Here is a 288,358-nt window from a genome sequence, read left to right as displayed (position 1 = left end):
TAAAATACAGAGCCAAAAAACAAGACAAGTCGCTTCTTGGATTCCCTCTCTCATTCTCTCCGTCTCTCTCTTCCTCTCTCTCATACCATTGTGAACAGGCTTATTGGAAAGAACGCAAAGAACAGAAGAATTTCACACTGTATTAGAAGAATGCATCTTTTCACACCTGTAAATATCTTGTCTAATCTGCTTGGTAACCAGCTCCTGTGAGGGAGGGCCACATGCTGTACAGCAGAGGGGCGATGGTGGAATTAGCTTCCCTTGCCAGGATGACAAACCGAATAGGCGATAATCTTACACGGTAATCCAGTAAATCAAAATGAACACATATCAAAGCCGCGCCACTGTTCCTTTTGTCTTACGACTGTGCGTGTGGGCCGCATTCATTCATCATTTGCTAAGAAAGCAAAGTCGAATAAATAGCAGCAAACACCGTCTATTAATTGCTAACATGCGGTCGGTTGATGTTATGTGATTGAAGTGTGACAAAAAGTTGTGAGGTTTATTTATTTTCTCCATTGCTGTTGTGTTGGAGCTGGGAGATCTGTGGGCGTGCAATCGCACCGAGGTAGAGACACTCGGAGACAGACACACATTACATCTCGACGTGCCAACAAGTTCAGGAGTGAAATCCTGTGGATGCGAGCACATGTAAAGTCATCATAACATTGGAACAAGGTTATCTGAGAAATGGCAGCTTGTGTTGCAGTTTATGTTTTACCTTTATGAATAGAAAATAAGCTGACTGGTTGGAATGAATTTGCACATGCGCAAATGGCCGACACGCACTCAGGAAAGATCACATGCACATACACCCGTGCAAAAACACATCCATGCAGATGTTAACAGGAAGAAATTATACCTTTCTCAAGGCTGTCGATGAGTGCAGATCTTTTTTCCTTTTATTTGTACGAACTTGATGTTTGCATAACTTTTTTTGAATTTGGATTTTAGCTGAATTTCACATCACATAAATGTAACATAATACAAACACATCCCCACCGATGCACATAGCGAAGGATTAAAGTTAGCTAGCTAGCGAGTGCTACAACAAGCTAATATGGCTGCTAGCTATAACGCTAGTTTGATGACAATGCATTTGTTACTATTGGTTGGTTAATATGCCATTGTGCTAAATGATGATATACATTGATGCCCATGTGAGGGCTTTTTCTCTAAAAAATCTCCCTTCCACACTTTCATGTTCACCCCAAAAATACATCAAATTGACTCAAACCCAAGTTTTCTTGATTTCCCCCCACGAGTACAATGATTTCTGAGCTATTTCAAAGATTTACACCAGCAATAAGGTCCCTAAAAAGAAGCAAATGGTCTTGTTCTTCATAACAGGCTCCTTGTGAAAGATATTTTTGTTGGCCTGCTGTGCAGCTATCGATTATTGCTACAATCCGTCTCTCAATTGGCAGGAGTGCAGTCGATGAACAGGTGATATTTCAAGTGGACAAGTGTCAGCATGCCTCATACAGAACACTCTGCCTCCTCGTTACCCCCTCCTATGGCTCTCAGATATCTCTAATTGCCTACGGACCCTATCCCCCCAGCACCCCCCCCCCCAACCTTCCATCTTGCCCTCGGCCATAGCGCGGACAGAATGGCGGTCGGCGGACCTCGGTAGAGTGGTCTCGGCTGGGGCCCCCTCACTAACACTCAGCCCAATGTGTTAATAGATCCAATGCCATCTTATTTTCGCACTTCTGCGAGACGGCAAGGGGCGGCCAGGCGGGATCGACAGTCTGCCGCGGTGAAAGAGCTGGAACAAGAGGAGGAGGAGGAGGAGGAGGAGGAGGAGGAGTGGATGGAAGGAGGGGGCAACGGTGGGTTCACAGCACTCTACCGAAGAGGTCAACAAGAAGGCAGGGGGCACAAGTTCAACCGTGCAACGCAGAAGGATGTGATCGGGAACGGAGGCCAGCAAGTGTATGAATGAATGCAAGGTGGAACCTAAACCTATAGGCCCAACCCAACCCTAGCACTGGAACTGTTGATTTTCTGAAAACATCAGGTTTAAATTGAGAAGAACTATTATGCCGTCCTGATGCGGAGATTATGGACAAGCAACGGGTTTGGTTTAATTCCAAGGCCTCGTTGCTTCCTCAGGATTCAAGCGACTCGCCATCGATTCTAACCTGTTCAGATCCCAGTTCTCTTCTAAATAAAACTTGTATTGTAATGCTAGATGTATACTGTAAATACACTCACATTGAGAGAGTTTGAAAGACATGTTCATGTTGTAAATTGTGACAAAATATAACGCTACAAAACAACTTGATAAAAAACACAATGGTTCCAGGAATTCCTGATTCCTGGTTAAGCCTAAAAAATGGGGATTCAATAGAAAACGCCTGTGAGAGTAGTTTTGCAACAGTCATATGGATGGATGTGTGTAACCTTGCAAATTTACAGATACAGACTGCCGGTACTTAAAAAGGACGCGTCTAGTCACCTCGAGGACCCCCATTTATTACATGTATCAAAAGTAAACAACAAATCTTGGCTATGACTCTTAGAAACTCTACGCGTGCTTTGCCAGCTGCCTCCTACTCGTGATACAATGTTCTGAATACACATTTGGGCCTTGAATAACGTGGTAATGTCACGCCGCAGCACAATTTAAATGGCTGCTTCAAAGCGAAATGCATGACAGGATGTCTCAGCCATCGTAGACGTAGTCAGTGTTGATTTAAAAAGGAGATGCCGTGCAACCATGTTGGCCTTGTGAGGGGCGTAAAATGTATTTTGAGTGGCCTGGAAAGATTTTCTTGTTCTTACCTCTGCTGCCAACATTAGCGTTGGCCCGTCCGCCTTCACTTATAAAACCAGGACTGAAATGAACGAGCTCGAGCTGGTTCTCTGGGAGTTATGGAGAAAAAATGTCCTTGGAGATGAGGTTTCACACACATGACGTTACATGTCCCCGTCTCATTTGTTCACCTGAAGTGCCCCAGCTGATGATATATGCAGCAGCAGGGCACACGCAGGCCTCTAACTGTGAGGACCATGAGGCATCAGTCACACTTGTTTTTCTTCTTGCAGTCATGTCAAGTCGCAATCAGGAATGTGTATTTTTCTCGAGATTGTTGGGGGAAAGAAATGCATACATTGAGGAAAATCAAAGAGGCTTATGTTTTTATTTATAGCAGCTTTATTATTATCGGATTGTTTGTTAATTACATTAATGTATGCTGGTTAGGTTACGTTCTTATGTTTTTGTGTTAATTGATACGAGACGGGCAACTACAGTTGCTTCAAATGGTTTTGGGTTGTTCACTGCTAGAACAGTGAACAACCCCATTAAACACAATCAGTTCAGGTATCTGAGAAAAATCAAATCAAAACCAAGGAGACCACTGAAAGCATTTGTTTTGCAGGAGATGTGGAATCCCTTTGCAGCGTTGCAACGCCCACACGGAATCAGAGCATTAGTCATTGGTGTCACATCTGCCACTCCTAAGGGGTTACTCCAAAGACACAAGTTCTCTTTTTGTGTGTGTGGTTTTCTGTTTTTCTTAGAGCAGTATGGTGGACCCACTTCTTCTCGGCATCATGTGATGTTTTGTCAAAGAAACAATGTGACAGCAAAGTTTCCATAAACACACCTTGCACCTCACCCACTGAGGTGGTGGGTGTATTTTTTGCAAAGCCCACCTGTGGTTGTGTCTTAGGTTGTATCAATTCAAAGTCAAAGATTCATCTGCGCTCAGGGCAGGAATTGTTTAAAACTTTTAACCTCACCTTTTTTCCTTTTGTTTTAGATCATTAATAGCTCTAGCGGCATTTGTCATCCAAAGCTGGGATTTTCCAAATGCAGTGAACTGTTCTCTCTCTTTACATACTGTAGTGTCAAAAAGTCAGATTAGCTTTAACAAGAGAATCTAATGGCTCCATCAGATTTGAATCCCAAAATGTAAAGGTTAGAAAGATCATAAAGTATAACAGTTCACATAGACACTCTGAAGGGTCAGAAGGAGGGGGAGATGTGTGTGTGTGGGAGGAAGGGGGGAGGTGAGGGGTGAGGGAGAGAAAGTGAAGGAGGAGTAGAGTTTGGCTCTGAGCCAAGTGTGTCTCAAGCATTTTGGGTCCTCACCTTCCGCTGCCCCTGTCAGGCTGCTCATGGTCTCCCTCTCTAGGCGTCAGAGATGCAAAGTGACAGCCGGGGTGGCTTCCATGTCAGTGAGGTGAGACCAGGCTCTCCGGCTAGATGCCCCGGCCGGGACCGCCCCTTTGGGTCTGCCGCGTGTGAAAAGTGAAAAAAAAGGGCCCCACGCTGCAGTGTCTCACCATGATTATATCGTCAGTGCCCCCTCCCAACCTGTAAGATATCCTCCTCTTCCTCCTCCCGCTCCTCCTCCCGTCCTTCAGCCTCCCGGAGATCCGAGGGTGGCAGATTAGCATGCTGTCATCAAAGTGGCAGAGTACTAAGACATCCATTAAGCTTTTAATCGAAGAGACGGTAGGATGTGGTGATGGGGGGGTTGTCGTGTTGTGTGCGTCGGTATGACAGCGCTCGTCTTACGGAGGTGAGAAGTGACAGAGACTTGTCAAAGGTCACAGTCGGCCAGAGGCCAGCCCCACTACGCTGTCAATCCCCGCTGCTCTTTTGTGGAGAAGACGCATGAACACGCGGGTGGAAACGCACTCGTGCCTTCGTTTTACACACATTTCATTTGAGCCACGCCATGCATGCTTTAATGTAAGCTCGTGTGTACTTTGGACACATAGTGGTTAAACAAATCTTGGATGAGCACACACACAAACGCACACACACACACACACACACACACACACACACACACATGTGCTGCTTAACTGTAAATCTAGGTTTGTCAACGGCAGACAGACTTCTTTGTGTCTCCTCAGCTGAAGGCTCACACCTCCAGCTTGCTTTGTGATGTCGCACACAGGGTCGCCTAGCTGTTCGGAAAACAGATTGAAAGCATGTGCACAAGTAGTTTGTGTGTGTGCGTGTGGGCAGGGGTGGTTTGTTGGATTTGGCACACTCCCAAAAGCATTTCTTTCAAGATATCAAGGGGTCCCCTTCATTCTTCATTACTGTAAACTGTAATTTTTGTCCATTGTTGCCATGCTGCTGTGACTCTATGGATGCCACTATTGGTCTGTTGGTCCAGATTGAGACGTCTCGGAAACTCTGTGTTGCATTGAAACGACAGACATTGATGAGCCTTGGACAAAAAAGCTGTTTATTATAGAGATTTACAGCATTTTCGTTTAGTGACACAATGAGGTTGGAATGTGTGGTTTAAGTTAACTTTCAGCAACTATTTGAAGCGGGGGACATAACATTTGGTATATAAAGTCCCGCTCGACTGGTAAGACTCAACCATTGCTTTGTTAATTTTTTGGGGGAGCTGATAATGGAATCGATGACAAAGTTTATGAGCAGAGTGAGCGGTTAGACCTCTGACTCACTGAATGGGTAAGTGGAAAAAATATCACCAATCACCAGTCTCAAGTTGGGGTGATAAAAAATAATTCTCCCTTGAGAGGCATTTTCCCTAAAACATAGACCTGATGTCCGCTCCACCCGTTGTCTGAATTAGCATTTACACTTCAGATAACTGCATCACAAGCGCATCTGCAAGTGGCCATGAATTGTATCGGAAAAAGGGATTGATGTAAATGATCTAAACAGTCAAGCTTTAAGGGGCGGCCGGTTCTGGCAGGGGACGATGCATCCTTCGCGTTGAGAGGTGGGACACCACCATCACATAAACCCGCACGGTGCCCTTCAGAGTTGTTTCCCTGCTGAGAGGCAGTAATGTCAATGTTTTGTGTCCGTCAGCAGGCTCTCTGTCCACACAGTCCGCGGGTCAGCGGCCCCACAGCAGGCCCTGGACACCGGGAGAAACACAGGGAGGGGTTTGGAGGGGGCACCGGTTCAGGTTCTGAGGGGTCCGCTCATCTTCAAATCCAAGCCAAGGCCCTCTGATGCCAAGCCGGTCTGTCGGCCCCCCACTCTCGCCCTGGTTCTGGCCTCAACAGCCTGCAGTTTTTGAGACATAAACTGGCATAGGCCAGCATAAGCTTCCTCGTGGCGCTGCATATGATTAACTGGACCATTGGGCAGCTTGGCCCTGGTGAGGCCCAGGTCCTGGGCACGAGTCCACAGGGCACGAGCAAGGACAAGGGAGGCTTTGCCAGGGTGGAAGCGGGTCTCTTCTCTTGTTTACAATTTCGTACAACTGTTTTGCTGACTTTGAGGTAAAGCTTTGTTATTCTCAATGCATCAGATGCCAGCATCAGTGTCTCACACTTTCCCAAGCTTATGTATCTATGTGTAAAAAATTTCAGATGCGAGCTGGTTAGGTTTTTACAAGTAGAAAAGGTGCCAGTGAGTCACAAGAACTCGAATGATGGCTGAGGTGTCTCCTGTTCAGTGTAGACATCTATTTTTATTTTAAAAAATACAACATGGAAAATCTGTCCATATACATTGAATCGAATGTATATGGACAGATTTTACATGTCTTGTTTTTTTTATGTCTCACACAGTTAATGTGAATGATGAGTTTTAATAATAATAATATCACCACGCTAACATGAGCAGCACATATTTTGCCATAGTTGCGCAAAAGTGTAGTTGAAAAAGTGTTAGAAATAGATCTGTTTCAGAACAGCAAGCCTTAAGCAGCACATTGATGGATTTTAAAACAGCAGTCCAAAAAGCTGCCTTTAAACACAAAGTATTTTCCTTCACACCTCCAACTTCACAAGTGTGACTTCCGTCTGTTGCGTCTCTCTCTTTCCATCTTTTGCTGCTCCCTCCCTTCTCCTTCTAGTCTCCTCGTCCCTTTAATGATTTTCTCTCTTGAGTCCAAGCACTACACTCACGATTATTAAATCCTCTTCCTGATGCCCGTCCAGGACTTCTTGAGGGTTCAGTTCATGTTTACAAATCAATGCAGGTAAATCGAGAAATAGATGGACTCACTTTTGTACCGGACAACTTTCTATGATGTCCTAAAAGTGTGCATTTGAACTCAGACAGGATCAATTTTGTGTATAGATTACTTATTTAACACACATCGTGTGTGATAATCCCTGCACAGTACAGTGCTGTTGCGGTTGTTAGCGCTGTTAGTACAGTTAGCACCTAGCTACCAGGTAGCAGCCCAGCCAACCAGGTGTGCAGGCAGGCAATCCCGACTCTATGGTTTGTACTGGCCGTGGTAGTGGGCCAATCACATGTTGCATTAAAGGCGACCGCCAAGATAAAATCCATGAATATTGGGGTCCAAAAAGGGATCCATTACAGGTCTCGTCATGTTTGTCAAAAATGGCGATCCACTCCAGAGAAAACACCGTCGCAGTCGTGTTTGCCAACAAATGTCTCTCCTCTCTTTGGCCAAACGGACTGAAAACTCACGTTTTCAAATGCATGTTGTTGACGTGGGCCCAGACCAACTTAACCCCCACTTGTACCCCTACTCCCCTCCCCCTCTGCCCTGTCTCCAAACCCCTCTGGCCCTTCTCCCTTTTTTCTCCCCCTCCCCCACCTCCCTCCCTTCCTCTCCCTGAGGGCGATGTGGTATTTCGTCCCTCAGCCAGCCGCTTCCCGGGCCCTGTGCTGTCACTCTGGATGGCTCCTAGCATGCTGTGCCCCGCTGTGATTGAGCATTACGAGGTGTTTCACGCCTCCGTGCATTAGGCGAGACGACAGGGAGGGCGTCGGGTAAACGATATGTATGGATCGTAAGGGCAACAGGGTTCATGGCCGGGTCAGGTCAGCGGGAGGAAGGCGATGGTCCTGGATCCTGTGTCAATCCATGCATACACTCATGCATGTGCACACCTGCGTGCAGCTACCTGCGCTCGATACAGTACACACACACATCATCCGTGCATGTATATGTGTATGCGCACGCACCAATACATGCTCATACACGTTTGCACATTGAGTAGGGTGTGCCCACACGGACGGATTGACGGAAAAGATCTCGACGACACTCGATTTCACGCGCAACAGCCACAACGCTGGTATTTATAGAGTTAATTAAAAAAAACGGCAAATGCAAACCAGACTGTGCGCTCTTTCCTGCCCCCTCGCCGAGAAGCATTACAAGGTCCACTGAAGTTGACGCAACTCATTTTCACATTTTTTAAATAGTGGCGGCACACTTCCCTTTATTGCCATCATCGCTGCATGTCCTTAACGAAATACTAGCCGCTGCAACTCGAGGAGGAGCTTTCGGAGTAAATTCTTGATTTCGAACGACACAGACTTTGCTCTGGTCTTAATCCATCGCCACGCATGAACAGGCGAGGCTTGTTTGAGCTGGTGAGTGTGTAATTAATGTGCTGTGACGAGGGGCTTCTGCCCAGTGACAGTGAAAGACCACCTACTGGTTTTTAATACTGCCTGTCAATGTGGCCACAGGACACTCAATACAGGCCTGTTTCAGCATGGGGGGCTGAATGGGTGAGAGCTGCGCAGAGAGACAGGACCAAACAAATAGGAGAGGAAAATTCATTTTACTACAAAATGGCATTGAGATAATTACAAATGAAATTAAGGCATTTTAGAATGGAATACTTTTGAGAAAACTATTGAAAAAACTGAATACATGTATTTGATGTGATTGGTTTGCCAAATGGTTCAATGCCGTTTTGACTCGGGACAGTGGACCACCAGTTTGTCCTAACATAATATAATATTTGCTCTATAAATTCACAAAAACTGCACGAATGTCCTTTCTCCAGATCCTTTCTGAGTTTTACAAACTCTGTTACACTTCTGTGAGCATCGGCGCTTGATATCGTGCCGGTGGCGCCGGCTCAACCCACTCATCACCAGCATCCCCTTTTTCTAACACACACTACCGCACACACAAACACACACACGCACAGAAGCTTGCGTAAATGCATGCAAGCACAAAAACACAACCATCACCAACACTTGCGCTCAATCCGTAAGACGTGGCCACAAAATGACAATTCTTTTGCGTCCACTGCAGCTCACGCAAGGGTCATTGCAGTGGATGTGATGTGCGAACGGCCAGTTGACCCGATTTACAACAAGTGTGAAACATCTCCTCTTTGACACGGAGGAGGCAGAAAAAAACATCAGATTTTCCTTAATGAAAAAAGGCATTTTTTTCTAATTGTCAAACAAGCGGCATCGCTCAAGTAAAACGACAGTACTCAAATGCCCCGTGTCGAGTGCCCCGGCCTCAGTCCCTGTTGTGCTCTCCCTCATTGACATGCCCTTCACTGGCTCTGCTTATGTTTTTATGTCTCTACATACTTCTAACATGACTATTTCAGCCTGAGTAAGCAAACATGTGAGCACACACAGCTCCAACGTTACATGCCACCACTGCAACTGTGTATAAAGGACCACGAGTACCTGCCTAGACACTGGAGTTAAGTATAGGCCCTTGTTTAGGCTCCTCTCAGGGAGGAATGATTCTTCTTTCCATGTCTTCTTTCCCCTCCCTCTGTTCGTGTACCACAACACAGCTCCCCCCAATCAATACGGCCAAACACGCGCTCTGCCGGCTCGTGAGTCTGCCTGACGGCTTGTCACATCTCAAGTCCCTCCTCTCCTTCCTCTTAATATTGCTCCCTTGTGTAGTATGGTATTTATTCACAAACTTGCCATATTCTTTCCTATCACTGCTTTTTCTGCTCTTATTTTAAAACATTTTTGTACCCCTGCTTTCCCTTCCTCCGCCTCTGCGTCCCGCTCTCCCTGGCTGCCTGCAACCCCGGGGCTTGACAGGCTGGCCGGGCCGCCGCATCTGCCAGCACATCTTTAGCGGCTTGGCAGTGAGGAGCGTCCGTCACAGGTTGTAATCAAACCTGCCTGGAAACCGGGCAGGAGGAGAGAGAAAGGAGGAGGAGGACGAGGTGGAGGGAGGGAAAGTGAGGGGGTGGGCCCCTCCTTCTGCCTGATTAATCATAATGTAATTTTAATTAAAAAGCACAGTGTCAAAGGGTTTAGCTGCCTGAGAAGTGAGCCCAGATTGCCACGCAGCAGCAGCCCCCTCAGTCTGCGGGCAGGAAATGTGTCCTGACAAATCCAGCCGCCCGGGCCAAGAAAAACAAAGGCCACCATTACCAGGATATTGTCATTGAGGGAAGAGCAGGGGTGTGGCAGGGAGTCAGAGGAGGGCGGGGGATGACATGGATGGTGAGGGGACAGGGGAAGGAAAAGGAAGCGGGGATGTAAGGGGATGGGTTGTGGGGACAAGCAGAAAAAAGGTTGGGGGTCACACTGTCATGCCAATTGGTGCTCGGTGCAAACGGCCCTGTCATGCAAAGAAAGAGTAAAGGCAAGTGAGACGCGAGAGATCCTGGCATCATCTTTGGTCAAGGGTGGATACCGTAAGCTCTTGTGAGTGATGCTGTAGGCTTATTTTTTAAAATATTTTTTATATCTGATGTTTAGGTTTGTTTACATCCAAAGCCGCATGTAGCGTCAACTCAGTGTCAGGCCGCGCTGTATTTACGCCACCTGAATCGGGATCGCCGTGCGCGGCGGTGTCGGCTTCAGGCCAGGCTGTGTCTGAGACGACGGTAGCCGCTTGAGACAGGGCAGAAGGAGCCGCGCTGTCACGGTAGGTGGGTGGTGGTGGTGTTGGTGGCGGGAGGGGAGGGAGGGAGGGAGGAGGCCAGAGGGCTACAGGCAGGGTCAGGGTGAGTTTCTGAGGAGAAGACGTGGGGTGTCGAATCGGAGAAGCCAAACACTTGTGGTGACATGGCATCACCCTGGGTCACCACAGATTAGAAGGATTGCAGACATGGGTGGATTGTGTCTTTGCTGGATGCCCACAATGTGTATTGTTTTGGATGCATGAATGTGTGTGTGCATGTGTGTGTTTATGTAATGAACAACTTCATTACGAGATTAAAAAGTCAGTTTGATATGGTGTTTACACATTATGGGGCTTTATGTACGTCATGTATTTCTAGTGGTAAAGAGTATCAATAAGTCAACTTAATGATTTTTGCCAGCGATAAAACTATTTATCGTCCACTTTTACAGAAAGACGACCTACAACAAAAGTAAAATGTGTAAATTTGTATCACGAGCTTATACAGTGAATAAAATTGTGTTTTCTGTAAAATAATAATTCAATTAAAGTAAAACAACCTCTTACACGGAATATCCCATCGCAATGTGCAAAGTGAGTGTGATGTTATATCATTCCACATTATACGGTATTATTCATATCCATGCATTCATGTGTGGGCAGCATTTTAACATTGGAGCTGGTTGAGCTAAGGTGCTAAACAGATTTACATATTGATGCTCTAATCTACAAAAGCGCCCGATGAACTGATCTTATATGTAATAAAATCTGAAGCTGAAGTCCTTGGCCGTCGGAAAAATGCAGTGAACTCGTCAGTTGTTGCGCAAAGGATGACTTCATACTGTATAAGGGGATGGTCTCCAAATGATTGGAGGGTCAAAGGGTAGTATAGACGGATGGAGTGAGACAACAAAGGAGATACACACACCCCAAGAGAGGGAGAAGAGGCTAAAAGCTGCGCGTTCACGCCCTTCATTCTGTTTGTCTTCATGGTTTTAGGGGTTGGAGTTGGGCGGTGGCCAGGATTGGATGACCTTTACAGAGTAGGAGAGGGGAGGAGAATACAGGAGAGGGGGCTCAACAGCATCCGGCTGGGGGTGGGGGGAGGGCCTAGGCTGTGGTTTCGGAGGTGAGAGACCGTGAAGGGCTCTCCGCCTGCGCCCCCCCAACATGCATTTGATGTCTCCCTCCAGGTGTCGTGTGCCTTACACTCCTCAGATGAGTGGTCTCTAAAGCAGTGCAACATCCTCTGAGGGGATTCCGCTGTGTGTCACCCGAGGACCAATCGCAAAATCCCTTTAACGCTCCTCTCTCTTTAGAACCCGGTTCCACCGTCCTATTAGGCGACGAATAACTCATCACAAAATTCAGAGCGAGACTTTTCCTTCAGCGAGAGCAGAAGTGTTCAGGACCAGTAACAAACACATTGGACTGTGAGAAATTGAAAGATAAACTGAATATATTTCCACCAGACATATTGACGAAAAAGGAGAACTGGTGTAATTAGACTACCTCGTATAGTTTGCATGGCAGCCCACCCGTGCCAGCGGGGGCTTCCTCCCACAGTCCAATTGTCAATTGACCTAACCTGCGATTTTTGTCCTATTTTACCTAAAAAGCCATTATTGTTTTCTTTTTTAATCATTTCATTCAGCAATGGCAGCATTTTAATTTCATTTTTCTTTTAAAGTAATGTTTTTCTAATGAATGATAATAGGCGGAAAGAAAACTTCGGATCTTCTTTTAATCAGTTAATTAGAGACTCATTTACTGATTTCCTTCCTGCTGAATCCCATCCATATGCCTGAGTTGATGTCCCCCCTCTTCGCCTTCATTTGCTAAATCGACTCCATTGAGGGCCTGTTGATCGGTAAAAACTAACAAGTGCCGGGGAGACCAAGAAGTGCAAAGGGAATAATAAGGATCTGTTGTGTCCCATTTTGTCTTGTGATCTGGAGCGGCACGCTCCAGCAGAGCACGCTCTGGGACACTAACGAGGGTTTGAAGGCCCTCCTTCGACACCTGGGGGCTGGCGACACAAAGCGCGCTGCCCGCCCCACTGAATGGAGCGGCGACAAGAGACAGATGACATCCTAAACAAGCATTAACGCGCAGGTAGCTGACAAAGCCAGCTTGATCTCATTTACATGTCAAAAGGCGTGCACATGCTTCGCGGGGGAGGCATATGTACGGAAATGTACAAATGCAAAGCGAGGGGGCATTACGTAAGGAGGGGTGCACACATGCACACGGGCGTAGCACAAAAAACACACACACACACACACACGCGAGGGGAAAATTCGTCGCCAGTCACGAAGGCCGAGGCCGTTACGGGGGGGGGAAGAGATTGTGCCTATTGGATCAACAAGCGAGGAGAGCGGCAGAGTCACTTGCTTCCTGTCAGTCTGCTTTTCACCCGGAGCTCCTGGCGCTTCGGCTTTTGGTTCCCCCTGAACAAACCCCCCGCTGGCTGTCTTAACCGCCCTCTAATAAACCCATCTGTTGGGTCATTATTGCGTGCACAGCCATCTGAAGAGGGGAGCAACCCCGCAAAGCACACAGAGAGGAGGCTGCGAGCGGGAGAGGAGGAGGGGAGTGATTTCTCTTTCAACGTCCTTTCACCGAGATTCCGCCAGCAAAGGGAAGGATTTCCTCTCATGAGTCCTAAAAATGGAAAGAGCATCGTCAATACCAAAACGCAGCAATAATATCATTAATATTCATTTCTGATGTATGGTTGACTTTTAAACTTTACTTTTTGTAAAAGCTTTGATAATCTCTTATGGGTTCCATAATTCCCCGTATAACGTGTTGTACTCTGGTTTTAATGCCCCACAAGCCTCTGACAAGCAAGACTACTTTCTTATTCTTATGCATTCGGATGGCTTATCTTCTCTTTACATTCTCAAATCAATCAAGTCACATGAACAAAAATGAACTGAAAGTGCATAATGTGAAAAGACAGTGAATGGCCCGTCCCACAACTCCTGACACAGGTGATCTGTGTGTACTTCAGCCTTGCGTGCCCATACGTACTGCGTGTCTTGTGAGTCACTGGCATGGGCAGAAGGGAAGCGCCGGTGAGGCTTTAACTTTGCTAAGCTTTTTCCTGCCAGGTCCCTGCGAGTTCCCACTGTTCGTTTATATTGAACTTTGTAGGCCGGTGGCTCTGCCAGGCTCCCCTGCCTGCTGCTGTAATATGGGAGCTGCTGGGGACCTGCACAGCCAGCAAGACCCAGGGAGAGAGACACAGATCACACCGGCCCTGTGGTTATCACACACGTGTGTGTGTGTGTGTGTGTGTGTGTAAACAGTGTGTTTATACTTTTCACTGTGTAGGTATTATGTCTGGCCATTTAGAAGCGTTTTCTTGTGTGAATTTTGTGTATGAAAATATGAATTTTTGCAATAAAAAATGTTTTGGTGTGCGTTTGTGTGTTTGTTTTGTGTGCGTGTGGAGCTGGCGAAGCTCCAGCGTGTCCTCTCCAGCTCACACGGCCTCTGTCATGAACAGCTACAGCCTCTGGCAGGTGTTGCGCTGTGGTGCGTAGATACGCGTTCCCCAACGTGGCCCACACACACACACATACACATACACGTATGTGCAAAAACACACGCAAACACACATACATGTATGTGCAAAAACACACACACACAAACACACATACATGGGTGCAGATCCGAAACGCACACCATTGGGAATCCCCACAGGTGAGCCTTAGAGGGCGAGTCGACACCTTATTATTAAAATGCACAGACACCCACATGTGGACACACAAACGCATGACCGACACGCGTGCACAGCAGCAGCTGTTTAGGGCGTCTTGATGTTACCGGGTGGCACAAGTAAGAATTCCATTCAGATTCTTGTCACACACTGAAAACCCTTTTGATACAAAAATAAAATCTGTTATTCTCAATATGCAGATGTATATGTATTTCAGATATTGCGTTAGGGTGTTAATACTTTTGACTACATGTTTCTCTCATCAAGATTAAACTCGGGCAGCCGTTCTTAAACAAAAATAATTATTAGTTAAAAAACGGAGTAAGTAAAATCTCATTGGAATAAACTTGGGCTTGAGAATTAGATAGCAATTATAAGCAAATAATCAAATCATAATTTCATATTCAAATGTGCCAAATATACTTAAAAAACCCTTGTTAACTGTATTTTTCAGTACACTCACTTTGTATGATGAAAGATACTAGAGTCAATGTGTGCCATGTATCTGTAGGAAAGATTTTTTATTTAAAGGTTTAATTGATATTATATGACATGACTCAGTTAAAGAATTGACTTGGTCATGTCCTTCATCAATAGTTAATCATAAGATACACGTCCCATACGCAGAGCAGAGGGCTACAAATGCAAACCCACAAACACGACTTCAAACACAGAAGATGGAAATCTCAGCTCCGCCGCCACAGATTGGAGAGATAATCCCTACAAAGCAGTGTGTTTATCTCTTGTGCAGAAATAGCAATTCATCAGTGACCCTATAGTGCTATTCTCTGTCCAGGCCCAGCAAGACAGCACTAAATGTTCAAGTGGAGGTAAGTGCCGGAAACTCCTTGGACAATACAAGCATGGTTTCAAGCTCCCGCTCAATACGGCTCCTCTCCTCAGAGGCCGCAAGGAGGAGAAGGTAGGGGGAGCGGGCAGTACAAGGAGGAGGACTCGGGGTGGAGGGGTCAGAGAGTGTATGGCTAGGGACTACGTGTGTGTGTGTGTGTGTGTGTGTGTGTGTGTCTCCTCTACGAGGTTCTGTAGGGAGGGACTCGGTGCTCTCTGTGGAAAGGGAAGATGTCCTCTCCTTGGTTCAGTGAACCCTGAAGCCCTGCAGAGCGAGGGGTTAACAGGCAGGGTGGTTCTCCTCAAAGCTCGAGAACAAGCAAATCCCTTGATACCTGCATGGGACAACAAGTCCCGACTTTAACATGCCGGATGGTAACAATAAAATAGGGAAAAAAAGATCTGTACGAAAGGAATTTAAATGGAGACAAACACAACAGGTCGAATAAACAAAGAAGATACTGAGGCTTTGGGTGGATGATGCTGAAGATGGTGGAATACTGAGTCGCTGCTTTACAGAAAAACAAAACGTGAATTATTGAAAAAAAATATGAAAAAAACAATAATAAATTAATACTTTCATAAAAGAAAACAAAATATTTACTTTTACAATTTATTGATGCTTTTGAATCTCGACAAATTGTCTGCTAACAATCCTGCTTGAACCACTAATTAATGGTCAAAAAATATTGTTTGTCGCGACCTAAATCACATCGGGGTGTATTTGTTTTGTTTGGATTCATCCTGGAATAAAAAAAATTTCAGCTGACTTAAACATGTCGATTAAAGGGTTGTAATTTCTTTGTGCTATCATCAACAGCTGGGTCGGGTTGATGTCATCCACTTTTAATGGTATCAAGCGGTGATTGTGTTTAAGTGGCAGAACAAGTCAGAGACGTGTGCAGAGATTTTACAGTCAGTCAAAGTAAAATATAAGACAGGTAAGAATGCGTCAAGCAGACGGAGATTTCTTCCAGCTCACTTCATCAACAGGACAATTGAGGTTTTAAGATGAAGTCAATGTGTACAATAAGCTAAATTGTGCGTGCGTGTGCGTGTCTGTGGGTGTAGACATGTGACTATATGTGTCAATGATGCTTGACATAATGAAGAAGTGAAAAATGGGCCTCCGATCATCTCTGGGCGAGGCTGCGTGACAATGACGAAGAAAGGTCACGCTCGTCTCGTCGACATCGTTGAGACAAAAGTGTAAGATTCTCAAGGAAGCTGAGCCATGGTGTGTGTCTGTGTGTGTTTGTGTGTGTTTGTCAAAAAGAGGGCGTGCGTCGTCCTAGTGTGTCTTGACACGCAGCGCATACTGATGGAGAAATCTGTGTGTGCGATGTGTGTGTCAGAAAAAAAGCACTGAAGCTGAAGTAAGTTGTGATTTTGTAAATTGACCTTAAATTCCCTTCTTCAAGTGACTCTCAACCGGGTCGCCGTTATCAACGGTGACTGCCACATGAGGGCAGAGGCTGGCCAACCAGTGGGGCACACTCGCCGAGATTCACGTGCACACACATAACGTGCACTCCTGGACCGAACGGCAATAGTGTGGCTCAATGGCCAGAAGCAATACGCATCTGTCATATAATCACAAATTATTTGTTTAAGCTGCTAGTGAGTCATCCAACATCGGATGTTTTGTCCGGCCACATACTGGCAACGCACAAGACATAAATGTGCAGTCTTTGAGCCTGAAGTTTTCCAATTGCATCTACAGTTCTGCCAACCCTCGACGGCGGTCTTGTAGACACACAGATGGAGCAAAAGGCAAGTAGTTGAGCAGCCTCCTCTCTGACAGAAACAGATTCTTCCACACCTCTCCCTGTTCTGCCTGAGGGCTTCTCACAGGTACGATTTCTTGCCCTCGGTTCGGGAACTGAAAATGAGAATCTTCAAATTAGAAGTCAAGGAGTCGTGTCGGAGCCTGACCCTGAATTCTCACCTCCTACCCAGCTGGACCTGTGAATACTGGATCTGATCTCTATGGCTGGGTCATGCTTCTCTGCTGCTCTCTCGGCTCTTGTCTGCTGTCTTTTTTCGTACTTTATTTGCCCACAGCCTCCTCTCGCTGTAATGGGTTTTTCTTATTTTCCGACATATTCTGTGCCTCTCTTTCTCCTTCCCCTTTACTCGCTTTATGAATTGAAAACCTTTTCACTTTACTTTTATATTCAATGTCCATGTTGCACAGCAGTTAAACTGTGACTAAACGTCTTTGTTAGCTCCCACAAAATGGCAATGAAAGGCAAACAAGCAAAAGCAAAAAAGAGGAATTGAGAACTCGTTAGTTCATAAATCATCTTTATATCAAGTTTTTTTTTGACTAAATGAAAACGTGTTGTCGTCTCAGAGCTCAAGCATATGTGAGTGCATCGTGCAGGGCTCCACAGCGAAAGGTCTGTGACGTAGCAGCGTATCACCACTTATGTCCGGTGAGCCGGAGAGTTCTCCTGCCCCGGGACCTCCTTCCATCCTGCTGCTCAAGGGGGCCCAGCGAAACACGGCCTGTCTGCTCTCCCGCAGAGTGCCGAGGGGATGGGCTCAATCCACAAGGGCGAGCGGGGGGGGGGGGGGGGGGGGTTGAGGGAGACGCTGGTTTTGCCTGTCCCGAGGGGGGGGAGCAGAGGAGAGGAGGCGGTGAGAGTTAGTAAAGCATTAGTGGGCCCTGCTGGTGTGCTGGCCCCTGTGAACCAGGCAGTGATTGAGTAGTAGCGCCCGGGGCTAAACGTGGCACCTTTGACAGTGTCAGGGTGGCACTATAGTGGCGGCCAGCTAGATGCTTCTGCTACATTACACACCAAACGGTTGTTGGTGTCTATATTCATGGTGACTTGAATGCGGGGATTATGATGCGGGACAGCAGCAGCACATGGACAAGAAGAAAGAAAAGGGAAACAGCTCCTATATTCTTGATCCACTGCTTATATAGCAGCTTTACCCTCATTTCACTATTTACTATATTTACATTATTAGTGTTGGATTTAGTTATTTTTAGGAAGATATTATTGTAGCATCTGCATAAAACACAAAAAAGGACTTCAATATGGTGTTGCATGTATAGCAACACAATAATCATTTTCAATGAGACGCTAGTGTGACATGCTTTACTGCAGCTCCATTTCTCCATTCTTTTAATTAACGGGCTGACTTGCCCAGCTCTAAAAGCAAAACACAAAACAGGTTTTACTCATTTGATGTTCATCAGTCCATCATTACGTGCCTGTGGGCCGCAGCCTCGAATTCACTGCATCGAGTAAACATGAGCCCGCTTCAATGCATCCACCAAGCTGTCCATTATATTCAAAGCAAACTGGCACTCTCTCACACAATCGCACACAATAACCATTGACAGACTCCTCTCATCACATTTGAAAGACGTGCTGCTAATGGGAGAATGGGGGGGACATGAAATCACTTTCAGTGGGACGTAGAGGCGGCATTGTGAGGTGGCTCGGCGGTAATTACACCACACAGGCCCGCACTGAAGGAAGCTATTTAGCAGTACGGCCCCGGCCCGGGCCTCCGCCGCTGATCTCATTTGGCTGCATTAATTAGCTCGCTCTGAGCCGCCGCGCTGCCTCTTCGCGCACGCTGCTTGGCTGCTCGGTTGCTTGGTTTAGGATGACGGTGTGTTCGGCTCGGTTGTGCATCCTGAACTTCCTTAGTTCACCTCCTCACACCCCGGCTCCCCCCTCCTCCATCCTATCAGTCGGAGACAGCTGGGCCTGCACAGAGGGCACGACTGCTCCCCATTCAGCGCATTCAACATGGTGGCAGCCACCGCGGCACAATGGGCCGCGCCGTCTGACCCGTTTGCAGAGGCAAAGAGAGCTCATTTTGTTTGTGATCTAAATGAGCCCCTCTCATAAAGATCAAGCCCCTTCATTCCCGCTGATGGAGGGTGACACATGTTTATGATTAGAAATATTTCGACATATCTTAAAATCTGCAGTTTTCTGCAGTTTTCGATGAGAGCTGTCAAGGGCAGAGTAAAATACATCTTAGGTTGAACTAAAGTCTATATAGATATATATAGGTGGCCTTTCGTGCTACCTTGGAGCTTTTTGCCTAATTCAGAGTTTGTCTTATTTTGTTGCAGCAGAATCAGTCCGCTGTCTACACGACATGCGCACCAAACAGCAACGAACCCAGTGGATCATGCGGAAGCAAAGAGAAAATAACGCTCTGCTTAGCGACAGCTGCTGTATTTGAGACAGGACAGGATGGACCCTCACGGTATCAGAAAAACAAGAGACCGCAAGAAAGGTTTGTCAGTTAAGCGTTTGCTTCTGAGAAACTTGCACAGGAAAAGAGAAGATCGAGTAATGCAAACTGGTTGCAAGACAAATCATTTTTTTACCCTTTGTGGGTGAATTAGGCTACCTCTATACGTCAAGGAAGTTCTCCTTTTCAGCCCTGCTTCGTTTAACACCTCCAACTGGAATAGACAGAAATTATTATTACACAAAGTCGCAAAAACCATGTCTGTTCACCACAGTGCTCAAAAAGGGAAATAGATGTTGGCTTGATAAAGATACAACACACTTCAAATGTGGTTGCAACAGACTGTACCCCAACATTTCTTCCCCTCGTCGATGTTATCATAACCTCAGTGCAAGAAACACAATTATAGCCAAATGATAGTCGAACTTTATGATTGTACGTCTCTTTTGGAATATCGGTTTCTGCCTGATGTGTTTTACATCGTCAAAAATCCTCATACAGATCAGAACTTTTTTTTCCGCCGTAAGTACCGCGTGCTTTTTTATTTTCTTCACACCACAGCTTTAAGCGAGAAGGTGTTTTCTCTGCAAAAACAGGACTTCTTATTTTTAGAATTCGACTCCATATTTCCTCGTGAGACAGTGCAGCAGATCTCAGTGGGATCACAGTGAGATAGCACAAGCGGTACCCTGCACGTCAGTGAAGGCCAACAATCCACCCTGCATCTGCAAACAATGCTTTCAAAAGAGGAGCAATTAAAGATACCCCCAGCACACACGCACACACACACACACACACTCTGACACCACACCAGAGACACACATCAGTCTACCAGCCGTGAACTCACCTTCTCCTTTCCTGAAGCTATTTCAAAAAACTGAAACGTTGCCGGTGTGAGAATTCGTTTCTCATGTCAGTTCTCAGTCATATCTGTATTGTAATTGAGGCTTGAAGTTGCGTCAGCTACCCTTAAACCCAAGCACAGGAGACACAGAAGCCATGTGCTGAAGGTGAACCGTGCGTCAGCCAGGTCAGGCAGCAGTCGGTCATTTCCATAAGGTGCCGATGGAGCAGGTGATGGGAGGGTGCTGGCATGAGCGGGACGGAGGTAGTGGGGCAGATGGACCTGTCTTGCACTGACCATGTATCTCTGCACCCTGCTGGGGCCCCAGGAGGGGGCTGAGCAGGCTCCCAGAAAGGAGGGTGTCCCACTGAGACCCTGGCAATGAGCCCTGCCCAGCCTTGGCCTGCACCCATCTCTCCCCCCAAGCCTTACCCCTTCCCTCCCGCTCCGCCTCACCCTGCAAAACACCCTAAACGCTGACCAAGCCCTCAGGGCTCAGGCCAGCCTCCTGGGCTAACAATGGGCCAGACAACAAGCTGGCCCGTGGGAAGGCCATGCCAAATGACTGCGCCGGGGACCAATTCTTGCAAGAAGCGTTACAGTGCTGCACTAATGCAGTCGTGCATTCAAGATTTCTTAACTTCCCATAAACACATGTCTGCAAATGTCTGCAAATGGATTCACTTTAAGGTGAGAGAGCGCTCTGTTCGTGCAGATGTAACTCGTCTCATCCTTTTATCTGCTTCTGCGGAGGTCCAGTCATTTTCCGTTATGTGGCAAACACACACACAGCTTGAGCTGTGAATATGCTTTGCGAGGTGACATTTCCTGGCTATGTGCAAATAAAGCTCACACACAAACGCTGTCAGAGACAAAGACTGAGGTGCCTCTCCGTGCAAGACATTACATAATTCCCTATTAAGTGAAGAGTTGTTTGGATACAAATTATAGGGAAAATTGCAACCTTTAATTAGTGGATGACGGTAAACCATGGCTAAGGGGGAGTGCTGCTGGTTGAGCGGGTTTCACAGTGTGTACTAGCTGAGGTACTCTAGGCGGGGGGCCTGAAATCTCAAATAAGCTCTTCAAACCATCATTCTCCAATAGAAACTCAATTTGCACCATACTGGATTACAAGTTATATTTATCGACCCGTAGCTGCCTCTCTGCAGCTGCATGGAGCCAGCTTAAATCATGAGGGAGAAGGTTGGTGGGGGGTTGCAGAGCAGTAGATTGGCGATAATTGGTTGAAGGACAGTATACAGTAATAATGGGTCTAAATAGCTGGGCTTGAGAAGGTTCCTGTCATGTTTCACCACTTCTATTTCCATAGCAATTAAACCTTGTTGAAGCTGCCTTAATGAGAAAACGGAGGTGCAAAATATGTGGAATATCTGAGCACACCAAAGCCGTGCTTAGCTTTCATTTATGTTGCGTATTTTTAAGGATGTTGATCCAGATCCCTTTTTAAAGATATTCATCAATCATTTCTTGACTATTCTGAACACCGACTGTATGAGTACCTTTTGGAGCATGTGTGCACACGCTTTGATGTCTCATCCAAAGTGATCCTCCTGATTAAAATATGGATTATCTTCCTTCATTCTACCCCACTACACTACTACTCCCATGCACATACAGAGGCGGATTGAGTGGTAGAACAGTAGATAGACAGAGAACTGAAGGATGCGAGGGAGATGGATCTCTAGAGATATCTACCGCTGATGAGCCACCTATAATCCATGAGGACGACCAGGTCTCATCTCAAAGTAAGATGGGTAAGACGGAGGGTCGCATTGTTTCCACTCGACTGAGGGGAGATCTTGTTTAAATTTTGAATGTGAGAGCGTGAGCTAGCTCCCCTCTCCGGTTTCCGTTCAGATTTTCTAAATTTGCTTCGGTGCATGAGCGGGCCGCGCTGGGTGCGGTGCTTTGTCACAACGCGAGGCATAAACAAATACATGGTTGGTGTGACACGCATCCGCACAGCTGGAGGACGCGACCATGTGTGATGCCACAGCGAACCTCGCTCAGCTCCCGCCACATTTAAACCGCATCTGGTCAAGATCAGCCAGGAGACACTCAAAAACCTTAAACTATCTACATGTCACGTTGTCTCTGCGTATCGAACGATTGGAGTCCGCTGTCACATTTACACCACACTGTGTGCAAGAGACGTTGTTTGACACCTTCAATAGTAACACTTTCTATGAATCAAAAACATGCCTGCAATGCGTCATAATCTGCTTTTTATATCTGTTTATATCACCATAGACACTTGTGATTATTCATAATACTATATAATCATAATCGTGACACATTATTAAACCTTTTGTATTTTAATATTTTACAATGTATAAAAATATTCTTATAGATAATTTAGAGAGAGGCTACACGAAATGTCAGTGAGTAACAAAGTACTACGATGCTGCCTAAAAGAAAGCTTCATAATGTGCTCAGGTTATTAGAAACACTCTGGAGTGTCTGGAGTGCAACTGACTTTTTTCCACTTTCTTGTAGACAGTAACATGCAACAAGAGTCGTTACTGTCTACAAGAAAGTGGAACACATAGACAAATGTGAGAGGTGTCACTCCAAGAGTGACACCTCTCACATTTGTCTAAATACAGACACATCTTCTTATTTTATACATAAACGTATTGCTTCTCTTTTAAATGTAAAATGGCGATGGAAGTGAGAGTGATGTCTTACTGCCGCGTGGGTATGGATGAAAACAAGCCAGGACCCCCCCGCCCTCCGCCCTCCTCCTCCCTCTCCATGTTGACGAAGCGGCCCCTTACTCAAGGCCTGTGTTTACGGTTCCCTTTCGAGTGTTTCCCCCCACGGCGCTCTACCCAATTCTCCTCGACAAGGGACCGCGAGGGAGCCGGGTAGAATGAGAGCAGGCCCATGAATGGAAGGGGACAAATTGACATGTGGCGTTTTGTGAGGTGAGTGCCCAACCTCTCGACCGCCGATTACCATTCGCTAATGAGCAGCCCGGTTTGTGAGACCCTGCGTTTCTCTCTCTCTCTCTCTCTCTGCTTCCCCGCAGAATGTTCTTTCTCCTCTCCAGCTTTGTGCAGGCCCGGCGAGGCCCGCCGACCAAAGGTGCGCTGTTAATTGGGAGACGCACACATCAGTAATTAAAGCAGTAGGGGGCCCTGTACTATACCAACTCCCCTTATTTAAAAGGCTCGCCCTCCCCCTATAATTCAATCCAGTCTGCCGAATTGATCATTGTACCGGGGCCAGTTTTGCCCCTGGCGGTTTTGTCACTTTCTAATGATGCCTTTTGAGCGAGGCGAGGCCTGCGTCCTACCATCACGGGGACCAGTTGGGGCCAATCGTTTTTTTCACGCCAACACCACTCCATCTGATGAAAAGGTTCGCATTTAGCCACAAGCAAACTCCCTCACATGCAGACACACGTATGCTATAAACACACACACACACACACACACACACACACACGCACATCCAAAGTGGAAAAGCTCAAAATGTGGGATCCCCAGTCTGTCGCTGGTACCCTTTAGCTTGTCTTTGGGGAATCTTCACCTGCCTCTGGTCCATTAATAAATCACAGTGCATTGAGCTGCTTGCAGCGTCGTTTTTTACCTGTTAAATCACGTCACTGGAGGCACGGCTAAGGGGACGCAATGTCTCATTGTAACACTATTTATTGCCACACAAATTGGCAGAGAGAAAATAATTTTAAGTTTGTACACGTCGGAAATACATGGTGCCCTGGTTATTTATTATAAAAAGAAAACGTATATCGGAAAAGGCTTGTTCAAGCTTGTGCATCTCAGGTCCTGGAATGCTAGACAGCTCTGACTCGATATATTTCTGTAATCTGTGCAAAGTCGCAGGGTCAGTCAGGGCCCCCCTCGCTGTGTCTATGTGTCCTTAAACCTCTTTGCTCTGTGCTGTGACAATCCATTTGGGAACGTCTCTCACTTCTGCACTCCATATTTATTCAAAGCAAGCGGAAGAAAACCGGGACTGTGGCAAAAAAGTTTCATTTCAGGAGTCACCTGACAGTGACCGACGGGATGCGATTGGGCTGTTCGTTTTCGCTTTTAATGGAGAGCTATCATTGCACGCATAAAGGCATCCACCGTTAACGTGTCAACCACGCCTCTATACTTTTTTCACACTTTACATCTGCTCGGCAGGAAACGAGCTATAGGAAATCCCAGCAGTATGGGGAAGCTTCCTCTCCGTGCGCCGACACCACTCGTGGCTACGGCTGACAGAGTGGCAAACCCTATGTAATTAAAAAACACAGCCGAGGTGTTTCAACGTGGTACTTTATGCTTCTGTGGGCAATGTTTGTTCTGGTTCCTGCCCCGTTCTCCCCCCCCCCCCCCCTTTATCTCTTAGACCCCCTTGAGTATGGCGTTTTACATTTCTGTTTGTAAAACTGTCAACACATCCACTGGCTGTACTAACGTGTGATTTAGCGCCAACAGAGAGGAGGGATGAGAGAGTGAGAGAGAGGCAACTGCATGAGATCTTGCACATTCTCAAAGTGGAATTTTTTTTTTTCACTGTTACCCCCCCCCAAACTCCCTATTCCCCACCCCCACCCCAAAGATGCCTCGTGCTTGCGAAGTGCTTTTTTAGCCCTTTAATGATCACATTGTCTCCACCCCCCCCCCCCCTATTTATATTTTATGTTTTCACAATATGATGGATTTTTCCAAATTTGATTTGGCGATTGTATGGATATGTTGTTACTTGTAAAAGAAATGAAAATCTTTGGCTGAAAAGAAAAATAACGTTCTTTTGTGAAACGCTAAACCAGCATCTCAAACCATCCCTGATTCTGCTGGCGGAGAGCGAGAGAGAAGAACACGTTAGAAATTAATTGGAAGACTGAGTGGAGTTGGATTGTGCGTGTGTGAAATTTACACCTGTCAAATCAGACATCTCCTGTCATTGCTAACAAGTACTGGGGAGAGGTGGCACCTTACGACTGAAGAAATTAACAACAGCAACAAACCCTACGGACTCATTGATGCTGCTCACCTCCACCGATGCAGCCCACACGGAGTCCATCGCACACACACGTTTTGGATCATGCTTTCTGTGACACAAAAATCATTTTCCCAACAAAATAGCAAAACAGCCAACAAATAAATAAGCAAACACGTGTAAATCTGTGACTTTTTTTTACGTGGAAATGTTGTGTTTTTAGAAAAGACTTTGCATGTCGTCGGCAAAACGACACACTAGCCGCACTAACATCATCTGTCACACATAACACAATAAGAAAAGCCCAACACCTACATCCGTTTCCACCAGAAACAGAGGAAATCCCACATTTTAATCACAGCAGCCTGGCCCAATGATTTGAGTTCTTTCTTTTCCATCCTTTTTTCTCTTTTTACTTTGTTTGGCTTTAATTTACACCTCTGTTTTGCAGCTGTGAGTGGGGAATTCAACATCTGTGCCCTCAGAGAATTTCACTGGCAGCAGAACATTAGCTCATTTTAACGGCCAGTGTAATAATCTGTGCACCGGAGGGCTTCCGTTGGAAGCTCTGCTTTGCACTGAAGCATCCGAGGCTCCCCTGTCGATAACAATGCAGTCACTTCATTATAGCTTCACAAGTCATCCATTTATTATCTATTGGGCCCCATCCGAGAAGCACGGAGGCAGATGTTACAATGTATTAATCAAAGATGCACCATTGTGTCAAAATATAATTTTCTGTTACAGGTCTGCAGATATAATTGTTTGATTTGATAACAGAAGCACGAAACAAGCACAGGGGCCGAGCGCCACGCGTCCTCCAGCATACAAAAATAGTGGAAGCTCGGGCCCGAACAAATGTTTAAATTTAAGACAACAGGCTGTTCTTTAATAAGAAGGGCAAAGGGAAGTGAGAGTACAATTGGTAGGTTGTCGATAAGAGGAACCTCAATGGTGCTAAAGCACACTTTATTATTATTACCAAGCGTGCATTTAATTATAGTAGAATCTTTTAAAGGAATTAGTTACATTTACAACGGGGCCATATGGACAATTCAATGTTTACCGTGCTGGCTACTATTTAAAGCTTTGATTCTTTATTTGTGTAATATTTTAGGAAAGTCCAATCAATGTCGAGTATCTCTGATACAATATGTATTACAACAAGTCAAATTGTGGATTTATTGTGTGTGCATCTTTTACCTTCTTCAGCCTGTGAGCAAATGTTGACTGTCCACAGTCTGCCGCCACACAGAATCCTTTTCAACCAACTTACAACATTTACTTTAGTCGCCACTTGGACTGACAGATATTAAAAAAGAGAGATGGCACAACACTTTTGAAGGCCCGAATGTGTGACTGCACAGACACGTCTGCACGAGCGTAATGGCTTAGTGCCGATTATAGTTGCACCAAATGTTGAATAGGACTTTCGGAAAAAACACGTTCACGAGAAGCTGTGAGAAATTCACTCACACCAGCGAATGCGAACGCTGACCACAGCCAACGACAGGAGCGTAGCGAAAGAAGCCACATGAACGCGCGAGCGAGCAAATGCGACTGAGGAAGAGGAAGGGAGATGCATTGCACGCAAGACCAAAATACAGATTTATGACTCGCAGTTTAAAAACAATTTGTACAGATTTAACATAGGGGACGTTTGAGCAGACAGAGATGGGGGGAGGGGGGAGTGGGGTATTATTAATGTTGAATTTTAAAAAAGTCTGACATCTCTGTGCTTTTTTGTAACACCGAATAAAAAAAATCGTTAAACCAAACCAAACAGGCAATCAAGTGCAAAGGGAAATGTGACCCTCACAGAGACAAAGTTCCCCGTCCCACTCACACCAAACAGAGAGAGAGAGCGAGAACCCCCTTTCACTATTCCCCATCATTAAAACTGCTAGTAACCCTGTTAGGCTGGAATAGACTCACTACGGGTAATCGTGAAAACACTTTTAATCAACGCACAGAAACAGCAGAGACCTTGCTACAAGGCATTCACTCCAAATAAAGCAGGCTCTTCGTAAACAGGCGTAGCAAAACAGCTAAGACCCCGATAAGACTCCTCACACTCTCCATGGCGAAACCTGCCTGTGAACGTCTCCTGACAGCTCCTTAGCCCTTGTTAGAGAGAATCACTTCCTAATGATTCAACCCAGCTTGGAAACATCAACACGCACCAAGTAACACTTGCGCAGTCGGGCGGTCGGCTGGCTGGATGGATGGATGGCTGGATGGAGTGATGAAAGGATGGATGGATGGAGGGGTAAATGGCTGGATGGAGTGATGGGTGGATGGAGTGATGAATGCATAGATGGATGGTTGGATGGGTGGATGAAGTAATGGATAGATGGATGGAGTGATGGATGGATGGAGTGATGAATGGATGGTTGGATGGAGTAATGGACAGATGGATGGATGGGTGGATGGAGGAATAGATGGATAGAGGGGTGCGCTTGTGGATGCGGCGGCTTTCCGCGGAGCTTTATGAAACATAGTTAGAAATAAAAGTCAGGAGGACTGAATCATGGAAGTCTGTTCAAACTGTGCAGCCGAAAGTTGGTCAGACGTCAAACTCAAATTTACTCAAATCTAAATAAATATATTTTATAACTTAATTCTCCTGAATTAAATAATTCAACCTATTTAGTATATGTAGCTTTTAAAAAACCTTAATAAACTAATTGGCCTGTAATGATTTTACAGTTGACACCGGTGAAAGAAAAAAAAAAAGAACGGAAATAAATCTCTCTCTTTGCACAGTGTGGTTGACACAAATGTATGTTCTTGCTCACGTAGGCACACAAACACACACCCGCACACACGCACACACACACACACACATACACACACACGCACACACAAACACACGCACACACACACACACACTCACACACACTAACACACACACACACGGATATAATGCACACACACACAAACACACACACACGCGCACACACATGGAGGTTGACACATGGTATATCAGCAGGCGCAGTTCTTTTGTCCTCTTGCTAGTTTTAGCAACAGCACCACTATTGGAACACGTTGAGCTTTTGTCCTGAATATGGACGAAGCAAATGTAAAAACAGAGCAGAAACAACATGCAAAATTGTAATAATTATAAACCCTTTAAAAAAAAACGGTTTTATTATTGAATCATTTTTTAAAATTGAGTCACTTTATAAGATACCATTTAAAACCCTAATCTTATCATGAGAATATGTGGTTATTCTGAGAGACCTCTATTCTCTTCTCCGAGTTTTCATCGGACCCAGCAAGCAACGATGACAAAAAATGTGAAGTTTTTTCAAGGTCCTGTTGTGTGACTCGGGGGCGTTTATTCTCTGTCACTCGGCAGCAGCTGTATTTTGGTGACGATCGGGAGCTGTGGTGTTTGAACTTTGCCTGAGCTGCCGATCATGCTGATAGTGGGTGGGGTCTGAGTCATCGGTGACTTTGACAGGTATGATTCAGCGGCGAGGAGCAGGCATGCGCACGCACACACCAACACTGTGATCAGAATCCAGATCTAAGGAGTTCATGTCCACGATGTTTTACAAAGTGTCATTTTGCATCTCTCATATAGTTTTCCCTCCATGCATCCTATTCGTTCGGGCATTCTCTCCACTCTCGCTCTCTCTGTCCATCTCATCCCAAGCAGGTGTATCCCACGGATGCTGCCACGTCTCCATCCTGGGTGTGTGAGTAGCACGGAAGGCCAAAGGTGCTTCTCTGCAATCAGCGTGGACTGGTGTGCCCCGTCCTGCCGGCGCACACAAAGCTGCCGTGTGACACCCGGAGCAAAGGCAGATTATGAAATACAGTTTTCATCCAATGTTTTGCGTGTGGAACAGCAGATTCAACGGCCGATTTTTCTGCCTGCCTTTCCTACATGCTTTTATTTTATTATTTATTTTATATTTTATATATATATATATATATGTATTGGTTGGACCAAATTACTACGTCTTGCGTCAGCATCCAAAAAGCTTAACATCTTGACATTGGCTTTTAGTGAAAGCTGCGGCTTCCCAGGAGTGTGGCATGCCACGACAGCGGATGAGAAGGGGCCCCGTACCTCCAGACCCCTCTGCTGAGTTGGTGCTACTTTGAGGGAAATGGATGTTAGAGAGTACATCGGGCCATTGGGCTATCGTGGTAGCGGAAAAGTCTGATAAAGTCATTCACAAAGCCCAAAGATTTAAAACCTATATGGTGGACAGCAGACGACTGCCACGGTGAAGACGAAATGGTTCCATGTAAATTGCCCCCAAAAAGCGCACATTTATATTTGGTAGTACACAAAAGAGTACAACTCATAAAACCCCCCAAACTGTAGCATCACAGTTTACTTTACATTCTCTGTTGCTCGTGCCTTTGATGCAAAGTGTCAAAGTGCCCCCTAGTGGGTCTTTTCCGTCTCTGCTCTGAACCAGGTCTGCAGAACATTTTACCCTATAATAATGTCTCTGTGCTAATTAAGAGGGCATTTTTCAACATGGGAACAAGATAACACCCGGTGCTTAACACAATTGGAGTGAATTATCTGTTTTGTGTACACTGCTAAATGTCAGTGAGGGTAAACTGACTTCACCAAGACGGTGGCAGGAACCTCTACACAAATGATTGATCCTTCCAACTCTAATTGGAGTTGCATTATCTTTGCTCATTACACCACCTGACTGCCGTGCGGCCTGGACGACAAATACCTCCACACAGCTTCTAAATGACAGCTCAACCTCACCATTAACACAGTCTTTGTCCTCATGATTGCAAACAAACCTCGGCTGCCCCTTTCCCTTCGCCGTAATTCAAACCGCATGAAGCGCGGGGAAAAAAGACGGACAGTCTTTGCATAGCAGCCTCCAAAGCCTTCGCCGATTGAAAATACACTCTGTCTCTCCATCTCCCCGGAACTCTTTGCCACAACAACGCCTGGCGTCTCGTCCCACTGGCTGGCCCTGAAGGAAAACAATTACCAGAGAAGCGGAACAACAATACCCAGAAAACATCTGCTTGTGCCGGCTGGGTCCGCCGACATGCCTGACTGTTTGTCCCTGCTGGCTTTCGATGGAGGACACATGTCCGCCTGGATACGGAGAGAGGGGCCAGAGGGGCCAGTACGGGGCTCCTGCTTTCCTCGCGGCGCCTTGCCGATCCACCTGCCTCTCCGACTGCATGTCTGCCTTCTCCTGGCAACGGCGGCGGCCCTGGCGGAACAGATGAGGGCCCGCCTGTCGGAGCAGTTGTTCCTTCGGGTGGTACCCTTCTGCTTGGATGAGACCGCGCACCAGTATGGCCTCTAAGTTGAGGCAGACAAGGAGGTGATTAAGATGCCACTATTGGCCCATGTGATGCCGCATCCCCCGCGTTATGGCTGAGCGTAGCAGATTGGAAGGCCCCATTTAGGCTAAACACTGCACACAGAGCTCAGCAGTGATCGACGAGCGGAAGGAAGACAGTCAACATATACACAAGCACACGCTCACGCACACCCCAACATCCCTGCTTCCTGACATAGTCCCGCACAAAGCAGTCACGTGTCCTAATATTAGATTTTATCATTTGAAACAGCGTGGTTTGTTGGGCCTCTTTACAAACCAAACCAAAAGGAAGTTCAAGCATGTTTCATGCCACTCAGCGTTTATTGAGTTTGTGTTGCCACCTTGTGGCCATCGCTGGGACTTGCCGACCATCTCTCTGAAACAATGCCTTTCCAATTCGCTGTCGAATTCGGGCTGGAAACCCCCTCAGGGCCCTCAAAATATATCAGAGGGGTCACAAATAAATAACATTATTCTTCTCCTACAAATGAAACAATCTGAAAGCAGTCGTTACTCGTTTTTAAGACAGACATGAAGAACCAAGAAAATAATAACATTGTATATTAAAAAGTGTGTAAAACAACGTTATGATGGATATGGTGTAGCTATTAGAGGTGTGACTTCACTTCACCTCCAGCGGCTCCTCCTACGGTAGTAAAGCTTCTGCTGCTTTCACGTACTGCAGGAAATACTAATGATATGCCGTCTGCATGAGTCTTCCTGTGCTTGGGTATGTATACTGTACATATGACAGTAAACTATATATAAACATATATTACATTACAATACATGTCATTTATACATATACAGTGCATCCTATTTTTAACAAATTTGCAAACATTTTCAAAAAAACATTTTCACTTTGTCATTATGGGTTGTTGTGAATGTAGCTCACATAACAGCTTTTGTTATTTCTGTATTTAATTCATTTAAGCTCCTGCAACTTCTGTATTTTTAAAGAATTCTATTGAAATTCAGTTTCTCCCATTTCTGTATTTCCAACAGTTCCTCAAAATAATTTCAGCTTTTCTTATGCCGGTATCAGCAATGTTTTAATATTCATTTCTGTATTTTTTCAAATTTATTTCAGTTGTTTTCATTTCTGCTTTTTCAGCAAATCTATTGAAATTCCTTTCAACTTTCTGTATTTTCAGCTATTTAAAAAAAATCATTTCAGCTTTCAGCTTTTAGCATTCCAACGCATTTTCAGCAGCAAATGCATTTTCTAGTTATGTTTTATTGTGTTTATTTTATTGTACAGCACTTTGGGAACCTTAGTGTTCATTTTAACTGCTTTATAAATAAAACGGATTGGATTGAAAACGGAAGGAATATTTGGAACTTTTGAGTGTTTATTATTGTTGTCGTGGTAATTGTGTTGACTTAAATTGGGCCGATTCTATTTCCTAACTGGATTTTTTTTTTAAACAACAGTTTCTCACTGTTCTCACTCACAACAAAGGGTTACATGTGGTAAGATGGAAAAGATGATCGAAGAGAACGGCCGCGCTTTGGACAGGCTTAGTGCTGAGATTAAGACTCTCGCAAAAAACGTGATCGAATGTATGCAGGACCAAGACGAGCCGGATGAGATCCAGCAGCTGCTGCATTCAAGGGAGAAGGCTGCTTGGAAGGAGGAACTGGAAAAGGTACGTGTTCCTGCAGTCGCTGTCCAGCTCCCCAACTCTCTAAGGGTGATCTTAAAACAGAATTTTCTGTTTCTAAAACTTCCCTTCGGCTCAACCACAGCGGTGTCGGGTCAGAAAATGCAGCAACACTTAACGCAGCGTGCGCAAAACACACACTCCACGCCGCTCTGACCCCTCGAGTGCTGCCGGTGGCAATTTGACTCATTAATGACACATTAACAGAATACAAAACCGCTCTCCAAAGAGAGAGGGCGAACTGGGAAGAACTAAATGACAAAAATACTCTTGTCAACTTTTTTTCTTTTTGGATAATAAATATTCCTCAATGTCAACGTGCCAGGTGTCCCAGGCCCTGAAGGAGGCGGAGGAGAAGTTGGAGGATCTCCAAGAGGAGGTGGCCTTTCTCGAGAGGGAGAGAGATAGTCTGCTGGAGCAGGAGAGAGAGCAAGCCACCCTGCCGGAGGCCGAGCTGGCTGGAGCTGAAGCAGCCTGGAACAGAGAAAAAGAGATCTGTGCCGTTCAGGGCCGCAGCGAGCAGGTGTACCGAGGCAAGTTGAGAGAGGAGCTCAAAAAGCTGGAGCAGCCCAGAGAGGATGAGAAGGAGCAGCTCAGGCAAATGGAAGCCAAGCGGTCACAGATGCTGGGGGCCCGAGAGGAGCTGTCAGCATGCAGAGAACTGAGCAGGCTCGAAGAAGGTTAACAGTCCTTTGTGCCTAATGCAGTGAATAAAGTTTGATGTAGAAGCTTTACGCTCATAGATGTTTTCTGTGCGCATGTTGCATTAACGTTGTTAAAAGAAACGTCTAACGTATCGTAAGCAGCACATTTACTAGACCGACAAGCGTTAAATGAGAAGATTTGAGGATGAAACAAAGCCAGGGGCTGCTTAGCTTAGCACAGTAAACTGGAGGAAAGACTTGTTCAACCCAAAGATAAGCTTTGCCTTTCTAAGGTTAATCATTTCACCTCACGACGAGGAAGCAAGTGGGGGTTATTGTTATTGTGTGTGTTCTACGTAAGGCCTCTTCAACTAGCGGCCCTCCTGAAAGTTTCAGTGGCCCACGAGAGATGTGTGTGATATGGGAAAAACAGTCACTCACACCAAAAAAAACAAAAAAAACAAACAAAAAAAACAATCTCACCAAATATATTTGATCTTTGAGCTGACTCAGGCATACTGTGAGATTCGTCCTTTTTAAGACATTGCTGTGATTGGCTGCCAATCACTCATTAGCTTGATTGTCCTGTTGGCGGGCCACAGCAAAACCTCTGCTAGTCAACAAGCAAATAACAAGCCTCAATATGTGGCACGATGGATTCAGTCAAATATCAGGAAATCTTAGGAAAAAACGGCATGCCGTCTGTGATGAAGCTGAAACTTGGGCGTCATTGGACCTTCCAACGGGACAATGATCCCAAGCATACCTCAAAGTCCACCAAGACTTGGTTTCAGAAGAAGAAATGGAAGATTCTAGAGTGGCCGTCACAGTCGCCTGACTTGAACCCCATCGAAAATCTCTGGGGGGATTTGAAGAAGGCGGTTGCAAAACGCACACCAAAGAATATTACTGAACTGGAGGCCATTGCCCGTGAGGAACGGGCTCAGACTCCTCAGGAACGCTGTCAGAAGCTGGTGTCTGGCTATGCATCATGTTTGCAGCAGGTCATAACAGCAAAAGGGTGCTCTAAGTACTGAAGATGCTTGTCATGAAGGGGTTGAATCATTTTGAGACTGCAGTAAATTCATTAAAGTCATTAAAAATTGCATTTTGTGTTGAATTTGAGAAATTGTGTATTTTGCAATAAACCTAATGTGCAATGGGGGTTGAATAATTTTGATTGCAACTGTATGTTGCATAATTATTGATATCAGTCACTGTGTTTTCATCAGCACTTTTCAAGCCAGAGGGTTCAAAGGTCAGAGTCAATCTGAAGCCTGTAGGGGTTCATAGTGTGGCACCCAAAAGGTCTTTCTGGAAGGTTTGTAACTAATTAATTTAGCTAGAAATATTGTTTTGTAATCTTTATGTCAGGAAAAACAAAGGTGGAACTAAATTAGTTGATAGTGGCTCATTTCACACGGTGCCCCTGTAAGCCGTGACAGTCAGCCAGCATGCTCAGTATAAGTACCCAGAACATGATACTATCATTCAATGTTGGGATTATTAATTACACCCATGCTTTTCCCTAAGATAAACAGCTATGGTGGATCTTATTACTACATTGACATATGTTTGTTAATCTTAAACGTTGTGCTGCTCAGCCGTCAGGTTTCTGCTAAAGATTCATATCAAACGTGTTTCTCCATGTTTATATAGTCGTAGCATCTATTGTGCGCAGTCCACCTCTCTATCTCACCCCCTGCTCCTCCATCTTGCTCTTCCTTTTCAAGGCACTGCAGAGGAAGATGGACGTCCAGAGTGGCGTCCAGCAGCCGGAGCCCCGCCCTTCCAGCTCTCCCAGGTCATAGGCCGATCAGCAGAATGAATTTAATAACAGGCCGACAGATGCCAGCGGCAGGTCTTCTGCTGACAGCCAAAGTAAGGAAGCTCAGCCGGCAAACCAGCCAGACGTCAAAGGAGTAAGTCGCAGACTCCTGCTGCTGCACATCTGCAGCAGCTGCTGGTGTGTGTGTGTGTGTCTGTGTGTGTGAGAGAGCGTTTAAAAGAGAGAGCGAGAGAGAGTCTGGGTGTGTCTGTACACGATGAGTGATGAGATCCGTCCTGTCTGGTGAGCTGTTCTGGACGACGTGTCCCACACTTTCACAGGGAGCGAGTCCTGCTCATTCACACAGATATGTCTCTCTGCCGAGAAGCCAAGTTGCAACACAGTGGTCATCCAAGAAGGCACATTGATGAGCGCAGAACGTTTTGTGTTGACTTGTTTTGGAGGTAACTAGTGTTGGTGCTGTTGGTCTCTGGCTTTGGTGGTTTCAAAGGAAGTGGCTAATGCGTCCGCATGTTGCAATGAGTTCAGACACATGCAGAAATCCTAAAAAACCCTTCGGCTGTGACATGTGCATTTAGAATTGAGCGCTAATTCTCAAACATATCAACTCTCCGCCATCTTGGAGCCAAGAGTGACGGAAAAGTCCTCGCTGGCTCTCCTCCATCTCGAGGACGTCAATCATGCTCCTCTGGCAGGAGCCAGAACCTCTCTCTCCGTCAATCAGCCGGAGAGGCTCTATGGGAACAACAGATATAGAAATCGTTCACCAGATAACTGGGCTGGCTGCTACTGGCAGCTCTGACTGGGATGCTTGTCATGGCTTGCTCTATCGATTTTGGAGTCCTTTTTGAGCAGTCTCGACATAACACTTCAGGGTCGTCGTACTGGGAAAGGAAAATAGCTTTTGAAGGACGTAGACTCTTAAATGTGAATTATTATTTTAGCATTTTTCAACCCATTCGTCATTCAATCTGGAGCAGCATCTTTCTTGTATAATATATGTGAGATTTGTTTGTTTTGTTGGTATTGATGTTTTTCCCTGAATGTGAAGATTAATCTGCTTCACTCATAAAATGAAACAAAATACTCACATAATTAGAAAATGCAATGCTTTTTTGCAGCTGCATCTCAAGGTTATATTGCTGTTTTTATGACAAATGGACATTCTGTCTGGGCTGAAAGTGCCTCAGGATTCAATATATCACACCACATGACTTCCTGGCTGCACTCTTATCTTATCATCATATTTGTTGATCCATGACCGAAAATTACGTGCTAGAAAACTGGAACCCAACATTTGTATTCTCCCGGGTTTTTTTGCGTCGGCACAGGCAGTACAGGCTACTTTTATATTCCACTTGGAGAATAAAAGCTAATATACATGACATTCGGGACAATTCTACTCCGGCGGTGAGAGCTCTGCGTGTGCTGTGATCCAAAACAAGCTCCGACACACACAGTCACCGAGTAACACATCCGAACAAATTTGGGAATTGTAAAGAAAAAACTGGATTTGATCCCCTAAGCTTTTGAAGGCAAGCAGAAGGTTGTAAAAGCTGACAATGCACTTAAACCTGCACCAAAAACGTCCGCCCCCTTCGCTGACCCCCCTATTCCCATGTTTCCATCCGCAACACCAGTTGAGGGTTAGTACGTGACCTCTAAATACCTCCCCCCCCGGCCCCGGAGGGATTATTTCTCCCAGGATCCCTCGCCATGATGGCATCGGTTTGTGCTCATTATTTCTCAATTAGCTTTGTTGAAATCTCAGAGCATCAGCCGACCACCACTGATGATGAGCTACACTGCTGATGTGAATCGTATTGAACTAATTGGTGTCAGAACCACCAGTGACCTTTAACTCCTTAACTGCTCTGGAAGCAGAAATAAGTCCGCAAGCACAAAGCCGTATGGCCATATGGCCGCGCAAAGGAGTTAGCTTGCTGATCCGGCAGTTTTTACTATTGTTCTCTATTTTAACAGTGTGTGTGTTTGTCTGTGCCGTTTTTTGTCTTTCCCTTCATCTCATGTATGTTAAACAGAGCGATCCCTCCCGAGCTGGGCTAATGTGTGTTTTCTTTCCATTAGGAATGAGTCATTGGGGATGGAGCTTTTAGGCGTGGGGGGGGGGGGGGGGAGGATAGTCATAGCAGTGATTATTGCTGTTATTTGATTACACAAATGAGAGGCATTCATGATTAGGGGAAGCAAATTATTTTAAATTGCTCCGACTGAAGACTTTGTGTGCACTTCCAAATGAGCGATCAGAAAATTAAAATCCGTGCCGATGTCATATAGTCAGGATTGCAGTGAATTCGTGTTTAACTCGAAGAATCAACTTGCGCAAGTCAGAAGTGAAACTTCTCTTGACTTTGCGATGACTTGTTGTCCAGATGCTCCTGAAGCATTCGCCTAATTGCTTCTCATTCATCATGACTTTTAAGTTTGCTGGAAAAGCAGATGGCTTCTCACCTTGCTCAGCAATTTGGCTTCAGCAGCAAAGTGACACGTCGGGATGTGATTCACTCTGATTGCTAGTGATTTCTTTCTTTAAAACTATGTTGCCTGTAAACACTTTTCTTCTTTTGGGGCTGTAGCTCGCACAAAGATTCAAAGTTATAGAATAACGTGTGGCAGGAAAAGTTTTTCTGTTCTCCATCAGCATTGATTGGAGTGAGCAGAGTGCAGTGAGTTGAGGTAAATATGCACAGACGTACTGAACACCCCCCTCTTCCACCACGTCCTCCACACTACAGATTACCTCAGTGGTGGCTAGCGGGGCCCAGATAATTACCCTGGGTTATTTCTCCTCCCACACTTTGCTTTTGAAGTCGTGGCTATTTGCCCGCCTCGCCGCCTGGGCTCTAATAGCATCCCGGCATGCCATCGATCCCACACCCCCTCCTCCGGATATGAACGGGCAGTGGAGCTGATGGAGGGAACAGTCCAGGAGTCCGTACGCCTCTGCAGATCTCCTAAAGCACAGGTTAATTGATATTCTAGTATGCCCAATAATGGAAACGGCGAAAAGCACAAATTACTGTAATATGCACATCAAACTGCACATTGAGATGGGCTCTTTGCGAGCGGGCAAATTGAAAACTGGCACCTCGTCAAATTCTGTGCATTTACGGATGCGAAAGTCAGCCTGTTTTTTTTACTGCAACAAATTGAACCAGATAAACCTGGATGAATTCCTTTTGTCGAGCATCCAGCATGGCAGTTCAAAGGATTCACAGTAGTACGGACCTTAAAGGAAAGTCCTTACCTCTCAGTTCTGTTGAGGAAATGAGTGGCTTCTCTGCTCAGCTGTGTCAGGAGAGTCAAAACGCCATAATAGATTGAGATGTGCTGTGATGTTTTAATCCTCTGACAGCACGAACATTTATTCCAATGCAGCAGCCTAGTTCACATAAGAGCGGCAGGCATATAGTTTCTAACTACGTGTGTGTATAAACACTTTACCCTAACGCTGTCCTCAGCTTTATTATCTGCTCATTTTATGTTTTTAAAGCTGATACATTTCTCAAAACTTCTGTCTGGATTATACCGCGTAATATACTGTGGGAGGACACGTTCAAAGCTTCTCCGGACATTAAGTCCTAAATGTTGCAAAACATTAAACAGCCAGCTTGGTGAGACCTCTGCAGAGTGCTAATTTGGCACAACTGTAATAAAGCACTGCAGGATCACTGAGGAAATATCCCGCCACGAGTTGAGGTGATGCAGCGCAGCTGAGTTTAGAAACTACAACACATGACTAACGGGTTCTAAATAAGGCAAAGGGATATGCCACTTTCCCTGCGAGGGAAAATCATGTTCTACACGCCGATCAGTTGAGGTAAATACATGGTCACTGGAGGGTGCAGATGTGTGGAGGTCCGGAGGTGGGGCTCGCGCCCCTTGGTTTGGTGAGGGCCGGTCTCCGTCCATGATTTGTGTGGGACGAATGGTCATTAGGGAGAATGTGAACAAATTACAAAGTGATTGATTGAATTATCGCTGCATGGATGCCTTCTGTAAACCTAAGGCTGCCAGGCACACAGCAGCTTGAAGGGACGGTGAAATCAGTGCTTCCCCAACAGTACTAGAACATTTGCTCCTGATCACTCTCTTAGAAAACTGGACAGAAGAACAGAATAGACGGCAGTAAATCAGCTCATCAGCGCGACCGCTCTGCTGTTTCATGCGTTTCACGACTGGCTCCGGCTATTTGTAGAGACTTTATTTGTGTTCCTGCTGACTATTTCAGTCCACTGGCTCCTTTTAGAATCTGTTTTACAAAAGAGGGGATGATCAAGCATGTCAAATGTGTATCATGTAGTCACGTGTAAGCGGCTCTATTCATCTCATCAGTGCCTTTTACTCCTCCGTGCAGAGAATACTCTTGGTACAAAGACACACGCGCAGACTTTGAGCACCAGCAGAAGATCACAGGGACCTTATCAACTGCTGTCACAACACATTTATCCCCCATCTGTTTCTGGGAGCTGTCGTGAGCTAAAGGTTGCTCTCTGCTGCAAAGTGGAAAAGTGGGCTCCTCACTGCGTTTTTCATTCTCTGTACTGGAGAGCGAGGGCATGGGCCCCCCGGCCCTCGCTATCTGTGGCCCCGTCCAAACGGGGACGATATCTGCCCGAAAATAGCCCCGCTGTCAGCTTGCCTTAGTTGCCGGCCCCGCTGGGTCAGTTAAGGGGATCAGTGCTCGCCCGAGTGTGTGTGTGTGGCTCCGCGGTAAGACGCGGTGCTGGTGACACATTGCTTTGATGGGATCACTGACCGCTCCTAATCCCCCCCCCCCCTCGACACAGATGACCTCAGGGGCTCATTGGACTCACCAGGCGTGACACCGGTCCCGCCTGGATGTCAACATCCGATCCAGTTGATCTTCAGCCCGTACACCACCAACGGCTTGTAAACAAGGTCTCTGTACCCGAAAGGAGAGGCGCCTTTGGGATTCGCGTCGGTTGTTACATTTGTGGTTTTGTGGTGCGACGCAGAGTATCGCTGTAGTGGCGACCGTACAGCGTTGACATCGTTGTCCTGTTCTAAATATAATGCAAGATATGTTTGGATGCATCCAAGCTGACTTATTATTTTTTCCTGTAAAGCCAAAGGAAATAAATAAAACGCTACTGCTGTTGTCACGCATTTAGTTGGTTCCTAAAGAAGTATTTGTTGGCCGTGCAGCTCGTTTGTTGGCCACAGATCTGGCATGCTAACGAAAGCATGAGCGCACCGCGTTTAGGAGGCCATCTGGAAAGTCCTTCGCTGTGATTAAAAGAATTTCAGCCCGTTGCATTTTGACTTTTTAATGAACTGTGCAGCCTGCGGATGTTTGCTGTGTGTCGTGGGGGCTGCGTATGTGTGTCGGTACGGGTTTGTGTGGCTGACTGTCAAGGCTGCGAACTGTTCACTCTCTGTTTGTGATGACTTGGCAGCAAAGGAAAGGTCAAGGAAGACAGAACTGCCAAATGTGCGAGTTTAGCAGTAGTCAATCCCGGCCTTCTCTGCATGGAATTTTTATAGAGTTTTATATGTTGCCAGAAAATATGTTTTAATCTTCTCATTGCTGGCAATAGCGCAATACGTGGCTCTTAAAGTCCTAAATCTGTTATGCACAACATGTTGAATAGGCTATTGTTTGTGGGGGGGGGGTTACAGAAACATTAAATGGAGCTTTACAATTTCTTTTTTTTCAAAGGGAGTTTGAATGTCAGTTGATTTCTTTGCTAACTCGTATAGTATGTGGCATGTTTTTGTGGTCATTCTGCATCTCAAAAGGTACAGCACCAGTCAGAATTCAATGAGAAAGTGTGTCCAAACCTTTGACTGGTACTGGAGCATGTGGAAGTACGCCGGACCGTTACCTCCAAACACGTCCTCCTCTGTCCTAAAAGAGTAAATCCTGTCTCCTTGGAGCGACCTTGCAAACTCGATGCAGAACAACTGAACCGATCCTCTTGATATTTGACCAGCACTTTTGCAGAGTCTTGTGTATTGATCAGGTACACAAAGAAAAACAAACAAGGGCTATTAAAAACAGCAGCTCATGTTCAACATTGATTGAACTTATCGAACTTGGAAATAATATGGGTAACTAAGGTTGTCTTCCCCTTTTAAAAGCAATGAACACGAGGAAGCATTTCTTTTATTCAGGTGAGCAACTTTCAAACTGCAAATACAGTTGAAAAGCAGGAAAACTCAGAATTAGACACTAGCTAATACCATTTTATTTACTTGCATATGCGAATGATCTATTTACTCTATATGTAATAAACACTCCTACTTTTCGCTTCAAACTACTGCCTGTGTCAGTATAGTTTTACTTTAAAGAAGATACTACTACAGACAAGACTGTATTGTCTTTTTTCAGATGATAGTATTTCACAGTATCTTTCAGGCCATCTCTGAGACGAGAGCGTTCACATGCAGGATGACCTGCGCTCCTCTCCGCCGGCTCTGACAGATGCTACTCTGTTTAGTGGTGACACATATTTCCATTAGGACAATCTGTTTGTACTTGGAAATGTCATTTTATTATTATAATTAAGCCCTCAGCATCAATATTTTCCAGTGTTTGTATGAGTCTTGGCTTGCAGTCCTCATGACATCTTGAGGAAGCAAAAGGGAAAATACGTTCCCCCCCCAAGCCGTCTTTTAGCTGCTTTACCATTTTGTTGAAAATGGATAAACACTTCTTTATTTTCACCCAAATATAAGAAAAACAAATGGAAAAACGAAAAAATATAAAACTGCCTAATATTCGTTTGTATAGTGATGTGTTCAAAACAATGATCCAATCAAGGGGAATAATCTTCAAAATAACAATTCTGTGTTGAATTGTGTGCCGTTTGCTAAAAAAAGATGCAAAGATGTTTTAGATTTTAATCACCCCAAAATGAATAGTTGTTTATAGTGTGATTTTAAAATGGAATTATTCCATACCAGACAGTGAGCCTTAATTCATTACAGTGTTTCCCCTTCCATTATAACAGGGGGGTGTCCTTCCACCCCGAAATACCCTCCCAACCCCCTAAAAAGGTTAGGGCTGTCAATAGATTAAACAAATGAACTAATTAATCCCACATTTTTAAATGAATTAATCGCAATTAATGAATGTTGTTTTTGACGTTGTTACAATGCTGTTGTTAATTAACGTTGGTTTTCCTTCCAAAGACTAAATCTTACAAGTAATGAGTAATCACTTTAGAAAGTGTGTATTTTAGACACTGTTGTTTAATTGTTAATGTTATTTTACGACAAAACACAAAACTACACACATTTGATCATCTTGGAGGCAGAATTTCACCTGGTGGAACATGTTGAACTAGCGACTCTTCCTGTTGCACTTTGCTCTCAACTCTCCATTATTTGACGGCTGTGCTTGAAGTGCCAGTTATCCCCCCACATTTAGCAGGACGTTTTCAAACCACGGCCTTTTAGGGACACAGTCGCTGTCCTCTTCAGATGTAAGATGTTACGTGTGTCCCCCATGACATTTTTGGCCATATGTGAAAATGATTTAGTGTTTAGTTTGTGTGTCTAGTTTTGAGATTTGGCAGCACCAGTACATTTATCAGGATGAAAACCAAAAAGCAAACAAACCCACCTTGACGAGACGAGAGGATATATTTAAATTACCTCATTTTAACCTCTGGCCTCTGTTTCCCTCCCCACCAGATGTGTAACCTTTTTTTCTATTTTTTTAATAAATAAAATAAAGGGTTTCCATATCTCATAAACCCTGCATGCACAGTGGGGAGTCTTGTTTCTAATATCACACAAGTTCAAACACACCACTGGGGTCCAGGCCAAGCGAGGCACATCTGTTGAGGTTTAAAGTAAAGAGCTGAACAACTTGGTGCTGGCTGGCTGGCTGCATGGCTCACAGGGGCATCATTAGCTCTGTGATAATAAGAGCAAACACCTCTATTATGTTCCCTGGGGCATGTAATATATATGTTCACACCTGGTTAGACTGTGTGACAATCCCCATTAGGCTCAGCAGTTGGGCCACGCCTTCCCACTCATTAACGCCACAGATGGAGATATAAGGCAGTAGTAGATAATGGTCAAATACTGCACTGGCTTTTAACTGAACGAGGAAGTAAAATAGCGAGCCGGCCAATGCGTCACACTGTGCCGCGCCGCGGTTGTGTCACGAGGAGGGTTCTGTTTTAAAAGCTGTTAGCAAGGCTTAGCTGTCTGCGAGCACACGGGTCAGCCGGCTGAGCCCTGTGATGGTGTGTAAATGAAACGGTAATAGAGGGTTTCATCGCCGCTGCTAATTACTGAATGACAGTTCTCTCAACTCTGTGTGTGTGTGTGTGTGTGTGTGTGTGTGTGTGTGTGTGTGTGCGCGTGTGTGTGTGTGTGTGTGTGCATGTCCGTGCCTGTGTGCAATAGGCCTAATTAGATAAACTCTCATTACTTAAAAGTGCATTACTGATGCTCTTTTGTAAAGGCTATAATTAGGGTGCTGCGCAGAGTGAGTGGTAATTAAGTTATTTCTCAAGTATTATTAGTTCGTTTTTTATGAGCCAATTGTATTTGAAGGGATGGAATGCTTTTTTTGAATTCATGCTTTGTTCATTTAAAGAACTATTACACAGGGAGAGTCTTTGGCAGTATTTATATCGTCTGCTTCTCGAGGGATTTTCTGTCTGATAGAATTTACGCAGCACAATGGCAGATATCCCCCAACAAAAGCGAGCAACATACACGCACGTGATTATGCTCACACATTCCTTGTCTTGGGCTCTCAGCCTGACTTGGCATTTTTGACCACGTGTCATCTGATCCCTGCACAGCAGCATCCGTAGCCGTGTGAGCCCCAGATCATCTGACTGCTGCTGATCCCGATAACTCTCTCTTCTTCCTGCCATCAAGTGCATTATTCCTCTGCAGTTTTCAAGCAGCCTCTCGCCTTTAACGTCCACTACCTTTCTTCCTTTAAGCACTGATTACTGACTAGTGGAACTATCAGTAGAAAGAGGTCTTGCCAACCCATAATTCAGCCACGCCGGGGTTTTGATTTCCCGTGTTTTACCTCATTTGACGTGTACTCGCTAAACATCGGTCTCCCGTAGGTTTAATTGTACAATTATATTATTATTAGTCACATGTTGGGTGACCTTGTAGTAGACTGATAACCACATAAAGAAACCTTTCGAGATGTGTTCTTAATGGCACTATTTGTCTCCTCACTTAGCACGTGCTTTGTCTATAATTACCCCTCTCCAGTGTCCTTGCACCGGCAGACTTGAGTAACACTTGAGATGCTGTTAATCACTGTCCTGGGAGATCTTGACACGCCTTGAAGCGAAAGCTAGGACACTGGGTCACTGGCACATTTTCACAGGGCTGGCAAATCCCATCGGGAGGATGCGATGGATTGAGAGCACGGACTGTTGTGCTGGGGGAGCAGGAGCAGATCGACTTTTGACGATCTCCTGAATGGACCTGTTTTTAACAGAGGCAATGGTTTTACAGGATAAGTCTTTGTTGCACGCTTCTGCTCTGTGGCTACTCCCATTTATGTAATGTGGAACGTCGCCAAAGGCACAAGGGTCATATGAAAGGAGATACCCAAAGCTCAGTTATTGGTATTGCGCTGGATGTGAGTCTGTGAGAGTCACCAAGGCTAAATGTGGTCCCAATGACATCTAGCTTAGCAGGAACCAACACGGTACTTTTGCATTTCTGGACGCAGTTTGTCCCATTGATGTTGTCGCAATCGTTCAAGACTTCTCCGTCATGCGGGCGGAGAGCCCATTGCAAGATAATTCAATTCAATTCATTTTATTTTGTATAGCCCAAAATCACAAATAACAAATTTGCCTCAGAGGGCTTTACAGTCTGTACACATACAACATCCTCTGTCCCGAAACCCACCATCGGCACAGGAAAAACTAAAAAAAAAAGAAAAAACCCTTCCAAGAGGGAAAAAGGGGAAGAAACCTTAGGGAGAACGTCAGAGGAGGGATCCCACTCCCGGGATGGACAGACTACAATGGATGCCATGTGTACAGAATGAACAATGTATAATACATGCAATTCATATGACAGAAATGATTCAAGTAACTGTGAGTAATAAGCCAGGCGCACAGTAGGACCACTGCAGGGGCAACCACCATCAGATAGAACCACCATCAGACAGAACCACCATCAGATAGAACCACCATCAGATAGAACCACCATCCACAGAAGCCTGTGGGGAGGGAGAGCACAGAGACTTTAGGAGAGGGTAATGTTGGTTTACGAATACAGTAATATGATTAATATCTAAAATAATAATGATGATGATGATGATGATGATGATGATGATGATGGCAGCAGAAGGCGTCAGCAGGGCCACTGCAGGTGTCAGGACCAGGGTCCCGAAGGAACCACGATCTACGGAGACCTGCTAGGGGAGAAAGCACAAAAAAACTCCCGGAAAGAAGCTGAATTAGTCATGTGCATTAATAAAACGTGAATTATTGTAGAACGAGAGCGTGAGAGAGGAGCTCGGTGTGTCCTAAGAAGTCCCCCGGCATTCTAAGCCTATAGCAGCTTAACTAAGGGCTGGTCCGGGCTAACCTGAGCCAGCCCTAACTATAGGCAGAATCAAAGAGGGAAGTTTTAAGTTTTACTTTAAAAGAGCTGACCGAATCTGCCCCCCGGACTGAAAGTGGAACCTGGTTCCACAAAAGAGGAGCTTGATAACTGAAGGCTCTGGCCCCCAGCCTACTTTTTAAAACCATAGGGACAACAAGCATCTATGGAGCGCAGCTGCCTTGTAGGGCAATACGGTGTTACAAGCTCTTTAAGATACAACGGTGCCTCACCAGCAAGTGCCTTGTAGGTGAGGACAAGTACCTTAAAATCTATTCTTGATTTACAGTCGATAAGTCTATAGCGATAATCCCATGAAACAACCCCAGGTCGTATTGATTAGCACTTTTTTAGGAGTGAAGACATTCACATAGCTGTGAACATGAGCTAGTGTGATGGTATATTTGGTCTTTACCTCTCTTTCTCTCTCTGTCTGTGTCTCATCATTTCACATAACACAAACGGATAAATCCAGATGTAAGTAAGTTTTCATGTGAAACAGGTCTTATAAGAATAGCTTCTGCTAAATGTTTGCTTAAAGAGCAATGATCATTTTCCCCCTCAACATCGTTTATCAGCAGTTAACTACCTGACATTACCAAAGGCCAAAAACACAACTTGCATGTTTGCTTAATTAGAGTGAAACTGAGACAAGGAGTCTAGATTTTTTAAATAACCATTTCACTTCAATCAGGCCACAATATTTTCCTACTAATTTCCTTGAGGGATTTAATAAAAATTTCTCCTTCTCATAGTTAATATTCTTGATTAAACAAATGTTAATACGAAATTATACTTACTTACACACTAACACCATAAACAAGAGTAAAATATGATGGTCGGGAGTCAACGCCTCTCTCGTATCTCTATGTATTAGATCTCCAGCATTAAATGCCTGTAAGCGGTGCCAATAAAAAAATCAGTTAATATCTTATTTGGCATTTAAACAGTGTCAATGTTCTATATTTGTAGGCAATGTTCAGCGCAATGTAAACGTTCAACGACCCACAGGACTCGATGAGTGACGGCCGGCACATAGACTGCGCCACATTATCTTAGTGCACAGATATAAGATTGAGAAAAAAAAAGGAGGGAGAGAAATGACTATTTTCCTCAGACGTGGGACACAGAATGAATGTCGTGCCCAGGGTTCGCAAATCTCATTTACAAATTTCTGGCGGGGAAATATCCCTCCGCTCAGTGTCTCCTCTCTTTCCCCGCCTCCCATTTCAATAAAAATGGAGGTTCTCATTTAGCAGAACTGTGGCCCTGGAGGCCGTGTTACAGAAACACATGTAACACACACACACACACACACACACACACACACACACACACACACACACACTGCATGCAAACCTAATGAATCCCAGCCTCCACTGCACTGGTCTCTATCTTGATTTGTCAGAACATGCATTTCAAATCTTACTTTCTGTAAAGGTCCATTTCTTTCCTTTTTATTTAAACCTGTGGTGCATCCTGTTTTATGTTTTTATAAAGTTTTAAAATATAACAAATACTGAAGGAAATGTGACCTAAATTATTTGTTTTTTTATTTTACAAACTAGCTTATTAAGTTCTGAAAGTGAGTGCCGTCTCACTTTCTGTGTTTCTGTGGTTTTTCGTGTCTTTAGTGTGCACATCTGTTCACCGGAGAAACTATCTTCCTCCACTTGGCTGGCTCCCGACATTCCTCGCTCTTTCTTACTTTGGTTGATTGTTGTTGCAGAATGAAAGGAGCGTTTTGAGAGGTGATCACAGACATTCTCCCTGGAGGAAGCTTAAGGAGAAAAGTGAGCCTATTTTCAGCGCCGCAGCACTGGAGAGTGGGACTCATTATGACTCACTCAGGGCTGAAATGCTGTGGATGATGTCTGAGTCAGACGCCAGGGCCAGTGTCCGCTGCCATGGTGATGCACAGCCAAATGTAACTGAACTCAGAAAGCGATAGAGATGGAAATGAAATGAGGGAAGCTTAAAAGAGCCCCGAGGCGGCTTCACCATTGTCATGATAAAATTCCCAGAGTAAAAACTGGCAAGCTGTATAGGGCTCCTGAATGTAGGCTGATAACACAGAGATGCTCTAATACTGCAGAGTGCACCAGCTTTGTGCAGAGTTTCTGATATTGAAGAAACATTGAGGCCGAGCAAAGCAAATTCAGTGACGATTCCAAAATAATACAATTTTCTCACTTTCTTCCTCAAGATTTCTTTGGGGAAATCTTCTGTATCATATAAAAAATATTCCTTTTATTAAGCCAACATGTAACAAAATGTGAAAGGCATTCGACTCAAACACAGCCGAGGGTTTGTTCGCTGATTAGAAAGGGAACTTAATATGCAGCTAGATATAGAAGAACACACTTATTCGACCCATGCATTCATCATTTCATAAGTGTCTCTTTGTGAAAACTGATTCTAGTTCAATCTTCATTGCCTCGTCGAACAGAAAGCTTTCTGTAACACAAGTCGGGCTCATCGCAGGCAATGTTTTCTTACTTTGATAAAGTATATTAAAGGAGAAGCAATACGTCTACTTATTTTGACTTCAGAGAACCCCCCCCCCCCAAAAAAAAGTCAAGTGTGCATTGCAGGCTTCCACCATCACAAGCCTCTCACTCAGTGATTGTGACTCGGGGCCCCTACGGCTCAAACCCACTATGGCTGGTAGATTAGGGGGAAAAGCTGCACAGGCGCTGCCAGACATGCAGGTGCACCGAAAAAGGAGCTTAATATCTTGAAATGAGAGCATATGAAGAAGAATGAAGGCCTTAATGAAGTACTGCATGGCTCAGAACACTTGGCTGGTGTATTGAGTTAAAAAAATAAAAGTGTCCGGAAATGCAGTAAGCTGCATCGGTGTGAACACGAGTGTGTGTACTTTGCCGCGCACTGTACGGCCGGCAGCAGAGGACCGTGATGTAAGGGCCGAGCCGTGTAACCGGCCAGCAGTCATTAATCCGATGTGCGTGGCTCAGCCCGGCAGGTTGGCCTCGAGCCAGCGAAGGCAGGAGACGGTCACATGGAGGCGCCCATCACTGCCAACTAGCACGGAAAACGTTCTCTACCTCAAAGAACTACACACAATAACACAACATTTTTGACACAACCAGTTATATAAAACAAAATCAAAATATAATCTTTTTACCTAAACTAAAATCAAAAGCAAGTAATTAAAAAACATGTGAAGTGTGAAAAATCGTCTAATTGGTAAAATGTTCAGTAAATGTACCCACTGGCATTTCTTTATAAATATCTGCCAATGCATCGAGTGATGCTAAAAGAGCTGTGTTAAGCCTATATCTGCACACACACACACAACTGGACACGCACACACCCCTCCCTGCCAGTCAGGCTGCCAGAGGGCAGCGCTGTGACCTGAGAGCCTGTGACAGACAGCAGGCACGCAGCGCTGACGGTGCTGAGGTGGAAGTGGAGCTGTGCTCCAACCAAAATGTGTCATTCACTACCTCAGCCCACTCGGATTATCGCACTGCTTGAAAACGTGCAGAAAACTCTGAAAACGTGCCTCAGATACTGTGTGTAATCTCTCAGATTTATTACGTGGTCCATTCATTTTGTTGGCATGCTTGACAAGTTGCCTGTTATGATGTCATCATGTCCCCTGAAGAATAACAGTTACATTGTGTCATGTCAAACAAAATGTAATTCATTGAAATGGAAGCTGTTGTTGTTTTTGCTGGTGTGTTTGATTGGCCAGTCGCAGTGCGGCCAGTCATGTGACGTCATGTTGCGGCACATTTTATTCCACACGGTCTCGTCTCTGTTGATGACGTCTCGCTCGTGAATGCAGTGCTTTTTGACTTCGGCGGTGTTGATCTTTGCACAATTTGTGCACATTTTTAATAACTCGGGGGCATGTTGTTCAGGCCGTGGTTACGGGGCGCCTTCAGCAGCATCACTTACAGGGGTTTAAATAGAAATACCACTGTATTCACTGGATGATAGAAACCCGAGTAAATAGTAAGGCAGTCTTTACAAGACTGAAAAAGTAAATGTTAAATAATAGGAGTTTAAGTGTAATATGTGTAAACCAGCTTTTCAGATGTATTCTGTTGTATAAAATATCCTTTTTCTCATCAGCGCTGCCCAAAGACGACAGCTCTAGCATAAACAGAGGAAAATTAGGAAAACTCTAGACACGTTTCCAATAACACCTCCCTGACCGGGATGCGGTTCTTCATCTTCACCACTGACATTAACGTCATTATCCTGCTGGTCGAAGCGTCTCTTTTGCAAAGTGAGCGTTGGCTCTGTGACGGCTTTTCACTCTGCATTTCATCCTGCACGTTCCCCACCTCTCAAAGAATGTTCACATCTCAAAATCAGGAGATCGCTTTCTTGTGATTAATTTTATTCAGAGTAAATCACGTGCGAGTATACAGTTGTGTGTGCGTGTGTGTGGGTGTGTGTGTGCGTGTATGTGTCAACAGGCTTTGGTGGCCTGTTGAACCACTTAAAGGATTCTATTTAACGGGTCAGCCGAGCAATTAATCAAGGGTTTAATTGGAATCCCGAGTGGAGTGACATGATTTATGCAAATAAGGTCATTAATATGCAGGCCTGCATTCGACGCCTAAATTAAAATGGCTCATCCGCCAGCGCAGGCTAGTACTTTCATTACGGTAAATTAACGCGTGATAATAACTCCAAATACACATATTTGTTTTCCCACAGACATTCCGAACGGAACATGCCCACAGGAAGGAAAATATGAAAAGGCAGAAAGAAGGAAGGTCTTAAATGGGAGACAGTCAGGAAGAGGCAACGTTAATGGTGTTAATTCTACCTCATTAGAAGCAGACTGCTATCTGCAGGCCTTCGGTTTTAATTGGATCACCAAGCAATTTAAACCACATTTGGCTCTTAATTGCTTTTTCTGCACTTTGTTATAAAAAAAAGAAGTACAGCAGCAATAGTTTGCTCCTCACCAAATCCTTACGCCTGGCCAATGCAGCGCCGTGATACCAGTGTCTGACCTTTGCCGTTGCCCTTGGTAACCAACCCCGCGGGAACAGTTTGTGATGGTCGCTCCCAAGTGTCCGGTGCACTCACCCTCACTGTGTGCTGCTGATGTCAGAGTCTCATTCCCCTGCAATTTAGTTTGTCGCAGTACGACTGCTCGTCTGGACATTTAATTGCACGCTCGGCATCTGAGATCAGTAAGTAAAATCCACCAGTAGCCTTCTCGCTGTGGGGGTGTGCGGTAGTTGTTGGTTTTGAGCTGTGCTGTGCACCAGACCTATAGAGGTTTATCTCAGTATCCCTATATCGCTACTTTTGTTTTTACTAGGCGCCTTCAACTACCCACCTCTTGCGAAAATGATTTTCTTAGCATTGTCTCATTAAGTAGAACTTAATAAGTAGTTAATAGTGGGAGCCAAATCTGTCCCTCCGGGGCCATATTATTTGGTTTATCCTCCCAAACATGTTTAGTTTTGGATTGACCAAAGCTGTATGTATGAGATATCCTTTTAAAACCCAATCTAAATCCCTCTAAAAGGAAATCCTTGCAAGGGCGTGGTGCTGAAACCAAGTCCAAAAAGCTTATGACTAACAGACTAATCATAAAACCACTCAAACCAAAAATGTGATTTTATTTAAATTACCGTTTTTATTCCACACCAGTATTCAATCAAGAGATTTGGTTTTTCAGAAAAGAAACACGGCTTCGTGAGGTTATGAATGTTGATTCAGCACACAACGGACCAAAAGGACAATCACAGGAACAGAAATTCACCTCCGGATTTAAGGAAGGAGCATGTATCAGAGGCTTTGAGAGGGACATCTGAATTTGATGTAGCTACATAATGCAGCTCCACGGTACACACTTGGCCGTAAGCATTGCTTCATTAAATAATATCACCATCCTCAAAGCTCTTCTAGAACACCTCGCGCAATCCGTGTCATTCCCAGCATGAAGGGCAACAAGTACAAAGCCAGTTTTCAGCCGACAGCAGCACTTATCGGCTGTGGTGCAGATGCTAATGTGTCACCGAGTGGAGAGAAGCGAATGGACCGTTAAAGCAACCTTGTTGCTAATGCTCGCTGTCGGCACAGATAGCGTTAATTGAAACTCCTTGCTGCTGTTTGTTTGTTTGTGCGCTTGGTGGTTGCCTTGCTCGCTGCACTGCGCGTAAGGAAGCTTTTCCAGCTTTTTAATGGAGCACGACGGGGAGTGTCGGACAGCTGGTGCATGTGGAGCAAAATGGGTTGCAACTAGCAAAGGGACGGACTTGGAACATGCTGGAACGGATTGATCTATTTGTTCAAAAGTAAATATCTTTGGTCTGCCCTGATCGCATTGGGACATACTGTTGTGGGGTATAAATGCCACAATTTAGTTTGATCTTATACATTGGCTGTTGGCTGTGTTTTGGGATGTTATGCGCGCGCACACACACACACACACACACGGACACCTCTTGTCCTTTTGTGTGCCAGAGCTCGCTGGCTGCGTGGTGTTTTCTGTAATTAAAGCAGTAAGCAGGGAGTTGTCTTTTTGTGTGGCAGATGGTCCAGCACCATGCTGCATCAGGTAACCGTGACAACCACCTCCCTCCATGCAGCTAACAGCACCATCACGGCTCTTTACAGTGACCAAATGCCATTATGCAGTCTGCGGAGAGGGCAGAGAGCGAGGGAGGCTGAAGGAGAGGAGGGTGTAGTGGGAATGATGGAGTGGATCCTCCACCCTCTCAGCTCTCTTGGTACAGACGGGAGGCGGCTCTTGTCACGATGCTCGGGCCTTCTTATCAGACAAACACAGGCGGAAGGCAGCAAATAGTGACACCCCCCCACTTTATTCCACCTGTTACAGTAACTTGTTGAGTTCAATTCCACCGACGTCATATGTAAGTTATACATTGTGGAAAATGTGATTACATCTTCTTTTTGGTGGGGATGGGGGGGTTTTATATTAATAAAACCCCTTTTGGCCCTTCTCGTGTATCCGGTTCCTCGTCATCGCGCCTTGGCCCCTCAGAAAGCAGTTTTGGATTCATCGGCCAATTTCCCACATCATTGCTAATGGGACGCCTCAGAGACGACGAGCGGTGCCGTTATCTCCTCTCGGCCCACTATGCAGCAGGTGAGTCGCACTACCCGATTCTGAGGTGGAGCTGCAGTTCTAAACGACCCAAGCATTCCTTAAAATTGAAGAACACTGACTCTCTGTCCATCCGGTGAGATGTGACGTCAAAAAGTGGTAGGAGTCGTCGTTTTGCGTCGCGTGAAGCGACAACCGAGAGCAGTGGAGCTGCCATAAAGAGCCGCGGAGGGTCGTCGGAGAGGTGTGTGCTTCCTCGCAGCACCAGAGAGAGGCAGTGACGCACCTTGCTGAGGAGCCGGAGGAGAGCTGGGCACAATACCGCCGTCGCTCTGCAAAATCAATCACTCCCTCACCTGTTCAGCTGGTTAATGAAGCAGACAAGTCAATCTTGTTTTATGCAAAATATCACTTTACGTTTATCATGTCTGAGGGGGGGATAAAATAAATAATAATTAGGCTTGCAGTCGTTGTAGAGGTTCTGCATTGTTATTGCCATAATTCAAAGGCTACTGCAGCCTGGTCTTCATCAAATAATAAACTGAGAATGAGATTACCAGCATCTCATTTTAAATGGGATGTTTGGCAGGGAATATGCCATAGAAACCACTTGAAAAACAAAATATTTGATTTGATTGTACAACAATGAATCAGATCAGTTAAGATTAATTAAGCGTGGCACAGCAGCTGATCAATATATATAAAATCCATATTTCTCACAGAACACAGAACACAGAAAACACAAAACATTGGAACTTTGAAGCAAGTAGCTGAACATCATCGAGTATATTTTTGAGGCTACAAGAGTAAAGGTAGATTACTGTAGCAAACCCCGACCACCAGATGGATTCTGAGTTTTAAGACCTTGTCTGAGAGCTAATCTGATCAGCTAACACCACCGGTAATAAATACAGAAAATATCAGTTCTCATGCCTACGGAGAGATAATGATAGTCAGTTAGCTAGAACGGTTTGATTCCCATCAATAAACAACGCACCGCCAAAGCCCAGCAAAATCTGTTTTTCAAGTTTGTTCATTTTGCAAACAACTCTTCCATGACCTCAGATTATTTTTTCTCGTCAAATATTTACGATTAAATAACGCTACAGTTAGATGTCATGAGGGGCGATGACTGTTATGGGTGAATGTAGAAAAGCAACATATTTTCCACATTATAAACTGCCACAATGTATGTGACGCATTCCCTGTTAATGTCTTCATTTTGTGTCTTGCCTCTTCCACCGGTCCCCTGTCGGGTCTCCCGTCTGCGACGTCCTAGTTGACACGTCTTCAGCTGCACGCGGACGCACTGCTGGTGTCTTCCGGCGGGACGTCCATGTGGTTACCCGCACGGCGAAGGCCTGCACGGATTCACTCTTGATACACTCAAGAGCGTTTACGTTTAAGTTAAATCCAGTTTATTAAATACCGACATGCTTCAGAGCCCCAATTTGCTATGCAAATGTTTATGCAAATAATTATTAGCGGTGAGAGAAAAATACTAAGCTGAGTAATTGACTCATGGTGACGGAAGTGTGAGAAATAAATTAAATTGATGGATGAGCTCTCATTCACACTAATGATCGGAATGATTGCGTTCTGAATTTTGGTTAAATTTCTTCAGGGTATACCTAGCAAGCACACACAGTTCAGTCCCATTTATCCGCTCCATGCTGTCCAAGTTCTCTCCTGTTACCACCAACGTTGCAGAATCGTGCACGCTGTGGTTAACTTTTTAACAGTTCACACCGTTCCGTCCAATCAATGGCGTGTTTGTGCTCTGGTATAATTTCTCACAGCCCACCCGATCATAAATGTACCTCTTGATCTGCCTCTGCTGAGAGAAATCAATAGCCGTCCAGTTTTTTAAAGGTTTTTATTATTTCTTAAATCAGTGAGGTCTGCAGTGCAAAGTTCCCAGAGTGGAGGCAGAAGCAGCGGTAGGGCTTTTAGTCCATAAAGCCAACATGCCTCTGAAAGGTGTATATGAAGATATTGATCTGTGCTGTGAAAGCAAGAGGGTTTTCATCTTGTATTACAGTTTCCACAGCAGTGACTACCTGGTTATACATGGTGGGAATAAAGCACGGGATGTCCGCTTTACACGTCTCGGTCCGAGGATTTGTTGCCTCCTCAGAAAATGCACATTTGTTGTGGACAATATTCTCTGTTTTGTCTTCTTTTATTGCAATTGAAAATCGATTTTCTGTTTGTTTCTGTAATTGACATTGATAAACAACAATACACAGTTCAGACAAACCATCACAGCCACTAGTTTTTTATCAAGGGTGTAATTATATGATATACAATGCAAATACATTTACAATATACGTATCACATATTGTTGACTAAGTGGAGTTGAAGAATAAATTTGCTGATTTGACGTTAGAATTGGGTAAACAATGATGGATGACAAAACAAATATTGGCAAAACATCGACCGAAAAAGAGTTTTTGTATTTCATTTTGAGTATTTAAATGGCTAATTTTGGAAACAGCTATTTGCATCCAATGAGCCCCTTTCTTTTCAAATGCAACGACATCGGCTCTGGTTTGTCAAGGCAACAGTTAAAGTTAAGTTTTGCTATGCTCACAACAAACAATAGAATAGCATCTAAAAAAGCCCCATAGCTGAGCCGGTCAAAGGAAAGACAAACTTAGGGTCTTAAAGGGCAGATGATTGATCACATTCCATCTGCAAGTGAGTTTCGTAGACATTTTTTTTTTCTTTTCCCACAAAGCCAAACAATTTCACAGTGTTGAGTAGAGACATACTGTAAAAGCCCAGTAATGTAAACAGGAAATTGGACATTCAGTGCTTGATAAGTAATCAGTCGGGTTGTGAAAATGACTAAACCCACTGGGAGCTGCTGCAATAGGGTTTGGATATGTGCTCTCTCTCCCTCCTGCTCGTTTAAAATGCATCTTCAGCATTTTGTCACTGCTGCGTTATCCAACAGGAAACTCTTGGTGGGATAATACTACAGTACGCGAGAAAAGTAATCACAGATTTGATTTCTTTTTTATGACGCACAGTTGCATTTATTTGATTTCTTCCCGAGGATAAATCCACTCGACCAAAAGCTCCAACCAGAAGAGTCTGAAACCTGGCAGTTTATTTGCGGATTGTTGAGATGAACTCGTTTTATTTATTTATTTTTCTGTGAACATCCTTCAGTTTGTTACTTTTCTCTCATAGATTAGCATTCAATTGTGGCTGTTGTAGCTGCTACTGGGGCATACATATGAAATAGAATGAATAAGTAGAGAATTCATCTATGACGTGTCGTCCTTTCTTTTCACGTTGACTGTTGATTTCTTGTAAAACTCAAAGTTTGGATTGGTTTGTTCTCCATAAGAAGCCATCTCCTTGAACATTAATGACCGACTTTAACAATTGCTCCCTCTCTCCTTAATCACACGGCAGTGATCCTTGGTTAACGCTGATAGAACTTCACTTGATGGTCATTTAATGCACTGTGCATGTTGATCTTAAGTGCCTCTCCCTAATGACTTTTAAATCGCATAACTAACTCTCTAGATAAATATGATGGGCTGTTTTTTATTAGTTCTGTTTAGTTAAGCACTTACCTTCTACTGTTTCTAAGTATTGCCTATTTTAATCACATCTTGTTGTCTTAGTAATCCGTGCCTGCCATTTTCTCTTTTTGTCTTCAGTTAATGCCATATATTGTGAGTTTTCTTTACGCCAGCACATCTGTTAGAGAAGAACCAAAAGTCTCTTGGTTACAGGTCGGAGACAACAACAACAACTTGAGCAGTTTCCCGTTAAGTTGTCTTCTGCCGAGTTGACTGACTGACGGATCACTCTGCTCTCCGGGCCGCGACATCCGTCTCTCAGTCTCCTGTGAGCCGCCGTCTAATTCCCCAGTCATCTGAATCCAGACACTCATCTCGCCGGGGTCGGGATGAAAGAGCATCTCGACGGAGCCCAGGTCCCTCCGTGCGTGGCGGCGGAATAAGGAGAAGGCCTTAGTGTGAAATGTCAGCGCTCCTCCTGTGAAGCTCGACTCATCAAAGGAGGATTAGTGTCGGGCCGATGGCCTCGCCGGCCGAGACGGGGTAATCTGATGCATCGGAACCCACACGAGACTTGGATGTGACACTCGGGCAGTGTGTACACTCGCACACACCCACGCACTGAAATGCAGGCGCCCACACATGTTTAGACAAATGTGGAGTTTCACTTCTTCTGGCGCCACTCTGGGTCACAACGCTTTCATGAAAGAAAGGCGTGTTTCCACTCAATCCTTCATTGCTTGAATCATTCATATACGGGGAAGTGTTGATACCCACTGGCATTCAACAGAAACGAGGGGCTTATCTGAACTTGAAGCTTGTGAGTTGAGCATCAATGACGATGATTAATGATGTTCATATTTGCGGGGTAAATCTAACCCGATTCAGGCTGCATTTGCATTCGTCGCAGCGCCTGTAACAACAATGCAGACCTCCTTTATGTGCACAGACAGTGAGCCATTGTCCGCTTTGACAGGAAGTAGCGCTGCACACTTTGTTGTTTCAGCATCGACATTGCCATGTGCGCACGTGCAATAGTCCAATTGCAGGACGTGCAATTTTTATTTTTTTGCATCACAATATGTTGCAAGAAAGAATATGGCAATTTCTGAAATATCTTAGCAGGTAAAACATTGTTCAAATATCCCCAAAGTGTTTTCATGAAGTGACACAGTATCACAAAACGTACTAGCAAGTGTATCTACATTTCGTCACAGGACTTTTACTACGAGTCGTGAATGTCGACAGGCTCCACATCATGGGCGATTACAGTACATAACGCTGAGGAACCTGGATGTTGATGTTTACTCCGGCCACAGAACAAAGTTTCATGCACTGCGTTGCTTCAATGAGACGCTGGTGGGTGTGGTCTACATGGACCACGCCGTTTTGGCTTCCCACTTCCACGTCCATCTGTCCCATCGCTACCGACCGCTGCCAGGATCCAAAGGCGAAAGCTATGAGGTCATTTCGTAACGGATAGTTTGCAGTTGTCTCGTTTGAAAGCCTCTGATGACCCAGCTCACATCTGTGGTTGCACAACGATGCCGCTGTATGAGTGACTCATCGGGGAGATTTCAGCGGCACCTTTGCCAGGGTCATTACGATATCGCAGGACAATGTCCTGTTTAATAGACTTAAATTACAGGGACGGTAACGTCTACTTGAATGTTAGTCCTCCTTTAGAAGCGCCGCTATTCGTGCAGACGTTTTGATGGAGTAGGTGTCCCTTTTGATCAAAAGCCCGATACCTCATGAAAAATGAAATGTTTTTATTTCTGTCCGACCACTTCCCGTTTCTCGCCTTCAAAACCCGCTCTCACTACGGCACTCACGGCCTTAATGGGAGGAGCTGTGCACCGTGTGTCGTTTTGAGCTAAATCAAGCACTTTGCAACAAATAAAGTGCAAGACAAATAGGAACATCATTCTTAATTTACAAAGCTGACAGGGCAAGAAATGAGAACAATACCCAGCCCCAGTAGCACGCTCTTCATTAAGGGCTTTGTCCTCCACACACGACAAAGCCGATTGTGATTGTGGCTCCGACAGGTTGCCGATAATTACAAGTGATGTATCTGTGAATATTCCGAGGTGGTCCAATCTGAAATGGGAACAGTCGAAGCACGGTATAGAACTGCATTAGCAGAACAGGGCTGTATATTGTACGATATTTCCATATCGTAATGTAAAAAAGACGACGGTCGATACTCAGGAATGGGACAGATCAAAAGAGAATGTGTTTATCGAAGGACATATTTATTTTTATTAGCCTTTTCTGGTATTGTTGCCCTGCTGATTTATTGACTTTATCTGAAAATGTATAAAAAATAAAGCTTTGCCGGTGCTCAGGCAGAAATGCGACTCTTGCGCTGGTTTCACTTCCTCCTTAGGATAGATTATGTGTCCTTTTTGTAAAAGAACTATCAAAAGAAAAAGAAAGCCTTTGCAAAACAGAAGATCATATTACCAAAGGACTGTACGGTGTTTTGAACGTTGGCATGTCCGACTAATGTGCTTACTACGTCCCCTAGAGACCAATGCGTACGAGCCTTCAACTTGCAGTTTAAATGGTAAACACACTGTACCTGTACTGCATTTTTCTAGTCTTCTGACCACTGAAATCACTTTATGTGCACTAGAAATCTTCACATGCATTCATGCACTGATGACAGGAGTACATGCTGCGTGCTGCCCATCAGGTTTTTAACTAACAGGCATACTGCTCACACACCGCATAGTCATAGCAACGGGAGCCGGGTGGGCTTTAGGGTCTTAAAGGACTCATCGCCAAGTAGAGCCGAGAATCGAAGCACGGACCCCCTGATTGACGCCCCCGCTGTCCTCTGAGCCACAGTCGTCTACAGTAACTTAACACTTGAAAAAGCATCTTTTCAGCGCCCTAAATTAATCGTTATCTGCAAGAAATTAGAAGGCTGCTTTTGTCTACCTGTCAAAAAGCAAGGAATTATTGTTTAAAAATGGTAAGAGGTTAGCTAATGGGAAATCTGCCCCATTATCAGGATGAATGATATGTTCTTTTTTTATGTAGAGTGGAAAGCTTCGCAGCCTTTATATGGATCTGGAAATCCAGCACTTGGTGAAGGCCTGCATGAAGGCTGTATTTTTCCTATGATCCTCTACCTTGAACATCCTCTTAAATAATAATTGTCGCCTTTTCCCTAATTTCCTCAATCATTCAAGGTGCTTCATCTGCATCTGCACCAAACACACCTAGGAAATGTTTTGTCTCTGCTTAAAGAGGCTCTTTAGCTGTAACTCACCCGTCCCTGGGCCTTTATTTAACACTTCACTCTGGCTTGCTAACAGTTGAAAAAATGTGATGTACTGATCTCCTTTCTTCGTCTGTTTTTTTTCCTCATTGCAAAATCGCCACCAAAAAAAAAAAGTGTTCTGGTTTATCAAACAGCCTCAGCCTTTTCCCACAGGAGCTGTTTGGCTCTTGGCTGAAAGCGGGGTCTGCTCAATGTATAGTGCAAATGGATTGAGCTATAGGGCAAAAATAGGAACACATACAGTATTATTTTTTTTTTTTGCGTGAGCGCTCTCTCAGATGGTCGCGGTAAGTATAGCAGAATAGGCGGCCTGAATGCCCCGAATCAGACATGTTTACCCAGATCACAGAGGAAATGAGGTAATTCTGTGGAGCTACTATTGGCACAGTCTTGACAGAGGACATGTTTCATTTATCCTATCGGCGTCAAGGTCGACGGGGCAATTACCGCGGCGGGGAAAAGCTAAGGAAGAAGGTGCGCCGCGGCCCCAGCGGTGAATACACAACAAATCACATGCTGGAAACTCTAAAATGGGTGATGTAAAGTGTAGCTCAAAGGCAGACTGTTTAAGCATGCAGGAAGAGAGTGAGGCGTTTATCACCCCGCCCTGCAGAGTAGCTCTAAAAGCCCGCTGCCAGCTCACCCTTTTCACCTAGTTTACACTCAAGGGACGGGAAGTACAGCTCATTCTGTCTCCTGGGGGAGACATCCACCAGCAGGGTAGTCTCAGATTACGATAAACAAACTTCATCACCGGCCCCGTGTTGCACATGCATTATCGTATTTTCCTAGCTGCTTTATTAGTATGAGGAGCTTGACAGGGATTCTCTCTGCTTTCCCAGCAGGCCTTTCTTACCCTGGCTGTCCTTTCTTCTCTCCTCCCCTCTCGCTGGAATAGCTGCACCTCAGGGCTGTCCCTTTGGATCCCTCCACCATTGCTCTCCTGCTCGCCGCCCCTTCCCGTCCCTTCCCCATCATCTCCCCCTCCACCACGTTCACGTTTACTCGTGTCAGCGTGGATTGGCATGCACAGCGCGTCTCCCGCTCCGACCCGGCTGCCCGCGTTGCTCTCCCATTAAAATTCCTGTGCCACATCCCCGATGAGGACAGTGCAGCGGGGTCAGCACCGGCCTCCTGGCCTCCCCCCTCCACACCCCCACCTGCCTTCCTAATGAAGGGGACACCTGTTGGGTTCATTATTAAAGGGGCGGCGATGACCGATGGACGGGGGAGTGATGGAGAGGTGAGAGGCAGGGAGATGACGAAATGGAGAGACGGGGAAGACGGGTTTCCAGCAGGAAAATGAAGATGTACAGGTTGTTTATAGCTTTGCTATAATCTTACTAGGCAGCAGTGTTTTGCCAGCATTTAAAGCCCAGTGCGGACTAATGTCATATCCAAATCCTTAAATTCACAATTGAAATTATTAATGATAATAATTTTGCTCTGAGCATTTAACAAAAACAAAAATCTGGCTACCTTTTTTCTTTTTTCTTTGCGCATAGATCTTCATTTTAATGTGTTATTTCTGTCTTCTCACTTTGTATTAATGGAAGCTCATTCTGAGCTGTCCTTGCCAGAAGAGGACCCAATTTGCTTTAAGTACCTTAAAAGCAAGGATGTTTATTTTGTATGACACCTTTCAACAACAGGTTAAATCAAAGTGCTGAGTCGTGAGACGTAAAAGGCATTAAGACAAGGCAAGCAATGTGCTCTTTCCTTGTTCCTGTCTGTGATTCCGTTACATGGTCATTTTGGCCGGTATCTGAGTCAATATAAAAACTGAAAATTGTCATTTCAAACATCTATCTTCTCCTTGTTCATTTGTAGGCTTCCGGAAGACAAAAAGGGCAAAACCTGAAACCTGTATGGGCGGTCTCTTTAATGCCCGTGGGAGAACAGGTGTGTTTACCATGTGCATTAAATATTTAGCACTAAAATCCATATGTGCCCAATGCCTGCCTCTGCATTAATCAACCCCTTGCCAGAAGAACCATTAATTATACCGGGATTATCATATAGCCATCCAGAAGAGCCACGTATTAGTGTGAAGAGAAATTAGCACATAGATACTTTTCTTTTTTTTGTTTTAAAGGGGAATAATAGAATCCCTTCAGCTGCCTGAAGCACATCCGTTCTGCATTAGTCCGCCTGCTGCAGATGCTCTCGGTAAAGTATGTGGGGTATTATGCACGGCTCTTACCAAAGTCCTCCGGGTCCTAACCCGGCTTCCAGAAATCGTGTGCACGTTCACGCGTCGTACGCCTTCCCAGGTTTTGGGATATTTATGCTGGTATCTGCCGAGCGCTCCGCCATATGTCTCTCAGGTGTCCTTGAGACAAACAAAAACCAGACCAAGGTTTAATGCAAATTACAGACCATGATCAGCCGAGCGTAACAGCGTAAATATTTATTGTGATCGGAACTGCTGTACCGTGTCTTTGAAGGGAGGGGCCGTCCCGAGGATCGGGGGGGGGGGAGACCCGTGAGTGATGGGATGCTGGTGTGCATTACTGTGAAACGAGCCCGGTTGTTTATTGTGTTTTTCATGCAGCGTGACTGGGACCATTAGTTTCTGATCGCTGCTAAAAGGCATTCCGCAAGTCCTACCAAATAAAAAAGAATGTTGACCAAATAACTTAAGCCGGATATTGGATCTAGTTGCGCTCACCGTGTTATAGGAGAAAATGGGGGTTGGGGGGGAGAACATAAAAGGCACGTCCCTCCATTGGGAAGCACCTTTCTTGCAGCTTGTTTGTGAGAAATAAGACTGCTTGTATTGGCATAATGGAGCTTCCCAATAGATCTGATGAGGCTCCGATGTTTACACTCAATCATGGACGTAATGTGCTGCTCTGAGTGTTTTCAGGAGAAGTAAGTGGCTGGAATTCCAAGTCATATAGTATATTATCCTCACAAGAGGTAAACTGTCACAATCACCACATGATTCAACTGAAATAATAAATAATACAAAGACGTTTGTTCAGATAAAGCACTTGTTATCGCTAAACGCGGAATGCCCGCGTCTAATCTAGGTCATGATTGGATGCCTCATCCCTGTGCAGAAAGTAAATCCAGCCAACGATCGTGGAAAGGCCTTATCCCACTGTTTACAGCAGGGCCGGGTCAATATCCACAGAGGCGCTCAAATAAACAAACCGTAAATGCTGGAGCTTCTGCTGGCCTCACAGATTATGGCTGTAACAATGATTCATTTTAACAACCTGGGCTAATTGTCTCCGAAACTTTAGTTACCAGCAAATATGATCCAGCCCTGGGCGCTTTTCTCTTTATTAACGAAGAATGATGAGCGTTACTCCCCCCCCCCCCCCCCCCCCCGCCCCCCACCCATTTCTTTCAAATCCGTCGGAGACGGAGCGAGAGCACAGCGGACGGCCGGATGTGAGCCCGGCAATGAAGAGAGAGCCCGTCTGTCTGTCTGGGAGGAAGCGTGCGAGGACGAAAGGAAGAAACAGAGACTTGTGTTTGGCTTGAAATCAAATCCGAGCCTGCTTGTGTTTCCGCATGGGCTTCGCATCTGTTTTGTCACTCGGGTCAGTCGTCGGCACATCTCAAACCGTTTGGGATTCGTGGCACGGAGCCTGGGCATTTCTGTCTTTCTTATAAAGATATTGTCCTCTTCCTCCTTCCTTCTTATCTCTGTTTACCCTCTCCATCCCTCCCCCTCCTCCCGTGCGCCTGCCTGCAGAAAAGCAGCTCGGCCTGGAGCCGTGTCTGTGATTCGCCCTCAATCTTGGCGTGCGCCTCGAACGCCACCAGAGGCTGGAGACGAGACCTCTCCACAGGTGGCGGCGCCAGAAGCACCCCTCCCGCGCCCCGCCCCCACCCCTTCGATCTACATCGCCTCTCCCTGATCCCTTCATGCCCGTAGTGGGATCGCAAACCTTGCGAAAATTGATTTCATTGTATTGTTTCTTTTATTTCCGGTGTCTGGCATGTTCGGCCCCTCTGCTTTTCTCGTCCTCCTCCGTGGTTTGCGCGAGGAATGCACGGCCGCTTGGTATGGCCAGTGCGGATCGGGGTGCGAGATCAGTATTGTTATCACACTCCCCCTTTACCGAGGTGCAAAGAGACCGCGACCTTTCACGTAATCACTCTAACCTACTCGCTCTCTGACACGGGCGTTCTCTCCGCCTGCAGGAACCTCGGGGGAGTCGATACATGTAATGACTTGTTAGCGCGGCCGGACTGAATCCGTGTTTTGGGTCGCCAACGTAGAACTCCAACCAACCCCCCCCCCTCCCTTTGACCCTTCCATTGTTTTGAAGGGGGGCCTTGTTCATCCAGTCATGTCCTTTTGTTTATTATATTGAATTTGTTGATCAATTCAATACAAACTTCTATTGTTTCACGAAGGAATGCCTTGGGCAGCCATACGGTCTTTTGGTAAAAGCGCCGCTAGGCCGAGGTAGTGCGCGTGCACAGCGTGTGTGCTTCCACTCCTGCGCTCGGCCGCGTTTGAAAGGAATGTGCTGGAGACGGCCGTCGAAGCGCCACAGCTCACAAAGGGAAGGGAGAGAAGAAAAGTTCAAGCCGGACAGATACAAGTCCTCGCTGCTGTGTGTACCACCACCTCCCGCCTCATCAAAGGAAGCATTATAGACAAGAGCTGGCCCCGAAATAAAAGCTCAGAGAGCTCTTAGGTTATCACTTCATTAATTGGCTTCATTCAAAAGGAGGGGACAGTGTGAATGTGCATTCCCATCCAAGATTTAATTAAGTTGGATCACCTCAGGGTATTGTGAGTCCACCTCTCTTAAATTACCATATTGGGCTATTTTACTATTTCTTTATTTTTTGGGCTTTCTCCCACCCTGCTCTCTCTCCCTTGATCGTTGGTCTTTAATCTCTGAATCTTTATCTTTGTGAAAACACAGAGAGCCTCTCTGGAATGATTTTTAACCTAATAGAACGTAATGAAATCGGGAAATTAATTGAATCCACATCTTGTTCATGACCCCTTGGTTTAGAAACCCAACTAGAACTACAAAGCAAATGCTTGCTCAACTATGTTGAGGTTAGGGATGCGGTAATATTTCAAACAAAGCTTGGGTTTGATGGTGTGACATCACACTACATAGAGATTATTATTTTTCACATACTTGTTCTGCACCGTCATCATCACGCTCCGTTGTCCGACCGCGTGTACTCCTGAAGAAATAACTGACAACCTCAACACCCCAATCTGCCTCTGAGGGCTTTAAACATGAAATGTAGTGGATGGGCCATTGAATGCTGAAGTCTTCTGGAGGCCTACGGGAGGAAACCGGAGCACATTAGAAGTGCTGATGAATCCAATCAGCCTGTTCGCAGGCGTCCAACACGAGATATGCCGGTGCAATAAGCAGCGCTACTCAAGGGCTTAATTAGAAGGATGCTTGCGTATTGTTTGTTTTTCAGGCATTAGTAAAGTCTGTGTGCCCTGATAATGGAATTGGCTGGGAAATGGAATCGTTATGCCCTGCCTTCATGCTGCTAGGCCTGATACCGCTTGTCAACGCCATTGTTTCCTCAGCCTCCCGCGGAGCCCCTATCGATGTCAGCGGAGGGAGACGGCTCCGCAGCAGCCAGCCAACCCCTCAGCCGGGTTCGACTGTCGGCTAACAAGGCCCTCGATGCTGGAGATGAGGCTCTTGTGTTAGAATCCTCCTCTAATTAGCAGCTGCAGCCCCCCGCCCCCCCCTGCCCCTCATCTCTCCTCCACCCGACAGTCTCGCACATCAAGTCATCCCATCACCGCATGTACGCAAACGGTTTCTCTCCTGCTCTCTCGGTGTGCATCGCGCTGCAGCTCCATGACCTCCACTTCCCGACCTTTGGCCTGGCTCACGTGTGGCCGGCTAGTCCGACCAGTGTGTGAGGTTATGCTGTGTAATGACTCGCGTAAACAGCTGAACAAATCAGGGTGATGAGGGTAAAACATTTTTGATATTGCTGATACAAGCTAAATGCAATCATATGTTGCTGCATGCAATACAACTCTGGGTTTCACTGTTATGAAACAATTTTTCATTACAGCATTTGTTTAATTGGTTGTCATGTATGTGGTGTACCAAAGATTAATCATTTTACCCTGTGCTCCATTACCAACATGCGTCACCACCACCGGACTGTTTACGTTAAATTAAAGAGCGTCGGCCAGCGACTCGGAGCTGCGTTACTGCGACCGAATGTCTTTTTAAAGTTCAAGCACACTGAAACCAAATTAAATGTCTCAACAGCTGCCATTGATCGTGGGCTGTTTTTTTTTCCATTGACAGTTCATGCCAGGTTAGTTAGAAAGTCAACCAGCCAAAACCCACCCGCTTGGTACGGAAATACGGGAAGCTCAGGAATTCTTTCACTGGGCGAGGCAGGAATTCAATCAGTCGCACTACGGGGCTAGGAAACCGGGCATCCGACACAGTTCTGCTTCAGCACTTTTCAATTTGGGCTTGGCCTGCCTCAGCCTCCGGCCTGTAGCATATCATTAATGAAAGTCACATTAGGCGTCCGTGACATCTGTAGTCATCCCGCTCAACCGGCAGGAGGTTTCAGGGCTGTAACGGGCGGTTGACGTTCACGGCCGCCACGCCGGCCTCCTGGTCCTAGACTCCACTTCAGTGTGGCTTCCTCTTCCTCCGCGGCTGTGGACGTCCCGACCGCGTTCTGCTAACGAAACCTGATGGACTACAGCGCGTGCTGGACGTCCCTCATTCTCTGTGTCTTTCGAATTGGCCCGGGGATTATTGACTTTCTCTGAAACATTTTATTAGATAAAAATAAAGTGCTGCCCTTTCCATTGTCCTCTCCCCTGACCGAGCCCCTTTCCCCGCCGCCATCGCTTAAATGATTCACAATGTTTGTGCTGCTCTCCTTGTTGCTCAAGCGCTTCCCCCGTGTGGCGTGGCAGAGGTCGGGGATTCTTTCACTCATGCAGCAGGGATTAGATGGATGTCTCGGTTTGCCTTACACGGTGACCTTAAATCCTGAAATCCTGCTCTCTCAGACCTTTTGCCCTTCAGGGGGAGCTGGTTGCCAACGCGTGAGGTTCTGTGCCTCCGACGGACGGCCTCGTGGTAAACGCGCCTCCCATCGGTGCCAGGTAATGCACTCTCTGGCTTTGCTGTGTTTTTAAGTGATATGGCCGCACAAGGTCACACTTCTAGAGCAGAGAGCACACGCTGCATCTTTGGATTGTGTTTCTGACGCGTGTCCCAAATCCCTTGTCAAATAGCTGCTGACTTGTCAAGCAGTCGTTCACATATACCATCACTGTAGGGGGGAAGCAAAATGCCACACTGTGCGATGGTTATGTTAAAGTGCATTCTACAAAGCAACGCTTCCACCAAGCAGTGCAGTTCTGTTTTTTCCACATCAGGACGATTCGTTTCACGTTTGCCATGATCAAGGTTCGAGGTTATAAAAGTTTTGGAGCGGACGCCAGAAAGGGAAGTTAAAACACTGCAGGTTGTTGATTGTTCAGAGAGATTAATCCGTGGGATGAAATAAGACGTGGTATTTCAAACCCTACTCTGTCCCCTGATATATAAGCCAAACCCATCTCACTTGTCTCCGCCATAGCAGGATTCATAACTAAGCATCATCTTTAAGGACAATTTACTTGACACAGATCTTTAAAAAAAAACAGATTTTCCCATTGAATATAATGTCATGGCGGCTCCACGTGATTAGATGGGAATCTTGCCTTCACTGGGTGCAGGTGGAAACACGGCTTTGAATAAAGGAAGTGAGCCGTATGCCGTGTGCAGTGGAGGCACAGCTCATGTGTATCCATGAAACCTCTCCTCGTTTTTTGATGCCTCACTGTTTGTCACTTGTCAAATTCTTTTGGCTCAGATTAACCTGTCACATCGACAGCAAAACTCACTACAAGGGCTCTTTGTTTCTCCCGGACCCTTCGCTTGACTATGTTGTCTAGATCATGTCACGTCTCTTCGCCCGTGGCTCCATTTCCATGCCCGAGCTGTCAAAAGAAATCGCTCTCACACATCTGCCTGAGAGAGACGGGATGTGCTGAGAACGGTCCGAGTGTGCCTTGTGGTCTGCTATGGATGATACCGGGAAACGGAAAAACACAGAGACCCAGAAGGGTTTGCAGTCTTATTGCAATATGTATTGTTCCTTGCTGCACAAACACATCCCTGCCATGTATGTGTACAATGAGTAATTAAACCCAGTCTGGCAGCGCACTACCTTGCTTTCTCACAGCTTTAGAGGCCCTATAAAACAGGGTGTGGAGCTGTGGAAAGTGTAGTCCTCCCTCTGCAGTTGCCTCCATGGCCTCTCTGCGCCCCGGAGGACACATGCTGCAGTGGGAGGATTTGTGTTGTACAGTGCAGTGAAATGCACCTCGCCAGGGAAAACTTGGCCCACCACACATAAACCCAAACCTCAAATGATAGGTTCATTCCACCCATGAACTCAAGGAAGACTCGCGGTGTGGATTCGGAAGCCCTCGCTGCTTTTCTGACGGAATTAGTGAGATTGATGGCTCGCACGAGCATTAATCATGAAGTTTCTGAGCTGACTCAGTGTTCCTGGGGGTTTTCTGATTTATGGTTAGTTTGGCCGCTTGCTGGCAAAATGCACCAAATCATTTGGACACTTGAGAAATGACGACAGGAGCAAAAAGTGATGTTTATTAGCTGGCACATTATTCTTTTCAACACTGCACGACATGATGTGCCAACTGGATCATACCAGGGCTGTCAAATTAACGCGTTAATCTGAGATTATTGTGATCGAGATGAATGCGCTAAAATATTTTAACGCAGTCAACGCACCTTTGTTGACACAAAGCCACCGCTAGCTGCAGTCAGTTAGATCGGAGAGACCGAGACAGTAGTTGAAGGTGGAGAGAGCTTTTTGAATTGGTAAAAGTAAAACAAACAGACAAACTGTTGCACTTGCCATTGTTTGTAATGCAGCACCGTAAATTGCGGATCTAGAGAGCCATTGATGGACAATCCAAATGCTCCCAATCTGGTATTGGCACTTTTAAACATGACAAATTGTCTTCGGTTGTAAACTTTTTCGCATGTGTTTTAAAAAAGCTTGTCCCTGCCTTCGCAACCTCTCCGTGAGCAGCAAACATTCCCGTTGCCATACATCACCGCGGGGCTGGCGCACGAGTGCTTCCTCTTTATTAGCTTAATTAATCACCTCGGCTACCTCCTCGCATTGGGGCTTTCAACTGCGTCTTCCAGAAACTGTTTGTTTGGATAGCAGCTTTACAGCTAAGGGAGAAGAAGGGACCACGGACCATCAATCTCCACCAGCACTTCTAATTGGCTACGGGGGTTTGACAGCAGAATCTCTCCCTTGCGGACCAATAGTGCACAAAAAAGGAGAAGCGGCGTTATCTGACAGCTGCTGGTGCGTTGGTGTCAGAGTACAGTGATATCAAAACAGTGACAGTGTGGATGTCTTGCTTTCTCAGGGGACCAAGAGTCCCTGTTCTGACATGTCCCCGTGTCAGCAGACCAGAGGAGGGCTGGAATGTGCTCATGACTCTACACGCGTACCCGGTTATGCTCCGCCGGGATGCAGAGTGGCAGGATCGCTCTTTTTTTTCCGTTTTTTGGGGGGGGGGGCAAAGCAGGGGCCAGCTCTGTGAATGAGGAACCTGAGTGAGTGTGTGTGTGTGTGTGTGTGTGTGTGTGTGTGTGTGTGTGTGTGTGTGTGTGTGTGTGTGTGTGTGTGTGTGTGCTGGAGAAGGATGAAGCCAGATCCGTGGTGGGTCAAGTTTACCGGTCGTCGCTCCTTCACATCGGATGGACACGACATCTCGGCCTCCGTGATCAATGAACTTCCCCGTTTCATAGGCAGGTGTTTGTTTGGTACGCAAACCTTTACTGAGAAGGTCTGATTTGAAAGAGTTACTCGGGGGGCAATGTTCCATTTCCTTTATGGATTTATATTTTCATGTAATGGTTTTAGAGGGAGAGAGAAAGTCACGTTGGCCCAGTTTTGGGGCGGTGAAGGCGATCGGGAGCAGAGGAGAAGTTAACATGGAAGTTATCTACCATGACACCAATGCACTAATTAAGAACATCTCTGAAGAGCATAACGTTCCTAGTGGTGCTTTTACATGACTCTTTGTGGAGAAAAGCTGTCGATTAAATCAACTATATCACACCCCAAGCTCTCAAAATGGTGCCAAAAGTATTATTTTCTCTAAAATGTAACTTATGAAAGCGACTACTTACAGGAAGTTTCAGATGAACATTTAATATCCAGGAAATCACATTCACATGTGGTTGAGAATGAGATGCGGAACTCTAAATGTGCCAATGAAGTTCAGTGTGAGGTGTGGAAACACGGCGCCTTGCTCTCCAAAATCCGGATAATTATAATTCAAACAAAAGACGTTTCGTGTCAGGTTTTGAGTATTTTCCATCCACGCGTTGAAAAAAGAAAAGGACTCCAAACATTGTCTTGTGGCTGGCCATTGGGTGTCCTTCCCAGGCATTTGAGTTCAGTCTCACTCGAGTGTTCGCTCAGGCTAAGCCTCACGGTCACTCACCCGCCATTCACCCAAGGCCGCGGAGCGAAGCAAGAAAGAAGGGGTTCACGCGTGTCCTCTGCAAATATGAATTTCCTTCACGAGATCATGAGGTTGATTCAACTTCGGGGAAAACATTCATTCACCTTTGCTCTGCCGTAATCATTTGTTCTTCTCGTGGAAATCAAAACAAAGCCCAAGGTTTAATAACGATGTGCTTGCTCACAGCGGTGCATCCTCAGCGTTTCAGCAGGTCCTATTGCGGGAAGCGGCCTCTTATGGGAAACTGTGCTCTGGCACACAGTTTTTATGCGAGCGGCGAGAGAAGACTTTATTGAATTTAAAGAAAACTGATAGCATCGCATGGAGACACTGTGCAGAGAAAGTAGACTTTTATCAAGAAGTGTTGTTATTGGAAGACTGCATTGGCCGCAGACTTGGTTGCAACTTGGTTTGTTTTCTTCCCGTCTAATTCATCATTTCCAGCCTCAGCGGACACAACACACCCCAAAAAAGAGGTTTTAGGTCTGAGAGGAGAAAAGAGGAGGACTGTGCAGAGGACAATGGCGTATTCTGTCCATCTTTGAACCCTGACCCTTTTGGGGGTTGTCAGTCATATGAGTAACGTAACGTTTGTTTCCATTTTGGGGCGTAATCTTTCTTCTTGAGTGTGCGTCATGCTCCGCCGCCTTTGTTCTGTTCCAAGGAGGAACGACAGATGCCCATTGGACGAAGCAGGCACAAAACAATCAATTATTTAGCCCCTCTTCTTTCACCTTCTGTTGAAGTCAACGCGTTTTTCTTTGTACCTGCACTGCTGCCGTCACACCTGACAGATGTGCACGTTTTGAAGGTGGTGTCAGGTTTCCTCGAGGTGGAAAGTGGGTGCAGGCCCAGAAAGAGCAGCAGCAGTAGGCAGCTGGAGTCCACGTCACCCAGGGAGACAAACCAGTGGCCCACACTGCAAAAGAAGAGAGAGAGGAAGACACAATGCAAAGTCTCTCTCTTTCCCCCCGAGACAGAGGACGCCATGGAAGACTCTGCGTCACTTCAAAGCCATGTTCGTCTCCTCTTACTCCCCTTCTCCTCTTTACGGCATCTCGCTCCGGGCCGCCGGCGACGGAAACACAGACAAACTGAAGTGTCCCGCCGCGGGTCGCACTGTGTAGATACATGTGCTCCCTGTGGTGCCGCAAACCATTTCCTTGTCATTTTACACGGCTTATACGTAGGAGCCGCGGCCGTACGATTACCATCACAAATCTACGTCGAGATCAAATATCTCTTCATCACGAGCGTGACCACTTTTTCAGTGGCGCAGCTCCAGGGTCACTTGAATGTTCTCCTACTCCCGCCTGAAACAACTGTCCTAACACGCAGTTAGTCTATTCAATGTGTTTATCGTGTCAAATCGCCAGTTAGAGAAATTCCACTTGGCTGACTGGTTGGTTAATCTTCTGTTAAGATGTCACTCTTTTATTGTAGCTGTTGCGCGTTTATAGCCATTTATTGTAAATTGCAGTAGAAGTAAATTTGGCCATGAGAAAGGTTTGTTTTCCAAACACTTCTCGCCGCTTCCAGTAATTTGCACTTTAAAATAACAAGACCCGCTGCGAGTCGGCTGTTAAAATCCAGCACGCAACAATTAACCGGTTAAACAAATGTCAGTGATTGTTATTGATTTAGTGTTAATTAAGAGCACCGAACACATGTTGTTCTGCACTCAACTACCACAGCTTCCTCTGGCCGCACACACCGCCGCTCACTTAGCCATCATGCGTGTCTATCCCTGCGCTGTGTGGGTGTTTTAATGCCGCCGAGGTCCATAACAGCAGCCCGGATTTAGTGTGCTGGACTCGCAGGCCTCGGGCAATCCGAGGCATCCATCATCCCCGCAGTTTAGACGGGGATGGAAAGCGGGAGAGAGAGAGAGAGACGGAGGGAGACAGCGATGGCGAACAGACAAAGTGACAGAGGTAGGTGTATAAAACGCATCGGCCTACGTAAGGAGAGGACTGAAATGTCAGCGTGAAAGTGTTCGTCTGGAGGTGTGATCCACTCAGACCTGCCCCAGTGGGTAAACAGCTTTAATCATAGTTGCGCTGTAGATATTAACAGTCCGTCTCTATATGGCTGTTAACGGGTTGAAGTGCAGACCATTAAATCCTGAAGTGTTTCAAATCATTTGTCAGGTGTTCTTAGTGTTTCCAAGTCTTTTTTTTTTTTTCATTATCGCTAAACGACTGAAACTCAACCCCTCTGCCTCATTTGAAAAAGTTACTCCGATGTCCCTGGTGGACAAGCGCTCATATAAAAAAGCTGTACAACTATAAATTATATTTTCTACTTTGGGTAACTGGACAAAAACAAACCCCTTTCCTAAAGTAATTTCATAGCCAACATCAGTGCTTATCTTAACTATCAGATATGTATTACTTTAACCGTTCATATACCAGTTTCTTTGCGTATTACCCCCTTTTTTTTTTCAAATCAGTAAAAGGGTTTTAATGGGTTTAAATGTTTAACAATTCTGCCTACACAGTTCGTTATCTATTTATAGGACGGATTGAAAATAAACATGTGGGATATGTGTTGGAAACATATTTCTAAAAGTATCATTTTTGCTCAATATGACAATGGAATTTGATCACCTTCATGTCCCCCCAGAGCAGCCCGCTGTAGAAGTTCTGACCTGCTGGATGAAGGAAGGTCAGTGGGAGAGAGAGCACGCAGTGCTTTGGGCGTATTTCCTGCCTGGTGCGGGTGTTATGAAAAATCAGGCCCCTTCAGGAAAGGGAGCTTGCCTTGTAATCAGATCACCCCCCCCCCCCCCCCCCCCCCCCCCCCGCCCCCCCACCCTCCCTCGTCCAGCTTTCCCATAGGATGTCGAGATGCAAATGTGAGGCTCTACATCCGCCTCACAGCAGACGCCCTCCGGCTCACCGCTCATCGGAGCATAAACACGTGTCAGGCCAAGGAAAATATTTGGAGAGAATGATCACCGACACGGAACGTGATGGGGTTTGCCTTGAGTAAAGTGTGGGAGGGTCACAGCGTTGTTTGTCAACGATTCTCAGAGGTCAAGGAGTGAATATCTCTCTTTGCGTCCATTTTTTTCTTCCCACACTTCGTGCCTGCTCCGGCCCTCCTTTTCGCATCCCACTCCCTTCTCCCATCAAAGACTCTCGCATTGTGCACCTAATACCTACATACAGTAATCTGCAACCTGAGGATGGCGCGCTGTATGTGTTCTGCTCAATTCCGCAGCAGAGGCTCCGAACAGCGACGCCCACCACCGTTTTAATGTCACTCTGAGACCAGGGAGCAAATCTTGGCAGCGCGCACACACGACCCTCTCGACTTAGCAGGGTGTTAGCAGTGTCGACTTAGCAGACCAAAAGCAAAGTGCCGCACACGCTGGTGTGAGTGTCTGTCAGCCGTCTCGAGGTATGATGTCAACCCTCTGACCCAGTTGCCTTGGTTACCACCTACTCTGGGTCCCCCCAGACTCTCATCTCAGATTGCGCGAGGGTTTTCCTCAGAGGGTTGCTTCGAGGAAGTGAAGCCGGACTGAGAGGCGGAGCCAGAACGTGCGGTGGCGGCGGCGGCGGCCCTGCCGGCCCTCTCTGCCCCGGCGCTTGTGTGAAGCGTGGAGGTACCTGCTCAGTCGCTCATTCCCTCCCCCTCTTCAACCGAGAGCAGCCGGAAACCTGTCAAGACTTCCCACGCGCCAGAATCGACACTTGCCCCTGCCGCTGCGTTGCCTCGGTTACGCTTGAACTTGGTAGGCGAGCGTTGGAGAAAGGATGAGGGTGGCTGAACAGAGACGGCTGTTCGGGGATCGCAGGTGGAACCGCTGCTCGCACCCCCCGTCTGCTGATGTTTGGCCAGAGGAGAGCCTGTCAGAGTCCGCATGCATGGTGGCGGGAAGCCGACGTGTGTGTGTGTGTGTGTGTGGGAGAGAGGATGAGGATTGGCAAAGGAGAGTGGCTGGTACAGAGGAGGCCATTTCACGCAACACAGCCTCCAGGAAGTCAGTCATCAGGGATGCCAAAGGAAAGCTGCATCTCTTTCATAGGCGGCCAAACGGAGCAACCAGGCGTGGAGGGCCCTCTAGAAGACAATATCCCCTAACTAATGCCATCCGGGATGACTTTCGGGGTCCTTGCGTTGAAGCCTCCCACCCTTAAACCATTCATTTCAAATATGCTTTGGGGCGCGGTTATTCAGTCGTTTGTCGGAGCTCATTTTTGTTCATTTGATGGGGATTTTTGGGGCACTTTCATGCCCAGGCACTTAAGATTGTCTGTTATTCCACATGTGCTTTGTGTGAAATGGGTGTATGGGGATGACAGGAGACAAAAATGGCCTCTATGGCAGGACTCCAGTGTCTTTTGGGGAAAAAGCAGACAACCCAAGACAAAGCACAGTGGGGCCAACAGGAAAGAAGGTCGTTTTGAAATTCTCATTTGTGCCCTGCAGTTCCTTCAGGAGGATCAGATAATCCCAGTACAGTGTCATTGGATGCACAGAGGAAAGAGAAAAAGCACCGTCACAGCTCTATCATCAATGGTGTTACAAACCTTGGGTAAAAGATTAGACTTTGTAAAATAAAATTGGATGAATTGTCAATGTCATAAAGACACAGCGGAACACCAAGCGTATAACCAAAGAGAATATGTTGTCCAGGGCGTTGGATTCATCCTTCAAGAAAGTGAATATACCATGCTGAAGCCATACGACTATAGAATCTGCAGAGAGCCATTTAAACTTTCTGTAACACAAAAGTAATCTCGTGTCTCTGAAATAGTCCACAGTTTACTTCATCAACACCATTCCACGGCGTCGTTCTATTGTATTATAGATCTTATGGCAGTAATATTTCCTGCAAAGCTATGAATGGTTCAGTACGACCATATTATTCTTTAGATGGAAACCTCAAAGGGAGGTTTTCATCATAGTTATGGGGTCACACAGTGTTCACAGAGAAATGACTCCTGCGAATGAGGGAGCAGACCATTTTTCTCCTTTCCCCCCCCCCCCCCCAGAAATTTAGATACTAGGATACTTTACCGTCGTACTTGGTTTACTTCCATCTCAGAGGACTTGACGACATTCATCAAGACAAAACCAGGCTGGATTTTATTTTCTGTAATCTAGAGCAATGCATTTTCAGTTCATCTGGTAAGTTATTCATTTTATTCAATGGCAAATGTTCCCAAGCTGCACTTTTTTAAATTTTCATAAAGAAGCCATTTCCATTAGAGGAGCTGGACGCAGAAGAGATGTGTAATTCGTTGAAGTCCGTCGCCTCGACCAGGCAGTGTCATCAGGGAGAGCGGAGAGAGAGACGGAAATCACTTAGACGCTGACAAATGGACGCGGGAGAGGTGCCACGCTCTGGTTCATCTCAGCGTATTAATGGAGCCACAACCTCCACTTACTTTTTCATAGCTGAAGGTGAAGCGTTATTCCTCCTCGACTTGCATGTTTAGTAATAAATGCTGCTGATAACGTCCCGGCTTGCCGGAGCAGTTGGATTGCTCTTCTCTGTTGAGCCAAATGAATTTCCTGTATGAAGAAAGTAATGCACATCCCTCCATTTGTGGCATGTGTTATGATTGGAGATTAATTTGCAGGAACGGATATTGATGTGTGATCTAGCCGCGGGGAAGTTGTCTTTTCATTTTTCGTTATACATTTATAGAGGATGATTGAATGCTCTTTTAGCCTAGATATCTTATTTATTGCCAATAGTTTTTCTGGGGGGTCATCAGGCAATGTATATTTTGTAACAAAACATTCAAGTTCACACCCAGAACTTTACACTTCTCTCATTTGCTTCAGCTCAAATCAGCCTCTGAGCTACTGCCTGACCTGAAAGAGGCCGAGAGCTATATAATGCGTGCTCATCAATCAACGCGCAAACATGATGCACATATTTTTTACATTCAGTGCGACCTGCATTGAAATAGTATGGCCTTGTACCACCACAACAACTTAGAGAATATTCATGCTTTTTAGTTTCATCCAAAGTAATGCCTACCGCTAACTAGCTGCTTCCATGGAGACATTCTACATCACGTTCATCTCCTCCAAACCAGCCACAGTACCTCATTGAAAGCAAAGGCATAGGTATTCTGTATATCCGAAGTGGACGTAGTCATGGCGAAGTCACCCATTGGCTTGCTGGCCTGAAGCCTTGAGTTGGTCAATTTCACCGTTCACACTTTTAGTTTTGCAACCGTTGAATGGAAGTAGAAGCCCGAAAGCATACTTTTCCTTATGGTTCATTTTAGACTAACTGGAACCATAATATACTAAATGAAAATGATGCATCAAAAATGTGAGACTAGCGGTCGAGACCACAAACACATGCAAGAAGTCAGGAATCAGGAACATTTATTGCCAAAATATGTTACAAGACATACCAGGAATTTGCGGTTGGAGCATAACAATGGACGACAAGACAAATAACATGGCATGTTCATTTTACAGATTTTCAATTTACCTCTACAGTACAGTCATTTTCGCACATGCTTCTACAAAATCAGACTTCTTTTTTACACCAGTTTTGGGAAGGTTCAGGATTTATGATTAAAGTAAGACAAAGCCAGTCAAAGGGTAAGAATAGTTACCGACGCCATTATAGTTGGCCTCTCTCAAGTTGCACTGTCAATGTTTTTTAGACCGTATGGATGCTCAGCGTGCAGAACACATGAAGTCACCCCTCACAAGGGAAAATACACAAGACCACAAATAAACAAAGGATGTGATTTACCCTTGTGAAAAGGGCGAATCACAGGGAAAACAATGGTTTTCTTCACATTTTGAGCAAATCACTGTCAGCACACATCTGTTTGCCTGCATGTAAAACATTCCCCTCGGAGCAGGGAAAGCCATGTGTAACCAGATCCGATTGGCCCTTATATAAAATGGAGAAATATGGATAGAGTGTAGCTGTCTGACGAGCCGCTGAAAGTCCGTGAAATGAATCTGAGTCCGGGGACCAATCGCACATTCCAGCGGACGAATGCCGAGACCCCCTGGATCCTGGCCTCATGGTAAAACACGGCCCAGCCCCTGTGGTATCCAGGGAGGATACATCTTGTCACTCAGCAAGCCGGCCTTAGGATGACTCGGTTATCACGTTGAACTTAGATCTACGATTTGAATCTCTCCCTCGAGACAAGCCTTTAACAAAATACCTGGACATAGAGGCATTAGTCCTAACGCCTCCTCTTTGGCTGAATAATCGTAATTCTTTAGGCCGGCGGAGGTCGTCGCATGGCCCGGGGCAGTTTTAAAACCTGTGAACTAGTGTAGACTTTCGTTAAAGCAGCGGCTGTGGCCGTGCAGCCTAATGTACCGTAATCTTGGCTGCTCCTTCCCTTTGTGCTTTCGGGTGTAAAATAGGATGAAAAATGTCTCTATAGAGCTCAATAACTTGGATCAGCGATGCATTCAGCTTGAAATGCTGATGTGTTGTTAGTACAATATATTCTGCGCACACATAACTCTCAAATTTTGACTCGATGACTACAATTGTCATGCAAGGCCTGCGATAAAACAACTTGGTGCATTTGATGTGTTGGACAAAAGCAGGTAAAAAAATATATATATATATATATATATATATATATATATATATGTATATATATATTGTTTTTCTTGCAACTGAAGGTTCCGTTTTTTTACGCTGCTCAAAAGCCGGTGAATCAAAATGAGTGCTTCACATTTTTCCCAGGACCTACGGTTTTATTACACCAGTGGGCCTCTTCCGTGCCCCTCAATTCAGTCTCTGCTGCACTGTATAAATGCATTTATCCTGTATTTGGGAGGTGCGGGGGGAAGGCCTCCTCCTGTTTCATATTAACATGAACCTTAAGCCCATTGTTGAATATTGTGCGCATTAGACTGAACTTTGGCTTACGTCCCACCCCCACCCGGTTCTTTCGTGACGAAGAATACAGAGCTGGCGAGCTTTCTAAGTACAGCTGTGAGTCTGCATTGCTGCCAGCGCCCCCACCCCCTCCCCTCAGTATCCCCTGTGTGGGATGACCTCAGACCTCAGTGAAAATCCAAAAGAGGGCTGAAGGGGGCTGTTAATGCTCACCGCTGACGTACAGCTGTGTTTCATTCAAGGTGGTTTGTCTTTTGCAAATGTCAATGAAATCCCAGCGAAATGTTCTCTCTAGGTTGCATCACATTGGAAGTGTAATCTGAATCAGAAAGATCACAGCAGCGTACACAGTCTAATAGAAACCTCATTGTTAGTCATAAGTAACTTTCTACATTTCTCAATCGGTTTAAATCACTGAATTGTATTAAAAGTCGCTGGGCGGAGGATTTTTTATTATTGAATTATTTGTGATGGTTTTGTCAAATTATTGTCAAAGTAGCGGAAAATGCAGAAAGTTTTGAGACCCTGTGTTTGTGTCCTCCATATAGCTTTGTTACTAAACCAAAAGGCCAAAACCCCCAATGTTTTTTAAAAAGTGTTCACGTCTGGGAAGTTGGGCAAGTTTTTGCTGCTTGAAAACTCAGTCCTGCTCTTGTTAAGTTCTTCGCACACACTGACAAGCCAGCAAACACTATGTGAGATATATGAATATTTAAGGAGTTGTGTACTGTTTGTTTTTGTACTGTTTGTCGATGAACTAGTTGTCGGCTGGGGTGTGTGTCATGTGTGTGTAGTGTCACAGTCGGCCTGCAGGTGTCGCCATCTCAACACCGGGCGGGCGCGCGTCGCTTTGTTCATCACTCGCTGTTTCCAGAAGAAGAACGTAACGTTGCACGAGCGGCCCCGCGAAAACTATTAACGTTGAGTTATATAAAACTAACGTTACATTCAAAGTGAGTTTCCTGTCGTTATGACACATGTTGTTCAAGAAAACGGTTGATCTTGTTTGCCAAGGTCAGTGATGGATTTAAAGTTGATTTGTTAAGTTGATAGTGCCGGTACTAGCGTTAGCCTCGCGAGCTAATCAGGTTGGTTAATATGTTATTCATAAGCATGTTTTTTCTAGTATAAGTTCGGACGTTATTTAAATTTTCTGACGGTTGAGAGGAGTGTAACCTAACGTTGTATGGACACCCTCGTTAAAATTATTATTGCATTTAAGGTGTCTGCTGCCGTTATTTGGTGCACAACACGCAACACCTAACTAGTGTTAGCTAACGTTAGCTAACGTTATAGAGCTGTAGCTCAGCGTCCCGATAACCAGAGTTAAATAACTTAACTACAGTATTTGCCCTGGCTCCTGTTAAAATGGCCTGGTTCGCCATTTGTGTGTCCCGTAAAGTTTTTTTTGCCTCACTGCTCCAACAGCCGTGCCAGCTGCGGTAACCCTTCTCGGAGCGTAGTAAGCCCGCCTGTCAGCAGACTCAGCCCCGTGTTCCCTGGACCCTGTTGACACCCGATACGTAATGCCGCACCGGGAAGCCCGCTGCCAGCCTGTAAGCCCAGGCATTTTATCAAAACCAATCAGCACTTTTCCAGCGAGAACACATCTCGACCGTGACAGAGGAGAGGGGTGGGGGGGTTCACAACATCTGGCGTTGGCAGAGAGGGAGTGAGAAGAAAGTGTGAGAACAATCTTGACTCTCTGGTATGAAGTGTCCTTCTCTTGCTCTCAACCACACTAACCTCGTTTTTGTTCCACCTTTACCCCCCCACCCATGTCCACTTCCCTTCCCCATTTAGTTCCCATCCTTCCTTGCCCACCAGCCCAGTGCAGAGGTCAGAGGTTGTCACAGCAGTGAGGCAGCAGCGACCTGCAGCAGCAGGGGTCAGGGGGCCTGGAGCGGCGGGACGAGTCTGCGGAACCTGTCCCACAACCAACAACCCCCCCATCACCAGAGCTACGCCTACTGCCCGGCAGATACAGCTGTGAGTACAGCCGATCTTCTCATTTGGAAGGTCTCTCTCTCTCTCTCTCTCTCTCTCTCTCTCTCTCTCTCTCTCTAGTCTCCATTAGCAGCCGTTACTATCAGGAAAGCTCTTACGAGCAAAGCAAATTATCCTTCTCCACCTCCCTCCCCTCCTTCTCTACTGCATCCCTTTAATCTCTCTATTTCCCACACTCTTTATGCTCAAGCCCTCGTTGTGTATACACTTCCCCTCACTATCTCTTCCTCCTTCCTCTTTCTGGTTTATCGCATCCTTTTCCCTCGCTCTCTCTCTCCCGCTATCTCTCTCTCTCTCTCTGGCTACCTCTCTCTTCCCTGCAACTTAATTTGTTGTTTTTTTTTCATCCATGCTCTGCATCGACAGTGCAATGAGAGACTAATTGAGGTAGAGACACATTTGGACGGCTTCCCTTGTCATTATCCTTGAAATTAATTGCTGTTCGGAATCCGTTTGATTTGACTTTATTGGTGCGATCTGGTTCTCTAATGCGTCGTTCGGGGTGTGACTGGAACCCGGACTGGAGCCAAATTGAGGAATTTTATTATCGTCACAGACGCAGAGCTGGAAACAAACATTTGGCACGTTTTTTTAATACCTCCTGTATTTCTTCCTCTTAATAAATACGTTTACACGGCTTCACATCAAATAACTCGTTCTCTTTTATTTCCATTACGACACTTTGATATTCTCTCCTATTACATACGCGCCACTTGAATTCCCAGCTGCCTCCTTGGCGACATGTTGAGGCTCCCCAGAAGCTCCTGCATGCAAAGAAGGAAGAAATTGGATTGGATTTAGATACGATAATCATCACTGTGCGTCGGCTCCCTGTTGCACCCAACATTCCCGTTATGCTTTTCCTGTGATATAACGGTACGCCGTCATTCAGGCCGAGGCTCCTTTTAGTGAGCACGAAGGATAATATTTTGTTTGTGCGTGTGTGTTCCACTGTCATGGCTTCTACTGGCTCCACTTACAGTGTGTCACAAGAAGCGGCGCAAGGTCTGTTTCAACCGTTTTGTGCTCAAACAGGAAGCAACAACAGAGAACATTCCACAAGACAGACGTAAACGCCGCGGCTGTGGTTCCAGTTGCGGCGGGCGCCCCCCCCCCATCACATGTTTTTTGGGAACATTGTGGTCCTGTCTGGTCTTTACCGCCACACCCCTCTGTGGAGCACATCAACTTTAGCACATGGGAACGTCTCAGTTTCTTTGACCTGGGTGAATGAAGCGAAGCCGAGAGGTTACAGTCAGTCTGCGCTAACATCACATGGCACACTTTTTTTTGTCTATTCCATGCACTGTTTTGACTGTAGCAGTGCACTTTTGTCTCGGGGAATATTCACAATGGGTGTATCTCACAGCCAGCTGACAAGAAAACAATTCTCCAGATGGATTTGAAACAGACACACTCGAGCAAATTCACAGCAGACTCACCCCTTTCTTCCCTTTTTCCTCCTTCTTTCTTCTCCACTTCCACTGGGCTGTCAGTTGGCCTCTTTTCTCTTTTCCCAGTCTTGCCTCAGATCACTGCGGAGTCATCGAACGCTTGCCCTCATCTTGACCCTCCAGTCTTACGACTCCGATGGCTTAAAATGGCCTGTTTTCATGCAACAGCGGGGACATTTTTTTTCCTTTCAGTGGCGTTCATTTCTTTGCCACAGAAAGCCACTTCTCCCCCGCTATCAACCCTTTGTCCTGGGCTGAGATCACAGTTTGGTGGACGAGGAACGGCAATGCCCTCGATCAACAAACTAATCGATGCAGACTAGCGTCTCCGCTCGTCTGAAACAACTGCCCTGTCTATCCCGTTGTTTTTATTGCCCGCTCTAAAGCTATTATAATTTCGCATATATAACATGCAAAGAATGGCTAGCAGAAAGGGAAGAAAAACAGAACTGATAGCTCAGCGTGCGTCTGTCCTCTCGGCTTAGGGAGGTGAGTAAATAAAGGAAGAAAGAAAAGCAAGCAAGGATCCAGCAGAGATCAAGAAGCTTTGCCTCCAGCGGGTTTGTAATTACAATGGAAGCGGATACATTTCCACTCTTAATATGGTGGGATGAGGATCCCTCTGGGGGGAAGATGGTATGACAAAACAGACAAAACAGTGGTGGAGAAAGTCATATAGAAGTCACGAGTTGTGACTAGAAAGACAGTCAAAGAGAGAGGCTTTGTTATTTCCTGTGAATATGCAACGCTAACTCTTCGCCTGCTGATCTCCGTTACCAAGCGCGTATTGCAGAAACTCAATCACTGCCTGGATTATGTTCACTGGAAACCTTTTCTGTTTTCTCCAGTCAAGGAAGTGTGAGCTCCTTCCACTGCACAGAAGTCACCGGGAGGTGGTCCGGGTGGATAGACATCACTTTTAGTGTGATCCAAACAGCTAAACAGGTTAGATACTGTAACAGCTGTGGTAAATGGACCGGCCCTCAGGTTCTTTAGTGTAATAAAACCTGACAAACTAATGATTGCACTTGGTGTTATTGGATTCTTTACTTAAAGCCACATGGGCCGCAAACACCTCTATTGCCTTGACTGTGACTAAGACGCACGTTATAGATTTTTCTGGTGTGAGGTGAATTGATCACAAGCACAATGGCCAAAGAGAGGGAAACATTCTGTGTAGGTACTTTCCACTAATTGGTGTGGCGGAGCCCATTTATGGGTAATGGCAATAATGGAGTGAAAACACTGTCAGGTGTTGACATTGTAAATTGAGTTTCCACTCTGCTCACGGAGTGTTGCTCTTGGGATATTTGACAGGCCGATTCCAGCTTTGAGACATTTTCTTGGGCAAGCCTCTCACTTATTTTGCTCTTGTCTATTGCAACGGCTGCGTAGGACATCGCTGGAGAGGAGCGCGTGTCCTCGGCCAACTTGCACTGCTTATACAAACACATTTTTCCGTCTGACCTCTGGGCTCTTCAATTTTGGATTGGATACGTCCTCATTCTACAGATTATCTCCAAAGCACTTGATGTCCAGAAGTTTCCAGCATCGCTTCAATCATCTCACACATCCAGACATTTGTCCTGGCGTAACAGCCCTATTGTACTGCTTAACTGCACGTCAGTGACGATGGAAAGCTACTCAACGCTGATAGGGTATCTCGCCGCAGCGTCACACCATTTTGTCGGCGAAGTTGAACAATTTCAACTTTCCCGTTTGCGGCGTTTCACGCGACATTGTGAGAAACGTGCCGCTCAATCGAGATTTGCATCGCTCCAATCTCTCGTTGCTAACGCACCATTAGGGTAACAAACACTCCACTGCTCGGGGACTGGTGCAAGACCGATGTGCTGGCAGACTGTTTCCATATGTTCTCCCTCGGTCTGGGGAATTCTCATCTTATCAGGCAAAGATAACCAGACACATATCCCCCCAATGAAAACATCTAAGTGGTTATCCATCTTTATCTGATGACGTGGAGATCACTGTGAAGCCTTTCAATTCAATCTGGAGCGGTTGCCTCAGAAAATGCAGGTTTTTAGCTCTTTCGACTGATCCTGCAGTCGATACCGACCAGATTCACGTGCAATGAAAACACAGAGATGAGACGGACAGGAACATTGCACATCATTTTTTTTTCTTCTTCTATGTGTGACAAGAATGGGCACATCAAAGGTATCAATCTTTGTATATTCAGCGAGTGGAGGTGTGACACACCTTTTCATTGCTCTCTGTTTGTGAGGATTGGGCTCTGACGCAATCCTTGGTGTTGTGATTAGCTTAATTATCCAGAACTTACAAACCCCCATTTCTACAGGCTGACAAATGACAAAAACATTTAGCGAAATAAACAGCCTGCTGAGGAAGAGGGGGGGGGGGGCGTCCGACCCAGTTTAGTGGAGGCTTGTTAGCCGTGGATTGCCCAGGGCACCGGAATGGTCAGAGCATTGAGGATGACGGCGCGAGTCAGGTATGGGTGGTGGAGAGGGTGGACGGCTGATAGACGATAGACGTTTATTTTTCATGCACTCTTTCAAATATATATTCCAGCCTGGGGAAGAGTAAATGGAAGGTGCCTTCCCGACGGGAGATGCAGCAGATGCCAATGTGCACTGTACATGTGGGGTGCGGCTGTGGGGGAATGGGGGGGTCCTCTTACATTTTAGAGGCTGAGTCTCTTTTATCAGCCCTTGATTGGGGAGCATTGCTCATTCCCCAAATACTGCAATGATTCATCTTTGCCATGAGCCAGAATGGGCTTTGTCTCAGTAATTAATTTAGCTCTCGGGACGGCAGTTGGAATGAGTCGTGTCTTCAAGGCCTAATTAAAAGAAAATTGTCAAACATATTCTAGGTCACACCGCTCAAAATCTTCAACCATTTAGGAGTTTTTGTTAAGCTCCGCCACCTCGTCCTTTGTGGGCCATTTCGCTTGCTGACAGAGTGGCTTGCAGAGTGAAAAAACAAATGGCTTTATTTGCTTTGTTGATTTCTTCAGGCACCACTTAAAAGTTTAGACACTTGATGTTTTGTTTGTCTCTATAGATTTTTGTCTGTCTCAGGGCGGTTTATTTGAAGCCACTGGGACACGTCAGTGTTTACTTATTATTGTGGAAATAGCCACACAATTAACCTCCCGCCCTCTGCGGAACGAGACCGTAGCTGTGCACTAGTACCTTAGCTTCAGTATCACTTTCTCTAAAATAACTGAGGTCGGAAACACGAATACCAGCAGCGCATTAATCATAACTTATCAGCGGGAGTCCTCATTTTACTGAACCAGTTGGACCCGACGGACTGACGGACAGGGACCGGCTATCTTATCTGTCCTCATAATGAGAGTCAATGATTTTAGTTACAGGACCAGAATGGCTCCAACAGTACCCACACTTCCACACACTCACACACACGCTCACACAGGTTCTGAACAATTAAGCGCGAGCTGTCAGGCTTAGTGCCCTTGTCCATTGTAAGCGCTCTAAACCTGTTAGACTGTGACAGACCATTAAAAGGCTGCCAAGGCTTCCTTAATTTGCTTCAACAGTGCACTCTGAGGCGGAGTGATGTGAGTGTGTCTCTGTGGGACCAATGTGCATTTGCTTCTTATGACACTCCTTACCTCGCAGCCCCTTTCTCCTGTGGCCATCCCCGCCACCTCCACAGCAACACACACACACATCTTGATAGAATCAAGTCGCTGCAGTAGATCCAACTCCATGTTTATTCAGGCAAATGCATCAAAGCAGTAAAACCCTTGCCAACACTAATGTATTGTGACTCGTTTTCGGTAAATTGTAAGGAGCATAAAGAGAACAACTGTAATGATCTTTGCATTCTGAGGCATTGCTACGGTAAATTAAAGTTAGTGTCCCCAAGCTTGTCAGTGTTGTAAAACACAACATTTTGTTAATACATGTCACATCATGTTTGTATTTTCACACATTGAAATCAACAGCATAAACCCAGAAGATCAAACGTATCCAACAAGTGCATTTTATGTATTTTTAATTCAAATAAATGAATAAATTAATCATAGTTGTTAAAATATATATATATATATATATATATATATATATTGGCAAATACTGTAGCTGACTGGATTCCGACCGAATGAACATGGTCATGATGACAAAGCACTTTGTTTATCAGTGCACCCTTCCCATTAGTAGGGAAACCTTGTGTGTTGGACACCTCTGACAGAATGCGTTTTTGGTGTATGTTTCACTTAGCAGCTATTTCCTGTTGTGACGAGAGCTGCGAGTTCTCCACCATTAGGAATTAAAAGCCTGGGCCACAAGATCCTGCAAGCCAGACCACAGGAATATTCAGAATCTAACGGAGCTTCCAAGCCCCCACAATGTTTCATTTCCTATTTCACAAGAGCAAATTCCTGGCTGCGGTATGCCACCAGTCTTCATTTAGCTGCAGTTCATGGCCGATATTAGATTTTCCACACAATGGGAGGCGTCGGAGGCCGGATAAGGAGGAGTGCTGGAGGAATTTGTAAGGATTCAAAGGGGTGTTTTTTTCTTGTTCAGATCACGAGAACTGTCATATTCACATGGCGTGGCGGATTTCTTGGCCGTGTTCATTGGGAACTTGGGAGCGTCTTGTCTGTGAAATGGCTCTTCAGAAAAATCCCTTTGCACCTGTTGCTTTCTGTTCAAGTGATTAGTCAATGACAGCGCGAGGCAGAGGAACATAAATCATACATCCCGAGTCGTAGATGTGACCTCAATTAATAATGCTTCTCTCAGATTATGTTTTTTTTCCGGCTAGACACGCAAAGACTCACACGTACGTGCGTGCACAGATGGGGTTGCTCTTGTATGGCCGGCCTGGGGCTGCAGTATTGCCTCAGAAAATACACATAACATCTGTAAAGCATTATGGCTGATTATGCTGGTCCTTCAGTGCAATCATGCAGTACGGACATGAGCGATGGCTGAACATGAACCGCACGGGGAAAAAGGAGATGATGAGGCCTCTAGCATTCTGATGAAGACTTGAGATCTACGGCTACTCACACACACGCCTACACACCCCAACACGTTCATTTACCCTAATCGGATGATATTACTTATATACCGGGGACCTTATGTGATTTCCTTCATGCATAAATCTCGCTTTCAGTCCAGTGATTTTTAACCATTACATTTCCTTTTGTATGAAAAAGAATCCTCTGATATTTTTATGTCTGAAAGGTTTTTGTTCTGTCTACATTATTTGGGGATTATGGGATAGAACAATCCCCACTAGTTGTTGGCCATTTTTGTTATGCAAGAAAGCTTCAGGTTGAAAGACAAAAGAGATCAGTTAAGCAGCCAGCTGGATCAGTGCTTAAAGTTATTTAGTCAACAGTTGCCAGATAAACTGGTTGATCCATAACAGCGGCACATTGAACCCCAATCATTGGTGATTCCTTCCTCCTCCATCATCCGCTGGTCCTTCAGTCTGTGGTCACATGATTTATGTCAAACTCTCTGCTACATCCTCATCTTGTCCTCGCGGCCCGTCGTTTGTAGTCCTCCAGATGACTCCTGATGCCTTCTCTGTGGCACCTCTCACACCACCTCCACGCCATCCCTCAGCTGTCCACCAGGTGTTCCTATCCAGCACACCCGAAGCCGATCCCTCAATCATCACTCATCTGTAAATTCTAGCTGGCGTTCCTTGACAAGCTCACCATCACCAGCAGGAGAAGCTCAGTTAAACCTTAATGATACGTTCACGCCAAAAGCGAAGAGAATTATTCGCGCGAGTAGATTCTATGTAAAGTCAATGCACAGAGTCTGGTCGCGAATGAGGCGAATTTTAAACAGCCCGGCGCGAATGACGCGAAAGACGTCGAGATGCTCCGCTCGTCATTACCGCCGTCCTGCTGCCAAAGCGTGAATACACTTTATTAAACGGCCGCTCACCAGAGACACACACACAAAGACTGAACGCCTGTAAGTTAGTTTGTGTCTAACCGAGAGACGCCGGCACCGAGACAAGAGGTCATCAGACCGGCTGCTGGTCCGCCTGAAGCAGCGCTGGAAGCCGCAGTCATCCGGACGCACTTCCTGGAGGAGTCGGTGAAATTGAAGCTGTGTGCGGCGACGGATGATGTCATGAACCCAAACACAACACCGTTTGCGGTTCCGACGTTTGTGTAATTCCCACAACGAAGCGGGGAGAAAATTTGCTTCGCTTTTGGTGTGAACGTACCATTAGTCCCCGTTTCTATATACAAAACGGGCATTAAACAAGGGTAGGCTCTGTTACTGCCCCCCCCACCGCAAAAAGGTGCACTAGGATAGGACAGAGACCACAGATCAAGTGGCCCACAGCATTGACAAGCGGAAAATATGTTAGCTCCTCCTATACTTCTCATTTTTAGTATTTCTCTTTCTCTAACTGTTTCACCCCCCCTAGTTAGGCAGGTTGAAAAAACTGACCATAACAATCTTAGCCTAGCGGTCCGCCTTGGTTCAGTGGAAGCTTTGTCGGAGCTGCGTTGCTTCCTTAAATTAGTCTACTTTGGTGACTTCAGGAGAGTATTACCATTTATACGGACTGAATGTCTCACACACAGACATCTGACTGTGACCCCGCAGGGTTGCACCATTATGTGAATGCTCTTAACCGTCTTTGACACGCTTTCTAGTACCTCTGCGACAGCTGGACAAATCCTATGATGAGGTTCCGAAGAATGGGGGCATGTACTGCAAACACTAATATACCCACTAGCCTTGTCTTTAATAATGCTTTTGTTCCTCCAATTGAAGTCTTTGTTTTGGCTCCTATGACCTAATTTCACTTCTTACAATTTAGGTAATTATTGTTTCATCAATGATGTTTTAATGCATAATGCATTATGTGTTTTAGTATGCATTGATGTTTGAGAGGTGGAGGAGAGTCAGCTCCGATGGTTGCCATGGTAGTCGTTTGTTAATGTAATTAACCAGACTTTGCAGCTCCCAGTATGCATTCCACATTCCAAAACATCACTTCAGAAACCGATCGATGATATTAAACAGCATTTCTTCATCCTGCAATAACTATTTCGTTAGGCCTCTAGAGGGTTGAGCGCTAACATGCTGTAAATAAAAGCACTGACTTATTAACTTTTTTTAAGGTGGTATTGAGAATCTCTTTGCAGATCTTTGCTAACTTGTACCAGTTAATATGAAGAAACATTTGAATTGATGAATAATCAGTGTGAGTTCATAATATACTCTTCTGTTCTGGTTCTCCACCTACTCCATCTGGATTTTAGCTGCTAAGTGCTCCACTAAGTCCCCCAGCCACCCGGTGGTTGCCTGTGTGGTCAGTCAGGTTCAACGGCCCATTTACCTTCTCAATTAGAAAACACAGTTTTTGTTTATGTCCAAACAAATGCACGAGCAAGATGTCTTGTCTATTAATTCAGTGTTGTTTTGTCCCAAAGCCTGTCTCTCCGGCTGTCTGTTTTCTTTGTCTCCTGGGCTTCATGCTTTGCATGCAGAGGATGAGACACCGCGGGGAGGTTAAGAGAGGAGCTGGAATGGAGTTCTGCTCCATTTACCACCCTGAAATATTCCTCTTAGAACGGCACACTCTGTTTTCTCTCTCTCTCCCGCACCCCCCCTCCCTCCCTCGCTCTTGGCGCCGTTTCTTACTCTGCCTGTCCCCTCCCTCTCACTTCTCATCTCTGCTTGACATGCGGTCATCTCACTTCATTCCGGGATGGCTCAGCAGTGCTTTAAAACATTGCTACTGTCCTCCCATCCCATCCTGCTCAATTGCAGCGGGCATCGAGCTTCATTGGCCAGTAGAGATCTGTTCCTGCTGCCTATACGTCTTTTTCCCTCCATCTCCAATGGCTGCCTGCATGCAGGCAGAATCCTCAGCACCATCCTCCATTACTTCCCTATTTTGCCCTTCTTCCTGTGTGCCCTGCTCAGGTCTCACACATGCACTCACACCAATTCGCACACAATGATAAGTGCAGGCGTCCTTCTCGTCATGTTTGGTTTGTGCTGGGGATTGTTTTGTGAGGAACTCGCGGATCCTTCGCATAAGCGTTCTCAGAAAGACAGAAAGAAGTAGAGCACAGTAGCACTGACGAGAATGAATGACTTGGCACTTAGATCTATTTAGGGCATTAACACACTGAATAAAACAAATGCACATGACACGTTCTGGGTGCTGTGATGAAGCTTTGATAGGCCCCCTTTTCAGTGTCTCTCAGCAATGTGAGTGTTTCTTTTACTCCGCGGGGTCTGCTGCCTTCTTCATATTCTGAATAATATGGATTTTGAATATTTTTGCCTTTACACGTCCACATGGAAAGGATCTGCCGTTTGAACTCGCACTCCCCCAGCCTGCCTAGCACTTAATTCCTTATTATTCAGAGATTTCCTTGGCGCCGTCCCTCTTGGATGGAGCCGCCCCGCTGTCCCCGGTGGTTCAAAGGAAGACACGGCAGGCTTTCAGCGGTGGCTGCGCGAGTCGTATCAGGGTTCAGCGCCGAAGCCACGCAGGAAGCCCGATCTCCGTGCTCCAATCGAGTGTGTACACCTTTGGTGTCAGAGTAACCTTGGTGGTGCTCATGACGGCGTGCAGATACACACACAGAAAGCTGCCACAGCTGTAGGCCACCTGAGTTTAGATCTAGTTTCACAATCAGTGAAGAACAGACAAAATCCACGTACAAACACATGTGAGATAATCCACCCTGGTCGTAGGCCTCCTCTCCCAATACAAAATCATCTCTGATCTTTTCTCCAAGTCCGAATCTCGTTAATCAGGAAATGAGTTCTGGTGTATACATTACACATTTGGAATTGAGATGGACTAAGTGAACGCAATTTTTCTCTTTTTAGTCTACTGGCCCTTCCCGCGTTGGGCGTAGTTAGAGTCGCTGTGAGTAATTTCTGCTCATGGACGTATGGTCTCATATTTCGTCCCCAATGTGCTTGCATTGCTCTCCTCTGTGGTGGGATAGAAGCTAATGACTCACTGGAAGTCCGTCTGGTGTTTATCAAATGTCCCAGTGCAGCGCCGGTGGTCCACAATCGCTGTGCCCCCTTTTCACATCGTACTGTATTGGTTAAAAAGCCAAATCCCTGGTGATGGGATCCTCGTACATAAAAAAAAGAAAATAGCGGAGAAGCTCTCTGCTCTCATCTCTCGATTATATCACTCCGCCCTTGGGTTGCGGAGCGTTCTACTCTGAGAGGGGGATGAGTTGAATAACCTCAGGCTGTCATCCGTAAGTGCCCTGATAAGAATGTATTAAGGACCTGCATGTGTCAGATGTGTTGAACCTACACACATAATACGTCAGTTCTGTCAGTCGGGGAGGCTTTTAAAGCAAGTACATATTTTAGTTGGGAAGGCTCAAAGGTTAGGGTTGCCATAATTGTCAACCCCCTTTTAAGGAAGGGGGTTGACAATTATGGCCCGTGTGCACAAAGGGATCAGAGACAAAGGGGAAGTGAATGAAGTTGTGCGACCACGAGTTCAACAGTCCCTAACAAATAACTTGGACGAAAGAACCGGATGAATCAGAGAGTAAGCAAAAAAGAAAAGAAGTCTGCGGATTTTAAGCCGCGTTCACTCTCTGGTACGCTGCAGCCACAGCCAAGAACAAGGCGGGCAGGAAAGATTGTAGCCGATTCCTCTCAGCCCGGACACAAACTCTTTCAGCCGCAGGAGGCTGACCAAGACCAGGACCAAGGACCGTTACCTCTCGCCACATAGTTTTTTTCTACATAATAGAAATAATTTAACGGAGTTAACGTACCTTTGTTTACTACCGGAAGTTGACCGCGGAAACGAAACGGCCGCTAGCTGCAGTCAGTCACATCAGAGAAAGCAGGACGGTAGCTCAAGATGGACAGAGCTTTTTGCATTGGAAGTAAAACAAACGGAGGCATGTCTTACAGTAGAGAACTGTGCAGAGGTGAGCGGCAAACGGACCACTTAAGGCACCGCTAGGCTAAACTAGCTGGAAGAGTTGCTAGTTCCACATGTTCCACTCGGTGGAATTCTGCCTCCAAGATGATCAAATGTGTGTAGTTTTGTGTTTAAAATAACACTATAACAATTAAACAACATTGTCTAACATACACACAAGTGATTACTCATTACTTGTAGATAGATCTATTGACAGCCCTATTATTTTCTTCTCATATTGCACCAATTCACCAGGTCAAATTCCTCTGTGTAACATATTTGGCAATAAATGGCTTCTGATTCTGATATTTGTCTATTTTTAAATCAAATAAGTTATGACTCAGTGGGAATGAAGCACGAGTAAAAGCATGAAGACAAATTGAGCGTCACTGTGGCCTCTCGAGACACTTCAGAGTTTAGTCAGCCTCTTCGTCTTCCTCTGCTTCAGCCTTCTTTTCTATTAAAACCAAACTTCCCAAAACTGTGGTTTTCTAGTGGACCTCATTCTTCGATATTTAAAGCTCTAAAATGTATTTTATTCTTCGCTCGCTCTTGATCTCAAATCTGGCATTGATGTTTCGTAGCATGCCTTCAGATTTCTCAAAGATAGATTTTGCTTTTAATGACGGGAAAGAACTTTTTCATAGCAATGCTATAGTTTCATGTCATCATCTGTACTACGTGATCTTCTGTGGTATGAAGAAGAATGGTACTCAAGCAGCATCTGTGGATCAGTCTGCTCCTAATTGGAGTGATCATCAACATTCTGTCCTGTTTTCTCCAGTTATTCTAAACCACATTTGGAGGACCTCTGCTGAGATCCATAACATAGGCACGGTCAAAGATGCTCTGTCATCGCTGGAATGTTAAGATGCTCCATCTTTCGATCCGTCATGAGGATGGGGAAAAAATCCGGGGGCAGTGGAGGGGGGGTTTAGTCATGCTACATCAGTAGGTTTGCATAAAACATGTAAAATGATCATCAGATGCTTGGGTATCTTCCAGTAGAACCATTGCCGATGGCTCAAGGCTTTTTATTTCCAGGAACACCAGGGCTATTGCTGATCCCCAATTTGGCTTCCACCCCCACCACCCCTCCACCCCTCTCCTGGCACTGGGCCAGCCTCCTCTCCGAATTCCTCGCATCTGGTCCTTTCTGGGAAACACCCATGACGGGGACTGTCCGAGCTGCTGCTGCTGGGACCAGGGGGCTTTGTTTCCTGTGGTTTGCTGAAGAAGCCAGGAAGTCTTGTTTGGGGGAGGGGCTCCAGCACGTAGGGCAGAGTGCATGTAGACTTCTAGGGACTCCTTTTAAGTTGGCATTTTCGAACAGTGATTTAGGACATCGGCAGGATGTCTGGTGTTGTCGCACCGGTCAAGAACGAAAGGGCTGCTCTTCAGGACACCGATAGATCCACGTTAATATAATTGATATATCCCACCGGAAAAATATCTTACTTTTACTGCTGTGCAAAGTGAAAAATACAACTGATCCTGTTATATATTATTTTATTGTTTATTTTTTGATCCTTCTAATTGCTCTGCTCAGAGGCCATCATGCTGTGTTTTTTGTTTTACTAGACTTGTACGATCCTTTGAGGGCGGGGGGGTTAACTACTTAACACCTCGGGGGGCACGAGACACACCCTTAGCTGTTTTCCTCTGTCTCTATTTTAAAGTCCTGTGAATGACTCACTCACGCTCTCAATTTAGAAAGTGAATCAACGGGCTTCAAAGAGAGACCTAAGAACAGAGGAGCAGCAGATGGCTTTGCTTCCTGAAAATATTCGACAGACCCGGCTGCAATTCTTTTTTTTCCCATTTTTGTTTGAATAATCTTCATAGTCTTGACAAATCCACTTGAAATAGTCCGTCTCTCAGTGCGCTGCTCTGGGGGGCAAGACCCAGCTTGTGTCCACAGCAGGTCACAACTAATACAACCCTGTGTGGAGGTCACTTCACATCCTGCTTCTCCTTCCTTCGGTATGCCTCAGGCGTGGGGCTGACTTCAGTAGATGATGCGTCCGTATTAGCCAAACTAGAACAGAGACAGATACCCGCTTGTCTTCTCTCTCCCAGGTAACCGGTGCCCTGTGAAAGGTGTAGTTTCAAAACCTTTTTTTAAATTTGCCATTCTTTCTTTTATCATTCAATGAATTGCTTTTGTAAATAGTCCCACTTTTAACACAGCCTGAGGCGGATACGCAGTCTTGTGTTACTCTCGTGCAGGCGTTTGCATTGTTTGCTCCTAATGTTTTTTCTCGAGGAGGCATCATTTACAGCAGGAAACCCGACCTTTAGCCACACGAGGGGGAGGAAATTGGTGTGAAAACCGCTCCAAATTGACCTATTAGCCTGTTGTACTCCTTCAAAGTGAAAACCGAAAATGATGATCTCAGACACAGGGATGTCTGAGAGCTCGGTGGACTCTCTGCGTTATGAAGACACACGGATCCTTTCTGCCTCCGTGCCTTCCACAGGTTCTGTCTCCCAATGTGTCTTATCCCATTTCCTCTCCGCGTCTTACTTTCTATACTTTCTCCGCGTACCTTTGTCCGTCTCGCTGTCTTTGTTCTCTACTTTCTGCACCTCCCCAGAGGCTGACAGTTTATGTGTCTAGTTGATCCAGAGGCTGTTAATCTGGTAATCCGCAATCGATATCAGCCTCATCTCTTTCCGACAGATAAAAGTGGCTGATAATAATGTTTTTCTCTGTAAAGAAGCATGGCCCTTGTACACACATAGCTCTAATCAAAATGAAAAAACAAACAAACATTTGCACAATTTAGAGTGTGAGCGATTGAGAAAACAACGGCGCCTCTAAGGAGACATAGATTTCTTTGTACATCACCCTTATTACCTGAGTTTTTACAGAATGTTACAAAACTTAATTTGATTCAATTTTCCTTTTTTTTTTTCCTTCTGAGTCTCTACTATTACATTTTGCATAATGATCATTGATGGATTGCTTTCAGGAGATCAATACATTCCTCAGATAGTCGTTTCAGTACAACAGCACTTACAACGTAATACGTATTGATGCAGCACAAGTAACGATCAGTACACCAAGACGGCGTACTCTCCACAGCTGAACTCTCTTATCTGTGTCGTGTTACACATCCATAATTTGGTTATTATTGTTTGGGAAGGTAAACTCTGGACTATTTTCAGATGTGGAAATCTGTGTGTGTGTGTGTGTGTGTTTTCAGCGGGACCCCTGTCAGAAGATTAAAATGAAAAACAAGTCGATTTGCTAATTGTGTAAAATTAGGCTCAGGAACATTCGCTGAGGTAGCGCCAGGAGCTTAAGGTTAGTTTGTGTGTCTGTGTGATAGCTGAAAAAAGGAGGATGTTGGGAGCATCATGCTTTTTCCCCCGCATGTTTTTGATCCTCAGAGAAGTACGAGAGGAGCTGAGGTTGCTCGCTGACGGGACATTCTTGCAATGTTTTTGGTCACGGTCAATCAAAAGATTCATCTGTTGACGTCTTTTGATGTTGCACTGGAAGTGGTTTCCTCCTCACCTCCCTTGTGAGTGCTTTGAGATTGCGGCTGCTGGCTTTTCATGTCGTCTTTGTGATCTTGGCTCTTAAAAGTGAAGACTTGTTGACCCCGTCGTGAGACACGCATATTTACTAGTTTTATGTTCTCTAAACCACACACAATCAAGCTATTAAAGTAGGCATCATCCTTAACATATACAAACAAACACAGATTCTAAAACGTTGAACATCAAAGTCTGTAAATCCAACTTCCCTGTATTTGAGATAAAATCCAACCCTTCACGTGAGGACAGTGTGCTCCAGCCGGTAGCTCCGTGTGCAACCAGTAGGGGGAATCGAACGCTCGCACTGACACCGTCTCCCCCCCACGCATCCCCCCTCCGTTTCCACTCCTCTTGCGTGCGTCCTCCCAGGTTGTGGAAACGCTGCAGCCCGCTGGTCCGTGTGTGGATCCCTCTCTCTCACAGAGCTCCTAAAGACCCTCCTACCGGCCAGGCTGGAAGGGGAGGAGGCGGTCCACTCCCGCTCGCAGCCTCGGACGAGCCCCCTTGTCAGTGTGGAGGAGAAGGAGAGAGAGAGAGAGAGAGAGAAAGAGAGAGAGAGGGAGCAACTGTGTGACAGAGGGAAAGAGAACAAGGCAGGCTGCTTAGAGGAGTGAGCGAGCCCAGGCTGAAATAAGCAACACATTTTACAAGTGCAGGAAGAGGGAGGATCGCAGACGAGGGACTCCTTCTCTACCGGCCACCTGGGACACGGTCACTGTGTTTTCTCCTCTCGCTCGTCTCCTTCCTGGATCCTTGTGGATTGCCTAACCAACCGGTGGATTTTTTTCCTTTTCTTCAAATTTTAACACACTGCTCGCGCCACACCGTCTGGGATCATTCCTCGGCGTTATCTGCACCGGACCCCCCTCCCGCCCGTGCCCCACACGCACCGGCTCCACGGCTGCAGATTGAGATTGCTTTCTTGCGTCTGCTCCGCGCACAAAGTGCAACTGTCGGCCATCCGGAGCTGAGGATATCTCCCCCTCTGTCAAACAGGACGGCACGCAGCCACCGTCGGATCAGACTACACAAGAGAGAGACAGAGAGAGAGAGACAGTGTGTGTATGCAAGAGAGGGACACAGAGAGAGAGAGGGGCAGTGACTGAGACCGAAGCAGATTAAAGCTCAGGCGAATCGACTGGAGTGAAACCGCTTCGACAGAGAAGTGAACCAATACGTCCGCTCTCGTTTTTTCCACGCCATCCCTTTCCTCCTCTTCTCCTCTTCTTCCTTCTACCATTTTCCAACATTCCGAGGACTGCCGGTCGCTTTCTGCCACCTGCGTCTTCTCTTTCCCCCCCCCCCCCCCCCCCCCTCTTCTTCTACCTCACCTGTATCGCAGGTTACTGTCCGGCCGCTGGCGGGCACAGCGCTCGTGGCTTCGGCACTTTGTGGAAATATTTCCATTGATTCATTGAAGAGTGAGCATCCGCCCCGACACCGAGGCTCTCTAGACCGGTGAGCTTCCTCATCAGCGGCAGACGTTCTCCCCATCTGCTGCCTGGCACGCTAAACACTCCCTCCCCCCTGCCCCCCCCCCTCCCGCCTCCCCGTCCCCACCCCACCCACCCTGTCTACTTCCCTGGAGGACCGGCCAGCGACACAACGGTGCGGACGGCACAGACAGGACTCGCACAGCCTCCCCCGCTGCCTTTGCCCCATTGCTAGCTACTTAGCAGCGTGTGCCCCCCCCTGTGTCACCATTCCCTGCTTTGGGGCTAAAGATTCCAGCTACATGGGCAAGCGATTGGAGCAGCAGCCAATGTACCCTCAGTACACCTACTACTACCCCCACTATCTCCAGACCAAGGTACGCTTGCTCGCATTCCTCAAGCCTACTCATCCACTCCTGCTCTCTATCTCCCTCCCTCCCCTCTAACCTCCCCTCCCACCCCCCCCCACATCTCAACCCCCTAATCTGAGATGTCATTTGATGGATAGCCGGCCTTGGCTGTGACGGTTCCAGATGGCAGGTACCTCGTTGGTGTTCGGACGGCTATGTCGGCGTGTACGTTTTGTGTATGTGCGTGTGTGGTTGCGGGTATGTGTGTGTGTGTGTGAGTGTGTGCGTGTGTGTGTGCGTGTCTGAGGAAAGGATCAGGGATCAAGGCTTGAGTTGGTCCAGCCTACCAGACCGTTACCGGGAGCTGTCCAGTAAACTCCATCCATCACTCGCCTGCAAACTGATGGGATCTTGATGTGATGCCGCTCCGTGGCATTAGAGTGGATTCATGCGCTCAAAGGAACTGCCATACAGCTTTTAAAACAAATTAGAATAGGGGGTCCAAATTTAATTTCCTAATTGCATTCCATTTGCAAGCTGAATGTAGGCCATTGTTTGACAGCTCCTCGACGCCACCTTTCTTGATTGAAGCATTTCATTCTGAAGCCACAGTGCTTCACGAGGCCAGTACAAACTAGTTATGAGCCCTGGTTCCTCCACGGTGCCGGTCGGTGCGGCCCTGACGGAGAGGCTGCCTGTGTTTGCTCTAGCTGTAGTTTGCATCAGTGCCTCTGGGACGGGAGCCCAGGCGTGGGCCCCCGACGGCTGCCAGGACACTGGCTGGGCACACTACCCAGACCTCATCAAGGGATTAAAATGGCAGCCTTCTGGGGATTAAGCTTTTTTTTGTTTTTTTCTATCACATGTGCAACACAAAATTCTATCTATTTGTGACGATGTGACAGCATGCTGAACGTGCAGGTTGAACTTTGAGCCATGTGCAATACTTTAGTCTGATTTGGTTGGTTGATTGCTATTGTATGTAAATATTTTTATGGTAGATGTTTCCTTTTGCATGTAAGGAGGAATAGCTTCCAATGGAAGGGTGTAAAACCTCAGCACGGTACCGACCCAAATCACAGTGGAAGTGGAAGTGGGTCTTGAAGCATCAACCTTGCTTACTTTTTTTGAGGAAAAAAGTATATACTCTATTTGGGAATTTATCCAACTCGTTATTCAACATTGAAGCATCGAGCAAAAGATAAACATTTATTGAGCACATTTTTTTAAAAAGTGTTTTTCGGTTCTAATAGCTGTTTTATTGTGTCAATCATTTCCAAGTGCTCCGCTGGCTAAAATCAATGTTAAAATGTGAGAAATGCCCCCTATCCATAACAAGGGATGAGGTAGATAGCGAATATAGATATAGATGATAAAGTACAATAAAGCAAACTACCAGTTTAGATCTGTCTTCACGCGCAGCTGGGTTATGAGGCTGAAGCCCCCACCAGCAGTCCACTCGCTCTCACCCTGATTTATAGTTTAATACAGTTGTGCTGCTGCCATATGGCTTCCCTCACCCTCCCACCCCCCTCTGCAACTCCGTCCATCACCCCCCCACTCCTCCCCTTCTCATATCTCAGAGTTGCTCATCTCGGGGGCCTCTCAATCAGCCCTCCATTCTCCCCTCCCTCCCTCCATTCCTTCCACTTTTCTTTTTCCCTCGTCCTTCCTCATCCCGCTTTTCTGCCTGCCTGCTCTGTTTCCCCCCTCCACCCCCAACAACCACCCCTCCTCTCCTCCGCCGCCTCCTTCTCCCATGCTGCGGTTCATTCCCAAGGTCAGCGCAGATCCCATCTTGCCACTGTCAGCGATTGATGTATCCTTGAGCGAGCCACTCGAGTCCTGTGTCATGCAAACGAGGCCCACAGTTTGGCCGTGGGTGGGTGCGGGGGGGCGGGTGCAGGGAGGCGAATGTGCAAACATCCATATTCATTTTCATGGTTAGTTAGCCTAGCCGGAGGCCATCGTAGGTTGATACAACGGAGCCGCAGACGGGGTCAGCATGCAGAAGGGAGGCGGGGAGAGAAGCCAGAGGGGGCCGAGTGGGGGGGGGGGGGGCTGTGGAAAGCCGTCCAACATGCTCATTAACGTCCGTTGATGGCTCGGTTGCAGAGGGGGGAGAATGCCCCCCCCGCTCCCCCCTCCTTATTTATTTTTTGCGCACCATGCTACGATTTAGTCACCGGTCCCAAATCACACAGGTCCCTCGATTTATCTTCATTGCTGCATTCTCAAGGTATGGCCTCATTTTCCCAAGAGATGTCAGGGGGCGGGGGAAAGGGGCCGGGTGGTTACTCGTACTAAAGTGTCGCCATTCTCCCTCTCTTGCCTCCATTTTATGACATATTTGAGATTCTATGCATTGCAAATTCATAGAACATTTGTACTCGGTTACAGCTGAGGAAGGAGCTAACATGGTCTGGATAAACTGAGGTGCCTGCTGAATTTGCGATCCCTTTACAGCCTTGCATGTCTGTATTATATTCCAAATTAAGGGCGTTCTCTGATGTCGTCCAGCAGGAGCTGCTGAACCCAGATTAGAATGTGAAAGTCAGAGAATGAGATGAAAAGATAACATTTGGCTTTCTATTGATTAGTGCAGCGGGGCGTAGCATGTGCTTCTCTTTAGCTGAATTATTGATTCCCGAAAGAGGATTTTGTGTGTCTGTGTGTGCATGTCGGCGTGTCAGTGTGTGTGTGACTTTTATATGAGGTTACGGCTGGTGGGGAGCTGGCAGGATGCTGCTTTGACGAGGGGATCCTTTTAAAGGCCCAAATGTCTGCCTATTCACCAGCCGATCAGTCCACGCCGTCACTTGCAGAAATCCAGCCTGCACCCGGCCGCTGTATTACCGCGCCAGTTTTTTTTCGATGCGTTTCGCCGGTTGCGGCGTGCTGTGCATTCAACTTTAATGACAGGTAATCGACGTGCATCGTAATTGAGAAAATTACAGCAAAACTGCCCCGGGCCCCTCCCCTCTCCCACGAGGACCGTTCAAGCACACGGCTCAATTATTGTTATTTCATCATAGCGTTTGGGAAAGAATATGAATTTCAGCTTGACGTGTGCACCTCGTGCCCGTTGGTCTCGGCGTGCGCCGCATCTCATCTCATTTGTTTTGCCCTCTTTTGCCGTCATTCTCACCAAGCACACGCCTTTTTAATGAAGACCTGCCGTGTTAGTTGTGCCCCTGTTGCGAAATGTGCGTGTTTGCCGTTACTTTGTGCACACGAGGCACCTGACACCGCTGTACCTCTGCGACGCTACACCACCGATTAGATGCCAAATGTCAGGGGTCTCTCTCACACACACACACACACACACACACACACACACACGGACTGCCATGGTGTAGGCACAGCTTCTCACACACACTTGCGCTGCGATCTGGGAGGGGGCATGCGTCTGTGTTACAGTCGGACTAGCACATGCGGATCGCGAGAAGCCAAGAGGGGCGGATTGAGGTAGACTTGGCGGTCCCCGGCCTAAAGTCAACACCAGTCAATGGAGCCCTTTGAGGCGGTCTGTGCCTGCGTCTGCCCCTGCCATAGGCCCCGCTTACACCCTGCGTAATGCTTTGCAATCGGAGGGAGCGATGGAGATGAAGGGGCGCTTGCGTGAGAAAGAGAGCCGGAGGGGTGGGGTGGATGTTACAGGGAGGGGCCGGTCGAGACCAGGGAAAAGGGTTTGGTTACATTACACGGGGTGCTCCATTGTGCTCCAGAAATAACAGCGGAGCCGTGTAAATCCTCCTCTAATGCCACGAGGAAAAAGAGACGCTGCGAGACAACAAGGGGGAGACGGATATACATAGACACGGGGAGCAAGAGAAAATCAAAGGCATAGAACAAGGACCACTCTCCAAAGTCTTTCATTAAATCAGTTATCAGTGACGTAAAAACTCAGCGATGGCAGCTTAAGGCCCTCCGTCTCCGCTGATGTGGATCCGCTTTGAAGAGTTTATTGAGGGCTCTTACGGACGGGGAAAAAGGCACCTCTTATATTACATTGACATAAAGCCCGGCCCTATTTTGAGCCGGGGACGATACGTTCTGATTAGCACTAACACAGGGGGTAGTATAAGTCATTTCCTTCTCGTGTAATTCCTGATACATGCCTCACGACTGACTGCCCGAAACAAAATACTGTCCCGGACTCGCCATAAATCTTCGCCCATCGTGTGTTCTCTCTTACTGGCAGGCTTTTTAGCAAGAGATCTGTCTTTGGCAGCCTTCTGATCATTAATAAACTAATATCCCTGTTTTTTTTTTTTTCATCTTGCAGCTTTGTCCCGCCGCACAATCCCTCCCGGTGTAGCTATCAGTCAATGGGGCAGACGACTTGCTTTGGCCATGTACATGCACAAACGTGCGCGCCACTCAGGCGGCAAGGGTTACTCTCGACTCTCCTCATCTCTCGGCTGACAGCTCGGCCCCCGCCTGCGCACCCACACACATTCATGTGTACACGCCATTGCCTCGCGGGCCTCCGGATAAGCCGCCGAGACCCGTGCGCTCTGCACGCCACCGTCCACATCTCATTACAGCGAGTGCTCCCTCAACACGGGGAGACATTTAGTCAGAAGTGCATAGGAGGGGGGTGTAGCAGGAGGGAAATGAAACTGCAAGCATTTTATTTTTAATTTCTATAGGCAGATGGGAGGAGGCCGCACTAAGACTGGAGCACAAGGGGTTGGTTATAAATGCCGAGGCGACGTTACGCGCGTGCTGACGTTGCAGTTTTTTTACGAGTACAGATGGGGCACGAGCACCTGCGCGCCACAGTCAGTATAATTTGTGGAGTCGTGGACAAAGCACCTGCACGTGTGCACTGTGTGCTCAGTGAGGGTTCCCCGGCTTCTAGAGAAGGTCTCAAAAACCAGGTCCCATCAGTCCTCCACAACCATAGTCCATGGTTGCGTTGAAGTGTCCGTGAGAAAGACACGGAACAAAGTACCGGCTCACTCACTTGGAGGTCGCTGCGAACGGCGGCATCCGTGGATGAATGCCTGGAATGGCCGGGGGAGGGGGGCTTGAGGTGGTCTCTGAGCTCTCCTCCCTGGGACCATCCGGAGACAACGGGCGCCTCTAGCCTGTGCTGCAAGAGAGAAGGGGGCGGGTGGGGGGGCTCCTACCTGATGAAATGGGGCGTACGGGGAGGAAGGCGGCGGAACAAGCAGGTTGGGTTTCCTTCAACCGGAAAGACCCGGGTAAAGACACTGAGTCCCCAGCTCCCTACGGCGCTGCTGCGAACAGAGCTGAGCCTACACACACACACACACACACACACACACACACACGCACACACACACACGCACACACAAAGGCAAGCCGCCAGCCCTACATTTGTGCATCGATTAAATTGCGGACGTGAACTTTTAACCACAGGTGGCCTTGAGTATTTTTTTTCATATCGGGGCTTGAATTTACAAACACTTTGAAGTGCATTAGAGTCCCAGGAGGCCGTGCTCTTCCTCGCGAAGACTTAAAATGAAAAAAAATTCGGAGGAGCGAAAGAGGCACGCAGAGTCGCATTACGGCGAGACAGGGAGACGGGGAAGATGTTCCTTCGTAAGAAATAAGACCCACAATGTGCCCTTCAAAAGGACCAGCGCGGCGGGACGCTACAAACAAAGCTGCTTTTCCCCTCTTACTTGTTTTCACTCGCGTTGTCTTTACGTCAGATAGTATCTGCCTGGAGCTGTCTACTCTGGCCCACTGTTTTGCTCTTCTGTCGCCCTGGCAGAGGCCTCGGCTGGCATTTTCACGCTCTATTTTCTGTCTTCCCCCTTTTGCCTCTGAGGGCGCTGGGGTACGCTCTCACAATTTAGTCTTTTTTTCATCTTTGAATGTGTGTACGCCCCACACTTTGGCTCGGACCACGCGTTGTGGGTCTTTTTCTTTCTTCCTCATATTCTCTTTCATGTTGTCCCTCTTTGTAATTACTCTTCCCCATCCTTCATCGGTTTTGCGTGCCTCTTCCTCTATTTCCGGGAGCTCCTGCTGTCTGCTGGGCATAGTGTCCTGCCATCTGCGCAGGACGACACGAGTGGCTGCAGAGGCACCTCCTGTGTGGACCCCTTTGAAACATACAGCAGATATTATCATACAGCGGAACATATGGGACGTAGTAAAAGTGTAACACACTTGGAGTGTTCCACAATTTCAAGGTGCTCCGATTGCATTGATGGTGGATATATAATTCTGATTGTTAGGTCTGCATCTTTACTTTGCCTGTAACATGGATTTGGATACTTTTGAGTGAATATGTTTAGTGAGGGATTATCAAGCGTGTTGAAAAAGGACTGGAAACTTTTTGGCTCCTGTTGCAGCTTAATAGATTCTGAATGTCTGCAGAAGACGTTATAATACTGAATAATTTCAGTGTATTTTTACAGACGGGGGAAACATGACCATTTATAATGTGAACAATCCAGATATCTCTGAAAGTAAGTATTTTCAATTTTTGGTGTTTTCTTTAACAGTTTGTTTTACTTAACGGCAAAATTGTAGCCTCTGCAGTGCTGAATAAACTCGAGCCCCCTTTGTTTATGTTAAGCACATAGCTGAAAATCAGAGGGAGGCAGATAGTTGTTTTTTCTGGCCTTATATAAGAGGAAGATAGTGAAAAGCATGAAGGGCTGAAGAGGAGTTGGATCAGGACAAGAGAATGAGCCGTCGTGAAGGATGTCAGGCGGCAGGTCACATGCCCAGAGGGGGGGTGTGGGGTCGGTGGGGGTAGAGAGTAACTGCACCTCGTGAGAGAAGGGCAGGCAGAGGAGGGCTTTTGTTGTTCCCGTGTAACCGAAGCCTTCGGTGTCTGCTGCGTCTGCTGCCCTGCCTTTTTGCCGCGGCGGGTCACGTGCAGAGCGCTCAGGTTGCTGCCGTAGCGAGATGTGGTAGCGGAAGGGCAGGAGGAGGTGGAGGTGAAGGTGAAGGAGGAGAGGCTTGGAAGTTCAGTGACTCAGATTCTAGCCGGGCTAATTGCTCCTGCATTTTTAACGAATGGCTGCTGCGTGCACTTTGAGAAGCGGCGCTCCGGAGGATCTCGGCACCGAGGCCCCTTTGAAGTTTCAAGGGTTTTATCTGTAACCAACCTCATGAGGCTCCTAAGGGGCCGGGGGCAACACACCAGTGCTGGTCCACCATCACAGTGTGTTGGGGTGTTTGTGAAAACAACAAGTTCATTAGAAGAAAATGGTTCCGCTGCTGGGAGAACCCTTTTGGTGTAGCCGAGACCCAAATGTCTCTTTTACCGTCATTATTATAGACAATTCTCCCACGCTGATCCCGAGTCTCCGCAGACAGCCGGGTCATTCGTGACTTATTTCATCTCATTAAGGGGTTGTAGTTGTAGACTGTGGTCCAGCCCCATAACGAGACACATGCTGCTGAACTGCGAGCACCTCATAGCGATGAGCTCATAATCAAAACAGTCCACTATGTAGGCTGTGTGTGTTCCATTAAAGGTGCTTTTTTTCTTTCTGGGAATTCTTCTCTATGCAGCACATTACTGCATATGTTTGCAAGTTTGATCTTTTTCTTTTTTCCACCGGAGAATCAAGGGTCGGGCTAAGACTCACAATTGATGCCTGTGGAGGAAAAAAGACAGAAAGATCAGCAGTCTTTCAAACAAGTCTTTGAAAAATATAAAAATATAAAAATGACCATGGTCCGACAGAGTGAATCCTTTTGCCAGTGCGTCCCTCACTTTGGGTGAATTTGAATTGCATTTCCATTGTGGCTGCTCAGACCGATGACCTGGTGTCTTTCACCTAGATATCCAGACGTGGAAACCCGAGGAGACACCGGCCACAGACATGCAAATGGTAGGGTAGCCTTACCACTGTGATTAGTGTAAGAGGCCCTGGTCGCCCCTCTCCCAAACACACACACACACACCGGCTGCCTGCAGTGTTTATTCTCCACAGCTGCATTAGTAGTGGCAGGCTCAACGAAAACACTGTGTCACGCATAGCTTGAGAAATGGCTCCGGAAAAAGCCAATTCTGCCGTGAATGAGGATAAGCAAATAGGCATGAGGGCTTGAATAGCAGCCAGTCCTGTCACATTCCTCCTCTCGCCCAGCCACAATGATCTCCTACACCAATAAGGATACGCGCACCAATTTAGCACAGCAGATGAACCTCGCGAAGCCTTGTCGAGCAAGTGGGGGGATTACCGAGAGCAAACAGGCCTTTCTCCCGGCTTTATTTGAGTTAAATGACTCAAGCCACCCTCGTAGATTTTGCCTGAATGGTTTTTCTGGCGGACTCTACTGCTGCCCAAGCCGCCACGGTGTGTGTGTGTGTGTGTGTGTGTGTGTGTGTGTGTGCGCGTGCATTAGTCAGAGTATGGAAAAACACTGAGTGGGACAGGTAGGCGGCATGAATTAGATTGCAAGGACACTGATGCAGGGAGCGAGCTGAGCCAACTGAGTCACGGACCTGGATAAATGGTAAAGGGAGGAGAGGAGAAAGCCCACAGCGTGATAAGAGTTCAATTGGAGGAGGGATTATTATTCTTCGCCAGTAATTAGTAGCGCATAAACAGCCATTGGCAGGAGAATTAAAAAGTGTCATTATGATATGTGGCCTCCGTGCAAGATGCCGGTCCTCTCCCTTTTCAGCAGTTCGTCATGTTGCCTCACGGAGCTCCCTGTGCACACACGGATTAATGCCTAAATATGATGAACCAACAGGAGGGTTTGATGCAGAATACCAGTTTCTCCCCGTGTGATCAGCATCGAAGCAAATGCCTCTCTTCTTTATGACCCTAAATTATTAAGGTCAGTCACGTTTGCAGGAGTAGGACAGTGTGAGTGTGTGTGTGTGGGAAAGGAAGTACACGCAGATGCTATGCTTTTGCATTTAAGTAGGACAGTTTTCTGTGTCTGAATTAAGATATGTACATTATTCCCGTTAAAAGTTATGAATATATGCAAATGTTAGCATTTGAGTACTTTTACAGTTGATGAATACTGATGTTTTTTAATGCTCCTGCATTTGTTTTGTCCTTGAGGCTCCTCCTGTAAAATTGTTAGAAAGCAGTGGCTTTGAAAAACTGTTACTTATTCCCTGTCTGCGTTCTTTCGCTCATTAGCTGTCTTTGAGTACCCTGTAGAAGACTTGTATCCATTATTTATCTCTAGCCCCAAAAAACAACAGCTGCATGCTTGTGTAACCGCCATATGCCATGCTTCCCCCAACATATTGGGAGGAATAATGCTGTATAGGGAACTTTCTATCAACCCTCAGAGAGCTGTAGCAAAGCCCCGTGCACGCAGGCTGCTCAGTGCTTATTATTTCAGGCAATCAACGGAAAATGCACTGAAAACTACAAAACGGTGAGGATTTAAACTACATCCTACGATAACCGCAGGGGCACTTTGCCGAATATTCCGGGGTGCTCTTCGGCACCACCGGAACCGTCAGAGGGAGGGGAGGGAATAGGGTCACATTAGGATTCAGCCGATAAAGCAATAAACCCCTGTCGGATCTGCAGTCGGCGCCATTCGCGGGGGATTGCGTGTCCTCAGCACTTTGGGTCGGCAATTAATCACTAAGCTGGCGTTACTCCGCCTTCCTCAGAACCTTGCATAAACACTGGCAATGGCGAGCCAGCGCTTCCCCACCACTTACCCGGCGTGGTCGCGCTGTTTAGAGACTCCTCGCCCCGGCTATGCAGACTTCCTGTCCGGACTTCCTATCTGCTTAGTTATAGATAGCAGTTTAACAGCCAGCCGGATGCCCCCCCCCCGACCGCTCCATCGCTGCCCACTCGAGGGTTGCGGTTTTCTTTGGTTTTCTCCTGGCTGATGGCAGCGCCAACCGGCGTGTCGCGTGTGTTGAGCAGTGTGAGTGCATGGCAGTGATTTGTGAAATGGGAAGCTGTTGAGCCCCGTCGGGGCTTTATTAACAGGACCGCCGGGTGTGTGTTTCTGCGGTGTTGCCGTAGCGACTGTTGCCAGTAGTGTTTGCTTACCTAACCCATTGTCTTACGGCGGGACGCACAACGCTACTGCAGAGTAACCACTGTGGTTTTTTGTTTTTGAAATAGATTCTACTGAGAAAATTCAGATTTTCTAAAAAGCTATTGAACCCCGACCCCTGATATTTTATACAATTCTATTCCATCTATTATTCATTGATATCATCAGATGTCAACAAGCCAAAGTTTCTTCAGCTTCACATGGAATGCCACAAATGTTTCACACACTTTCAAACCCCCCAATAAACAATGGCCCACATTACCATGTGTATACATAACAGCCTGAGAGGAAACATGAGTGCTGGATGTGTATCGTTGAGGAAGGTGGTGGTGTTGGGGGGGGTGGGGGTGTATGCGAGGAAGGGCGGGAGCCCTTGGTGAGTTCACAGAGTTCACCGGAGGGATCTGACACACAGATCACCCTCCTGCAGTCTCTCTTTCCCTCTGAATAATTTATCTCATATAATTTATCTATCTCGCTCTCACTTTCTGTCCCTCTCACACACACACACAGACATGCAATTATGTCCCCTTCCTCACACACACACACACACACACACACACACACACACACACACACACACACACACACACACACACAGGCCTAAGGGCGGGTGGGTGGTTGCGTAGGGGGGGTTTTGTCCCGGGGCTGGTGTGCAGTGAGCAAGCTGGAATCTGCGCAGAGGGAAACCTGATAGGCATTCCCTGTGCCAAACACATGAGGTCACCCTGACTGACTCTGCCAGCCTCCGTGCCTCCGCCGCCAGCTTGAGCCTCACGCAGCTCGGGGAAACGCACAGAGCATTTTATGTGCCCATGGGGATCATAAGGCCCTTTTTTAAATGATGAATGCTGCGTTTAAAATACACTTTTAAAACGTTTACGTTCATTACAGCTCCGGTCTTATTTCCACCGCTCTGGCCATCAGTAATTGTACTCGGCAACGTCCGTTAGACAAGTTCAAGATAAGTTCATTTGAAAGAGAAAGCAAATCGTAAAATGATTTACCCATGTGATCAGTCGTTAACATCCATCCAATGTGACCGACGTTAACGGTGATCGGTTGTGCAATCATCTGGCGCGTAACCTCTATAACGGTACATAGAAATCCCGGCACAAACTATGACAACTAAAAAAAAGAAGAAGGATGTTGGAATTATTTAATTTCCGGCAGGAATCAAACACTTGCATCATTGTGTTATGAGGTCACCGTGCAACAGCTTTTTGTTTTATTAACCGTTGCCATGGAAGGATATAAATTCCTGCAGTAAATTTAAAAAAAAGTATGAGTAAAAAATAGTTATATTTAGAACTTCACTAAACCAATATAAACTACTTGAGTCTGCAAACGACATATATGAAGTATCTGCCGTATAGTTCGCCTTAAAAACAATGCACTCAGCATCTCTCAAAGTGAATGGCTGTGAAATATTGGAATCTGAAAAGAGGAAAATGTGTAGCAACCGTAAGCTCCAGAGACGTGTCTTTTATCCTCAGCAGCCCTTTGAAATACCCAAACCCAAATAACACTGTCAACTCAAAGCACTGCTCCGCAAAGGACCCTAAACATGTGTTCTTTAGATCTCGGCTCCTGTTCTCTTGTCACACAAGCATGCAACACAGACACCCGCATTCAATCAGCCAACACACACACACACTAACATGAATTCTTTCTCCAACGCACAGACACACACGCACGCAGCAGTCACCCCCGGCTCCCACGCAGCTCGTGTTCTTCCCATATTATGTTCAAATGGACACGCATAATTACGCTGGCGTGGTTCGTTGTTGGCGGTCGTCAACAGCCCCCATGAATCCTCCTACAGAGGTGAGCATTGTCACAGGCCCCACAAATGTCCCGTTCCCGAGGGGTTCCCTGCTATCTCGATGGAGCGCGCCCCTTTTGACATAATAAGGTATTGTTAAAAATGTTTTGACGCAGATTGTGGGGTGACGTTCACATCATAGCGTGCAGCCAAAGTGGCTCTTATTCCAAGTCTTTACAGTGTGACCACTTCCCCTCCCACACAGGCCCGTGGTAGAAATGGGGTGAAATGAAGTGTGGAGAGAATTCTGGGCCCGGCAGGCAGCTACACCTGTAAAATGCCAGAATACAAGTGGCGCCATTTGGAGTCCCAAAGCACTGCCAATCTTTCTTTCTGTGTCGACACCTTTAAGGGGCCGCTAGTGTTCCACATTCCCTCCTCTGTTTCCTACTTGTCGCAGACCAAGGATTAGTTTGCATGTGTCGTCCTTTAACACCCCCCCCCTCCTCCCCCCCTAAGGCTGCTTCAGATATTTGGGCAACCCTGAATGACCTTTCTTCACAAACCGACAGGTTTTTAAATAAAGCTGCGGCTTGTGGCGCGCGCTGACTCTATATGCTCTTGTATATGCTAGCCGGGGCACCGTCTGACCCAAACATGCTCTTTTTCGCTATCGTGTTTCCAAACACGGCGCAGCCTGAAGGCTTCCCGTCAGGTCCAGAGGCCAGGAACCACAGAATGTGAGACAGCAAGGAAAGCCGCTGTGAGCGCATGAGAAGTATAGTCTACGATATAGATGATGCTGACCTCAAATCTGTTGTCCTCTGCCGACAAACATTTGGTAAAGGACACGTAACCCCTCATTTTTAGGTGACTTATGGTTTGTCTGAATATACCTCTTTTTACCCTGCGCCTGAAACACCAGCACGGCTCCGAACGTGTAACACGCCATTTAGTCCATAAACCCAACTGTAGCTTCTTGAGTTCGGAACCGACGTACTTTGAGGATTTCGTCACCACGCTTGTGTTTTTCTGTAATCTTTCCCTCGCTGTGTCCACGGAGTGCGCGTGGTTCCCTCTTCTCCCCCCCCTGCTCTCTCTCTGTTCGGGCGGCGCGGGTTTTGCGGGTTAGCGCAGGCCAGTTAATGCACAGCGGCAAACCGGCTCGCAGCGCTGCCTCTGCGCTGACCCGTGCAGATTGTGCAGTGACCCGGGTGGTGCTGCCGGGAGCCGCTAGTAGGAATCCAATCTCCTCGCTGGGGATCGGGTGCGTGTTTTAGCAGTTGGCTTTGGAGACTTTGCCCCCCTGCCCCCTCTCCCCCTCCCCCGCCACCTCCAAAATGTCTATCATTGCGCTAATAAAACCTGGTTTGTTTTACTCCGTAATGACCCGGAGTTGGAGGATTTCTTTGTATTTGTCTCACAGAAGGCCGTGGCACATTTGTTTAATCACATTAAACTCTTGGACTTGCAGAGATAATTGGAACACTTTGTTCTGTCTTTAGAAAAGAGACAGAAAAGCCATTTATAAAGATAACTGCTGGTGATATCAAATGGGGTTCACGAGGTGACAAACATAAAAACCGCAGCGGATCGATACAAATATTCGCTACACTGAATCACTGAATTACGATTAAATCAATAAGGCTACATTATAGCTAAATGATCATTTTTAGATTCACAACCATTGATGAGGGCTGATTTTTTTTATCAACCCCCCAAAAATGTCTTGGCATTTTGAGGGGAACTGGAATCACACAGGGGTCTGAGAGCCGGCTTGTTTAATAAGTCGTCCAGAGCACCCATTTGTTTCCTCCCTCTCTCCATTTTGGGCCTCTTTTCGGCCGCAGTGATTGTCTGCAGCACACTGGCCTCACGCCGAGATGCATTAGTGGCGTTTTTCAAACACTGTGCGGGGTGAGACTGCACCCTGGACCCCGGTAATTTGATAAGGGAGAGATGTGGGGAGGGCGGGGGGGATCGTCAGCAGCCTCTCAAGGTCAAAGGCATCAGCTGAAAGTCTCTTTTTTTTAAACTTTCTTGCCTTTTGCTTTGTTTCTCCGTCACACGCTCCACGTTCTCTCGCCCACACTGACCAGCACACGCTCCAGTCTCCTACCGAACCGCTGCTCAAGAAACCGGAGGAGGAGAGTCGAACAGTACTCGCACAGTAGTGAGCGGTTGGGGAGGGGAGGGCTCAGAGCGGAGCGAAGATACGGCGGAAGAAAGGAATTGTGTTCGGATCTCGGAGACAAGATTACAATCAGACGTCAGCAACCTGCCGAGGGTCTTCGGTCTGTTGCTCATTCCTCGGCGGCTGGCAACCTCAGAATTCTGAATAATTACACTCCAATAGAAGAGCCGTAATGGACATTATCAATCGTTTCGATGAGTAATGAAATGTAGTGCAGACTAAAGTTAAATAGTGTGATGTGTTTGCACAGCTAAACAGAAAGACGTCCTTTTGTTTGTACGAATGTTATATCCTGATATTCAAATACGTCATCATGTTGTGGATTTCTCAGCCGTTCTACTGAGCAGCTGGTTGTACCATAATCAAAGGGAAATTCAGCTGTTCAGCTCATCCATTGAATTAAGTCCCAGTAAAATGATTTTGTACATGCAAAAAAACAAAAAAAAAACTTGCTAATTGATTCTGCAATATTTCCCACAATGCCCTAACACGACCAGATATTTGAAAAGGCTCTTGAGGACTGTCTTTTGCAAACAACGCACTCACACCAAAAGCGAAGGCAATTTTCGCCATGCTTTACCCGCACAAGTTTACAAGCCCGACTAGTTGTATTTGTTTCGCTTCAATTGCGCCTGAAAAGGGGCGTGGCTTTTCGCCTGAATTCCACTGTCCACCATGGAAATAAATACCCACTATTTGTTGCGTGAACTACACAAACGTTGGAACCGCAAACAGTGTTGTGTTCGGGTTCACAACATCACCGTCGCCGCACACAGGAAGTGCGCCTGGATGGCTGCCGCTACCAGCGGCGCGGAAAAGCGATCTATTCGCTTCGCTCCTTGCGCCTTTTCGCGTCCTCTGCGCCGCCCGTTGAAAATTTACTTCCTCCGTGACCAGTTGCGTCTGTGCATTGACTTTGCATGAAATCTACTCGTGCAAATAATTTGCTTCGCTTTTGGTGCGAAGGCAGCATTGTGCAGACAGAAGCACAGGCCCCTGAAGCCTCTCCTAGTGTCACCTTTCGTTAAGTCCTCTAGTCGGCCTTCTCTGAGCTGCGTCATGTCACCAGGTGTCTCTTCAGAAATTTCAGTGGTATTCTGGGCACCTGTCGGGAAAATGCAAACTGCACCATCTTGTACTAATAAATATATGTATAATACATTTACATAATACATACAATGCAAAGTTGACGCTCCCCCCACCCCTCCCACACCTCCTCCTGATGCCTCACCCAGTGATTCCTGACTGCAGAGCAGACGTCAATGTATTATGCAGTGGCACCCTCGTCACCGCCGACGTGCTTATGAGGTGTCCTTTATACCCCCGGTGGCGCGGCGGCACTTGGTCCGAGGGGCAGAAGGAGAGCGGGTCTGCGCGTCAAGGGTGAACTTGAACGCTCTCAAGGCGCCTAAAATGCGTCCGACCCGAGTGCTCACGCCGTTTGCTCTCGCACGGCCGGTGTGCTTTAAGGTGCTCCTTGGGCTTCAGGAGGGGCCTTTAAACGTGAAAAAATAAAAGCCCCGGCTGCTTTTATCTTTATGGTCCCAGCAGCTCTGTGAGTATTAAGGCTGCCCACCAATTAGGGCATGCAGGTTTTCACTGCCCATGAATTATTAAGCACGGCCCATCGACTGGGAGCAGTGACGGAGGGCAACAGAGAGGGGCTGAGCCACCTGAGCACCACCATCTGCATCGGACGCAGCGCATGCTGTCGGTGCACTGCACCATCGCCGACACAACTTAAGTACACATCACCTCCACAGCACTGAGCTGCAGCTCTTGCTTTTGGCCGTGGTTTCTATTCATTTATCCACATACAAATTGGATAAATGCAGCACTCATTCAACAACACGCATGTGTCAGAATAAAACGACAGACAGGATGATGAACGGTGTTAGATCGCAACTTTGCAGCGCCGGCTACCCTCAAGGTCAACTTCATTCCCCGCTGTAGGATTTATTGCCTGCTAGTAGCGGAGGCGACGCGGTGCTGTGAACCTTGAGCTCATGTCCATATAGAGGATCTTCACAGCCATATACGGGGAGGAGGACAGGGGGGGGGGTGTTGTCCCGCCTGTTAAATCTCCATTCAGGGCTCCAGCAGCTAAAACATGACCTCGTGATCGTCACGGCCAAGGTCTCCCTTCTTTTTTTTTTTTCTATGGAGAGGGGAACACACACCAGGCCTCCCTGGCGCTGTCGCTTCATCATGAATACTCAACGTCTTTGAGATGCCGCCGGTGGGCCGCTGCAAGAATGAGGTGCCCGTCAAATGTGACTCCTGGCGATTGCCAGCGCTTACGATGTATTAGACGTAGAAGGGTAACTGCTTTGTGTGGGAGCCCCCGCCTCACTGGATAACAGAGCTATCATTATGCATGAATAATTGGATGCATTCCTTTTACTTTTTCTCTTCTCTTTTCACCAGTGGGCTGTTTAATGTAGCGAGCTGTCAAATAAGGCTGTCGCAAGGAGAAAGAGTGAGCCACGACTGATTACTTCATGTGAATTCATTTTCTTATTCATTTTTTGTTCTCTTTGCAGAATTGAAATAATTTGGACCAGTTAACAGAGGAGTGGGACTGTGGATGAGAAGGATAGATGTGGGTAGTCTGGCAATGGGGGGGAGGGGGGGGGGGGAGGGGGGGGGCTTTTAAGTGGGCTGTGATTGAGTTATTTATTGTTTTGCTGCAGGGATCGAGGCGCATGGAGAAGGCGGGTCCCTCAGATGTCTTAAAATAGAGATCCTGACTGCCTACTTGCCCGCTTGCTTGCGCTGAAATGGCTGGTTCAATCTCCGTTTGGTAATATACATTAGCCATGGCGCTGTTTGTCACCGGAATAGCTCAAGTGCCCTTTAGGCGCCATTAGATGCAGCGTTTTCCTCTCTGTTGCGCCCTTGTTTCTGAAAAATTGTTGGGCCGAAATAGTGCGATGAGCGCACAAGAGCCCCGCTTTGTTCGTTTATCAGAGCACCTCCCAGTCTGGGAAACGCACACAGGACGCCGCGCAACTCACTCAGCTCAGGCTGCCATCCAGAAATTTCACAGAAATGACGTCCTTCATTTTATTCCCTCTCTTTCTCTCTCATCTCTCTCTTTCTCTGTGTTGTCTGTTCTCATTTCTCCCTTGAACATTCGATTTCTTCCTCTGGGCAGCAGATTCAACGGTCTTTGAGAATATGACGCCTCATGGGAGCAGGATGACAATAAGTCAAACAGTCCAAAATATAACAACTGATTTACGGTGTTGATTCACCAGTGAGTGTTAATTGAGGAGCTTTTTTTATTTTTTATTTTTTTTATCCACTTACAACAAATATAGGAGTTATAAATGTTTACAAATACAGATATGCCTTCTTAAAGTAAAATATATTTACCAATAATCATTCTATTATTATTTTATATTTTCATTTAACATAGAAATATTAATAAGAATGGACGCAGGGGAACCTCTAGGTATATTGTACTGTGTGGATTCAATGCAGTTAACATGTGGAAAGGAAATCAGCGCTGCTTTATCTCAGATAGGTAATTAGCTGTTCAACTCATTAGCTGACTAACAAATTGTCTTCCACAAGTTAAATGGTAACAAAACAAAGAAACAGCAGCTTGACCCTTTAGTATAGCAGGTCCACCTTTAAGATGCCCGACAACGCACGCTACACCGCGGCTCCTGATGCCTGATGTTTACTCCTGCAGCTGTGCGCCTACGCACGCAGCACCGTGACGGATTACACAAAGCGCGTCATCGCTTTTTCATTTGGACCCTTTGGTTGGTTTTTCAAATGCTTTCTGTCAGGCTGTCTCTCATTTATTCGTTACGCTTGATTCAACAGATACGTGTACGTGTTTCCCAACACAACTATGGAAGAGTGTAGCGATGAGGAGGAGCTCCTCTGCCCAGAAATATTACAAAGGTGGATGTTGTTGTAACAGAATGTGAGGTAATGGAAAAGCCACATTCTCCGCTTCTTATGTGAAATCCATCTTTTGGAGCCTGGAGGTGAACACATTTTTCCAGAATGCGCGTGGCGTCTTTGAGGAAACCGTGTGATGGCTGAACTTTGGATAGTCGCCTGCTTTGCACATACGCTGCAGAAGGGGATTAGCGATGGACTTAACCTGCTTCTGTCAAGGTTTGGCCTGACGCTAAGCTTGTTGGTTGACAGTAAAATATTATTATAATATTATTGTTATTATTATTATAACACGTCGGTCGGAAAATACAAAAAACAAACTTTAAATTAGCATTGCTAATCTCAACCCAATCAAACCAACTGCAGTTCCCCAGAAAAGAACAGCACGTTCTAAAAAAGACCGTCTGTCAGCCAGTAAAGTTGTTGTCAGTAATCAAAGTGTGAGCTCAATGTGTCTCTAAATTTAGCCGTGGAAAGCAAAAATAGACTTCCTTAGATGTGCTGAAGTCTGAAGATCCAGACCACCTCGGTGTCAGAGACAGCTGTCGCGTCGAGTTTTCACGAGCCGCCTTCTGTCTCCTTGACTGGATTATTCCTGTTCCCCTTTTGTCGGGCTGTGCCGCCCCCGGAACCGCGATCAGAAGTCTGGGGAGGGCTCGACCGGAACTGAGCTGCAGTCCGCTGTTTGCTCTGCAGTCGATCGTGGGTTGTTTACTTTACTCCGAATTAGTGACTCAGCCTCATCATCTTCTGTCCTCGCTCCACCTGCCAAACCAGCTGCAGCCTTCACCACGCACTTAACACCAAACTGCCTATCGAGGGCCTTTTTCTTGTTATGTCTGCTGCCCTTAACGTCTGCTTTAATTAGCTCAGTGTGCGCCTCCGCTTAACCACAGTGTAACTACGTATCCCTCGGCAGCCCGTATGTTCGCCCCTGGTTCTGCCTGGGAGGAACCGGTCGATGGGCCTGGGGATGAAAGACGCGCTGGGGCTGATGGGATTGCAGCCAGTAAAGTTGGGCCTCTCGCGAAGCAGCCCGCCACTAATTAATTCGGCACATTCTTTCTTAAGAACGACGGAGGAATGCCGACGGTATGCCGCGGGCGGCACGCCTCGCCTCCTTGTGCCGTTTTATTCTTTTAAAACATCGCAAGGATCATTGTGATGGTAATGGTCCGTCCACGGTCGCTTCCGGACCCCCTTCATCTTCAGCGCCACAATGACGCCGCTGTCTCGGGTAGTTAAAGAGGCGGTCCGCCGCCGCTGGCGGGCGGCCGGGCCGCCCAGCTTCCTGTTCATGTGGTAATCTGCGCGGCGGCACAAAGCGGTCGAGCGGTGATCTGGCGCAGCCGCGGCCCCCGCACATTCAGCCAGAGAATGGAGCCCCGCGCACCACAACAATGACGGGCCGCTGGCACCGTCTCGTGACAAAGTCTCCGTCGGGGGGTAAATAAATAGTTTAGGAACCCTTTAGTAAAGTACAAAAGGCCAGACCACCGGTGGTTTTCATCTTTGACGTCTCCTCGCAATTTGCCCTGCCTTGTGAAAATGTATCGTCGGGCTGGGAAAGCATGAACAGAATGTACTGACTTGTAACTCAATTGTATTTGACTTTGAGGCAGAGCCGTAAGGGCTTTTTTCTTTTTGCATGAAAAAAATGAACAAGGATCATTTTCGTCACGCAAGATTTCAATTTGAAATGAAATAAAAGCCAATTGTCAGATTAATCGGCAGAGAGGGGATTCCACAGTACAAGTTTAGTGTTCCAGTTTTTAATCTCTTACACATGTGTGTGTATTAAACACAAGGGTGACATTGTGAAATTAAGTCAAAATATCCTCCTGAATTTGTTTTAAAAAAAACTGCGAGAGCATAAAAGCGATTGTCGGAGGGAAGAAGAGCCTTAATCCCAGGCTTCTATTTATGAAGTGGCTCGCAACGGGATTGCTGATTTGGGACAATTTGCACATCTTTCCTTGAAATTTCTAGCCGTTCCGTCGCCACTGTGCTCCTGAATTAGACCATTAAAGAGCCCTGGGAACAGATACAGTACATCAGGAGAGACCCTTCTGCCTGGCTTCACTCGGAATGTATGAGCGATGGGGGGGAAAAACGCTCGAATGGAGTGACCACCGTTAAGTGGAAAGAGCGAATAACTTGAGTTTCCTTTAGAAAGATATGAAAAGGACTGATAGCATCTCCGTTGCGTTGTTTCTAACTTGCTTGAACCCAGATGGCCCGTGTTTATCTGCGCCGGCTGTGCTCCCACACCGTGTCCCAGTGCCTGCATGCATTAAACCCGTCCAGCGACCGCGCAGCGGGTTAGAGTCACTGAGGCAAGCAGTCGAAGCAAAAGGGGGGGGGGGGGCATTAAACAGCATCTCCAATCGCTATTCATCTCTCTGCTACCTTTTATTTATTTTTTAATCCCTCCCTCCCTCGCAGTCCCCCTGCCGCCCCGGGCCTTACACCATCTCTCTCTCTCTCAAGCTGGCTTCCCCGACAGCGCGCCGCCTTATTTATCGCGCCGCTGAGACACTTTTGGATAAAACTCGGCACCAAAAAGTGATTGAACCTTGCCCGAGTGAGCTGTGAAGCGCAGATCGCTCCCCGTCGGTTTCCAGTAAGTCACGGGGTTCGTCAGCTCGGCACGGACACTCCCCTTAAATCAGTGGCGCTGCCCAGTCGTCCCTAACTCAGCAGGTCATGCTGCCAAATACGCCAAACCAACAGCAAACCAAGTGCTGAAAGCGCCTACTTTGCAAATGAAAGACGAAGTAGACGGATAGGTAGGAAAATAGAGAATACAATGTATGTGATGGGGTGTGGGGGGTTCTGTTTAATCCTCGTCTTTGATGTGAAATCCTTACTTATCCAAACACATCCAGGTGAACGGAGGGCGAACAGCAAGCAGCCGTTCCAGAGATGTTACACTGCGGCATTGTTCTCCCACTGACCCCGGAGTAAAACAAGCCTCCGCATTGCCGCGATCGTTGGGTGACGCTGATACGCCTTCAAGGGGGATGTAGTTGCTCAACACACTGTGCAGAATCTGGCACGCCGTTGTCTTTGGCCTACTAAACTCTGCTCAACACTGTGTTAAAACTCCCCCGACGGCTGTTAGAACGGGGAGGAGAGAAGTAGGGGAGAGACTGGGAAGAGAGATGGGGGGGGGGGGTTGCAGGAAGGAGAAATGGGGGACTAGCAGCCAGACAAGGATTGGGACGGATTTGGTAGATAGATGAGAGCTGACTGAAGGGATTGGAGAGGGTGAAGAGAGGATGGAAGGAGCACTAGCAGGCGGCTGGATTCACTTATGGAGGGTTAGGGGGAGGAAAATGGGGGCAAAGAGCAGGGGCCTCGCGATGGGCCACGGGACTAGAGATAAGCGGCGGAGACAGTTCAATGTATGTACAAATGAAGCTGCCGAGGCTGTGACGAATTGTTTATCTCACGTGGAGACGCCGAGCCGAATGGAAAATTTCTTAAGTCCGTCACTTATTTACTGCTCCTACAAAGTGCACTTGCACAGGGAGGATGATGAGTCATGGTGCTGAAGTACACCATCAGCCCACTTCAGAGCATAAACTCGCAGCAAATAATGTGACAAACTAGGTCTCGTCCCGGGACACGCGGCACTAAAAGTGACTAAACCCCCGAAAGCGACCGCAGCCTGGATGACTTTAAGTGAGCAGCGTCCGACCACCGGGCCGTGGAGGCGGGGCTTCGCACGCCGACGGGAGCCGCGACGCAGTCGGAGATGTGTATTCAAAAAGAGGATGGAGCAGTGGGAGAGTAGAGCAGTTTACAGGATGAGCCGTGGTGATGCACGATAGGCTCCCAGGTGTTGATGTAGCTTTCAAATGTTGAGCGTAAACTGTAACATTTGTTGTGCAAATATTTGGACACAATTCCATTTCAAACATGTGGAAGATCCAAGGCAATGTTTCCACCCCTCCTCCTCATTTGAGGAAAAAAATATATATATAAATAAAAAGTCTTGTCGGTTTGATTGCCTGCTGCTGCACGACCTTTTCTCGAACACGTCGAGAAGTTCACATCCATCAAAATCTCATTTACAGCTCGCCTCGCAATTACAGAATTGCCGGATAATGTGCCATTTCGAAAAGGCATTTTGTTTTTCACACCATCATTTTTTTTTTTCCCCCGGTTGTCATAAAGAACTGGATACCTGGTACTTTGTGGCTCATCTAAATTACATCCGTAGACAAAGAGCTAAATAGACGTTGAATATACTGCATTGACAACATGCTGTTTTTCACCTCACTGCTCGTGCACCTGATACTTTTTATAAGGAGAGCGCACGCTGGCGCACGAGTTTGGTTAATAAAAATAAAATAAGCCCGTAAACCGCTCGAGTCGGCCGTTTTTCCCTACCCCGAGCTGGTTGGCTCTGCCCGTGTCTGAAGCCTCCCCGCCACCTCAGCCGCCAGTGTTTAGTGCCAGTATTCAGTCTGGCATTTGTCAGAGACGCTTCGGTGAGTACATACCCATGTACGGGGGGGGTAATATTTGAAGATTTCCTTCATATTCCCTTAATAGTAATTGATTCTGCTACGCTAGTCTTCATGACGGGACTTTTTCCACACAAGTAGTTTCTCTTCAAGGTTGTGGGGGGATGTTTCCAGTTTGGATGTGAGACTTGGACTGGATGTTTGTCCGATCCGCCCTCCCCTTCCCCCGTTTTGAACCTTTCGGTGATAACAATTGATTATTTTCTAATAATCTAATCAAATCTTTTACACGTAGCCCTTTTGCGATCCGGCTCCACTTTTCAATTTGCCGGGGGCCGCCTGCGGCTTCGGTTCTAAAGACGTCGTTACGCACCGTGAACGTGATGCCAGATGAAGGTCAATTGATTTAAGCCGGCTATTTGTAAAGCGGCGGCGCCATCGGCCGGCTCTGCGAGTGTTCCGCGTTGCTTTGAACACGTTGCGACGGATGCGCGGTCCAACGCAAACACTGGCGGCGGCGGCGGGCGGGCGGTAACTCATGCACTAAGCTGTCGGGGACCTTCAGGCCTCTTCGTCGCTCCTGCACCAATTACAGCCTTATTTATGAATTTCAGCACAGTTGACCTTCTGGAGAGAGGAGACGTAAATTTGTTTGTCTGGAAAGCAGCGTAAGAAATTGCATTCTGGGACGACTCAAGCTTCCTTTCTATCAATCTGCCCCGCCCTGCGTTTTCTCCCTCTCTCTCTCTATCTCTCTCTCCCTGCGTCCCTCCCCCGCTTGGCACCCGCACTTTGGCAGTAACTCATCAGCCGGTCGGCTGACTGGCGGTCGGTCATTTAGAAAAGGCGTTCGGCCAACGAGCCGGTCCTCCTGGACGGCCTGACGTGAGCCGGGGGCCCGAGAACAACATGCGGGATATTCGAGGCTGGATTTCTCCTCCGGGTGCTCTCGGTTCTGTGTTGTTGTTTTTTTTAGGCATGTCCCTGCCGCCCTCTCTGTCCATCAGGCGGCCCGGGAGAACAGCCGGCGGCAGGGCGCCAGCCCTTGTGCGTGACTGGCTTGATGGACATTTGTCTCCAGTGAGAGACGCTCCCTGCTCTCCACAACCCCCCCGTGTGAGCTCACGCTTCCCTTTTCCCCCATCGCCCACAATACGGCGAAATAACTGACAATATAAACAAAACAACTTGAATTGGCTGCTTATGCAAGTTCTGGTCTCTTTTGTGCTGGAATGATGCATGTATTAGTTTGTTTAAATCATTTAAATTCGGTGAATTTTGCCCTCTTTTTTTGACACCATGCAAACGTTGTACTCCCTCCCTTTAGACATTCTGCAGACTAAACGACTGATAGCTGTTTAAAAAAAAAATGTAATTGCCACATTTGTCTGCCCAAAATGGAGGGTTTGGCTAAATGAGTGACCTGGGCACCGATCTGGAAACAGCACTTGTGTGTACGCGTCACAGCAAGAATAGCAGTTGGTCAGTTGAGAGCAACATTTTGAACATTCTCTCACTCTCTATCATCCTCTGTCCTCCCACTTTGCTGCTCCATCCGTCCTGCAGTCTCCCCTCCCACACCGGCCGGCGAGCAAACAGACCCAGCTGGCCATAATGATGACAAATCAACCCAAATATTTATGTCCATGGAGTTTCACCTCGACTCTGCCCACGGCTCGCTCTGCGCTCTTTTCACCGATCCCTCTACGGCGGTCACCTCGCCCGCAGCCAACGCGCACCTAATCGCTCTCCACAAACACACTTCAGTCATCTAAACACCGGCTGACCTTTAATGTCTGCGGAGGACCCGGTTTATGGTTGGCCCGGGAGAGGTGTAAACATAGAAGCCCACGGTGTGTCTTCTGTGCCAGGTCCTACTCGCCCTACAGACACTAAACAGGAAGGAGGTGACGGAGGGCCTCACTGGGAGTAACTAGCTCCTAGTATCCTGCACGTTGGTATTATACAAATGTAAAAGTGTTGCATGTGTCTGCGACTACATTTTAATCAGAAAGAAAGATATCCAATATGTTTATTTTAGGTTTTAAATACAGCAGCTAATGATTTAACTGAGGGAAACGTTCTAGACTCTGCAAAGGGAAAAAGTCTGATTCACGATAGATCCTTTACGGAAAATATTGCCTTCAACATTCCACCAGCTTCCAACTTGTGTCTTTCCATCGTGTCACCACCTCGCTGCTAAAAGCGATGACATGGGGTTTTTAAATGGTGACCCTACACAAAGCGCGTCCATAGCTCTTAAAGCCCCCACGCCGCGCCCACACACGGCCAATATGTCTGGGGCTCGGTATCCAGACAATCCAGGCAATATCCCTCTCTTATCCGCCCCAAAGGAAAAGTGAGAGGGAAGAGTTAGAGAATGAGGCAGAGCTCCACCCACTGCTGCGAGACCTACTGCAGATGGACCAATCAGCATGTTTAGAATTAGCCCCACCCACGCCGCGTCATTGTCAATGGCAGTTTTGGCTTACCACTTCTCCACATCCCGGGGCCTTTTATGTTTTTTACCGAGGAAAGAGGCCCCCAGGCTGAAGATATCCCAGAGAGACTCTGACAGTCATACGACTCCTGCGCTGCAATCTGTCTGTTTCTCCTGTCTGTCCATTCTCAGTTTGTCCTGTAGAGGCCCCTCATTCGAGTAACTGCATCGCCCTCCCCTCCTTTTTTCTCTCTACCTGCACTCCCTCCGTGGCCGTGCACACAGACAGCTGGAGAATCCTCGGATTAGCATTCCCGTGCGGGACGGCAATGTTTTGCCCGTCCTCCCCCCACAGGCGGATGCAGGCGATGGGACACGGCGCGAGTCTTTAACAACATCAGGGCATCCTGCGCCCATCCCTCTGCTCTCGCCGTACATGTTTAAGAGCCAAAGGCTTGGAAGCAGCTATTGCGGAGGGAACGTGGGGGTGGGCGGTGATTTGTGTCCTGCGGCGCTCAGAAGCTGATGCGAACGCGGCAAACCACAGAGCTCGCTGTTAGTTCTGCCAGTTTAGAAGGGAGGCCTCTGGGAGCGTGCTCGTCTTCAGAGCCCTCGCCTGCATGAATGAATGGAGGATGAGCTGAGACACTTTCTTCAATTTAAGGAGACTGCTTGTCGATTTTAGTGGTAGTTTTTTCACTTTTTTTTGACTGCAGGGGGGACAGCGGTTCTCCAGTAGTGGCCTTCTGGTTTTTTTTTTTTCTTTCTGGGGAGGCGGGGAGCTGGGCAGGGTTGGTTTACTGATATTGACAGCGTGGCCTTGTCTGGCCTATGGCCAGTGTTGAGCTAGCTCTGGCTGGCCGCTGTGGCCCCCTATAAATCAGGGCCAATTACCACGGTGGAGCACAGCCGCCTCTCCTCCAGTCGCAGCCCTGCCCTGCAGAGTGCAGGGAGGCAGCGAAGCCGCAGCACCGCTTTCAGTCCAATTAGTGCTCCGGCCGCCCTCTGCTCTCTCTGGAAAACATGGCGCACTCGCACGGCATGTTTTCCCCGTGTTTTCATAAGAGTAAGAAACAACCTATTCCGAAGACGCGGTCAACCCCCCAGGTGCCACCTGCGCGGATGTCCTGTGACGCACGCTGCTGAAACGCTCAATGCAGTTGTGATTAGATTGGAATGTGTTTTCCCCCAACAAGATTATTCTTTATACTTCATTTTTTATCTTGGGTGCTTTCAACATTTGTGAATCTCGTCATTTATTCTGGTAGTTCTTCTGACTAAGTGACGTGTTCCTCCTTTGGTGGAGAAACCTCTCCCACTTCTCAAGTGGAATGAGCCATTAATCAGACTTTGGATCATGTGTGCATAAGGGCTTCGTGCATTGTGCCGACGGCTGTACAAACACAGCATGAGCGTGTAAATAACAAGTAGGTACGGCTCCACGTATTACTCTTGTGTCGGAGCGGGCCGGCTAGGATCTGTATGAAAAACCATGTGGGTGTGTGAATATCAGCCTATGTAGCGTATGTCAGATTTATCATCTTCACTTAAAATGCTCGTAAACATTGGCTGGCAAGTCCCACAGGCTGCACCCCCCCACCCCCCCCCCCCCCCCCCCTCCCCTCCCCTCGCAGCCCACCTTGCTCGGCAGGCTCAGTAAATTGTGCCTGTGTAAACCATTCTGCCCGTCTAAAATACAGTGCGGCAAATTGAAATCCCCAGTAAGCCTCTGTAGCAGCATGTCACAGCTGGGTGGGGAGGGGGGAGAATGGAGGGCTTTTTATTTTCTTCTTCTTCTTCTTCTCATTTACCACCTGGAGGCTTTTGAAGTGTCATAACCAGCATTTCTGCCACACTTTCTGCCATCCCTCTCTTTTAACTCTTCCTCCTAATGCGTTTCTTCTCTTTGTCACTCTGTCACTCGCTTCTCTCCCTGCAATAACCCCTTTCTACTGCGCTGTTAACCCCCTAAGTGCTGCATCCAATCCTTTTCCTTCAGACTCGTGACAGGCTGAAGGTAAACAGCATTCACGGAACCACCCGGAAACAGAAACGAGCGTCGCAGCTGACCTCCAGTTAAGGCTGCCGCATGCGTCTGCGTCTTTACGCACCATCGTGTCGACGCACTTGTTTCAATTGATGGTTCTAAGAGTCTCGCGTGTATTGCAGAGCGATTCACCTCCAGAACAACAGGTGGAGTAACGTGTTTTGTCGAAGACGACCTAGAGAGTCACGTCTTTGTGTGTGGAAGTCGTTGGTTTGTTTATTTATTTATCATAGACTTTATTGCCCCGTGCATCGACACTGCTGCTTTTCAATCGCGGACACATTTGTCCCGTATTTTCATCCACAACTTTGTTCCCCTCGACTGGCAAACCGCCGTTTGCAGAGATCTCCCTCCATGAATCAGAGGCCATCCGCGCGTCCTTATCGTCCGCCAATGACGGCTTGTAGAAGTGGTCATATTTACGCATTTCTTCCGACAAAAGCTCTTCAATCTGATTCATTCTCTCGTAAAAAATCTTCGTTTTGATAATGGCGGTATTGTGCGATGAAACCGGAAAGGATGTAGTTAGCAGAGCAATCGCAGTCTTGTGGGCTGCAGGAGGCTTGCGTCGCTTTTGACGCTGGTCTAGAAAAATGGGTCGACACGCGCGAACACGCAAGGAGGTGTGAAAAGGCACGCAAGGGACACGCAAGGGACTCTTGCGTTTGCGTGTCCCTTGCATCTCTCTGAAAACGCAGAATCATCAACTAGGCATAAGGGGCAAACCGGGGGGGATTTGATAAGAAACCTAAAAAGCAGGAACAGGGACCCCGTTTGGCTTTGAATGCCTGTGTGGCAACGTGTGCTTGCTCCTTTCGCTCCCACGCTTCTAGAAGTTCCCACCCAAACCACGTGCACACATACGTTGCGCACAAGCGTCTGAGGAGCCCGTTCCGGGGGCCCTTCTTTTTCCATTTTCCTTGTCCAACTCGCGCACGTCTCTAACATTCAGGAGAAACTCCCTCTGTACTTTTCTGCCAAATGAAAGCATAAAAAAACCCATTGAATCCACCATCCTAACAGTCTTCCTTTCTCTTGAGTTTTTCGGCACCCATTCCGTCCTTGCTCCCGCGGGACTCTGTCCTCCCTCTCTGTCTTCTCTCTCAACTCTGTAAGTAATGGGCTGGTTTTGACCCTGCATGCCTCATTGTGTAAGATTTCAGCTTCTGACCTTAAAAAATGAAAGCAAATCGATAGGGCGGGACATGTGAATTCCAAAGCCCAGGACGAAAGCCAAGGGAGGAGGAGGAGGAGGAGGAGGAAGAGGAGAAGGAGGAGGAGGAAGAGGTCTGTGTGTGTTACTCTAAAACAAAAGGAGGAAGGGGGCTTTCAATTAACCTTTAGCAGTGACAGCGACTCTGCGTAGCTCCTCCCCTTTGTGCTGCTGAATTTAGCTTGTGTCGTACAGTTATGTAAAGTACTCTGCGTTTTAATGTTGGCTACAGTGGACGAGGGGAAGATAAAACAAAGAGGTGGGGGGACTTACGGTGAAAAAGTCGAGGCTGCAACTGCAGCTGCGCACATTCCAGTGACTTTAACTTGGAGAGAGAAACTCCCATCGAGCACGCAAAAGATCAAGATTGTGAGGTGTGAGGGGGGAGGACACGTGAGACTGCCAGGTTCAGCCCCTCCGTAGGACAGGAAACGAGGGAGAGGGAGACCGAGGCTCGCCTGAGTTGAGCCGAGGATTGCTGTGGTTTTATGGTTGGAGGTCGTAACCCTGAAGCCACGAGGGGGGTTTGACCTGTTAGAAATCCCCCCCAAAAAATAAAAGGAAGTACTAACCGTAAGAGGCCCTGCATAGCCACACATCTTGCATGTTACATAAATGACTTTACTCAGGATTTGTTTTCTTGGATCACGTGAAACTGAATCGGAAGTTTCCCCAAAGGATTTAAAGCAGCTTTGGCAATTAAGGCTGCAACTAACGATTATTGTCAGCGCCTCAACTCTCTGTCGCTTGTTGTCTCCTGTAGTTGATTAGTGGTTAGTTAATCCTGCACGCGTTCCTGAAAGCCCCAGAGGCAAAGATGGGGGAAACATTTAAGTAGCTGGAGTCAGACAAATTTGTCTTCTTCATTTTTCTCAAGAAATGAAACAAACTATTTTAAGTAATCAAATCAATCAATTATCAACATGGTTGGTGATAAATTGAACAGTACTCATTGATTCCACTGGCACACACATGGCCTCCTCATATGTGCTTTTCATATGTGTGTGTGTGTGTCCAGCGCAGCGAGTGGCTGCCCATCAGTTCCACTTAGCTCAGCGTGGTAATTGGCCGTCCATTGATGGACTTGGCTCCCTCTTCACGCTCCAGAGACCTCGGCTCTTTGTTTGAGGAGCGGGAGGCAACACGCTGGCACGGCGCACACGCTTAAAATAGCGCATCAAATCAGCCATGCTTCGGCGGCCGCTGCTAACGTGTGGGGCGGATTGAAGGCCTAATGGTTTGTGTGTGTGTGTGTGTGTGCGTGTGTGCAGCCTGGTGTGGGGTCCTTAGGGTCTCTCTGGGGAGGGAGGGGGTTAAGATGGTTAACTGAAGCCGGTGGTTGTATTTAGTCATGTCCCCTTCCCTCCTTCACAGTTTTTTCTCTCCCTTTTTTTACGTTTCATCCATCACTCACTTACTTTATTGCAGTGTCTCTCTCCCTCCCTCTCTCTCCCCCTGCGCTCATGCCCACCGGGCGCCGCTTCTCTCTTCCTGTCACTATGTGCAGTGTCCCTGCAATAGAGATATAAATGTGCTGTGAGCAGGGGGCCCTGACTCCTACACCATAAATCTACACTAACAGCACAACAGGCACACGAGGAGTACAGGGCAGGAGGAAAGAGCTCAAACTATCTGAACACATTCTGGGAGATGGATCTTACCGGGGAGGAGAGACGATTGATGGCACGCCCTCGGAGGTGCAGATTGTTTTACAGCTGCCTTTGAGGCCATGGCTAGGAAGCAGCTGCTGGAAGCCCTATGAACTCTTTCACTCAGTCATTGCGCAGCGGCAGCATGGCTAAAGAAATGTTTGCACTCTTTGAGTCACATGTTGTCAGAGACAAACTTCTTCAGATGCAATTCGATGCAGCGCACAAAGGTCGGTGACAAAAAGTGGAGACAAAGTGAAAAGTGTTTCTCGCCGAATGCGTCCTCTCCAGGTTATTATTATTTTTTTACATCGAGAGGACCTTTTATCTCCTCGTGGGAACAATTTCCCTGCAAAGTATTCTTCATATTCAAGGCTGAGGTCTGTTCTTAACACTCGTTAGTTTCTGCTGTGGGGTTGACTGTCTCCTGAAGTCTTACCCTGATCACAGCATAACTTCAATGAAATTGAAGCGATTGTGCCCGCTGTTCTATTCCAAAAGAGTTATTGTTCCCACTCCTCCTCACACTCTCTTCTGCTCTCTCAGATATTGCATTTATTATTCCCACCTCACCTGGCGTGTCTTTAAAAATGAAATCTATTTCTTAGCAGTTGGCGTTAAATCTTTCCCCTCTCTTTTGCCCCCTTTCCCAGCAGTCCTATGCTCCACCCCCTCATCCCATGGCTCCTCCCAGCCCGAGCACCAACAGCTGCAGCCAGGGAGGGGCGGAGCAGCTGAGTAAGACCAACCTGTACATCCGAGGCCTGCCGCCCGGGACCACCGACCAGGACCTCATCAAACTCTGCCAACCGTGAGTACAGTTAGATAAAGAGTACCCCACAATGCCCCCCCCCTCAAGCCCCCGACATGATGTCCTTTATTTAAATCGCCGTCCTAAAAAGCATAAAAACACAATCTTCGTTTTGAAATGATAGACGTGTTTCAAAAACAAGGAAGGCGTTTACTACCTTATCTTGTCCAAATCTGTCTCAGTTACTAATTGAATAAACAGGCCGGAGACATCTTGTGTCAGAAATGTTCTTGGACACCAAGTGAAAGCCAATTTGCGTTGGGAGCATTTTACAGTGGTGTGAGGTTAACAGCCAAGTCAAATGTTAATCAAAGCCGATGCACCTGGCCAACAGCCATAGTCGCCCACCCGAAACCTCACTCATTCTGTGCTTGGATGATAATGGAGTGCAACTGTGTATTCATAGACACGGTCAGGCATCTGTGGATATTTCTCATAAGGTGTTGAGCCATTTCTGCCTGCTACCTAGTTAAAACCCGCTGTTTTCATTTGGGTAGACGAGCATTGCTCTGTTGACACAAATTAAATATTAAAACCCTTAAATGCCAAACTAATCAAACCAAAGAGTTCTCCTCTGAGGAGAAAATCACAGGCCTGAAGAGAGTCCCATGTACGATACCTTGCACGCCCCATTAAAGTAACACCGACCAAGTGTATCCTAGGGACACACACAAAGGCACTCATAAAGCCCTGCCAAATGTTCTTGATAGAGAAAACGCACACACACACACCTGCCTGCACACAGCTCAATAAGGCCTAATAAAGCTTAGATTGGACCACCTCCCCCAGGAATCACAGACCAAGACCTCATCAGGCGGTGACACACAGTCACAGGGGCTTACTTTCTCCCTGTGTCTCTGTCTCACACAAACACACACACGAACACACACAGACGCACACAGCTTTGTTCGGCTCCATTAGGCCCTTTTGCTTCTCAAATGGTGAAAGAGGGGTCAAGATCATTAATGGAGACAAGGCCAGTAGATTGTGAAATGCAGGCCATGAGCAAGTCTGTCTGGTTGCATAACCTTTTCTTGGCCATATTTCCAGAAATGTCCCGGTCAACCGCTGCCAATTATCCAATGATCCTTTGGAGATAGGAACATGCTGTCTGCCGTATTTGTTAATGCTCCCGGTAGCCATGTCATAAGTCATGCATTGCTTCTTGATACTGACCCATCAAAATGCCATTAGTCTTAGAATCGGGCCGATAAGATTTGGAAAAGCACTCAGCATCCTGACATTGCGTATCTCTCGCTTAGTTCTCGCTTTCAACCCTGTTGTTCAGAGTTGGACGGCATCAATTTCATTTCTAATTCCATATGAACGTGCATATTTTGAGCGTTACCATTTGAAAGGGCAAAACATGTCGGGGCTTATGTTAAAAAATAAAAAAAAAGGCTGGTGTGCATGTTTGCGACGGTAGATTTGCATTCTAATATGTAGCTATTCTCCTGTGTGCTATGGAAAAGCCACTGACGTGGTCTGTTTTTGCGCTTGGATCTGCCTTGCTGCCCTTGAGTGGCTGCCCTCTTGTTCAACCGTTTCCACGGCTCCCCCCACCCCCCTCTCTCTCTCTCCCCCTCTCTTCTTATATCTCCCGTCTTTCCCTCTGTGCGTATCGCCTGTCTAACAGCCCCCAAGGTTGTCCCGAGGTGCTGCGCCAGTGAAAATCCAATGCCACTGAAACTTTAATTAGCCCGACTGTGTTTCAGTGGCAGGCGGGTGGCAGCATTCCAGAAAAGGTCATGCAACTGTTCCGCAGTTTGCAGCGGCCCGGGTACCCCCATAGGTTTTTCCCCAAATGCCCAGTTCTCCACCAGCACCTGGCGCCTCCCCTCCTGGCCCTCTGTCCCATCAGGGCGCCCCCCCGCCCCCCCTGCCCCACCCCTTACGGGGCGGTGTTTTGTTCTGTAAACCCATGGAAAAGAAGTCCTGGTTCGGCACGATCTCAAAAGCAAACACGCCGCCGCCAAGTGACGGATTCTTGACAGCGGGCCATATCGTAGAAGCTGATTGGAGGCTGTTGCACATTGCCTGAGAGGTGCCAACAAAATGAATGCCGTCTACTGTGGTTATAACCCCGTCCTCGTGAACTCTTAATATTACACTGCCAAAGTCCTGTCACATTCCCAGTCACCCTCATAAAGGCCTCCCCGCCTTCACAGCTCTCACTTGACATTCAGAAATTTTATAATCTCAAGTCTCTAATCATTGACTCAGTTTGGTCAGTGGTGATCGTATATTATTTAGTCAATGAGTAAATCACCCATTACAGACTTGAACGATGTCTACCATTGAAGACGCGACTGTAACGTCGCTGAAACAAACAAAAAGCTTTAATGATGATGATGCTGACCCGATTCATGCAGGTGGGATGTCAAGCCATTGTGAGTACAGACTGGTCCTGCTGGCTTTCATCCTCCGCCTGTAACCAAGGCTTTAATCGCAGACCCACAAACAACAACTGAAAATGGGAATCGTTTTGGTTCCCAAGGCCAAGATTTCTTTTGTGACCAGCCACCTCCTTCAGTCAGCGCGGGGTCACTGGGAGACAAAGGGACGGCCAAAGAACACCAGTTCTCACAGCGTTCTGAGGGCAGCTGAACGACTAATTAAATGGATTCGAGTTGGGGCTTAATCTCCGTTTTATTCAGCTGGCTGGATGTCTGGGTTCTCGCCAGCCGTCAGCCTGATATATGGGTGTGGAGGAGAGGCCAAAGGAGTGGAGTGGGAGATTTGTTGGCTCAACACCCGTATAGCGAGCGGCCTTCCCTCTCGCCTTGCTGTGCTAGTGGATGGATGGATGGATGGATGGCGTTGCTGTGAGAATAATTCCTTGGCTGGACCAGCCATGTTGAGGCTCTGGGCCCAACCCGAAGCCCAACTCCAACCCCCCTTCCAACCCGGAGACCAGCACGGACAACACCGCCCCCCCGACACTTCAGGGCAACGCTTTATTACGGCATTCACCGGGCAGCACCCACACATTTACAATCTATCACCCAGGAGAAGCATAGAGAGGATGGAAGCTGGTTGTTGGATGGAGGGATGAACAAGAGGGAATTAAAAAAAAAAAGATGAGGGCCCACACCTGGAATAACAGGGACAAAGCAGTTGGCTTTTTCTCTGCCAGCAGCCTGAATCCATAACTCAAACTGCCAAGAAAGCGAAGGACCTTTGAGGTCCCTAACCTAACCCCCCCCACGCCTTGCTTCTCCTCCCCCTCCTTCTCCTCTTAAGCCCTACCTCCTTCTCATCTGCTTCCTCCCTTCCCCTCCTTCTCCTTCTGGTTCTCCTCGCCCAATATCAGTCACGGCCGAGCCACAGCTGCGCCCCTCAATCGCACCGGCTTACTGGCTGCCACGCCACGGTGTGATCAAACGAACCGAGTGAGCCAAATCAAGAGCTAATCACCGCCAATTGTGCAAATAACCTTTCCCGTGTGTGCTGGGGGAATGGTGCAGGGGAGGCGGGAGGAGAGGAGGGAGCCATAAGGTATGCTGGGCAGAGTCGGCGAGGGGAAGGGGAGGGAGGGGTGACCCTGGGACCACCTGTTTTTATGGAGCAGAGGCACTCGGCAGCGCCACATCATCCCCAATGACTCTCTGAGGTCCGGCGTTGACATCAGCTGCCTAGCTATCAGAGCCGGCCTGTCCCACGGCTCACAAAGCGGTTTCAAAAAGCTGACATGTGGGAAGCAGAATTATGAGCAAAAAAAACCCCTCCAGTCCATTATCAAAGCCCAAATGTTCCATCGCCCCTTCCACCAGTGCAACAGCAGTAATATCTCTACTATCCGGCCACGGTAGTATACCTGGATTTCTGGATTTCCATATATAAATATACTTTGATCACAGCTTCGATAAAGAACAACCCAGTATTGTCAGAGTTCCAATCCAAACAGTGTGTTGTTTTTTCTCCTCTATATGAATTGTGTATTTCTTAATACGCTCCCGCCCGCCCGCCCCCAACACACCCGAGCCTGGTCGACCACGTTGCCGAGTTGTGCGTCACCCGGTGCAAAGAGAGATAGCGCTGCTCAGCCTGGAAAGGGCTGCGAGGAGGCCACAGGAATGCCCAAACTAAACTACTCCTCCAGCTTCACGCTGAGTAGAAGCATCTGCTGTTCCTGGAACTCTTTCTATGTGTGAACGCCTTTCTCTCTCTCACCACCCCCCCCACCCTGTCTCACTGTCCCTCGTCTCCCTGCTCTGTGTTCTCTTCTGGTACGCTCTCCCTCCATGTTCTCTCTCTCTCATCTGCTCCTTCACATCTCTTCATTATGTTAATCTCTCCAGCGGACTTAAATGCAACGCCTTATTCCTCCCCAAACATCGATTTCAGAGCAAGGGCGAGTGAAGAAGCTGATTTGGCCTAAGGCTAGTTGTTTGAATTATTTATCCCCCCATTACAGTATACATGACATGTAGACAGTCTGCCTACTTAGAGGCTGGAAAGAACCTTCTCTTCCACTTTTGCGTTGATGCTGACTGTTAATTCTTATGCTATAACAATCATTTTTATTTATTTTATTATTTATCTTTTATTTAATTAGAACGGCTTCAGGGCTTGGATTCACATAAAAACACACATTCCTTTAAAAAATAAAAAAACGTCTAATTTTCTGGAAACGGCATTTTAATTTACTTCCAGAAACTATATCCATAATCTATGGCAAGCCTTCCAGTTCTCATCATTACGTGTCTGTCTGTGGAACAGTCGTCTGTGCCGATCTCCCGCCCCACTCGGGTCCAATATTTCAGTAAGTTCCAACGAAAGCTACTGCAGAGTCCCAGATACGGCGAAGGTAATTTACGACCAGGACACCACCTGAAATCTATGGACTCTCTCTCTTTTACGCTCCGTCCTCCGCTCCACCTCCTCATCCCCCCCCCAGCACCGCGTCTCCCTTTCATTCGAAGCAGCAGCTTGAAGCCCAGATGAGATGTGTTCATTTGTGCGTGTCAGACAGCAGTGCATGGCACGAGGGTTTGACAAGCTGGACACTTCCAAACAAACCGCGGCTACTCTGCAAGGCTGGCTCCGGAGAAGAGGAGTGAGTGAGTGAGTGAGAGAAAGAGAGTGATCGTAACTAGCTACACTTCCCGCCGCCGCTTGTCGCGCCTTCTTCCGTTGCGTGCTTTCGTTTGCCACGCACACCGTCGGTCGGTGGATCGCTCTCCTCGGCTCAGCCCGACGTCTCTCGCACCTCAGCTGTCTCGCTCGGTATTCTATCAAAAAGTCCGATACCCCTACGCCTGAGCGTGTAAAAGAAAATACGCACTAGTCATTTGGGGAATATTTCAAGAGTTTTAGTTCTAAACAAACACAATCCAGACAAATAAATAGAATAAATGAACAGAGAAACACGATGTGAGAATAGAAACATGTGTTTGATGGATTATGTCTGCTTGTGATGTGGTTTTTGTGTCTGCCTATGACGGTTTAAATACATGAACAATTAGTCCCTGCGTTTCCATTTTACTCCAGTTGCTTTCATTTGATTCCCATCAATTCCTGTGGGAAGTTTCCGCCTTCAGCGTCTCCCTAAATTCTTTAACCCTAGCCTCGCCGTGACTGAAAGGTTACCAGGCAACCAGTGGAAACCCCGGGAAGTCTCTGCTCTCAGGATGAGAAACTCTGGCACACAACCTCCCCGTGAAACGGCATCGTGTCACTTTGGTTTTTGTGCTCCAGTTGAAAACGCTTTCTGTTTGCACTCCACGCTGATCCATGTCCACATCTGATCCAAACCAGCTTTAAGTCGTTTACCTCCAAAGGTGGTTCGTGCGTGCAGAGGAGTAGTGAGTTTCGGTGTATGTGCTGGCGTTTCATCACAGAGCAGCGTTTCTAAACGAGTTGGACCCTGTGAGAAGAATCAGTTCTCTTTTGTTTGTGGCGCTGCTGGCTCTGTACCAGAGTTTCAGCACATGTTATTCTGAACTCTGTTCACACTTTTGTTGATGACTCACTACTGTGAAGACCGGAGCTGGAAGTTACAAATGTCCCGGCTTTCTCTTTACTATAACTCCCCTCAACAACAAAAACATCATTTTGTGTTGGTTTGCTTATTAAATCCAATACATTCTGCAAATGAATTCAATTACTCGTGGAAGTCTATTCAAAAGGTAGAGTTTTGTATTGATTTGATAGCAAAAACGACTTATTGGTTATTCATGAGAAAGTTACATAGCAAAGGCATAATAAAGGAATACAAATAGCACGCATTGAGCAGATTGATCGAGTCTCTTTCAAAGTGACGCAGACTAAATTGTGGGAACTCTTCGCCTGATGGAGGCTATCAGAATTCTTTTATTGAAAAATCCCTTAACGCGAAGATAAATAGTTTAAAAGGTAACTCTCCACCAGTGACTTCTTAACACATGCTAAAACTTTAAATCACCTTCCCCCCCTCTTATAAATTGCCTGTCTGGAGCTCGGTGGCCGTGATGCCGCTTGCAGCTATAATCTGTTCCTATTATGCAGGGAGGTGGGAAAGTTTGAATGGTTCTAATCAACTTGTCACCCGTTTCACCATTGCCAAGTGAAACGAATGTCCGTGAAAAGAAATCACATGAGTAAGGAAATAAGGAAAAATTGAAACCGGAATAGTTGATGACAACTAATGACCACAAAGGGAGACCGCAGCCGACTCCAGCAGACAGCCAGAGTACTGCAGCCACTCGGATCGGTCTGAAATAAAGGCTCTACGGGCGGCGTGATCGTGTTGTTTTAATCTGCCCGATTGTATGTATGATGCAAAAATATAGCTGAGGTTCTGCAATGTGATCGTTGTGTTTTCTTTTAACCACGTGAATGTAGCGTTTGTTGAAGCAGAGGAAGCTACTAAAGAAAGCGACCGCCTCAGGTCGGATTACCTTTCTGTTCATAGACGCTTCCCACATTTGGAGACGTTGAAGGTTTGGAAGTAAACATTAGGCAGTTTACCACAAACCTGCCAACAAAACACGAGGGAACCCGAGCACCTGGAAAAAACAAAACGTGATGAACTTCTGCCAAGAAAAAGATGGAGTGTTAAATCCAGAAAAGGAATTATCCAATTTGTAGAAGCCTTCTGATTTATTGCTGCTCATGCTTGCCAGCGCAGTGTTTTGATATTCGTACGGTTCTACTCTTATACACCATTTTAGAGTTTTTTTAGCAATGCGGAGTTGATGATCACTTAGGCGACAGTACGGCAGATTACGATTGTTTGACGCCGCACAAGAGCATTGATCGGTACAGATCGCAGATGCCACCTCACGAGACTAACTCTCCAGATCTGCCGTGAGTGAGTACAATTCATTAGCAGATGGGCCAATATTCAGTGGCCTAATATATTATTGTATTTGTTGGAGAAACCTCGAGAGTAATGTTGCGTCAGAAATGACGCCGTTACGGATGACCAAATGCTCACAACTATGTTGTAACAGCCACGCCACAACACAAAAGCCTTTTCCTTCTACACGTTTAATCCAGATCCACAGGGAGGGCTCCTCTTCACGGGGTCCGCCATGTCGCCTCGCCACGTTTTCACAAGAACTGGAAAAAAAAGCAACCTCAAATCAATCTCTTGTGAAGGGGGGGGGGGGGGGGGTTGAGCTGGTTGCTACCTCACCTCCAGATGCCCCTAAATCCTACACGCTGCCTCTGTAAAGGCGTTTATAAGGATCTCCATGCACATTAGGCTGGGAGTTGTTAATGCTGTCACCCCCTGACTGAAAGGCTTAGACCCTCAAGGGTCTTTGGTTCAAATACAGCCATGCTTTAACGAAGGCACAGGATAGTTTCTCCTCCAGTGAGGGGCCGACTTTGAGACGTGTCGCAGTCCCCGTAGTCCCGGGATGAAGATAAAGGCCTTCACCACCAACCTGTCGGCTCAGAGGTCATCAGAGGGATTCTCTCACATCAACTCAGACGGCAGCTGGTCTTCTCCCTGCCAGGTGTCCTTCTGGACAGTTTGGCCCTCCTTTGTTTAGTCCACCAACCATGTCTCTATCCATCAACTTATTTATCCCTTTTTTCTCCTTTTGAATTCCTACCTTGTTTTCCCTTTATTTCTACGTTCTTATATCATCCACCAGAGAAATGTGTCTCATTCACGAATGCGTGGTATGCTGTGCTGCTTTCGCAGCATTTTGACCTTCTACCAGAGGGCTTCGGTTTTTGAAATGAAGATAGTTGTAAGGAAACTGTAGGAAATGCCTGCACTAATTTCCTGTTCAGTTTAGAAAATTGGTTTTCTTGTTCCATGTCTTTGCCCTTTGGTTCAGCGTGTCTCAAGTGCCAACAGTTCAAAAGCAAGACTAGCTGGTTGCTATGGCCCCACCTTATTGGGCCTCCTTAATAGATATAAATCATTTCAAAAACATTTTTAAAGAGCACATATTTGAGGCTTACGATTAGCTGCAATGCAGCTTTTCAACAGTCTCACAGCAACTGCAATTTCACAAACACGTCAGTTTAATATTTCTACCCATAAATCAGCCCGGTGGACAGGGGGCTTGACCTCTGCCGAGCCGCAGCGCTGCGTGAGCTCTGGGACGCAGCGGTCGGGTCAACACAGCGGACGGCTTTCAAGGGCAGCTGCCACACGTTGCCTCTCTGATGCAAGAGCCTCAGTGATGAGGCACGCATACGAATACTGTACGTCTAGCGTCAATGCAAACATTACACTTTACACAACTTGCTCTTCTTCTCCACACTCACTTTGTGTACACATCTCACTCTTTGTGTTTTGCTCGTTTTTACATCTTACGTCTTTTTTTTATCTCTGTTATAAAAGTATAAAGAAGTCATATATCTATTCCATCTTTTCCTCCTCGGCGCCGTCCTCTCTGTGCGTCTGCCACAGTGTCACCTGTCTCCTGCATGAACATCAAAGCCTTGACAAAATGATGAAACACATTCTATGAAATCGACAGTTATCTCGAGTGCTACCATAATAAGTGGAATTCTCTCTATATGTACAAATACCTTTACCTTTACCTGCGATTTTAATTGCTTGTTTTCTAGTGAGTACAAATCAGTGATGCTTTGTCCTATTGCATATCTAACAAGACAACACAAACCTAAATCTGCTATGTCAATGCGCATTTTTTTATACTGTTCTGGCTTAAATGACAATTCTTTACCTGAGTCGATCCTGCAAGCGTCTTTTCACCGTTCTGTCTGGCTGGAATCAGGGTAAAGGTCGTCTATAATTGGTGGAAAACATATATTTGAATGCCTCAGCTTGCCCCGGAGGCACAAGTGTCACCATTACTCATTCAATTAGACGATGTTCTCTCTAGACCTATGGAACCTCTCTGGATGATATCTGCTGCACGGGGGCGAATAGTACATCTGGGTGGGGGTCGTCTGCTGCACCCACGTGAGTGGACTTTTAAATGCAGCACCCTGTTCGCAAGTCTCCTGTCTTGAAGTCTCTGTTCTCCACAGTGAGCCTTTTTTACCTGCCTCACTCCCACCTGCACAGGTGCCCCAGAAGGCGCCCAACAAGCCCGGAGCAAAGTTTCCTGAAAGCTGTAAAGCCCGACCCTCAAAGCGGGGCTACTCGAATGGTATGCATATACCACATTCAAGTCTCCATCTGCAGGCACAGATGGGCGGTCAAATGCAGATACGGCACATTTGCGTGCACGCATGCACACCAGCGTACACACACAAAGACCTCTCGGAGAGCACAGATGGTCTCAGATCCTCGTTGGGGTTTCATCCGCCGACTGTTGGAGACGCTGCTGCCGCTGTAGCTCAATGACACGCAAACCTTTTTGGAGAGCGTGTCCAGAGGCCGAGAGCAAGGTGTCAACACAGCACTTGGGTGGTCCGTCTACCCTCGCCAGCGCTTTGCTCTCCTGCGTATCAACAACGCCACAGTGACGTGCTGCGGTTCTCTCTCTGCGCACGTACAACAAACAGACGCGGCACTTTCCCAGCTCTGATGACGGAAATGAAATACGGCCGGGATCATTTCATCCAGCGAGGGAGTGTGAGAAAAGCGTCCGGGATGTCACTTGCGTACATGCAGCTGCCCTCTAAAAAAAAAAAAAAAAAAAACGTGGCTGAGCTTTCGGCCCATCTTCGGTTTTGTCGCATCCCGCTGCCCAGACAGCTGTCAAACGAATGACATGTTTTACATCCAATTTGTACATTTTAGTTGGCCTAAGATAGCTCATAAAGCCTCCGTGTTTTGCTTTTTTTTTTAACAGGCGGTTTCATTTCTGGCGCCTTCTTTTTCTGGGTTGATCCGATGTTGCATCAGAATGATTGCCATGGGATTTCTATTAGGAGGGAGGAGGAGGAAGCGAGGGACAAAAGGAGAGAAATGAAGGATACAGAGCAGGAAGGAGAAATGGAGAGGATGGTAAAGAGGTCTTCGTTCAGAGAGAGAGAGCGAGATTTTCTCAAGGAGGAGGGAGGGCCGAGGGCCATCCGAGTCAGAGATAAGAGGCTGCGAGAGTGATTGAAATAGGATTAGTGGAGACAGCCTCTGCATCCCCGGCCACAGCATCACAGTGTTAAACCTGTGCTTCACAGGGACTGCCCCTGTCACATCAAAGCCTCCCCAGGCCGGCCTGGTGGAGAGGCAAAGGAGCCACCGGCGGGGTCATCTGCAGCCCCCCTCAACCACACACAGGCACACCCACACACACACGAACAGGCTGATCACATTCTCCATCCAGCTCCAGTATGCCATGGTTACGTTAGCAGGGATCTGGCTCCTTCCACCTATCCTTTTCATCTCGCTGCAGTGTCGTTGCGGTGTGCATTTGGACCGCGGATGCATTGATGAGGCATCTTTAACGTTTAATGAGGCAAGCGGTGATGAGCTGGCATTGGAAAGCTACTGTCTGACTGCTTCCCCAGAGGCCAAACAAAGTTCTAATGAGAACTTTCCCCCAATTTGGTGCCAAAAGCGCTGCGCTTTTCAACTGCTTCCCAGACTCAACGCATACAACAATTTTTCACTTTGGTTGTGAGGCAGGGGGGCACACCTGTGTGTGATTAGACAGACATGCATACATTGACAGACGTACGAGCTAGCTCAGTGGCTGGCTGGCATTAAGAGCTGGGAAATAAGTCATTATGATCGTTATCAATATTGTAATATAAGTTCTGGGATGAAGTCATCACATTAACATATACATTAAAAGATGTCTCCTCTGGGCGTTTAAGATTATAGATGTGACAAGTCCACCCCGGAATCCGGAAAACACGACCTTACTCCTCTTTGTACGATACTGCAGGTACTGGGGATTAATGTCCCCGACTAATGCTTCTTCATAAACAACAGTTCCAGGTCGACAGAAGGCGAGCTAGTGGCCGTTAGCTGTTGGCAAGCCGAGCAGTCCAGGTGGGCTAAATAACAGAGCTAACGTACAGATGTTGCTTTTAAGTTCTATCCGGTGAGGCAGGTCCGAGGGTGAACTGTAACGTGTGATCAAATGTTATCTGGTGAAATATGTGTGAATACAACTTAGAGATGCACAGTACCATTTAGAATTTGGGAAACATCTTCTCATTCAATTCAATGACAAAGTGTGTCCCTACCGTTCTAGTTTTTGTATCAAGAAGTAGTTCCTCAGCATAAACACAATAGCTGTAATATGTATCTTTATTGGGTTATAAGATTACAGAAACTATCGTTGGAAAATTATACCCAAATGGCAAAACCCTCTTTTCTCTCTCGTTTGCTCCTCTACAAACTCTGAAGCAATGCAATTGCTACCACGGCTCTGCATGCCGCCCAATCACACGCCACTCACTGTTCCGTGTTCATCTCGTGTACTTCTGACTGAGTGCGTCGCAATGTGATCAAACGCTTTGGTCCTCTTCTGTTGCCGTAGATTATGGATCCCTATTGCTAAAATGGCCTGTTTATCTGCTGAGGAGAGACAATCCACTGATTAGTGAGTGCGCTCTCTATACGGGTGTGTGTGTGTATAAGTTTACTTATGCGGCACGTGTGTGTGTGTGTGTGTGTGTGTGTGTGTGTGAGAGCTGGTAGTTTTCCTCTAGTATCTCATCAGTTCATATCCACCACCCACCCCACCGCAGCATGCAGTAAATAGAGTCTCTGCCACTCGTTGAGAAATAGCACAATTATACCCTGCTGGTGAAATATGGGCCGGGATGCACCACTGCTTCTTCCCTACTCAACGTGCGTGTGTGTGTGTGTGTGTGTTTGTGTTTGTGAACACAGAAAACATCCTTCCCCTCTGCTCACTCATTGTCATGTGCGTTCCCCACAACGGGATGTGTGCACTTATGTATTTATACAGAAACATGTATGCATGGCATACCCAAGTGTCATCGTACCAGCGATGTAGCCGCCGCACGCACACACACGCACACACGGTAAATGCAGACATGCAGATTGGCACTCACACATGCTGTAGTGATAATGCCGCGCAGCTTCTTGCTCTGCACACAGTACAGAATGTTGCCATTTTAGCTGAGGCAAGCAGATAGAATAACTCACTGTCAGTCAGTCACTAAGGTCAATCTTTCAATTTCCCCCCAAAAATGAAAAAATAACCCACTGCGGGTACAATACTGTGAAGTAAAGGAATATAACACCTTTCAGGTTTCCAGGGAACTACAGCAGTGATCTAATGGTAATACTGTGAAGTTTTGTGAACCACGTCATCTTTTCTGTTGGGCTTCATACAAATACAACAACCTCCTCATGTCCGTGGAATAATTCTTAGATCTTGCAACCTGTGCACTTCAATTTTTTATTTTTTATTATATTTTTATGTTTATATTGATCTAGTTTATATCCTTCTATTTTCTATGTTATTAGTCTGTATAGTGTCTTACTCTCCAGTGTTATGCACTAACCACCATGTCAAATTCCTTGTATGTCTAACATAGTGTAAATGTTCCTGATGCTATCAGCCTTGACCAGTGAAATATCAATCAACCCATCAGAGGGTACCAGTAGTACCTTCCATACACGTCAAGGTCATTGAGCTCCTCCAGCCGCAAAGGAGATATCAAAATACTAAATGCTTACTCATAGAGACGCGTCATAGGACAGAATGCTTCTGTTTGCCGCATTGTTAATGTCATACAAAGTGAGGTTTAAATGTCGCAAGTGAAATACGATCAAATATTTTTTGGATTGTATTTCACTTCCGAGTAGCAGTAGCATATGTAGCAGTTCACGTGTCTACGTGTTCACGGCACCTTCCAGTTCCATTTCTATCTGTATTCTGAAGGTTTTCACAGAGGAGTTTGTTCATATATCATTCATCGCCTGATTTGTACAACATTTTATTCCTAAAAACATGGTCAAAAATAGATTTTTGGGGGGGAGTTTGGGGATTTATCAGTTGATCCAAAAATATATAAATTTAAATTCCATTTGTAAGGACCTTTGACGCTAATATTAAAAGAAAATCGGGCTTCTTCCGATTTGTATCAAATCTGACACTTGCTGTTGGGTTTATTTATAGAAAAGCAAGTGAACATGAAATACACGTTCACTCTTTCAAGTGCGAACTAATCACCCAGATTAGTATGCAATAGAATTAATGAGTATTCAGTGTTGTTTTCAGGTGTGAAAGGCGTACATCTGAAGTGAATATGTTGTACTGCACATTAACGACTTCACTTTTAACAGCGTTGGCAGTGCTTTTGTGCTTTAAGACCTTTTGGAAATGTTCAGTGACTCGCTCAAATGTCACAGGGCTGCACACTCATTTGAAGTCAGCCATAAACATAATGTCATTGACCTCGAGTGATTTATCTTTCCAATGGCTCTTGACATTTGTGCAACTTTGCAAATTGCTAGTTGCAACTTAACGGCCCGCCTCATGGAAAATAAAACTAATCTCCTTAAACTGTGTGACGGCACTCTTAGTGCACCGCCCCGCCGGCCAGAGGTGTCCCGGTCAAAAACACTCAATTTCCTTTCTCTGTCGTTACAGGTATGGAAAAATTGTGTCAACCAAGGCCATCCTGGATAAAAACACCAACCAGTGCAAAGGTAAGTCATTACTTTGTCTGTCTTATTTGCGCACCTAGTTTTAGTGCACCAGCCATCACTCCTGAGACCATCTCTTGTCACGGCGAGCGGCAATCTGAGCCGTGAATTCATACATCAGCCGAGGAAGCCTCGCCCCCGTAAATCAGCAGTTTAGCGAGTAGCTGGCTCCCCTGTTGCAGGAAGGCTTTGCGTAAACAAGCCGCTCTCAGCTGTCCCCCAGTAAATGGTGCGCACATGCGCCGATGACATTATCAGCCCTGGTGCACGCAGACGCGCAGCGTGCATTTACACGTCTGGGCGTCCAGTCGGAGGGGCTAATAAGGCAACTGGGGTTTCATGAACCGCTAACTACCGTTGTCACACTCACCATCTCGGGGTCTCGGATCCGTCGTCACTTCCTCGCGTGGCTCTAAATACATTTCCACACACTTTTTGTGTGCAATCAGTCGGTAATGATCATGACCAGCTCGGCCTCCAGTGAAGAAAGAGGGAAGGAGAAGGAGAGAATCAAGCGATAGATGAGATGAGTGAAAGAAAGAAAAGAAAAAATAGTGCGGTTCTTGCCCCGAGGTGTCTGGCAGCACTGTTTAAGAGCTATTGAAGTTGCATCAATACTTTTAATTGCTTTTTGTGGTTTCCCGGCTCTGAAGTGTGGCCTTTCAAGGTGAAGGCTGCCTTCTTAACCCTGCTCCACTCCTGAGTTTATCCTGCCAAGCATGCTCTAGGTCAAAATGTTTGGGAAAATAGCCTCTGCCTGTGAGGCTAGGGAGGAGAAGAGAAAAAAGCAGGTTAATTATCGCGACGGGTCCTTTTCTCTGTGAGTCCTACGAGCTATTGAAGATGAGACGGGACGCATGTTGGTATGAAGGATGCATCAGTAGGTCAAGTGGAGAAAAGAGACGAAGAGGGATCTAAAGCTAAAGAAGAGGGGGGAAAAATCTCCAGAGTGTGTGTGTGTGTGTGTGTGTGTGTGTGTGTGTGTGTGTGCTGCTTGAAGTTTCTGTGACGCGAGGAATACACTGGCTACACTACCACACGGAACCGGCTTGGCAACGTGCGGTGTGTGATACCATGTTTCCCATAAGTCACCCTCCTGGAATACAGCCCTGCGGAGCGGTCAAAGAGCAAACATAAGCAGACGTATTTTACGACTGAAGAGAGCGTCCTGCTCTTTCTTTAGTATTGGGGGGGGGGGGGGGGGGGGGGGCAGAGCGCGAGGACGAGGACTGCATAACCGTGGGCAGAACAATACAAATTGTGCGGCAAAACAGCACAAAAACACATCACTCCTGCCGCCACAACGCGACATCTCTCCCCGCACGTATCTGGCCATCTCGTGAGAGGGAGGCGGGTATCGGTGCATTAATGAAGCATCGCAGGCCGCCGCGCTGCCGGTGTACGGAGCGGAATCGACACATCACCCTGACGCGTAGTCACGCATTGTTTCCAGTCGTTTGACCCCGACAACCCTGACACTTGTTCAAATGTCAGGGCTGGCGGCTTATCACTGCTGCACACGGCGAGCATCCCTCTCCCTCTCTCAGGTCCCTTCTGCCGCTCCACATCCCCTCCCCCCTTCCCCCACCCCGCCCCCCGGGTTATCCGCGTTGAGCTCCCCTCGGTGAGCTCGGTGTTTACGGCAGAGAGCTGGGACGGAGAGGAGGTCAGGGCCGGTCACCTGCGCCTCAGACAGGGATCGGCAATCAGCCCGTCAGAGAGAGAAGAGGGGATCATATCGAGGACTCGCTTGGATATCACCCACCCCCCCCCCCCCCCCCTCCACCACCACCACTTTATTTCCTGGATCCCACTTGTTTTTTCTGTGGTGTGCATGTGCTCATACTGACTGGCTTCACAATTCCATTACGATGCTTGAGGCATCACAATGTATCATATCCTCCATTTTTTTACATCACTGCACATTCACAGCTTAATACAAACGATCGGATAAATCTGATCTGCCTTATCATTCCGAAATCAGACCGGAACAGCCCAGGGAATGTATATCGGCATCCCTTCAATACACGCACCTGTGGGACCCGCCACGTCACATAAACGAGGGATGTGATAATCTGGCCATTTGGTACAGTAGAATTTTTTGTTGTTGTTGATTGTTTATCTAGAGGGCATATGGAGTAATGGTTGCTGGATGACGATGTCAGCATTTAGCAGGTGAAGTTAGCGACCAGGTTTACAAGTTAGAAGCTACTTGCTTAATAACTTTCAAGAACTGTGAGCCTTCAACTCAATGCACGCTGTACCCATAGACCTTTTGCCATTCTGTTGCTAGGGCAACGGCTTTGGTACAAGTTAATTTTAAGGGAGCAACTGTGGAGATGAAGATGTTTGGAATGTTTACGCAGTCAAGTCGGAAAAGGTTCTCGTGCTTTGTAGAAAATCATTTCACTTTAGTTTTCTTGAATGTAAACGTTGATGGCTGCCTCTCCCCAGCAGACGTGTTTCACCTGTTGGGTCGATGTAGCGGCTATAAAAAGATGAAATTGAATGTGAGAGAGATGATGGGAAGGCAGATCACTGCTGTGAGATGAAATAGTGAGCGTGGGAGGGTTGAAAAGCAGAAAATCACTGATGATGCTCTCTGTACTTACAGGTCAGGTGTTTGGGAAATGCGTATCTTACATGAGCCAGCACATGCCTGGCGCCCCTGCGCAAAGATGAACACACACACACACACCAAATCACGCACACTGTCTCCCGACTACACATCTATCTATACATCTATACATTTGCCCCTTGGTGGACGGGAGTGCTGCAAAGCCCCGTTTTAAGCACCACATCACAAGAAAAAGACGACGCACCAAGACCATGCAACACTCAATCAAACGCTCGCACAGAGGCTGAGCGTGCCCCCGCACGCACCCCCGGTCCGTCTGCCCGAGGTGTGTTGGGCTCACTGCAGCAGCAGTGGCCGTGCAGCAGATCCATCAATCCTCTTCCTAACATCACAGCATGTGAGCATGTCTGCATTCTCTGGCCTCTCTCCTCCACCAGCGCACCACGCAGGCCTTTCAGGAAGCCTCTCCACCTTCACCAGCGCTGACTCACTCCCTCCATCCCTGCCTTACTCTATGACACACACACTCTCATGCGCGTTTGGATGTAGGCCAGCTCAGAGAGAAACGCTAACAGGAAGTTGTGGAAGGGCCCGAGGGCTGTGGAGCGCTGTGAGTAAGAGGAGGCATTCAGCTCGTCTCTTTCCTCTTGTTTAGCTCTCATGTTCCTCCGCACTCTTACACCGCTCCTCCTCCCCCTTTTTCTCTCTACTTTTCTCCCTCACTGTCTGTGTTATCCTCCCCTGCACTTTCACAGATACTGTAGAAATGCAGCGGAGATTTGGGGGGTTTGCACAGACAGAGTGACAGACAGAGTGAAGGGGGGGGGGGTTGAGAGTGACAGAGGGGGAGGGAGAAACCGGACGGGCCACGGGGAACCCCAAAACCGCTCACTTTGCCTCTCAAAAGGCGGCTGCTGCGTTTGAAATAAAGCAGGGCCGACCGAATGGAGACATTAAATTCTTTTCCCCTGCCGGAGCCCAGAGGCGGAGGAAATGACCTCAAGCCCTGCAAAGGACCTCCGTTTCCCCCTCCGCCGCCGGGAGATAAGGCTGTGTCGAGATTCACCGCCGCGCTGACCGGCGGGAGACTGGCGAGATGAGGAGATAGTCCCCGGTGGCCCTGTGCTCGGCAGCTTGTTATTGTTCCCGCCCTGCTACTCGCCGTCCATTTTGAAGGAGGATGTTAAAAACTCACGGGGGCATTACATAAACTCTAAAACACTCAGTCGCCTTTGCTCTGTTACGCGGGTGACTTGATGTAAAGCGGGCCAACTTCCTGTTCCAAACCAATGGATTGTGTAAGTTAGGAATAATTCATGTTTGGTCCAATGACCTTCTTCACAAAATAAAACAGTAGTTATAATGAATTCCCAGCAGGACGTCTTTGCATACTGTTCCTGAAAACTCCTTGCCTTTTTGAATACAGGATCCCTGTTGCTGGGCTGGGTGCAATTTAAAAGCCTGTCAGACGCTTGACCATTACAGTCTGAAGCATCCAATGCCCTCACCCGAGCATCAGCCTAATGGAGTAATATAGCCAATGCTACATTCTATAAAAACAGATTTATTGCTGCATCAGTGCCGGAGTGGAGTATTGCATGACTGCGGGCATAAGGGCTATTGATGAATGAGGTGACGCTCTCCAAAAAGGCCTGTTTTTCATTGTCATGTGTATCTGTGCGTTCGGGTTGGGCTGTGGAAGGGGAGAAGGGGAGGGTGGAGGAGAGGGAGGGAGGGAGGGAGGCGCGGGGGAGGTTAGGGTGGGTGCAGAAAAAGGCAGAGTGCTTTTTGCATCCGTTATTGGTTTCTCATTAGAGGGGCTGAGATATAAACATTTGTCTATGTTGTACACGGTGCCGGCGCAATTAAGTATTCTCTTCGCCGCCCCCTCTGCCCTTTGAAAGTGAATTATGTGCAGATGAGAATCTCGACTGAAATGTGGCCAACACCGGACCTCTTCCAAATGCCTCAGCTCCCTAAAAGCCCGTTCCAGAAAGTGGCGAAACCTGCTGCGGGAGCCAGCGAGGGGGTACGCGCCGTTTGTCTGCTTTGCATTGCGTCTTAATGACTCTTAATTAGCAATAGCTGAGGGATAATCACATCGATTTGGACAGAACCTCACTGCGGAACACCCGCAGCCTTTGTTAGCATCACACACGCACACACACACGCACGCAAAAAGAAAATCCGGTAAGTTCCAAGTTGGCCGTCCCCCAAGAAGGCATCTGATTGGCCGAGTTTGTAAATGAAAGTGGCCAGGGCCATCGGCGCCGCATTCCTTGAGCTCTGACCTTTCGCACCCCCCCCCCACACTTCCTGTGCGTTCTGGATGCAGCGCGGCCCGTCCATGTGTGCGTGTTTTGAATGAGTGAGTGCGTGTGTGCGGTGGGGGGGGGGGACACAGGGACCGATAAATCACAGATCAAAATAGACCGCCGTTTCCCCAACAACATTTTTTGCACACAGATTCGTTGCGGATTAGAAGAAAATGTTTGCCTCATTTGTCCGTCTTGTGGATCCAAACAGAGACAGAAAATGTATAAATGTATTCCTAAACCTCGACGAGCCCTGGGGGTTATCGCCACCGATAGTCATTGGCCCCTTTCTTTGTCCTGTTTGTTGACGAAAGGCCTCAGAGGACACTGGTGGAAGGTGAGGGGGCGTAGCTCGAGTCATCTCTTATCCCAGACCTGGGGGCGCGCATGGCGGGGGAAACCGCAGTGAGGGATTCGGCCGTCCACTGACCTGCCAAGGCGCCGGCCCGCCGTGCACGTCTCCTGACTAATGATCACACCCTTGATTGGTTAAGGAAGGTATTAATCAGGCTGCAACGGAGAGGAAGGCCAGGCGGGGGCGGCCGGGCCGTTCCTCATGAGTGGCTAACAGATCCGAGGCAAAAAAGAAACGAGCCGGGAAACGGGACTCTTTGTCCAGATCCTCAAAGTTCGTCTTTACCTGCCCTCACCCCCCCCCATCATCCCCCCGAGCCACAAAGGCGCCTGATGTTCATCGATCCGCCTTTGTTTAAATATTTAGTCGGCCCTCCCGTCTCGCCGGTGGCGCTTTGAGGCACCTGACGTGATTACATTGCTGATTGCAACGTGCCGCTCGCGATGAGGGGAGGGTGGGGGGGTAGTGGGGGGATTGATCTGGTGGCGCACAAGATGGCACCCGGCACTCATACCAAAGATACAAATCCCTGTCCCAGTCAATCTGATGGGAGTGTGGTTATTTCCAGACGCGCTATCGGTGGAGTGAGACAGAAGTGTGAAGCAATGATCGCACCTGCTCTTTGTGTCAAAATGTGCTTCTACTGCTTCTGGCATTTCCTCATCAGCGGGTTCTATAATGAGCAGCTATACAGGGTGGTTTGACATTCTAACCTGTGTGTGTGTGTGTGTGTGGGGGCTGCAGTTCTGTTGTTATGAATATCTAGTGTGTTGGCACTTACAAGTTTGTGACACATTAGTGTGAATATAGATGCAGCATACGTGTGTGTGTGTGTGTGTGTGTGTGTGTGTGTGTTTGTGTGTGTGTTTGTGTGTGTGTGTGTGTGTGTGTGTGTGTGTGTGTGTGTGTGTGTGTGTGTGTGTGTGTGTGTGTGTGTGTGTGTGTGTGTGTGTGTGTGAGAGAGTGTTCTTTGGTGGTCGTGTATAGCCACTCTGCGTTTTTTTTTGGTTTTGCCCCGGGTCTCGTTTTAACAACCTCTTGACAAGTAATTAACACTCCTTTGGTCTCAAACCTCTCATGAGTGCTCTTCACGTGTTGCACCAAACACGTCGGCGCTTCGCCATCCAGCCGGAGCCGAGCAGTGATGTCATCAACAGATCGCAGTGAAGACCATATCTGCACAGTTTTCTTTTTCTGCTACTTTAAATCAGTGAGTGTCGCCTCCGCTGAGACGTGCATTCAGTGTGTGAAATCTTTATTTTGAAAAGGCCGATGAAGATCAGCTTGTATTCTTAGAAGCTTCTTCTCTCGTCTCCTCTTACCATTTGTCCCGATGCCGTGTTCCAGCACCAGATTCCAACATAATTGTAGACCTCAGATAACAAACACATGTTTTAAATGTTGCCATGACTGTCATGTTAGATTTATAGCCGAGAATGTAGCTGAAGCCATATGTTGCTGTGCAATAGCTGTGTGTGAACAGATAGGACTTAATTAAGGATCAAAGGAAGCAGTAAATGAGCAAAATAATGGAAAAGTAAGAACTATGGAAGACTGACATCATTATCGTGAAATACCTCATTCAACCTTTCATAATCTAACTTATTATTACACATTACTTCATGGCGCCTCTTTACTGAACAGTGATGTGCCGATCAATAGGATTTTAGTTTCTGAAGAACAGCAACAAAATGAGTTTTGATGTCACAGACATACTTTTTGAATATTTATTGTAAACTTTACATCATATGAAAGCCCTCTAGCGTCTTTCTTTTGACAGAATCCTGTCATTTGCAGAAAAAAGGCTTTTATTTTGAAAGGTTTGCAGGACAATAGAGTGGAATATGCAGTTACTTGCACAGCTTTGTTAATTCATAGCTTACTGGTTTGGTATTGTGCATCGCTATTTCATTTTTCACAAACGTCGATTATGTCTACAAAAACGCATAAGACATTTATAAAGATCCAGGAGTCAGGGTCAAAAGCATGTTAACCACTTTCATGCCGGGCAGCCAATCTTTCCGTTGTACCAAACTCACCTGAAACATTTGCACAGATATTGGATGAGGAATTTGTTTTTTTGTTTTTTTTCAACCTCCCGCTCAGTTTGCCGCCGGTCCCTTTTGGCCTTGAGCCCTGGCTCTGTGCCCTCTGCAGATCACAACCGCAGCTCTCTGACAAGGACACTCCTACACCTGCGGAGAAGATGACAAGAAATACAATACAGCCATTTGGTAGGGCTGCTTCGGCCTGAGACAAAGGCTCAAGCTATAAATCCATGCTGCCGGGTTGATAAGTTAATTGCCTGTACCGCTCTCTCCTTGCCCGTGTCTAATATGGAGGAGTCTTTCCACTACAAATAGTGTTGTCTCCAAGCGCGGGGAAGGCGGGATGGTGACGCTGGACCAGTATGCGAGGCGTCGGCAGTCCGTTGGTGCCCGAGAGTGATTTTGTGTGCTCGCGTGCTCTCGCTGAGCTCCCTGAGGTGTGTTTAGGCTCATTTGTTCACAAACGCTGGGGAATGCAGCGGTTGCACATTTTTGTCAGATTGCCCATCTAGATGAGGTTGTAGTATTATTAGTATTATTTAGGGCTGCACAATTGATGGTAACTGTTAAAGACAAAATATCTGTCAAAATCTGTCAAAACTATTTGCAGTCAGGTATCTTTTATCAGTGTATCTGTTAAGCCCTACAATTCTTGAGGGTTGCCTTATCTGGGATATTAATGCTGTGATGCGGTAAGTCTCTTGCCTAAAGCTAACATTTTAATATGCAATGTAAAAAAATAAATATATACGTGTGTGTGTGTGTGTGTGTGTGTGTGTGTGTGTGTGTGTGTGTGCGTGTGTGTGTGTGTGTGTGTGTGTGTACGTGTGTGTATGTGTGTGTTTCACATGTTTCTCGTTGATAAAACCTTTAACTGAAAGATAGATTTATGGTCTCACCCTGTTTATTCACTTATGCTCACACAGGCACAGCCACGCACTCACACACACACACACACACACCAGGGCAGGGTTTAGTGGAGGGTAGCCACAAAATGTATCATCCGTCACCACTGGTGGTGCAGGACGAATGGAGGGAGGACAGAGGAATGCAGTCCCGGCGAGGATGTTCTCCTCTGGGTTTGGAGTGGGACCAAGGCGGTCTGGTCACGGCCGCAGTTAGTCACGGATGCCATCTCACTATTTAAACCCCCCCTCAGTGTTTGCACAGCTCACCGCAGACTCACAGAAGCCACAGAACTCCAAAGGGAGAAAAGGAGAAAATAAATTTTACCAGTGCTACAATAAATTGACAAACAATTAATTCATTATTATTAATCATTTCTTTGATCAACTAAATATTTTACTCGTTTTCCCTGGAAAATATTTGCTTGTTCAATTTCCTCAAATGTGAGAATTTGTAGGCTTCACTATGTTGTAGATAAACTGTAGTAAATTGAACACATTTGGGTTATGGAAAGTTGAAAAGTATTTTAGTATATTGTTGAATCTATTTCAACCACCTTGGCCTCTGGAAACCTGTTTTTTCACTCTTCTCAGACAGTTTACAAACTGAAGTATTAACTAAGTGTCTCACAATTTACTATTCATCAACAAAATGTATGTTTTGACTTGATCCTTTTAGCACCACATACTACTGCACCAACAGTGTTGACTCAAAGAAAAGTCCCATGTTGGCGGTTGGGAAGCCGAGCGAGGTTTTAACAATGACCAAAGTGTAGGAAGGAACGTGATGTGGTGCTGCGGCTGCTCCATGAATCATAAGAATCGTATTACAGGCATTGTTATGCATATTTGTCCATGGCGCCGCGCATCTATCTCCTCCATTAACCATAATTACTTTTATACATGCAAACTACGGATTAAGATTGGTGTAACCACGATGATTAATATCCCGTGTGCAGCAGCAGCTTCCGCCCTCCTCTTGATGACTCACAAGGACGTAAACAATTACCCCGTTTGCCCCGTGCGCCATTGTAATTTTACGTGACTTGTCGTTGGTTCATTATTCATACTTAGGGCATTATTATCCCATTGTATGCGGTGCAAAATGGGATCATTAGCGCTCAATATTAGAATGTGAAAAATGGAAAATATTGGAGAAAATGATGGTGGATGTGGTGGCTAGGAAACCCCAAACAATCCTACTATTATCAGATAAAAAATGCTAATTTCCCCAGAAGTAATTAGGATTAGCATAATTTGACGGCGCATGAATGATGTGTGGATGACTGATACGTCGATACGCGCCCTGTAATGAGTCCCTTATCTCCGCTCTCCACTGAAGACTTTAGTGCTGAGCGCAGCCTCGGGTGGCATCATCTATACTGTACACCTGCGTTAGGGAGCGCCCTGCGTCTGACACACACACACACACACACACACACACACCCATGGGAGAAGAGCCACTGGGCCCCGCAGTAGAGTAGAAACAGTGGTAGCTGAGCCCCGTCCTGTAGTAACTGATTGAAGACAATGCTTTTATCTTGACAGGCTCCCCGTTTCAGCCAGACCAGGAAATATGATCCGGCAGCTCATGTTCTCTCTATTCCCCTCAGAGAAGACCGTCTGTGTGTCTGTACATGCAGCGCGTTTGTGTGTGTGTGTGCGTGGGCTCACATTAGTGTGCGTCTGCACACCATTATCAGCGACCACGTATGCAGTCATTCACTTTGAGCCGCTTTTAAGTGACAGCTATCGATTGGATGTTTGTGTTGTTGCAGAGGCTTCAAAGCAACACTGTGCCCTCTGCATCCCACTTAAGATGGGAGACTGCATTGAATACAGTAGGAGGACAGCATGTACTTGGCTTCAGGAAACACATCCGTGTGTGTGCGTTTGTGTTTGTGTGCGCGTGTTGTTCAAACATGTAAGATGTGATTTTGTGTTTCTTAACCCCGCTCCTCCTTCACAACTCAATGGACTGTTTCTTCTGCTTGACGACTCACCAAACAACAAAAATACAGGAGCTGCACACACACAGCCACTGACACAGTATTTGTGTACACTCTGAATGAATTCAGCGAATCAAAACTCTAAACCAACATGACTGCAGCCACAGCCAATCAAAAGACTTTACATTATGTTACAGGAGCCACTATGTAGAATTCCAGGTATGGAAATTTTCATCTTCCATGCAGTATTTTGCTTATACATATTCATGGTGCACAAAAGTATTGAGTGTATTTCCAATCGATGTTTAGCACAAATTCACTGAAAACCCTTTGTCTTTCTCCGTATCCGATTGTTGAGGTGACGTGTATCCAGTGTTCCTTCTTTGAAAGTAAAACGTCCAAACAACCTTCTTTTAGGGACAGTGACACCTCCTCAAACCCAGTAAATTGACAAAAACAGCTGCTACTGGACAATTCACATTTTTGCGTCAAATGTTGCTTCTGTATTCACCATTAAGTGTCGTCCTTGAATACATGTCCAATGAAATACGCTGGATTCAACAGGTAGAATTATGCCTAAAATGTCTGGAAGTTGAAGTCAAACTAAAACGAACAAACCTTTTCTAAGAGGCCGGCACATATCTAGTACACACATTTGTCCCACAAAAGGTTTGGTAAATGTTTCAACTTGCAGTTTGCTCTTTGAACTGTGAGGATGAGCCACTTAACTTCTATGGCAGAGCTCACACACACACACATAAACAAAGATGCTCCACAGTTATTCCCCCTGATAAAAGCACAAACGGACTGAAGCTGTCGGCCGATTATTACGCTTCATTCCGACAACAAGCCGCTCACAGTTTTAACCCCGCGGCTGCGGGTCAAGCGGGGGCCACGTTATGCAATCATCACGCGCGTAACGGCGACAGGTGGTTCACAGGCGAGGAGCACACTGGAACCATTACTGGGGGCCGCCATGGCTGCGTGTCGAGTCAGTCCCCCTCACTGCGTTCAGCGGACTCCCTCATGCTGCCTGTCTGTTGTAGCAAACCCTTTCTCTCGGTCTCTCGCTGCCTCCCCCCACCCACCCCCCCTCAACCTCTTCATCCATTCAGAGGCGTGTGAATATAGGTCAGCGTTCTCTCAAATCCTCATCCTGCTGAAAGTTTGATAAGTGCACTCTCTGTGGTAGCGGGGCGAGTATTAAATTTGCAATTGGGGGTCCCAGGTATATTCCGATATTAAAGAGAACCAGCCGGCGCCGTGCTTTGAATATGTTCTTAGACCCACACAGAATGCTGTTTCGGATGAAGGGTCCGTCGTGTGTAGCCATGCAGGTAGTTTTTTTTTTTTTTACCCAGCCTCCATCTCAGTGCAACTGAGGGGAAAGGAGTTTCTGTTCTGTGGCGCACGCTCGCAGCGTTAAATTGCGTTTAAAAGATTCAACAGCAACGTGACTTTCCAAATACAGACACAGAGAAACGGGGACATGCGGCGAATTAAAGGGACGACCCTGAACATAAAAGGGGTTGCGTGCCGGGGGCCTGAGTGAGCAGTGTAATGAGAACAGCAACGATGTGAATCAAAAGGTAAAGCCTCCGCAGTCACGACGTCTCACTCTCACTGAAACAACCTCAGCTGTCTTGAGAGGACGGCGGACAGAGAAGCTTCCCCTGCTGACGGACAGGATATTTACTAGACAAAAAATTGATTTCCAGTCGGCTCCATGAGGGTATTACGGAAAGAGGACAGCGCTGCTTCCGCGCATCGATTGATAGATCGTATCGAGCGTATGCGCATGATCTTGAACAAAGTTCTTTTGGAAACAGTCGGCCTCGTCCAAATGCCGTTGGCACGAGGCCATGTGGGGAAACGAGGGTCAAGAAGTCTTCAAAAAAACTCTGCCCACGTTGATTGCCCTCAAAGGTCGGTTCACCTCATTGCGTATTTGGGAGGAGGCAGAAAATCTCCAAAAAAACACTTAAAGAAAAACAACTAAATTATCCCCGGGGTTAGATGTGCTGAGGCGAGACAGAAAATATGTTTATTTGGTTGAAACGACCTTCAAAATGAAAATAGCTTTTTTTATAAGCTGCTCCTATGAGTCCAGTTATACCTTATTTAAAAAATGATGTTGAATAAAAAAAATATTCAATTGCTCATTTCTTGGTTTATTATTGTACTTGTGCACATCTGGTGGCTCCTGTAAGAATAAATACATTTTTAAACAAATGCTACTTTTTGTCCGGCTGTCTCCTCCAGCTGAGTCCTTTATATCTCGCTCCTCATATTTCGATAATTAAGCCCACCGTCCCTGCGACCCCCCCCCACCCCCTCCCCCAACAGCTGGCCATCCCCCGTCCCCACACGAGAATCGACACCCAACACAGGTTATGATTTTCACACCGCCTCACCCTCCTCCTCCCCCCTTTGTGTTATTTAGAAATAACACATGGTGAGAAAGTGATGTGTTACGCGCACGTGTGGACTCAAACGCGTGCAATCGCCTGTAACATGATGGGCTAACCACGGCAGCTGCCCCCCCTCCCTCCCCTCCGCCTCACACCCATTATCCTTTTCTAATTACACTTTCCCTCTGAAACAGTGGATCATAGGGCACCCATTGACTGCTTTTAATCCGCCACCAAATTTTAATTAACACAGACGTGACCTCCCGTCTCTGATACATCCCGCAGAACGCCGGGATCACAATAACTCATAAATCACGGCCGCCGATTTCGCTCCCTTCCGCTTTCCTCCCTCTGATGGATTTCCGGAATGGGGGCCGGGGGCTGTTAATGTCGGGGTGGAGAATAGTGGTTTAGAGACGGGAGAGGGGCAAGGACGCTAAGTAGGTGGACAGGAAGGCTCCGTTTGAGAAGGATAAGTGTTTGTGTGGGAGAAGGCAGCATCTGTGGTGCGCGCTGTCGACCTTTGAGAGATTGGTTACCGAGGAGAGGATTACGCGGGCTGGGGAATGAGGCTGTCTTAAATACGCCGGCCGTTGAGGAACACGATGTGGGTCGGCCAGCTTCACAGCATCTGAAAAATCAAAAGGCTGAACAAGAACAATGATATGTGTGCGTGTTACCCCCTTTGATGTGGACTTTCCCCAGTGCGAGCAGTAAAAACGGCGACAGCCTGTGTTCTTCTCCACGCCGCTCGGCGCTAGTGCGTTTTTGTTTGTGTATCCGTGCATGTATATGTGTGTGTGTGTGTGTGTGTGGAGGTGGAGGTGGGCAGGGTGCCGGGGTTGGTTATTACTAAATCGCTCATCCGTGCTTCTAATTAAGACGCATAGCATCCCCCTATGAACGTCAGTGTCGCTAATTATCAAACAATGTAGTGCTCACCAGATATGAGAACTGGCAGCCTCTGTAGTCATGTTACCAACCTATTACTGCTACAATTACCAAGCGCCTGTCACTCTCCTTGTTAGTCATCAGCCTTCATTTCGTCTTTGCTAATGCCTGACTTTCTTTCTCCTCCTCTCTCTCTCTCTCTCCCGCTCTCTGCAGGCTATGGCTTTGTGGATTTTGACAGCCCAGCTGCAGCGCAGAAGGCCGTGTCCTCCCTCAAAGCCACCGGGGTGCAGGCCCAAATGGCCAAGGTAAGGAGTGTTTAAAAACAACTTGGCGCCGCCACTACCCCGCGCGCTATTGTTAGCACTTTGGTTGCGCGTCTTGCTCCCCGCGGGGATCTTAACGGTGTGCACTTCACGCACCTCGCGGACTGATGGATCTGAAGGCTCCCCGAAACTGGTTTTGTCCATAAACACACGCCCATAAAAAGTCCCAATGACTCACAAGGGCCAATGGCCGCGTTGGTATGGCTTCCTCACCATCGAGACCGGGACCTGCACATGTGGTCCCTTGTTTCAAGTGCTCCCGTGGACTCGGTCATGTGTGTCTGTGGCTTCGTTTCACGGCAGACTGACTGGGGACCAAAATGAGAGCTGTGGGCCCGGCCGCGCCGCCCTGCGTTCTTAGCACGCGGAAGCCGAGGAGTTGCACACACATGGAGGAGTGTGGCCTGAGATTAAGTTTGGGACCTAATGTCGTTTTTTTAATATTTGGTCGTGCCCAAAAGAATATCCGTGACATTACAATACAAGTGCACGTCGACTCCTCAGACCAGGACAGCAGTTGTCCTTTCCTCATCTGTCTCCTCTAAAATCTTTCACTGCGGGGCTGATGCAGAGAGACTCATCGTAGACTTTAAGCACAGCGGGGCTCTCTTTCTGCGGACTTCTGTGATGGACGAGCCCACGTGGCTAAACCGGGCTATTTCTGTACCAGCGCTGGATTTGCTGCTGTCAGAATACTTAAATAGGTGAGCAAAATGTCAGTAGCATTAAAGCAATGAATATGCTGATGACTATGAGCGATTTCCTCAGCATTTGATCCAATCCAGAATCCCCCCCCCCCCCCCCCACCATCCTTCCTCCTTGAAGCCAAAGAAGCCCCGATGAGACGGAGCGTGGCGACGGCGCCAGCGCAGATGACAGAATTGATGATAACGATGAAGGTGGCAATTATTTTGATCAAATGGGATGAGATCTGACAGGAGGAGATGATATTCCGCGAGGAGCTCAGGTGTGCCATTTCTCAAATGCACCATTTGGCCGTTCCCTCTTCCCACCAGTGTCCTTCTTCCAATATTTATAAGAGGCCTGGCTCTCAGAATACAGATTAGACGCCCGTGCTCTTTGCCCAGCTTATTTTAACACGCCTGCTTTGCATTGCTCCCTTTTTCTCAGTCAATATGTTCATGAGAGAGGTCCGGGGTCCCAAATCTAAAGCGCTGACCTTTGTCAGGATGTTTGTTTGCAACGCTGTGCATGTCACATTCATAAAATCCTTTTCTATTAGCATGTCTGTATAATAGTTTATTTTTTTGTAATGATCCATTGTTCTGTTCACACAAATAGAAAGGCCAGCATTCTGTGGCGGAGCGGTGTGCTTTTATCACACTAGTGAGAGGCATTAAGGAGTAGTTTGCTTTTATAGACTCGCTCTCCGTCTCTCCGATGTCTCCTTTCCTCGCATCACGCCCATCACTCCATCGGCTCCTCTGCCGTGCCCCCTCAGCGTTCTCTGTAGCCCCTTACCGCCGCTTTCTCTCACATCCGTATACAGATTTGTATTCACATCCACCGTGTCTTCCCCTGCCAGGTATGCGGCGGGTGCAATTTATTCCCCTCAATAATTAACAGCAGGCTGTCTTTGTGTCTGCCTACCTGCCAAGGTGTCTCTGACACTCCATGGCGGAGCAGCGTTCCCCCCGGTGGGGCCGGATGAAAAACCCAGGTGCGCTTCGAGGAAGGTGTAAATGGCAAAGACGATTGCCAACGCCACAGCCGACTTCCACAATACGTCATTCAGCCTCATTCTCTCACTCCCACTGCTCCGCTTTGTCACATATATCTCTCCGCAACAAAGTAATAGCTAGTCGGAGCCAGAGGCTTTGAGCTCATTAAATAAAACCGTCACGGTAATCAAGTTGCGCCTTTTTTTGCCGCCTTGACGCCATTAAAGCGCTTTTATTGAGGTTCCTTATTTTAAGCACAGCTGCAAATGGAAGCAAGAAGAGAGAAACGGAGAGGAACTTGATTTCCTCTTCTGCCTCCGATGTAACACCCTGCTGTCTCTCTCCTCTTACTCCCTTTGGGATTTGAAATACCAAGGCAGCAGAGATGAAACGTCGCCTTCCTTTTGTCTTGCCCTCCCCCGGGGACGGTGACAGCGAGAGGGAGGAGAGGAGCCATAATTAAGATACCTAAAGGACACTTCCCCCCTGCACCTCCCTTCCTGTCACTCACCTCCACACAAGCCCCAGATAAGAGCACTTATCATAGGTGTGGAGTGTGTGTGTGTGTGTGTGTGTGTGTGTTTGTGAGTGTGTGTGTGTGTGTGTGTTTGTGAGTGTATATCCGTGCAGGTTTGCGTCTGTATCTGTATACAGTACACATGGATCGTGGTTTTTGTGTATGTTCACTCAACCAATAAGACATTTGAGAGGTTTTCGATCATGATACCTCTCCTCTAAAATGACATTCCCCTACGAATAAAAGGGAATTATATTCTATATATTATATTATATTTTAATACAGGTAGCCTGTATTAAAACACAAATATAATTCACTACGGTGGCAGATTTGAGGAACAGGTTGAGGTTGTGAATAAAATTAAAACAGAAATGCAACAAACTACTTAGGTTAGGTTTGATAGATCAGGGTTTGGCTGGTTTTGGCTGTTTTATTGACTCCTGCCTATGGAGCCAAGAGCTGATTAGCTTAGCATAGCATTAATACGGGATGCTCAAAGATTAAACAACAAACAAAATATGGTAGTATTCATTAGATGCTTGTTTCTTTGAAGTCGTATTGCTAAGCTAAGCTAAGCTTAGCAAGATTAATGTTAATTAATGTTCTTTGTGTGAATCACACAATGAAAATTGAGGGTTTGGGTGAAGTCTGGTGAGGTTAGGGGGTCCAAGTCTTGTTCGAGAAAATCAGACCCCCGTCCCTCTCCCCTTCCCATCCTCCATGGCATTTAAACCACTAATATAATTATTGTTGAGTTAACGTTCAATGTCAGCAACCATTTTGTCTACTATAGTAAATGTGGCAGAATAACAGGTCAAGACAGTGTATCTAAAACAGATAAAAGATGCATTTAACACAAAGGTGTGCGTGCGTGCGACATTGAGTACAGGCTCACATTCGCCTCCTCTCATCGTGTCACTTTGTTCAGGTAGCTTTCCGCTCTGTGAAAACTGACACGCGGAGCAGACGGAACGATAACAGGTAAACGCCTCGCCGATGCAAACCTGTCAGCCAGCCGCTCGCCTCACTCTCCGCAGGCTGCCATTTTCCCCTTGAGCCAATCAGACTGTATTATGGGAAGGGCGCCCTCGATTGTGGTGTCTGTGTCGGAGAGGTAATTCCGCCTGACAGCTGCTTGCTTTCAGACAACAGCCAGTCTTTATGGAAATCATCCCTCCCCATTCTGGCTGCAGTCGGCTTTCTGCTGATAACGGGCCGGATGAAAACAAAGCTGTCCTTTTTTTTTTTTTTCTTGTCTTCTCTGTTTTGGGAGCCAAGAATTTGCAAAACAACTCTGTGACATCATATGGATTCTGACAATGTACCCCCTGGTTTGATGTTACACGCATTAGGGCCAATATAAGCTTGAAGCTGACATTTGCCGTCTTTGGATCTGACCGGGAATTCAGTGTTGCTCGCTGAGATGCGTGTAGATTGCTTTGTTTTAATCTTTTTTCCTTTAAAGGTAAAATTCCCTCCTGGTTTCTATTTTTGTTTCCTGGCATGTCAAGTCTTGTCTCCTTCCACGGTATTTATTTATTATTATTTTGTGAGGAAAAGGTAAATTTTGCACATTTCCAAATGCTACACAAAGCCTCTTGTCATTTGACGAGGATATTTTTTTTTGCCTTGATTTTAGGCAGCGGCGTGCGTCTCCGTGCAGTGTGCCTCCTGGTTCCCATGGCCGATATTTATGCGGTTCACGGCGGCTACAGGGAGACAGAAAGGCGCCGCCTGCCCTTCACTTCACATTACAGCGGGGAAATTATGCTAAAAGCGTCATTAACGTGCCTCCATGAAGTGAATCCAAAATGTTTATGATAAGAATCTCTCACACCGGCCCATCAACCAGTAGTCACCGACGGATGCTTTAGACGGTGTAACGGTGTGAAGCGGACCGCAGTGTTCAGTCCTCCCGCACCTTCTCATTTATTCTCACCACCTTTCCCTGGCTCAGTCTCCCCTGCCTGTCTTCTCCTTCCTCTCTCCCGGGGAAGATTTCCTGTCAATTTTACATTTATATTCATGCGAAAAAAGCACGAATCCCCCTCTGGGTGGTCTGCAGTCAGTCAGCAGTCTCCTTATTATGCTTTAAAGGTGACTCCACAGCTCCGTTGACTCCCGGGACCCCACGTTGGGGCTACACACAGGGCGACCTCTGGGCGGTGATCAAAGGGGACGGCGGCTGGCGGCGGCGCCCTGACAGTTGGCCAAGGCCCTCCCTCCCACGCCTCCCCCCCCGAGCAGTGGTCTAATCTGGTGAGAACAGGGAGGGATGCGTAGTGAATACGGCGGGATAATTGGACGGAGTTTGGGGGATACAGGTGCTCACTCAGCATCACTCACCTCTCCGTTCGATGTTCGCCCCCCCCCCCTGACGTCCACCTTTTGGTGTCAGAGCACAGTGTGGCGGTCAGCACTTTCCACCCTGAAGCTGCCATCGACAAGGGCGTCCTGGTGATCACGGTCATTTCCCTCCAGGCGGGGAGGCCAATGAGCTGGGACATGCAAATGAGCGGAGACACGCGTCAGAGACGCTCGTCGGCACGCGAGCACTCACGCATGCACGTACGCATCACCACTCCCACTCATTCCCTCACGTGTGTCCTGATAACTTTGAGAGAAAAATCCATTACCTACATGTGGTCGTCCTGTTGATTCCTTAAACCCTCACCTGAGCTTTGATCTGCTTGTAGCAGTTAACCAGATAAGTTTGAATAATATGAATTTAACTTGAGTTTACACTGTTTTTTCATTGATTTAACAGACCTGAGACGCTTTTATTTTCTTCCTGCCCACCATAAAGGAAGGCGAATGGAGACGATTGGAGGAACTGCTTGATACTCGTGGAAATATCTGCAGTGCAGATAATCTCTAAAAAGATACGATCACTTGCCAATGTGTCATTTCGGTGCTGCGCCGGGGCTGAGTCCGCCCCACCCCCCCTCCCGCAGAAGTGATAGTTTTGAAGGGCAAAGCCAGTGAGAATGAGACGGACCATCTGACGAGCACCGCCTCCCGAGCACCTCCGTTGGCTTCCGCTGTCTCCACCATCTAATTACGCTTCAATCATCTGCCGGAGCTCTGCGTGCGGTAAATTATTTCACCGAGCTGCGCGCAAGAGAAGGGGGTGGGGGGGCGGTGGGAGGCTACATACAAATCACTGAGAGACAGAGTGAAAAAATATAATCCAAATTAAAAATAAGGCCAAAAAGGTTTGGAAAGATTAGGAAGAAAAGTGAGAAAGGTGAAGTAGAGGGGGAGTCAAAAACTAAACGTACGGAGGTGGAAGGCGTGAACCAGAGGAGACAGGCCTGCATTAATAAACAAACTCACAAACCTAACACTAATGAGAAAGAGAGAGGACGAGCATAACCGGCAACAGACAGCCTCCGCAGAGTTGATCCCGCCGTGGGAGCAGAGCAGCCCGCGGCTGTGTGGAACCTCCACGGATACGCAGCCATCACGAGGGAATCACTGCCGTGTCTGACGACCGCTTCCTGTCTCCCAGTGCATGTGGTGTTTATTGGTTTCCACTGTCGCGGCAAAAAAAAGGGATCCAATTAAAATACAATTTACGGTGGTTGTAGTTCTGTATCTGTGAAAACTCTCTGTTCTGTTCCCGAGGTTTTCGCTCCAAGATATACCTCCTGTTAGAATTACGGCGTTGGACAAGCAACAGCAGAAATTCACTGTAGCTTCAGTGCCGCCATGCTCGCTTTGAAGCAAACACAAATGTGGCTGTGTTGTTGTTCTTTCTTAGCCAGGCTCCGTAATGGCCACAGTGTGCAGTTATTAGAACGCCTTTGATGTGACAACTGTGGCAACCTGCTCGCCGTCTCCACGAATTGATCCGGCTCAATTAGCGGGGCCCGCCGGGGACGGCGTTTCAAAGGGCCGGGCTCCCACACACTCCACGCCGACACAACGAGGCGTAGCGCTCTGCATTCGTTACTCCGCCCCCCACCACCTCCACCTCCCCGAGAAGACCACCCGTGAACAGATGGGAGCGTTGGAAAATCGATGGCGCGGCTTCTGTGTTGTGGACAAAGCTTCCACCGTGAGGGATTCGGTGCCTTAATGGAGGACTCAGGAGCCGACTCGCTCTCCCGCAGCCGTCTGCTGGACGCGCTCGCGTGCTCCTGTTTGCGTGCTTTACGAGGGTCCTCTCTCACCCTCGTTCAGCTGACCCATTTCAATTTGTCTTCATCAGTCATGCCAATTAACTCTGGGATTAGATTCCTGGAAGCCAGGCACAACCCCCCCCCCCTCTCCCCCACCCCACACCTCCTGCCTTTGTCCCGCCATCTCCTCCATCCACGCGCACGCATCGTCCGTCCAGCGCTGCTGATGACGTTCAGACTCAACAACCACACCGGGCCTCTCAGAATTCGGAGGCTACGAGAAGCCGGCTGTCGCATCCTTCTTTCATTGCATTTGATGTTTTAGAAATGCAGCTTCAAGTCTGCTTACCTTCTATCCCCCGGAGAACTGTAATTTAACCTTGAGTGCTGATCATGAGCTGTATTTGCTGTCAGCCTCTTTATGCTGCGTTCGTATATCTGCACTCGGGAGGATAAAAAAAGAGAAAGAAAATCGCCTTTTCAAACCTTAATACTAAACGACGGTGGAACAATTACTTAGTGGAAAGCAGCAGGTGTATAGCTGGTAGCTGGTGGCTCCAAATAACACATGCTAGATAACGGCACACCTGCTCTCACACACACGCACATAGATGGTATCAAAGAAACCCTAAATCATTAGATTATGTGCAAGATGTGGTATCAGAAAGCCTATGACCTGTGTGAGAATGAATGGATAAATGCAGCACACAGGCCACTTTGCTTCTCTTACTTATTCATTCATGTATTGATTTTACTGATGTAAAACTGTGAGACTCCGGCGGTATCTTGTCAGATTGGATGTACTGAACAGGTAGAGTTTTAGTAGCAGGTTGCACATACTGCAGGTGTACGTGGTACAGTGGATGTATTTGTGTTATTTTGAGCACGCGGCCACCTATCTTTGTTACATTGTTACATATCCTTGTGCTTGGAAACTACCTATTTGCAGTTGCGGTACTTTTTGATGGTGTGTAAACTATTTCTTTATACACTCAAAGTGACTAAATCATAGGCCCCAGCTTTAATTCTCCAGAAAATTTGATTAACGGCGCCCTTCTACCGCTGCGGCACACAAGTTATATGTAAAGCACTGCATACATCCAGTGCACTTTCCCATCGCTCTGAGAGTCTCTCCTCGTAGATCTCATTTAATGGGAGTTCTGGGTGCTGCGGCAGACCAGAGCCTGTACCAGCGCTCACACTACCAAACGTTGCAGCACTCGTGGGAGGGGCTGTTGTCCTAGTTTTTAAACAATATCATCAGTGAACAGCACGGGACTCTTGGTCAAATTATCTGACAATCCTGAGGGTTAGTCAGGCTTTTTATTATTTTAAGCTCCTTTCTGGGAATGTAGTTTTTTGTATTACATTGATTTGTACTAGAAAGTACAATTGAAGTACTTTTATTTCTGACAACATCTATCTAAAGTAACTGTTTTCCTAATACTAACGTGGTGATGAAATCAGTGTCCAGCTGATGTCATAAAAAGTATTTCTTCCATCCACTGATCGGCCTCTGTTCAGATCCAACACAACACACACGCTCTTCTCTCCCACAGAGCTCTAACTGCAGCTTTCCTTTTCTCCTCCCCTCTCCTTCCTCCAATGCCCCCCACCACCGGCTTCAGAGAATTCTATTGGCACGCCATGTTAAATCACACTGACCGCTTCCATTTGCAGTGGCTTCGATCATGTGTGAGTGGTCTGCAAGCAGGGCCGGATCAGGGCTCTGCCCGGCTCCCTGACACCAGCGCAGCGCCTGCCTCCGCCTAATGAGGAAGAGCGAAGCCGCACTATCGGTCCCTTTTCATCTGGCTGACACTGCTCCCGCGAGTCTCTGTGTGTGTGTGTGTGTGTGTGTTGACACGGCCCGCAAAAGAGATAAAGATGGGCAGAGATGGAAACGGAGACAACATAATATCAAACGCCCTTGATGGTGAGAAATGTATTTTCTTTCTCTTTTGGTCAGATGTGCTTTTTTTTAAGCTTAAATCCAACTTTCATCTTTTATTGCCTGTCAAAGAGATAACGAGAAGAAGAAAATGCACTGTCGCTCTGCCGAGACACATCTCTGCCTGGCCTCAGAGGGCTTAGACGTCCCGGTCAGCGCAGTTCATCTAAGCTCAGAAGGGGGGGGGGGGGGTCTCGACCTCGAGGCACAGGAGGTGCACACACACACACACACACTGTGTGACCCTTCCTGCAGGGTCTCGCTGGAGGAGGTGCTCAGCAGCTCTGGGGGACAAACTGAGAGGAGGCAGATGAAGAAGTATGAAGCCCGGGGTCCCCCCCCCCTTACCCACCCCCCCCCCCCCCCCCCCCCCCCCTCCCTCCCTCCGAGGTGATTTCACATCATTGCAACGTCTCCTCCAAATCTTTCGGATGAAAAATAAAAATTTCTTTGGTTTCAGTTGTGTTTCTAGATGAAAGAAGAACAACTTTGCAATGTCTCCGTCCCCTTCTTTCCAGCATTGAACTCGTTCTTTCTTAAGTTGTCGCCGTTGCATTGAACAGCTTATGTGCTTTAAATATGCGGTTTATTTGAAAATCTGTGCCTCGCAGTTCCCATTCTTTCTCTGCACATTCATTCACGTTCATTCAAGTCACCAGAGTCTCCTCTGGCCTTTTGGTGACTCCACGCTGCCGGTGTTTTGTCTGTGTGCGTTGTGATGTCTGTTGTACGCCTGCATGCCGGCTCCTTGTGTGGTCTCGCTCTCCTATCTCCGTTTGTCTCCGTAGTATCTGTCGCTGCGTCTCATTCGTGTCGCCGCGTTTGATGTTTGGCCCCGGTGCCGGTTTTCGTTGTGCTGTGACTGCGATACCTCGTCATTGTTTTTGGTGTTTATCTTCCTTATTCTCCGTGGCGTCTCGAGGGTCGCGTCGGTGTGAGGGTTCTCTCGCTGACGTCTCTGGTTTTACTCGTGCTCTATCTTTCGGGTTATCTCTGCGCCGTTGTACCCCGTGTTATCGCGCGCCGCGATCAAGGTGGCGACTTGTCCCTCCGACAGCATCCCAAGACGCTGCGCGGGACGCCTCCTCGGCTCCTTTTTAGCATTCTGTCACGGCCAATTATTGGGAGTTCTTTGTGATTTCACCTCCTTCTTTTTGTGCAGTTTGCTCAACTCGCGTGCTTCATAGCGTTTCTCCGGGAGTCAAATGCTCCGAGGAAGCGCATTCGTCTCATGCCCGCGACTGCGATTCCTCCGCCGCCATCGCTTGCGTGCGCCTGTGTTCGCACTGCTTCGAGTCCGCGCTGCTGCATTTGAGCCGCCGTGCGATTTGGTAGCAGATGGCTGTCTTCTTCCTGGAGAAGTGTCGCAGCCGGAGGAAGAAGGCAGCCATCGGTGAGAACCGGGTGTGGTTGACGAGATGGACCAGGGAGGAGATCCTCCCCGCTCGCTGTGCGACATGGATGCAGAATGTCTCCCGTGCTAATTTGCTCCTCACAGATTCATTTTGAAGTTAGCAGTCAAACAGATTCAGCTTGATCTGCTAATGCTTATTTTCCTTCCCTTGCACTTCACTCTTGCACTGTGTCTTTTTGACAGCGCGGTTAACATCTTCCTCTGGAATTTTATATACTTCCTTTGCCGGATATCCAAATAGAGGAGCCTCTGGGCTCCTCGGTCTCTGCTGGTCCTCATGAGAGCGAGCAGGGATTCGTATGCCAATGTTTTTATGGCAGTGATATGATCCTCACCATAGCATCCTCTCAAGCGCAGCAGTTGTTGAACGTACGTACACCTTATAGCTACAGGCACCTTGAATACTGATAGAATACATTTCTGAGGTAACATACAGTGATGCGTTTCGCTCCCTATCTGGATACGGAAACGGCCCAAATTCAAAAGCAAGTGCTGTTCTAGTTTTGCATAGAGCAGGAAACCTCCTTTCCTGGAACTTTGCCTTTTGTAAAGATCTGAGCCAGGATATAATTAGCTTGGACGGTGTCCTGTAATATTTGTTGGGGGAGGAATGTCATACGTGTTTCACATTCGGCATGCAGGCGATGGTTAATTTTGTCTTTAGCGCCTCCAGTTATATAGTCCTGTAACAAAGGCTGTAGATGATGTTACCCTGATGTTTCTTTCTGATCAACTTCACTTCAGCTCTCTGCATCTGCTTTTCCTTTGTGCTGATTAACTGTGGAATTTCCATATTTCTGCACTGTGGGATGATTAATTGAGTTCACTTGCTGTGGGCCAATTTACACCCCAGCCATGGTTCTGACATACGTTTCCTCCTTCGTAGCTGCCACAACAGTTTGTAACCAGAGCTCACATGTTTCCACTTTCCTAGTACGAATGTGTGCATTGAGATGTAAATCACCAGCTACTATGTAGCCTGACTGTATGGGATGCATTCCCACATATTCATTGGGTCCATGAGATACAGAGCTGCTCTCTTTTGTCATGTTGTTGGACGGCCATTGTGCTTTTTGCAGGGATGTCAGAAAAAGGCCATAATCCGTACAATAGCTACGAGCAAGAATGGCTTAATTGTACATCCTAACTTGCCATTGTTGCTATCTATCAATATCCATTTGGTTTTCAGTTGCATAACTCACTTTGGGCATCATGGAGCAATATTCTTAAATTGTTCTCAAACTTTCTATTAACAAAGAAGTCTAGATCACATGCACTAAAAGCTTTTTCCCACCCAAACCTGCTCTCACCCAGGAGTGCTGAATGATGAATGCCACTATTGCTTATTATTAGTGGAGGTGCCACAACAACCGGAGAGATGCCACCAAAAGACATTATGTAAGACGGGGAAGAACAAGGGAAATCAAGGTACCTTTTATGTGAGCCTCAAATTTGATTATCTGATCTAACAAAAGGGCAAAAATAAGAGAACATTGGTGGATACCAGAAAGCAATGGGTATTTTGGATCTTATATTGCTTTCTGCATGAGACCCTTTGAGTATATACAGTAGAACAAGTACACGTTGCTGTGTCATGATTTAAGTAGTTCCATCTGACCTACAGCAAGAGGACCTCTGTTTACCCTGACAAGTTAGTCTTGGTGATCCCCACGGAAACGGTCCAAAGCAGAGTTGTTGTTGGGAAGCGGGCGTAGAGATGTGACTCAATCAAGTCATAACTTGAGTAATTCAAAGCCCTAATCTGATTGCCTGTGCATTAGGGGCTCAAAGGAGGACTCTTTTGCATGGAGTCTTTGAGAGGGGGGGGGGGGGGCTTTGATGGCAGACCAGAGAGATTTGGTGGAAAAGTGTGTGTGCGTGTGTGAGACTGACAAGCCGTAGAGGTTGCTGAAGTGAAGCCCACCTCGCTACCTTTTGGAGCGTCGCTGTGAAGGCTCCCGAGTGGTGTGAGCTTCACGCCTCCATGTTGCCATCTGCTTTAGCTCCGTCGTCCAATGGCAACATCTCTCATTTGCCCAATTATAGAGGAGGATTATGATGTGTTTGTTTCCTGCCCGTGGGCTCCCTGGCCACATCTGACTCATGTTTTAGGCGGGGAAGTATCATCCATCCTCTTAATGAGTCCTGCCAGGTTAGCCCAGTAAAAGTCACATTGTTATTTTTGCTCTTAATATGATTTTTCAACACACATAATACGATTGCACTTTATTGTTGTGCCAGATCTGCGAGTATGCAGCTGCGAGGTAGATTTTATAACCCTCTCACTGTTGCCAATGTCTGAGGCCAACAAGACTCGGTTTGGCTGGTGGTGTTGAGGGGGGGTGGGGGCGGCATCTCGCATGAAGAGCTTACACCTGGAACAACCCGGCTGGGTGGCCAGCCACTGAACGGAAGGCGCTCCAACAAGAGGCCCGCCCCTCAGAAAGCACTGGGTTTCCGGCGTCTTGATATCGGCGTCGAGTGATAATCGTCCGCCGTTTCAGCATCCCGGGTCCTCAGAGGACACAGGAAGAAAAAGAAAAAAAGATCCTGGCATTGAAGATCCTGGTTTCTGTGCCGATTTGCATGTGGAGGGTTCCTGAGTTAGTGCCACACCCCCCTCGCGCCTACACATAGACACTCACTCCAACATCGCCCTGCACCCGGGAATCTGCATTGTCAAAACAGCTGCCAGGGGAACAGCTTGTCTCAGAGAGAGAGAGAGAGAGAGAGAGAGAGCAAGCAAAAATGTACCGTGTCGCCATCTCCGGCCAAGATTTTAGTTTATGTTGTGGCTTTTTTATTTTGTTTCCTCCCCGGCCAGCGTAGCCCCGGCACTGTGGCTCCAGCCACGCAGCCCTCTCTGTGTGGTTAACTCAACAATGGGGTTGTGGGGGGGTTTAGGTCGTAAACCGTCAAACACAGAAACCACACTCAACTGTGTCTCTTTCTATGTGCACCTATGTGCGACGGCTCTGGCAGGGCCAACATGTTTTTCCCAATTTCCAGCCATATGCTAATTTGTGGGGGACACTCCGGCGCCCATAAAAAACGGCTCATTGTTGTGATACCACAGCAAGTATCCATAAGTGAGCAATCACCCCTTTTTTTCTGTGCTGGCAATCTGCCTCTTCGCAATGTTGTGCCATGTGTCGCTGTTCGCCCACACACACACACACACACTTGCTCTCAAATCTGATTCCACCACAACTGAGTGACTAAAGCCAATGTACCAACAAAACAGCAGTTGAACCGAAGCTTCCGCTCGGTGGATCTGGTTCGCCCCGAGCAGAGGGAGGGCCGATGGAGAGGAGCGTCCTCCCCTTTCCCTCAATGGAGCTCGTCAGCTCAGGGGGAAGTGACAGCATCAGCGGCGCTGTTTAGCATAACAACCTATTAATAACCTCATCCCATAAAACATATGGCCCTTCCATCAAGCCAGCCGCAAACGAGGCAGTACGCGTGAATTTGGGTGTCAATCAAGACGGGGCGAATAGCTGCAACGCGTTAGTGTTTCTATTTCAACGTCTATATTTTGTCTGAGCAGATAAGTAGTTAACAGTAATTCCTGATTTTAACTGCTGCTTTATGGCAGAAACTGCAAAAGCCAATTAAATAGCCAATAAAAAGAACAGAGCAACCTTAAAGACAAGCAGCCAATCGAGTGATCAAGCAATGAAAACTTATGACACTGACCAGGATATAAATATGCAACCTTGTCATCTGCACATGGTCGATATATTACAGTGGAGACATTTTCCTCCAGCCTCTAGCCTGGGAACCAGTTCAACGTGTTTTACTGAATAATCCCCGAGCGAGGGCTCACCGATGCAACATCAATTAGGCTCAAGTGAAGGGTTGCTTGGTCTTCAAAAGGATGGGGGGGAGCCGCTGCCTCCCCCCCCCCGGCTACGGCTACGGGAAGAGACAGGAAGCCGAGGAGCCGGTGCAGAGGCCACCGCGAGGGAGGCTTAGCTGTTTCCCCGTCGTGCGGATGTGTACAAACGTCTTCTGTCAGCCTTTTAATCGTTTTTCAGAACCTTTTGAGATACCGTAGAGCAGCGCGGGGAATAGCTTTCACCGTCTTAGGGGGGGGGGGGGGGTACGTGATTCAAACGCTCCGCTGGCTACTGTTCACTCCCATCTCTCCGTTTTCCCTCGCTCTGCTCTCTTTGCGCTCCATAAAGGTATGTTTAATACATAAGGGTCTAATTGCTATCACAGATGCTGCTCCACCGCTCTGGGTTCTTTCACTGGGTTCTCCATGCCTCTTCTCAGGAGAGAGGACATAGAGGGGCTCCTCTGCCCTCAGGCTTTACCCCTCTATTTACCCCTGTATTTTACAATGACGACGCACACACAAGTCCAAGCCACAAGAAGCTTGCTAGAAAGCAATATGTTCTTGGCGTTGTGAGATCTGTTCTCATTTAGATCTACATTGAGTCTGGGGCACTGATGTTGGGCGGTGAGGCCTTGGGCCTCTTTTTAACAAATGAATGCTAGTTGTGATTTGCAGCTACATCACCATACCTCTCCTGTGGAAAAAACAAAGACCACAGTCGTGACCCGTGCTCCTGTCTACTATAGAATGAGTCGTCGTCTTTTGCTTTTTTCCGTCAGCTTCTGCGCTGCATATGAAACACCCCGCGGCTTTTCTCGCTCTCCCGTTCGCTCGCTCTCACGCTCTTCCTTTCCCCCCGCGGCATTAATGGATGCAAATGGAGGCGTGTGCAGGGGAAAGGAGCTGACATTTATGCCTCTGATTAGAACATGCCGCCCCGACGCCTTGTAATTGATTGCGGTCCTGGACAGCACACACTCACCCGTACCGTCTCTAAAGCCCTGCACCGCTTTCAGCATCTTATTATGGTTTGTGTGTGTCTCCGACCCACACACTTCCAAACAATCGCAGGACGGGCATGGCAACCGCTGCCGCTCCTACAGTTGGGGTCTACACACTCACTGCATGCATTTGAATAAGAAGCTCTTTAATGGTTGCTTGGTTCACCATCGAGGCCATAGTGGGGGAGCTAACAGAGGTGAAGATCCGCTTCCCCCGGATCCATGACCTGCGAATAATAATCCTGGAAAGCGTGTCAGTGGTCAGGAGGATGAGGTGTAGGTCAAAGAGTTCCTTCCGAGGGGGGGGGGGCAAACGTGTGTGTGAGAAGAACAGAGAACAATTAAGATGGAGAAAGAGAGAGAGAGAGAGATAAAAGATGGCATGGTATGTTTGTGAGGAAAGGAGTGAAAAGAAAACACACAGGGAAGTGACTTGACCGAGCGATGAACGGAGTCGGGCCGAGGGCAGAAATGTGCTGAGTGTCGCGTCGTCTCCATGTTATTTGTTTCTGGAGTGTGTGCGCTTCACTTTTTTGTGAAAACACGTGCACGCCCGCTGAAACACGAGCCCATTTGCTCGTGGTCTGTCTGCTCACTCGCATGCATCTTCGCCGGCTTCCTCGCCGTTGTGCCCACACCTCTGTATGTTAATGTACGTGTACATGCACTTGTACAAGTGTGTGTGTGTGAGGAGCAGCAGGGTAGTGTGGCAAGGTGCTGTACAGTAATTAGCATCATTCTCACCAGGGAAGTGCTGTGTGTGGAGGGCCCATTAAACACATCGCAGGGACAAACACTGAGCCACAGCCTCGTTCTGCTGACTAGCATGCCTCTCCTCCAGCAACACACACACACACACACAGAACAACACAAATACTCCTAAATCATCCTGCCAGCTCCAGCACCACACACACTAGCCCTGCAAACACTTTCCCCTTCAAACATGTTGCTCTGCATGAATTAGAAGATAAATTAATTAACCAATAAACAAAAGGAAACACTGTACATCATTAAGGTATAACATACAATAATCTGTTCTAAATGACCTGCAGCTCATTGGTATCTTAGTTTGAATTGGTATTGTAAAGACCCCCCCCCCCACATATGTAAAGGCAGGCAAGATGACTTCATCCTTGCAAACATACCCACACACATTTTGAGACACACGTAGAGAGGACACACACACACACACACACACACACGCACACACACGGGGGTTGAGCGGGGGTGTAAAATTATGCTGCGTTAGCTGGCGTGCGGTGTTTGTGCTAATGAAGCTCTCTGTCCACATGGGCTGATAACTTGCTGATGACTCGATACTTCTCCCGGAGAGGTCTGAGGTGCAGCTTGAATACCAAAGCAGGTGTAGCCTGTGGTGGCTGTGTGTGTGTGTGTTTGTGTGTGTGTTTGTGTGTTTTCCCTTTTGCATTTACATATAGGCAGGGAGGAGTGAAAGCCAGCATATGTTACGTTGTTCCGTAATATTCCCCGCAAAAGCCGTGTAGTTGTTATTTTACGGTAACTAATGGGTGAGCATTATTTAGTTATTTTGTATTTATTTTTAGTTATTTTGTCTGTTATACGTCCTCCTTACGTCCTAAGATTTAATAAATTGATAGAGACAGCGATCTCAATTCGGTGACTTTGTCGGTGGATTTGTGTTTATTTAACCGTTTAATCATGCTGATATTTAACTCAACGCCTCGACTGCTGAGATTTTACACACAAATATCGTCCAGAGCAGCTTGAGGCCACGTTGGGCCCAGCTCTCCAGAATGAGGGATATTAATTCCCTTCAGAGAAGTTCAAGTACGTTAAGCCCCACGGCGGCTATTCATTGTATGTGCTTTTGGAGGTTTGTGTTCCGGCCTTTCGAATCCCCAACCCCCCCCCTCCGTTTTCTTCCCTTTCCCAGTCCTGTTACAGCCGGTGAGGCTTGTTGCTCAACTTGTTTGTTGCACATCTGCTTGTCATCTCACTAAAGAGCGGATACGCGAGCCGGGTTTGACCTTACCGAAGTGCTTTGTCATTTAGGAATACACACGCACACAAAAACACACTACACCGAAGACACATCACACCCCCACACCCACGTCCCCTATCCACCACCGGGAACAGTAATTAGTTAGTGCCCCCAGGACTCTGACAGGCTCCTTCTGACGAGAGGAAAGGGCAGGGTGACATTTCTGGTCAGCAGCGCGCCGCAGTCGTCCCCCTGCATACTTCACAAAATTACCAGAAGGGTTGGGAGTTCAATTCCCTGGGCTCAGTCCCTACTGGTTTCTGCTACTGACTGCTTTCAACCTTTTCAGACAACACACGGCGCTCCGATGACATGCTGGCGTGGACGGGGGGGCGGCGCCGCACGTTCCCTCGGGCCGCCGATACACCTTGTCATCTTTGTTTACGCCCTAACGGCCTTTGGAGAAAGGAAACGTTGCCCACTTGGATGCTTAGAAGCGGACGACATTACACACAGGGGGGTTTCAGAGCCCGTACGTCTCAAATTCTTTTCTGTCTTGATTTGGAAGAGTGTGCTGCCACATTAGTTTAGAATAATAGTGAGAGCAGCAGCCTTACTGCTCGTCCAGAGAGCGAAGCGCCACGAGGGAAAGGAAGATCGGGAGGAGAGGAAAAATGGCCGTTCCACAGACACCGATACAGGAGGGGACAGATGGTAACAAGCCATAAAAAGGGGGAGCGCGTCGTCCTCTTTCTCAGTAAATAAACGGAATCTTAATGGTCGGCGTTAGCCGGAGCCACTTCTCCTTGTAAAACACTGGCTCAGACCCACTCGGCTCGCGGGGCTTTTAACACACTCAACGTCACGCACCTTATTCCCCCCGAGTTCTACGCACGGCCACACTGCCGCTGCTCAAACTCAGACCATGACGGCTGTCAGTTTAAGATTTATGCTGCCAGCAGCTTGGATGGATGAGCCCAGATCATGACTGACTAACTGGGTGCCCACCAGCTCCTGAGTGCCATGACCTCATCACCAGCGGGCTGGCTCGGGCCTCGACTTTCCGTCACGCCCGACCGATTATTAGGCACCTCACCAGGCCCCGTGGTGCCGACTCTGGTGGCTCGGAATTATTCTTCTGTTGCCCGGCTTTCTGTCTGTGTCGCACATTCTGTCAGAGTGACAAAAAGGCGCAGCTGCTTTGGTCGCACAGCTTTCTTTGGAGTGCTCTCCGGGAAGCTGGAAAGGGTTCAGCCTGTCGGAAAAAAAAAGTCCCGCGTGGACGATGCTTTTCTCTGCCAGCTCGTGGTTTGATTAATGACTACAGCAAACGCGGACAGCGCTGCAGGAAGATGCAGGTCGCTGTCGTCCGTGAAATAATCTCAACGAGAGGGAAACTACGCCTCAGACGCAAGAGATGGCGGCTTCTCACGGGAAGCACTTCAGGCAGCGCGGCCGTCCCTGAACATGGCGTCCCCACGTTTCATCCCGAGAAGGCGAGAACCGCACTAACCTCTCCGCACTCCTTTGTCGGGTTACGGATCTAACCATCGCTGACCTTGTCGTCGGGCCAACACCTCATCTGACACCTCATGTATTGTGACCTTGGCCTCCAATTGAGGATTGATTTGATTATGTATCTTCGATTTCCCTTAACGCGCCCCTCCTTGCCTTCATCTGCATTGTCTTTCTTCCATTTTATCAGCGGTTCCTTTCTCTCCCTCATCCTCTCATTCCTTCCCTCCCTTTGTTCTCTTCCTCCCGTCCCTCTTCACCTCGCCTTTGCCTCGCTGCTCCCTGACAGCTTGCTGTGTGTATCATACGCTGTCGGGCAGAAGGCATCATCTCATCACTGGGCGTGTGACCTTGCCCTGTACTTTCCTGGGATCCTCTCTGCTCATCCAGCTAACGCGGCTGGCTGTAAAAACGTGCTCCTTCAATTACCGAAACGATGTATTCTAATCCCACTAACACGGCTGAAAGCAGTTGTAATTATTGTGTGTATTTTCTCCAGTAAAATGCTTTTACACCCCAGCAGAGATGTAGATGAATTCTCATTGTAAGCAGAGCCGGAAAGCTAAATTTGCTCTTTAACTGGATCCTGTGATCTAAATACACACAGATGGGCACTAAGAACAAACAAGCACACGCACATGTGTCCATGAAGGGCTCGGATGTTGAGATTTAAAGCGGGCCTGGCTGCGGTGCCTCCCAGTGAAACGTTAAACTGAGAAGTAAACACGGGGAAACCAGATGGTCACCGCTCTGGGACGGGCCAGTGGCAGACAGAAAAAGATCCGTACGAGCAGACAGGAATGATTTACGTGGCGAATCTGTCCGTACGCCTCAGATGCTATGTGCCCCACATCAGGGGAATGTTCGCCGTTACCAAGTAAAGAGGAACGGGGATTTTGGGGCTAAGAAAGTGTCATTGTCGAACATCAAGGCTGTCGGAGACCAAACGTGAACCGTTTCATCTGATCCGGAGCGGCAGAAGAATCTGCTGTCACAACCACTCTTGCTACGCTACGTAGTTGCAATAGATAAACCTTCACTGCCATTAAGGCCTGTGATGTTGACGCGGTTTTCCATACGACGCGGCAGGGAGAATTTAGTCCTCATTCCTACATCATTTCACAAAGAAAGACCTGGTGAAAAGGCTTGAAACCCATCCGCTCAACTCAGAAAAGGTCATGCACTATTTAATATTTCACTTTGTGGCGTCTTTGAGAGACCTTGTGATCTTTGACCTCTTCCATCCCAATTGTTTGGCGTGGGGTCCAAGTCACAGTGTGAGGCCTGTTCTCTCTGCCCAGACGCCATTTTGGCTCTGGCAGAGGTCTGTGCTTTTCATCCAAGCGCTCTGTGACGGAGTGTAATCAGATCTGGGTTTCCTCCTACACGGGACGCCAGACATCACCCTCCTTCAGGCGCAGGAGATTTGTAGGCTCATCATGTTTTGGTGCAGGCAAGTTCTCTATATACTCACTGCCAGAGGGGAGGCGGATTGGATATAGACGGAAGAAGATGGTGGTGGAGGAAACGTATTAAATGCAACCCCCAACAGTTTTCTTGGCCTCCTATTTTAGTTTCGACAAATCCCAGGATGGTTGGTACCTGCCATGGTGATATATATGCTGAATTCCTCTGTCAGGCTTTATTTGTTATTTTTTCCGATTACTTTTAGTTTAGTTTTTTTCTCTGACCTTGTAAAACTCACCACCAAGGCCAAATGCAAAGTGTATAAAACTCCCCCGTCCACACACAAAGGGCGATACAAGAACATTCTGTTTACTGTTACATTGATGTACAAACACTCTCCCTAACATTTAACTAGAGGAAAACATTATTAAATATATGAATAAATATTTAATATTACGCCGGCACAAAAGCTAAGCTAAGTGCTTCCACAATAACACAAAGCAACGAACGGAGCGTCAGACCAGCAAGTCCTGTCTCCATCAATTCTCTTTCCATGTAATTTGACCTCGCAGCACGCCGGAGCAGCCCCACCACCTTTCCACAGTTTTCCTAAAACGTGCTAACATTCACAGTATGGGGGTCACCGTGGGCGTTTGCATTTATTCTTAAAGGGAAAAATGCGCAGATGGAACCGCCTTTTCAACGGGGGGAAAAAGTGCGGCATGGACCGACGGCATCTTGGAAGAGCCCTCGAGGGCCGTACTACGCAGGGCCCAGATGTTCGCGTCCACACCGCGTGGGCGGACCCACGCCGGTTGCGCAAGTGTATCCGCGCGTCCGGCGTCTGTTCCCGCTGCACGCTGTTTTTGTGCGTGTGTCTTGTTGCGTGGGTGAGCGAGTCGTAATGGTTGAGAGCAAACTTGGCCGGAACATCAAGAGGCAGTGTGTCACGTTGGCGCGGCTGTACTCGGGGCACGGCTTCGCTCTCTGAACGTCCCGGCGGTTCCGCTTGTTTACAATGGCACATGCCAAGCCTCCCCTCCGTTTGAAATGCCTCCGCCATGCTGTTAACTCCCTCCCAAAGGGGAGCCTCCTTAACCCCCCCCCCCTTTCCTCGGGTATGCAGCCTGTCAGAAACTCAAAAGAAGAAAATTGCAATTTCTTTGCTTGAGGAGGTGCTGTGTCTGATTCTGTTTGTTGTTTGTTTCCTTTGAGGAAAGTGACAGACTTCTCGGGGTTTTCCCCCCTCTGTGTGCAGCGGGAGCGGTTGGCGCTGGGCGGAGGAGAAAACACAGGCTTGTGTACTCTGAGCTTAAAATCAAATGTTAAGTCCCTAAGAGCCATCAACATGGCTCAAATAACAGAGCGAGCCAACAACAGGAAGAAAGACGGTTTGTCTTTCAATAAAGCCTTGTTTTGAAAGTGCTGGAGAAGGTTTCGCAGGTTGACGTCTCAAAGGCCTCAGGGAAAGACCAGTCCTCCATGTCCTCCTACCTCCACCCTGCTCCTGGTGTTGGAGCCCTCATGACCTGTTCTGTTATCTCACGCTTCCCTGGAAGCATCCAGGAAGCCTGGGACTGCGCTGGGGTCAAAGCACCGGCGCAGGAAGTGTTCGAACGGACAGAAGCAGAGCGCCAGGAGAAGTCATTATCTGTGTGGAGGTCATATCTGGAAGAAGCCCAGGGAGGGGAAGGAGGGGTGGTAGTGGATGGTTGGAAAAGAACTTCATATCGCCATATGTCGGGTGAGTTTTGGATCTGGAGTTTTGGTTCATGATTAGAAGGAGGGGGGGGGGGTTGAGTATGCATGGTGTATGTAGTGTGCATTTGAGTCAGTAGGCTGGAACCCTGACGACATCATGCTTATGCTTTCTGTGATGAAAGACTTCTTTCATCAGCCAAGGTGGTGCACGTTTTTTTCTTTTTCATTTTTAATCTTGTTGTATATAACTTTGGTCCCATCAAAAGTAATTCACTGGAAAGTTGGCAGTGTTCTGCCTTATTTACAGCTTGCAATTACCTTATTTTGGCCGGTTCATGTGAATTGTTTTTATATTCTTTACTTTAATACCATAATGTATGCACATATAAATTACGGTTTGCAGACCTCACACATACCAAGCAAACACACGCACACACACACACACACACACACACATTGGCACGCATGCTGCACTGTCCCTAGTAATCCCCAACAGCCTCAGTTTATCTCTAAACAGCTTCCAGGTGCACTCAGCCGGCACACATTCCTGTAAGACACAGAACATACATCAGCACACTGTGTTCAAACACACACACATGCACTGCATACAAGCACACACACACACACACACACACACACACACACACGTGTCATCGAGGAGAGAGGCCTCCCTCTTCCCCAACAAGTCATTTCACCCCGTCGCTCTGTGTAATCCTCCATATCTGACAGAAGGATCCTATTGTCACAGAAAAAACGTCTTTCATGGATGCCTGATGATGTTTTATCACGCTCCGGGCATCATGTTCAAATTTCTCTGCATGTGGAAAAAAGGATTAAAAATAAATAAAGAAGAAAAAAAAAAAAAAACCTCACTTCAGAATACTTTGTCAGTTAAAGGAGCGATTGATACGCCGTCTTCCCGACTCCCAGCATCCCCCTCTGTCTCTCGCTCTCTCTCCCTTTTCAAGATCTTACACTTTTACTAAAGTCCCCTTCTCTCTGTTATCATTCCACCAGAGGCTCTCAAAAGGAGCTTTGATATTGAAAGCAGGCTTGGCTTGAAAGGCGAGGGTTTAGGGGAATGTAAATGCTGGGGGTCTTTTTAAAGGAGAAGATCTTCCAGTTAACGAACACCTCACGCTCTGACACTTTCTGCTCCGCCAACTTTTTTTCCCTTGTTTTTTTTTCTTCTGCTTCTTCAAATCTGACCAAACGGAGAGAAATTGAATTCATGAATGTCTTTTATGCATTTGTACGGATTTGGGTCAATTGAAGTTGATGAAATATTCTGACATATGCAAAGTAAAAAACAATTTAAAAAAAAGCAGATGTAGAGCACATATCTTTCATGTTAAACTATCATCCGGAATTTTTCTTACATTTTTCGTACACAAAGGTGTCGTCTTGGGGGGATATAGAAGGTTACTATGTTAAATAAGGGAGTGTATAGGGGGGGGGGGTCAGCCTCGTGTGGAATGGAATGGATTGTGGAATGTTCACTCAGGGCTCTGTATGACTTACTGATGTTAAAGGAGAAACCAAGCAGTCTCAAAACGTCCCCGTCCTCTGCAGGCCGGCAGGCGGCCCCCGTCGTGGTTAGGGTGTCATCCTTGGTCAGATTGACGTAGCTGTAGTCAGAGTCTTATGTACTTGTCGGCCTGTGCAGACCTCGCACATCCGCGACGGCGCCCTGCTGTCAATCCCACAGCGAGCGTCTGCTGTAGCTAGGAGACGGCGCCCTGCGGTTGTCCCCCGTTCCTCTCTCTCTCTCTGTCTATCTCCTGTGCACCCTGCCAACACATCACATTCTCCCCATCCGTCCTCCCCCTCCCCCCCTCCCGTGGCTCATGTTGCTACTCCAGCTCTCTGCCATCTACGGCTCCCCAAAACAAGAGCAGTCGGCCAGTGTGTCGCTGCCATCTCACTTACACCACCAACGCTCTTGTGTATTTTTTTGAAGGCAGGTCAACCGTAAGATAAAAGAAACCAACATAGTTTCCTCCTCTCCTGTACACGGCCTTCTTCAAAAAGCCCCGCTCCTCACTAATGAGCCCCTGGAGGGTTGCACCCAGCTATCGCTCTCTTCAGACGCCATTACGGCCAGTGTGTCTTCAAAGGATTGGACGAAACGCTCGCCATAACCGGGGGACCGCTACCTGCCTGGGTAGCTTTAGATGGAAGCAGAGCCGGCAGTTCGCTAATGGGACCGAACGGAGTAGACTGGAGTCGTGGGAGCCGTGGAAGTTCATATCCCAAAGTCTGGACTCCCCTGTTTTGTCTTTGGGATATTTGCTTTGATGTCGCAGTTGATGTAGATTCAGATAATAGGCCGCGGTGCATTGTTAAGCAGTGTTTACGTTCTGCTCCTCTTCTCTGTTCTTGCTAAACTCTGCTTAGTGTTTCATCCCTGTTATCAGCCTGTGCCCTTTCAAGGTCACCGCTCTTGGTGCAGATAATTCTACGGCTAATTAAAAACTCATCTCTGTGATTTTTTTTTTCATCATGTATAGACTATAAACGGTGACGCTATGAGGCGTCTGCTAATTAGCTTATATTCTCTGGCAACTGACGTGGATGTGCACCTCCAAATGTCACGTTAATGCAGCCGGTCACCCATCAAGCAGGTTAAATTAATGCTAGGAGGCGAGGCGGAAGTCCCAGTGGTAGCTGTCTGTGCGCCGGCCCTGGTGAGGTTTTTTCTTTCTGGGAAGGCTGATGGGGGTACGAGGGCTCGGATGCCCCGCTGTCACCCGCTCGCCTCTCGCTGCATCTGTCAGGTGTAGGACCCACGGGAGCTCCGCGGGAGCTGTCAGTCCGCCCGGCTACATCGCTGCTCTTTCCACATTAACAGCACTGATGTAGACCTTAAAGTCAAACCACACACCACGCCGTGGTGCTGTGCTACACCAGCGCTCAGGATCTACTCCTTCCTCATGCAGCAGTCGCAGCACGTCTTTAAACGCACTTCATATTAGTCCACGAAAGTGAGACTGTAATTGGCAATAACACAGGCACACTTGTATGGGTGACACCTGCGTCGCAGGGTTAATTAAATACGTTATATAATGATGCTCCGTGTACCTGATGAAATCATTTAAAAGAACCCTCAAAATAATCTGCCATTCTTATCCAGATACGAAATATGAAATAATGTTTCATCTGTTGACCAATAGGAATCGTTGTTTACAGAAACCTTGCACACTGAGGCTGATGCATTTTATTATTCATTGCCGATATCTGACAACTTGCTCAACACTAAATGAACTACGTTTGTGCAGTAGACGGCGCCAGTCCCAAACGGGTTTAATGAATGAACAACATTACAAACAAGCCTCGGCTGTCTACAGCACAATTACCGCTGCCTAATCTTATGCACATCCTTTGTTCTGCGGTCGCCCCGGTGTTGAGCTGCTCTGCCGTCACCTGCCACTATGGATCGTTGATTTCTGCATCTCTGCAATGTTTGCTTTGTTCGCTTTGTGCTTAGTTGTGCTTAGTTTGAATGGGGTCTGTCAGCCCGTGAGGAAGATAGGAAGCAGGCGCAGGGTTCTCAGGTAGGAAAGGAGATCTTTATTTATGCAGCGAAGGTCCTCCAGACAGAGTCTAAAGCGGGCTATGAAATTATCCTAGGTCACACTTCTTCCGATAAAATAAACCAGGAAGAAGTGTGGCTATAAAACTATCAAAAAACAAAATCACTCCGCTCTAGGAGGAAAACAAAAGGCTTTTAAATTTATCAAAGTAACCAACGCACTCTATTGACGGAGGCAACGTCTCAAAACAAAATCACTCCTTATAGGAGGAAAAACAAGAACTATGAAAGATTAATGTTGCATCTAACCTAGGAATACAAAACTTAAGCAAAACCAAAAAACAACCTGCGTGGAGGTGAAGGCACTGGGCCGATCGAAGATCCTGAATAACAACAAAAAGGAACCTGTGACGTGGCAGAACGAGGTAGAACACATGGGTAATGACGAACACACTGGCACAGGACAAAGGGAGACGCAGACTATTAATACACATGGAGGGGAATGGGGAACAGGTGGACACAATCAGGAATCAGGGAAGACAATCAGACTGGTGACACATGAGGAAGGGTAAGTGACCTGAAACGAGAGGAGTTATTATTTCAAAATAAAACCGTAAATGACAAGACAAAATGCCCCACAGAGTAAAACAACAGACAATTTCACCGCGGTGTGACAGAACCCCCCCCTCTAGGACCGACACCTGACGGTCCAGGTAGCTCAGGGTGGTCTCTGTAAAAGTCCTGAATAAGTGAAGGGTCATCTATGTGGCGCCGCGGGACCCACTGTCTGTGCTCAGGACCGTATCCCTCCCAGTCCACTAAATACTGTTTACCCCTGCCTCTATTGCGTACGGCCAATAGTCTCTTGACTTTATAGAGTAAGCCTCCGTCGGCTGCTTCCAGTGGCGGCGGGGGCTCAGCGATAGGAACCATGGGGCTTTCCTTGGTGGGTTTGACCTGACTGACGTGGAATGTGGGGTACGCCCGAATTGACCTGGGCAAACGGAGACGGACGGCAGCGGGGCCAATTACTTTGGAAATGGGGAAGGGCCCAACGAACCGCGGTGCTAGTTTTTTGGAAGGGACTTTGAGGTGCAGATCCTTGGCTGATAACCAAACCCGTTGTCCCGGTTTGTATTCTGGTGCGGGACGGCGTCTTCGGTCGGCTGCCTTCTTTACTCTGTCCCCCTGTCTGATGAGCACTTGACGGGCGGCGGCCCAGATGCGATGACAGCGACGAACCAGGGCATGGGCGGAGGGAACTACAACTTCCTGCTCAGAGTAAAAAAATACAGGAGCCTCGTAACCGTATACACACTTGAAGGGTGAGAGACCTGTGGCAGAGGTGGGCAGCGTGTTGTGGGCATATTCCGCCCAGGCCAGATAGGAGCTCCACGCCGTCGGTCTTTGTGACACCAGGCATCGGAGGCTTGTCTCCAGCTGTTGGTTGAGCCGTTCGGTCTGGCCGTTGGCCTCCGGGTGGTAACCTGAAGTCAGGCTGGCTGTGGCACCGATGAGCTGACAGAACTCCCTCCAGAACCGTGAGATGAACTGGGGCCCCCGGTCTGACACGATGTCCTTGGGAAATCCGTGAATTCTAAAGATGTGTTGCATCATGATTTGGGCAGTCTCTTTAGCTGAAGGTAGCTTAGGCAAGGCAATGTAATGTGTCATCTTGGAAAAGCGATCCACCACGGTTAAAATCGTGGTGTTACCTTTTGAAGCCGGGAGCCCCGTGATGAAGTCCATCGAAATGTTCGACCACGGCCTGGATGGGATGGGTAGGGGTTGCAGCAGTCCCATGCGTGCCCCGGTGGCCGTTTTGTTCCGAGCACAGACTGGACATGCGTCGACGTATTCCCGGACCCCTGATTCCATGGATGGCCACCAGAACCGCTGAGATATGGCGAACATTGTTCTCCGGACTCCTGGATGACAGGTGAGCAGCGAGGTGTGGGCCCACCGAATCACGTTTGGGCGCAATTCCACTGGAACAAACAAACAATGCTCTGGGCACCCACGAGGTGGAGGCGCCCCCCCATTCGCACGCTTCACCTCTTGTTCTATCGGCCAGGAAACTGTTCCAACCACACAGTTCTGTGGAAGGATGGGTTCTGGTTTTTTGGCCACTGGTTCCGGGTCGTAGATGCGTGACAGGGCATCTGGTTTAACATTCCGGGACCCCGGCCTGTAAGACAAGGTGAAGCAAAAGCGGTTGAAAAACAATGCCCACCTGGCCTGGCGTGAATTTAGTCTCTTCGCTTGTTTGATGTACTCGAGGTTCCTATGGTCTGTCCACACGATAAACGGATGTTGTGCCCCCTCCAGCCAATGTCTCCACTCCTCCAAGGCCACCTTGACCGCTAGCAGCTCCCGGTTGCCCACGTCATAATTCCGCTGTGCAGAGTTTAGTCGCCGGGACAAGAAGGCGCAGGGGTGCATCTTGCCATCGGCCGCTGACCGTTGCGATAAGACGGCCCCGATCCCCTCATTGGAAGCGTCAACCTCTACCACGAACTGGCGCTGTGGGTCTGGCAGAGTAAGGATGGGCGCCGAGGTGAAGCGACACTTGAGGTTCTGAAACGCCTCCTCTGCATCTGGGGACCAGTTGAACCGCACCTGGGGGGATGTCAGGGCGTGAAGGGGACCAGCTATCGCGCTGAAGCCTCTGATAAACCGCCTGTAAAAGTTAGCAAACCCCAGGAATTGCTGAACCTTCTTGCGGCTATCGGGCGTAGGCCACTCAGCCACCGCGCTTACTTTAGCCGGATCCATCTGGACTCTTCCAGGGGCTACAATAAAACCCAGGAAGGAGATGGTGTCGGCATGAAACTCACTCTTCTCTGCTTTCACATACAGGTGATTGCAGAGAAGACGTTCAAGGACTTGGTGTACATGGCGTTTGTGTGTGTCTAGATCTGGTGAGTAGATTAAAATGTCGTCGAGGTAAACATAAACAAAGTGGTCAAGAAAATCTCTGAGGACATCGTTAATCATGGCTTGGAATACTGCAGGAGCATTGGTGAGGCCGAAAGGCATGACTAAGTATTCGTAATGACCGCTCGGTGTATTGAACCCAGTCTTCCACTCGTCTCCCTCTCTTATTCGGACCAGATGGTACGCGTTGCGCAAGTCCAGTTTTGTGAAGACTGTGGCCTGCTGGAGCTGATCAAAAACAGAGGTCATCAAGGGAAGTGGGTAGCGATTCTTTATTGTGATGTTGTTAAGTGGACTATAGTCTATACATGGTCTCAAAGACCCATCCTTTTTTTTAACAAAAAAGAACCCGGCACCCGCAGGTGACGATGACGGCCGGATGAGCCCCGATTTCAGAGATGCATCAATGTACTCAGTCATCGCCTGACGTTCGGGTCCCGACACAGAATACAAGCGACCCTTAGGAATGGTGGAGCCGGGGATGAGCTCGATGACGCAGTCATACGGTCGATGTGGAGGGAGAGACGTGGCCTTTGTTTTATTAAAGACCTCCTTGAGATGATGGTAGCAGGGGGGAACGGAGGTCAGATCTGGGTACTGGGGCTCTGCGACGGGGTGAGCAGAAACAGTGTTTATTAAAGTGGTGATGGGTCGGTGAGGCTTCTCCCGCAAACAATTCCCTTCACAGTCTTTTCCCCATCCCATGATCTTGCCCGTAGGCCAGTCTAAGTGGGGGTTGTGGCGAACAAGCCATGGGAATCCCAGTACTAGGGTGCTTGTCGGTGAGTGAAACAAAAAAAAATTCATCAGTTCTGTGTGATTGTCTATGGAAAGTACAGCAGGCTCAGTGACATGTGTGATGGTGAATAATGCTTCCCCACTTAAAGCACTAGCCCTGATGGGACGTGCGAGAGTCTTTGTCTTTAACCCCAGTCTGTTTGCTAGTCCCCAGTCCATTAAGCTCTCGTCAGCCCCTGAGTCAATTAAAACATCCAACGTCATGACTGTGGTGTTGTGTTGTACCTTAATGGAGGTCAAAACCCGTGTCGATGAGCCTGGAGCCGTGGGTCGGTTGCCTAACCACGGCGTCTTGGCCGTACATGCGGCTACCAGGTGACCGAGCTCCCCGCAGTAGAAACACCGACCTTCCCTCAATCGGCGCTGCCGTTCTTCCGGGGTGAGCCGAGCACCACCCAGCTGCATAGGTTCGTCTCCGCCAACCGGGGAAGAAGACCGGCGCTGATCTGGTGGCGCCCGGCCGGGAGCCCACCCGGAGAGGGCGGGGTAGTGCTGTGAGCGATGTGGAGCGTCCAGGCGTTGTCCCTGGAGAGCCCTAAATTCCAGGAGCCGATTATCCGTTCGGATAGCGAGGGCGATGAGGGAGTCCAGGTCTGGAGGAAGGTCCAGAGGCAGCAATCGCTCTTGGATGGGCGCAGCCAATCCTTTAAGAAAGACGTCATAAAGCGCTGTGGTATTCCAGCCGCTCTGCACCGCCAAAGTCCTGAAGCGAATGGCGTAGTCACAGACGGATTCTCTTGTCTGCTTCAGCCCACTGAGCTCTCTTGCCCGTTCTCGCTCTGTTGTGACCGGATCAAAAGTTTTTCGGAGCCCTTCTTTAAAATCCTGAATGGAGTCGCAGATTGAGGATCCGCTTTCCCATTCTGCGACGGCCCACGCCTTCGCCCTTCCCGACAGGTGGGAGACTACGTAAGCCACCTTGGCTCGATCTGTGGGGAAGTGTTGAGGCGAGAGTTCAAAATGCATGTCGCAGTCTATGAGAAATGCCTTACATTGTCCATGGTCTCCCGTATATCGCTCGGGAGGTGCCAGCCGAACCCCAGTTCCTGCGTAGGGGAAGGTGGGAGGGGGCGAAGGTTCAGGTGCAGGAGGTGCCGGGTCCCTCCTCTCAGAACCTCTGAGAAGCTGCTGAAGCTGACCCGCGAGACCCCCTATCTGGTCAAAAACAGCAGCCTTGAAGTCCTCCTGACTACGGGCCAGGCCTCTGAGTCCCTGGCTCAGTGAAGTCATCTGCTCTTCCTGCTGGAAGAGACGCTCCCCCTGAGAGGCTAGGGCCTGCGCGAGAAGGTCCTCCCCTGCTGCTTCCATACTGGCCAGTGTGTACTGTCAGCCCGAGAGGAAGATAGGAAGCAGGCGCAGGGTTCTCAGGTAGGAAAGGAGATCTTTATTTATGCAGCGAAGGTCCTCCAGACAGAGTCTAAAGCGGGCTATGAAATTATCCTAGGTCACACTTCTTCCGATAAAATAAACCAGGAAGAAGTGTGGCTATAAAACTATCAAAAAACAAAATCACTCCGCTCTAGGAGGAAAACAAAAGGCTTTTAAATTTATCAAAGTAACCAACGCACTCTATTGACGGAGGCAACGTCTCAAAACAAAATCACTCCTTATAGGAGGAAAAACAAGAACTATGAAAGATTAATGTTGCATCTAACCTAGGAATACAAAACTTAAGCAAAACCAAAAAACAACCTGCGTGGAGGTGAAGGCACTGGGCCGATCGAAGATCCTGAATAACAACAAAAAGGAACCTGTGACGTGGCAGAACGAGGTAGAACACATGGGTAATGACGAACACACTGGCACAGGACAAAGGGAGACGCAGACTATTAATACACATGGAGGGGAATGGGGAACAGGTGGACACAATCAGGAATCAGGGAAGACAATCAGACTGGTGACACATGAGGAAGGGTAAGTGACCTGAAACGAGAGGAGTTATTATTTCAAAATAAAACCGTAAATGACAAGACAAAATGCCCCACAGAGTAAAACAACAGACAATTTCACCGCGGTGTGACAGGGTCAATCGGTTTGTAGATATTTGGTCAACTGGTGGACAAATGACAATGTCGTCCAGATAATGGCGCTAGACGGAAGGTAAAAGGATCCCCGAGGTTCCTACAATCCATCCTCAGGAGGACATGGCGGTAAGTGCAAAATTGCATGATAATCCATCAAATGGTTCTCCCACCCATCTCACTCAAAGTCCCAAACTGTCCCAACGGTCATAGTGGCACTAGATGAAAAGCCAGGGAATAACTATATTTAGGAGAATTCATCTCCTGGGAATCATCTGTACTAAATTACATAACATCCGTACAGTAGTTGGTGAGATATTTCAGTGCGGACTGAATGACAGACACCGTAATCCATAAAGCCAAACCGCTAGCGCGGATAAAAACTATACCTAATGAGAAAACAGCAGCTCGACATTAAAAGAAAATACTTCATAGTGCTACAATGCAGTCTGTGGTCAGATCTGCTGTAGGGCATCTGTCACTGTGGCTGATCAGAGACCTGCAGCGAGAAATTTAACGCTGATGGAAAGCCGCTACTTCGTCCTGCTCTTAATATCTCTCTCTCTCTCTCTCTCTCTCTCTCTCTATTGGTGTTTTTTAAAATAAATCCAAACTGCCAGATTGACATTGGCCTTTGCACCGTTGGCAAGAGAAGTCATCAAGGCTGCCCATCTCCAATCTGTCTTCTGCCCTTTAAGGCCAGCTTGTTGAGCGAAAACAGCCGTTTTCCAACAATGGTTTGTGTACAACCCGCCGCACTGAAGAGGCAATTTCCTTTGCTGCTCAAGTGGCAGTTGTCTTTTACCTCCTTGTTCAATTAGAGGGGAGAGGGCGGAAGGAGAGCTGGAGGGCTGCAGTAATACTTCTGGTCAAAATAAAAGCTTTTTGCAGAGACATCATGTCATCCATCTCGCAGTAAATGATACATCTTCCTCTTACAGCGGTCTGAATGACCTTGTTTGTGTGGCCCTGTTAGGAGCGAGGGAGACTGCGGGAGGGAGTCTGGAAATGAGGCTGGTCATTGTCTGGAGATGCAGGCGGAGAGATAGAGGCAATGACGGAGAGAGAGAGAGAGCGTGAGTGGGAGTGCAGCGGCCTCGTCTTCGACCTGCTGCACTCATCGGGGAGGCACGGCGGCACCTTGCATCTGATTAGCCAGACACTCATTAGACCTGACCTTGGATCACAACATTACAAAACCGCATTTGGATTTAAGAGGAAAAGAAGCCGTGTTATTGCATGCGAGGGCAGTGGCGGTTATTCCTCCCATAAACATTATCTCAGAGAAATGAAGTTTGAGTTGGAAGGAAGATTAATATGGAGCGAAGAGAGCGTGCCAGCGAAAAAGCCCAAAAAAAGAGAAGCCGCCTACTGGAATTTAATGAGTTTTGTGCGTCGGCTGGGGAGCCCGCCCGCACCACGCTAATTACGCTCTGTAACGAACCGAGATCCGGGAGCATCGCAGGAAGACAAAGGCTCCGAGCTGTCCGGCAGCACGTGGCAGACAGAAACAAAAGAGCCGCATTCACACATTTCAAGCCCGCACGGACAGATGCAACTAGCGCGAGAAACGGCGGCGCGCTCGCAGCTTTCCTCCAAACCTCCAACCCCGACGTTACGGGCAATGAGACGGAGAGCTTGAACCTGACGAACAAGCCTCTCATTTGGGCTTCGCTGGGCACGTGCCGCTGAATTCGGGATGGTGAGTCTAATTCGATCCACCTCCGTTGGCTGCATGCGGGTCCAGGTCTTTGACTAGATAAGCAAAGACCACGTCCACACGCCCTCCGTCGCGCACACTTAGAGGCAACACTGCCCCCTTTTGACAAGGAGTCCCAGCTCTTGTGTGTGTGTGTGTGTGTGTGTGTGTGTGTGTGTGTGTGTGTGTCTTTCCTTCATTAAGCTGCCGGTGCCTCCAGGGAATCTAATACGCTTCCCACGCCACAGCACACAAACAGCAAACAATCAGGCTGACTTTCAACTGTGACTTTCAGCAGAATGAAACCAGCCTAGCGTCCTGCTATACAACTCTCTCTCTCTTTCATATCACTCTCTCTCTCTCTCTCTCTCTTTCATATCACTCTCTCTCTCTCTCTCTCTTTCATATCACTCTCTCTCTCTCTCTCTCTTACATTCCCTTTCGACTTGGATGGAGAATTTGCTTCTGGCACAGTTTAATGAAACTTGCCCTCTCACCGATGGATTCTAACCTTTAATATTCTGGCCCCTAGTGTGTATCCAACTTTCATCACGCGATGTGTGCCTCCACCACCCTGTGGCTCCAATCCCCCACCCCCCCATGAAATGTTTGTGTGTTGCTCCTCCCAAAACCCAAGCGTGTGTTGGATGAGGGAGATTGAAGTGAGACTTATTACTTATGTACAAATCACACTCCAGTCATCGGAACGGTTCGCCGAACTCTGCCCTCGTGCATCGCCTCGCCTGGCATCATGCATATGAGTATTGCCGGCACCGGCGTGGAGACTCCGTTGGGTTATTTGGTTGCGTTAAAGCATTAGCAACTGAATGCGGGACAGGCGGACCTCGTCCTCCACCGGGCCTCCCAACCCTCAAATGGACTCTCTTCCAGCTGATTTCCCCGTGCGTGAAAGCCCCGCAGCCCCGTCTGCATTCCTTTCCAATCATCTGATTCCAATTACTCTAATTATAGCAGCCGGGAATGTCGAGCGAGAGGAGGGCGAGAGGGAGGCAGAGGAGTGGAGAGAAGGGAGGAGAGCGTGGCGTGACTTAGCCTGGGCAGCCTGGAGGTACATGCAACAACAACCGTAACCAACAACAAAAAAACACTGTCTCGACCGCAGCTGATCCTAGTGCACCGACGGTCGGGGATGGTGGACACGCACGGGCACGTAATCATGCGACACACAATTAACAAGGTCGGGCAGATGGAAGGACACGGGTCTTGTTAATCTGGTAAAAAGGACATATGACAAATCCCCGCTGCCTGTCTGCAGCCATGTTTGACACCGGCAGGCCCCCGTAGCTCTGATATCAGTCCACAGAATGTCTTTGTTCACAGGCTTGCAGGCTGCCAGTGCTGCGGGTCATCTGGATTTGTTTTCACAGGCGACTGGTGCCGGGTGTTTTTTTTTCTATTTTTTAGACCTGCTTGGGAGGGTAAACACGTTTCCCTCTCTGCAAGTCGCTCATTCCCTCGGTGCCCGTCCGCGTCTCCCCAGCGCCTTCACACCCATTGCCTCGACGTTACGCAGTGTGGTGCGCGGAATCGTTCGTTACCGTCGCCGTTCCTTAATCTCCTCGAGCAGATGCAACTCATCACCCCACGTCTTGTCCCTGCGCGGGCGTCAGCTGGATAAGTTCCTGTAACACGTATGTGTGTGTGTGTGTGTGAGTGTGTGCAGACACACTGCCGTCATGGCGGGATGAAAGTGTTCTTTGACAGCTGTGGCATCAAACGGCAGAGATGTGAACGCTCTCAAATTTAGAGCTCATTAGATGTTGTCCAGATAACGCGATGATGAGCCACGGCTGAAGGATTTATAGAGGCGGGCGAGTCTCTCCTAATTTACCTCGGTGTGTTTATCATGCGGTCCTGTGCAATGGGCCTTAACATGCCGACGGCGCTGTGTTTTTATTTCCTCTGGTATTTAACTGAAGCCACAGACTGTAGTGACAGTGGATTCGACCAAAAGACGTCCTCCTGGACGGCGATGATTAATGGTGGAATCATTATGGAAATACTAAAAACCCTCAAGGACACATGTGGCAGTTAATTATCTGGAGACATAAAGCAGGTGTGCAAATCCGAGGATCTGATTCGTTTAAAGTCACCTTGCGGTGGATCTTCCTCACACTCTCGACCCGCGACCTCTCGTCCTTTCCTCCGTTTCTCCATTCTTCATTCTGATGTCCCTGTCTGTCTGCTGCCAAGACCCACGGCATCCGTCTAAACTCGTCTGTGCTGTTTGGCTTACAAACCAGCCTTCTCAGGCTTTCTCATTAGTCCATTGTTGTTATTTTTTTTTAGCAACGCACTCATTGTGTGTTTCGTGCATGGCCTCAACTTGTAGGCAAAAGACTTCTCCTTCCTTCTCATTCGCTCTGCTCTCTCTCTACCTCCGCTCATTGTGTCCCTCTCCAGAAAAAGGACGCCCATGAGCAGATCTCTCCCAACTTTTCATATAATGGGAGTGATGAAGCCACTGAACTCGGTGGGACACCCAGGGTGGGTCGTTAGTTTGCTTCCGCTGTATCATTAGTGTCCATAACAAACACATTATCTCCCGCCGAACAAGCCCTCTCGCAGGCCATTTAGGGTGAGAATTAGACTGTAACAAGCAGCCGCCCCCTCTATATAGGTCATCCACTACTAATGACGTTCTCGCTGAAACACACACCCAGGGAATCGGGCTCGGGTTCAGAAACGGACTCCTCTCTTTTTGATGGGTCAACAGAATCACTTAGCAGCGGGAAATAACCACCGAGGATTCTTACTATTTATTCCTGTTGTTGTGTAGTGATTGCAGGTTAGGAACAATTAAGCTTTTATCACCCTCTGGGGATTTTGGGAGTGGTAGCTGCATGGTATGGTACGGTATTTCCCTTGACTGATTCCTAAGCCTGTAACAACACCTATATTTTAAATGATACGTGAGACGTGTATTTGAATTTCGGTTGGTATCCATTCAACATAAAGCAACAACATGAAAGCAGTGGTCATCGCAGAAGCACTTGGCCGAGATCCGCAGTCTACTGAGGGCACTTTTTGACATGAATTTACCATATAAAAGATGAACAATAATACCAGTAGCAGCTTTTATCACGTAACTGAATGTCACCATAAATTCATTTTTATCAAAAAAAATGAATAAAACCTGAAGCACATTAAGAGTGGGACTGCGGAGCAGTCTGACTTGAAAATACATGATGGTCAAAACAGATCTTGGAAACTTATTTACTTCTTTATCTTTCATAACTTAACTTAAAAAAAAATAATAATAATTCTCTCCTAACCATTTTGTGTCAAGGCCACCGCATAATTTATTCATTTAAGTGTAAGTATTTATGTCGCAGTCCAGAATGTAAATGTGCGATTATTAAGGAGGACCCAGAGGCAGCTGTCAGCAGACGGGAAGCTAAACGGCTCCTGTGTACAGACAAGCAGGCTGTGTAATTATGTGTACGTTTTCAACAATGTGTGCATTTTTTATTTATGCCACAATCATAAATACATTGATTTATATCCTATTGATTTATAACTATTGTCATGTTAACACCTTATTAAACCAGTATTGATGACCCCTGTGTGACCTCTGACGAATGGACTTCAAGATAACTGTATTGCGATGTTATTAAGCATATTGTGCGTCGGGAATAATGAGACGTTAATGAGCATTTATTCTTTTCTGGTCAAAACAATTTAAGCAGCTTGTTTTTTTAAATGTGTCTGAGGAAACACATTAAAACCCTTTATTTCAGAAACAATAATCAGCTTCTATAAAATGTGGATTTATTTCTTCCACTATTTATTAGAAAACCGGCGGCATCGGGAACCTGTGTTTTATGACAAAGCGAGCTAATTCTCCACATCAGAGTTTTGTAATTGAAAATCATTGCATCACTTCCACCACTGAACCTGACTGTTGTCACATAAATGTGGATTTGTTCTGAGTGGCTTTCCCCGCACAACACCTTCCATTATTACTTTTTTTATTGCTGTTGCTGTTTCCCATTGAGAAATAATTCTTTAATATATATTTCAATATTTCCCCGGCTCTTGCCTGCACCGCGCCGCCGTTCCTCGGCGAGGATGTGACAGAGCTGAGGCGCGGTGTACTTCTGCTGCAGTTAGACATATGACACTCACCGCGCACCGTGGTGTCACGTGGCAGCCTTAGCGCTCCCCGGTGAGCACTGGCACATTAAGGAATAACAAATGAGCCCATGAGCCAGGGTGGGTTATGCAGGGTGTGTTTGTGGAGCAGCGAATGCCCATTTTCTCTGCACTGGATTCATAAGTGAAAATTGCATTTGTGCCTCCATTTGGAGAGCGGGTGATGGAGCGTGGAGGGAAACAAAGAGATTGTCGCTCTCCTGGTTTGTGGTGACGCTGTAGCGCTGCCCTGAAGGACCCGCACAGCCGCGCCTGGCGCCGCCTGAAGGCACCGAACCCTCCACGATGCAACGCCTCATTTTCACCCTTTGCGCCGCAGAGTTTACACATGCGAGGACGGCGTGCATCGAATCGGACAGCCGCTCTGAAGTGGAGAGGGGAGCATGTTGGAGGCACATGGGCTTTTTAGGAGTTTTTAAGTGCACGGGTCACTGTGTGGCATGTTTATGAAACCTTTGTGGTTGCTCTACCAGGAAGGCCTGGCGTGTTGATGAGACAAGCCTTTTTTTAATTGGATGTGGTTGATGACACAGTGACGCTGCAGCTAGTGATGTTTAGGGCCAAAGCTTCCTTTTTTCTATTAGGAATGTCCTAGTAGATTTGATTACATTTGTGTTTCAACATTCCAAAGGCCCGCCTCACTTCTATTTGTGTTTGTTTTTCATCTAAATGTGAACATAAATACAATTTTCTTTCCCCCAAATCATTTATATTTTCTTAGTCTTTTCCACGCCCCCGTGTTCACTTACTCTAAAAACACAGACCAATAGTTAAGGGTCCACCAACCCCAAAACATTTTTTTTTGAACACACATTTAACTTTAACCAACTCCTCCTCATCCAGTCATTGACATGGACGACACTGCTGGGTGTGAAGTGGACATTCACCATTCGCCCCAACAAAGGTTGCTGAGGTTGCTGGCTCCCACCAGACTTCACATTTCTCGGGTGACGGGGGGAAATAATTCACCCCCCACAACAGGTACAGGATCTCACGTGTTGAGTTGTGTTTTCTCTCTCATCTCTGCCCAAAGTTGATCGTGTCTTCTCGGCTATGTGGACGACATGGAAAGGAGGACATTTGTGTTGTAATGAAAGCGTTGAAGGAGTTTGACTCTGCCAAAACAGGCAGGAGAGAAAAAAGGTGGAGAGCTCGTCTGCCGAGCGGGAAGTGATTGTTAATTTCTAAATGCAGATTCACGGGGTCAACGGTGGAAATTAAACAGCTCCCCGTCATTCCTTTTAAAAAAAAAAAACGTCCTGCCGCGGAAAACCAGCCCCCGCACCCTCCGCCTCCACACGATGTCAGGCCGGAGGAATTCAATCTCAGGATTGATATCATGAAAGATGCATAAGACGGAAAAATGCGTTTACCCGGGCAACAACACAATGAGCTGTTGTTGCAAACGCCTTAATGGAAAAATATGAAGGTTACGCTGATGAAAATGTATTATGAAACCGGGGAGACGTTTGTGAATGTCGTCTGCTTGTGAGCCGAGGGAGCTCGGCCGAGGACGTAACCCCAGTCAAAATGAGGATGTTTTTTATTTTTAATACCTCTACTGAGCTGGGAAAAGTTGGACTTGAAGTCCTTGTGGGAAGCGTTGCTTCGGCTCACCTATACTATGCATGTATGAGTTTTGTCTCCTTTAGCTGCCGCACAAGGCAGTCGGGCTCTTTCTTTGGTGTTAATAATGAATTTTTGATATGAGCTCCACATGAAATTTTAATCTCTGGAATATTAGCTCACCGAGGGAGAGACAAAATCAAATCAGAGGGTCGTGATTAAGCTGTTGAAGCGCATATCGACCCATTTAAATTCACATTAACATGGCATCAAAATGTATGAGCTGTGACACTGATGGCAGACATAATTTAGTGGTGTTAAGTCTGTTTTGCAAAGCAAAGGTAGGACCCCTCTTTACACCTGTAATACAATATGGCAAATGATGCTCAGGAATATTAACGGATTGTTGGTTTTCGTTTTTGCTTCTAAAATAACGCACAAGTGCGCTAAAGTGGTGCACTTGGTGAGCTTTTATCTCATTACGATGAAGATGGACACTTCAATCAATTGATTGTGAGTCCACAATTCTGGTGATTTTAAACTCGATGATCAGCTGCTGAATTAAATCCCCAACAAATTGCTTCGGTGTACCATTTGCTAAAAGAAAAGATTTCAGCTGTTTTGTTGTTGGTTTTACACTTTCAATGCGATTGGGATCAAAAGTAGACCCATCGCAAAAAGAAGGCCCCTTGCACGGTTTTGACCCAGTCTGTCCACTGGCGGACGCATCCTCCGCGCTGGTTCCCAGTACGGCAGGTGTCTCCCAGGTCGCAGTGTTCCACAGGAAATAACCCTTCAGACATCACACCAATGGTTTGACCTTGAATGTCCTCCCTACAGCAGGTGTCTCCCACCAGCTCTTGAAATGTGCCGCTGCAGCGCAGTCAAATCGCACATGTGAATTCCAGGCATCCGATGTGCTCAATGCCGGATGAATATTCCACCAGCGACGGCAGCAGAGAGAGTTAGTAAAACAAAGCCCCACCGCTGTGTGAGCAAACTCGGAGGCTCAATAATGTATCACCCACTTTTGTTCCTTACACAGCATCTATCATCTGAGCATAATACAGAGCTGCGAGAAAGCCGTTTGCCATGAGCAGTAATAAGACAAAGATTGACTGTTTGTGCGCGTGTGCGTGTGTGTGCATATCACATGCATGTGTGTGCGTGCAAGAAGGGTGTGCGTAATAATGCGAGCGTACGAGTGTGGGTCTTAAAACCCACCTAAACACCGCAGTGCCTCTGGGCCGCTAGGACGCACTTAGTTGTCATTGGCTTGGATCGCACTCATGGGAAGAATTCCAGGGCTGAATAATGTGATGCATTAGGCGGTGCTCTGCAGCAACGTATGGTAATTCCTTAGATTTTGATTTAATCGGGTAACAATGTATTCCAGCCAAATGCAACACTACGTGAGCAAGGTGAACCTCTAATCTTGCTCCTGAGATTCATGTTCTGCTATTTTTATCTTCTGCGGCTTGTGTGAATTAATAGTAATAACAATAATAAATTGTGGGCCCTGGGAATAACTTTTAATGGACATATGGTGAGTGGATGATCTTGTTGAGCATCATTATGTAAATAAATGAAATGATTAGTTCAGTAGCTCACAGTGATGAGTTTAGAATGGGTGAAAAATGCTTTAATAAAATAATTCCTTTAGGACATCTATGGAATAGGTGGAGAAAAAAATCAGGAATCATTTTTCTCACATTACTCTCAGTGCTTCCAAAGTCCCCCAAAAATGACCCCCAAAAAGTAGTGGTTGACTGAAAAGAAATCCCATGATTTAGGCTAATCTCTAATCTGGGGTTTCCAATGCTCTCTGTGTTCTAACCCATCTTCTCACGTCCTCTGCAATATATATTCTCCTACATGTTTTGATACTTGTAATTGTAATGTGTGTCACATCCGAACAGGAACTTCCCTACGGTGTATGTACCAAAGTGATTACAGCAACGGCAGAAAGGATGTAATTGATGAGAGGAAATAAGACTCAAATCACTGACAACCATATGCCCACACAGGATGTCTTCATTCTGAATCTTTAACCCCCGCCAATACCCGTTTATCGCGGCACCATTCAAGCTTGACGTTTGAAGAACGCTGATTTGGGCTGTTTATTCAGATGCAATACGGTAATTGGATTGAAAATGGCGGCCCCGGGTGATGGCACCGATCCTCCGCCTCCCGGCACTTTCTTTCCGACAGAAGGTTTGAATCGGTAATGTGGAGGGAAGGAGACGGCCGCCCCCGACTAATACAGGATTGATGAAAAAAAAAGCTGTTCTTTTGTTGCAGCAACTTCAGAAATGTAATTCCCCTGCTAAACTCCCACCGTGGAGCCACAAGCGCGCTTTCTATAATCAAGCCTCCTGCAACTCGGCTCTGTGTCTCCTACAAGCGGCGGCCGCGGGCGGAGGCGGGGCTGTGACGAGGAGGCGCTCTAGAGGAAAGTGTGGGTTTGAAGCCTCTCAGAGGGGCTCGCAGGCTGACAGGGTGGCGGCGCGTTGAAGGGTCACCAGGGCGAACCTGCCATCCGCTCATCGGCAGCAGGAACTGATGTCGAAGCACTCATCAAAGCCCGACTACGCCAGCTGCTGTCCGACCGGCTGTTGGAATGACGCCTCCTTTGTAGTTGCTACCTTTTTTGACGCCCAAATTCTTTGGCCCCCCGCCCACCGGCCGCCCTTCCAACTCCCTGACCCGCACCCCTCTTCTCCTTCCCTCGGGCCTGTCTCCTGAATGCTTTTCGGCAGCGACTTCCAAATGCGGAGCAGCAGCAACTCGCCTCGCAGCAGCAACACAGCGGCTACTGCTTCCAACCCGTTCCTACCGCCAACGTCTCCTTCGGGCTGCCGTTTGGTCACACGACAGGCCAGAGTGGCATGCCAAAGGGAAGCGAATGGCACGTCGTTAAGCTAAAGATTGGCATCAGCTCTACGTTAATACACATGCACACACGCCCTCGTAGGGCAGCGTTGAGGAGCAGCCCGATGAGAGACGATTATACAATGGAGCTGGCGGGAGGTCGCTCAAGTGTTGATGGCGTTGGAGAAAGTGAGGCCAGGCGGGAGATCAGTGGTGTGAAAGGGGGAGATAAAAAAAATAATGGGGTAAAGGTAATGTGACACGGGGAAGGCGGGTGAGGGCGGCTCCGAGCCGCGGCGCGGCGTTCGTTGCAGCGGCCCCCGGTCAAGAGGACATACCGCTGCGTCTAACTTTTAGTATCCGCTTAATGGATACAGCCCTGAGAGCCCCACAGGCGGAACGTGAGGCTTCTAATGGCCGACGTCCTCTTCTCCCTTAAGCGTTGTCGAAGGCAGCGAAGGCTCCCTTTAATTTGTTGTATCTGCCTGTCATGTCGGCGCCGCTCTCTTTCCTAACTTTTCACCTTTTGCACCGTGATCTTTTGCTCCCGTTTTCTTCTCTTGCTTTTTGAATTTTTTGTTGCCTAACCCAGATCACGCCACCTTTTTATTATTTATTTATTCTTCCTCCTTTCTGCCCCCCCCCCCCCTCCTCCTCCTCCTCCCCTCCCCTGTAGCACAGTAATGTTCTCAGAAATTACAGTGAGGTAAACAGAGCAGGGTGTCGAAATGAAACAGCTACCGGGCTGTCAGCTCTGGCGAGTTGGCCATCCGTCAGCGCAAAATGACACGTCCCTCCCCCCCGTCTCCCCATCGCACCCCCCCCAGCCTCCACCCCTCCTTCTCCTCTGTCACACACACAGTTGGGTTTCCTGTCCTCCTTGTGGCAAGGTGAAGGAATTATGCTCGTGAAAGACGCTGCGCAGCCTGGAGCCTTTCCATTAGCCTTCTACGACACCGGTCAATGGCGAGGAGACAGACACAAATGCTCACACACACACAAAGCAAAAAAAAGACCCGGGCAAGGCATTGCACTATATAGATTTGATGGAACAAACCCACACACGCAATTATTCTGAGATGGAATACCTACACACACACACACACACACACACCTACACAAACCTTAATTACCGCTTTGTTCACCGCCTGACAGCGGAGCGTGTGCGATGGTTGGCATTAAAGGAAATTAAATCTCCTTGTGGAACGGGGCGGCCCATCTCACCTCCCGTCAGAATGCTCCCATTTCCACTCCCCCCACCTTAACCTTCTCATCTGGGTATTTAGGGCTTTGTGGCGCGGAACGCCATCAAAGAGGAAACGCAGCGCGGCGGACCGCGCGGAGACGAGGCCTCTCCGCGATAATCCCCCCCAGAAAACGGAGCCTTCTGCTATTAGCCCACGCACACAGTTGCCTCTTTGGGTCCTGTCGCGCTTCTCCTTCCACGCGTGTGCCGCCACATGCGTGTGGGAGAATCGTCTCTCACTGCACAAACTCTCGTATGGTTGGCTTAACCGAGTGCTGGTGAACTCTTTGATCCAGACCTCCTGTCTGTATTGCAATAATACATTTGCCATAATCCTGAAAAACTTTGCACAGCTACACTTAGAGAGTGACACGTGTGTGTTTTTAAGGGCAGATTTCATTAAGCCTCATTCGATGCCAAATCTTCTGTTATTCAGACTCTTGTGAGGCCTTTGACAAACCTGCAGAGGAGGGCCGTAAGCGACAAAGTTGGGTAATTGAGTTCCTTGTTTAAAGGAGAAAGAGCTGCGTTTTTCAGGCATGGGCTTTCTCCCACAGGCTTTAATCAGATCAAACATGTCCTCTCAGATAAGACAGCTAATTAATCAGGGGAGGGACCAGTCTTCTCCTCTGACAGATGGAGAGACGGTAGCTGGTGGAGGCGCTTCCTCTTCCTTCCCCTCTTCCTCCGTCGTCAGCGAGGAGCAAAATAAGACGGAGGGAGACGTTGTCGCCTCTGGCGAAGCAGAGAGTCTGTAAAGGTTCTCAAAGGCCGTGTTTACATGCAGGCGGCAACGGAAGTATCTCGACAACCCCCGACTGAGAAGAAGACAGACTTCTGTGCTGAAGTTGCTGTTTACAGTACTGCATCTGCGTGTGAGAAAAGATCACTGAAGATCCATGTTTCTGGTCTTTTTAAAGGCATTTATTTGACGCTAAATCAACCAAAATCAAACTACTGCTCAGCATGTATCCATGTGGATTAGGAATAAAAAAACATTGCAGCAGTTATGGGAATATTGCAAATTCTATTTGGGTAAGTTCTCTTCAACTTGACTGTACTTAACGTAACATCTTTAAGAAGACATTGTGTTGTGTAAAACACTTTAATGAGTAGTGTGCCCACGCAAGCCAGAGACCGTTTCAGTGTTTTACATATTAAGATGGCAAAGATGCATGTGTTTGGGAAGTGGTAAGCACATCGCTAAATGAGACTTTGATTGTACCGCACAAGTTTTGCGTGGGTATGCAAGAAAAAATCTCTCTTGCACCACGGGCTGATAAATGGTGTACAAATCATTTTGTGTGGGAAGTATTCCTTTAAGATTTACTCTCAGATCCACTTTTTAATATGGAGCCCAACTATTACACAGATATTGCCCCCCCCCCACTGTTCACGTTATTGATGTAAACTGGATTAGCATTCAGGCTGAGAGCGCATTGTATTCTTCTCATTGATTTCATTAAATAAATACGTTTCAAGTGCAGTTCACAAAGGCAGCCCCCGGTCATCCGTTCACCATCATTAATCATCTTTAAGTTGAATACTTCCTTTTGACTGACAATGAATTCGTAAATGGAGGGTTCGAGATGAACCCTCTGCAAATACCAGTGAAAGGAAACGGGACGTTGATCCATTTAAAGTGTTCACTCATCCCGTTACGCAAGTCACCAACAACAGCATGAATCCCTTTCTGTAATATTGCTTCTTACCAATGTAGACTTTAAAAACCGGGCCTGCCTGCCATGGATGAAAAGTTTGGACACCTGGATGTTGGATAAAAAAGGCGACGAATGAGACGTGGAGGCAGATCCGATTTTCTTACTTCCTGGATGGATTGATTGCAACTTGTTAAAAAACGTGCCGACGTGCAAACAGCATCATAAGAGATGCGGATGACATCATGTCGTTTCAGGTGACTTTTGGCTGTGTTGCAGCATTGATGGATGGACAGATGGTTGACTTCCGTGGTGGCTCCCTGACACAGTGACTGATTGGCTGCTGGGACTGCGGCTGCTGTTTCCAGCTGTTCTAGCACACTGGGCCCACCTAAGGCTCAATCCACTGCCAGCTGTGCAGCTTCACCTAGCTAGCAGCAGCCCCTGGGCAAGACAAGGAAAACGCTTGTTTAAAGTACAAACTACACAGCTTTTCACTCTCTATTCCTCGTATCCTCGTGTTCCAACACGTTGTTGCATTAGATGGTCTGAGCAGCTGTCGGTAGTTTAAGCGAGAAGTCTGCGTAAAAAGGACCTAGACCCTCGTTGGAAATTCATTTTGATGAAGTGAGCGCTTTAATGTGCGACCGTCAATGAGGTCAAGCGCCACGTGAGCTTACGACACACGTCATGGCAACAGAACGCAGGGTTTGTGCATTTTTCCTGATTCCTACTTGTTGGTGATACATTATTTCTCATCTTTTCCTCTCCTCCCCCCACCCCCCACCCCCTCCTCTCCTCTATTTGTCCTCCCCTACTATTCTCACTCCTGGCCCTGCAGCAACAGGAGCAGGACCCCACCAACCTGTACATCTCCAACCTGCCGGTGTCAATGGATGAGCAGGAGCTGGAGAACATGCTGAAGCCTCTGGGTCACGTCATCTCCACGAGGATACTGAGGGATGCCAACGGGGTCAGCAGAGGAGTCGGCTTCGCCAGGTACACGGCCGTGAGGCTCCGGGAGCTTTTTTGAGTGGAGATGTGCCCTAAGAGTACACTTCAGTCCCATTTTAATTCCACAATTACCAGACACATTTGTTGTGGTTTTGTGTTGCCTCCCTTCTGGTAACAATAAATGGTTTGCAAATGGATTAGACCCATGGTAGTTGTGCAAACGCTCTCGCAAGTGCACAGACCCAAGTGCACACGAACGGACCCAAATAAGTAAACATGCGCTGGCATGAAGGCACACACTTGTACTTACTATGTGCATACACACATTGCCTCTAAAAATAACCTTTTCCAATGAATCCTGCCTTCATGAAGTGGAAACTTTGAACAGTGATTTGTTTGACAGCGTGTCTGCCAGTGGATGAGTTTGTCTTTGTTCATGTCCGTGCATCAAAGTGTGTTTGTTTCTTTGTATGACCACACATGCCTAAAGGCTCTCGGAGATAAATGTGTTTACGAGAACCATACTGGGTTCTTTGGTTTGACCCTATACAAAAACCCCTATGAGAGGTTCTGCCGAAGGCCTTTCGATGGTGTAATGGTGCCAGCCAGAAGCTTCTCTGTGGGTCTAACAAGAAGACATGCACTGAGAACATTTTTTACCAAAGGCTTAATCTAAAACCCACCCATGGGGTTTTTCCAGTTACCCTTTGAATGGCAATCATCTAGAGGCCATCCAGTGGAGTTCTGCTGAGAACCCTTTTACCTTTCATGGGTTTCATCTAGAACCCATCCTGTGATTTTCTCCAGTTACTGTTTTAAATCAGTCTCATGTAGAGCGCCTGCAGGGGAGGTGGCTTTTAACAGGTCAAACCATTTCTTCCAAAAAGGGCTTTTCAGAAGCAGAGAGTTCCGCCTCAAACCCTCAACCCTTATATTCAGATCCAAGCATTGATTAGTACTCTAATGGATGCTTGGGCCTGTACATTCTCACATACCTGCACTTAACCCCTTGTCCAGAGTAGCCAGGGCTGCTATATTTCCACCAGCAATCCAAACACTGTATGGTTTATTACGTTTTCTACTTAGAAAAGTTTCCACTGCTTGTTAATCCCCCAAAGTCATAAACCGCTCTGTCCTTGTCCTCGGCAGCAGCCACCAGGCTTTCGTTCCTCTCCACACATTCCTCCCTTGTTTACCCAGAGGAGGCCACAGAGCCGCCATCTTGCAGGGATTTTTCTTAATCACTTGCTCTGGCTGAACTCCTCTCCTATTCCCTGCTCTATTACGGAGGTTTACAGCAGGACTGACGAGCACGAACGCACACAAACAGTGCACAAATACGAGCATATGCACGGACCGGCCTCGGCGCGGGTGCGTGCACGTGTGCACAATCCACCAACAGGCACATTAGTGAGCGAGCGCTCACTCGTACGCATACAGAAAGGCAGGCAGCCTCCTGTGGACCAACAAGCCGAGCGCAGCAACAACCTGCCACAGGCCACCTGTTCAAGCAGACCTCCGTGGGGGAACCGAGACATGATGGAAAAGGGCCGAGAGAGAGAGAGAGGGGACAGGAGTGTGAAGCAGTGGCCGGGCAAAAAAAAAAAGAACTAATCATAGAGGTTATTATACAGAGAGCGATAAGGTGATGGGAAGGAGAAGTCGGTATGAGACTGATAGATTGAGGAATATAAAGTGAAATGAGCAGGTGTGGGCGTCTGGAAAAAAAAAAACACTTTCTGTTAGATGTGGTTAAGGGAAAAAAAAAGAAAAAACTGAGCGGTACAGAAGGTATTATTGTGTAAGTGCAGATCAGAAAAAGAAGCTCGAAAGAGATTCGGCACAAAAGAGATCAATGTGTCTCATGAAGTGCCGAGGCCCCTGTCCGTTGTGTCAACAGACGGACAGCTGCTGAGGGTTGGGCCACCAGGGGCATTAGAGAGAGTAAACCGAGCTAAGTGTTTGTGGGCCGATCCATTACCGTTATCAGAGCCCATTACTCCGGCCCCGGCGCTAATCATTGCCGACAGCAGCACCTGATGCCATTAACCGGCAGCACACGGAGAGAAGCCGGCCTGCCCGCCCGCCGCCCACCTGACTGAACGGCAGCCGCGGGCGTCGGTGCCGACAGTCTGGACGGCCGACTTGTTGTCCCGGCGAACGGCTCACAGCCCGTCGGCCCTATTAGCTCCTCGTCTGCCCACCTGTTGTCTGGCTACCTATTCCTACTTGAAAGAGTGCGGGAGAGACGGCGTCGAGTAGGAGGCGAGCGCTGCGACGGGGGGCCAGAGGGCGCCTGAGGAGGACGATGGAGAGCGCCGGAGAATGGCGAGGGAGGGCTGAGCACCAACGCGTCGGGTCGAGAGGATCGCTTCAAACTCTGGAGGGCGGGTGACGGGTTCAACATGACTGTCCGCCGCTTTCTAAGGATACAAACATAACATGCCAATGCAAATAATCTCAAGAGAGCGTTTTTCTTTTATTTATTTTTTGAATATACAGTACATCGCTACATAAATCACAGTTTGTCTAAGCACTAAGTGGAGCGTGCACTGTGTAGGGTATTGTTGGGCTTTAGTGAAAGAGAAGAAAAGCGATAAAGACGTTAGCGTTGGCTCCCTGCAGCTCCTCTCTGTCACTGGGCTGTGAAGGCCTTATCGAAGGGTGATTGGCATGTTTGTGTAACCGTGTTGTGTGTTTGTGAACAATAGCAGCTCCAACAATGTTGCAGTTGCAAATGACAGAGTCAAATAAATAAACACACAACGGGTTGTATAGTGTTCAATACATGGAATAACACAATCGGACAATTAAATAAAGTAAGAAATAAAAGACTAGTGTTATATTACTTCAGTTTCTGGTCACTCACTAACATTTAAATACACTATAATGTTATATAATACATTATAATGATACCCTAAGGGATCATTAAATTGCTTAATTTAAAGGGATTTCTTTAAGATATGCAAGCAAACTTGTATTATAGAACCATGTTTTGCCTCAGTACCCCATGAGCACTTAGAGTATCTTAATCAAGTAATGCTTTATTCTAACGTGATTGTAATCACGATGAAGTATTTATGTAATGCATCATAGACGTATCATAGAACGTGTAATGGTAAAATATGTTATAACATTGTTTTGTGCTAAAGCCGTGTCTTAAGTGTCCTGTATTTGACCCTGATGTGCAAAGAGCAGCATGATACAAAACGTTAGTTTGCAGCTGTGTCCTGAGAAGGGAGGGCGGTCGACTCGATCTCATTGACGCTTCAAAACAAAGGACTTCTGTTCATGGCCTTAGTTCATATCTTATTCCGTACGAAAGTTCCGGATCTACGTTTTACTTTAGGTCAATTAATTATGATTTGCACCGGCCACTGAGGAGGATCTTGTGTGTGTGCGTGTGTGTGTGTGTGTGTGTGTGTGTGTGTGTGTGCGTGTGTGTGTGTGTGTGTGTGTGTGTGTGTGTGTGCTACCCTCAGCTTCACCTGGGTTCTTCAACCTGCTTTGCAGCTTTTTGTAACTGGCACGGAGAACGTTTTTCACATGTGTATAAAAACTCTGCGTTTTTACTGCTCGGAGACGCCATTTCCACAGAGCACCGTGATACGTGCCGGTGTATTTGACCTTCTGCTTGCAAGCAATAAATGGCCTTTTTGCAACTTTGATCATTCATCAAGACTCTGTTTTATCAGTCAAATCATTCTCTTCTACAGAGCTTTTATTGAAATATTCCACAACAAACGTTCTCCAAAACATCTTTTTTTTATTGTTTGTATTGTATTTATATCTGTGAAGGTCTCCATGTCTTTTCTGTCAGCAGAATAGTTTTATACAAAGTAGAAGTGAATATTAAACCTGAATGGCGGTGACATAATTGTGTCATTACCACTAACTGTAGAGCCAGGCACTGAAACGTATTACTCTCTTTTCTTTGATCAAACTGTTGTAATATTACCAGTGTTACCATGCACGGCCTATTCACGGCGGCTTGTTTTTGGATGCCAGTTTAATTTCTTAATTTTCTTAAGTTTAATTTCAATTTCTGGATGCCAGTTGACCACCATGAATATATGAGATATATATATATATATAATATATTATGAAACACAATGAGGGGCAGAAGGAAAAGAAAAGCGCGATATGGGGGGGTGGGATGGCTGATGCCAGGAAGTGTGAAAGATTACTTATTCTAAAAACAGAGTAGGGAAAGCAAAAGAGGGAAAAATGTTGATGGTGATCACAGAGAAGCAAATGGACGGGAAGAAAAAGGGGGGTCACCCAAAGTGAGAGAGATGGAGCGGGGAAGAGAGTCGAGACAGAGAGAGAGGGTAATGCTGAAAGATGGAGGAAAAAAACAAAGTTGAAAGACGCCGAGAAATAAGAGAGACGTCAAAAAGAAGAGGTGCAGACGGGTCGGGAGTAAGATGGATGTGACGGAGAGCGAGATAAAGAAACTATGGTATCAAAAAAAGGCAAAGAAGGATGAAGGTAGAGATGGGAGAAGCGTGAGAGAGACAGAGGACAGAGAAGCGAGAGGCTGACAGGAGAATATGAGAATTCTGGGAGGTGAGAACGAAAAAAGAATGAAAACGTGGAAAGCGATAAATTCTGCACATTCCAAGGGCCCATTACCAGAAGCACAGGCGCAGCAATCACTCAGGCCCGCGTTGAAAAGCCTATTTTAATATGAGTCCTCTGTGAGTAATCTGCATGGTAACATATGTACACTGGCTGCAAATGAATGCACAAAGCGGTGTTTGTAAGAACATTTTACGCAGAGGACGAGATCCCCTCGACTCCACTTGTGCCACAAGGAGATCTACTGTCTTTGTGTGGTTTTTGTGAGAATATCTCAACAAAATGTGGATGAATCACGTTCTCCCCAGGATGACTTGTAATAACTTCATTAGACTCAGGGCTACTAATGTAGCGCCCTCAGCGCGTCACAAATACCCACCGGTCCTCTGCTTAAATTCATGGCCGAATACCCGCAAAACCAATGTGCTTTTTGCGCTGTGGAGCATTGTCCTCATGCGTGCGGGTTATTTGTGCCCGTGTGCTTATGATGTGAGAGATCAGGGCCCACCTGCTGCTCAGCTGCTGGGCCCCGTAGACTTTTCATCCAGTAACTGAAAGAGGGGAGGCGAGTGAGTCAGCTTCTCTCTCTCTCTCTCTCTCTCTCTCTCCCTCACGAGCACACTTCATACCTTCTTATCCCCCTTCTTCTACATCGTCCCCTGCATTCCCTTCCGCTTGTTCCTTTCTCTGTACTCATTATGAACTTCATGACGTTCCCCAGCACACAGACACACTGACGCTGGGAAGGGTCAGGATTTTATTTCAGAATAAACAGGGTGATACCACCCAGCCAGCGGGACACATTCAAAATAGAAACAGGCGATGTTGAGTTGCTTATGACTGCAGCACCGCCCACCCTGATATATCGGAGTTGACAAACGGTATCTTGGTGTCGGTGAGAAATAAACTGTGTCTCCTGCCCGGGGTATTCTTATCCATTTGTGATAGTTAGTGTGTAGTGCCACCAAGAAGCCTTCATTCATACCATAAAAATGTCATTATATTCCCCACAAGCTGTTTGTATTATCCTTTAGTGTCAACATTAAGCTCATTTGTTTTCCGAGTGTTTTTAAATGAAACCCCGTGTGTCTCTTTGTTTCGTTGCAGGATGGAGTCCACAGAGAAATGTGAAGTAGTGATACAGCATTTCAACGGCAAATACCTGAAAACCCCACCCGGCATTCCAGGTGAGTCTCCCATCCTCTGCCTGTCGTTGTTCTTGCCTCACCCCTTTCCTCTCCTTCTTTGGAAAACCATCATCGCCATCGCTGTGAGAACTCTCCCTTCTGATTCGCTTATGGTAATTTCTCATGGTGGATCTGCTGGACAGCTTGATAGATTGTGTACGCTGTTGTTTCTGACACCTGAAGCCGGCTGTCGTGACTATATGGCGGATTCTGTAGGTATCCTCCCTCCCTCCCTCCCTCCCTCTCTCCCTCCCCCTCTCCTCTGCCACCATCCCTTTCCCTCCCTGGAGCCGTCGCCGCTGTAGGCTGAAACTTCTCGGGCAGGAGAAAGCCCTCTTAATATTCACACTCACGCCTCTGTGCTGTTCTTTGCAATCTACTTAAGAGCTCGCACTCCCCCCTTGCTCCTCTCGCGCTCCTGCTCTCCGCCGCCGTGTCCTCTCTCCCCCCGTCTCTTCTCCTCTCGACGGTGGAACAAGCCGGCCAAGGAGAACGCAGGCGGGTAAGAGAGGCTGAAAAGAAAGAACGTCTGGAGATCCAGACATGGATGCATAAGGCTGTGCGGCTTTTAGCCGGGTCCAAAGTGGCATCGCTGTCCCCTGAAGTTCAGAACCGATTGAGACATTGGAAATGCTGGAGACGGAGCGAGTCTCTGTGGGGGCGGAGGTGACCACAGGTGTTGGCAACAAAGGAAAGGAAGGGTAGAAGGAGAGCAAAGATGTGAAAGAAAGAAAGGCCGGGGATGAAGAAACAACCTGCCGCCTGAGCACTTTTGAGGCCAAGTGCTGCGGCGTCCGCTGGTGCCCGTGAATCCCGGCAGGACGTGTGGAGGGGGGGCAGGGGAGGGGGCACTGAGGGCAATACCGACGAGATTTCCTTCACCCCGGTGGCAATTTTATTAACAATACTCACCCCTTCTACCGGCTCGCCCATAAATCGCTCCTCCACTAGACGGTAATGTCTCAGAGAGACTGAATTTAGAATCTCCACACACACACTGCATAGCCAGCAGCCATTAAAGGCAAGGTGAGCGGTTATATTGAAGTTTAGCCGTAATAGGAAACCTTTAAAGCTGTAATATCAGGCTGACCTTCCCCTTTAAGGGTCCGTCTCCCGCGCGCTCGGGCTTTATTGTTGTTAATGGATTGTTCAGGCTTGTTCAAGCTTGTGCCAAGCGTGAAGATTTACCATGAAGATTTACGGTCCCGACCGAGGAAATCCTTCTGTGGAATTAAGAATAGTAAGAAGTCTACAAGGCCTGGTCCGGTCTGGTGCTACTATGGTCCCACCCGTATGTGCACACGCGGGACCGGCTCTGTCTTTGAAGATTCTATTGATCCTTTTGTTGTTGATGTTTGTGATTTAAGGAAACATCTAGCATTATCAAATCCCAGATTTGGACTTTATATTTATAATCTTTGCCACAAATAGCCTTAAATGTGTACTTGTGTGTGTGAGCACAAGTGTGCACGTTATGTGTTCTCATGCCATGCACAACATTCACATTTATGCATTTTAAAGCTGGAGCGCACACGCTGTATTTGTGTGCTGTGCATGTGTTTGTGTGTGTCATGTCGGTGGTATTTCCCCAGAGCCCCTTGCTATGCAGGGCAGCTTCTTCATCCATCCTGCTTTGACAGTTCAGTGCCCCCCCCCCAAAACACCCCGGGGGACCCTCGCCACACACAGCACAGCAGGAGCGTGCACGAGTTTCCTTGTGTGACAGCTATGACTGCTACACTCTCTGAGCACATGCGCACACAAACCGGCCACAAATACAGTCACGCACTGCTGACTTTGACCTGTGTGGAATGTCAACATCCACATAATGCTAATGAGATCCCTTTTTTTCACTCGATTTAGCTTTTGAAACACAGTCCACAAAGTTACTGTGGTAGCACAGATACACACGCACGCTTGGCGAGGAGCGAGCACGCGTGCTTGTGCACACGCGCTCACCAATCCTCTCAAGCCCCTATTTGACAAGCCTTTGCATTTTCAGCTTAGCTACTCAATCAGACTGTGTCAAGGCGTGTGTGTGTGTGTGTGTGTGTGTGTGATGGGGGTTGGTCTTGTTATAGCTATCCTCTTCTACTCAGGTGTGTCCAGTGGCGATAGAAAAGGATATTGAGTTGTATCCTTACCAGGAAGCAGATATCTGGGTGTCAGGTCATCTGTTAAATTAAACGGAAACAGAGTCAATTGGCAGGAGGTTAGCGCTGAGTCGTGGATAGCGCCGCGGTGCACGGAGGAGATGCAGGTGCAGAACACAGGAGTGCAGCGATGCTAGCAGACGGAAGCTAATGGCGCCACCGACAGCTCACATACACCTCCTGTTTAACTTTTAATGTAATAACGTGATTACATGAGGTGTTGAGTTGATGTTACAGAGTGGGAGGGATGATAGCAGATGGTAAGCTAATGAAACACCTTACCCATTATTACTATTAAGTTTTAATTAAACCATTTCTAATTTCCTGGCGGTAACATGCACTTTTGATTTGTGTTTGTGACCCAGAAGTGTCAATACAATAAGGAATTAGTTCTTGCCGTGCTCTTGAATTTGAATGCCAGTCCATGCATGACAGCGAGCTCTGCAGAAACAAGTGCAATGTCGCTGGTACCTAATCAGCTCTCCTGGCCGGGTTTGTTTGGCGAAGGCCTGGTTGATATGAGAGCTGCGTAGTGAGGCGCAGAGGCCTGCCCCAGCCTCTCTGCTCTGCCCACGTCTGATTGTGATTCGCAGAGAGGGAGATGATCGATAGCCCTGATGGAGCACTACAGCTGTTAAGCTATTCTGTGCAATGCGGCAGCCGCTCTCTCCTCGTCGCTGCGGCCGGCTGTGAGCGCGCACACAAAGTCATCCACATACTCCCTGTGAAGGAGGTGCACGTGTACACAAAGGTGTGTGTATTCTCACCTATAGACACTCATACTGCATGCATTATTTCACATGCACATGGCAGCAGCACGTGTGACTATAAGTACTTAAAATATACACAACACAAGAAAATCCTTTCTGAGAAAGGATCCACTTTGTAGTTGGAGGTGAGAAATCTTTAGAGGTATCCTTGTTTTTCAGTGCATGTGGATTTACACAATACTGAATAAATAGAATTTATGAAATGTGACTACAGCAATAAACCATAGTGAAGTGAGCCCAACAGGGACGCATTATGATTTACACTGCAACCCTGAGCACTGGGAAAGTCAAAGGAAGCGCGGATAAAAAGTGATTTAATCCGCTGGCTCCACTGAGCCTGGCTGATTAAAGCCCTTCGTCCCACAATGCATTAAACAGCTTAGAGATGACACCCTATGGTAAATGTAATTTAAACCGGAGATACATTAGCCATTGTTTGGTTTTGGCAGGTGAGTAATCTCACGTACATTCCGTATTGTGAGTGAGCCGTGGCAGGGAGGAAATTGGTAGCAGTTGATGCATGTTCTGTGCCGCTCCGGCGAATTGCCGCTCTTGCAAATCAACTTCTTGCCTTTGTTGGCAATCAAACAACAGCTAAAAAAAACCCAACAAGGTGCATGTCTTCAGAACGGCTAGACACAAGTAGTGTCAGTGCCAAATGACAGCACCGGACTTGATGGAATCTTGCATGAATGCCCGACTGTGCCAATGGAGATGGAGACACTGCAGCTTCTTCCTTTCCCCTTTCGTTGCGCTGCTGCCAATGTGGCAGCGGACCCCAGAGTCGGCTCCAATATTGTCCATTAGATGCTGGATAAATAATGGAAACCACATCGGGAAACAACCACAGTGGCCCATGTACACGGGGCCAGTGGGAAACTTTCATTATGTGCAAGCTTGTACAAGGATCGTATTCGAATGTGAACATAAATAGTGGTTTAGGACCACTTTAAACCCCCCCCATTATGAACAGGATCTCTGATTTACTTGTGAGAGATGATCCGGATGACGCCGAGGCTTTTTAGTACAACCTTAGTTGTACTAAAAAGCCCGCCGTCCCCCTTTTTCAAACAAAACAGAGCACCGACTAGAAGACGTAATTTGCCGCTCACAATGGAGGGGGAGAGCTGTGGGGGGGGGTGTTGTTCCCTCCCGGTTGGCGTCCTCGCCAAGGCAACGGTGCCGAGACAGCCCATGGTATTAAAACGTCCCTCGCTGAGTTAAGGAGGGTCCCAATTCACTTGTCACAAAAAGCCCCTTCTGAAACTGTCAGTCATACACGAGTAATCCATGTTAATTTCTGCAGTCCCTCCCACATTCCCCTGGCTAATAACGGGCCTGTCAGCGGGCCCGTTTCCCCGATGGCGTGTAGATTTAGCCAAGTAGGTTGGTGGCTCGGCTGCCTGCTCGCTGCCAGGATACATTGTTCCCGTGATGCATCCCTGTGCTGATCTTTGAAATTGTTTATATCTAATGTTTGCCTTCCTCTTGTTTGACAGAAACAAAAGGTCAAATGTGTTGTGTATCGATGATTCGCTTACCGCCGCCGTCACCCGGTGTGAACCGGCCATTTTTCTGTCTCTGTTTGTGATACGCTGCGACAATCTGACAGCTTTTCGATATACGGTGCTACGGATAATAATTAGCCACCCGTCCTCGCTCTCAAAGGCGCTTCTCAGGATATTGCATTGTAATGAAATCTGTCGTCTTAGCATGAACCCCCCCCCCCCCCCCCCTCTACCCGTGACTCCACCCGCCTCCCATTACAGGCGGCACACACAGGACGTTATTATTGGCATACCCAGTAAATCAGACAGCTTCCTGAAAAAGGATCAATTTCCCCCGATGCACTTTCTCATTATAGCCTTATCTCGCCCACAGACAATAATCTGGATTTGTCACGCTTTGTTTGTTTTGCCGCTGAACTGTATCAATCATGAGCGGAGCCAGTGGTTCGGAGAGTGGAGGGCGAGGAGAGGAAGGTGCCCCCTCTCAGTGGATCCCCCGCTGAAATATAAAGCGTTCACCTGCTGCAGTCCCCTTGCACACAAAATGACATAAGCCCTTTGATTGGCTCCAAAGTTTGTTTAGGCAGAGGAGAGGAGCCCCGGCTCCTGGAGGGGTTTAGGCAGGAACAATTGACTTTGCTCTCCACTCAACCACACCTAATGTGGAGCGAGACAGAAAGTAGGAGTGTAACTGGGAGGAAAAGACATGTAACGAGAGAAATATAGCGGGAGGGCGAGGGGAAGATCAGGAGCTGAGGATATGTGACAGGAATAAGAGGCGGAGATAAATGAGAACAGATGGAAAAGGGCAGAGGGGGGAAGAAAGTGATGGCGCAGGGAGGCAGAGGAGTGAAAGTTGGAACAACCGGTGCTTTTGGAAGGGCAAATCTGAGTAAAGTTTATCCGCTGCAACTGCAGGGATGAAACGGTGACCTTGGCCGCGCGACCGCTTCCTGAGCGTGACCCCTGTGACCCCGGCCCCAGCTGTGCACCACGTTGATCCCTTTCTATCGTCCCCCTCACCCAGCTCACGTCACTCCTCCCTTTTGTTGTCCTTGCTTTTGAGCTCTCGCTCTCTCTCTCATCCACGCCTCTCTCGCTTATCGTCCGAACTCGCATCGCTCCCCCTCCCCTGCCGCCCTGCACGTCGGCATCGCACCCACTCCTATTCCGCCCTGATGCTCATCTATGTAACTGGATCCAGCCGAGTGCACACAATATTAGTGCGAGCAAAATGAGCACCTGCGGCCGCGTTTATTCATCGACAACACTCTTCCTCTCCTCTTTTGCTTCATCGGCGTTTGGCCGTGTCATTGATGTGTCCTTGTTCCTTCTGGGCCGTGGATTCGTCTTTTAGTCCAGAATATGTCAGTAAATATTTGTTGGGTTACATTCATGATCGGCCCATTACTAAGTTTCTCTAGCTTGAGTTTGGCCATTCATTGGAAGGTCACAACATTTATGATCCAGAGAGGATGAACTGTCTTAACGAAAGTCATCTTGTTCTCATTAACAAATGCTGGCATATCGATCAATCAATCAATGACAGCTAATCATGCATTTCCTGCAGTATTTTACTGCTGTTGTCGCTTAAGACATAAATCCGACATAAATTTTTGGTTGAATGTCTCGCACAGTAGTTCTTCACCGTAGACTGTGGAAGCTTTTCTGCCTGTAAATTGTTTTCTGCCGTCGTCAGGAGCTCACACACTTTTCAGTCATAAGCAAAAATGTCTAGGTTTTTCTTTTCATTCTTCTCCCCGGAGGTAACAAGAAAAAGCCCCGAGAGGCGTGCACCATCTTCTCGGATCCCTAGATCTCAGATCTCAAGCATCAGTCAACTTAATCTAATGCAGCACCCGAGACAATGCATTTCTTTAATATTCAGCCTCTCTGCAGGTACAGCAGGTCACTGATGTCATGTGCTTTTGGTCCAGCCGTCCAGTCCTGCAGAATGAAGATTGAGTTTGCCGAGGAGGGTGATCCTACTCCAAGGTTTCTGTGCTATGCAAGCAATTCAGAAGGTCTTGCTCAGTGCGGCCTACTCCTCTCTCATCCCAAAAGTTACAGCGTCCTCATTTACAGCTTTCTATCTTCCACTGTAGTACGTTTTAGGGTAAACATTCAAAAGTGAAGAGAAAGGGCGAGGTACTGGTGCTCAGGTCATCTGACGGACCAGGATTGACCTCAGGACTAATTGCATCCTCTGTGTGCTTGCGTCAGGGAAGCAGGCATCAGTTACACCCGGCCGCGACGCTGTCAGCGTCCCGGGACACAGAGGGCAGTGAGATAAATCTGGCAGCCGCCCCCAAAATAGAGCAGGGGCCTCCATTAGAACAGGACGCAGGCTGTGTGGGAACGAGCAGAGGTCACTGTGGTCAACAGAGTTATTTCTGTAGCGCCACCGGACCTCCAGGAGTCGACGCCCATTCATTCATCCGACCGCCTGCCATCGGGGCGGGCGGACACAGGCGGAGACGCGCACACCTCCGCCCTCCGCCAATGGACGATTTCCATTCTATGAATCTCACCGTGACGGCGTCACAGCTTCCTTTTTTTCCCCTCTTTTAAAAAAAAGATTGTTGTCACCTAGAGCTATTTGTGTGTTTTCTATATGAGCGTGTTTTTTCTCGAGAGCTGCCTGCCGGTGTCTTGAGCTGAAGGACGATGGAAACACACCTGGTTCGGAGTGACCTCATGTCCCAGACACACTGTCTCCGCTCCCTCGGCTGGCGGCGCGGCTGACCGTGGTCATTGGATCGCGCCTGTGTTTTCTTCCCTTTTCTCCCGCTGCTGCTGCTGCTGCTTTCGCTCAGCTCCACACAAATGATTTGCCGCAGCTCGCAGAAATGGATGCTCACTTTCTGTAGTTTCACGAAAACACAGACGACGCACAAAAAGGAAAGGACTCCGACGCGCCAACAGAATGATTTCTTACCGTCTGTTTCCTACCTTTGTTCTTTGAGCCCCTCTCTCTCTCTCTCTCTCTCTCTCTCTCTCTCTCTCTCTCTCTCTCTCTCCCTTCCCGTCATACACACACACACACACGGACACACACACATCAATAGTCCATTAGGATTGTGTTGCTTTCATTACCTCCAGCTTGGCCCTGAGACAGCCTTCGGAGTACAGCAGAGCAGCGCTGGCCAGGATTGCAGTGTATATAGCGAGGAGCCTGGTAATTGCCCGCTCTCTGTTCTCTCTATCCTGTGCGTCAGGTGGAAAGTATGAGTGTGTGGTATCTGGGGAGCACCCCCGCTGCGCCGCGCTGTGCAGCGCCGCGTCTCGCAACGACTGCCTGTCCCCCCACAGGGCACAAGTAATAGGGGGAAAACAGAGTGCTTAAAGGCCTTAGAGAGTCCAACAACTGCCACTCCAGCAATACACAGCGCCGTGGGAAGGGAAACTAAAATCGGGCAGCCCACACTTGCGGCTGAGAGGCACCTAAAGATATATATGCTGTCTAGAAGTCTCGCTTTTCATGCCTTGCTTGCTACGCGGTGGTGAGGGCTGTTACCGTAGCACAGCTTCTCTGACGGGGTGGAATATTTGGAGGAATGTTTTGTTTCACCTGCCAGAAGGCAGAAAAATGGTCGAGGTACAAAACATTTGAGGTTTCCAAAAAACATTTGAAAACACTTAAAAGCCAACTCTGAAATATGCTGTTGAATAATGAAGAGGGTGTTGGGTAAGAATGACTTCACAATGAAACTCTGCTCCCTACTAGATGAATAACGCTCATCAAGTTCAGTTTTCGCCTGAACTAGAACTGTAGAACATCAGTCCCATTCTTGTTGACCTTGAATGTCTGTTTGAGGTCATTGATTTGTAACAGCCAAGAAGCCTTCCATTCACAATCTATACCGTTGGTGTCTATTATTCCTGGCTTGATCTGAGTGTGTCGATTTATTTATTTTCTTTCAAATTTGGCACAGACGTCCGGTAGCATTTAAGGAGGAACCGATTCGATTTTGGTGGCCAAAGGTCACGGCAACCTCATTAAATCTGTTTTCAGCCAATAAGTCACACATTTGTAATCGGATGAAGTACCGTCGTTCTCAACGGACAGGAATGTAAATCGCAACCCGACTGGTTGGTATTTGTAATTTAATGCTGGGTTGGTAGCATTTAATTTGAACCAAATGTTTAAAGGGTGAACGGTTCGCAGGCAACCGACTGCATTAATAATAACCGGATGAAAAAATAAATTAATAGAATTAGTTTTTGCTACTGCAGTGTTGAGAAAAATTGACTCTTAAAGGTGCAAAACGGTCAGCAGTCAATTAAACATAAAAGATTTGTGATTAACAGGCAAAAAAGCAAAACAGAATATTTTCCACATGTGCCCCTTTATTATATTTCCCTCAAATCATTCATCAAAGAAATGGCTTTTCACTTCAAAAGGCCTCGTTGCTCCCGGGCGAAACAAACAAAGATGATTCATTTTACTGACGTCCTTGTTAATCATACCTGTGGTATGTGCCATGTAAAAGTATTGACGAGTGCTTTTGTAGAGGTGTTGCCTAATGGCCGTTTTGAGCAGCACTCTTGCCAGATAGCAGTGATGTAGTTATGATAATCCCGCCACTAAGTTTTCCCGTTCGCCGGCCCCTGTCTGGATCCTTTTACACGTAGACACACAGATTTATGAATTACCCCGAGCTAGTCATATCTCCCTTTTAGCCCCGAGAGGTAATCTCGCCACAGATGCATCCAGATCAATTTTTCAGCATGTCTCATTTGCGGAGAGCGAGCGGCGGGCTCGGCGCGGCGAGGGGTGAGCGCGGGGGGATGGATGCAGTCGGAGTGTATCCAATTTCAGGCTGCAAAGCGAATGGCCTTGGAGATCAAGGATTATACAGCAGATTTCTAAGTCGGGCTCGTATTGATTCGCTGCGCCCCCGCTGCACTCTCCGTTGTACCTACTCTATGTAAGCTTTTAAATGTTCCTACCTTTAATGCCCCCCCCCCCCTCCCCTCATCAGTATCGCCGCCCTGATCTATAAGGCCACGACTACTGACCCGTATAAATATGGACTTTTGGTTTTTCAAGATGTCACAGGACATGCCAGTAAAAAGGACCAGTAATTCATGGGAAATCATGTGTGTATGTCTTATTCGCTTTGGATCTGCTACTAGTTTTGGTGAAATGGTTTTAGCTGGTGCTATTGGAGGTATTAAAATATGAGAACGGCTTCCCATCACACTTAACCCTGTGGAAAAATACTGTAAGCACTATAAAAGTTTCCTTTTAATGCACATCCTGGCTGACAAAGCAAGTTCCCACTTGCTGTGCATACATTACACAACGCGTCTCTTGAGGTTCTCTTGGTCCTCATGAGGACAGTTTTACTCTTTTATTGCTGTTCTGGCATCCTGGTCTCAGTGAACGTGTGTTGTTGGAGCTTCTCCAAACTGCAGCTGGTACCGATGAGCGTCCGACCACCCAGAATTCTTTCCACACAGACGTTTGAAATTCGGATCTTTTTCATTGCAGCAGACGCATTAATCAGGGGCGTTTTCATCATTTGTCACAATGTGATTTGATGCGCTGTCCCATACTGAGCAGCACTCTCGGCCCCCCTCGGTCTCAACATCCTTCGCCAGTCTGAGCCACGGAATTAAAAGTTTGTTGTCCTGCCATTCAGCCATCTGTTCTGCAACTTCCTGTAGTCTTTCTTTTCCATCTCACTCACGCACACATTCTTTTCACTTCACTCACACACGCAGTGTACAAACACTGTACAGGCACGTGTTTGAAGTTTGGTAATGGCTCTGAGAACAGAAAAAAGGAGATTGCCTCAAAGTCTTAACTATTTAACAGTAGGGTTCGGTACTGAAAAACCGTGCTATATTGGTTTGGCTTTATATACACAGTTTGAACCTGTAGATTGAAGCAAAGTGTTTTGTATTTAATTCTTCGATGTTGTCAATTGCCGTTTTGTCCTTTTTTTTAAATTAACCTTGGTTCAGGCACCGCTTAGAACTGTTATCGGAAAATAAAAAACGATACCCATTCCTATTCAACAGTGTCCCCCTCAAAACGAGAAAGAAAGACGGGCAAAAGAGGGTCGAGACGGGTGTTGGGATCTGGGTGACTCATGGAACCGCCCCATCATGGGGTAGAGTCAGCAGCGTGGATGGTTAGATGTGTGCTAGCGAGGGGAGAGCGTGTCCAAATCCCCTCAGTTCGCAGAGCCATCACAAACAGTGGATTAGCCGACCGCCGCCCCCCTGCTGGGAGAGCGAATGGCCGCTCCCTCTCCAGCATTATACAAATAACGGGCCAGGGAATTCAATAAGTACCGGGCTCATCAGACCTCATCAGCTCCCCCAATTAAGCCTCACATCATGGCGACTGGCGGGCTGGTTGCCGTTGGTGACAGACGAGAGCCCGCGAGGTGGTGTACTCCCCTCTGCAGCAGCGCCGCCTCGCATTCCTGACATTGTTGAGGGGAAAACCTTGGTGTGTGTGGGGGGTTGGAGTGGAATCGATAAGTGCTGATGAACATTATCTATGTAACGGCAGTCTTTGGACTGAAATTCGGTCCTGGCCGTCTCGCTCAGGCTGCACTGCTGTCCCCACGATAGCCGTCCTCAACTCCCAACTATGCAGGAGTTACCTGCACCGCGCCGGAGCCCATGAACCCTGCTGATATTGACGTTGTGTCAATATCCCTCCCCTCCCACATTACCTCCCTGTGTTTCCCCCAAGGGGGGAGAACATGTGGAGAAAAAACCCGGCTATCCCCCATCGATTGGGACCCATTAACGCACACTGGGAAAAACAAAGCCTTTTCATCACTTCTGGGATGTTTAGGCAAGGACACAGCCGAATTTGTTCCACACATGTCGACCTCTCTCTCTGCTTTTTGCTCTCTAGGGGATGAAGGCGCAGAGTAACTGATGCTAGAATAAATAATGCTGAAGACTTTGCCGTGTGTGTAATTTTCCCCAAAGAAATGTGCTATCAAGCTGCCCTTCACACTTATTTTGTGATTTTCCTTTTATTTTAAGGGTTTGAACCCTTAATTGTGTTTGGACTGATTATTTTGATCGACTGGTTCTGGACTAAAGCGACAGAATCACTGCTCATTATATACGCAATGATACTGTGCAGGTCAATTGCAGAAGATTGTCTGCTTTGTGTTTTTTATTCACTTAATTACCTGGGTTTTAGAATCCAGAGCAATTTCCACACTTCAGGAAATAACAAGTTCCTTTGAAACCTGTTATTATATTCAGCGTGCATCCCAAAAAAATGCCATAGATGGAGATGCCATGTCTATTGTCAGCAACTTTTTTTGGAAAGGTTACTGTCAACGCTGCTCTCAACAAGAACAAAGAGAATACCTAAGAGATGAATTAATTATGAGCACTGGGAATGTCTAATGCACTGTTTGAAGTTTAGAAGTACAGGGCTCTGTCAGACACGGAGCAGATGAGTGGGGTGGCCATCTTACTGGGGACCTAACGATGCCTTTTGAGTCTTTTATGATGATGGCTACTGAAAATGACCAGCCAGTTCATAACACATCTGTGCCCGCTCAAGTTGGAGACCATAGACATATTTCATATATTCTACAGGCAATTAGAATAATATAAATGGCGTCTCACTGAAACGTAGCTCTAAATACATTTACAGTACTGTTACTAGGCAACAAAAATACTTGCTTAGTAAAGTATAATGTTCTTGGTTTATTTTTCCTCTGATTTCACAACGGGAATGAGAACCATCCTCCTGGGTAAAAGTTTGGATTTGTAATCCTAGTAATCACTCAATGTTCTATAAAAATAGTATACTACTGCGTCCCATGTATTTAGAAGGATAAATACAAAACAGGGCTTTAGAAAATGTAACACGGGACAACATAGCATCTGCATCAAGAACCCCCATAGAGCAGTTGAAGACTGAGGAAACAAGGCAAAAGATACGAAGGATGTCGAGTCAGCGGATTGACTTTTAAGAGGCAGAATGGCAGAAACATAGTGCAGGCCTTCCTGTGCTGTCTGTGGTTGTGAGTAGGTACGGAAGAAGTATATTTGTGTGTGTGTGTGTGTGTGTGTTCGTGTGTGTGTGAGCAGCGCTGCTCCTTTGACAGTAAAAGAGCAAAGAGAGCTGCACCTGCAGCTTCTATCAACCAGTGGAAAGCTCCTTTCAGCGCGGCTTTAATTACCGCCTGTGCAGCTCCGCTCGGCTCAGACGGGCTGGTCTCCACGCAGCCGACCAAATCCCCTCACGCCTCGCTGCCTTCCTGCTCCACGCAGTCACCTGATCCCTAATCAGCCACGCTGCCACTCTTCATCGATCCCCAATCAGCTACAGTAAAGGGGAGTCTGTGGAACCTCCTCCCCTCGCATCACCCCCTCTGCCCCTCCTCCCCCTATTAGTCCGGTGCCCTGCTTTCATTGATCATAAATCAACGTCACTGGCAGCATTGATCGTCAATCACCCCACCGTGACATTATCGATCCGGCTGCTCCCTCGGCGATAGGCCTGCGCTCGGCCCACATGGCAGCCGTGGCCGTGGTGTATTGATCCCCCTCAGATACAGTATCGAGGGCTCTATATTGATAATTCATTTATTGTTCTGTAATTTCATTTTCTTTCCTGTCCATACCGTTGTTACTGGAAGCCCCTCTGGTGGAAACCTAGTTAACACACAGCCTTTCTTTCTTTTTCATGCCTCCCCATGCTTCTCTTACTTGATTTGGCTTTCTTGTGCTTGCAGCTCCGAGCATTCAAATGTCATTATCAATTTGCAGCCGAGGATGGCCTAAAGGTCACAAAACCGTACTTATAACCAAAACAAAAAATATACGTTTGAATGCTTGGGCCATCTGTAAAAGTGTGCTGGAGGCGAGGTGTCGATTAGCAACACCCCGAACATCCAGTCTGCCTTCTGAGTGTCATGCTGGCCAACAGCAGAGGGCTGCTTGTAATGCTCTCTGAGGGGGGATTTCTGTAACCCTATGAATGTAAAGCAGTGTGGTCAAAGTCATTTTTTTTGCCCCAGCACACGTTGAGGCTAATGCAAAGCCGAGTATGAATGTTGGATGTAAATAACGGAGCTTATAGAACACCGATTTCTGCATCTTGTGTGCAAAACCCGTGTTATAGACGACGAGCAATATTTGCCGTAGGTCCCGTGGAATTACCAATCCCCCATCTGTATGATTCATCTCTATAGGTGGGAGGTTCCACAGGTCACTGGCGGCGTTGGCGGCGTTATAATACGCTAACAGGGAGTGAGATGGCTTCGCTGTCTGCCCACACAGGCAGCGACACAGACAGTGGAGGCCGGAGTCAACCCCCACAGGCAGACTACGCCAGCAGCTGCTCTTTAGTCTTAAGAGAGCGCCACGGCCCGCCACGAGCAGCTTTAGGCCGCGGCGCTGAGGAAAGCCAGCGGAGGGCACCAGAAATTGTTGCCCCCTCGTGGGAATTCAATCAAAACCAATCAAATCAGCAGAGAAATAAGACACATCAACAGCTTGTCTTACAAAAAAACCTGAGATAGTTTTATGAGCGTCTTTGCCGCCCAGCGATGAAGAGGAGCAGACAGCCGGTCTCACTGCCTGTGACGTATTGACGTCACGTCTCCGGTTGCACATTGTGCTGTTTTCTTAGCTGCGATCTTATTTCAAATCCACTCTGCAAATAGTGTTTTCAATCTCATACTATACTCCCACAATTCTGAAGCCGCCACAGTGCGGCTCCGTGTAATTGCCACCTCGGGCAGCTGTGTAAAGCCGCCACTGATGGCGAGGCCTACTGCAGCACCAGAGATGTTGGCATCGTGGAGCAGCATGTGTGGGTTTAACATTGGAAACATCTGTCCCTGGCCGCTTTAAAACTGGAACTGATTGCAGGAACCAGCCACACAAAACCATGCAATTTGGAATGAATGCGGCGAGGGCTGTGCAATGTAAGGATGAGGATTTGTGACCTTCATCAACCGACTCGCATGCGGCAGCTCGCGCTCGCTCACACAGCGCTGGCGGTTTTAGCCGTTTGCTTTCTCACCACGGCAACTACAAGTGGATTTAGCTGATAAAGCTCACACCATGCCCACACATTTATTCTGAAGTCTGTACTCTGAGGCCCAACCAATACGTTTTATCTGCTCAAATATTTCCAGCCGCACTCCGGCAGAATGCTCTTCGCCTTATCCGTCTGACCATTTCACAGGAATGTCTGCGTGTTCCAGGTCTGGCTGAATGCTAACTTGTGTGTTTTGCATTCGCAGCGCCACGAGTGGCCTCGGTCAATAGTAGCGCGTTTTAGACGTGGAGCTCATCCCATCCATCAGCTTTATTTGAGTGAATCTGGGTCTGCTCAGCGGCGCATGGAGAGATGGGTGCATAGGTGGATGGATAGATGGAAGGATAGATAGATGGATATACGAAATAAGGGGAGAGATGGCCCCTCTGCACATAACCACGACAGAGAGCGATGCAATCGAGGGAGACGGACCGAGAGAGTGAGAGATGGATTAGCATGTCAGAGACTCCCTACATAACATTACTCTTGTTAAGTGCGCAATAGCTCATCGATCAGGCTTCTACCCCCCGCATCCAGGGCTCTTCCCTCCACATCCTTTCCCCTAATCCATAATATCATCTCGGGCTGGTAGCGGCTGGCGTGCTGCAGGAGGCCTTCTATGGGAAAGGCTGATCAATAGCCGTAGAGCATGTGTAGCGGATGCAGAGTGAGAAGCCAGGCGTTGCTGACATCCTCCCCCTTATACGTATCTCCCTCACTCCTCTATATAGCATATAGATTGTAGAAGGGGCAAACTGTGCGGCGCCTGTCACTTCTGCCACTGGCGAGTCCCCCCTCTCCCGCGTCTCTTTCCGTCACTGTCTCACAGCGTCTTTTTTTGCCTCTCTATGACACGGTATCCGCCTTTCCATCCGTCTCGCTCTCCCTCTTTATCCCGTTCTCCTCCCGGCGCCCCCTCTCCATTTATCGCCGCGTGTCATTGAGCCACGTGTGCCGTCGCTGTCAGCGGAGCGGCTGGCGGACTTTCTTCATTTCCGCACTGAAGGATGGGAGCCGGCGTGGCAGCTGTGAGAGCTATCGACTGGGATCCGTCAAAGCCCTCCCCCAGGGCAGTACTTGGTGCCCCCTGCTTTCCCGGTTGGCGGCCATTCGGAGCTTGCCTACTTAACTCTGAAAATGGCGACATATACGCTGCTCCGCTGTTTGGGTCCTGTGCACCTCTAATACGTTTTTTTATATCGTAGCTTCTTGGTCTTTATCTTTTTCTAAAACACCGTCCCTTGAGCCGCCTTCCTCCTCGCGCATCTGTCGATTGTCTTTCTGTCCCTCCCGCTCTATTTTTTTCTCCCATAAGGCACAGCCCCCTCCGTCTGGGCTGACAGGTCAAGCTGGCTGATGGGAATCAGACGGTTGTTGATCCAATTAAAGATCCCCCTCAAGCACTGTCACACCACCGCAGATTTCCAATAAGAATACTCTCCTCTTTCTACTTCTCCTTCAGCCGGTTCTCTCCTAACACGTCCTTGCAGTAAAACGCATCGAGCCCCCCGGATGACTTTTCAGAGCTCAGGAAACTTCAGGCCGGGGAACCCATTGGAACCTTTTTACCAAAGTTTTCATTGAGAAGTGGAAAGCTTCCTTGCTCCGAAGCCCTTCGGATTGACATATTTAAGTACAAGTGGCTGAACAGTTGCCTCTTTTCAGCCCCTCTTCAGGGCTTTGCACAGACTGGCCAACACACCAGTCTGTGCAAAGCCAAAGCGAGGCCGGCCCAGTCTGCCTCCAAGCCCCTTGTGACAAGCCTCTTTTGTAACTGTCTCGCTAGTGAAAAAGCCGGCTGTTTTGACGAAAGCCTTTACCACACTACTTCTGCTGCTCGGGGGCATTCCTGCATTGATTCCCCCATTAAGGCCAAACAGATGTGCAGCCCGATTCTACGCCGCAGAATGATTGCAATGTCCGCGCAACTCGCAGATGATAACTTCTGAGGCATACACGGCGGACACTCGGTGGGATCGAGTGTTCTCGCCACGCTGGCAGCAGACAAAAGGGCAGATTTTGGCTGAATGTCGGCCCACAGGAAACGACAAGTGGCGATTGCTTATGCAACGCCGCACACAGAAGAGAAACTTGACTCCAACGAGACTCAATTTAAGAACTACATCTGCTTGCACTCATTGGTTCATTTTATTTGGTGCTTCTGTGCCTATTGATGAGCAGAAAGCCAGGCGCATCTCTTTACAGCCAAACGCACAGTGTGGGGTGGGATTAAGCCGAGGCTGTGAGCACGCGAGGCACCTTCCTCTAGCTGAACTGTCTAGCGCCCTTCTTCTAGTTCCATTTTGCTGGCACATCCATGCGCGTACTGCATGTCCGCCGTCTTCCCTCATTAACGTGTTTGACAGTTTCTACAGCACCCACATAAAAAACATTGTTACCGCAGTTATTAACCTCTGACCAAAAGCACTTTACGTGTTTTTCCCACGATTTAGAACCATTAAGGACAGCAAATAGGTTCAAAAGGCAGCCTTTTTTCATTTTTTTTTTCAAGCAGCCTCCTACCACACTGCTGCCAGTGTGCAATGTGTTGTACTTGGACCCTGTTTCCCAAAGACGCAGCCTCAGCATGCTAGTAAGAACATTCAGTGGCCCAGTTTATTGTGTGCTGTGCCAGTGGTGACGGTGTATGGCGAGAGGTCTGAGAAGGTTTAGAAGCTGGCAGCAGTTAGCATCGTGTGTTTGTGGGTATCTCAGCATGCTTTCCGTGGCCGTAGCAGCTTTAAGGGTGTGTGCGTGCGTTTGTGCCGGGGCTACGGAGGGGTGAGTGTGATCACAGGGCGGGCGGGGCGCTATGAGGCTGTTGATCTTGGGCCGGAGTCTTAAACAAATTGGCCGGCTCGCTGTGGGAACTGGGGAGGCACTCACGGGGGTAACGTCACCGTGCTCCGTGTCGGATTCGGCAAATCTCTCCGATAGCTAATTATCTCCCAGAGTGCCAGAGGAGAGGTTTGGAAGAGCTTTTGTTGTTTTTCTTCTGCAGCGTCTCTCTCGCTCTCCCTCCCCGGTTACATTCTCCTGGGCTGACTCTGAGAAGTTTGGTCCCGCTGAAGCCCCTCAAGCCACATAAACACATTTTAAGTTTCTGTTTTGTTTTTTTCCTAGGAGTTTGTTTGTGCCACAATCCTCTCAGACAGTGCAATTAAAAATGAATTCTCAACAATGTGGCAGAAAATGTAAATGAACAGACACATGATCACGTCAGCTCCGTTAACGCGCCCAATTATTCCTTTGAGCTGGAACACCGTCCGTCACTCACTACCTGGTCAGTCCCGACACCGCGTCTTTCTCCCCGTCCCTGTGACGCTGCAGTGTTATCGAGGCCCGAGCGAGCCGAAAACATCCGGCAGCGGAGATTAACCCGTCGTCGGTGCTCGCGGTGGGTGCCGTCTCCAGCGCGGGCGCCGATGAAAGGTCCCGTCAGTCCGTCGCGTGTAATGCAAACGTGTTGACAGGACGCCCCCGTCGGGTCCCTCCTCTGAGCCGCCAGGTGCAAAGCAGCGGTGGTTCAGGTGCTTGGACAAGCTGGCCGGGCCGGCGTGTGTCCGGCCGTCGCTGGGCTGTCGGGAGCGTTTGATCCCGATGTAGATTCTCAATTCTCCCACGGTCGTTCACCTGTTCTCGTTATCCGTTTCTCTTTTTTTTTTCTAGCATGTTTCTCTCACCCTCTCCGTACCGGCGGCGTTTCTTTTAGTTGGTCCAACTGCCTTCATTCCCCTCTCTGATCTCTGCACAGTCTGCCTCCGAAGAGATTGTGATCTCGCCTGATGCAAACTGAAAGGGCGACGGACAATGTTAAGGCCCCCAGATCCCCAGCCAAGAGAGCCCACCGTTTCTCATGAGAAAAGCTTTTTTTATTTATCTGCCTTCCACCCCCACCCTCCCCCTTTCACTCTCTTCTTTCAAGGAGCCTTTCTTTCATCGTTTTTGCCATTTTCTCACCAGGAGACCCCTCTACCTGAGTTCCATTTTTGTCGCGGTTCGGGGCTCACCTGCAGCTCTAATGTGAGAAAGGTCCCTTTGAGAAGTTCTCGCCGTAGGTCGTTGCATCGCTTTCATCAACCTGTTATCAGCAATCCCGCGTACAAAAGGCTGTTCATACAGAAGAGGTCGCAGTGAAGAGTGCCTTTTAATATTGCATTCATTAGATCAATAACAGCTATTTCACCGTAGCGATGGCACATGATTCAAACCCGTGTCGCCCCCAGTGTTCCCTGATAGAACAGAGCGGTTACTATCTGTGGCAGCCGCTGCCTGAACAACAGTGTCCAGTGAGACGCTTGCACTGATGCTTGTGGAGTGAGGGGGGGGAGGAGGAGGGGGGGAGGCATAACATTTCAATTAGAAGAGAAAATGCCTGTTAAAGTGAAACACGGAGGGATTACAGGTCAGGAAACGCCTTCTAGAGAAAAAAAGAAAAGCTCGGGCTGACGGAGCGGCCCTGCATTACCATCTCAGAGGTATTTACGAGAGCGATTACTGTGATTATTATTTCAACAATACCCTGCAATGCTCCTTCATGGGCTGCCAGCCTGGCCCGGGGGGGGAGCGAGGGTAACCTGCCAACATCGTAGCTCTGGGAATTTTTCTAGGAGCTCCATAGGAGGGAGGAGAGGTGGGGGCAGGGGGGTTAGAGATGCAATGTAGAAGACCTAGTTTAAAGGGCCCCCTGGCTCTCTGATGGGTCACAGGATGCAGTCCTCCTAATATGATTGTGTCCTCTTTCTCTCTCTCCGCCTCTCTTTCTGCAGCTCCCACGGAGCCTTTGCTGTGCAAATTTGCCGACGGAGGGCAGAAGAAACGCCAGAGCCAGAGCAAGTACCCTCAGAACGGGAGGCCGTGGCACAGAGAAGGCGAGGTAAGACGAGTAAGGGCAACCGTGGCTCGGGGGGGAAGGGGTCCCGTGGGCGGTCCACTGATCTCCTCCTGCATAAACCTGAATTTCTCCCGTAGGCTGTGAACAGATATTAGTTTGATGAGCTACTTGCAGTGTGTAGAGTGTAGCACGCCTCGAGTGATTGGGAGAAACATAAGGAGGCGCTATGCGAAAAGCCCTTTTACCATTTACGGTGTTGCACCAATGCATGAGCCGTCGTCCCTCAACGCGATCTCACCGCGTACTAGATCCTGAAATTCTTTTTTTTGCAAGAGGTGCACCTGATCAAAAATGCATCATCAAGGGAAAACAATCATTCACGATTCAACAAAACTGTCGTAATGTCAAAACTCCCTTTATGTGATTAATCCTAAACTTTCAGCCATATCTTAACTCCTGCCTTTGCTCTCTAGCTATTAGACACGTGAAACAACACATTTTTACATCATTACAACACTTGTTTTTTAAGAATTAATCGCTAGTAGATGTAGGAAGGGGCAAACTCTTTCCATTCCATCATGACAAGGTGATTCCCGACCAGGTATTCATCTCTGAGGTAATGGTTGTCAAATAACAAGCCCACCTCACTCCCAAGGCCACTTGAGATGTTGCCAACACCTGGCTTCATGTAAACTATTACTGCCTGTCATTTGTATTTACTCTAAGCTATGGAGCCGTAAGAAAAAGAAACCCCCAGATATCGATCAAACTGCCCCCGGATGTATAGCGCTGTCACCTAAATTGCATCTCAAGCCGAACGCCTCACTGAACACGTATACTCCGTCCATACATCAGGAAGCTGGAATTGGATACAGCGCTACGCTAACATATTCATCAGCAACACGTGGAGGCGAGCTTAAAGTCTCATGCTGTGGGCTACCAACCAGCTATACTGGGAAGGACACACAGAGGAGACGGGTGGAGGAGTCCTTCAGACTAGACTATATAGTATAGAGGGAACACACACATGCACACACACACACACACATTTAGTGAGGCTGACAGTTGTGCTGAAACTGCAAAGTTGATGAAACCAGGAGAGATGAAATGTTTGTCCTTCAAAAAACATGCTCTGGCTGTGTGTGTGTGTGTGTGTGTGTGTGTGTGTGTGTGTGTGTGTGTGTGTGTGTGTGTGTGTGTGTGTGTGTGTGTGTGGTTGTGATGGCGCTGGTGGAGTATTGCGCTAGCCATGCGTGCTTGTGTGTGTCTGTCTGTCTATCACATGTTCAGCCAACAGCTGTAAGCCAGCGAAGCGTGTTTAACCTAAATTCTATTGCCACATCTCCTCACAGGCTAACACACAGTAACAGGGTCAGCTCAGTTGACTGGAGGTAAAGTGAGATTATATTATTTACTCTCGACCACTTCACTGTATATTAAACAGTGTCACACAGATCTACTAATAGTAATTTGATTCTCCTTCAAGGAGAAACATCATTTATTTTGTGATCACATCCACTCTACTACTACTTAAGAGTTGTGGCGGGAAAATCACTCAATCAGCAGTTTCTGAAATACTTAAATCATCCTGGCTGACACCGACGACCATTCTGATGCTTCTTCTGCAAGGCTTTCTAAATGGTTGTATTGATTCCTCATCCGTGTTTGGGGAACAGGTTCTCCCGTGTGGGCGTGTTTTAAAGAGCACACGTGTGCTCCATTTGATGTCATTATGAGCTCAGGGATTCGTACCGCTGAAGTTCTGGTGACTGAAATCTTGGCTTTGTCATTACAAACATGTGTTGGCCATAAATGTACAGAGTCATATCAAACATATTAACATATATCAATCTAGTTTGACTTGACTTGATATACAATATATGTACATTGGTATTTGTAGGTATTAATAAGCATTCTTAGAATCTTGGCCGTCAACATGCTAATTAGCTGAGCTACCAAACTACTCAATGTCCTTTTTCTGAGAAAAGCTCGGCTGGAGAAGGCAAAAAGAAGAGTGTGTGTGTGTGTGTGTGTGTGTGTGTGTGTGTGTGTGTGTGTGTGTGTGTGTGTGTGAGAGAGTGCAACCTTGTGGTCATTGATCAGCTGTGCAGGCCGGGCAGGGGGAGATGGAAGATGGGCATCAACTGCTAGTCCGTTTATCAGAGCTGAGGCCATTCCTCACCTCCCTCCCCATGGCAGGCAGATGAAGGGGAAAAGCAGCCATGTCTCTCTCTCTCTCTCTCTCTCTCTCTACCTTTTGTCTCTCCATCTCTACAGTGTCCACAATCTCCTTCTGCTTTTGCCTCTTTCTTTCCTCCCTTTCTCTTTCTCTCTTATCCGCCGCGTTTTAAGTCTTCCCAGATCCCACATCAACATCCGGAGTGAGTGAGAGACTAAGAGAAGTAGAGGGAGAGGGAACACATTGCCGATCAGTCAGGAGTTACAAGGGGTTGAGTGCTGCAGGGCGGGCTGATGGTGAGGACTGAGAAATAGATATGACAGATTATCTTGTAAACTACCCAAAGTGGGAGTATGGAACGCGCTGTTTCTCATGTTGACTTACTTATTAGTCACTGCATTTTTCTACACCGCACGCAGACACACACACGTAAACACCATGGGCGTTCATTCTTTCTCTCTCTCTTTCTATCTTTTCACATTCCCGCTGTCCTTTTCCAACACATTCTCTTACACACAAAAGGTTTCAAAGTCACACTTCTCAAGCGCCTACTCCAGGGGGATGAATGAAGATGAAAAAAACATCCGGCTTTCCATTCAGTGTGGAAGCCTATGCTATGACATATGCTTGTGTGTGTGTGTGTGTGTGTGTGTGAGAGATGAGGGCTCAGCGTGATACCTGCTTCCCTCAGCCAACCTTTGTTAGGGCGTGTGTGTGTTAAACAAATGGAATGCTAACACGCAAACACGTGTTTTGCAGCTCTATTAATATGGTAAAATTCATTTGCATTTGAATTGAAAATGCATTAGACAAGACAAAATGAATCTTGTATACTCAAGAGCACAGATGAAAATATATGAATGCAAAATTATTATTCACTAGTTAAGAGCTTGAATTAATGTTTGACTTCAAGAAGTCCTGCCTTTTGTTACATACATTACAATACATAAACATTATAATATTTTGTAGCTTTTGAAATGTTTTACTTTGACTGTAAATTACCTTAAGATTTATCCAATAAACAATGCACACTTAGAGTAACCTAAACTGACATTATATAAAGAGTACATGTGTATGAATTAGAAAATAGAATTAGAAAAGCTTGATCCTCGCAAAAAAGGAAAATTGTCGGTGTGATAGTTCTTTGTAACGTGTTATGAATAATTGTCACAAAGCATTGTGAATATGAATGATTCAAAAGAGCCGATTACACATTTTCATAATGTTTCACAGACGTGAGCATAGACGGTGTCAGATCATCATATATACTGCACGAGGTGAGAAAGTACGTATCTTTAGCTCGTTCTCTTAACGAGGGACCAGCTTTGTTTGCTGGATCTGTACAGTCTCAAGTTGGGGGAGTTTCCGCCTTTAAATCAAGCTGCGAAAACCCAAACATTCATGAACCGTCTCTGTCTTCTCCTGTCTACTTGCTGAGGCAGAGCAAGAGGCTCAGTGCATCAGTCACCGGCCTTGCAGCTCTCTCTGCTGTGGCATCCATCACAACAGCAGCACTTAAGGGAGCGGCGGCCATGCCTGCCACCGCTATGTGAACACATGCAAACCTGCAGCCTTGATGTCACATTTAGTTTAAAGCCGGTATATAAATACGAAGGCTTTTGCACACTCACAGACAGGGACGTTTGAACGCTGAAGGTGAAAAGCCACAAAGTAGTGGATTTTTAAATACAGCGCCGCTGTTCCTTTATCCGGCCTTTTCTGGCTTGACATAGAATTCCTCTGAAAGGCTTTTTTTAAACTATGCGCACACACACACACACATCCCCGTTCGTCCGGTATAGATTATCTGCTATTGCTCACTGTCGTAGGTCTGGGCCCAGGCTCCCTGATCGCCCCCGCACCCCCCCCCCACCCTCGCTCCTCTGAGTTGCTCTTCCCTTAATTTAACAGTATAGCTCAGTGTAGGAAGCCCCTCTGGAGGAACAAGGGCAAAAGAAAAGAAGAGGAGGGTAGATTAAGAGATGAGGGATGAAGACGGAAGGTAAAGAGAGAAAGGAGGAGAACACAAGATGATGGAGGAAGAAAAGAGAGTGTGGGGGGGGGCAAAGTGAGAGAAAGGAAGGGCAACCAAAACGAGAGTGTGTGTACGCGATGTGCGTGCGCGTGTGTGTGTGCGCGCCGTTGAAATCTGCCATCCTCAGCAGCCTACCGGTAAAAGAAATCGGATTAACTCTCCTCCGGGAGAGAACCTTCAAGAATGCAGATGACGGATTGCGGCGCACTGGTCTCTCTCCTGGACTCTAAGAGGGCCGCACACACTCACACTCACACACACACACACTCACACACACACACACACACACACATACCTTCTGCAGACAAAGAACTCCGTTTCCTGCTCACTCCTTTTCTTTCCAAAGGGCACTTCTTCATTTCCCCTCATTCATAAATACATGATCGTACGTGATTGAAATAGAAAGAGGCGTCCTCAATGCCAATTCACTTCGTCCTATTGATGGCGCTTCGCTCCACATTGGCTTTGCTACTTGTCAGTTTTTCCAATTTGAAAATGAGATGAATGTGATTAGATTTATTTTGAACGAAGAGAATTGGGATATAAATCAGATTATACCCAAAGTACAATAAAGGTGCGTCAAATTATGTGGGTGACATTGATGCTGGAACATATCGACAGATTTTCTGGAAACGTATTGAACATAACTGGAATCAAATAACACCAGGATGAATGCGGTCTAGTGTACATGCACCTGTCCAATACCATTTAGACCAACACATTGAGGCTTCCTGATAAAGGACTGCCTACTTAAATGTGGTGACTAAAAAAAGGATTTCTGGCTCCTCGTTTGAGTTTGTCCTGCACAACTGTCTGACTTTAAGGAATAGCAGATAATTTGGGAAATACTCTTATTTGTTTTGTTGCATACAAGATAAGTCCACAAATACAAAAAACTAAATGTAAAAAGATATAAATCTTCTCATTCAACTCTGAGAAGAACAGAAAATTCTAATAATAATAAAAATAATTCTTGAGATACTCTCATATTGGTTAGAAGTAAAATACAGACAAAAAAAGGCTTTTTTTGTGTCAGGTTCGTATCACTCATTAGTATTTATTATACAACTCTCTGATTAATCCTGCATGTCATTGTTTTTCTCTCTTTCAGACTGGCATGGCGTTAACATATGATCCGGCTGCAATGCAGAACGGGTAAGAGTTCGACAGTCATTCCATCCTTGGCACCTTCTAATAAACCGTTGGCTCATAGGGCCCCAGTCAATACAACTGCCGTACATGAAGATGAATGTAGAGGCTGCACTTTGTTACTGTTTGATTAGGAAAATGTATATGGACTTCAAATATTTGGTTTCCATCGGTTGTGTCGGGTGAGAAATGGCAAAGCGTACCTGAGTGACTTTGTTTGTCTCTTTGTGTGTGTGTGTGTGTGTGCACGCGTTCCTGTGTCTTTGTGCCATGACTTAATGCTGCTGTGGATAAATGACTCGGCAACCTGTTTTATTTTCCCCCTCTGCGCTGCGGCCGGAAGGAGGGCGTTGAGGCTCCCCTCTATCTCCCCTCTCTGGCCTCATTCACAGAAAGCTCCTTATCCCCCGCTTCCTAAACCACTTATCCTCTGGTGACTTGGAGTCAATCTCAACCACACAAAAAAAAAAAAACTGGATGAATAGCATCACTCATTACACACAGCCTGCCATAGTAAAAGCCTCCTTCTGCTGGAAATCCGCCAAATTATTATCCCACAGATATTTGTGTTAGGCAACAGACCTGCTGGGTTAGGAATGATTCACTCGTAATATATTCCACCAGAAGTTAAGCCTAATGAACATGTTCCAGAAAAAAGTGAAATAGGGTGAATTAAGTAGCCAAGAATGTTAAAGAAGTCAGTTTTATTCAAAGGCTAATGCAATGTGGAAACAGAAATAATAAAATGAATCAGATAGCAAGTATTTTAGAAGTGTATAGTCAATTTAATTTATGTATTAATGCAAAGTAGAAAATAAAAATGCAACGGAAAATGAAAAACAGAAATGGCACTTTACATTTGACAGACTGCTTCCTGGATACATTGGATTATCCCTCCATCCATTTTTGGCCGTTTATTCAGGGCCAGGTCGTGTCGGCGAGGTAGTCTCGCCTGCAGCGTATTGCAGCTCCTCCAGGGGTATTCTGAGGTGTTTCCCAGCCAGACGAGATATATAGAGTGTGTATTCTTCTAGTGTGTAGGCCTCCTGATCAGTTCCACCAACCACACCAACTGGCTCCCTTTGATTGAAGAGGAGCAGCTGCTCCCTCTGGATGTGTGAGCTCCCTCCCTCGTCTCTAAGAAGGAGCCCCCTTTGGAGGAAAGACATTTTTGGCTGCTTGTATCCGCTAATGGATTCTTTTGGTGACTACCCAAAGCTCATAGGTGAGGGTTGGAGCGTAGATCGATCGGTAAAATGAAAAGCTTTTGCCTTCAGCTGAGCCCCTTCTCCCCTAATACGGCCCGGTGCAGCTCCTGCATTACCGATGACACTGCATCCACCCACCTGCCCGGAGATCCTCCAACACCTTCCCTTTGGCGACACAAAACACTCCCAACCCGGGCACAGCAATCGACAGGTTTCAGGGAAAGAACCATTGTCTGTGGTTCCCAGGTGCTGACTCTCACCTGGGACTTCTCTCTAGTTTTACAAAGCCAAAAGAAACAGCGCAGAGAAGAACAGCTGTGGCGGCTGACAATGCACCTGACCCCGATGAACGTCCCTGTGGGTAGAAGGCCTGCACTCCAAATTAGTTTTAGTGAATTTACAATACAATTGAGATGCAAATTGCATATACATGCAAATTAGCCATATATATATATATATATATATATTTATATTTATATATATATATAAAGCACAGGAGGAATTGCCGATATTAAAACAAAATACAGATTAATGACGCAGAGGCATGAAGGGGATCTCAGAGTCCATTTTCATCCCTTGGTGGCTTCGGTATTACTTATTTGTTGTTTTGAGTCTCACAGCCTCGCTACTGTATGTTTTAAAGAGAAATGTGCAACTGCAAAATCAATTATTTATGTGCCTCCGCGACAGTGACCGCCACGACTGGCGATAATATGTTTTTGTGTTGTCTGTCCGTTCACACATACGTACATCCGGTCCGTTCTTGTGAGCGTGTTTTGAGGATATTTCTTACACTTGGTTCAAACATCCACGGGTATATATGGTGGTCCACGGGTGGCTTTGGGCGTGGCTTGGTTGCACTTTGAGTGTTCATTTAAAATAACAATTGCGTTTCTGAAGATATTTAGCAGGAATGATATCACAACTCGAGGGCATTCATTCATTGAAAGAAAAAAGTCTTCAATTAAAAGAGTTTAATTGGCAGATGGCTCATGCAAACACATACCGGTTGAAAGGGTCTGCCCTTTACCAGTTTCCAATAACTGCTTTTCAGATGGTTCCGTGTAACGAATATCAGCTGGGTCGTTATGTAGCATCAAGCTGATAAAAGGATGTTAGGTATGTTTTTTGAGCTTGTGTCACACATGAGCTTGTGCGGGCATTTGGATTAAGAAACAATGTAATGCATAACATAAAGAGCATATGAAGCATCTTGAAATATAATGGATCTTCAAACCCAACGGTCGGTAATATGATCTTCTGCTCAGGTGACTGAGCCTCCCGGTGGATCACAGCTGCCATTCGGTTGCAATACACCCACAGCAATAAGATAAAGTAGCAGAGCCAACCACCCCGCTTCTCTGCGGTTTGTCGAAATGCGCCTACAAGAATGCTTCTTAAAGCCGGCTAGGCAGCACGGTGCAGTGTAACCTTAACAGAAGTCCACGTTGGGGGGAAATTGAAATAGCACTACCTACTTTATACGTTGACAAAGCTCAATGTCATGTGATAAAAAACACTTTTCAATTGGGAACGCAATGAGACACTTCATGAAACTTTTATGTGGCGTTCAAAATGCAATATAAAGCCATGTGTTTGCCCCGAACAAGCTCCAAGATAAATCAACAGTGTGTGTGTGTGTGTGTGTGTTAGTGGTGTTGTGTGTGCACTCTAGTTTGCAAGTGTATATTTCTTCTATAGACAGAAACTAAAGACTAAAGAAAGTCAAGACGAATAGTTCTTAGATAATACCCCGTTGTACTGTTTGCATCGAGGTAGCAAAAAGTCATGCTTACATTCTGGTCTATGTATCTTTTATGAATCTGACTAATTGTACTGTGAACTGTGTCCTTTCCTCCTTCCCTTCCGTTCCTCTTTACCTCCTCCCTCTCTCTCCCTTCTCAGGTTCTACTCCTCGCCTTACAGCATCGCCACCAACCGCATGATTGCACAGACCTCCATCACGCCCTTCATCGCTGCTTCGCCCGTTTCCACATATCAGGTGGGCCATAATGCACTGCATTATGGGTAGATTGTTGACCGCGTATGTGTAATAGGGAGGTTGTTTTGTGTAAGAGGATGGAAGGGAGGAGGCGGGCTGCAAAACAGCGTGAGGTTCTCTCATCGTGTCTCCGCCACTCCAGCTGTGCTCGATGACATCTGTTTCGTAGGCGGCAAACACAACAGGCATCAGAAGACGAGCGTTAAAAAAGAAGGGTGGAAATAAATAACTAGAATTACACAACATGAATTAAAATATGAAAAACAACACTTTCCTCCCTCCCAGTTGCTCGACCTCTTCTGTGCTCCCTCGGCTGCCAATGCAAGAAAGTTGTAGTTTTTCTTTCTTTTTTTACTAACTTGGATTCAGCCGCCGCCTCTTCCGAAGAGAATTTTCCACGACTTTTCTCACGGCTGTGATCTGTGGAGTAATGAAAGAGAACAGAAAGGGAACGTGAAAATTGGCCGGCGCGAGACGTCAAGTGCGCTAACCGCACTTTCCGTCCCCGTCGAAGCATCAAGCGGCGCTGCCACCGCGCCCTCTCGCTCAGGCACTATCGCTTAACGTCGCCTGCGCTCGGTATGCAGAGGCCGACAGACGAGGAGAGTGAACGCGAGGGAGGAGGTGAGGGATAGACGGGGAGACCAGCAGGGACAGATGGAGAGAGAGAGAGCGGTAAGGAGGGGAGGGCGGATGGCACGGGTGGTAACACTGGCGGTGGGGGGAGGGGGTGTGCAGGGCCGGGGGGTTGCTGAAGGTTGCTGTGCCCGTCTTTGAGGCGCGCTTGATTAAAACTCTGGTCCAGTACCTGCAGGGGGTGGGTGAGGAGGAGTAGGAGGGGAAGTGGGCCAGGGCGCGTCACTAATCCGCTCTCGGAAGGCTTCCCAAATTGATTTATCAAAAACAATGGCCAGGCTTTTGAGGAATATTAATCCTCGCGGTTTCAATGTGGGGCCGCGCCGCCACCTCTTCCTGTACTGCTGCCCTTCAGCCAGTCACGGCAGGAAGGTGAGTCCTTCATCTTCTGTTGGAGAACAAAGAGACAGAGGAGAACCAAAACGAGAAGGCAGCCGCGCACACACGAGACACAAAAGGAAATCGCACCCTTTCATGATGGGAACTACTGCCTTTGTAATGAAAATCTCAAGCTGCATAGAAATGACAGTATCTGCCATTCCTCCTTTCATGTTTATGTCGAGTGGATATCTCTCACAGCTGCTAGTTTGGTGGCATTGATTTATCGTATCTGCAAATGAACCGGGCAAACAGCCGTGTTCTGGTGTTCTTTCAAGCCTCCTGTGGGCTCGGCTTTGTTTCCTGGGAAAAAAAAAAAGAAAACAGCTTTGATGATCCACATGACGGGAGCCAGCCGAGGCCAGATCTCTACCAAGATCTCAGCTGGTGCCGCCAGCCAGCCGTGGCCTGGTCTACATCACTGGCTCTGCGGACTGACTAAATATGTGGCTGGCTGGCTCGCTACCTAGATGACTGGTTGGATCGGGTCGGTGGCCAACTGGCTGAATGACTGACTGGCTGTTTGTTCTTGGACTTAACGGCTGACAGGCTGTTTTAAAGGGTAAAACAAGCTGTGGAGTTCAGCCTGAGGTAGGGGGGCTTCTCGGGGTCATGCGCATTATAATAACCAATCACAGTGGGCCTGCTGTAGGTAGAGAACAACTGCTCCGACTTAATGTACAAGCAAAGAGCCTTTTTTTATAGCAATTTCCATTCAAATGTTTTTCCATTTATTATTGGCTGATATATTTTTAATCCCGTGATAGTCCCACATTGTGAACAGTAAATGTTCCATTCATTATGATGCATTTACGCAGTTTTACTAAACTTACTAAAGTTTAAGACTAAACTAGCTCTGTGTATCGGGCCAAGGAACATATCTTTTACCGCAATCGTGAATTATCGTGATTCGTTTAAAAGCTGGATGAATTATAACTTCCTAACATCAACAACAAAACAAAATCTTTTATTTCCTAATACTATGGAATTTACATTTTTATCCAAATATATGCTATAAACAACTATACCAAAATAATTATAAAAAATCTTTTGGGTGATTTAAACTGTACGGTTTTTAATATTGTTATTGTCTTTTTTGGCCTGGTGGTAAAAAAAATCATACTTGAATAAAATGACTATTTGCACGTCGGCCAAAAATGGCTCAAAAATATACTGATGTTTTTTTGTCTGCTGATCCGTTGCGTGACTCAAAGCCAGGATACAATCAAAACCGTTACCCCCCCACATTCAATACTGTAAAGACGGCTCTCTGCCTGTGGCTGTGTGGTTGATTCAATATTGTTGTTTATTGGACCATCATTTCCATCCGGCTGCGCTCTCTCAGGCATGAGCCAAAGTAGCAAACACTGCACCGCTTCTCTGTCAAGTGTTGCAGCAAAAGTCAAACAAAATTGAACTTTCAACCCAAATACGCCGACCTCCACAACGAACCAAATCAAATCAAATCCTGCCATTGTGTGGAGGCAGACGTTCTGACTGCCAACCATTTACAATCGAGAAGTTGTATAACTATTCTGATTCCGTATATCGGGTTATCAGTGATTGTAGTAAACTATTCAATCGGTAACCGCCGACTGTGATTAGGCCATCTGTCAGCTTGACTTTTAAAGCATGTCAGATGGTGAAATGAATGTCTGGTAAATTGACCCACTAGATGTTTGTTGAGTCAGTGGAATAATCAGTGCAATGTTCAGAGCGGACAGTCACCTGACGTCTTCCACACGTCTAAGCCCCGCCCCTAGCTGCCAGTAGCCCCCATAATAACCCAAACTGGGGGGTTTTGATTGACCAACCAAAGATTTCCCCACATTTCTCAACATTGATCCGGGACAGCCCAAAGTCATAAAGGGGCCTTGGGGGAGGACAGAGTCAATTGAATAAATCACATGATGGTCATGCGTCATCTCACATGAAGATAATGTGATTAAAGATCAGCTTTCTCTGCGTATATCTGCTGTCCCATTCTGCTGGGGAGAACAAATACTGCCATGTATAAACAAACAGACTTGGCTTCATGTTGTAGAATATCCAGCTTTGTTTAGGTGTTCGTCCAAATCACGCGTTTGGGTTGGCACAGAGGATTGATTGCTCTTATAGCAGATTATCCCGTGTTTGTCTTTGTTTAATCTAATCATTTTACCAGGATCAGTGGCCAGCCTGTGTGTTTGTCCGCTACAAGCTGTCTAATTCCTCTCTCCAGCACATATAAAAGCTCTGTTTGTTCCTCCATTCACTCCAGTCCCTTGATCATTGTCTCTGTCACTGTTTCACCATCTCTTTCATTTTCCCATCCACGTTTGTGAATATGCATGTTTTATTTTTGTTCCTCTGGTAATAGCCCTGCATACCTCTGAAAACAGAGAAAAGCTCTGTCCACGCATTTCTTTTTTCTGTTAACTGTAAGCATGACTTCTAAAATGGGTCCTCTATAGAAGTCCTTCCTGCAACGTTTCACAATGTTTGACCCCTCCTGCAAAAGCACTGTGTGCAGCATTAAGGATATTATTGTAATAGAGAGGGAACCTAATTTGTGTGCTCCGTGCACCAGTCGTACTGTTGGCAATTATGAGAAGGCAGGAGGAAGATCTGCTGCCTCCAGACTTTCAAATTATTTTTTGTAATTCTTTGGCACGACTTAATCTGTGTAAAGTTCAGCCATTTTCGTGCATTAAAACTAATGCCATCGCTTTAAAACTTTGAGACCAGAGAATATTTTAACAAATTGTGAATGTTTGAACAGTGTTTATTGCTTTATGTGGGATACAGCTTGGATCTGAGAAGTTATATCATTTCACACTTTCTGTGTTCCTCCTCAGGTCCAGAGTACGTCATGGATGCCTCATCAACAATATGTTATGCAACCTACAGTAAGTACTTCACCGTTCACCCCTTTGGGGCCCACCTGTACCTCCGCTTCTCCCGCTGAATCCTTTGGCCAGAGTTGTTGAAAGGCTTTAGGAGGAACTTGTTAAAAGAAGTATATTTCACGTCTGTGCTAAAAGTTGTTTACAACTAGGCCGATTTTATATTCAGAGCCATACAAGTGACCAGAAAATAGATTCTGTACGGGAAAACCACATTCTTCCCCTGCTAAAATGCATACGTGTACATACCATGAGCGTATCACGTGAAAACTTCTTCTTGTAGTTAAATGATCGCACCACTTTGTCCAAGTGCTGTAAAGGTATATTATGCCATTCTGATAACCACATGTTTCCATCTGTCCTGTACAAACACAGTGGGTTTTCATTTTTGAGGTCAGGAGTTTATTGGTGTTGGACATGCCAGGAAGCAACTCAGTACAATTTACCAGACACAATACAGACGCCTGTAGACTGTTGCTCGGGGTTACGGCCCCAGACAGCAGAGAGGAAAAATGATCATTTCGATTTTGTTTCTGGGAGTCCATAATATAGTTTTGATTCCGCGGCCTGTCTGCAAATAATGTCCACACTAATGAGTTATTTTGTATTTTCTTCAGTGTTGAAACCATCTTTGAATACTAGTGAAATTAGATTAGACTTTTTAAGTTACAAGTCAGACGAGAATGTTTTTAAAGAGTTTTTAAACGGCCTTAGACTTCAGATCCATGTTTCCTGAAACCTACCAGCAGCGTTGTTTGGAATACATCCCAGATTTTCTTTCCTAATATTGTAGCAACTAACAGTGGTTTGGTAAATTGTTTTAAGGTTGGGCTTTAACTGATCCTAGCTTCAGGAGTGTTCCTGTTAAGTCGCTTAGAGCTTGTTAATCCTTCTGCCAGAGGCTTTAACATTTGCTTGAGGCATTTTGTGGCCCCCGAAGCACTGAACCAGACAATGGCACACGTATCTGACTCCTTAAAATCGTCTCACTGTTCTACGGACACAAATTAGCTACATGGATGTCTTACTCTGACTGCGCTACACCACAATACAGAGAGTCATTCCTACAGTGGAGTAAAGCACATGGTAAAAGGGTGCTATAGTACGATACGGTGCATTTAAGTACAGTAATTCTTAATAATAATAATAAGCAAGCACCTATTCACTATAAGCTTTCTACTTTCACTGAAAAAAATATGTTTCAAGCCACCAGAAAGTGTCAACAACATAATAAAATATGGAAACACTGGCCCCTCCAGCCGATGGCTCAGCACTCACTCCCTCACTGCAGGAGTGCTCGACCAGCGGGGCTCCCAGCTGTGGCCATTTTGCACTCAGTCCTGCCCATCTCACTTCAGCTCCCGCTGTGGGGCAGCGGACATGTAATCTGGTGGCAGCAGGCCACCAGCCAGGCCCCCACACACATGCACACAACACACACACACACACACACACACAGCTGCCCTTTAAGCCACTCAGTTTGCCTGTCCTGCGAGTATCTTAACTCACTTTCTCTTCCCTTTGCTGTCAGGACTTAAAGTTAGCTCCCCAACAAGACATTATTACCAAGTGAATGATAGCTTAACTTCATGATTTCATAGATGCATATCAAATATCAAATATATCTCTGCGTTTGAGCATCAGGACAACACCAATTAATTTGGATATTTACATGTTTGTTCCATTCTGTTATTCTTCTGGTAGCTGCAGTTTGTTGTGTTATGGTTGATAGAATGTGCACAGCCTCATTGTCTGTGTCCCCGTAACTGCTCATGATTCATATGTGTGTGCACTGCGTGTGCTGTTTCCTACCATATGTGTGGTCCATACTGGTTGTTCCCAACCAGACCGTAAAGCTGCCTGACAGCACTCCCCTCTCGGAGCCATTGGCAGTGCATTGTTCTTTGGTGTACATCTCATTATGCCGTCATGCCAGAAGTAGCCATGTGGCCGGATCCGTCCCCATTGTGATCCAGTTCTGTCACCAAACGGCTGCTAGTCGCTAACCCCAGCTGTCACTGCCGTCGCTGGATCAGAGCTTCCAATCTGGCTCCCTTTATGACGCACGCTCACGCCCGCCACCAGTTACATGCACTTACACACCCACACACACACACACACACACATCCAAAGCCGGCTACCAGCTCGGTGACTAACATCAAATTACCCAAACGTGCTAGCTTCAAGAGCTCACGGGTCTATTCAAAGCATTAAAAACCAATTGATTGTGCCGCCATTTGGCCGGTGCCACTACGTGTTGCGTGTTAAACCAATGAAGCGTTGTGCAAAGGCTCTACTGGTGTCCAGGCAATATGGAGGCAGTGGAGCACAGAGGGGGAAAGGGTCACAGCCAGCTAGTTAGCTATCAGTATAGAATAGACGCGCGTGTGCATCGTAGAACCCATGCCAGTCAAACTGAAATGTCAAATTAGCAACACACTTGCTGTCTAAGCAAGTGTGTTGCTAACTGCGCCAGTTAAAGTGTTACTGAAGATACTATACATCAGTGGTCGCTACTAGCAACCGTATGTTTTTCAAACTGTGTCCGAAACCACTCCACCCATCACTTGTTCCCTTCTACAGACATCTTCATGCCATTCAGTTTGGTCCACGAGTACTTCGAGTAGTTCATGTATGCTCTGTTGAAAAACAAGGTCAAACAGCATTATGGTGAATAACAGATGATATATTGACTGGCAGCAAATCAATAAATGTATTTTTTTCGGATTGCAATGAGAACAGAACACAGAACATCTCGTACCACTTCACTAAAGGTGTTTATCTAGATTACGTCTGACAAGTACATTCATACCAAACTGAACTTCATCACCGAAAAGAGGAGGCGGCACTTTGGTAGATAGAACTAGAGTAAAGAGGGAACCGTGTTTGTAATGTGTTTGTAATCTCCAAATAATGGGCAGAAAGTGCTGAGCATGGAAGTGTTTGGTAAAATGAGGTTTCAACTTTTCCCCCGCTGTTCATCACTTTTCTTCCCTTTCTTTTCTTCCCTCTTGTTGTCGCTCAGATCTGCTCTGCTCCGTTTGGCCGTTTAGGCGTGGGATGTCTGAACAGCATGACCGCTTTCCTTTTTACGCACATGCAACTTTTACCCCGATGCACTGCTGCTCTAAACACACATCATGTTTGAGTGCAGGAACGTATTCCTAATGGGAAATCTCAGGGTGGATATTTGAATTCCTCTCTGTTGCACCCCGGCCAGTTCTGCCTGGCTTCGTCTTCCAATAAGCCACTTTCCGGGCCTCTCGGCATTGAACCATACAGTAAGCATCTGCCCTCACCGGATGGGGGTGAGTCGGTGCACCATGTGATACCCATCTCCCCGCTTGACACGTGAAACGTTCCGCGGATTCAGAGGGGAACATTATGTCGGTCTTATGGATTCGACTGGCGAGGCGGAATTTGAGACGGGGCCGCGGTCGTCCTTGAGCTGCTCACGCTGCTCTTCCTCTCCTCTCCCTTTTCATCCCTCTCTCCTGCACTCATTCCCTCGCTACTTCTTTCTATACATCTCCCGCTCATTGCTTCCTGTTTTTGTCTCCTTCTATCCCTCTAGCCAGCTGCTCTCTCCTCAACCTCCTCTGTCTTTCTCTTCTCTAATGCCCTTTCAAAGTACAACTGCAAAAATATTGTCTGTCTAGGGTCAAAGTTGCATCCATAAAAAAAGAGATAAAATGAGATATTGTTGCAATGCCACAGGGCATTAGGTATTACCTTGAAAAAAGACAAAAGCTGATTTGCTTTGGTGGACAAGCTTCACTAGCTCACTGTTCTAAAAAAAATGGATTTCAAATCCTTTTTTGCTTTTGTAAATAGGCTAAATATTCTAGAGAGAGCCTCGGGTTTGAAATGATCCATTTGTCTACAAAAGGCAGCCAGACAACCGTTGATCCGAGCGTGCAGAGGAATGGACCTCCCGTGGAGACATGACAAATACTGTTACATGCTTCATCTAGCATCTTTATCCTCTCTTGTACGCATGCACCCCCCCCACCCCCCACACTCGCACACAGACAGACCGCTCTAATCCATCCAAATATACTCTTCAATTAGTGTATCCTTATGATAATGACCTCATTACTATCAGCCTTTTCATAGTTGTTATCAGTACTAATAGGGTCCGTAGTAATTTGTGCATAACAAAGCGATAGCATTACTATGAACAATCTCAATCACAGCCAATTACAGACTTATATCCCTTTACGTTGACCTGTATTTGTAGCCCACAGCAACAGTGCCCACTGGCGTGATTAGCAAAACACTGATTTTCTGGGGTAAAAGTTTTATTGTAATTCAATCAACAACCTCTTGAGATATTGCACATGATTGACAGAAAAAATGAATCAATACGTGTCTGGAGATTGATCCATCATCCCTTTTGTTGTCCTTTCATTGTGGAGGACAAATAGCTTCACAGTAGATAAACATCTTTGCCAGAGGTGAGAAATTGTTTATTGGTATCTGGCTCCACATGCTAATCTGTTTACATACATTGCTGTGGCCCCTCGGCTGCTTCTCTTTCACAGTCGCGTTCCCTGTGGGTTGTTGTGGGGTCTTTTAGGCCTTTTGTTTCAAAACAAAATAAATTAAAATGTCATCATCAAAGGAGAATCCTTCAATAAGCCGCAATCTGCACCTCTATCATCAATGTGCACTACTGTTTCTGCGCTACTTCGGTTGGGTAGAATGAGCAGCTCACCATCCTGGCTTGGTCCTGGACACGTTGTGTCTTGTAGACAGGCTGTGCTGGTAATACGGGGGCAATCCAAGGCAGTCGGTTTGCCCCGAGCGGGGATTCATGCCGTGGATTAAGAGTGCAAGGCCCAGGATGCCGGTTCCCTTTTTTTGGGCTCTCCTGAATAGAAAGGTGCCTGAGGGTATATCTGAAATCTGTGCTCACAGTCGAGGCAGGTGAAATAAAAGTCAAGGGGTGGATATCGCCGGGCTTATTAGAACACAAACACAAAACAAGATTTTGAAAAGGTGAACTCAGCAGAAAGCAGCTCCCAGCCAGGTGTGTCTACAACGCGGCCTTCTGTAATGTTTGATTGAATGGATGCAACCCACAGGTGTCTCCTGCCTCCCCCTCCACTTCCGCAGCAACTACAAACTACATTCCAAACTGAAGCAGTTGTCGATCACTTGCAGGCGAGGAGTGAAAAGGAAAGGAATACCCCAATAACCGCCACCACATGATGTCCTAGCGATAGTAGTACGCCAGAGCAGCCAAAGGACAGATGGACACATGAATAAACAGGCTCTTCTCTCACGTTCATCCCGGGCAGTGAGATCACGTGTGTATGTGTTCAGATTGAGCAGGAACATATCAATATGGATGAAAATGCAGCGACATAGGCTCACTGTCCAGTACCTCGTGTGGCTTCTGAGGATTCGCTTATACCCACAGCATGCACCCCTTCAGGTGGGCAGGCACCAGCGCTCCCTGGCATTCTGCACCGTATAAAGTTACCAGTCAATCATCAGCAGATGTTGGGCAACACCAGGCTCTCCAGACCAATAAGGAGCTGCGTCTGTGTGTGCACGTTTCACTCGATACGGAGGAATGTCTGCGCCGTACTGAAGCTTTGGCAGAATTACTCGAACCCTGCGGCGGCGGCGGCGGAGCCTCGGCACCCCCGTGAGCACCTTGCGGTCTCGCGTGTCACGTTCACCCCGATGCAGCACGCGCTTCCAGCATCGGTGTCCCAACCGCCGTGACGTCACATGGAGAAACCAACGGGTCAAAACCCGAGAGGAATGTGTCACGTGCAGGTCCTATTTCAGGTGGACGACAAACAGTGATGCTTTGTTTGAGTGGGACACAGCCGCGGCATTGTTCGCCGCTCTTAATATATTTTTTTTCCTGCCAACTCTCACATTTTACGCCCACCGGTGTCACCCCATTCTTTCCGGTTACCCAGTATAATCATGAATGGTAATCCTGGCTTTGTTGTAAAGTTATTCTTCAAGGGACACTTGAACGTGCAAGTGTGACTCCATTGATTGATTGATGGTTGTTCTTCTGGTCTGTGAAGGTTGTAGTCTATTTACTTTGTGACATGTTGTAATACTCTGTAACACTCTTCCATCTGGCGCTGGCGTCCTGAAAGAGCAGATAAATGACAAAAGACCATTTCACATCAATTTCGGTCACATGGCTGCAAAACAGAGGACAATTTCTCATGTCAGCGTTCACAAAATTGGCTTAGATTCTGTGCAGCAGGAAGCCAAATACTCAGTTCCTTAAGCCCAATGACTCGGAACATGCTGCATTTACCTGACTGCGCCTTCAGTCTGTGGAGGGCTAGACACGTGCTGGAGGCCCTTAACCCTAATGGATCAGCCGGTATAAACACTCTATCTGTGTGACATTTATGTATCGCTTTACCCATTTTTAAGCTGTTATTCCCGATCAGCAACTGCAGACAAAGCAATGAATAGCAGCTGATACGGATCAGGGCTCCATCAGTCTGAGTGCTGCTCTTTACTCGTAATGAGTGCTTGTTAAAAAACACTGCTTTTTTTTTTTTTTTTACAAGACATTTTTATTTCCTGTACATTGTCTCCGGTCGCTGAGTGTATATCCTCGTATTTAACAACCAGGGCGCTGATATCATCCTTCTCTTGTCTTGTGCACGATCAATACCATCTCGAGCAAGATGGATTTTTCCCTCGCACGCCCCAAAATAGTGCATGCATGTGGAAGATCTGTGAACATTGCGTCGGACATTTGAGGTGCATTCGTTAGCTACCTCTCTCTGTCTCAAATCCCAAACATTTATTGTTCCATCTGTGTCAGTCTTCTCATTTTCTCTCCTCTCGAGTCGGTTTGTGGAAAGACACACACACACACACACACTAAAAACACTCTCTCCCACAGACACTCAGTCTGACAAACACAGAAAATCGAAATCACAAATCGGCTTAACTCTCCCTGACACGTCTGTGAATTAAGCCCTTCCGTTGCCCTCCCTTTCCCATTATAAAGGCATTGTCCAAGTCGGTAACAGGTAGCCCACAGCTCCTACTGCTTCCCCCTCGCTCCTCTCTCACTCTTTCCTTCTCTCCTCCCCGCCTCCTCTCTTCCGCTTTATCTTTCTTTGTTGTCTCTGGTTCTCCCCCTCCGTGTCCCTTCGCCTTTCTCTCCAATCCCCTGTCCTCCGTCTCCCCGCCCGTCTCTTCTGGCCTCGTCTTCCTCGTGACCTCCATCAGCTCTGTCCTTAATCATCCTTCCCCTCTCCTCACGCTCTCTCTCTTTCTTCCTGTTTACTCGTTTCCCCTCTCCTTTACTTGGCCTGTCTATCACGGTGGTGAACGCAGGGAACTACTGGTTGTTTTTTGTGGGGGAGAAATATTGAGTTACCTGCATTAGTTACTTAGGTTCAGATTTCTCACACAAAGACACACAAGATAATCAGTTAAACCACCCGGTAACTTGGAGTATTACTGGAGCATCAGAAAATGGTTGTTACAAGCTGGTTCCAAAGCGTCATTCACTAAATCAGGCAGAACCGTTAAAACCCAAGAAATGTCTTCTCATTAATTATTTTGGTAATTCCTTTAAATTAATGTTATCACGTGTCGGGTCAGATAAATAGACCAATGTCATGTTTCGCCATGTTAGCAAGCCTGCACACTGATACATAGCATAACATTGAATATTTTGTAATAGTCTCAACTTTTATTTTACTACTGTTATCATTCTCATAAATGGACAATGGAACAAAACAGAAATGAGACAGTGCTTTTTCCAGCTCTGAGTAGTTTTGCAGTTTTCTTCTCAGGTTTCATTCAGCTCCGACATTCAACAGTACGATAGGGCGGCTATATAGAGCCTCAGAGACTAAACTGAGCCCCCCCCCCCCAACTGCCCTTGTCTGTGTGGAGGAAACGGTTTTAACTTGGTTATGTGCAAATGTCCACTTAGTCATACTGTGACACGCGATTGCTGCAATATTAGTGCTCCTTCTAGTACTGACTGACAGCATTCACGCATCCTCTTTCTTGATATGCTGAGGTGAACCTAAGGGAATGATCACATGAAGCCAGCATATTGAGTGGTAGAGGGAGAACATGAGGGAGGGGGCAGCCGCCGAGCGAGAGTTGGCTGACTGTGTTGTGAATGCAGGGAGTAGACAAGCAGAGCGGCTCTGACAGGCTGTGTCTGCACAGTTTGTTCTCCAATAGGCCCACACAGAGTCACCGGTGGGTGCGCACACGCACACACACACGCACACGCTACCAGAGCTGCACACGCCCACACACGCAGACACCAGTCAGTCTCACACTCGTGCACTAATGGTGTTACGCACAGTGAGCTGCAGGCTTAGCTGCAAACACGCACACACACACACTCACACACACACAGAGTGAGAGGAGAGGAAGCCGGGCGCAGGGAGAGGGCTCGGTTTTCAACGCGCTCCTCCCGAGGCGAGGCGTCGGTGCCGGGAAAATGGAGCCATCACAACGAGGGATGAAAGTGCGACAATGGTTTCATCACTTTCCCCCGTGTTCCACTGCACCGCGGAAAAAAAGAAGAAGCTCCTAGCGTTCTCGTCCGCCTGTTAGGGAAAACACGCGGTGCATTAAAACGAGAGGAGGGGAGGCCCGAGAGTGAGGGGAGGCGGCAGGGCGGCGGCGGAGAGGAGGCATACTTTCTCCTCAATCAATGCACCGCTGAAACCCATATCGTTGATGCATCCGCAGCACATAGTGACTATTTTTATGGACCGAAAGACAATATTGTGTATTGATCTTGAAAAATGTCCCCGTGTTCTGCTGCTGTTTATCGACGACGTCCCCTCTTCTGTTCTTCCTCTCTGGCTGCGTGTGTCCTCGAATCAACCCCGCCTGAACCTCCCTTCTCCCTCCCTGTTTTTATTGCTTCTATGTTTTTGAAGATCCTTCCTGTGCCCCTGCTGCCTTTCTTTCTCATCGTATCCTTTCCAACCCAGACTTCCTGCATGGCCCCATCCTGTTGCATATCACAATTATTAACGTATTTTTTATGTGCACTCGCAGAGGGCCGTTAACGCCTCTGTGGAAGGTCACCAGAATAAAGGACATCCACAATCGTCACCGATTCTTCGTCTTTTCTCTCGTCTCCACCAGGGTGCAGTGATCACTCCAGCCATGGACCACACTATGTCCATGCAGCCTGCCAGCATGATGGGCCCTCTGGCCCAGCAGATGAACCACCTGTCCCTGGGCACTACAGGAAGTGTGAGTACACCTCGCTGCGGCAAAACGAGCCACGCACGTGCCAAAACACAAACACACAAGGATCTCTTTGTTGCCAGGATACCGTCAAGAGAACCTGCAAGTTCAGAAACTCAGCGCTGACGTTTTTTTCAATGTGTATATTTACAATTTTTTCCAACGATACTTGGCTTTCATTAATGTGGTTGTTAAGCGATTGCTGATTGGTTAATTTAGTTTACTGTGTTCAGTTTATTGCTAACAATGGTGCCTATTACATCGTAGCTGAGGCTGACTGAACTGCTACTTAACTGTTGCGCTATATTTTTGTCTTTTATACTTGTGTGTAGTTTTTACTACTTGTACCTCCTCTAAAACTTGAGTTGGTCTTTCGCCGGTAATACTTTGTTTCTCTCCTGACATGAGGGGAAATGTATTAAAAAAAATTGTCGTAACGTGTTATTTGCTCGATTGATGACACCAAATAAATGCTGGAAATGTGCATGTACACGGTTCCAGCATTTTAGGCGTCAATAGATCAGTAAGTACACGGCATTACCTAAAAATGCTCTAACACTACGAATCGATCCACTGAAAGCTGCTCTTAAAATGGATTTGTGGCTAGCGGTTCGCTGCTATTTCTTTGCAGCATACCAGTGGAGCAATGAAAAACATGTGAAAGTCAACATCTGCTCTTTGAGACAGAAAGTTATACGCTGAGAGAGAAATCACCAGGTGTCCATTACACAAGGTTGGGGTCAGAATGATCAAGTGGAGGGGAGCGTTATTCATTCGGGTCTAAGACAAAATACACATTGAGTGAGAGATGGATTTTACATTTCCTTTCAAGAAAGCCAAACCCTCTTAGGCTGTCGCCACATGTGCTCTGCCTTCATTTGGCTCATACTGCAAGCGTCCGCTGCCAGACATTGAGAGTCTTCCACATTAAACAGATTTCCTGCAAAGTGAATGGTGTGACAGGGTCCTCTTTTGTCCACCTTCCTCACTCTCTACCTCTAATTTCTGCTTCGTTCTCACACGTTCCGTCTCACTCACTCTCTGGATCACGCATCACATTCATCACACACACACACACACACACACACACACACACACACACACACACACACACACACACTGGCTTACAGTCGCTGCCCCCTAAACCAGGAACTCCCCCCTGTATCAGGATCAAGTCGCCTTAGAGGTGTTGCACAGTTCTGAAGCCCGACTTCCTGCCCTAACCCTGCTGCCTGGGGGCAGCCAAGCAGACAGCTTTGCTCCGGCACTACGTTTGATCTGTGTGTGTGTGTGTGTGATTGAAACAGTGCTGTATTGTACAGTTATCCATGTGTTTCCAGGTGAGCTGTCAGCGACTGTGACGCCATGTTGGCTCCCCCTCCCTAATCGGCCCCAGCTGTGCTAACAGCCAGGATTAGAGACAGACTAATCTATGATGATGGCTTCTGATGTTTGATGGGTTGTGATATAGGAGAAAGTGGGTTACGCCACTCTCTCTCTCTCTCTCTCTCTCTCCCTTTAAAAGAAATAATAATTCAGTTTTAGTCTCCCCTTTCTGCCTTGTGAGCTCTCCCGAGGCGATGTTCTGTTCAGCATCACTTCTTTATTGCCGGGATGCACACACGGCACGCCACACGTGATCATCAGTAGAAATTGAGACGTGTTTTCTATGAAGCTCACTCTCAGGCCAGATGAAAGCCCTTCCATAATGCCTGTTAAAGGAAGAGTCAGGAACCAGTGTCTGTAACTATCCACGCAGTAAAGTGGACTGGACACCACATACTCATAAAGCACATTCCTGTGCATGGTGTTGGGCTTATGACCACCACCAAGTAGTCACGGGACTCAAGCGTCGCCTTCTGTGACGCACACCTACCATGAGTAGTGTCTCCAGAGTCAACAACCCATCCCGGCTTCCGCCACTCCTCAGAATACTCTTGGCTGTTCCAGGACTCTCTGCGGCTGCTTGTGTGTGGCTGCGGCTTCTCTCCTCCTCTGCAAGAAAAGAACCAAATGTTCCCGGTCCGCCCAAGCTGCGACACTGGTGTGGTGACCGTAGCTTTCCGAGGAAACGCCATGTTGTTCTGCAGCAAGGATCGGCACGCGGGGTTTGGCCTATTTAACAAGCTGGGTCGGCCGATGGTCACCGCTTCGGAATCACGTCGCGCTGCCAGAAAATGATTCTGTTTTCAACATCTCCACAGTCTCCCGGCTCACTTTGGTGTCTGTCTATCTTGAACAACTTGATTACAGAATGCTAGAGAACCTCAGGCTCACTGTTTATAGATGGCACACATCAACATGCCATCCGTGCTCCTCACAGATTTATTCCACCATGTTTGGTGCATATCGCTCGCTGACTGATTTATTTACTGTCTCTTCGCCCTAACCACTTAGCAGGAGTCTATCCGTCATGCTTTGTTTTTGCTCGTGCCTGTTAGATGTTGTGCACGAGTTGTTGTGCGCGTGCTCTATTGTGTGTGTGTGTGTGTGTGTGTGTACGCACGTCAGTGTCTGCGTTATTGTGTGAGCGACATAGTGTCTGACATGACAAGAGGTGACCTTCCTTCTGTGTTCTCCATCCTCTTTCCGTCATGGCATGGAGAACCCAGGTCTCTGTTGTCACGGTGACAGTGGTGATTGACAGCTTCTGTGTCCCTGCAAGACAGATTTGTGTGAAGCGCTTCCCTCTATTATCCGGGCCGTTTTCCTTGGTTTTCTGCGGGGGGAGTCTAAGTACAGCATGTTATTCTACATTTCCATAACCGTGCATGGTTTTGTTTAAACTTTACTCAGCCGAGTCGAGCGAGCGTGCCGACCCTTCGTTTGTAGATCCGCAGCCAAACATTAACACACCTTGACGTCCGCGTGAGTCCCAGTACCACTGAGCTGTTAGCTCCTCGTAGGACCTTGAAGGTAATTGTGGCATTTTTCAAGTTTACAATGTGCTTTGAATGTGTTTAAGGGCTCGCAGCCAATAACTATGGTGCCAGAGTTGTGGCGCTCTTGAATAAATTTTAACGTTCTGAATTTGATGTTCGTGCTAAACTTTTGTATATGTTCCCATTTTATATTTGCATAAAATGCATGAGCTTGCTGCAAAGAACCAGACTCAACCAGACGCAGTGCAGGCAGATCGTAGCCTTAAACTGTGTCCTGATCATAAAGAACAGCGGTTTATTAAGTTTATGTTTACTGTTGGCGACATAATTTGGGTATTTTACAGCAAGTTGGTTACTGTAAGAATGACTTTCTGTCATATTTGGTCAAACTGTATCCTGACTGTAGCACACGACTGAAAACACCTGGCAGATTTCAGCTTCAGGAAAACAACCAAACAGTTTGTGAAGATTATGAACTCTGATTGTGAAACTGTCAAACTAGGCAGCGCTGATCATCAATTTTCATTTTGGCATCTTTTTTAGATTTAGTCTTTAGACTAAAATGCTAAAATGTCTATTTCAAGTCATTGACGTATAATTTTAGTCTATGACACCTCAAAAGATTTATGTCCAGTTTTAGTGAAAAGTGATAATATGACATTCCCCCTTTTTTTTTTAATTTCAATTTTTTTCAACAAAAATTCATTTTGTTGTTTTATTGTTATTTAGTCTTCTTCTTGTGTCAAAGTTGATTGATTTATTTTAGATTTTATGGAATATTTCAGTCAATCTTGTCCAGCCAAAACAATTATTGCGCAATTTCAGTGAGCGTTTGCGTCCCTCCGTGCATGCGTGAGACAAACAAAAACAGACAGATTTCGCCAGTATAAATCTCCTCGATGGAAGCGTTAACAAAGCCCGGAGGCCAAGATATGGAGGCCTTTTCACCGTAAAGTGGCACAGCACCGTGATTCACAGCCGCCGGTGTGCAGCTCCATTGTGATGGAGCCTCACAGCGAAGATCAATAGTCATCACAGCCCATCTCCACGCCGCTCCGCCATTAATAACCCGCACTGAGTAGCTAGATGCTCGTGCCTTGACCAACTGTTATCCTCTAACAGCGTGTCAACGCAGGGGATGGATGTGATGGAGGGATAAAGACAGAGGCAGATGAGTCATTTAAACATGCTAATGGAGTTTGCTACATTCCACCTCCACCAAAAGTACAATTTCCTGACTCATAGATTGTTCTTCTTCAACCAGCGGCTGAAAGTAGACGATCTTATTCGGTGCACAGGGCCCAAACTCAATAGTGAGGTACACACACACATTACATTGACTTTATACAGTGCTTATAGATGCATGAGAGTGATGGCACAAGAGACTTAAGGAGTCTGCTCACATCAGCCTCGTTAAGGAACTATTCAGGCCTCCCGTTCATCAAACATACGCACAGGCCATCTGCTCCAGGTGTGTGTGTGTGTGTGTGTGTGTTTCTGCACGGGTGTACGTGACTGAGTGTGAAACATCATTTATGGCCAATTAGGGATACTTCATATCGACCAAACCTGTTCCCTGACTATGGACAGAGAACTATTAAATGTGTTGAAATTGGACAAAAATCATCTTTATTGCCATAGCAACCCAATTCACTGAAGCCATGCTCGACGTCCCCCTGACTTGAGACCACAGCGGCTCCGACAGCATGCCCTGCTCAACCTGCCACATTAGATAGGTTAACTAATGGTTATGGTGGAAGGCTAATTTAAATTCCTTTGGCAGTCCTGCAGAGAAATATAACATTTCAGATGGACACTGTGCCTTTGACAGGGAGGTTTCGATAATGCTAATTATCCTTTCATTTGCTCTCGCGCAGGCCTCACAGGTGAGTCGGCTGAATAAGTTAATGGGAAGTAGAGGCAAAGACTAAAAGTGCTGCAGGGAATTGGTATGCATGGTATGCATTCACCAGGGAGAAGGTCACTTGAACAACCCGATTTAGACAATAGCAGGTTGAGAGAGAGGGAGGGGGGGGGGAGAGGGAGTGACAGAAAGGTGAGAGGGAAGAGGGGATGACACGGAGAGGTAATGTGGTAATGTGTCAGGAAGTGTGGACGCGCCGCCTCACCCCGTCCTGGGTGTGACAGCCCCGAAGGTGTGATAACCTTAAGTTCGCACGCGCACCCGCGGCGGCGCCCCAAACTCAGACGCAAGCGCACGCTCACATTCATGGCGGGGCATCCTCCCGGCCCTGTGTGGCGTCAGTGGGGGAGTTAATCACCCATGTCCATGGCCTTTAGCTGCTCTCATTAGGGGTGAGCGGTGGAGCCGTACCCGATCCATTAGCAACGCCGCCGGTAATGACACTTCACCGGCACCGCCGGGCCCGCGGCCAAGGCGGGCTGCGCAGCCCCGGCACAGCTCCTCCATTACCGCTGCATGCTGCCGCCACGCTTTTTTTTTTTTTTTTTTACCGCTGGCAGGGGGACTGAGAGGAGAAAGGAAAATAAGACAGAAAAAAGATCGTGCTTTCCTTTTTCTTTTTTTTCCCCTGGACCGGAAAAGTAGCAGGAAGACGAGGAGAGGCTTTTATCTGAGATCACATCCGTTGGCGCTGTACTGCAGCATTATCATTCCAAGCCTCTTTATCTTTGTCTATCTCAGCCGCACACACACACACACACACACATGCATGCATGTATGTTCCCAAAACCCAGCTGCACAACTTGTTCATCCACATGCACACTTGGACAGACAATAAGTCATCTTCTATGCACAGGGATTTACTAATTAAAAATAAGCACACACACACTCACACACACACACGCACGCTGGCAAGTCAGGCTGACACAGGCGTGCACGTTTGACTCACACACACAGGCACACGTACACGAAAAAGGAGAAAAGCCTCCCGCAAAGTGCCGCGTCCTCATTCATATTGCATGAGAAAGCCCCCTGGCTGTCATGTAACGGAACGTGTGTCACGTCTGTAAAATGGCCATCATGGAGTGAGCCAGCAGCCCGTAAGAAGTCAGGGCAGGCGTGTTTAAAGGATGAGAGGCCCTCTCTCTCTCTCTGTGTGTCTGTCTGTCTCTCTTTCGTGCTCCTCGGTTGTACCATTGTTTTTATCTTCTTCTCTGAAGTCTTTGGTGGAGCAGCTGGACATTTCTTGCACCTCCCTCCCCGCCGTCCACCTCACATACTCTCTTCTGCTCTGCTCGGCTCATCTGTGTTCACACGGAGTGCACACATATTCTTTTAGCGCCCTCCGAAGGCGGCGGAGAGCACAGCACCCACTGGTTTCTGCGAAGTAATTGCACTAAAAGAGACTTTTCAGGAATTTTGATGTTAGATATCTGAAACCTCTTTTCCTATTTTGATTACTCAGAAACGAGCGTGCCGTTAACATGTAATAATGTGTTGTGATGGGTGTGTGTTTGTGCGCGCGGAGGGTTTTTTATATGCATTTGTCTCGTATTTGTGTTTCAGTACATGACTGCTGCAGCTGCTGGGGCGCCTATGCAAGGGACCTACATTCCCCAGTACACTCCTGTGCCTCCTACAGCCGTCCCTGTCGAAGTAAGTCCCGCACACGGTACCCGCTAGACCGTCAAAACCGGAAACATCTCTACGCGGCACAGCCCACTCGCTTACACCGACAAGCGCTCACTTCAAAATTGCGAAAGCTGCCCGGCACAACACCAGAACAAAACAATCATTAAGCAGACTGATTGCATTTGCCGTCTATCGCTCGCTGAACAAATGGCGTCGAAATAAGCAGGGTGCAAAACTGCAAGCGAGGCAAGACGAGTCAAAAGTTTTACAGCGTTTTGGGAAAGGCGTTTGAAGTGCAGCGCGGGGTTTGTCACTTCCTCGGCGGCTGTCTGAGCTGCTGGCAGTTTTCGGAGCGGTCCAGCCTGAGAAATGATGAGCGCGGGAAGCAGGCGGGCGCCGGGGAGAGCGTGGGACGGCTGTCTGCCGGCTGACAGTGCGGCCGCGTTCAGATGGACGATCCGTCGTGTATCGGATGACAGGAGCTGAAGTGAGACACAGTGCCGGCGGTGCTGCCCCCCCCCCCCCCTGAACCATCTCCACAGCCGGTCCGGGCTGCCGGGTGGATGGGACACACGCCCATCCGTCAGCACCAGCTCCCGGCTTAACCCACCAACCACGGACAATGACAGTTTCACCTGACAGACCCATTAGTCCCTCCCCCTCCCGTCCTCTCTCATAACCCCCCCTCCCCTCCCGAGCCGTACCGCCCTCTGAAAGTTCCTCACCAGGGAGTCGGGCGGAGGAGAGAAATGTAGTTGCAGCGTAGCCCGTGGCGCCTCGTGCACATTTCATCCTGAGCTCCGGCGTCTGTGCAGCGTCGGCGGTGAGGTGCACATCACTGCATCATCAGCCCGTGTCTGGAGGGCTGATGTATGGAGAGGACGCGGTATCCTTGAGAGCTTGTTAAAGGAGATTGAGATGACTCAAAGATGTGGTGGGAGGTGTGTGGGGGGGGGGGGGTGTCTACGGGGAATGCTGGACACACATAAAAAGGCTTGGAGGCATCTTTTTCACCGCTAACAAAGATGTTGGAAGTCCGCGAGCAATTTAGCACAGCTGTTTTTTGTTGTCGTACATATTCAACTCCCACACAGTAATCCCTGTGTCAAATCACAGTAATGGGAATTTTCCTCTGTTGTTAGAGGTGTATTTCACAGTGCTCCCAATATTTATACTTAATGTAAATGTGCTTAATTGCTGTAGCAAACTTAAGTGTTGTGTTAAACCTCCAAACAGCTTTTCTTGCGGCTGCACGTCAACGGGGCATAAAGGGAAGACGTGATTCTGCATGCGTCTCTGATAGGCACTTGGCTTATCTACAGTGTGAGGTCAGAGGTCTCATAATTAGATCATTTATTATTTGTATATCCAAAATACGCAAGTTAGTTGGAAAAGGGCTGTTTGGTCCTTGATTCAAATAAGAAAAAGCTCCTTTCGCAGTGCAGGACTGAGGGACATGCAGTGTCACGCGTGCAGAGTAGCAGCAGTAGTGGTTCCAGGCCCGTACTCTTCAGCAGGAAGTGGCGAGCTTTGCGGGGAGACCCTTGTTATAGTTGAGAGCTGACACATCTCCTGCCGTGCCGTGTCCTCAGGGAGTGGTGACGGACGCCTCCCCCCAGACAGTGGCTCCCTCGTCACAGGAGGTGGCTGGCCAGCAGCAACAGATCCAGGTGGACAGTGCTGGCGACCACGTTCCTGCTTACTCATACCAGTCCAAGTGAGTCAAACAGTGGAGCCGGACCGCTGCTGTCAACCGTTTTCACGTGGCGTTCTCTCCTTTCAGGGTAGTTTGCAGGCATTGTTCTCAGGGCGCCCGGTCCTATACCTAGGGAGGGGGGGCGGGGGGGCAACCAGAGGGGAATTCTTTAAGCTCGGCACAGTGACTGAGATGAACGGATTAGTTTGTGGTGGTCAAAGGTCACTGAAAACGCACTAAAATGAATAAGCTTATCGTAACGGTTCCAAACGAGGTTGTTGTAGACATATATGGATGTGAACTGCAACATGATAACATGAATAGTTATTATTTATTATTAATCTTTCTTCAGTTGTGATGATTGTTGAGCGAAGCATTAAAACATATTGAAACGATGTATATTTGTCGTCAGAGATTTCGCCCCTCCTCTTTCGTACAGATACATTCTGTCTCCAACACGTCAAAGTCCCGCCGGTAGAGACGGGCTTCCTGTCTGCCTGTCAGTTATTTGGTAATCCTAAAAAATATTTATGGAGCAGTCGAGTCGCGAGTCATTTCTTTTTGACAGATTGTAGTGGAGCAAAGCCCTACGAAATGCTGATCTAAATAAATTGAGAGCACTAAGAGGCGCAGTGGTGCCAGCGTAGATGACTCAAATTATTCCTGGCTGCTGTTGTCATTTGCTCGTCATTTCGGCAGCACTTTCTGCTTTCGTGAGCCGATCAGAGCCGGTTAACGTGCTTCTTTTTGCCCCACGGGGCCGTCAGCCTGTCAGATTCTGTGTTTGTGATATTGGTCTTTGATTACAACGACACAACCCTCTCTCCCTCTCTCTCCCTCTCTCTCCCTCTCTGTTTTCTCCTCTTTCTTCAGATAGCAACGGCCTGAGCGAATGTTCCTGTGACAGCGATGCCTTGAGACAGAAGGTGGCTGCACTGTGTTTGTGAGGAAAAGAGAAAAAGAAAGAGATTGCTTCCAGATTGCCCAGGCACCAAAAAAAAGACACTTTTTTTCATTTCCTACCTGGCCTACGAGAAAAAAAGACAACAAAAAAAAGGGGGAGAAGGAGGCAAAGAGGGCAGTGGAAGTGGGTGAGGGAAAATTGCTGGGCACAGTGCAAAGAGGTGGAATTGTTTAGTATGGGAACCTGCCGGAAGAGCCGGGCTGAAGCTTGAAAAGTTTCTCAAAGAAAATTCTCAACCAATAAAATAAAAAAAAAGAAAGAAAAAAAAAAAAGGTTGAATGCGCAAGTAGGCGATGAAGTTTATTTTGTAATTAGAAAACGGGAGTCAAGTTTGAGATACACACAGAGATTGTCTTCCTCAGATATTAAGCTACAATTTCTTTTCACTCTTTTTTATGTTCTAGTGTTACATTTTACTTTTCTAGATATATTCAAAAACAAAGTGTTTTTTTTTTTCTTTCTTGAATCTTCATGGCCTTAATTTGAAGGGCGGCAGAAACTTTTTACAGAGTTTAAGTCTGACGTCTGGTTAGAAAAAAAAAAGGAATAAGCAAACAAAATCAGTCTCTTGGACCACTTGGATGGTTCAAGACACTGGAGGAGTTGCTCTCAAGAGGAAAAAAGAATCTATCACATAAGCTGTACAGATTTAATAGAGAAGAGCTTTTTTCTTTTCTTCATTAGAAGAAAACTTTGATAATTATTATGTCAGAGGTAACTAAGTGTCAGAAGAAAACAAAATGTCTGTTGGGGAAAAGGACTTGTGGGTGTGTGTGGGGGGGGGGTAGATGGGGGGGTAGAGGGAAGCTTTGAAGAGATTTTTCACATTGAGGAAAAAATGAAAACATAAGAAAACGTGCTGCATTGTGGATGCGGTATGTTGCAAATGCTGAACTTGTTTTTTATTATCATTATTATTATTTTACATGGCAAAGTTGCTGTCAATGACATTAGTGCTTTTTATCTGCCACATTTGACCTTTTTTATGAGCTTAAAGATGTTTTTAGCCCGCTTTGCTTGTCACACTGCAAAAAGGAGGAGGAAGAAATATGGGGAAAAAAACTATAAAATACTAAAATACTAAAAAAAAAATATGGAAAAAATTCTGGCAGTGAATTAAAAACAGTAGATTCGGTAGGAGCTTACGGTTTAAACCAATCAGTGCAAAAGCAATAGAGGAAATTGTTGACAATTTCTGTAGTCTTTCCTAGTTGTGGATCAAATGCAGCCCATGGACGGCCATTTTTATACCAAAGATGAAGAGACACTCTGAACCAGAGTTTTGTTTTTACTTTTTCTTTCCTTTCTTTTGTTTTCCATTTCTCAGTTTGATTTTGTTGTTGTTGATGTTGTTGTTGTTGATGATGATGCTAATGTTGATATTATTGTTGTTGATGTTGATGTTGCTGTTGTTTTTTATTTGACCTTGATGGCCGGACCAGTCCTTTCTATCCTTCTTAACGTCTTCTTTTTCACCCGGTTTAAGCTAGTTTTCCATGGTTGTCTCACACACACACGCACACACACACACACACACAAACCTCAGAATACAAACACTTACAGTGTAGAGTCACACATCAAACAGTATTTAAAGTGTGAAGCAACCAGTGGCAGTCCTACCAAAAGTCCTTTCTCTTCATCTGCTGGTCTCGTATTTTTCAGAGTATGTCACACATCAGTTCTAAAATGCTTTCGCACATTGTTGTTGCATTCCGCCTCTCTCTCTCTCTCTCTCTCTATCTCTCTCTCTATCTCTCTCTCTCTCACTCTCACAGATGCTGCAGGGAAAAATGTTAGAAAACAGATTGTGGAAAGCTCCGTGGTTGTCGACACATGGCTTCCAGCTTCGTCCCTTTTAGTGATTTTTGGCCTCAGTCTCTTAACGTCTTTAATTGAGCTGTAGCTAACTCGACCATTCCTCGTGCAAAGCGAGCTTCAGTGTTGATCTCCCTGTCAATCTTCTGTAATCACAGGTGACTTTTGTGCGTGTTTCCCTGCCCATACCAGATGAGTGGTGTTGGCTGCATATTGGACGTCAGGTGAGTAGTTTGAGTCTTTAGCAATGATTGCATCAACTTTATGGCACTTGATGGTCTTAACAGAGCTTATTTAAAACACACATAGATACTTGTTAGAGTCATTCACTCATTTAATAAGAAAATGACTTTTTTAAAGAATTATCTTTATCGCCTTCTTCCCGAGGGTTAGATGAGAAGTACAATTTCACTCTCGTCTGTACGGTAAATATGAGCTACCGCCAGCAGCCGGTTAGCTTAGCTTAGCACAAAGGATGGAACCAGGGGCGAACCGCTAGCCTGGCTCTGCCCAGAGGAGACACAATCCACCCACCAGCACCTCCAAAGCTCCGTAATCACAACCTTGTTTCGTGTTTTCTCGACGCGTACAGAAGAAACGCAGTGCAAAAGCGCCACCTCCTGGTTCCGCAGGGCGTTAGTGGGCGGGCGCAGTAATTAACCGCAGTCTCGTCATCACCACGAGCTCGACAACGCAACCAGCAGAGACTCACTTGCAGCAAAGAAATGCCGCAGAATTCAATCGCGGCCGCTAACCAGGCTCCTCAGCAGCCATAACAAGGCACTGATGGCGGCTCCTTCCTCGGCCGCCGCTGAGTGTCAGTTGCTTGCTTGTCCCAATTTGTTGCACAAACAGCCCCCGTCACATCTCATCCGGTCTCCCCGTCCCGGAGCTGTGGGAGGTTTTCAATGATTTCACCTCTGAGGATTGCACCCCCGAAGACATAGCTTTTGGGACAACGGGCATTTCCGCCCCCCATTACAGCGGCCTTTGTGTGTGTGTGTGTGTGTGTCTGCTCGGCTGCCCCCCCCCCCCCCCCCCTCCCCTCCCCACACACACACACCCCACCCGCCCCATCGCGGGGCCGCCGCGCTAAAGAGAAGCCGCTCTCTTCCTTGCTTCACCGGCACTATTAATGTGCCATGGCCAAGCCAGGTTCTTTTTTCCCTCATCCCCCCCCGCCCCCCCAGACTCCCCCATTACTCTCTCTTTCTCTCTCTCTGAGGTTTCTTCTCTTTATTGGATGGTGCGGAAGCAGAACCACAAACCAATTTCAGTCACTCTCGCAATGAGGCTTGACGGGCCCAATTTGTCTCCCTCCGGGGCAATAGGATCCACTCCAGTGTCCCTAGAAAGACCCCTTTCTTTAGAGAAAGAGGGAGCTCTTTGTTCAGCGACTTCTGTACTCGAGCGCTCGTTTTCATACCACTCATTCTAATCTCCGGCGCTGCGCTGCGATTCGGGCCGCGGTGGCTTGTTGTGGATCGTAAAGGCAAGCTGAGCCTCCTCGCGAGGCATCTTTGTAACCAACAATCACATTTGGCATCGAGTGCCTTTCAACGAGGCTTCATAAAGGATGGATTTCATAAATCCAAATAAACCCGTGTGATAGTTCCAGTTAGTTTTTGTTTTTTTTCTTTAAAAGCACATGGAAGAGCTTGTTGGAGTCAGTTGTGCTGAAGAAATGCTGCACAATATGGAAGCTCCCCTGCGGTGCTAAAGAGGGAGCAGTCTTCACTGTGTCCACTGTTCAAGCCGCACTTAACAGGCCACCTGTCCACTTGAAGACGCACAAAAGACACACTATAAAAACCTGTTAAAACCATTCCCACGTTTGTTCCGCCCTCAGTTTGGTGTTAATACCTGCTTATTTACGGGGGTCAAGGGCCAAGTGTCTCGTTCAAAGTGTCTCTCAATGAAGAATCGGCTGTTTATTGTCCAATCAAATCAACACCCGCCTTATTTCTCTTCATCTCATCTGCCACTCAACATCTGCTTGTCCTCAGGCTGTGGTTTGAGGTCTTGTCCCCACGAACAAGTCTCCCCCACATCACGCATCTCATGAGCTCAATGTGTCCTGTTTCTGAGTCGCTTCAAGTGACTTTACCAGTTTTCAGATAGTGTGTGTGTGTGTGTGTGTGTGTGTGTGTGTGTGTCGCCACAGCAGAGTTCTCCAGACTTTTACGGCGTCTTAAGGAGACATTTTTGAAGCTTAATAGCACTCGGGATGCAGGGGTTTCACATCGGAGAGCAGAACGTCCCACAAATGTCCTGAGATTCAATGGTAATGGCATGATGGGGAAACGGGATTACAAACAGCCAGGAGATTAGAGAGAGAGAAAGGAAATGCACAACAGAAAATCGGCTCTATTTTGCTAATGGAGATCCAAGAAAGAAAAAGATGTTCTGGCAGGTGTTTGCTTTTCATGTGCGGCACCAATACTTCACAGAGATCTGAAAGATTACCCGACCGAACAAACAGAAATGGCTTTTTCTTAATAGCACAATGGCATAATGTACTTTCCCAGAATACCAATACCTTCGTGGAGGAGTACAGAAGGCATGCCCGCAATTTTAAGGAGGCTGCAGCAGAAACGCTCCCTTTCAGCCCGTGTGTCAGCACAAAGCAGGAGTCAGCTACGCCCAGAGAGAAAGTGTGTGTGTAAGTGTGTGTGTGGGGGGGGGGGGGAGCATCATTAGCTGCTGTTGCCGGGGAGAAGTGGTCGTGGCCTGGAGTTTTCTGCGTCCCCGTGCAGCAGCGTGTCCCCCGCACAGGACTCACAGAGGCGACCAAGCTCGACCAATCGCTAATTAGCAACGCATCTCCCTTCCCGTCTCCATCGCACCGAGCCCCCCCCCCCCCCCCCCCCCCTTTTCCTTCGCAGGCGCTCATCCTTCTCCACCTCCCCCATCCTTCGAGTTATACCGAGTTACATACCGAACCCCAACTTTCGCTCCATCCGTTGCATCGGTTGTTTTCCCTTCCTTTCCCCCGTCCTTCTGAGACTCGGAGCGTACCACTATCGTTCTCCCTGTCTGCTGTTACTAGGGACAGCAGGTGGGATGCGGAATGTCCCAGTATGTCGTTCACTCACGCTGAATCAATCTCGGCCCTGCTGGGACTCCCTGACACCCTCTAATGGGTTGCCCGCTTGTGTCAGTGTCGGGATCATCCTGTTTGCTTGCATGGTGCCAAAAAAGACAAAAAGAAAGTTCATGCAATCATATGTGTAAAGTGTTGAGATTATCATTTATCTGAAGTTTTAAAAAACCACAATGTGCAGTGAATGTCGCTCATCTGGTCCCTGAAGTTCGGAAGCCCTGAGAAGCAAGTGAGAGAAAAAAAAACTGTTTTCTCGTCCGTGTTTTTGACTGAAGAAGAGGTGGAAATGACGATTTACTGGATTTTCCTCATAGTTCATCATTTGGTCAAGTAAAAAAAAAAAGTTTAAGCAGGTGTGTGTGTGTGTGATGTAGTCATACCTCACCAACATCCTGGTCCTCTCTGCTTACTCCACTGCTTTTTAAAGAAAAACACCGTCCTCAACTCATCGGTCCACACAATCACTGCCGCCATCCTTAATTGTGACGTGATCCAGGAAGTCGTGTATGTTGCTTCCGCGCGGTCACGGCAGCAAGCTCGCCAGACGTGTCGCATGTCGTCCTCAGTTCTCGCGAGGCTCCTTGTGAGCGGAGTTGCAGCCACTTGATTCTGGCAGGAACAGCAGTAGTTCAGAGTGACCCTGGCGAACTGCCTCCTGCTGAGTGTAAAGGAGAACCGTGCCTCAATTACTCGTCACAGACCAGCACACACACACACATATAATGCAGTGGGAAAATTGCTCAAACTGCCCCCACGTGAGCGAGGCCCTGTGCTTTTTAATTGATGCTTCGGTCCACCTTTGGCGAGAGCCATCGATTGGCCACGCAGCCGATCTCCAAACTGCTGCCGGAGAAAATCCAGCAGTCACTAGGAGATGGAGGAGCAAATTGTTGCGAGATGGCCGGCACAGAGAGTGCGTTAGGCACGGGATTAATGTATCAGATAAAAAGAGGAACTATTTATTAGGACAGCAGAGCGGTTTTTAATTTGTTTTTCGGTTATTTTTCTCTTTTTTGTGGTTTTTAGGTTGTTCCTTTTCACTTCTCTTTGTCTCAGCGCCGAGGAGGACATGGTCACGCCTCGCACACGCTGCTCAGTGTGTGTGATCTTTGAGAAACTATCTGTACATCTGTGGATGTTAGGATTTGACTTGGGTTTTATGAGTTGTTGTTTTTTTCTCTCTCTGATGAAGCTTTCAATAAAAAAATATGGTAAAAAAAACAAACAAAGTAGCGCTGTTTTCTTTTAATCTGCATTCGCAAACCTCTGTCTCCTCACAGCGATTTGTTTTTTCCGACCTCAAGCCGTTATCACAGAAACATTTATTATGCACCGAGCATCCTCCCAAGAAACACACACACACACAGAACACACCTTCTTACCCAGAGCCTATTATTTATATGACTAAACTGAAGCAAGAGGAAGGCCTATTAGTATCACCCAGCCTCACGGCACCTGCCGCGCGTCGACCTTGGGCCTTCACATCCTCCCATAATTACAGCCTTGGCAAATGGAGCTAACACCTCTCAACGGGATTCCCCCCATCGCAGCTCGCACACACTTGATCGGGGGTAAAGTGGTTATAATCAAGGATGGAGGAGCCTGCTGGAGGAAAGCGGGGGATCGATGGCAATGAATCTTCCTCTTCACTCTCATTTAGGCCCAATCAATCGCTGTCCTTGTCACCTCCCAGGGACGCCTGTACTGTCAATACGCCGGCTGCACGGTAGCCAAGTTTCCACTGCGTGAGACATCTGTGCAAGATCAAGGCAGCCATGCCGGCCCTGCGAGACAAAGGACATCTTAATAGAGAACAATCGACTGGTCGGACTGAGCCGTGCGTGTGCCTGTGCACTCGAACGTGCACGATCGGGCTGCCAGGACTCAGTTTCTCACCTCTTCTCTTTTTTCCCCCCATCTGCTGATGTGAGAATGCGAGGGAGTCCCTCAGTGTATCTCAGAGATAGGCGTCGGTGTGGCACATTTGGAGCAATATGAAACATTTTGCTGCTCCGTGGTTCCATGGTTTCCTCCACCACTCAAATGCAGGCTGTTAAATCTGGGGAAATGCAGTGGGATCCTTTATCGAGTGAAATGCCACCGATTCCATCTCATTCCCTTGGAGCCAGACAGCCTCCTTATCTGGGCTTATAGAGATGTAGCAGCTGAGCACCACAAGGGTGCAGCATACCAACACAGATGTTATCGGCTGTGTTTATTTCACAGAGCGGTTTGAACCCCTACAGACACACACACACACACACACACACACACACACACACACACACACACACACACACCACCACCACTGGATAGAGATCAAGGGCATCTCTTCTGGGTGAAACACGACAGCACTACTGTCTGCACAACCAGTCCTCCCCATTGAGCGTTTGCCATCTGCTGCATACATACGAAGATTAGGGAAGGAAAAGCCTGCACGTGCATTCAGATATATCTGTCCTGCTTGCAGTACAAATGATCTGGCTGATGTGTGCTCTTTGAGGGGCCCCGTGTGCAGCATTTGCTGTTGATAAGGAAGCTGCTGGCAAATCCTGTGACGACAGAGACGTATATAGAACCCCATGATTCAATGTCCATAGAAACGATGGATATTGCCACGGGGCTGAGCTAAGAAAGAGAGAATTTCAGGATTAGGATGGAAGTACGATAAATGCCCTGATTGCCTGTTGGTTCATTTGCATTTCTCTCTATCAGGAGGTCGCCATTGGAACCCCAGCACTCTCTAAAACGTCCCCATATAGCACATGTGACCCAAATAGCATAAAACAAACAACGTTTAATTAGTTGCCATCGTTCTTTCGGCGCAGAAGGGTATCTTTTGTGCTGACGACCAACAACCCGTACAGCCCTCGTGGGGGTGTCAGGGTCTGAACACAATTCATTGTATTCCCGGCCAGTCAGAACAGGGGACTCTGTGAAATTGGGTTGATCGGGTCTGGGACCGACCCTGAGCTTCCCGCTGCAGTCCAATCTGTGATCGTCAGCAACCACAAGCACACCTGGTGCTGCCTTATTAGCTTATAACCCACTAAGAGAGACATAATTAACCAAGAGGGAGTGAGTGTGGGGGGGCTGCACTGCTCAGCCAGAATCTAAACAACGTCCAAGAGGGATTTGCTGTGTTTTCAGGGGGAATTCATTATTTGCTTAATCTAGAAGTGTGTAAGTGCTTTTTTAGGCCAGTAAACCTCATTACAAGAGGCTAAATGTGGACATCTTATTAGCGAGGAGACGCATGATTCATATAAATACGCCGGTTTATTCGATTCAGGAATAAATATTGCTGAAGTCACATGTTTATAATCTTGGTACAAATCTGAAATCTGGTTTACGGATTATTCTAGTTTAGAAGACAAAATAAAGCAGTAAAATTCCAACTGTTGTCAATTGTTGATTGTAAACATCCATCACAGTTTATATGTTGACCTTCAGGTATTTGCCAAAGTGAGCGCCCCCTCAAGACTGATAAAACATCATTGTCAAAAATAAGACTCAAGTATAATGTTAATACTAGAATTATCCTTTAAATGAGTTGGGGTTGTAGTTTAAAGCTGCACCGATCAATAATCTTTATCAAATCTAGGTGGAGTGAACATCTCTGCCAGATCTGCTTTTCAAAATGACATGAGAACAAACTCAAAAACCACTAATGTCTTGTCCTACATCCACAGAGGAGTTCAGCCCGCAGCCCTCTTCCAATACTCCCGTGATGAATCACCAGCGTTGAGTGGCAGGACTTGGGAGCTCAGCCAAAGCCTGTTGAAGTTTACACTGACATTACTGGAACAATCGCATCCCAGGAGATCCTGGAGGCTGCACGGGAGGCATCGTTCCTCAGGTGGCACAGCAGCGGGGGAAAGGCTCTGCTCCCGTCTCAATCTTCTGATGCCGTAAATGTCAGTTGAGGATGTGAAAAAAGTGTTCTTGCTTCGCAACGTTCACATCAATGCGCTGTTTCCTATCAATGACCCTTCTGTGACCACTCAGTTAGATTGAGCAGCCTATAACACGTCCTCAAATTAAGTCAGTAATCATCTAATATTTAAATAAATAAATGTTTGCATAGTTGCTTCCCAGCAGGCCGGACGCGGGAGCTGACCTTTACTCCCCCAATGAAGCTGAATTGGTAACAAAAAACAGCTACAAAAGTCTAACCTTGTCTTCATGTCTGTGTGTTTGCCAGATGGATAGTGAGGGACAGAAGTGTGCTGCTGCTGACATGTTATATGCAGTAGAACATATAGCAACTTGTACTGTATGAAGGGTAAGAATAGCACAGCTCCACATAGTAAGGAGGAAGAGACATTGACCATTGAGAGGGACTGGCTAATCCTAATGAGGGAATGAATGTGAGTGTGCTATGGTGCTGTGCATTTAATAGGTTTCTGTGCGTGTGAGTGAAGAGGATAAGGGCAGAGATGGAGATTAACAGGGAGGAACGGGAGGTCAAAATGGGACTGAAGCAGAGAGTATACTTTCAGAGAGAAAAGGCCGTTTGTTTTAGAGATAGAATAGAAGAGAATAGAAGAGAAGGGTTGCTACGTAATAGTAATGAGAGGATAGAAGATGATTCATCATTCACCTCCTCTCCCTCCTGTGCAGCCCGTCGGACCTGGAGGGCTGCAGGATGAAGTCCTAATGGCTCTCCATTACCTCCGGGGCGTGTGATGGGATCTGCAGCGGCCCTGTGCAGGTGGATAAACCCTCCTCCCAGTAAGAGGGGGAAGACCACACATGCTCCGTGGGGCAAAGCCACGCGTATGTGGGAATCTTTTGTGTATTTGTTATTGTCAAAGTGGCTATTGAGTAATTCCGGAGGACTTTGGTAGTATAACAACTACCAAGACAGCGAAAATGTGATCATTTGTGTTCTTGCTGAGATATAAATGAGAAGATCGATGCCTCATGATTTCATGTCTGTGCACTTAATATGAAGCTGGATCAAAACATGCATTAGCTTTGCTTAGCTTAGCATAAAGACCGGAAGCAGCAACAAACAATCTCAACACAACAAAGAAAGTAAATAAGAGCAATGAAATATGTCAATGATATAATTTCAACTTCAACGGGCACTCCACCAATTTTACACTTGTGCAGTTCTTGTCACGGTGCGGTTCTCGGTGGACCCCAAAATGCAGAGACAGGAGACAAGATGGTCTTCAAAAGGTTTAATCCTCACAGCAGGATACACAAAAACACAAGGCGCTGGAAAAGGAGGAGACGACGGAGGTTGAGCTGGCTGGGCTGGCGTAGAGCACGGGAGAAGAGAGCCGGGAGCCACGAGTTGCAGCGGGTACGAGCGGGAATACTCTGGCACCGGAGTGACGAGCAGAGCCTGTCTTTATGGCACAAGTGATTAGGTGGGATGGGAACCAGGTGTGTCTCGTTCAGCACCAACCTCGCCCTCCGCCGTCTCCTACTGCCAGGGAAATGGAAGAACACAAAACAACAAGTATCAAAAATCACACCACGACAGTACCCCCCCCTCAACGGACGCCTCCTGGCGGCCTACCAGGCTTGTCGGGGAACTCCCGATAAAAGTCCCTCAACAAGTCCGGCCCCAAAATGAGCGAGCGGGACACCCACGACCGCGCCTCAGGACCGTAACCCTCCCAGTCCACGAGGTACTGATACCCCCGGCCGCGCCTGCGGACATCCAGCAGCCGCCGGACTGAGTAAGCAGGATGGTTGTCAACAAGCCGGGGGGGTGGCGGGGGTTCGGCCGGAGGGCACAGATCGCTGGTGGAGACAGGTTTCAATAGGGACACATGAAAAGCAGGGTGGATATGTAATTCCGGAGGCAATTTGAGTCTCATCACACTAGGATTGATCACTCTCTCAATCTCAAAAGGACCGATGTATCTGGGATCCAGTTTCTTACTCACGGTCTGGAGCGGGATGTCCCGAGAGGAGAGCCACACCTTCTGACCAGGCTGATATGGGGGCGCTGGGGAGCGATGTCGGTCCGCCAATCGCTGATTGCGAGCAGCAGTACGTCTGAGGGCCGCACCAGCCTCGCGCCATACCCGGCGGGCTCGCCGGAGATGTTCCTGGACAGAGGGGACTGCCACTTCGGTCTCCTGAATGGGGAAAAGGGGAGGTTGGAAACCCAGGGAAGCCATGAAAGGAGACATGCCTGTGGCGGAGCTGACCAGGGAGTTGTGAGAGTATTCCACCCAGCTTAAATGGGTGGACCAAGAGGCAGGGTGTTTAGCAGAGACACAACGGAGAGCTGACCCGAGGTCCTGATTGACCCGCTCCGTCTGGCCGTTGGTCTGAGGGTGGTACCCAGACGAAAGGCTGACCGACGCCCCTAACGCTTGGCAAAAGGCTTTCCAGACCCGAGAGGCGAACTGAGGACCCCGGTCCGACACAATATCCAGAGGAATGCCATGGAGTCTGAACACATGAAGGACGAGGAGGTTGGCAGTCTCTAGAGCCGAGGGACGAAGTGCACAGCCTTGGAGAAACGATCAACTATAGTAAGGATAACAGTGTTACCCTCCGAAGGTGGGAGTCCAGTAACAAAGTCTACTGCAATATGGGACCAGGGGCGGTGGGGAATCGGCAGTGGGCGAAGGAGGCCTGCGGGCGCTTGGTGGGAGGATTTGCTGCGAGCACAAACGGAGCAGGCTGAGACGAATTCCCTGGTGTCGGCTGCGATGGTAGGCCACCAGAAACGCTGCCGGAGGAGTGTGAGGGTCCGGTGAGAACCGGGATGACAGGCGATCTTTGAAGCATGTCCCCACTGGAGCACGGAGGACCTGGCCGTGGGCGGAACAAACAGCCGATCTTGGGGGCAGTCCTCCGGGGCGGGTTGGTCACGTAGTGCCTCCTGGACCAACTGTTCGACCTCCCACCTAGCTGCTCCTACCACACAGGAGGCAGGGAGGATGGTCTCCACGGGAAGGTCTTCCACAGGGGAGGAGAACTGGCGGGATAAGGCGTCTGGTTTTATGTTCCGCGACCCAGGACGGTAGGAGAGGGTGAACTGGAAGCGGCCTAGGAACAGGGCCCACCGAGCCTGGCGCGAGTTCAGACGACGGGCCGAGCGTAGGTAGGAGAGGTTCCTGTGATCGGTCCATACTAGGAACGGGTGTGTGGAACCCTCCAGCCAATGCCTCCACTCCTGGAGAGCGAGGACCACAGCCAGAAGCTCCCGGTTACCCACGTCATAGTTCTTCTCGGCTGGGGTCAGACGACGGGAGAAAAAGGCACAGGGGTGAGTTCGTTGATCGACAGGGGATCGCTGGGAGAGCACCGCTCCAACACCGGTGTCCGACGCGTCCACCTCCACGATGAACTGAAGAGAGGGATCTGGGTGAGAGAGCACAGGGGCTGAGGTAAACAAGTTCTTAAGACGTCTAAATGCAGTCTCGGCTGCCTGTGACCACAAAAAGGGGGTCTTGGAGGACGTCAGCTGGGTAAGTGGTCCTGATACCTGACTGTAGTTACGGATGAATCTCCTATAGAAATTAGCAAATCCCAGGAATCTCTGGAGTTGCTTCCTGGTGGAAGGGGATGGCCACTCTGCCACCGCTTGGACCTTGGCAGGGTCCGCCTTCAGCTGTCCCTTTTCCACCACAAAACCGAGGAAGCTGACAGAGGTGACATGAAACTCACACTTTTCGGCCTTTACAAATAATCTGTTTTCCAGCAGTCTTCTCAACACCAGCCTTACGTGCTGCACGTGTTCCTCCAGGTCTCTGGAAAAAATCAAAATGTCATCCAAGTATACAAACACGAGACGATTGAGCATATCCCTAAGCACATCGTTGATGAGGGCTTGAAAAACTGCGGGGGCATTGGTCAGTCCAAAAGGCATGACCAGATATTCAAAATGGCCGAGTGGTGTGTTAAAGGCAGTTTTCCATTCGTCCCCCTCCTTGATTCTGACGAGGTGGTATGCGTTACGAAGATCCAGCTTTGAGAACACTGTAGCATGATGCAGGGGGCCAAAAGCGGAATCGATCAGGGGGAGCGGGTACTTGTTTTTAACAGTAATGTCATTAAGGCCCCTGAAGTCAATACACGGCCGCAAGGTCTTATCTTTCTTTTCCACAAAAAAGAAACCCGCCCCCACCGGCGAGGCGGAGGGGCGAATGAGGCCCGACGCTAATGAGTCTGTAATGTACTGCTCCATGGATTCTCTTTCGGGTTTAGATAAATTGTACAGTTTCCTGGAGGGAAGGGGGGAGCCGGGGAGTAACTCAATGGAGCAGTCATAAGGACGGTGAGGAGGGAGAGACAGTGCACGGTCCTTGCTGAAAACCTCCTGGAGGTCGTGATAGGCGGAAGGGACGTTGGACAAATCAATGGTCTCAGACGGGCTTGGCAGTGAGGGGGTACTGAAAGGGATAGCCGAATGTAGACAATGGGAATGACAGAAAATGCTCCAATTGGTGATGGTCGAGTTAGACCAGTCAATATGGGGGTTGTGCAATCTTAACCAGGGGAGACCTAGGACCAGAGGGCAGGTGGGCGAGGGAATGACAAAAAAAGATATGATCTCCTGATGGTTACCAGAGAGCTGGAGGGAAATAGGAGCAGTACGGTGAGTAACATGAGCGAGTAACTGACCATTCAATGCAAAAACGTCTTTGGGCACAGAGAGAGTCTCCGTTGGCAGGTTAGCTTGATTACATAGTTCGGAGTCAATAAAATTATCATCTGCCCCACAATCAACAAAAACCTGTAATGGCAAGGAGTTCTGGGCGTACCGGAGAATGCCGGGGAGAAGAATGCGGTTGGAGGGTGTGGAGGGGGATGTGGTTCGGCTCACCAGCGTCCCTCCGGTGGCTGATGGGCCTGCCCTTTTGGCAGCTGAGGGCAGGTGGCGAGGAAGTGTCCGGGCTGCCCACAGTAGATGCACAGCCTGTTCCGGACTCTGCGCTCCCGCTCGGCCAGGGACAGTTTCATCCTTCCCAACTGCATGGGTTCTTCACGACTGGGGGTGGAAGAAAAACGGGGTCCTGGAGCTGCTGCAGGAACGGTGGCCGGAGATGGCTGTAGGAATTCGGCCGGAGACGGTGAGTTCAGCAAGGAGGGGAGGGGGTTTCCCTGTCTGCCTAGCCTCTCCCTACGTCTCTCTCGTAGCCGGTTATCCAGCCGTATAGCTAAGGAGATCAAATCGTCCAGAGACTGGGTCTCATCACGTGCGGCCAATTCGTCCTTAACACTGTCAGCTAACCCCTTTAGAAAAACACTTTGTAGTGCAGCCTCGTCCCAATTACTCTCCGCTGCTAAGATGCGGAAATCAATAGCGTAGTGAGAGACTGACGCCGAACCCTGGCGGAGGGAAAGGAGCCGGTTACCGGCTTCTTTACCCTGCACCGGGTGATCGAATACTTTGCGCATCTCAGACACGAAAGCTAGGTAGGAGTTTGTAACCGCAGAATCCCTGGTTGAGATGGCTAGCGCCCAAGAAGAGGCCCGGCCAGACAATAAACTCATAATAAAAGCTATCTTAGATTTATCAGCAGCATAGGTCACAGATTGTTGATCGAAGACTAGAGAACACTGGTGTAAAAACTGACTGCATGCCCCTAACTCACCCGAATACCTGTCTGGGGTGGGGATGTGAGGTTCACGGACAGGGCTGGGAAGCGGGGCTGAGGGCGCTGCTGCTGCCGCGGCCGAAACCAGTGGATCTCCGGTGGGGGCCAACGAGGGGATCCGGGTGACTACTTGATCCAGACGACTACCGAGCTGGGTGACCCCGGAGGAGAGTTTCTGGAGCGTTTCCATGATTTCGTGGATTACTTGCTCGTGTTGTCCAACTCGGGTGCCTTGCATGGATAATGCCTGCCGTAGTTTGTCGGTCTCTGCGGGGTCCATGACTGGCCAGAGTATTCTGTCACGGTGCGGTTCTCGGTGGACCCCAAAATGCAGAGACAGGAGACAAGATGGTCTTCAAAAGGTTTAATCCTCACAGCAGGATACACAAAAACACAAGGCGCTGGAAAAGGAGGAGACGACGGAGGTTGAGCTGGCTGGGCTGGCGTAGAGCACGGGAGAAGAGAGCCGGGAGCCACGAGTTGCAGCGGGTACGAGCGGGAATACTCTGGCACCGGAGTGACGAGCAGAGCCTGTCTTTATGGCACAAGTGATTAGGTGGGATGGGAACCAGGTGTGTCTCGTTCAGCACCAACCTCGCCCTCCGCCGTCTCCTACTGCCAGGGAAATGGAAGAACACAAAACAACAAGTATCAAAAATCACACCACGACAGTTCTGTATAATGTCTTGAGTACAAGAAAATGATGTCATCAGGGTGCGTGTCATTTTCATCCCTCACCTGTGAGTCACACAACTTTGTCCTGTAAACAATTCATAAATCTCTAGAGTGCAGCTTTAGAGTTCATGCTGAAGCCGTTGGAGGAAAGTGAGGAAAAAAAGGTTTCCCAGAATCATTTTGCAACATTCCAGGTGGGAAAAACACTTTTGTTGTTGTAATACTTATTTCAGCCACTGAAGTGAAGAACTATTCCATATTATGATTTAGGAGTAAAAGAAGTTATGTTGTCTTCCATGTGAGTTTGAAACAAATATCCTGTTGAAACAAGTTGTTTATATTCAAAGTCTTAAACACAGGAGGCAGAAATGACTCCAAGGACTTTTTATTCATTCTACATTGACAAAGTATAACTTAAAGTGTCGCTTTCCCAGTGCAGTTTCAGGTATCGGCCAGGTATAGGTCGTCATTGTTCCTCCTGTTTTTCAAACCGCTGGGTGTTCAGTCCATCTGTCAGCTGGATAACCCTTTGCCCCCCGTCCGGCTGCGTGTTGTGAGAGAATGGCTCGTATACCACAAATGTCATGCCCTCTCCTGAAGGAAAAAACAATGGAAGGTGGACTCGGTGAAGGGCAACAAGCGAGGGGAAATACCACACCACAAATACGTCAGAAGAGCTGCGCCTGAGTCCGCGAAAGGTCGCGGACGACCGACTGCGGCGGCTCTGGATTCCAGGTGCTCCAAAGGGCCGGAGACGCGGTTGACGTACCGCTGCAAGCTTCGTCTCCTCTCCCACACACGCACTCAATGCCGTCTCCTAAACCCAGCAGAGAGGTCTCTAATCTCTGAGTTATGGTACATTACACATGTTATGGCTACGGCAGACTAACCCTCCCCTGAACTACAGAGGAACTCAAGATAGGTGAGGCTGAAGTCGGGGGGGCAGAACCTAATAAGCACGATAAGTGCTCCCACATGTGCTGGTCTTTAACTCTGCATTTCTCTCCATGCCTGCGTGTCTGCATTTTACGGTGCATTTCTCTCAGAGATCAAGTCCTGCTTGTGTGCATGAGTGATGTCATTCTTGCGTGAGCGTTTGTCGGAGCATGCACGTCTGTGTGAGTGTGCGTCTGTGAACCACTCATCAGCCCCGAGGAGCATCAGCACAGATTAGCAGTCTGAAAAATAAATTCTTGGCTTCGGAGCTGCCTGGACTGTTTTTTCTTCCCCCACTTCCAACCTGTGAATCAACGCTCCCAACAGCACTTCCCTCTTTTGGGTTTTGCCAAAATCAGAAAGAAATTGTCCTGTTTTGGTTTAGTGTAGCTAGTTACATCAAGATGTGACCACAGCTTTAGCAGAACAAACCCTAAAATCAGCAACTTTAATGTCTGGTGTTTCAACTCTTATAGACGATAGAACAGTGATCGCTCATAAATGGGTCGATTGCTCGGGCCTGTAAGCGCCGCTCACACAGCACGGTGCATGCTCCGCAAATCCCACCTCCGCTTTAATAATAAATGGAGCGTGGCCGTGGACTTCACCCATCCATTCATTCGATGCAGGAGGGCTCAGGATCTGCATGGCTGCTGTGTTGCCCTGATGAATAAATGATCAGCCGCGTGGACGTGAAGGTTAGGTCTCACTCATCTGTCGAAGCTCACACCATCGTCACAGGAACTGAGCCTAAAAATCATCTGTAATGGGGAAGAAACCACGTGATCTGCCCGTCCACGTTGCCACGACCAATTAGGCTTCCTTTTAATCACATTCTTCCATTACGTAAGCAGGTCTGCCCCTGTTTCTTCTGACGTGATCCCCTGGTTGAGCTGGTAAACGCCCAAAGCTGAGAGCCGGAGCCATCACAGCAAGACGAGAACACCGGCCAACACCAACAGAGCAACGCAGCCGGCCCTCGCCTTCCCCTCCGAGTCCGGACACATTCCACTGCTCTCCTTTTGGAGCTGAGCAGGCATCTTATTGCTCAGTCTTTATTGCTTTTCCTGCTGTCGGTCTCTCTCTCTCCCTCCAGCAGGACGCAGTGCCGTTGCCGTAGTACCAGCTGGACAACAAGTGTACACAGTGGTGAAGATTAAGAGGAGCAGCCCGGAGCCGGCACCGAGCAGAGAAGGGGCTTTGCTTTAGCTGGTGATGATGTAGAGCAGCGCCAGCGCATTCTGTTCTGCTTTTCCATGAAACAAAAAAAAGAAATGACTGTGACAGAAAGAGAGGATGTAGTGGAGAGGAGGTTCCTGTAGGCTGTGAGGTTTGCCTGGTGCGTACAGCTGGCAGCAACTCAGAACATCTGGAGTTAGAGGCCTCGTTGGATGAGAGATGAGTGTCTCTATAAAGTTAAATAAATAAACTGCTGATAAGGAGACAAGGCCTGGGATGAGCCTCTTTTTCTTAATCTATTACATTACATAAACTTAAAAGTATAGATGTCCATGTTGCGAAATAGGCGAGTTGGATGAGGAGACCGATCTCATGTCTGTCATGTAAACACTGAGCTAAATCCAGCAGTCGGTTAGCCTAGCTTAGCTTAGCACGAGGCCTGGAAACAAGTCAACAAGTAGCCACAGGAACCACCGCATTGTTGTTTGTTTGGTTCCTACAAAAAGTGTAAAACCAGCCAGATGTGATTTTAGGGGTTGTTTCTTGGGTGAGCGCTGCCGCTACATATTTAATGTACAGACATGAGGGGTGTAAACTGTCAGTAGGAGGCGTGCAGGGCTCATCCATTAACTCAGAGGCCCAGGTGCACTCTTATCACGTGGGACTGAACCAGGTAAGCGGAGGAAGTTGCTGATGTGTCAGCACTGGCCATTCTCCACACTCCCAAAAGGGCACCTAAGGCTAAGATCTTTTGGAGTTTATCATTAAATGTATTTATCTGTTGACATTAACTGGAAGCGCTGCTCCTGACCTTTTTGACCCACGAAAAGTAAATAAGTAATTAAACGGCATCACGTCCCTCGCTGTGGAACTGAATGGCTCCAATTCATGAATCATAATTTGAAGTCGTGGAGACCATCGTCTTTAAATATTTACATACTTTGTCGCTGCGCTTTTCCTTTGTGAGGCACAATAGGCCCACTTGAAAAATCTGAGTGGAACGTGATCTGCAATTTGGCGGCCGGTCCCAGGTGACCGCACGCTTCCCTCTGGACAGAAACAGCCAGCAGAAGAGTCCCCCCCCCCATAATTACAATACAACAACCCGGCAACACACAACCTCTGCTGCTGGTCGGTTTGAATATCGCCGTGCGATAAAGCCGGATTGACCAGCGCGCACATCCACACTCGCCCTTATCAGATTGGAGGCCCTTTCACCTCATGTGCCTGTAACAATGTCTCCATGTGCCGAGGACGCTGCCGCCTCGCCTCGCAGCAGCACTTAAAACAAACTGCTTACGCAGCAACTCGAGGTGTAGGTTGAGCAGTAACGGTAACGCATCCCAAACGAGCCCGGACCGCGGAGTCCGTCCTGGAAATACACACAACGTGGTCCATTTCCTCTGCGGGGTTTTGTCGGATGGGGCCGGCGTGCGTGAAAACGGGCTGCTGTGGAGGAAATGGCCTTTTATGCAGAGCACATTACGCGTCCTGGATGGATGGCTGCGGACCGCTCTGCCTACTCCCACACAATTCAATCCCAGCACATTGAAAGCACATTTAGGGAAACCTTCCACCGCTAATCTGTTACGGCTGAGGGCCGGTCTGCCGCGCTGCCTGAAAGAGACGTATAGCTGTAAGATGTTGGCGGCTTTGAATTTCCGCCCTTGGATTTCTTAATCTTGCATTAGAAAGCAAACGTCTCGAGTGCTCGTTTCTTATTTAACCCTCTGAACCCTCCAGAAGCACTTTGCGTTCTGATCTTTAAAGACGAGAAAAAGAGAGCAGCTCAACAAAGAAACGACTGCTTCTGTGTCAACAAAGGCCGACACATCACCGACAGTGTTGGTATTGTGCTCGAAGCAGCTGATTATGTTGTAACACCCTTTCTTTCACAATGTTGTAAACTCTCTTTTTCTTTCCGCTGTGCTCCTCAGTCACTGGATACAGAACCACATACAGAACCAAAGAGGGGAGATGTGATTTTGAAGACAAAGACGGAGTGCAAGGTGAGCCCGGTTCTGATTTATACATTTTTTCAAACCATCTGCCGCGCCGTTGGTCTGGATTAAGTTTCTTTTTTTTAAACAATGCAGTTATATAAAAACTTGATCCCAAGAAACACGATACCTATTTTAGTTCATTCCATTTGGGAGGATGAGCTTTCGTATGGAACATCCTTTCCTTTTAATCAGAGAAACATCATATCGCAGAACGAACCTTTAGAGAAATAAATAAATAAATAAAACCTCTGCCAGCTGCGGATGGAGCAGATCTGAGCGCTTAAATCAGAATCCTGAAAACATCACGGCGCTGTCAGGAGAGCTGGTGGGAGCGCTCTGCAAGGAAATTCCTCGCAGCCACAAAGCTGGCAGTCACTTTGTTTGTTTAAGCACAGAGGTCGAAGGCTCTGAGAGCAGGATGAACTTCATTAGATCTGATGTGTAAACGTTGATGGCTTGGTCCAAATGGAAACCATCCATTCAACACAGGCGACCACGTTCAGCCTGGTCAATCAGTAAATGTGGGCAGCTTGTATTCAATGCTCTGATATGTTCTACTCTATCAGCAGCTTGTTCTGAGCCTCATCAGCTGCACTATATGGACCTGCAACGCAGCAGAGCCCACAGTGGTTCTATTGTCATCATTCATGCTGCGTTGATGCAAAGGCTTCGAGGGAACACGCAGAGATTCAGACTCAGTTTACGTCCTGCACACGTTTGTTTTGCATGCAGGTTTTTTCATGATCAAAGTCATCCACGAGAGCTTTTCCTCACTTTGCATAGAGTGGGTGAAAATGAATGCATGTTAACAGTCACGGTGAATTTACAAACCGGGGGGGGGACCGTGGAAAAGCTTTCGGTATGAGGCGTTAAATTAAACCTATCATTTGGTATTCCAGCGGCATCTCACATTATGTGGCGTAGATCTCGCTGGGGGTTTAGTGGTCGTGCTTGCTGGGAGGTTGATTTGCGTGTGATAGTAAACACCTTCCCGAAACACTTTACTTTACCTCACATACACAACAATTAATACTTTAATTCACGTAATGTTGTTAGCGGGACATTTTTAAGTTTATATGTTCATAACTCCTGTCAAGATGTGCAACACAACATGGTGTTACTGTGATGATGACTTTTATATTTCTTATTCTTTGTGCTGATATTCATGATAATTTAGATACGTTCTATTTTTTGTGGGTAAACCATTTTAGGGCGGAGCCAGGCCGTTTGCAATGGTAGACATTAGAATTTAAATCAATCTTCTCATCTAACCAGCAAGCACATAAACATTAACGTTATATGTTCAGTCCTTATGCAACACATGCTCACATCCCAGGCAGCCACGTACAGACGCTTGGTCAGTAGCCCCCTTAAGCGTCATCTTTCAAGATGCTTCTGATAGACTTCATAATGTGGAATGTGGGATCCAGACATGCAGTGAACCTATTCGTAAGTTCAGTACATCAACTTAACACCGGGTTTATCTAAGTTCATGCAACGAAACCACTTGTTCAGCTTAGGAAAAGGTCGAGTTGCATCTGTTAAGTGCGTTTTAGATCCACACAGGACATCGTTTGTTTGACCCTTCTATCCGACCCGACTTCCTCCCCATACACACTTTATCGCTCTTTACCCTGCAACGCCCCGACCCTGCTGCAACGCCCCCCTTTGGCGCAGGGCGTTCAAAACTACGCGGACCGCCGCAGTTTGGCACGTAGGCCCACTGACCAAGTATCTGTCGGCAGACGTACTCTTTTCCTTCTCTTAAAAACAACAACAACAACAACAACAACAACTAAAAACCTTTTTATTTTCCCATCTTCATCAATCGCTTCACACATAAACACGGAGCATGTGGTTCCTCTATTGTCTGGCGCTGTTTACCGCGCGGCCGCGGTTCAGCTACTCGTCCTTATCAGTGTCGGGTCATGGTGGTATTTCCTGCCGGCAACAAGAGCAGAAGGTGGCGCAGGATGAGTGCTGCTTCCCGTGCCGACACACCCTGCATGCACCCGCTGGCCCCCAGCACCCAGCCGAGCTCTCACAGGGATATATATATATATATATATATATATATATATATATATATATGTGTGTATATATATATATATGTGTATATGTATATATATATATATATATATATATATATATATATATATATATATATATATATATGTGTGTATATATATATATATGTGTATATGTATATATATATATATATGTGTGTATATATATATATATGTGTATATGTATATATATATATATATACATATATATATATATATATATATATATATATGTATTTATATATTATATATTTGGCTCTTGAATTCATCTTTAATGGCCTTTGTGAGCCGGCTGCAATGAGGTGGGCTAAAAGCCTCTGCCGTGTTGTAAAATGAGAGGCTGCAGGGCCGTCAGTTCTTGCAGGATGAGTATCAAAAGCTCAATCATTTCTGCTGAAATTTTACAACGTGAATACTCTTAAAGCCATTAAATATTCCACTTTATCTCTGGTGGGTAAACATCATCTGGGATGTTGGATCACAGGAACACTAAAATGATTCAGATGCTGCTTTCGGTCATCAGATATACACAGTACATGTGATCATGTGTCCATGGTCTCAAAGAAGGAAAAAATTTGGTTTTAAATAAAATGCTTAATGTCAGCCAAGTAACCCATTATTCTTACTTAATAATAGTAATATCCTTCCATGTCAAGAGACCCCGAAATGCCCCCCCCCCCCGGGTAGAGACCTGACTTTAACATATTGTCTGCTACCATTTTTCCCTTCAGCAGGATCCTCATTCGGCTGGAATGTTGTTTCATCTCCATGTCTTTCCCAGGGGAAGCACGCAGAGGAATCTTTGGTCTCATCAGGGGGATTTGGCAGATGTTTGTAAATACGCTCGCGGCCGCAGAGACCAGGGAGGACTTGCCCTTCAAAACACTGTGATTCTGAATGTTTGTCACAAGTGGGTTTCTCGGGGAAACCATGATCGCTGGGCCCGCCCGCCCGACGTGTTTGGAGTGCGGCCGGTTGCACGTCAGGGAGCATCGGGTTTTTCTTCGCCTGCACGCCCATCCCAAAGATCGCAAAGGATCGCAAAGATCCTAAAGCTAAAGGAGCTCAAGGAACTAGCACATGATTTTGTTATGTGCACCTGTGCTTTTTCTTTGTCATTTGTCAAAATCACTTCCGTTTCAAAGGCCAGGAAGTGTTCAGCTCTGTATCAAGTCCTGTAGGAAACATCTGGCTCCACTGTAACGCTCTCCGTCTTGGTACTGTGCAGTCGGTTTATATTCAATATGTTAGTTCAAAATGACAACTAATCCAGAAGCATCTAAGTGTTGTTCAAATGGTTCAGAAGGAACTAAGATCATTTCTGGTACTTCCACGTGTTCGTATATACTTAAGTCTTTTGATAGATATAACGGAGACTTGTGAGAGCAAAATAACAACTTCAGTTCTGCGTTACCTCGCAGCACCGAGCTAACCAGGCTTGGACCGCGCTACGTTGCTCCGCTTTAGTGTCGGTAATCCTGTCTGCTTCTCTTCACCGTGTGTAATATACTGACTATTAGGATATATGAGTACTGTGTACTGACATCTGGGAAAACGCTTGAGAAGGGCTAGTGAATTTTTATTTTATTTGCTAACATAGCTACATTGAACAAAATGTGGAGGTTTGGGTCTGAATACATGAAGGAAAATCACTGGAAAGCTTCATAATCCAAAACATAATATACCCTATATATAAGTAAAGACTGTACTGAAACACTGTAGTTATATACTTAGTTCTTCTATGTAGTTATTGTCCACCACTTGTCGTGTGTGACAGTGTCAACGCGCAGTGATACGACACATACAGCATTATTCATCACATGGTTTTCATTAATGCTTTTCCTGCTTAGTGTGCATGTCCATCTCTTGATACGCGGCACAGCAGCAGACTCACTTTGGTTCTGTTTGCGTGTGTAACTGCATCTCCAGCCACATTAAGGGACTTCATGTTGACCATTTAATCTGGGACAGAGCAACTAAATCTTCCCCCTCTGTGCTGAAATGGTCCCTTCCCTGTAATCAAGGTTTGCTGATTGGCATCACCATCATCTTCTCTCTGCTCCCGCCACAGAAGTGGTCACAGGCCGAGGCAGGGATGACAGGCTATGGGCTTCGGGCTCCACTGCAAAGACACTTTGGAGATCTGTGAGGCCTCTGATAAGGTGGACGTGTGGCTTTGGGCTCAGAGGGCTGCTTTCGGGTTTGGGTTTGGTGAGAGTGACCTTTATGTCCCATCGACGACGGCTCACATCTATGGCTGCTACAGTGCGAGCATGTGTAAAGTTTTCCCCACACGAGCCACACCAAGAAACAGGATGCTGCCTGTCACACAGAGACGGAGTCACAGGCTGTCAGCCGGTGTTTGCACACATGTTTGCCCCCTTCCCTCCTCTCCAATGTCTTCGTATCAGACCGGCTTTGGCCCAGTTTGAGACACCTATCGACGGTCTGCCAGAAAACAATGGCCCTAAACAAGTTGTGGTACCAAAGGTTGTGGCCTTAGCAGTGTTCAAGATAAACTTTCCCTTCCTTCACAGCGTCTGACTAATGCCGGGAGACAAAGTAAGTTCACGGCGGTGGGAGAAGAAAGAGACAGGCTGTTGTTGTCCAAATGGACTATTGAGACTTCCTTATGTTTACCAATTGCACAGAGCAAACTCTGCCAACTCATTGTGTGGGAGTATGCACGTGTGTGTGTGTGTGTGTGTGTGTTACAGCCTCTGAGTCGGTATGAGTGTGCACACAATGCCACTTGCGAGCCGCGTCGAGGCAGATTTCCGCAGTTCTTTGCCCTTTGACTGAATTTAGCGGCAAAGTGCGTGCGTTTAACATACAAGCCGGAGGTGGTGTTGACTACGACTATCTTTCCCCCACAGTTCCAGCAAAACTGTCTTTGCACGCATGCTATGGTGTTACTCACAGTCCCCGTGTGAGCAGCAGTTGTGAGATGAATGCTGGTGATGATTTACTTGCTACACACGCCGGCGGTATCGCTCCAGGGTCAGGGCGGCTTTTGGCCCACCACTTTGCTGCACGCTGACGTGTATCAATAACCAGCCTGATCAATGAAGTGAGATTCACGTTGACATTCATGGTGCAGAGGATGAATCCCGTCGACTTTGGTGCTCCCCAGACTTTGGATTTGTATTTCCTACCACCCTTTTAACCAAACGCCTGCAATACCAAAGACATCCCCCGTCAGCATCAGCGGCTACTTGGTTTTTAGTGCTAATTGCTTGATGTTGGCATGCTGACCGACAGCAGCTTAGTTTGCATTGCAAAGCCTGCTTGTTGTCTAAATACAGACATGATAGATGGATGGAAAGGTGAACATTCACTGATGTTGGCTTGGTTCTGTTTACCTGGTTGTGTTTTATGGTTAAATTACAGTATTGAACAAACTGGGTTTGTTTAATATCTTAAACCTGTTTTAGTGATTTTTTGCTTGTCTTCTAACTTAATGACATCCAGTCTATGTCTCATTCACAGTGACTTATCTATGTGCCTTGAGTATTTCATTAAGGTTGTTTTTTTCTGGGGTTTTATTCCCAGGTGGTGTTGTTGGTAATCGTCCCTTTTTCCCCCTAAAACTCTGCCACATACATTTGTGATGGATGTGCATTCGTCTTAAATCCTCAGCAGAAAGCTGCACTATTGACACACTGTGTGATCTCTTCAGGGGCAAAGTGGTACCTGTATGATTGACGTGGCGCATCCCGAGGAACATTCACCTGTCGCATTGTCGTTTTAAAAGAAGCACTAAGTGAGGGGGAAACGGCAACACCATCTGGAATAACAACAAAAAAAACATTGGTATTCCGGTTGCAGGCAGGTCCCTTAGTCGTGTGCACTGTAACTGAAGATTTAATGATTTGACCTGAGTTCTCTTCTCACAAACAATTTGCAAGTTGTATAACATTTTTCTTTGCTGTGCAAATACACAAGCCCACGTTTGAGGGAGAGAGAGCAGTGTTTAACGACGCCTGTCCTTTGGAGCAAGCTGTATTTGTGCGTTTCATCCTGTAATAGTCCTGATTGAAAGTGGTTTACATAGACGGTGGAGGGCGCAGTGTTTCAGCAGCTTTCTGGCTTTTTACAACCAGGGAAACAATCAGCAGCGAATCGGGGATTCTGCTCAAATAACTGCTGCACTAAAAGTGCACCAGGTACGTTTTATATATCCATTGCCTTCAAGGTCACTTGATGACTCCTTCTGTTGATGAGTGTGTTAGAAAGTCCAATGCCAGTGGGCGGACATTAGATTATTATTTGTTTATATATATATATATGAGAGAGAGAGAGAGAGAGCGAGAGCAAGAGATCTATATATAGATATAGATAATATTTCACCTGCTTAAAAGCTGATAACAAACATAATGTGGAGACACGCTGACCTGTTAAACTCCTATTTCACTGTGAAAGAATAGGTAAAGCTTTTATTTTGTGTTGTTTTTGTGTTTGATTCCCTTGCTCCTTTTGACGTTTTTTTGCATGTCTCATGTGTAATCTAAAACTCAGTACATTCATCCTACAGTGAACTGTAAAAAAAGAGAAAAGGCGAGCATCCCTTGTGTAATGTGCTACCGTATAATTTTAGGCTCTAACAACAGGGTGTGCGATGCATAAATCGCCATGTGCAGCGCCATGCGGCCTCAGACTAAAACAAATCGTGTTCTTTCTAAACAGAACATCTCATCATAAAACATAAAGGAACACTCTTTAAACCCATGTCAGACATGAAATAATAAATTCACTAAAATCACTTCCCTCGGCTCGGCTCTGGTTCAGTGATTTTTATTTATTGTGGCACGCCTCAAGTTGGCACACAAAGAAAAATAAGCACACAATACTGAACATGCATATACACACTGCAGTCCTGTCACTGCGTTTCTTCCCGCCACGATGCAGAGAAATGGTGAAGAGAGACTTGACGGCCACGTTGTGATGTGCTGCACGCGGCGGCTTGTTTGCCCCCCCGCTGTTATCTGGAGGCATGCGGCCTGAGATTTGTCATCGGGTCGCTCTGTTTACCTTCCAACTCACAACGCGAGCAGTTTACAAGAACGCCGAGCACCTGCTACTGAGCATAATACCATTCAGGATGTTTGCCTGCCGCTTGTTTATCTGCGTTTGTGCGGTTGGGGCGGAGGAGCAGGGGGGGCGGCGAGGGAGGGAAACTGTACAAAGGCAAAGGAACACTGAGAAACTCGTGCGCGGGGGTAAAAAATAAAAGTAGTGAAAGAGGCACACGGAGTAACGCTTGAAAAAGGGTCGTGTTTAAACACGCGTGGGCGCGCGGCGGTGCTGCTTCGTTTCCTGTTGAACCGAAGCAGATGCAGTGACGTTTGTAAGGGCGTTTGTTTGGGTGTTGTGGTCAGTGAGCAGGATGCCGTGGCCCCTCTGGGAGGCCCACGTGTGCCGAGGTCAGTGGGGGAACGGGCCCGCTCGAGCTCACGGCGCTGTCGGGTCTCCACCTCGTGGCTTGGACCCCGTCTTGCAGCGCCCAGCGGCAGCCTGCCGCGCGGCCGTACAACAATACAAGATCACTTGTATTCTTGAGACAACGCGTTACGAGTCTCGGGTTCTGCAGCGTCTTTTTAAGCCACGTCAGGCTGATAACCGGAGGTGGAAGGAGGAGGGCGTACTGCGTGGAGAGTTACATGTTCTGGGGTCACGGGGGTCACGACTAAAAACCCGACATCAGGGCTCGAGTACGCAGAGCAAAAACACATGTCGGCAAAGCCCCGGCAATAGTCGGGTAATTCATCGGTGTTAAGAGTGGACTTAACCTCTGTGTCCTCAACAAAAAGCCAGCGCGGAGAGACTCAAGTCATCTGTGATGTTACTGTGAGCCTCTTCAGACAGGGTGCAAAGACACCTATGACCTGGAATGGACACCGTACTGTGTGTGTGTGTGTGTGTGTGTGTGTGTGTGTGTGTGTGTGTGTGTGTGTGTGTGTGTGTGAGCAGAACCCAACCGCCCCCTAAATGAGATGTGTACAGTGTTTGCCCAAAGGTGAGGCTTCTGCTGGAGCTATTTCCGAGCATGTCGTTTCAAGTCTCAGCCCCTCAAACGCATAGTTCCACGCTGCGTGAGTCACACGAGAAGTTCACCACATCACCACTGAGAAGCTGAAGAAGAAAAAGAAGGAAGAAAAAAAAAAAAAAAAGGGCCAAACTGTCCAACCCCCTCGGAAGATTTCCTGCTTCATGAAAGTGCGCACAGTGCGTGAGTCACGCAGGGCAAGTCCTGCCCGCTGTGTTTACCCCGCCGCTTCTCCTCAGCCGTGAAGGCGGTGTTTTTTTCAGGGGCGGGTGGATGTGGACGCAGTGAAGCAACAGGCGGAGCGGGCAGAGTGCGCGCAGTCACCCGCCGTCAGGGGCTTCGGGTTAACTCGCGAGAAAGAGAGCGGAGTTTCAGAGGAGAAACCAAAAATGGAGCTACTTGGGTTTTGCGCGCTGTGCTGCGCGGCGGCGCTGTTCGGCGGCGGCGCGCTGGAGGAGGCCGGTGAGTGGAACACTTTCACGGGCACAAGTTGCTGCTCGGCCGCGCTCTTTGAGTCTCGCGGTGCTTTACGCATTTGTGCTTTTTCTTCTTCTTCACGCCGCGGCCCTCGGGTACACTTTGCTGTACAAAAGACTCACTTCATTTGAGTAAAAACAGAAACCAAAGCGCGCAGGTCATCGAGCCTCGAGCTGCTTTATTCATTCACCGAGCCTGCGTGGTTCTTGTCTTCTCTCACCGACACGAGCTGCTCGTTAAAAAGTTACATTTCTGTTCTGCACCGCAGCGCGACACTGTTTCAACATGTCACCTGTTGTGTTGCTCTCCCCCCCCCCCCCCCCATGAATTATCCTCCATCTCTTTGCCCTCATCTGTCTCAGTCCCAGCGGCACCAAGTGGCTTTGGCTTTCTCTCCCCCCTCTCCTCCTCCACCTCCTCCTCCTCTACAATTATATGGAGCCCTGGGTGACAATTACTAACAAGCATCCCTTCCATTGCCCCCCCACCTCCTCCCCGGGGGTATAAATGACATGCTCCTTTCAGAGGAGTTACTCTAATGATATAATTACTTCGGCTCAACCACCTTCACCAGCACTCAGGCTGGACGACCCCCCCCCCTGTTCTGTCTACTTCAACCCCCCCCCCCCCCCAGTTAGACTGTCATTTAGAAGACCATCCTCAATGTCCTGCTAGGATTCCGGTGGAAGTATCCACAGGATCTACTATGTAGAGGAGTACTGTCTAGAGGAGTACTATGTAGAGGAGTACTATGTAGAGGAGTACTGTCTAGAGGAGTACTGTCTAGAGGAGTACTATGTAGAGGAGTACTATGTAGAGGAGTACTATGTAGAGGAGTACTATGTAGAGGAGTACTATGTAGAGGAGTACTATGTAGAGGAGTACTGTCTAGAGGAGTACTATGTAGAGGAGTACTATGTAGAGGAGTACTATGTAGAGGAGTACTGTCTAGAGGAGTACTATATAGAGGAGTACTATATAGAGGAGTACTATGTAGAGGAGTACTGTCTAGAGGAGTACTATATAGAGGAGTACTATATAGAGGAGTACTATGTAGAGGAGTACTAGGGCTGACTCCTATGGCCTAGAAGTTGGTGAGTGTTTGGTTCTTGTCAAACATCTTTGCCGTGCACTATTATTTAACTGTGCTAGAGGATATCGAGACGAACGTGTCAATGGTGATTATGTCACAAGAGGTGACCAAGCTATAAACAAGCTGCTTTAGACCATATTACTGCTGAACATCTCACGCATGGAAGTCCGAGGATCGCGGCTTGTTAGCAGACTCCGTGCTGTCTGATCTAGATAGATAAATAACAACGGGCCCATTGGGTTCGGCTTTAAAGCCAAACGCGGCAGCGAATTGTGTACATACGACTATGAGGAAATTGTCAACACACATAGAGGTCTAAACTCATCGGTTCTCATGTGTTTTATTGGGGCCTCCTGAGCTTTTGACCGTGTTTGAAAAATTGAGTCCAAACCCCATTGTGAGAACTCTGGCCCACCAATGCAAGTAGAACGGAGCCAACGTGTCTCCGCCCCATTTGGGGTCAGCAATGGTGTCCGACAAGGAGGGACTTTGTCCCCAGTCCTTTTTGATGTATATATTGACGATATGCAGATGATGCAAGTAGTGCAGGTCTCCAGCAGCTCCATGTAGCGTCTATGGTGTGGAACATGCTATGAAATACAGCGCTTATAATGATGCCATGAGAATATTCCTAGCGAGGCCGAGATGGTGTAGTGCCAGTGAAGTGTTTGTGAGTTAATACTTTCCAAGCTGTATTAAGAAATGTTATGTATGTCTATCTATGTCTATCTGCAGGGTTAACATCTCTGAAGATGTCTTCTTTGGTTTGTCAGATATAAAGTTTAGCACTTCACGCTACCACTTGGTACAGTTGTCTGTTCATAAGCCTTTTGTAGGTCGATGTACTTGCGACCTTGTATGTATTTTCCATCTTTTATATATTTTCCGTACTGTTTTGTACTGTCTGGACCTCGAGTCTGAAATGAAAGTTTGATCGATGTCCGTCTGGCACAGGGAGGGTCTGCAGGTTGCACCGTGCACCGATCGTCTTGCAAAGACACAGTGGGCCTTTTTGTCCGAGATGGTTTTCAGCGCGCTGCACCGTTTCCCTCGAGTCGGTGTGAAGCCGGAGACGAGGAGGACACCAGACAGACGTCGTCACTGTCTCCCGTCCACAGGTCTCCTTTCGCTTCCCCGTCCCAGCCGGAAACTTCTCAAGTTGTGTTCACTTCGCTCGACTTCCCGTCAGGGGCCGTCTTTTACACGACTGGCACCGCACACGTTTGTTTGCAGTGCTTCTTCCTGGGGAGGGAGGGGGGGTCTTTCAGCTGCAGGCGGTGGAGGTTAACTCGCCGGTCGGTTCGCATGCTGCGCCCTCTGAGGCCGGGGCTCCAGGTGTCGGCGTGCTGTTGGCGTGTGGCGGTGTGGTTTCACCACAGTTACATGCTTCTTGTCTCTTGTTTTCCTCTTGCCTTTTGCAAGTTCACTTTATTTCGATTTCACTTTCAGCGTGTGGCCCAACTTGATTTTGCATTGTGTGAAACTCCCCACAAAACTCTCCGTGTGACACCTTTTTTTTTCTTCCTGTTAACGCTACATTGATCCTGGGAATGTCCTCCCTTTAAACTTAAAGCCCCGGGATCCAGCGGCGGTTAGGACCCCTTCTCCTAAGAGGAAGGCGGGAGGTATTCTTCACCTGCTCCTTCTCTCAGTACGCTGACTCATTTTTATTATTAAATGCAAACGCAGGCCAACACCTGTGTAGACGGGGGCGCCGACCGGTCGGCTCGACAAATTAGAGACTCCCCAGCGAGGAGATGCCTCCTTGTTTCCTTTTGTTTGTTGTTCTTGCCTGTCTGCCGGTTGTCTCCTCAGATGCTTGTCAAACCCACAGGCAGTCATCACACCATCCAGCCCGTCTCTCTGATACGGGTCTGCCTGCTGGCTGCGTCGAGTCCGAACAAGTCCAGAGGAGGCGGAGGCCACCGCGCCGCTTATTGTTTCCGACTTCACAGGAGAAAAAAATTGTAGCCCCCAAATGAATGATAGTGTGGATTTTCCAGTGGTTTGGTTTATCTGCATCTACTTATGTGAACACTTCAAAAGACTCCCACCCTTTAATTAGATTTGAACTTCTTCATGCTATCCTCATGTTTAGACGATCATGAGACCTTTTTGCATGTCTGGGTTTTACATTTTTTATGTCGTATGCCGCCTAGTAAACCGTAACTTCTTTTTCTTCTTTTTTTTTTCCACAGAAGCCAGTATTCTTAAGCCCAAAATGCTGTGCAAGTTCTGTGATGTGCGTCCCACCAGCTGCACGGGCAAAGGGAGCTGCAAGGCCGAGTGTGAAATCACGGCCATTTGCCCCAACGACGAGGACGTGTGTGTCAGTACCTGGTAAGTGGCGCCTCATCTAAACTCACTTTTCCCTGAGAATGAAAGCCAGGATGTAGTCAAAGTGAAAAGAGCATCTAACATGATCCACCTCTCGGGTCACAAACAAAGGCGTGAGGAAACGAGGGCGCAGTGGATGCTCTTTTGATAATCGTACCGTCCTTGCTCATTTCCTCCCAGGAGCTCCTACATGTCTTAAGGCTGCCGCATGCGTCTGCGTCTTTACGCACCGTCGTGTCGACGCACTCGTTTCAATTCATGCTTCTAAAAGTCTTGCGTGTGCTGCAGAGCGATTCACCTCCAGAACAACAGGTGGAGTAACGTGTTTTGTCGAATACGACCTAGAGAGTCACGTTTACTTATTTATCATATACTTTATTGCCCCGTGCATCGCCACTGCTGCTTTTCCTCGCGGACACATTTGTCCCGTATTTTCCTCCACTACTTTGTGCACCTCTCGACCGGCAAACCGGCGTTTGCAGAGATCTCCCTCCACGAATCGGGAAGCCGTCCGCGCGTCCTCATAGTCCGCCAATGACGGCTTGTAGAAGCGGTCATATTTACGCATTTCTTCCGACAAAAGCTCTTCAATCTGATTCATTCTCTCGTAAAAAATCTTCGTTTTGATAATGGCGCATGCAAGGGACACGCAAGGGACACGCAAGGAGGTCTCGCGTCTGCGTCGCTCTGAAAACGCAGAAGCATAAACTAGGCTTCACTACACGTCACTACGTTTTTTCCTTTTGAGCACTTTTGGTGGAGTCCGTCTGCTGAATCACACGAGCGCCTGAACATCCATCATTCAGCAGCTAATCTGACTCCAAACGCGGGAAGCAGCAGGAGTCCGCGGCGTGTAGAAGCTGGAAGCCGCGCCGCTGCTCCTCATTATATTGCCGAGCATTCGGTGAGCTGAAGTCAGCAGAAAGCTTAACGGCACACGAGCAGCAGCATTCCTTTTTAACGTGTTCTTCTCAGCCAACGCCGCCCAGCGGGGAACATTTACATGTTTATATTTGTGCATGATCAGGGTTTTCCTTGTTTCCTGTTTGGTATTTCAAGAGTCTCGCTGTTCGCGATTGTGACCTCTGCTTTGCCCTGATTTACATACTGCTGAGACTGGACCGCTGCAGGAGACCAACATCCCATTTACAGCGCCCACTTTATCGCTGTATGCATTTACAAAAACTGTGCACCGGTTGTTGTTTCATGGTAACACAGATATCTGAAAAGGGGGCTTCGCGTCCGAGGCATTGAGTACAGTCCAGTAAATGGCAGTATTTCCTGTGTGCTTTTTCTCTTTGCCAGGAGGAAGGAGGGCGACAATTTCACCATCGACACAGTCTGCCACAACCGATTCCACAAGCTGCACGGCCTGGTCCTGGAGGATTACAACAACAGCAAGTGTGAGATGAAGGAGAGGAAGGGCATGGGCTCCCAGTTCTTTATCTGCTCCTGCTCTGAGGACGAGTGCAACGAGCACGTCTTCTTCAACTCCTGTGAGTTTAAGACACAATTACGTTTGTTCACTAATCCTTTGATTTGTAACCACTCTTGAGGTTCTGAGGTTTTTTTTATTTTATTTGACCCTTAAGATAATTGCGATCTGGTGAGAGCTACTGTATAGTGAACCATGAATACCACATCAAACCAGCTGTTCCATGCTCATTTTCAGGTTCATACTTGTATTCTGGGTTTTTACTAGAATGTGTTTTCACGCTGTTGACGTACAAGGAAAATAGCTGTGATTACTGTGCGTCTAAAACGCTCCATTTCAGCAGCCGTCTTATTTAGCCCCCCCCTCCCCTCTCCTTCGGGCCGTATATTCGAGTGACATTAGAAGATGTTTTTTGTTGTTGTGCATTTTTCAGTCTACGGTTGGTAGAAGCTCCGGATTCTCTTGCGTTTCATGAAATGCATAGGCGATGAACTCCCTTAAAATAATTTAATACGTTAATACATTATGCATGGAGCCACAGCAAATTAGCATAAAGACTGAGAAGGTGGGGCTAGATTAGCTAAGCCAAATAGCTGCTGGCT

At 47.3% G+C, this 288,358-nt stretch overlaps 3 protein-coding genes and 1 long non-coding RNA gene across 16 annotated transcripts in view; 3 read left to right on the top strand and 1 right to left on the bottom strand.

Annotated features, from left to right (window-relative positions):
* Positions 1–31,888: 31,888 nt before the first annotated feature.
* Positions 31,889–32,929, top strand: LOC120826574 (uncharacterized). The gene is made up of 2 exons (XM_040188982.2): positions 31,889–32,180; positions 32,521–32,929. The coding sequence occupies exons 1-2, from the start codon at positions 32,010–32,012 to the stop codon at positions 32,878–32,880; spliced, it is 531 nt and encodes a 176-aa protein (XP_040044916.2). The 5' UTR covers positions 31,889–32,009; the 3' UTR covers positions 32,881–32,929.
* Positions 32,930–79,370: 46,441 nt separating this feature from the next.
* Positions 79,371–256,652, top strand: rbms3 (RNA binding motif, single stranded interacting protein). 13 transcript variants are annotated; one of them, XM_078081367.1, is made up of 14 exons: positions 79,371–79,550; positions 126,626–126,783; positions 140,724–140,782; positions 154,448–154,539; positions 199,019–199,176; positions 204,820–204,899; positions 224,145–224,251; positions 229,535–229,578; positions 232,686–232,782; positions 236,634–236,684; positions 245,811–245,921; positions 252,288–252,377; positions 253,946–254,070; positions 254,923–256,652. In XM_078081367.1, exons 2-14 carry the CDS (start codon positions 126,653–126,655, stop codon positions 254,924–254,926), a joined length of 1,149 nt encoding a protein of 382 aa, XP_077937493.1. In that variant the 5' UTR covers positions 79,371–79,550; positions 126,626–126,652; the 3' UTR covers positions 254,927–256,652. The 13 variants fall into 13 exon arrangements, with proteins under 13 accessions (XP_077937493.1, XP_077937487.1, XP_077937492.1 ...); XM_078081361.1 differs by having other exon boundaries at positions 154,448–154,540; positions 199,011–199,176; XM_040188547.2 differs by lacking the exon at positions 79,371–79,550 and adding an exon at positions 94,863–96,305.
* An 8,453-nt stretch (positions 256,653–265,105) lies between these two features.
* Positions 265,106–265,998, bottom strand: LOC144383545 (uncharacterized). The gene is made up of 2 exons (XR_013450986.1): positions 265,838–265,998; positions 265,106–265,691 (listed from the first exon to the last, which is right to left on the bottom strand). It is a non-coding gene; the product is annotated as an uncharacterized LOC144383545 (long non-coding RNA).
* A 16,390-nt stretch (positions 265,999–282,388) lies between these two features.
* LOC120826425 (TGF-beta receptor type-2) overlaps positions 282,389–288,358 on the top strand; it is a 17,439-nt gene continuing 11,469 nt past the window's right edge. Inside the window, exons 1-3 of the mRNA XM_040188698.2 lie at positions 282,389–282,876; positions 286,183–286,324; positions 287,627–287,817. Coding sequence (XP_040044632.2) covers positions 282,804–282,876; positions 286,183–286,324; positions 287,627–287,817 — 406 coding nt within the window. The 5' untranslated portion in view covers positions 282,389–282,803. The remainder of the gene's footprint in view (positions 282,877–286,182; positions 286,325–287,626; positions 287,818–288,358) is intronic.

This window comes from Gasterosteus aculeatus, chromosome 10 (genome assembly GCF_964276395.1).
Source record: "Gasterosteus aculeatus chromosome 10, fGasAcu3.hap1.1, whole genome shotgun sequence".
Lineage (NCBI taxonomy): Eukaryota > Metazoa > Chordata > Actinopteri > Perciformes > Gasterosteidae > Gasterosteus > Gasterosteus aculeatus.
This window is presented reverse-complemented; position numbering and strand designations above follow the sequence as displayed.

Excerpts from the sequence above, each read along its gene's own strand:
- rbms3 (XM_078081358.1), top strand. The coding sequence starts at position 96,231 with ATGGGCAAGCGATTGGAGCAGCAGCCAATGTACCCTCAGTACACCTAC. Across the intron at positions 126,784-140,723 it reads CTCATCAAACTCTGCCAACC|GTATGGAAAAATTGTGTCAA; the intron begins GTGAGTACAGTT and ends CTGTCGTTACAG. Across the intron at positions 224,252-229,534 it reads CGTGGCACAGAGAAGGCGAG|ACTGGCATGGCGTTAACATA; the intron begins GTAAGACGAGTA and ends TCTCTCTTTCAG.
- LOC120826574 (XM_040188982.2), top strand. The coding sequence starts at position 32,010 with ATGGAAAAGATGATCGAAGAGAACGGCCGCGCTTTGGACAGGCTTAGT. Across the intron at positions 32,181-32,520 it reads GGAAGGAGGAACTGGAAAAG|GTGTCCCAGGCCCTGAAGGA; the intron begins GTACGTGTTCCT and ends TCAACGTGCCAG.